This window comes from Ciconia boyciana, chromosome 3 (genome assembly GCF_034638445.1).
Source record: "Ciconia boyciana chromosome 3, ASM3463844v1, whole genome shotgun sequence".
NCBI classification, from domain to species: Eukaryota; Metazoa; Chordata; class Aves; order Ciconiiformes; family Ciconiidae; genus Ciconia; species Ciconia boyciana.
This window is the reverse complement of record NC_132936.1, coordinates 87,814,350-88,102,707: the sequence shown is the minus strand read 5'-3', so window position 1 is coordinate 88,102,707 and position 288,358 is coordinate 87,814,350. Positions and strand designations below refer to the sequence as shown.

Genomic DNA, 288,358 nt, shown 5'->3' with positions numbered 1-288,358 from the left:
GTTTGACTAAGAATGAGAAAGAAACCACTTTGCATAATCACTAGTTTCACTTAAACTACAACTTACCCCAGAGGTGATCTCGTCTAGAAAGCTGATTTTCCTTCATTTTCTCAATGTATACTCAAGCTTCATAGTAAAGAATCTGCAGCATTGACGATGAGAAGGTGCTATGTAAGTACAGACGATGACAATGACTATTTAAAAAGAATGTGCTTTCTGTTACATCATACAAGCTCTAGCAAGCCTTTTGATCAGTTTATCCAGCACTACTTTACCTGTTTTTGTGACAAAAATAGTATTTCTTTACTAGTTGATCCAAATTGGGATGACAGTTATCACTTTATTCTATTCTTCTTTGTGTATTGCAAAGAGCTGCAATAATGAAAGAATTTCTGCCTGTCAAATACTCTTCTTCTGTTCTTTATTCACAAAACTCCCAGTAATGCCAGTGACATTTACAGTGATGGTGGGAAACAATAAGAATTTTTAACTAATATTTCAGTATTTAGCAGAGTATGGCTTAGAGGTCCTCATCTGCTTTCAGCTATGCTAACTGAAGGAAGTGAGACTTGTATGCACACATTTGTGGGTGAATTTGGTAAAAATTAGATAGATCCTTACTGAAATGCTTTTCAGAAACGTAAATCTCATTGTTGCATAAAAGTTGCTACCCTGTCACTGGAGTGCCTGATAAATGTGTCAATAAGCCATCTGTGCTCCTTTCTCAGTGTGAATGGCTCAGTGAGCCCAATTTTGCCTTCTGAATAAAACAGACTGGTCTCCCACTGTTGCCACAAAATCATCCATTTTACTGTTCCACCCTTCTCTGCTGACTGAGTCCACAAACCCTTAACAGTAGCCCCATCCTCTCCTGCAGGTAGCACTCATTATCCCACTCAGTCGATCTTTATGTTTCCTGTTGAGCCCTGGAGCTAAGCATAAACTAGCTTGTTTTTCCCCACCAAGTAAAACGCATTAATGCCAGATAAGTCACCCATCAGACAGCTATTCCGTGCTCACTTTCATTTAGTTTCCAGATACCTTGAAAAGATAGATAACACTCATCTGAAACAGGCTGGTGGGTGGAAAGGATGACATAGTTGCTACTGCTTTTTCATCTTTTCAAGTATTATAGTAGTGGATTAGTTGATATCAATCATGCAGAGTTATGTACAATATATGGTATTTTCTATTTTATGCTTGCAAGTAGATAAAACAGAAGGTTTGTTGTATAAACTCAGTGTGTAGTCTTGTATGCGGTACCTTGGAGTAGCTGTTAGCAGTTTGGAGTTTTAATTACTTATAACTTAATAGCTTGAAAACATCTATTCTGGAAGCTATTGGTTTTGTCTGAATTACACAATTTAGTTTTTAAAAGTTACATAGATTTCTACAGCTGCACTGATTACATTTTTCATTTGCATTACAACATCAGGTACTTTGTAAAATAGCACAAAAAGCAGCAAAAGGAAACATCTCTTTCTTTGTAGGTTTTTATTGTTAGATTCTTAAAGTCTTTGTATGGAAAGCTACATCCTTCTTAGAGGCAAATAATTATATTGTGAGCTGAAGTGTATTAGAAGTCCACTAAGAAGCTCATACTCTCACAATGCTATTTTGATGTGGCATACATTCGTCAAATTCTAGTGTCTTTAGATATCACTAATGAATTTTGTTTCCCCAGTGAACCAACTGGAGAGAAATCACTGTTTTCACATGCAGCAGATATTTTACTGGAAGGCCTACTGCCTACTTTGCACAGCTTCTTGCACAGTTACTGTCTCTGCATAAACATGAAAGCCCACAAAAGAAGCTGATGTGATCTAGGAAAGTGATTTCTGCTGAGTAGACCCCTCCCCTGAGGCACTCCAAGCAATGAGCTGCATGGATCGGTGCTGGCTCTGTGCAGGGCTGGTGTCAGGGCCTCTGCACTGTTCCCCTGCTCCAGTGCAGAGGTATCAAAATGACCCTGGACACAATCAGACACGTCTCAATGGACTCATTATTCTGCTTTCAGCACCAGTGTGGCCACAACTGACAGCAAAGAGGAGGAGAAGGAAGATGCAGCATCCATGCAGTGGCAAGAGGAGGGCAGAAACATAGTTGAGGAAGTTATAACAGAAATCCTGAGGCTCGGGTAGACTCAGGAAGGATTGGTAGATGTCAGAGGAGCACTCGGGGACTAGGCAGACCTGCATTCACCTGGCAGTTTTCTCAGCTGAGACTTGTCTACCAAAGGATGAGAACCCCCGAACTAGCAGATCTAGGAGTATGAAAAGATAGACCACGTACAGGCTAACTTGCCCCTTTCAATTTCTCCAGATATAAAATGATGACAGTAATTTTTACTGACTTTATAAGCACATTGAGAAGTGTACATCGAATGTTTGCATGTCAGTTTTTTCCTTAGATTATGCTTCCCAAATTGATTTCTTTGCTTAATTTCCTCAGTGGCTTTGCTTACTTACATGGAAACAGAACTGAATACTGAAATATTTATGGCTAGTTCAGAATGTGGACATCTCAGTTGCCTAATAAAGATGCTAATATGTAACTGGATATGCCACACCTCAGCTTTTGGAAGTCCTCTCCCTCCTGCATTGCTTAAAGTATTCACTGAAATTTCCTTTAAATTATGCAGTGGCATGAGACTTGTGGAGCATTGATAATTCTGAGGAGAATCAGCTATAAAAGGATTGCTCTAAAATGCATATTACAGAATATATTTCTGTGCATCTGTGTGTGCCAGAACCTTCACCTGAGAAAAACAAAATTAATCCATATTTGCACTGGAAACTGAAGAAAGTGCTTTCAGACCAAATTAGTTTGGATTTATCAGGACTCACCATGGTCACCTCAGACAAACTGAGAGGGCTCCACAAGAGTTGATCCCCTGTTCTTGCGTGGTTCTTACAAAGAGAAAGCCTGGGGAATGGATAGCCACAGAAAGAGCAAAAACAGTGTGTGAGGAGAGCTGTGAGAAGCAGCTGCCATCAGAGCTTCTAAAGAGTGCTTCCAGTGAGGAGCTCACATTCAGAGTCCAGTCCTCCAGACGGTATTTCTCAAAGCCTAACACATGGGTGACCTGCATTCCTTAAAACTTCTTTAGGTAGCCTGCAATGTTCAAACACACATTTTTATGCAAACTAATAAAGAGTAGACCGGGAGAAAACACAAATAATGCAATATTCAATGTTTAACAGTTCTTCTGGTAAATGGAAATTATTGTAGAGGTTCAAGATAGCCCATAGAGATTTTTCTAATTCAGTTTTAATGACAGTATTACACAGTGAAGCTATAATGCTCAAGGAAGTATGAAAGAAGAGGCAGCATCAGTGCAGTGGCAAGGGGAGGGCAGGAGCATAATCAAGGAAATTTTAACAGAAATCCTGAGGCTTGGATAGACTCAGAAAGGATTGTTAGATGACAGAGGAGGGGACCAGGATTAGGCAGACCTGGATTCACTGAATCATGGGACACTGGTGGTATTTTCAGCCTTTTATCTGAGCTGAACCAGATATTGTAAAGCGGGGGGAGTGGGGGGGGGGGGGGGTGGTTTTTTTTTTTCCTGAATCACTTTCCTGCTACTTCCCACTCCTATTTTTAGCAAAGCTCTTAACCAAGGAGATAAAGCTAATCAACCCACACAATGAATATGGAATTGCTTTAAGCAGAACCCAAGCAGTAGTATGAATTTGAGTAGCATTTTTTTTTCTTTGTATATACTTGGTAACTAGCTAATATAATGTACTAAGAATATTAGAAGATAAAGGCAGAGCATATCAACAAACTTGGCAATGAAGAGTGTCTTACTGTTCAACAAAGTGTGGTCAGTCTGTATGGCTTTAATACTCTTAAAGATTTTTAAACCAGATAATGTGTTGGGAACAGTGGTTTTTTTGACTTCCTCAGTGGTGTTTTCCTGTTCCTTTCAGGTCTAACTTAGAGATATTCTACAAGGAATACATCGTTTTCAGCCACTTTTCAAAGTGGCTGATCTGAGCTTAGTGCCTGCTGTCAGTTACTTGTGGTGCTGCTTCATTCACAATGAGTCATGCAGCTACTAACTGTCCTCCTTATCATTGCTTAGCCAAACAGCATGGGATCCTGGAAATGAGAAACAAAGAATATGTGAAAAGAAAAAACAACAACAAAAAAATCATGGCTAGACATATGCAACCTCAATATTAAGATTTTCAAGGAGACCGAAATCTTCCCTTTATATGAATGTGTGTGTATGTATGCCATGGAGCAACAGTTTTAGCTCTGTAGTTAAGCCTGAACTGTGCTCTATTTGGAGATCAAGGTTTCCATCTCTTGGTTATATGTGAAGGAAAACGATGTATTACTGCGTAAAACTGCTACAAACTTCACCTCCTCTTTGAATAAGTGATGATTTTACAAGGAAGAGTGTTTATTAGGTTTACATTTCTTTTTAAAGTAGATTCTTGAAGAAACTTAACATATTTTACCAGGCTTTTTATCATTCCAGTTGATTTCATTAGAAACATTCAGACATCTTGAATTTTCTAAATAATTTAAACTCAGTGCAGAGTCACTGGCTGCGTTGATAAAGCCTGGGTTTTTTTCCCCTAATTGTTAGTCTTTTTTTGCTGTTATTCCTAACTGAAAATATGTTCTGCAATAAAATAGATAACAATCTTTTTCACAGTTTCATTTTTCTTTCAAGATCTAGTTCTCTGTTTTATTCTTTAGCCATTGCAGTATTTTTCCCCTCAGTTGAAGAACTGCTTGAAATATATGTGTATCAATTCAGCTAAAGTGCTGAGAAGTACAAAAATTTCACAACCTGTGAGTCTCCCTTTGAGCCATGAGGTTGTTATGAGATATGATGCAAGAAATTATGTTTGCGGTGTGCACTGGTAGATTGGCCAATTACCATGTATTTTGAATTTGATCCACTTGGAAAAAATCTATATTTTTTTGTAGTAGTTCATGCAGAAGGATCTGTAAGTGCTTATATTGAGATGACATTTACTGTAGCATAGGTATTTATACAGTGGAAATGAACAGAGACTGGCATTACCAATACTAAAGGCAATAGAGCTAGGTGAAATATAGCAGCTATTTTGGAGAACCATTAAATATTTGCAAGAAAGCAAAGGAGTAGCTACTGCAACAGAAATGACTACAAGGTGGATTTAAGCAGGCAGACAGTAAATGATCCAATCAAGGCAAGTTTTAAGTTCTTGCAAAAAAAGGCCACACATGATTAGAGCTTAACTTACACTAGACTGAGAGGGCATAGGGTATATAGTTATAGAGTCATGAGACAGAATTAGATTGTACTGTAAATGTGAAACCAGCTCAGGTCATCCTGGTCTTGACCATGAAGAGCTGATGTAGAAGCCCAAGGTAAAAACTGCATGAGAGAGTCCAATCCCATCATAAGGATGCAGTCCTGAACAGCTGCTGTCTGCTGGTGGGAATTACATACAGTAGGGGAACACCTAGACAGCTCTTTCCTAGCATAGTGAGGATTATTAAAACCACTCTTTAAAAGTTCTGTCTGTTCTTCATATCTTTGTAGCACCAGTTTATGGTACCAGGTACTCCCTCAAATTATGTACCATTGACCCTGTTGAAAACCTTTGCAGAAGTTTATGGATGAAATACTAAACCTAGGAACTCTGATGTAAGTTGATTGCCATTTATGTCCTTACACAGAAGTTTTCTTACTATTCAGAAAGCTTTTAGTGACCTTATTTGTTGGTTAGTAAAAATAAAGGCCTGTTAATTTAGAGCATTTTTTTGGTTGCGAAAACTGTGTAGAGATACTGATGAAGAAGTTAGATTGTAATAAGTAAAATGGTAATAAATCTGGTGTAAGTTTGTTGAAAATTATTTTCAAATCCAATACATTGCAAATTCAATACATTAGTTGATATGGTGCAGAACTGCTTACAGTCTGTATGCAGTGTAGACCAAATAAAACATAAAAAGCATAACTCAGTGTGCTTTGCTCTGTGTGATATTTCTTGACAAAATACCTCCCCATGTTCTAGAAGTCTAGTAAAAGGGACAGGTATCAATTAGGCTTTACAAATATATTATTTTCTTCTAAAGATGTTCTTTATGAGACAATTTTAGCCTGGACCTTCTGACTGCAGTCTACTAAAAGACCAGAGATAAAATCAAACCAGCTCTTCTTGCAGTATCCTTTAAATGTCAAGAAAGGGGAAGATATATATTTTAGTGTGTACCAGTGAGAAGAGACTGGCTCTGTCTTCTCTGCAACATGCCTTTAAGTAGATGAAGACAGCAATTAAAGCCTCCCCTTCATCTTTACTGGACTCAACAACTCCAGTTTTCTCAGCCTCCTTTCACAAGCAATGTGCTCCAACTGCCTAATCACATTAAAGGACCATTATATTGAATGCTACTCTTCGTGAGAGAATTGGGGATTTTTTTTTTTACATTACCAAATATCACTTGCAAGAGTTTCCTGCCTTTTTCAGAAGATCTTAAGTAAACCAGATGCATTGCCAATCAAACAAGAGAGCAAGGTTTCATGATCATGCTCATGCATTTCTAACTTATGCATAAGCATACTTGTGACTTCTGCAGGAGAAAAGAAATTCAGTTCTCAGTATCTTGTCTAGTTACCTTCATAAAATCCATTATGACATACTTCATCTACATCCAAACTGGAACTCACTCTAAACCAAGCCACCTTTAGAGCCATCTAATAGAAAAGACCTTGAATCGAGGACTTCTTTTTGCCATATTTACTTACTGTGACCATTGGTATGAAAAAGAGACTTCAAATGATGTAAGTCATGATGCAGAAGCTCTCTTCCCCATAGTTTAGGCAACAAAAAATTGAACAGTTGCTCTGTTTTTCTTTGCCAGTGTGGGATTTCCAGTGGAATTCAGGTTAGAAGAACCAATGATGAGGCAGCGACTTATCATTACTACAAAGATCTGTAGGTCTCTGGCTATCTCACAAGCATACAGACAGAATTAAAAAATATTTTTGAATGTTAAAATCTTTGTATTTTAAAATTTAAAATAAATCATAGAGTGGTTTGGGTTGGAAGGGACCTTTAAAGGTCATCTAGTCCAATCCCCCCACCCCAGCAATGAGCAGGGACATCTTCAACTAGAGCAGGTTGCTCAGAGCCGCGTCCAACCTGACCTTGAATATCTCCAGGGATGGGGCATCTACCACCTCTCTGGGCAACCCGCTCCAGTGCTTTACCACACTCATCGTAAAAAATTTCTCCCTTATATCTAGTCTGAATCTACCCTCTTTTAGTTTAAAACCATTACCTCTTGTCCTATTGCTACAGGTCCTGCTAAAAAGTCTGTCCCCATCTTTCTTGTAAGCCCCCTTTAAGTATTGAAAGGCCGCAATAAGGTCTCCCCAGAGACATATATATATCAACATATAGAGCAGTAACCTACGGCAATTATTAGTCTCTGCCTTCACCATTTTCACTAAGAAGAATACCAGCATCGTATCTGAACCCTTGAGAATTCCTGAAAAGTAGTATTACGAACTGCTGCTTCTTCACAAGTAGGAAGTGGCTTGGAAGTCTTACTTGTGTAAAGATGTGTCGCCATTGCCTAATTACAATATATGCAGGGTTGAATTTGTGATAGAATGTCTTACCCTCTGATTTCAGGAGTAAGCAAAGTACAGATACTCTAGCACATAAATCAGGTGTGTCATGATGAAGTGTCCATATTCAATTGTCAGTCTAGTGAATGATGGTGAGACCTTGTTTGACATTACCAGTCTGCCTTGTTCTCACCAGTAACCAGAGAAGACTATTCAGTGTAGACAGGAGTATGAGATCTCTTTTTCCTGGGCTTACCCTTCTGGGTTTTTTAGTTTCTTTTTTCCCCCCCCTGTGTTTTGGATAGGAAGCCAAGGAAGCAAGAAAATAAAAGCATCAGCTAAAGTTTACTGAGGCAAAGAAAGCATTGGGGTGGGTGGGGGTGGGGAATAGAACAGGAAGCCTCCAGAACAGAAGAATCCATCTCTTTCAAGCTGTGGAAGGGAAATTTTAATTTGGAATTGTGTCTCACTCTCTGAAGTGATAGATCATCTGAAGCTCTCCATCTATAATGGCTTTTGAAAAGTAAAAGACTTGAATTCTTCCTGCCTGTTACCTTACAGGCAAGTATAGAAATCTTTCTGAATATATCCTTGACAGAAGGTCATTTGCAGAACAGTGCTTTTTTCAGGTAGCTGTTCTTCAAGAGATGAAGAAATTTTCCCTTCAGAGATTTGTGGCCTCACAATAACCTCAGAATGATTCAGGAACTTTAACAGAGGTTTCTATTTTTTTGACTTAGAGAAGAATAACAGCAAAGAGATTGTTCTTTGAATCAGTTAGTCTTTTAATGTTTCTAATTCACTTCATAAATGTTGATTATTTATTTGTTGTTGCAAAAGCTACAGATACTTAATACAGCACTTTTTATTTGACATTTTTCTATGGCTCTTGGGATGGCTATTACTAAAAATGAAAGGGACAAAGGACAAAATAAAACTGTAGGTATGCATAATTCTCACTGACCTCTTTATTTAGATTGGTTTATATCTGGAGGGGTTTGGTACATTTACACTCTCTTCTCATCTCAAGTCATGAAACAGATATGCACCTTTGGATTAAATTCAATTACAACAGTCATCTTTTCTCTGAAAAGCCAGATGAGCTTTCCTAAGATGATAATGGCATTATAATGAGAAGTACCAACATTTGCTAGAGAGCACATTAATACCCTCATCCTTGATAGCAACTCAGTAAGTCAAATTGTTGCAACTTCTTTGTCAGCTAGAGATCTGATTACATGAAAGAAAATACATTCTAGAAGAAAAATACAAAACATCCAGAAATAAAATATTAGCGCTACTTTTTATATCTTGCTGCCTAACTAAAGGCACCAAAATCCATGTTTGGGAGCTGAAATATATGATTCAAATGTCAGAGGACATTGGTGGTCCTATATGTGAGTAAATATGAATGCAAGTGTTTGGTTCCCATCTTAATTACACACATTTGAAAATTTTGTCCAACACTTGCAATCAACTATTCAACTAGTTCTGACACTGGATATTGTACAGCACTGCCAATTAAATCATGAAGGTCAGCCAAAATACAGCTTGAGAAGTATCTTCACAATTAATCATGGCAATTTACTTCATTCAGTTCTGCCTTACACATTTAGGCACTTTGGGAAATTAATAGCTTTGCTGATTAGTGCAATAGAAACTGAAAAAATAGGTGTCTATTTTATCTTTGATATGTCTCTGCTAACACTCATTATATTGTTTAATGCCTATATATTTAAATACCACATGAATAAATAGTCTTTTCTCACATGCACACTATTTGGCTTATGCTGTCTGCAAAGGTTTATTGAGAATAAATTATGGAAGTAGGGTGGATTTCTGTCAGATCATGTAATCAATATATTTCTTTTGGTAGATACTCATATGCAGTCTTGTCAGAGACAATTCTGTACAGATGTAATCCTCTAAAAGACAAGATGTTTGCATGCTTCAGAAAATGCACGTTAACAATATAAGATACCTAATTTCTCAATTAGGTGACTTCAGGGTGCTTGCTCTTTCAGTACTGCAAAGCAGAGTGGTATCAGGAACGAGTTAGATAAAATAAGAGCTGTGGCTATTACCTCACAACCCTCAGCAAAAAGCTGACACGCACTTGTATTTAATTACCACTCAGGTTGTGCTTTTCAGGACTGCCATCCCTGTTGGTACATTACTCATTTTGTAGCTCCACCTGTGCTCAATTGGGCCTGGCTGTCCTTGAAGATTCCTAGTACCAAAGCCTCTAGATTTGCAGGGATAAATCAGGTCTGAAAAACATTGCTTGTCTGTGCTGAGTAATGCTTGGTTAATAGGAACAAAAGCAGCCGGAGAACTGAAGAATCACAGTAATGGCTACCAGAAAGGCAGTGTTTGCCAATAAATATAAGCACTGCAGCTCCAGTTTAAAGTAATTTCTACCTTCTATTCTTCAAAACAATAACTGATCAAAGCTGGTAATCTGTTGCTAGAAGAGTTTTAAGCAGATGTACTTCCAGGTTAAATTTCCCAGTCAGTGGGATTTCCCTGTCTAAAGGTACATACAATTTCCTTACTCTTTTTGTATATCTTACATGGGGAAAGATTTGTTTAAAAGTAAGTTTAGGAGAGTGTGGGCCCTGTTCCAAAAGGATGTGGGTGGTTGTGTGGGGTAAGTTGTCATCCACATAAAGACAAACTGAAGGCTGAATGGTTGATTGAAACAGAATGGTTGATTTTTACACTCACTTAGGCTTTTAGATTTTCTGAGATTTCAGAGGCAATGGCTTAGTAGTCCCTCACTGTTAAAAACTTGCATCTTAATGGTAGTCTGAATCTCTCATTTATTTGCATGTAGATTTTGGCTGTTGTTTTGCCTTTATCCCTCTTTCAGAGCACTCTACTTTTTAAAGTTTTATTCCCTGTGTAAATTCTTGTAGACTCTGGTTATATCACCTCTTACTAACAATTTTATACAAGTTGAATGGACTTCTTTACAGTTGTAGGTCTGAAGCAGGTTTCCATTCAGTTTTCACTGGTGCAAATGAAAAATGTAAGATACAAAACAACAGAAGTCAAGCCCTGTGAAGTGTAAAAATGTCTAGGTATAGTGAGAGCCTGACATTTCAACATTTTTTACTGTTAACTTCCTTTGAAATTTTATCCACAGCTTGGTAACTCCACCTATGTCTTGGATATTACTGTACCCACGGGTGCTTTTGAACAGCCACATCTGAGTACAAAGTGGGGTACAGTCCCAGTGCCCACGAGCGGCTTCTCTGCTCCTGATATCCACAGAAAGGAAAGGCAGGCACACAGGCCACATGGGAGTGTCAGCATACTCCAAATAGGTGACAGATACGGATGATTACAGCGCACACCACGTTTGCTTCCCAAGGGCAAATAGCAGATCCAGCTTGTTATATTGTTTTCTTGACAGATGGTACAAATACCATTAACTGACAACTGTTGGCCAGTGTTGTATTTTGAAATTAGAGATGACCTTTTATTTTACCACACAGCCGCGGCTCCACTTTTCAGTCAAGCAGGATCCAACTACTAATCTGAAGTTAATAAAACTCAGGAACCTTAGTAGATATTGTGATGGACTGAAGACAATTATGGGCAATCTTGGGTCAAAACCTAAACAGTCATAAGGTCTCCTATGACTACAGGATTGAAGTAATGAGTTTTTCAAGGTTTTCAAAATTAGAGTACAAACCTATGAGGGTCATATACTGTGAAAAATATAGTGTGTTTACATAAAAGTCAATGTCCTGAAACAAGCAAGTTTTTGCCCAGCTGAAGTTGAGATATCAACATGATAATTAATGTCTTCCAAGGATATTAGAGGGTGGCTAGGATCTCTTTAGAATTAATATTTATGTGACTAAAGTGTTCCATTTATAGTCTATACTCCTTTTCACATAGCTCTACAATCTCTTTTATCACCAGTTAAAACATTTTATATGATTCTCCTGTTTTAGCCACTTTGAAATAAAGCAGCTTGACAAAACTTAGGATTTTGATAATTTTCTCTGCTTATCTTTCTTCTTAAAATGTATGCGCATGCCATTTAACATCAGTAGACCATATTGTGTCATCAGACTTGAAGCAGAACTTCTGATTGAAATCCATAGGGAGCATACTTAAATGTTGATGACATAATATCACTTGATGAAACTAGCAAGAAGTTAGACTAGCGCATCAGATGTGAGCATGACTAGTTAGTATTGCAGTTATTAAATGTACAGTGGCATGAATGTTAACAATGACACAGATAATTGGAATTTTATACCTATATTTTGAAAAGCAATTATGAAATTACTATCTCATGTCATGATTGTAAAACTTATAAAGTGCACTAACCAGATAAAGTTAGGAATTGAGGCTCTAGGGTTTTGCACAGTTATCACTGTATTCGTGCTTTTGCTGGTTTGTTCTTCAAATAAGAAAGGCCTCTCATGAAAATGTGAATAAGCGATATCTAGTTGTATATATATACACATGTATATTCATTGGATAATATAAATAAGGCTGGAAGAGTATCAAGATATTATCTCATTGATCCTCCCCAGCCTGACATAATTCCTGAATGATTATACAATCTTTTTCAAAATGATAGGGTTTCCTCAACCAGGCAATTGTTTAGACCCTGGCGCTCCTATTAGAAGGTGTTTTCTAACGCCTATTCTGAATATTTCTTGCTGTAATTTAGACCTATTATTTCTGTAAATCATATTCAGATTAAAATTGCTGAATGTTTGTTCCCTTCTTTTCTAAAATATTAGGTATTTGATGAATATATTTATAATTGCTCTTTTTTCTCTCTGTAGACCAGACTCATTTCTTTCCACTATAGTTTGTAGATAATTTTGAGACCTCAGATGATGTTTTATTCTCTGCATTTTTCAGTGGTTTTGCATCTTCTGTGCATTACAATGCTCAACAGTCAGCCTCATAATCCAGGTGGGGCTTTACCAGTGTTGAGCGGAGTGAAATAAGTGATTGATGAGTTATAGACAATAACTGGTAATAATTGTAGGCAATATTTTTTTTTTTGCGGCGTTACATTGCTGTCAACATATGTTCAGTTTCTGAACATGTCTCACGTCCTTTTTCAGGGAATGCTGTTTATGTGGTTTTCCTTCGGAATTTGTGGAATAACATACAACTAAGCAGTGAAGAGGGGAAATTAGTGGCCTGTGTTACCTCAGTTGCACTATGTATTTTCATTTCTGCATTGATAATGTATTGCAGAATTACTTTGTTTGAGGTCAGGGTATCTGTGTCTTTGGATGTTTTCTGAGTATTGGCTTCTCACTTTTTCTTCCTGTCCTTGTTTCTCCCCTCTTCCTAATGCTGGGTATTTACTTTGAAGAACTTTCTATCAGTGTAGTTTTGACCTTAATACAACTTTTTCTTGTTGGAATTTTACCTCAAGGCCTCAGTCAGAACTTTAATAAAGAAGACTATAAACTGATAGAAAAGTTATTAAGTTTGTTTTAATTGTTTTCCCTAGGCAAAGTTTCTAAATGGATAGATTAGCTACTGGCTGATACAGAAAATTAGGTGTCCTTAAAAGAAAGCAAAGCACTGTCTATGTCAGGAAAGTGTTTGGATCAGGATAATCTATGCTGATTTACCTGATACAAACTCATGCAAACTGAAAATAATAACCAATTACTCCATGTATAGATGAATGTGAAACTGTGCACAGATTTAAAGTAGCATTGTATTTTCTACCACCGCAAGTGCTGATATTCCCTAACCTACAACAGTTTTGGAACAATAGACAGTTTATTGCATTTAATAATTGCATTTATGTTGTATGTTGGGAAGCAATAATTTAGCTGGAAACTATAGGCAATTTGTTGATCTAAGCAACTGAAGAAAATAGGCACATCTTTGAAATAAACCCAGTTATATCATGCTAGAATGTAGACAGCTGAGGCAATTATTTTATCTTCTGTTGTTGCACAACTTGGTGTTCCCAACTTGGTAACAAGTAAACACATTTCATTTGGAATTTAAGAAGGAAAATGAATCACTTACTATTTGGCAAAATAACATAGATAATATTATAAGCACAAACCATCCAAAAATAGATGCAAAATCAAGCTTTCATGAGTCAGGAATATTAGAATACAGATTGCCCAGCCTTATGCACAGAGACTTTGATTTCCAAGCTCTGTTCCAGCAATTAATATCATGGCACTTTCACCTGTCTGACCTTGACACTTGTCTAACTTTGCTAAGAGTGACACAGTGGATATATCTTAATATTCAGACTTAACAGGGAGAAGCAGGTCTTTCTACTTCCTGACTTGCTGATTTTCTTCCTTGCCATGGGATTTCGTAAGTCAGCTTATACCACCTGAAATGGAGGCAGTAAGAATACTGATAACATTGCATATCACTCTCTCCTGCAGTGACAACACCTGTTTACTTTTCCATCCCTGCTGGCACTGTACTTTCCACTTTTAGATGCTATTAAGTCAGCACTCTGTACCAAACCGTTTTGTGAGACTGAACTGGCTCCTCTGCTGTATCTGGCAGATCTTCCCTGGTGTAGTTTAGACCGAGAGTTTTCCCAACTGAGCAGACAGTGAGTTGAGAAGTCTTTTTCTTCCCCTACTTTGTATGCTGCATATCTATTCACAACAAAATGATGAGCTCTATGTAACTGAAGTGTGCTAGGTGGAGATGGTGTTGTAGGCCTGCTGAGAAGATTTTAGGGAACTCAGAGCTGGAATAAATTCACTAGGAATAGATGAACAAGTGCAGAAATAAAAAGAATTGTCAGAGCTTCAAAAAGCAAAAGTAAATCTTCTTTAAGATTCATATTGAAGATGGTTAATGATTTATTTTTTTAACTTATGCTCTTCTAAGGTGTAAAGTATACTTGCAAATGGTATGAAATAGGTTTTCAATTAATCTTTTTCCTTAATTGCCCCCTCTTTGAGGACATGTTTATTTGTGCTCATGAGCCCTACATGAAATGGTTCATAGTAGTGTCTACATTGTGTGGATGAGCCACTATGCCTGCAAATATACATGTGCAGTCTAGAAGATGCTTTTTGTTCTGCTTGGGTATCTAAAGAAAAACAGTTTTGAAATTCTCGTTGTACCAGAGTCTACAACATCAAATTCCTTACTGCTGCTGTCACCAAAGCACAGTCACCTGCATGGCAGGTATAAAACACTTTCTGGCAGCATTGAAAAGAAGGGGAGGAATTAGTAGATACAGAAATGTAATTTTCTTACCACTGAAACTGATGATGGCGCAGGTACATCTATGGTAAGGAGCAAGGAGTTGTCACTTTCAAATTGAATCATGCCACTCTGGACAGAACTTCTGTCTCCAAGAGCATCCATTTCATTTGTACTCACTGACCTGCAGATTTATTGATATTATTCTCTCTGCCTGATGCAGTTTCTGCTTGAAACTGCACAGGCCAAGTCATGCTCCTGGCATCAATGCTAGAGAGGTTATTCTCTGGAATTAGTGCGTCAGAAATGCACTTTTAAAATTTGAATAGTACCATGAATAAAATAAACTTCAAATATACAGTTCTATAGAGTTATGAAACATAAGGTGATATTCTGAATAGAAATTCTGTATATCCATGCTTACTTTATTAACTATTATTTACTGTTCTGTTTGATGTTTTTACAATTATTATGGACTCGACTTCAATTACAGTCTTTGCAATGAAGTCAGAGCTACACTGAGTGATGCAGTTATTGCATAGTTATTTCATAAGATCCCAGGCATCTTTCACTAGGACAAAGAGAGCTTTTGAACCATATGACTGAACAAACATAGGGTGACTGATTTGTCCACATATCTCCAATTCACAAAACTTCAGTTCAAATTGGTGAGCAACTGTGATGGAACTCAGATGTATGAAAAATGTATCACTTTTGAGTTACTAAGTTCAAATATTTTCATTACTGTACATATGGAATTGCAGATATAACAGCATAAGTATGCTGACATTATAAAATAACTTCAAGTGATAAATAAATAAAATATAAGACAATTTTTTAAAGAAATACGTTTAGAATTATGTTAGTACATGAGTGAAAATTTTCCATTTATATTACAGAGATTTTCTTCCAGTCATAGGGGTATTGCAAATGTTTTGAAGTGAAATTTTGATTGAGCTCAGTTCTCTCTGCTTTCTACAGATCACCTTGTCTGTTGCTTAAGAATCTACCTTTTTAAAATCTCTCGGGTTTTTTTAGTGTTTTTGGCTCCATGGCAAACACTTCCAGCAGTGACCCTTTCCCAAACACACGTTATTGAAATCCTGTCTTCTGTGAAGACCTTGCAAAATTTTATCATAGATTTTGATTGGGATAGACTGTTATCTCTTAATATCTATGAATGGATAAAATGACATGAAATTCAACATTACTAAATACTACCTAAATATTAGATTTTGGAATGTAAGGATTATACACTGTTGCAATCTTAATCTATTTTTAGAAGAATATGGGTATCTCATGGATGTTCTTTGGCTAATTTAACTATCCATTAATTCTTGTATTGGCTAATTTAACTGCCTAACAACGTGTGCTCTCCACTATGCCACGGAATTTTCTGAAGATATTTTTAAAGTGAATTTTTTTCTGCAGTTTTCATATATATGTGCAATATTGCTTGTGATAAGCTGCTGTTGTAAATGAGTGGACTGACTAAGACGATTTTGAAAGTATGCATTCTTTCAAACCTGCAGCTACCAACATCTTGTCACTATACCATCTGTCTAAATATTTTCAGAAACATGATTACAAGTAGTTGCTATGTTACCTTTTTCACTTTGCAAATGGCTGCAAGTGTGAGAAATAATAGCTGAAGTCTACTGTGAATTTTGATGTTTTTTACAGTGGGGCAAGAGTAGTAAGCTTCTTACAGGAAAACAACTGACTGAAATGCTTACTCCTTCCCCAACCTTTTCTCTGCAGTATGTGGTATTTCTTCTGTAAATACCAACTTGAATGAAATATATCCTGCCATTTGGAGAACACACTGGAGTGGGAATAACAATCATGATATGTTTACTATAATAAATGAGCTGCTTGAAACAAGTATTAGGTTTTACATTATCATATTGACTCTGGTTCAATTTCTTACCCTCAGAAAGCTAAAAGTCATTGAAAGGCTGTTTAGTTTTTAAATTAAGTGGATTAGTGACAATCTCATTAATATTTAGGTGTGTAAGCTTTTACTTGCCAAAGAGATAATCTACAAATTGTAATGCATGGCATTTAAAATTTCCAGGCTGTATAGATTAAGGCTGGCAGTCTTGGTCCTTACAGCTGATTAAGTTAGATGGGGCAATACAACTTTAGAGGGTATAGAATTAATTGATGCTGAGAACAGGAAGGCTAAGGAATATAATCTGTTTCTCTTAAGACCAAAACTGTTCTTGGGTCTTATGACAAAAGGCATTTATATGACTTAATTCATTATAGTGAAAAGTGTGTTCATCGCATAGAATGAAAAAGAAATATTTTTTTTTTTCTATTTTACAGGAATCTTTTTGGATGGTGCACTTGTTTCTGCTTTTCCCAGCTTCCCTCTGTAGGCTGACTATGGGTTTTGTTTGAGTGCTTTTGTGTTGTCTAGGGAGGACTCTCTTATTCTTCCTGTACAAAATGTTATTCTCTTTAAGTTTAAAACATGTTCTAAGTACTAAAATCTGAAATACTTCAAGGTTGAAAGCTAGCTCTATGTCATTGAACTATTTAAAAGATGATGTATGATTTACTTCGTCTTACACTGTTGCAAGTGTGTTATGTTCTTGTAATATGAAGTTAAAACTACTTACCAAGAAGTTCCTACCTACTTGCTGTTACTGCTTTAAGTAAATCTTTACCCTTAAAATACACTTCTTTTTGAGGTTGGTCTAGTGTCTGAAAGTCATTGATCAATGATACAAACAATGAAAGATCTTCTGGGTATTTCTGTGACTATCTTTGAGGGGTTGTTTTTTGCTGTTGTAATGTATTGTTGGGTTAGTAAGAGAGGACCTTAATCTACAGAAAGGATAAATCTTGGGTAAATGTAATCCATTTTTCGTCCTGCTCAAACTACGTCTCTTCTTCTTGATGTCAGAAAAAGTAATCTGTGGAAAAATTAGATGCAAAAGAAGGGTTAGATAAAATGTTTAATGCAGCTGCTATGGAGAATTCACATTGGAGAATCACAGTGACTGAAATGAATCCTCTTTCAGTGTTTTCTGTAGTGCAAAGTGTAAGTTGAAGCCATTTGGCTATTCTTTTTTCAGCATTGAATTAAATCATGGAATAATTAATGTGTTTTTTTCTTTAGCATGAAACATGGTGATTACAAAGAGAAAAGGAACTCTAAGATGTAGAAAGATGATTTTGAATGCTAATGAATATTGCAGAAAAGATTTGTCAGGAATAGGAGCTGTGGCACAGTAGATACAAAGAGCTTTGCAGAAAAATGTAAGGATGTAAGAAAAATGTAAAAATGTAAGATCATCTCAGTGAAATGATCTTAAAAGGGACACAGGCAAAAGTGGTACAGTAACACTGTACAATGCTGTGGTTTTGTTTCTAGAGTTCCTAGAGAGAAGGGCACAGATGATCCAGAGAAAATGGACCATACAACTCAGCTAGTTTTCAGAAACTAATAGGACCAGATTCTATTGCCACAATAGTCAGTGGCAACCATAGCATAACAAACACAGAATTTTGCTTAGTCACAGAACAGGATATTAAAAAAATTTTCTGTGTGACAAAGTTGGTTATGTGATTATGCTCATGTTACCTTAAATGATGCTGCACTACTTTGTAAGACTGTATAAGACAGCAACTGTATAAAACAAATACCTTAAACATCTTTAGGCCATCTCTCTCTCTCTCAGGATATACATGTGTATGCTATATATATACACCTGTATACATCTACATTTATCTATCTATCTATAACATGATTGTCTATAGTGTTTCTTCAGTGAGCCAATTCTGTAGTAAATGCTATGGTTTAACAGGCAAAAACTGAATTAAATTTAAGTCTATTGATACTATTGCTCATGCATGTTAATTTTTATTAAAATCTTGGCTGAACAAATTATGTACATTCAGGTCATTAAGTGATAATTAATTTTTCATTATTGTTGTTATTTTAATTGCAGCTCCTCAGTGTAAACAGTACTAAAACATTCTTAAATTAGTATGATCTGATTTAAATACCCTTTAAATGAGATTATTATCCTGTGAAAAGGAGTGTTTTGAATGGGGTTTATTTTCAGAGTAAAACTACATTTCTGATTTCCTCAGTAGGGTGGCATCAGTGCACTCATTGAATATTACATGGACTATGTTTGTTCTCTTTTTAAATTTATGGTGAATGTAAGTATATGTAAGTGTAATGCAAATGAACAGTGCTATTGGAAATGTTTTGCATGGTTCTAGTAAACAGTGATTGCATTACAGCAAATACAAAATTTTGAGTTTCAAGTTGTTTGCCTATTCGCTCTCTTCTTAGTGGCTTATCAAGTCTTCATCCTTCAGGTTTTTTAGGCTTGCCCAATAGCCTTCACATCTTTGAAGCAGAGCATTTGAAGCTGAGCACTGTCAAAATCATAGGCTGAATCAATATTTTATCAGTTCAGCAAATGTTCTTATGTATAAGTACATGTCAGAGAATGTCTTTGTTTTCTAGAACATCAAGCTTTATTCATTGTGGTGTTTGTGCAGAAGTATTTTTATTTCCCAAACTATTTTTAGATAAACTGGGCTTCTGGTTTTGATGTGGTAAAGAATAAATTGGGCCTTATTCATGAAGCAATTTGTCTCTGACCCAGTTTTAAAAGTAAATTCAATTAATTTTTCATGCTGAAATGACAGAGAGTTTGTGATTACATAGGTCTATGCATTTGTAGTACCTTTTGACCTTGCTTTTCATTAATGCAGCCATTTCACCTATACTTAGTATGACATTCAACTACTATGAAGTTATTCTAAATACTATTTAGAGACTTTCTTGGAAGGGACTTTTGGAGGGCATCATAAACCTCCTGCTCACAGCACAGCTAACTGCTCAGTCAGCTCTGCGCCTCGTGCACAGGAGTTTTGAGTTCTTTGACAGGGATTCCACAACCTTTCTGGGCAGCCTGGTCCAGTGTTTAAGCACACTCCTTGTGGGGAATTTCTTTCATTCTGTGTGGAATTTCCCTTTCTCCAACTTGTGAGCGTAGCCTCTACTCCTTTCACTGTGCACTTTCAAGAAAATACTGGCTTTTTCCATACATTTTCTCCATAGCCAGCCACTTGGTAATTGAAGACTACAATTAGATCCCCCCTTAACGTCCTCTTCTTCAGACTGAACAGATGCAACTCCCTTCGCTTCTTCCTATATGTCATATTGTCATGTGCTTAAGCCCCTTAGCCACCATGGTAGCAATCCACTGGATTCTTTCTAGTTTGTCAGTGTCTTTCTGGGTTGTTGAGGAGCCCAGACTAGACACAGTGCACTCAAAAGGGTGTTATACCCACCTACTGAATAGTTCATCTTCCAAAAGCACAGGCCAGGTCGACAAGATTCATCTTGCCTTATTGTTACCACCTAAAGGAATTTAAACTACCCAAGTAGACTTCTAAAATCAGTGAAGGGAGAAAATTCCCTTGGGAAGTGATTCATCACATCTATCTCAGTTATTTTAGAAGGAGATAAATTGCTTACTGAAAGTGCTTCTCTCTCTTCATTCACTTCTGAAGAAACTTGGATAGCTAAACTAGCCTGGACACATAAGAGACAGCTACATTTAAAGTAGGGTGGATCCAACCTCTATGCTGTTAATATCTGCAGTGTCTGCCTGTGTTTTATTTCCAAGTATAAGATCTTAGAAAACCACACCTTGGCTCTTTAATAGACAATGTATATCCCCCTGTCATCCTGCAAAAGCTGGGGTAAGCATAGCACCTGTTATCTTCTTAACATAGAACTAAGGACACTGGTGAAATTGCATTTTCCTTCCAGAGTCCTAAGCTTTTAAACTTACTCAGCCTTTTTCTCATCATCCCATCTAAATCACCATGGGTTTGTTCACTTGAGGGCTTACTCATCTTAGTCATCCTTTTCCATTTGAGAAGTGGGGGAAGTAGACTACTGTTGTTTTAACATATATAGCATAGCATAGACTATTTCAGTTGGAAGGGACGTACAACGATCATCTAGTCCAACTGCCTGACCAATTCAGGGCTGACCAAGTTAAAGCATGTTGTTAAGGGCATTGTCCAAATGCCTTTTAAACACTGACAGGCTTGGGGCATCAACCACCTCTCTAGGAAGCCTGTTCCAGTGTCTGACCACACTCTTGGTAAAGAAATGCTTCTTAATGTCCAGTCTAAATATAGATAATTCTGTAGTACTTTGAATTCACTCTTAGGAGATGAGAGTTGTGGGAAGGACAAGAAATACTATTGTGCCTAAATTTTACTGAGGCTCATTATCCCTTTTGGCAGAGGTATCTAAGAATCTGTGATTCTGCATATGCTTGTGCTAGACAGAGAAATACATAAAATTCTTACAAAATAACACAGCAGTTCTATAATTCATATAATTTTAAGTTGTAATAAAAATACATGTTCCTTCTGTGTATATATTTTAATTGCTCTGGATTTTATTGATACAGTGTTTTATTGCAGGGGAACAAAAGTTATATCCTGCAACCACACAGCTAAAATAGAAAGAGGAAGGAGCAATCAGATAAAGAATAGAAACTCAAATTTCAAGAGGGCTAAAGTAAAATACAGTGAAAATTTGGAAAATTTCCCAAGGATAAAGAAAAAGAAATGGAACAAGATATGGATACCACTATTTAGATTTGTGAAGAGGGAGACCAGCATGCTGAGAAAAGGTTTCTCTTCAAAGACCTGAAGGTATTTGTAGAGAAAAGAGTACCAGAATGACAGAACACTTGAAGGGAAGAGGTGTAAAAGAGAAGGAAAAAAGTTTGGTTAGTGCTAACCAGCAAAGACAAAAAAGAACAGACTAAACCAAAATCAGAGTTTTAAAAATAGCATCAAGAAAAGTCGCAACTAAAGATATGAAATGCATATTGCCTTAGGATATGGACATTTAGATTTAAATTTAGTGTAAAAAAGTTTTATGAAGTCACACTCCAAAAAATACCCAAAATTGTATACCCATTGCAACTGTTGTGGGAAACTGGTACAATTCCTATTGTCGAAAATATATATATGCTAATATATTCTGATTTCTGCAGCTATTTCCATTCAGGTTTTCCTCCCAAACAGAATAGTGGAACATGAATTTCTGGTAGGAAAAAATTAAGTTCACTGCGAAAAAGACCTCTCACCACTGTCCTATAAACAGGAAAATATTTCTAGGTCTTCTTTTATTCCATTAGCTTCCAGCAGAAATACACTTTGTCTCTGCAGGATTATGAATTATATTAATAATTTGTCATTGCTTTTGCATTTTGATTCCCTTTGTGACATAAAGACATGGTGTCTTTCCTTATTTTAGTTCACTAGCAATACTGAAAGGTCCCATGGAACCAAGGTTTGTGAGTTAAAGCAATGTCAAACTGTACTGTGACAATAGTTGGTATTTCAAACACTGACTTGCTGATAAACCACTCTGAATTTGTACCTGGCTGAATCAGGCCTCTTAGCAAATGAAGCTCTTTAGCTGGCACAATGTGTGTTATTGCTATACTAATTTAACTTTAAATTTGATTTTTATCCAATACAGAAACAAACTTTTGTGCCTCTTACTTTTTCCTACTAGAAGCTGCTATAGCAAAACTTAGCCTACTAAAGAGACCTCATTTCACCTTGCCTCAAAGCCCAATGCTGCAATTAACAGTACAGAAATAGGTGTATAAGACATAGGCAATGAAATAAAAACCTGTGCATTCGTCAGTAGACATAGTCATAGGCCTTCCTTATTCAGGGTCCACCTTCTAAGCATGAGACAATTAATATCAAGAAGGCCATAATTCTTCTTCTGCGTATCTGCTTTTAAATTCCTTCTACTATTTTGTTCATCTGCTATGGATGCTTCTGTATAGCCAGAGGACACTTGGGAGAACTCTCCCTTTTGTGGGTAGAAAAAGGCCACCACTTTCACACATCTTTCTTTGTCTTTTTTCAGGAGGTCTGATGATCTATAGGTAGCAAGAAAAAGCGACAGTCTAGTCTTTGAGAGTTTCTCTCTCCAAACCTGTGGGTGAAGCCAGTGTGAGTTATTGCAGAGACCCTCTGTGGTATTGTCAAGCATTACCCTGGCCAATCTGAGTTCCCACGGTCCACACACCTGAAGAGATTTCTCAAAAAAACTTCACAAGCTTAGTTGTTATAGTGGCTGTTCCACTGGAAGGCTGCAGCCAACACCAGAAGATGGATTCCCAGTAGGATGGATCCCAGCAGGTAAAGTGGAGCTTCAGGGCTTTTCAGCTAGGAATAAGTAACAGGCTGAGAGAATTTGAAGAAAGTTTAAAGTTAGTCTAAATTTCTATTTCATCCATAAATTGTTTCTATACATGAAAGAAGTGGTACAGGGGATTTTTTGCCATTGTGCCATTTTTTTTGCCATTGTGCCATTGCAAGGACATTGTTCTAGAAGAGAATTTCTTTCCTTGGAGGTGGGGTTGATATGGGAATATTCAATCCGCATAGCTGCATAGTTTGCTAGGCCGATATTGGACTGTATGAAATGATGTTTGCCTGTCTGCTTCTAGTTTCTAGAGGATAGGTTATCCTCTTACCTCCAGCATTAATTGGCAAGCCTGTTGGCAGGCTCAGCAAAGGACGAAATAGTGCTTAGGTATGGAGCTTAAAATGCCATCTCATTCCTGCACTGAGCCCTCAAGCATGAGACTTATAGGAGAAATTTATGTGGCTGCTGTGTTTTCTCTCTTCCATGGATAAACACAACTTCAGCTCAAACCTGGTAGTTTTTGAAAGCAGTGATTCCCTGAAAATAACACGATTAAAGAAGCAGGATATCAATAGTCAGCTGTTAGCTTCCTGCTGAGAAGTGAAAAGGGCCTTTTGGAAAAATCAGGCATGGCATTAGCTCAGGAAGTCTCTAAAATCTGTACAAGATCTGTACAAGAAAGAGAACAAAAGGAAGCAAACACTGAAAAGCATAAAGATAGTCCCCAGCCTGCAGACCACGTATAATTAAAGATGAATTTAGCCTTTTCTGTATTTTTTATTTTGCTACTCATTCATGTTTCCACAAACAAATAGCATATGTGAAAAATTTTCAGATTATGGATGGTCTGTGAAGTACGTGGTTTAGATAGTCAGGGCTCCTTTTTTCTTGTTTGTAATATCTGACAGGTCTGCTAAGTGTATTGTTTTTACTAGCTACATAGATTTTTTTTAAATCAATAGTTAATTAGTAATTTTGGTAATACACAATGTAACTAATTTTGGTAAAATCCTCAGGCTGCAGTGCATATTTTCAGTGGATTTTTAAAAATTTCATTGATTGCTGCTCCTTTTTTTTTTTTTTTTAAATCCCCTAAAGCTTTTATAGTCTGTATTTTAAATTACGTCATCTGGAGTGAAACACACATCATTATTACTCTTGCTCAGACATCATCTTGAGAATTGTTGAGAATCTTCCCCTCAACACGATAGCTAATGAGAATGACTTCTTCACTCCCTAAACCAAACTCATATCATGGGAGACAGGAGATAACATTACATTTCTGTGTCAGGGGAAAAAGCACAATTCTACAACCTCCAGCTTGTACAAGTCTTCTTTACTATGCATCTGATAGCATTGAACATGTGTATTGACTTACTGTTCTCTTGTTGTTCTATCCTTGGGACTGTCCTGACGAGACACTTAAAAAATTATGTGTGGTTGTATTGTGGACATAATGTCCAGGAGACTAGCTACTAACTGCCCAGTTGTGATAAAAGCAGAAACTGCCTTGAACCTGACTTCTCTTTCTCCTAAAAAACATTTCTTGCTTATCACATTAAACTAAAATGGGATGAAATTGATCTAAATGCGGGGTTGACAAGCATACCTCAGATAAAAAGTAGGCTGTTATCAAAACTTCCAGATCTGGTTGGAAGGACAGGCTCAGCTCAGTTGTATTTTGTGGGAGAAGAGATTGCTGTGCTCTTTTTCTTTGAATGCAGATACCAAGAGTCATATTTATATCCCCTGCTGAATCAAATTAAGCAGAAACAAAGAAAATGTGCTCTACTTCATCAGACCTCTTTATGTGAGCTTTCTCTTCAAAACTTATCACTGTCATGTCCCCTGACAGCATACCTCACACTAGCAGCATTTTATCAGATTTTTTACTATCTTTTAAAGGAAAGCTGGAATCACTTAAAGGGCCATTGCCAATTTAAATATCAATGTATTTTCTCAATTTGTAAAATTACTCTTCGTTCCAAACAATGCCTAATATTGTTGAAAAGGTGATAACCAAAAGAAAGAATCTATCATTCGTATGCTGTATGTTTGACTTTGTGTTTGCCAGATTCTTTGCATCTTCCAGGCATTACTGGGGCCCACAAAACAACAGATGAGTGATACACTCTTTAAAGGAAAGATAGGGAAGTATGCCTTTTTTAGAAGAGTAAGTAAAGGATGCATGCAAGTATTTTCATGGTGAAGTGAGAAAAAAGAGAGTATAGGCAGGGGTACAAATGCTGAGGCAAAGAAATAAATGGAGATACTGGCAGTAAATGGGTAGGGATTGAGGACCTTATTCTAGGAGTGAAGGGTGAAGATTAGAAGAAGAGAAAAAGAGTAATGACGGCGAGGCCATAAAGTTGGTCCCTCTCCTGCATCTGTGGTGGGAACTGTGGGACAGAGTTTTGTCCTTATGTGAGTATTTGAACCTCTCTGACAGCCATATGGAACTTGGGACCTGGGGATGTGTGGCCTTTAGGATAGTCTGAGCCCTTCACTCTGCAGGGTACCCATCGCAGATTTACTTTCACCATAATTAGGAGACCGGGCAGGCAAAAGAAGTACTCAGCCTCATCTCTATCCGCACAAGGAGACAGTCCAACTCTAATGTCACTCTCACATCAAACCACTACAATTTTCACATGTTTTGTTTTTAGGTCATGGAAGAGTAAAGATCCCTGATGTTGCTTTTCTTTCTTGTAACTCTAGTTGGCTGATGTTTCTAGTGTGAATCATCATGATTATGAATTCTAAATTACTACTTTCTGTGAATATGGCATAATCTTCCTTTTGAGTATATGCCAGAACATAGCTAAAATACAAAACAAAAGATATAAGAAGGCAGAATTTCAAGGAAAGAATACTGAAGTCACTTAAATTTGTTTTCTCTGTTACCCAGCTTCATTGTAGATTACCATTTCAGTGGTCCTGGTTTTCTCAGATGAGTCAAGTTGTTCTCAGCTTTGAAGGACAAAAGAGTAATTAAATTAGTCAGGTCTAAAGATCAGTTGATAAGAAAAGGTAGATAAATTGTCAATATGATAAAAGATGGAATTCATTGCTGACAAATCCATAGTAATGGACATGAGATGATATTTGTAGGCATTGTTGAGTTCTAAATGATGATATACTGAACTATAGACACAGGAATGATTGTTTCCAAATGAAGAAAAGCCTCTAGTGGCATGCAGCAGCACTTACTGAGGCAAAGATAAATATTAAGAATCAAACAGAAATAATCCTGAAATTAATTAGTTAGTAATTGTGCTTAATAAATTGTGTGTGCTGTCGCCTGGAATATTGTATGAAGTTTTCATAAATAGGCAAAATTTAATAGAAGTTTCATTTTTGTAGTGGGACATATAAAAAATTGGAGCTGTTTAGTCTGGAGAAATTATTAATAAAGGGAATATATTGTAAGAATTTAAAATAATGAACATTGTGGAACAGTATTTTGTAGAAGGGAAATGAAGTTTTTCTTCATTTTAATAAACTGAGAAACAATGAAAATTAAACTTCTAGTAAAAAATAAGATTCATGACAAGAAATGCATGATACTGCATACGAGGAAGTGAGTAAATGGATACAGAAAGGAGCTGTGGCTTGGATTGTTTGAATTCAAGCTACTGTCAGTTGGACATCACAGAATGCTGTTTTGGCACTAGTATTTCATGTTATGCTTGGTAATTTCATGAAGGAGCCTGAGACCTAGCTAGTTTCCAACTTCATAGATAAAGCTAATGAGGATCGGGTGTCCCCAGCTGGGCAGAGACACAAATTCTGAGGCAATCAGTGTGAATCCTGACACACGGATGGTCAGTTCTGGAACAGTCAAGGGTGAGTCAGGTGTGCTGGTTGTCTAGGAGTGGATAGAAAGAGAGGCAGATCGTCAAAGGGAAAAGCAACTACAACGAGCAGCCACAATTTTTTGTACAAAATATAGTGAGTGTCGTCATCTTTTCATCTGTATGTGAGAAAGAGCCAATTTAACGGCAGATGAACGTGCCTTCTTTTTAAAATGCCTTTGGTCTATACAGCAGCATCAAGAAGAGAATTCTTTCCTTCTGCTGTCCTTCACGAGTGCTCAAAGATTACTCCACAACAGTAAAATATCCATGAATTTTCCCCTCCCTGTCTATTTTTGAGTAGTTCTCAGAGAGAATACAATTTCTTTGAACAATATATAATACAATTTCTTACCAACCTGATCTCCTTCTACGACAAGGTGACCCGCCTAGTGGATGAGGGGAAGGCTGTGGATGTTGTCTATCTAGACTTCAGTAAAGCCTTTTACACGGTTTCCCACAGCATTCTCCTGGAGAAACTGGCTGTTCATGGCTTGGACGGGTGTACTCTTCGCTGGGTAAAAAACTGGCTGGATGGCTGGGCCCAAAGAGTGGTGGTGAATGGAGTTTACTCCAGTTGGCGGCCAGTCACAAGTGGTGTTCCCCAGGGCTCTGTGTTGCGGCCACTCCTGTTTAATATCTTTATCAATGATCTGGACAAAGGGATCGAATGCACCCTCAGTAAGTTTGCAGACGACACCAAGTTGTGTGGGAGTGTTGATCTGCTTGAGGGTAGGAAGGCTCTACAGAGGGATCTGGACAGGCTGGATCGATGGGCTGGGGCCACTTGTATGAGATTCAACAAGGCCAAGTGCAAGGTCCTGCACTTGGGCCACAGCAACCCCATGCAATGCTACAGGCTTGGGGAAGAGTGGCTGGAAAGCTGCCTGGTGGAAAAGGACCTGGGGGTGTTGGTTGACAGCCGCCTGAATATGAGCCAGCAGTGTACCCAGGTGGCCAAGAAAACCAATGGCATCCTGGCTTGTACCAAAAGTAGCGTGGCCAGCAGGACTAGGGAAGTGATTGTGCCCCTGTACTCAGCACTGGTGAGGCCGCACCTCAAATACTGGGCCCCTCACTACAAGAGAGACATTGAGGTGCTGGAGCGTGTCCAGAGAAGGGCAATGAAGCTGGTGAAGGGTCTAGAGCACAAGTCTGATGAGGAGTGGCTGAGAGAACTGGGGTTGTTTAGCCTGGAGAAAAGGAGGCTGAGGGGAGACCTTACTGCTCTCTACAACTACCTGAAAGGAGGTTGTAGAGAGGTGGGGGTCGGTCTCTTCTCCCAGGTAACAAGTGATAGGACAAGAGGAAATGGCCTCAAGTTGCGCCAAGGGAGGTTTAGACTGGATATTAGGAAATTTTACTTCACTGAAAGGGTTATCAAGCATTGGACCAGGCTGCCCAGGGAAGTGGTTGAGTCGCCATCCCTGGAGGTATTTAAAAGACGTTTGGATGAGGTGCTTAGGGACGTGGTATAGTGGTGGTCTTGGTAGTGTTAGGTTTACAGTTGGACTCGATGATATTAAAGGTCTTTTTCCAACCTATACGATTTTGTGATTCTGTGAATGTGTTGTCATTTGCCAAGGAAAGAAGCAAATATTAATTATTATACTAATATTAAGTACCTGTGCCCCACTTTGCCGTTTCCCGTGTCACAGCCCACCTTATGCCTGCCTTCATTTTTCAATCTGTTGTGGTTCTTGGCTCTCACTGAGAGCTGCCCCCTCAACCTCTTCTGCTTTTAATCTTTTCTCTCCTTCCCTGTGTACTGTGGTCAGTTCACCTCAGTTGTACATCTACAAATCAAAGCAGTTTCGTATGCCAACAAAACAAAGACATAACTGTATTCGTTCATGCATATGGCATTGTGAAAGCCACAGAGAACTCGTTACTCTCTCTCTCCCCCTACCAGCACAGTCCTTAGGACTGCATTTGATCGTAATTGATATAAAGAGGTTCATTTCACACTTAATATCACTCCAGGCCTTTCAAAAGCATCACACACATCAACTAACTGAACCTCACTGCCCTACCAAAGTAGTCTGGTTTGACTGTCCCTGTTTTTTAGAGGAACAAAATGGACTTGCTCCCATTCACAGTACATCAATAGCAGAGATCAGCTCAGAACCAAGATGTTTTGGCAATAGCTGACTATAACCATCAGGTTATATTCTCTCCTACATGCAAACCTAGACTCCAAACAGGGCCTCAGCTGAGACGACACTCCCCCAGACTAAGTACAGATCCTGCACTACAGAACAAACTCCCTCTCTTTCCACATATTCACCACACTTTGCAAACATTAACTAATTAGTTAATCTGAGGTCCCACTTAAAACCAAGATCCTTTTTTTAGAATCTGATTTAAAGCTAATTAATTAAGATGAGTTTCTGGCTTATTAAGCTCATCATGATAAGGACGTTATTTTGATTAGTCTAACACCGCTCTCTCTCTCTCTCCCCCCTCCCCCCCCCTATTTTTTTACTCTGAATTCAGTATCATACTCGATGAAAGAGTAAAAATTGCTTGTTGACAATTTCACAGGGAATAAGAACAGCAGGGATCAAGTTTGCACTCATCAAACCAGTACAGCAATTGGGTTTCCCCATACTCTGTGATATCCAGGGTGCTTTTGCTTGAGAGTATTAACAAAGGCACACTTCTCCCCTCAGTTATATCCAACATTGCATCAAGTTCAAGTAGGCTTTCATAACCCTCTGGAACACTCTAAGTAGCCAATGCTTCTCTATATTTCTAGCCTTAAAAGCACAGAATTCTGTCATAAACAATATTTGAAGGGAAACCCACAGAAGCTATAACAATTCTCAGTTCTGGTGAGGAGAGAAAACACAGAGGAAGGACATGCTTACCTATGTATAAGGGGCACTATGTTCTCAGAAAGCTTAAACCCTAGATGCTGCTGCAAACTAAGCCCATTAAATGCTTGTCTTTTTTTTTGCCCACTTAAATTCACTCCCCACCAGGTTATTACATTCCTGTACTACTGATATGATAAGGTACTCACTCTGTGACCTGCCTGAGAATGAAGGATTAAAAAAGCAAGTAAACAAGTAATGATCTACAAAAACATGTAAGCAACGTAGAGTCCTTAGAGCAGACTTTCAGTGTAACCTTATAGACTACTAAGGAAGGAAAAATTATTTTTTGCAGTACATTTCCACTAGTCTGCATGGGCTGCATACACACACTTTCAAATGGACAACTTTTCAGTAAACTTTGACAAACTGTCCAGTCTCAATAAAATAATGAAATTGCTCCTTTTTTTTCATTGGCCTCATGTAACAATGGGGTGCATTTTCCAAGTCATATGCTCTTCACACTCCTCTGCTGCTTGTTGGAAAGTAGTAATTAATGAGTGTCCGTGAGAATTTCTTTCCTTAAGTGTAGCTCTTCACTTTGCGAAGTCCCAGGCTTACCATTACAGTATCTTTAACATTAGTCAAGGATCATTTATAGATCAAGAATTTGGTGATCTTATCTTTTCCCTTGGTCTAACTTCCTTTTTTTGGTTGGTTTTTTTTCTTCTCTGATGCAAGAGAGCAGGAGGTAGGGTTCTTTTCCCTTTGCCACTGTTCTTTAGGAACAGGCTGTTCCCCTCTTTCTTCACCTTTCTTAATATTTCTTTCTTTCTTTACATTTTATCTTGTTTATCACCCTTTGAATGTACAATAAACTTTATCACATATCCAGCAGAATATTCAACATACATACAGCTTCTTAGATTCCTAACTTCCACCTAAGTGGAAGGTTCAAATAGACTCCGTGCCAGGCTTATTAATACAGCTGTTAGAGGAGCTCTGTTACCAGTGGCAAAGCATTCACAAAACAACTGTTACATATTTGACCTCAATATTTTGAAGACTTTCAAAATATCATTAAAAGGAAAGCCTAAGAATTGAAGTTCATAATTTTTAGACACAAAAAATCATTTACTTAGATCAAGGTTTTAGAATTTCCCTTGTGCCAAACATCACTCATACCTCATTGCTTCATAGGTGATAATTACTTTTTTTTCTGTATTCTCACAGGAGCTATTGAACTTCTCTCCTCCCCTCTTTGCTAAAATATCACCCTATCTTATGACTACTAACTCCTATCTTTTTTTTTTTCAGAGTGATGAACATAATTAAATTAAACTCAGAGCAATTTTTCACAAGCTATTTGAAGTTTGTTTTTTCTGTTTTCTGACCTGAAAAAAAATCAGTGCAAAAATGCTTGTCTGTTTTTTCCATCTGTATCAGCTGGTCTAAAAAAATACAGTTCTTCTCCATTCAAACTATGACTGCCATATGTTCTCTCCTAATGGAGAGACCTTCACTGATTTTGGTAAAAACAAGATGACTTTTTTGCCCTAATCTAGTTATGACCATATAAACCAGGACTATTCAGTTGGAGGCCAGCAAGACAATTCCATCTGGTCTTTCTTCTTCCAGTAGTACTTGTATATAACCTTTAAAGATTTATTTGCCATCTGGCCAATGAATAAACTATTAGAATACAATCTGGCATCCAGTTTGTAATAAATTGGGCAGTCCTGCAATATTCCGTGGATCTTAGAGTAAGACCATGACCTAACAGCAACAGGAGAGAGGAATCTTGTGGGCACTGGGATGAAGCAGCATCATCCAGCCATTACTTTTTTTAGCTGCAGAAGGAAGCTTAAGTGGAAATTGGGCAGCTGGAAAAGTCAGCACCCTCCTTCTTTCACCCACACGCTATGCATGTGTGTTTGAGTATGAATATAGCACAACCTACCTTAATAGGAAAGTGTTCAATAAAAGAAGGAAGTGTCTGTCTTTAGTATTATTTGTAGCTTTGAGGTGCCACAACTGTGATGATGGAGAAGATGCCATCATGGTGCATTAGATTATGTCTATAAAGCACTCTGAGTGATATATGCGTAGTTCATTCCATAGTGTGTGTGGGGGGGGGGAATAAGAGATCTATACAGTGAAATAAAAAGGGACAGGAAAAGCTCCCTGTCCCTAAAGCCAAATTGTGTGGATGGGACTATGTCTACATTTCTTCAGGCTGGTTCCTTCTAGAGCACAGCAACTATCTAGCACTTGGCCTACATGGTATTCCTGTAGCCCTAAAACACAATTACTTTTATGTTCAAAGTGTTTGAAATAATGTGAGGGATGTTCTATGTTCCACCAAAATGTTGTTTTTATCACCTGGTACATATGTTGTTTATGACAGGCCCTGAGGTGCTCTGGTTGCTGAGGATGGGGTGGTAGAGAATTGTATAGGGTGGAGAGAGCCCAAACTGATGCAGTGTTATGCTCACTCTTTTTCAATGTGATCTCTGATATGAGTTATCCTCAAATCAAGTGGGGATGCTTTGGAGAAAACTGATCTGAATAGTCCAGGCAAAGCCTGAGGGAGAAAGAACAGCTAAGCATTATACACAGTTGGGGTTCAAGCGCTCAGGTTTGTTCCTTTTCATTTTACCATTGCAGACATCCTTGAGTTTTCTCTACTAAGCAATTTTACAGACTAAGTCTTTGGAAAACAAAAGGTCAGGAACACTGTTGGAGAAATCTATTGTAGTAAGGCTTTGCAAAAGAGGACAGTCAAAGGGCTGTATTAGAAGACAGAAAGAAGAATGTTTGGAGCACAGGAAGGAAAGGCCTATTCCTTTTGAAAGAGTGTAAATAGAAGGCAGGATGCAGAGAGCTAGAGAGAGAGAAAAAGGTAAATAGAGGACAAGGCCAAATAGATTGCGTAAGAGAGAAGTATGTGCTAATAAGAGCACAGGAGGAGGAAAACCAGACAAAATTAATCAAGCTGGAAGCAAAGTGGAAGCTAGCTATAAAAGGTCACAGCAAGGAAAGCTCATGGGATTGAATGAGGTTTTAAAGGAGGCAGGTGAGTCTCTCTGCAGAGAGTTGTAGACAGCTGGAGGAAGATGAGAATTTAGCCCACAGGAGCATGGAGACAGAGGGAAAGTGGCGTGTTTAGGAGCACTAAGATAGGAGGAGATCTTATGTTATTTTTTAATAATAATTTAAAAGGTATCTTCGGCTTGAGGTGGGCTAAGTGGAAGTGTTGCTAGTTAGCTGTAACTAGCTATTGGCCTCATTTGGTCTTAGTACTAACCAGATCTCTGATGTACCTGATGTATACTCTGATGGCTTTCTTCCTCTCTTACTGGCTTTACTTTGTCAACTGAATTCAAGCTATACTTGATGTATGAGCTCAGGCACAGCTTTACATTGATGCTGACAGTATCCCAATACATGGGCCTACTCTCAGTATGATAGGAAGTGTCTGAAACCTCAGTTGAGGCCACTGAAAGAACAAGGGTAGATACATTGTCTTTAATCATAAGCATCAAACATTCAGGTTGTAGATTAGCTCAAGCTGGAGTTCTCTGATTCAACTTGGAGATCTCCACCATTTGGATAGCTCTGCTGCTCCTCAGAATCAACCTCCAATCACTCCAGCTGACCCTGCAGCATTTGCTAACATCCTTGAAGTTAGTACAAAACCACATCTGGCTCTTCAAGCAAATGAAAAAAAAAAAACTTCTACTAAAATGAATCTCCAAGAAAGGTGAGGGCATCAGGATGGATGGATGACTCAGTGTAAACACACTGCCTTCAGAAATAACGCTGAAGTCCCAACCTCAGTGTAATCTTAGGGAAACACTGTCCAGCACAGGAAATTAGCAGCATAAAAGAAGTGGGTTAGATTACTTCTAGCCAGATATATGACTTGATGATAATCTCTTCAGTCAGAATTAGCAATCATATGGTCACTTCATTCTCTTTGTTTCAACATGTCAATCACAGTTGGGAAGGATCCCCATCCTCCACCCCCCCTTCCAAATTAGTATTGCGAGCAAGCATAGACACTGTGCTTTGGTTGGTGATATAGGAGATCTCTACCCCAATTTTATTACTACTAGCTCATTTTGAAGACTAATATTGAAAAATAAGGTGAAAGGATGGTGAAGTAAGGTATGTGTAGGGAGAGGAGAGACATGAGGAAGTATTTCCAGGTGTTGATAGGATTCACCCTGCCCTCCCCATCACTGATACAATGCACATCTTGCATGTTTTGCTCCCCATGTGCATTTGTCACCCTAAGTTGGATGAAAGATCTGTTGCTATCTCACACCATGCTCCCAAACTGCCTCCTCTCTGATTCCTGTGTCAAGAGGCTGCACCCTTTATCACATCCTTTTATTACAAAAGGATTCAGCTATGTGTCCAAAGAAGTTTAAAACTGAGAGAAATAGATTATTTTGGTAAGCAGGAGATACTTTTGGCCTGTTGCTGCTTGCATACAGCTGTGGGTATTAGCAAGCAGTGCAATCCAGCAGGAGTGGGTGTGTAAGGAGAAGCAGTTGGTGCTGAGGACCCAATGTCCGGTGTGCTGGAGGTGCATTCCTGTAGGGCGTCTTTCAGTTCAGTTTCGTAGAAGAAGTCTCTCATAGATGATACAGCTGCTCTGTGATGTGAACCAAAGCATGATACATAGAGCGTGAACCGGAGATTTACTTCAAAAGCATACTCTTTTGCAAACTCAAATGCTAATGTAAACACTCACAGGGTAAGCTGAGTGACTTCACAAATGCCAATGAGTTTACATGGTGCAAGAACAACTGTGAAAATGGGATATAAGGACTTGAAGACAGGGACAAGAGAGCAAGCATTTGTAACTGAGACAAGGAGGCACAAAACCTCTGAAAGAGCAGCTGTCTGATACATGATAGAAAACTTTGCCAGTGGCAGCAGATATTCCTGTACATATCCTGCTGTTACTATTTTCTTGTGCATCTTGTGAATATATATTGTAAGCGTGAAGGAAGATCTCTCAATCTATAACATACATTGAGCCACAGCCTAGAATAAAATAATTAATGCAGTGCTAGGATAAAAATTATATATGGAAAGATGCCAAAGAGTTAATGGTCTGTATTCTCTTTACAAGTCACTTTTGCAGGACTGTGAATCTCTTGGCTCTGATGGAGTTTCTCCTGGCTTTCGTTGTTATATGAGACAGCATATCCAAAAATGTCTTCATATTGATGTCAACATCTCTACCTTCTGTCTGTGTTTTTTTAGTTAGGAGATATTCTGAAGGGACATCTTAATCTGTTTTTTACAGTATAAACAAATACCACATGGAATTAAACTTTAACTTTTAAAATCATTAGAATGTTTCTGGCTCTTCAAATCAGCATTCCCGATTTCATAATGCACAGATTGTGTGCACAAATAAATTGTTCCAGTGAACATATTTACAATATCAGGACAGAACTCATGAAAGAAGCTGCTATATAGACCAGAAGTAATTATTGGAAATTAGCTAAAACATTAGTTATACTTCTATGACTGAAATCAGAACCATTGACTGTTTTGTTTAACTTTTCTGTTGTTTAAGATTTAATTTCCTTTACCATTGCATTTCACATGTGCCAAAATCCTGAATACTTAGAATTCTGCATATAGCTGATGATACCACCTACATTTAAAATGCCTTTTTGGTATATTCTCTTTCTGAGATCATAATGTTTCTTTTATACTATGCATTACATACATGACCCCAATCAATCATTGTGAAAATATATGGACTGCTATATAAATTTTATGACCAGAAGAAACAGTTATGTCACTACATTTTAGTAAGCTTTTTAATACAAAGGACATAACTTAATCATTGCCTTTTCAAATACCAAAGCAAAACTGAGTGTGCTGCTGAGCAACATCTAGTGAGAACATTAAGAGACAACTTTCCAGAGCTGTTGTGAAACCTCTTGTGTGAAACTGTAATATAATTTTGCAATTTTAATTTATTTTTGCTTTGAGGAGTAAGTATCTATGTGACTGTACTCCACCTGGAAACTTCAAAGCCTGCTTTTATGTGAAGCAGAACATAAGAGAAGAAAAACTGTTCTTTCTGAGTATGTATTTTATTTGTTCATTCCTGTTTCTTGTCTCCGTTAATCTAAGGTCAGAGTTCTTACTGACCAAATATGTTTGTTGCTTTTTGATCATGAAAAAGCATAGTAACTTCTGTAAATAATGTTAAAATAGAATTTAATTTAATTTTATAGATAAGTCAGTTACGAGATTTTTTTTAACACCTGTCATTTCAATAGCATCAGTGATTTTCAGATTTTTTCCTGATGGTCCTTTATATGAGATCGATATGATGTTACAAGACTTTTGACAGGACTGCAATGAATTGGCACAAAACCACAATAGTTTGCCGTAACATTTATTAATCTTCACTATCTTGTTAAGAGTTTTCTAATATCAAAAGGCCCATTCTAGATGAATGACATGAACAGTTTGCTAATGGTTGTCTGAGGCAAGGAGTCCTTTCATAAACACTATCCAGCCTTTCTATCTGCGCAAAAGTGCAATGTTTGTCATATGCGAGGCTCAGATTGCCTTTTCTAATCCCTGAACTGCTGATGGTTATCAGTAGTACATTCGGGCTGCTAGTAATAATACTACTGAACCAATACTTGTTTAATACCCAAGACATTTCTCACAAAAAGGCCAAAATCAGCTTAATAAAGTATCTTTCCCAGATATTAGAGACAGCAGTAAAATCAACTGGTATGATCACTGAATCTTTCATGTGTTTATGGAAACCTGATTATCTCCAAGTTAAAACTTAGCAGTTCGTTGCTGTTGGCTTTCAAGCTATTTGTTCTTTTTTTCCCTTTTATCTCCCTTAGTACTTGACTCTGAGAATTAAATTTAGATTAGGCATTCACTATTTGTCGATGATAAGAAGTTCCTCCTAGTTAGGTCAGACTTCTTTTCTTTCTTCTTTCCTTTTTCTTACATGTATGTAACTAAATACTCTAGATCCACTGGCAGTAGCTTTCTGTTTTCCAGCAGGCAGTTTTGAATTCAACCAAAGCACCATTTTGCTTTACAAAGCAAAGTATAATTAGTACACTTTGAGTCCAAAAGGTTAGTTGGATGTGGAGTTGCCATATGGCACTCTGTGAATGACTGCATGTGTTGTATGTACAATGGGAGCATGATTAGACTAATAGCTGCTTGTATTCATTAACTGTAGTAGCAGAAATGTAATAAAAACAAAAATAGTTTACTCCTGATTATAAAAAGTGCACAGTTGAATGATAACAAACTCAAATGGTCACTGATTCGTTTTGTTCTTCATGTTATCAATTTGGACAGGTTAAGATGACTTAAGATGGCTATAAACCAAAGTTTATTGGTTTCCAAAACCTGGGTTCTGCTTGAATTCTTAGATAAAACAACTTCCCAAATCTTGTCCAGTATAATCAAAATATCACTTTCAACAGATAACATAGACCCAGGTTTTCTGAGAGGCATAGAATTGCTTACAGTTGCCTAGAATGAACAATTTAGATTACATAATACTTCTAATATTGATATATGTATCATCTGAATGAATTAAAGATTGTGTATAGCAAAAAAATGCACCTATTGCTGATTAGATGCTGTGGTTTCTTCTAGTTCCATCCTTCCGTTATTGTAAAGCAAGAGTCTCTTCTGCTTTTGGAGATAAAAGTTGCATGCATAGTCTCATCTGACACTCCTTAGTTCTACTAGAAGTTTTTTTCATCAGCTATGTTTTTTGCAGCACAGATGCTTTAATATAGTATTATCTAAAATGGTGTAAAAATTCTACTCTCCTTGTAGTTCACTGATAATGTAAAATTTCTAGGATTTCATTAATGTGGATGAATTATTAAAGCCAATTTAAGACCCCTGAGCTTGCTACTTATTTCACATATATTTATAAGCAGATACTGCAAATACAGTGGTCTATGTTATGTATGTCCATGTCTTTGCAGTGTTTAATTAAAAAAAACCCCAAACTATACATACTAATTTTATCATATATCTAATGACACCGATTCCAACAATGCTACCTCTCTTCACAGAAGATACATCATAAACTTGTAAATTCCCTGTGTTCCTCATCTTTCTGTAGTGAAATAAATCCATCTCTCGTGTTGCCCATCTTCACTAGAAGTATGGGAAGACCCACTGGGGAGTCAGAGAACTGCTTAAAGTATGACTCACACATTAAGATGGGTCTGTCTTTGGTCTGTCTTCGGAGGAGAGTTAGAGAAGTGAAAGAGGTGGGAATTTCAGTTACTTTCATTTACAGAGACTTCTGCTTTTAAAAAATGGAGAAATCCTGATGTGAAATAGATTATCACAGTTTCAAGTTATGCCAAGAATTTTCAAATGAAAATAATTTTGGGATATAACTTTATAGTAACAATAAAAGCAAAACCCTTGAAACAAACAAATAATGTAGTCAATCTTATTATATCATTCAATAAGTATAAGATTGTTTTATATGTGCTCACAATTCAGTATTTATATATTTATATACATAACTGGAAATACAGCTTAGTAATTATAGATAGGATATAATAAAATCTGAGCAGCAAAATTGTTCTACTACGGGTTGTGAAAGCAGGGAAAATCAAAGACTATTTTCTCAGACGAATTTTGCTGCCTGGTAGAGTTTGAATCACAGAGTCATGTTTTTGGTTAGCTGTGGGCTTGTTTCTGGACAATGATATTATGCTTTGACATACATCTTTAAGGACTGGGCAGCACAAGTTACATCCTTAGTGCAAAGTATCTGAAATTGATGTCAATTCTTCTCAAAATATGCCTGTTAAATAATTACCCTTTCTTTTTGCTGAGTGCAAAGAGTGCAAGTCTAGAAAGTTGAAAGTCTCAAACACATCTCTGTCTCTTCAAGTTGCATTTATTATTAGGAATTAATCATTGATTTGCACTGAAATACCACAGCTGTGAACTTAGAATTTTCCCACTTTCTTCCTTAGCTTTTTCTTGGTCCTTCCCTTTATCTCCCATACACAGAACTATGTTCTTCTTTGAAGACAGTGAAGAATTTCCTTAAGTGGGTTTTTTTCTTTCCCATATCTTCTAAGTTCTATGGAAAACTCACAGGGTAAAGATTGTTCTGAACTCTCTCTCAGCCTTCTGATTCAGCCTCAGAGCCTTTGCACACCTTGGGATTTATTTCTCTTCTGTCTTCTGTGTTTCAATGGCCCCATATTCTACATGTTGATTTCTACATAATATATCTTGAATGTGAACCCTGAAGCATGATTTCTGAGGGAAAAAGTAAATATTTGCTAAAGTCCTTCAAGCAGTACTTATTTTGACTATTGAAAATAAGTCATTTTGTACTTGATGTTGCCCAGCTTTATCTTTCAGCCTTTGAATATTTTTCTGCTTTCATCTACTAGGCTAATGATGTTGTTTTCAAAAATATTTCTCAGCAAAATACTTATGCACTCTGTAATCATGTCATTTTTTGATTAAGCTGAACAGATAAAATCCTCACAATTCCCCAGTATCTCTTCATTTTTCCATAGTAGGGCTTCTTGTCCTGTGGATCAGGGAAGTGGGATTTTAGAACAACCTACCAATGATAATTGTGACAACAAACACAATTGGCTGTAAGACAAAACTTAAGGAGTTTCTAAAAAGCGTCCATGACATTTAATCCCAAAGACTGTGAGACACTGATCCCCTCCTATTTCCATGCCCCAGAGTTCTTCATGTGTGGACACAAGAGATGGAAACTCTGGAAATGGAGATCAGTGATGAGTGGTGTCCCTCAGGGGTCCATATTGGGACCAGTACTGTTTAATATCTTCATCACTAACATAGACAGCAGCATCAAGTGCACCCTCAGCAAATTTGCAGATGACACCAAGCTGAGTGGTGCAATTGACATGCCTGAGGGACAGGATGCCATTCAGAAGAACCTGGACAAGCTCAAGGAGTGGGCCCATGTGAACCTCATGAAGTTCAACAAGGCCAAGTGCAAGGTCCTGCACCTGGATTGGGGCAACTCCTGGGATCAATACAGGCTGGGGGATGAAGGGTTTGAGAGCAGCCCTGTGGAGTAGGACTTGGGGGTACTGGTGGATGAAAAGCTGGACATGAACCAGCCATGTGCGCTCGCAGTGCAGAAGCCAACTGTATCCTGAGCTGCATCAAAAGAAGCGTGGCCAGCAGGTTGAGGGTGGTAATTCTGTCCCTCTATTCTGCTCTGGTGAGACCCCACCTGGAGTACTACATCCAGCTCTGGAGTCCTCAGCACAGGAAGGACATGGACCTGTTGGAGCGGGTCCAGAGGAGGGCCACAAAAATGATCTGAGGGCTGGAACACCTCTCCTATGAGGACAGGCTGAGAGAGTTGGGGTTGTTCAGCCTGGAGAAGAGAAGGCTGCGGGGAGACCTTATTGCAGCCTTTCAGTACTTAAAGGGGGCTTATAATAAAGATGGGGACAGATTTTTAGCAGGGCCTGTAGCAACAGGACAAGAGGTAATGGTTTTAAACTAAAAGAGGGTAGATTCAGACTAGATAGAAGGAAGAAACTTTTTACAACGAGAGTGGTGAAACACTGGAGCGGGTTGCCCAGAGAGGTGGTAGATGCCCCATCCCTGGAAACATTCAAGGTCAGGTTGGATGTGGGTCTGAGCAACCTGATCTAGTTGAAGATGTCCCTGCTCATTGCTGGGGTGGGGGGATTGGACTAGATGACCTTTAAAGGTCCCTTCCAACCCAAGCCATTCTATGATTCTATGATTCTGAAACTGTATTCTTACCTCAGCTGCACTAATGTAATCTCTCTGTTCTTATATGTTTCCCTCTTATGTGTTTTCCTTTTTTCACAAACTATTGGTACATGTAGTAATTCTTTTGACTATTGAGCAAAACACTACAAGCACATGTTTATCTGATCATCCCCAGATCACAGGAGGCTTTTTCCAGTCACTTCTTCCAAGGATAGAGGTATCTCTCCAGTAAACATTTCCCTTCACTCTTGTCTTAGACATACAATTTTATATGTAGAGGTGAGTAAGGGCTGTGCCCTGTTAACCAAATGAGTGTCACTGTACCAGCAGACTGCCCTCTTTTTTTACCACTTTGTTCATCTTCTTGTCACTGAAAAACAGGTCAATAGTAAAAATGTGAAGTAGTCTGGGACCAAGATTTCTTTCCTGTAGGAAGGAGTTGAAAACAAATCAATTGATTAGATTCTCATAGAGCACATAGGGAATTGTGCCAGATGATCTTTGTATCTAAGTTAGCACTACATTTCAAAACCTATCACTGGGTTTCAATCTGCTTAACATATGCAGTGTTAATATTGTACTGATTTAGTTTATTAACTTTGCTTTTAGTCAAAGTGCAAGTCTTCAACAAGTCTTGCCTATACCTCTATCTGCTAACCTTATGACTTTATCAATAAACAAGGTGTCTATTTAGTTTAACTGAAGTTATTTCTTCTAACCTGCATAATAAGAAAGGCTTTGATGTAATAAGCACCCAGGAAGATTTTTTATTCTTTACACTGTTTGTAGGCAATGGGAAATTTAAATTAATGAATGAATGTCTTTCTTACTTTTTTGGTGAGACCAGGAAATCAAGCTGCCACTTTTTTTCCTTGTGTCCTCTAAAGCTCAAACAAGCTTTAGTTGCGATCTGAAATAATTAATGGAGCACTGAATAATCAGTGAAAACACATTCTCTATGAATATTGGTAAATACACAGCAGTGTGAGAGATTACACTATTACATAGTTCATGGCTTATCTATGATTTGTTTAGGAGATTTTTACAAAGATTTTTACAAAAAAATTTGTAAAAGTTTGTAAATTTGTAAAAGTTTGTAAATTTGTAAAATTTGTAAAAATCTCCTAAACAATTTGGAGATTGTTTAGGAGATTTGGTTAGAGTGATTGTTTAGGAGATTTTTGTTTTCATAAAAAATGAAAATAAAAGAGAAAAAATGTGTTTTCAGGTCTGCACACAAGTTCTTCAGATTTTACATGCCCTGAAACAATGAATTTTTCATTGTTCTGCTTACATACACACAGAAGCACCTTTGCTGAGTAAAATGATTATGGGTGATACAAAATAAACACTAAAGCAACCAAGATCACATATACATGAACTCTGGAGAGCATAATCTGTCAGTGTTGTGACATTTTAATGAATTACTTAAGATAATTGATGCAATTAAAACATTTCAGCCTGATCTTTTCTGTAAGGGTAATCTTCAGTTTAAAAATACCTAATGTAATTGGGTCACTTTTGATGAAGGACAAGTATTGGATTATGCCAGTGCTGTGAGGTTAAGCAGAGACTGAGGTTTCCTCAAAAGAGAAACACAGGTCTCGATAATTTTTAAAAATTATCAGAAAGACTCTAGGCATGTTTTTCTACAGATGCTACAAAGGAATCACAATTTAGGTTATACCATGTTTCTATGTTTCAGCAGTTGGGTACGGATAGAGTGCCCCTTCTCAGGCTTCTGTGAATTATGCTCAAGTCTTTATATAATCAGATCTTTTATTGCAATCAATTAGGCTCAAAGTCTGGTCTAATTTTTGGCTTTTTTGAGGATGCAAATACAGCCTGATTTACATAAAATACTGCAGCATGTAAAGATGCCAATATGAATGAAGGAGATGGAGCTTATTTAAACTCTGAAGCTCTGTGGTTTTAGACTTTTTTTTTTTTAATATACTTCTCATGTTTTAATTGACAGTGTTGAACAAGAAAAAAGGTCTCTTGTTAATTGAAATCTACTGTAAATTCCCATTGATGCCAGCAAACATGCTGTAGTCCAGTGGATTAAATCACTATATTATAGTTAAAAAGCAAAGCATTAATATTCTGGTAAGGTTATCCTTTCCTTCACAATTTCTATTAGTTATTTTCCATCATGCAATTATGGATTAATTACTTCCTAACAGTTTTTAATATATCAGTGCTTTGTAATGGTTTGAATTTAGCAAACAGGAGGTACAGTCCATTACACATAATTAACATTGCCGCTATTAATACATTCATGGCCAGTGTCAGGGAGGTCATTAGATTACAGGAATAGTCTCTAATCATTGCTCGGCACTAAGTTCTCCTGGGCATGTATGAACTGCAACTGCATTTATAAATCTCTTGGTGCACTTCTCAAGGGTCCTGCAAGCAGCATTGGATTAGATTTTGGAAAAAAATATTCTTGTTCTACAAATACTATAATACAGAATATTTGGCAATTTTGACTCTAAATTTGTACTTCCTCAATGTCAAACAAGCATGACGTGAACAATAAGACTTCCAAACACTAAAGCAGAACTATAAGCTCTGAATAACTTCTAACATATTTACTACCCAAGTCACCTTTGTTTCTACAAAAACAATGGGCCAAATTTAGCCAGAGTATAGTCTAAATTTCACCAGCTTCAGAAAAATTCAGACATTTTAGACTAGGGCTGAATGTCGTGCAAAGTGATATTTTCCCTACCTCTTCTAATATGTTAGTTTTAAAAATGCATGCATGGCTGGAGTTTGAGAAAGCAAGATATGCTGAAGCTGTGCAGGCCCTACAGGAATTTAAGCAGGATGAAATGGCAGGTTGGCAAGGTTCACAATATAAGCCACATCCTGACTTCAGAAGTAAGCAGAGCAGATTTCATTATGACATCTGAAGTTACGAAATTTGGAAAATATATGTAAACATTTTTTTCACCATTTAAAATCAAAGTAAAAAACCTTAAAAAGAACCTAGCTTTCTTGTCAAACACATTTAGGTTTATATTTTGGTTTAGTGTGTCTGTATTTAGAAATTTTTCTATCTTCATGATTTGTGTTTTAGCAAATTGTGTCAATATTTTGGTATTAAAATAAACTGATACATTAAAGACCATTTAAAATAAAACTGTCTCATGCTCACAGTCACCAAAAATCAGTCATTGTCTTTTGCCATCTTTCTATGCTCATTGATATTGCAAAGCTCAGGGAAAAGTAGGTGATTAAAAAAACCCAAACTCTCAAAATATCAGCCTCTACACTGCAATGTGTAGTTTTCATCATGAATGTTTTATACAGGAGATGTTCAGCAGTGTGGTTCATTAGCTCTGGGTTGTGCAATACCCAAGTATAAAGTTGGCCTCATTTTCATAGGTGCTTACAGCTCATAATGAAGTCTGTGTAATCTTGCATTTGCTGTACTGTTCCTGTAAATCAGGCCAGCAGCTTTCAATAAGGATAGTAATTAAAAGGAGAGTGGTGATATGATGTTTAATTTGTGTGATAAATAAGCCTGAATGTAAGTAGGGGTATATTCCTGTTGCTGAATGGTTCTAACAACTACTGACAAATCTAGTCAAAGAAAATAATATTCTATAGCAAAAATGAAGAAAAAAGATATACATACATGTATGTATACATATATATATATATATATATCCTCTAGCCCCAGTGCAGACTCTGCCTGTTAATCCACCATCCCAGCATACTACCTTTTATCTCCTTAACCATTTTCCTTCAAGGTCAGTGTTTCCGCTCCATAGCCCATGGTCACTGATATTTCCCTTTACTCCTACTGTACATCCCTGCTGTCATTCCCCAAGCTGAGACCTGCACCTCAAGTCCTACAGCTACTTAAGGCACGTCGTATCTCAACAGCCCTGTGGCATGTGCATCACCCTTACCCTCTTCCTACATCTTGAATCAGCAAGGCACTTCCTGAGCTGCTTGTATTCTTGCAGAAGCAACCCTTCTAGCTCCTTAAAGGAGGTGGTCCAGAGCAACAGCTGCAGGTATCACTGCAGTCATAAACAGTTTTAGAACTTCTGGTCCTTCCAATGAGTCTGATTCTCATGTCATCCTGGCAGGATATTTCTTATGCAGTGAAAGAAGCAAAGAGTTTGACTTACCCACATCAATGAGATGTGGGTTATTACTAGGTGGGAGCTCTGTATACAGAGTAGCTGCAGTTTTGCAGCCCTTCCTGCTTCTCTGTGGAAGTGGTTTGCTGCCACTGCTCCATGGGGGTTTCATTGCCAATACCAGTAGAAGTTACAACCCCAAAAGGTACTGTGATACACACACGTGGATTGCGCTCCTCCTGCTTGGACAGCTCTGGTATGATGGCAGTTAAGTAGCAGTAGTAGAATTCACATTTTCATTTTCTCCTTTCGCACACACACAAGCCAAGTGTGTCTTGCTTCCAAATATGCTGCTAGCTGCTGACGGAAACATGTTTCCTTCAGACGGATGAAAAGTTTGTTTGGAATTTGCATTATTTTAATGGTGTGTCATTTGCTTATGTAAAATTCTAACCAGGCAAAAAGCTCACATTATTACTAGAAGCATTAACCGTTTAAGTCATAGGTATACATTTTGAGTCCTGTCTTGTTTTTTAAGAGGTAGTTCTATAAACAAAAAAAAAATCTCATAATTTGTAGGGCATTATGAATAATTGAAAAACAAAAAAAAAAAATTAAAAAATCAGTGAAGAGGTTGTTCATATATATTTCCAAGCAGGAACCACCGTAAGTTGTATTGATAAACAGTGATCTCTTATTTGTCAAAATTCTTCGAAAACGTTAGAAGTATATTATTATAAGAGTATAACAAAAATATATAATTTGCATTTGTTCAAACTTTGATTTAATTTTGTTCAGTATGCTGCTATCCAAGCTGTGCACTGGAAGGAGATTCAAGCCAAAATTTACAGATTCTGAGCTGAGACAGAACTCTACTAGAAAAAGATGACACATTCTCTCCTAATTTCCAGGTCGGACTCCTCTCTGCTTCTGTTCCTGTTTTGTTCGCCACCACTAGTGTCTGGGTGATAGTCCCATTTCATAAACTATTGTGAACAACTCTCTCTGGCAGCCATCTCAGCTGAGCCTCTCCATGGATCTTCCTTGTTTCCAGGCAAAGCAATGTATAGCCGTAGTACTTATCCACCTTTTATACACTAGCATTTTCCTGTTGCATCCAAAAATTTGTCCAGTGTCCTACAGGCAACCATTCAGAAGGAGCTAATAGTCCTGCTGAGGGCTGTGGTCATAGGGACCTCACAAGAGGTGGTGGTTCTGCCCACATGAGACTGCAAATGAACTACACATGCCTCTCAGGAATCTGGAGCATATGTCAAAAGCTGCTAGATCACTGGCCTTTCAAGCTTCAGGCTGTAGCCGCTCTATGCCACTGTTCTTTCTTGTTCCTTAGGCCTGGCCTAACTGAGCTTATATCTTTGCTTGGTCTTCGTTTTCCTACCTGTTTCATCCATAGTTTTGTTTCTGTCTTCCTGTTAATTTCACCAGAGCCTTGCTCATTGTCTCCCTGTTGGTCCCAGGATGGCTCTTACAACAGAAGGATAAGCTGTTGGCTTGAGAGCCTTACTTCCAAACTGTGTGGTTGAGCTATTCAAACTCAAGGCTTGATAGAATCAAAAGCCTTTTAACCACACTGGATGGTGTGGTGAGATTAAGATGACTGGCTGTAACCTTTGAACAAGAGCTATGAACCTATGTTGTCAGGTAGGCCATGAACCTTATGCAAGCATTAAACAGAAACTGCAGGCTCTTTGGTAGTTAAAGACCTTTAGGTACATGACTCTGGTTGACTATCTGATGTGGATATGGAGTGGGAGCTACAGGTCTGGAAGGAGTAGCTGGGATGATTTTTGGGGTGAAATGTATCTGCTAAATTCTTTTTGCTGGCTGGAAACTAAAGATGAACTGTGCTTTGAAGACTGGGAGGTAACAAATAAAACAGTACATTTTTCAACACTTGGAAAAAAAGATTAATTACTGGATACCCTGGAGCTATGCATGAAGTTGCTGGCTAAATTTAATAATCTAAATTAGGAGGTTAGTGTGGAATTCATCTCACCCAACTTCGGACATTTACAACATATGTTGTAGGCATATACACTTAAGCAAGTCACTTGAGGCTTCTCTTTAAGGTCAATGGGAGAAACAGAAAGTGATTCATTAGGCCTGTTATAGACAGGCAGTTTAGAAAGAGAAGATTTACTCCCTATTTCTCCTGCTGACCTTGAAGAGAAGCCTCAAGTGACCAGCTCAGCTCTTCGTATCTGCTTATGGTCAGACAAATCTCACCTTTAGGCTCCCTACATAGTTAACCTTCACCAGGCAAATCAAAGGAGAAGCCTACTTTAGGCACTTTGAACTGCCCTCTTGCTCACTACTGACCACAAAAGAAAACCAAAGAAGACTAGATTTAGTATTTCAGTTAGATATTTACAAATTACACATAGTGAATTCCTCTGCTCTCATTTTCACTGTATACATTGGTGACAATCTAAGAAGCAGGAATGTATTGCATGCTAATTAAGTTGGTTGAACATGTAGATGCCATTTACATTACTTATAACTAGAAAGGGATGGATTCAAAAAAAACTTAAAGAAACTATATACATTGGCAGTGTGACAAGCAGAATTCAAGGAACAGGAACTCTGGATAGTTTAAAGATTAACATACCAAAATATACATTTTATTACAGGTATTAATAACTTTGAAAAGAGCAGAGCAGTGGCTTAGATATTTTTTTAGATATTCTGTTTTCTCTTTAAATAGATAAAGTTAACTCCAGTTCCAGAGTGAAGGAACTGCAATGTGTTTCCTTTCATGTCTTTGGGTGCTCATCATGTTTTTCTTAAAAAGAAAAAAAAAAAAAACTTCAGCGATGTTACCAATAAGAAAATAAATGCAACCTTTTAGGATGTATACAAAAAATATTCCCCCCACCCCCAGTGCTGAAAAGTAGTAAATGAGAGTTCAGTTAAAGAGAAAAAGTAAACAGAGTATATGATCATGTATAGCTTTAGAATCGTCAAAAAATAGAGTAGAATAGGAAAGAAATGGTGCTTTATTTGATGTGGTTCATATGTGCTATAAGGTTGAACTGAATTTCAGGTAGTTAGAGATTGGCTTGAAATTAAGTGATATACACTGCTGATTAATAAGCACTTATTACAAGACAAGATGCCTAGGAAGACAATGGGCAAAAATAAGAAAAAACAAAAATACAATTTTAAGCATGAATAGCAATGGGGCTGAAATGCATATTTAAAACTCAGATGTTCCAAATCCAAGGATTGCTCCACTCCAATAGTTTCAGCTATCTCCCAATTATAATGCAAGTATCTTCTGAGAGAGCCAAAACCAGAGATCAACTGATTTGTTTTCCCGTGTATACTTGCTATTTCAGATGTTCATTCCTGGATGTAATACAAAGCAAGCACAGAAACCCCTGAAAATATTCTGGAAATGGCATTTGAGAGCCATTTTGATGTCTTCCAGAGCTATTGAACATTCTAGATAAATTAGTGTAAGATGCAATGCCCTGCATAGATCAGCAGGGAGTTTACTATCTTCACTGTGAGGATGAGCCAACAACTGTGCAATGAGTTGACCAATGTACCATGTTGAAAAATAGGATGCATCTTGGCATACAAATTTGGACTGATTCTAGTTTTCTCACTGATAAGTTATACTATAGTATATCCTCAGTGTGCAAAAAGGAATTTTTAGCGCTATCCTTATAAAATTGAGTCCTAATACATTGATATGCAACAGTGTTTGCGCAAAGGCCCTTATCTGGTGATTGTCAGTCAACCTAAATTAGTGCTTCATTCTGTAAAGGAAATGTTACTACAGAAAGAAGAGGAATTTTGAAAATTTTGGATGCAGTGGTTATTCTGGGAAGCTGTCCCACTCCACTATGATAGTTTAGGAAGACATAAAAGTATTCTGATTTAAAAAAAAATAATGCATGGACTCAGTCATTGTCAGTGTTGAAAATTAATATATGTGTGTCGTGGTTTAGCCCCAGCCGGCAACTAAGCACCATGCAGCCGCTCGCTCACTCCGCCCCGGTGGGATGGGGGAGAGAATCGGAAGAGCAAAAGTAAGAAAACTCGTGGGTTGAGATAAAGACAGTTTAATAGGTAAAGCAAAAGCCACGCACGCAAGCAAAGCAAAGCAAGGAATTCATTCACTACTTCCCATGGGCAGCCAGGTGTTCGGCCATCTCCAGGAAAGCAGGGCTCCATCACGCGTAGTGGTTACTTGGGAAGACAAACGCCATCACTCCGAATGTCCCCCCTTCCTTCTTCTTCCCCAGCTTTATATACTGAGCATGGTGTCATGTGGTATGGAACAGCCCTTTGGTCAGTTTGGATCAACTCTCCTGGCTGTGTCCCCTCCCAGCTTCTTCTGCACCTGGCAGAGCACGGGAAGCTGAAAAGTCCTTGACTAGTGCAGCAACAACTAAAACATCTCTGTATTATCAACGCTGTTTTCAGCACAAATCCAAAACATAGCCCCATACCAGCCACCACAAAGAAAATTAACTCTATCTCAGCTGAAACCAGGACAATGTGTTTGCTTCTGATGGTGTATTATGCTAAATAGCTACTAAGAGATTTTAAAGGTAAGAACACTATGTGATATCAGTAATCTCAAGAGTTTCAGAAAATCCTTATATTTTGGGAAGGGTTAAGCTTGAAAGTATACCAACGTACAGAATGTCACAAACTCCCTGTGTAGCTGGGAACATCTTGCTTACCTTTGAGGTCAGCTAAGGTTGTGCACAGCCTCTTAGTAAGAAAAAACGGAGGGGTATTTTCGTTTAGATGCAAGGATTTAAGTAGAAAGGTGCTCATTAGAATGGGATATTGATATTTTAAGGATTGGTAGATTTTTAGTAGAAAATTATTAAGATGAGAGAAGTGGTAAATGCCCTACCTCTCTTTGAGATTCTAGATGTGAAAAGGAATTTTATAAGGAGTACCATGGAAAAGTGAAATCTAAGCTTATGGTGAATACAGTAGAAACTTTCTGTAAGCTGCTCTGCTGGATATACAGAAATAAGTGCCTATGATAAAGACCCCCATTTCTGTGGATTTAGAGGTGCTCTGAGAAGGTCAAAGTCATCATCCTGAACTTGAACTTATCAAAGAAGATAAAAGCTCTCAAGTCTATAATGAGATTGGAACTTTGATTGATGTCCTTTGGGAACAGCTCACAGGAATCATGTTTTTATAATGTTATAGAATAATCTTTGTTGCAGTCAGTCATACAGAGGTGATGAAACTGGGGTATGCTCATATTTAGTATACTCCCTTGATGTTTTGAATTGTCTTCTTATTCTACTGGCTGTAGAGTCTTCTAGACTAAATGAGTTGCATAAATTAGACAGAATATAAGGAAGGACAGGGTTTTGTCCCTGCAAAAAGGCCTTTGAACTGAATCAGGCTAAATCTAGGTCAGTGCCTGAAAAGAATCTGTCAGCACTCCACATAGCTTCTAATAGTTATCAGCAATAAGTGTAAAAGCTTGACCTACAAATCCATAGCTCAGCTTCCAGCTGTGACCATGGTGAAAGCATTTAAAGGCTGCAGCTACTTTTTGATGGGCCCATTTTGATCACACCCTCCAGATGGAGAATGTCATATAGGTGCTGCCTTTTCCTGAAGCTTGATCCAAAGAGTTTTTAAGGAGCCTTGCAGCTCAGAGTGGGTGGCTTCTGTGACCTGTGTCATCTGAATAGTTCACCTGTCCCTCAGCATTTTCTGGTGAGAAGATAGCTTGAACTAATATAATTTGATAAATTCATTTCAAATTACCTCTGCTGTTCTCTACATATTTTCTAAAATAGGTGATTCAACAAGCTTAACAGACATTTTCCTTTTTAGCCTCTAAAGCATGTTTATTGCAGTTATGATTTGTATAGAGATTTTTAGCATATACCTATTTTACAGCATTAATTACAATTAATTACAATTATCCAATATATTTTCTTTTTAAGGACAAGTATAAAAAAGAAAATCAGTTTCTTTAGAGTAAAAGTTGATTTCATCTTTTACTCATTCATAATTATCCTATTATATGTATCAGATTTTTCTGCTATATATATTAATAATATTCATAGAATTAGAAGTCAGAGAAATATTTTAAATGTCTGTTTGACCTCTTAGAATTCCTGAAAGTGATTGCGACATCTGACTTTATAAGCTCCATTTGACTGCACCTTTTAGAAGGACATCAGTCCTAATTGCAGGTGAAGAATTTGTCATGTTCCATGATGATCACCCTCACTGTCTCACTATTAAATATGGTGCCGTTTTTCCAGTTTGAACTCTGCTAACTTCAGATTTCAGCTGTTGATTCAAATTCTGGTTATCTGTAAAATCCCTTAATCCTCTTGACCTCATGAGCTTGACACTTTTTTAGGTGAGAGAGCAGCTGAAGGAAACAAAAGGCCGTTGAAACCTAATAGCGTCAAATCACCTAATAGGTGATTTGATGAAAAATCTTCCTAAACATCCCTCTTTTGACAGTTGGTCTCAGTCTAAAATGAAGCCTCTTCCTTCCCCCCTAGGAAGAGCAACAAAGGTGTTTATAGCTCACTGTCCTGGCAAACCCAACTTTTTTTCCCCAGGTATTTGTGCAGTTTTGAGGCCATGGAAAATCATTTCTCCCACTGCCATTTAATTCTTCTTATGGGGATAGATACAATATAGAGTGAAATTTATTCTCTGCCACAAAAACATTATTTAACTGAATTAGACTAGCAAAAATAGTGACAACTTCTCATGTGGATGTACAACTGTTTAAAATCAGATCCTAAAATACAAAATCCAAATGGCTATTATTTTTCTACATCTAAACTCCATTTGAAAATAATCTCAGATAATTGACTATTTATGCTCACATACTCAATGTGTGGGACATAACATTTTATTTCAGCATTTTAAAGTATTTGAAGCACATCTGTTTAAAAAACAAAAAGCAGAAAGATAGCAATTACATTCTACTATTCCAAAAGGTGTCAGTTACACCACATGAACATTTTGTCATATGATAGTAGCAACTTTCTGTTACTATACTAACACAAAGAGCTGATAGTTTGTTGATGAGCATTTATCTATCTAACTCCTAAATTCTTTTGGAATAAAGATGAATCTCTATAGAAAGAGTGTCTTGTGATAACATACTGAGTTCTGCAGTGCGTACAGAGAAGCTGAGGGGAGGTAACTTACCTACCCTCAAGATATAACTGTTCCAAGGGAAAACTGAATGGATCTGAATGAGGTTTACGTCAAGAAAAAACTAAGTACAGAAAGATGTTCCACCTTCAGCAAGAGTGATTAAAAAGGGCATGATGGGAAATGAGATGTTTGGATGTCAGCATTCATATGTCGGTTCTGGGATTTTCAGTGAATCAAGACAGGTGCTTTTAAACTAGGTGACTTGAATGGAGTGTGTCTTCTCCAGTCTCTTGATTATGTATCCCAGAAGGCCAAAATCTATGTGGCTCTGACTCCTTGCTTTGGAGCACGCTTTGGGTTGTTAGTTGTTTTACACTGGTTTTGCCTTTAAAACTTCTTTAGGCAGTTTCCAGCTTGATATATTAGCAGAACTATCTCCTTTCAGAAGATTTTAGTGAATTTCTATTTTTTTGGTATATCAGCTCCTTTGGTGAAACTGCAGTAAAGCCAGTCCTGGGGGTAGAGTGGGGAACAACCTCCTATTTTTCATTTCAGATAGATATAGATATTTATAATAGGCATGTCTAAATATAAGCTACTGTGCAGTAATGAATGTCTTTATGCAGCTGAGCACCACTTACTGTCAGCTTCTTAGCTTAGTTCTCTTATTCTTATGCTTGTCCTTTAACCGATGGTCCAGCCTTGATGAATTCAGCTGTTCTTTTTAAGCCACTTCAGGATGAAAGAAGAAACAAAAGGAGAGTTGTTTTGACTTTACATTACCCATATCTAGTGCACATTGGTTTGGATGTCACTTCCCAAATACCACCTTTCTATACAAATGCACATTTGCAAACCATTGCATCTCATTTGATCATGGATTAGATAGATAGATAGATCGATCAAGGCAAGACAGACAAGGCAAGAGCTGAGGCGTAGAGGGAGGAAGCGTCTTACAGAAGGAGAAGCTGGAACTCACTGAAAGACTCCTCATGGACAAGGAGACCATGAAGGACAAAGTAATTTCAGGGTCGCAAGGTAAGGAAACATGCTGTCTCAGCTAAATTACACTATTGCTGTATGACTATGGCTTTTTTTTTCTTCTTTCTCATTTAGAAAATCTCATATAACATTTACATACACATACACACACACACAGACTCCTCGCAGTCTTATTTTTTTTAACTGAAAGATAAGTTCAAAGAAATAACTATCAATGAAAATGGTATACCAATATGTGATTTTCAGAACTCCCTTCCAGTGTATAACAAAAACAAGTTCATACACATTATCTTTTGGTAACTTCCTTCTGGTTTTCTCTTGATAGCTTTGGTAAGAGTAAAATGCAACAGTGATGCTACAGGATGAAAATAGAGAAAGAAAAAATATTGTAGACAACAACCCAAGAAACAGCCTCAAGACCAGTGGGGAAACGGTCTCAGGAGACAGTATATCAGATATTATTCTGATGCTGTACCTGGGCATTACCAAAAGACCAATAAGGCGATATGCATAATATTTTTTGAGCATGTCCTAATGTAGTAATAAGAGAACCTTAATTCTCTGCTTTCTCCCTGCTAAGCCTCTGTTTTTGAAAACTGCCTTCAAATTTACCTTTGCTCCTGCACTCTCTGCAGCACTCTTTTACACTTCAATTTTCCTTGTATTCTCTAAAAACAATCAGAGGAAGAGAATGAAGGCACTCTTTTTATTACTTGTTTTGGAAAGAGGTGTAGAAATGTACTTTTCTTCTTTTCTTCTTTCTGGCCTTCTGGCCACGCTCAAATTTACAACTGCAATATTGAAGAGATCTCTTCTGAGGATTAAATTCTACAGCTGAGGTGACTTCTCAGATTAAAATGCCTCTTTTTTCTCTGACAACTTTGGTCTTTGAAATAAATTGTAATATTTGGGTTTTCTCCAGTCAAAATTCCATTTGTGGTATTGTATCCCAGATTAACACATATTCTGAAGTTATTGCTACAAAGGGACCTGCTACTGATAAGAAATGAAACACACTGATTGTAAATGCAATGGGTGCCAATAGAAGATTACGGAGTATAAATTTTTGTAAACCTCATTTCTGCTTCTGTGCAGTACTGCTGGTGGTCATCTCAGATGGGTATACAAAGAAAATTCAGATTGTTCTCCACATAATAGAAAGTAAAATACATTGATAAAATCTTTCCTTTGTCAGAGAGCAGACCAGATTATGTTGACTCAGACACTTAGATTAATTCTTATGTATGCTTAGAAGATACTGGGCAAACAATCAAAATCCATTACCTGTGGGGCATTGTTAATCATGGTAGAGAACATTTCTATATTAATCAGTTCTAGGCAAGGAAAAATATATTAAGAATACTCTGTGAGAGATTTATTTATGATGGCAGCTTAGTACTTGCAGCTTAAATAATAGTGCATATCTTTGTTGCAACCACGTCAAAGTAAATGGCATTATACTATGGACAAAAACTGATGTAATATGTTTTGGCCTTTATTTCTGAGAGTAGTGTTAGTATTAACTTTAAGTAGCAGCAGTCTATAGAAACTCACATCAGTTCGACTGATTAATGTAAATTCTTTCAAGCTGTTTCTCCTGACCATAGGATCATGGAGCAGTTCAGTGTAGCAATAGCAAAATTTTTTTACATGGATTTGTGTTGTCTTACATGTTTCCTGAGTGTATTTTAAAAGAATTCCTAATGTGTTTTTTTTTATTTTTATGATAACAGTAGCAATCCCCAACCTGTATTATGACAAATGTGGTAAAAATTTGTTTGGCTACACAAGGACAAAGAACTACCCAGGAAGCTTGCATAGCTTTTCCCGAGTGCCCAAATGCCTCTCTCAGCTATGAAGCCTGTTAGTTTTCCTGACTTTCTTTGATGAAATACATTGCAGAAAGACAAAGAATAATCTTGAACTGCTTCTGCACCTGTACACTGAGGGTACTTGGAGTCCAGAGTAACCAATTAATAGACTTGAGAGTTACTAGGCTTCTTATTTCCCTTGTGTAGAGAGAAGATGTAGAAATAGTCTTGCATGAATGCAAAATCTAGCCCATTACAGAATCTTTCAAACTAGCAATGTCCACAGAAACAGCAAGAAACTTCCCACTTAATCCCCAAACTGATTCCATTATGTATCTTTTTGCTCTGTATGGCATTACTAGATCGATGGGGCTGCTGGCATTAGTACAAACAGCAGCTTGGATTTTTTTCTGAATTTGCTCCAGTATGACTTAAGCCTGATAAAGAATTCATATCCCCTGTGGAGTTTGGAAAGATTACTAGGTTACTAAACAGAGGTGAAGTCAAACCTGTGTCAAGAAAACAGGAACGTCTCACTGTTAATGCATTGTCAGCAGCAATATTTTTCTTTTGCTAAGTGTCTGCAACTCTTCTGGGTTTACATGAGATGAAAATTAAGATATGAATTTTTTTTTACTCCAGATATTACTAATGTTTGTCTACTTAATATGAAAATGCACCTACACTATGCCTCTGGGTCATCAAAGTGATTCTTTTTGACTGATTGTTATAACTACAACTGATACTTTGGTCATGAATTCTAAAAATTGTGGGGGAGATAAATTCAAGGACCAGAACATTGGTGTTCATTCATTTCTCTCATTTAAGTACAGGCTTGAGGTGCTGAGAGAGGGTCTTCCCTCCTAACCAAAGTGATGACTAAGACTGCCAGTGTTGTGCCCACTACTTATTGCTGAGGAGAAAAGCCAGCAGTATCAGATAATAATTATATGCTGTGCCTTCTCTGGATAAAGCACTTTGAAAAATGTATTTCACACTACTGCTCAAACATAGGTGCCAGTCTGTTGCTGATGCTTTTGTATTCTACAGCTTGCATGCTTTTCCTGCCCAAAGGCACAATTTTTCTATTTGAAGTGGCCTGTGCCTTCCATCACGTTGTCTGTTTTGCAGCCAGCAGCTCAAAAAGTTGGACACTAGAACTGCACTTAACTAAGCGTGCCTTTTAGGGTATTCTTGAAGTACTGTCTTGTACAACTACAGTTCTTACTGCCTCATTTCTAGCTTGTGATAATGCCCTAAGGCTTGACTTGTGATGATAATACCGTAAGGCTTTGGAAAAATGAAAGTAACATTGCAATATATACTGAGATATTTTATAAACAAGGATGAGCTTCAGAACAAGAACGCTGCTGTAGTTGACCATAGAGGACAGAAGCAGTGAGGAAACTGGCATGTTGCCTTGATGTTCTGGGGTTTTGTTTGTTTATTTGTTTTGCATTCATTTTTATTGCTCCAGAAAAAAACAGCAATATCAGAAAAAATGAAAGCCCTGCAATTTGTATTCAGTTGTAAACAAATTTGCTTTCCTTTAACAAAAATGTATAAGCATCTGCATACATAATCACCAGAATGTAAGAGAGAAAAAAAGTTTCTGACAGAAACTCTCTTTACCTCACTGTTGTTGGTTTCATTTTCAGAAAACCTGTTCCAGCATCATTTGAAACATGCTCTTTTCTCTTGGTCAAGAGAAACAAGGGATTAATTTTACTGTAAAAGATGGGTTTATGTGCTGATTACGTCAAGGTCTGATTGGATATCAGGCAAAGGACTTTAAGAAACAAAGCTATCAGTAAATGCATATTTAAATAGCTCAGGTCAGCATTTTGCATAAAATCCATCCAAGAAACAATGTACTCTGGCTTTAGAGTCCCCTTTTTTTCTGTGAATCCAAGAATGAACTTCAGTGCTAGTGATGTTTCTGAGTGCCATTGAAACCCCCAGACAGTGAGACTGAGGATTTGCTCTTTGAAGCCTCTCTGGTGGTTGTTTTTGAGCTTGTTATGTAGCTGCTATGTTCTCAGGTATGTGGTAAACCAGGATAACCATCACCAGTCAAGGAGAAGTTAGGGAAAATACCAAAGAATTATGTGTGACCTTTCTAACATAGATATTTGCTGTGCTTGAGTCACCTGATGTGGAAGAATCCTCAGCACTTCTACTGACTAGGAGAAACCAACCTGCTTTTTGAGTCTGTTTCATAAAAGTTGCATAATAATCATTAATGAGAAAGGAGAAATAATGTAGCATTTAGCTCCTGAGGTACATGGAAAACGCTCTGTAACTGTGCATAATTTCTGATATACAGGAATTTATAAGGTAGCATTTCACTAAACTGGACCTAGCTTTAATAACATGCACAGGCAATTATATCACATCATAAGAATTCCAGCTTCTCCTCATTTTCTGTTGTTATTAATTCCTCATAAGCCTCACAAGTCAGCAATGAAATCAGGTTCATTACAAATTGGTGGTAAAGTGCAAGCCAGTGAAGAAATTGTCGAAGAACCTCAGTACTGTCAGCATCCTAAATTAACTAATATACCACTTTACTGAATATTTTCCGACCATCTTTTTTCATCTGGCAGAACAAGTGCATAAAAACCTATTGAAATGCACTGTACTATGCATGAAAGAAATACCAATGATACATTCATTGGCATTTTAATTCAACCATGTTTATGAGGCTAGTATTACTGAATAATTAACTTGAATATAGCTTAGTAATATTGTTTTAGCTAGTTGGAGTGGATATTGAGCTTTATGCAGTCCCATATAGAATAGAAAAATAAAGAACTACCTTTGCAAATTACTTTTCCATAATCACTTCAGCTGGGGGGGGGGCGGGGTTGACTGGGGAACTAAAACTGTTGCCTATGCAATAGTGGGCACAGATACAATATGCATGCTGTGATGGTGATGGAGGGGAACACAAGGGACTGCATAAACCTTTCAGTGCCATGTGACCAGAAACATATGTATTATATGGGACAATGATAATGTGGAGGCTATGGACATGTCAGCAATCCCTGCTTCCATCACTTCTTCAGCACATCTTCTGTAACTGTGAGGAATGTTTTCTTTTTTTATGGATCTAGAAATATCACTGTGAGTTAGAATTATAATTTGTCCATCACAGGTGATGGAGCATTTGGAGTTTTCATGGTTCTCTCAAAAGCACTATTCTTTCCCTATTGCTAGAGATGTCCTCACTTCCCCAAGTGTTAAATCAACTATGCTGGATGGAAAATGGCAGGAAGAAAAGAGATGGGAGAGTTAACTTTGTATGTTCCCTGTTGATTAATTTTGGGGGAGGCACATGGTTTTTTTACCTGTCTTTGGAATTGTATGGATTAAATCATGATGCTGCCTAGAACTTCAAAGAAAATATAGGCATATTTTTTCAGAAAATTAAGAGATGTGATTAGTAGAATGCAAAATAGTTTGTGAAATGTTCATGTTAAACTACCTTCGGTTTAAATAATGAATATTTCTGTCAATTTTTTATTGCATATGTTACTTTCTGATGATATGAAAAGTATTTGACATTCAAAAATCACATCTTCGAAGACTTTGAGGACAATACAGGAAGGCCGTAAGTGCCTGTTTGTACTGATCTCCATAAAAATAGAATTGTGTTCCATTCTGTACAGGAGGTCCTCCCCTTGTGAACTGGGAGAGAATACTGTTAATCAAATATGAAAAAAAAATCTGGAGTTTGATGCAGAATAAGATTGCATCATTTTCTCCCATTTTTTTCCACCCAGCATAATTTATAGTCCTGTGCAATCTCAGGGAAAGACAGTTAAGAAAATTTGGGGTTAAAATCTCAACTGCTTTGAGTTGCTGTTATTGAAAATGTAATTTTAATTTGTATATCAGGGACCAGGAGTAGGTAAAAGAGACTTTTCACCCAGAAAAAGAGATTGCTTAGAACTTGGTCATTCCAGCTAACAGGTAGTTGTGCATTTGTATTATAAAACTATCTAGGCATTTCTTGAACTACAGTGTAGTGTGATTATTATTCATTGATCAACAATACTAGCTAATAGACCACCTATTTAAATGTCATTTTTGCGGAATTTATTAAGCATGAAAAGAATAACATTTCTAACACACAGCAAGTCACTGAAGAAAACTGCAAAGAAACATCTGCATCTTTTTTATTTCATTATGATTGTGAATTACATTTTAATTGCTTGAATAGGAATTTCATTTATTTTAGTCCAGAAAAGATCACTTACATCATTACAAGTTCTGACTATTTAGGAAGTGGACAGAAGCTCAACTTCTGCGGAAAAACCTTTCCCCTTTCTGACTGTAAATTGAATGAAGATGAATGAAGAGAGGAAGGGAAAAGTATTGCTTTTCTTTGCAAGATTGTCAGTAATCTATCATTTCTGCAGAAAATTCTTGCTTACTTTGAGCTTTTGCCCTCTTTTGTCCTGTGAACCTATGTCCTGCTTCCTCTTATGAGTCTTCAGGGCACCAAAAGGCACCAAAAATGAGGTGGGAGCTTGGATGTACATGGTAAGACCAGTGTGTTAAAATTAATGGGATCCACAGAGAGGAAAGTGCCATAGGCAGCAATGGGAATAAAAGGCCATTTGCTTTCCTTTTGCAGGAAGAAAAGTTCAGCAGCATAAAAAATGTGCTGCTGCTGCTTTTCTTTATAGCCTTCTTTCTTTTTTCTTTCTTGGTCCCTCTCCTGTGTGGGAGGCCCAATGGACAATAGGCAGAATGTTGTTCCAAAGTATAGGATACACAACAGAGTTCAAGGAGAATGCTTAGTCCACACATAGTTGTGAGCGCATCTATATTACTATAAGGAGTTGTTGCATATGGCTTTTTTTTTTCACTGAAGCAGAAGAGTCTGTCTCTCCATTGACTCCTACAAAAATGCCTTCTTTAACTATGCCACATCTGTTTACTTTGGTCAGGTAAAAAGAAAAAAAACCACCACCACCACCAAAACACAGCTTGACTCTTAGTAAGCAGCAGAGTATATGATAGTATATGAGTCACCTCCTGTGCAAACAAAGAAACTATAACCCAGAGGAAACTGCCTCAGAATTGCTGAGCACCATGCAGCCATAGTTATCTGGGGAAATTTCTAGCATAGTACTGACTGAAAATCCTCTTGCAATTTAACAGAAACCCATGCACCCACACTTGTCACATGATCCATGCGCATTTAATGAGGTATCAGCACCACTGAGGTAGTCGGGTACAATGTAATGCTGCACATTCTTGCCCTTCAGCTAAACTATTTGTGAAAGTCAAACACACTCTCACAGACTTTCCTCTTCAATATCACATAAATAAATCACTTGAGCTCCTTGCATTCGCTCCCTTGTTTCCACATTTGTGTCAGCTTTCTCACTGGGAATATAGAGGGTAGACAGAACTACAATATATAGTACTATTTTTCTATATATAGGAGAGACAAGCATACAATGCAGTTACTACTCCTATCCTCTGGGCTATTAAGAAATCCTCTCTGCTCTTTGTACTTCTCTAGAAACATAGAAGAGTCCAACAAATCCACGCTTTCTTGCCTTTCTCTCCCCTTTCTCACCCCTTTCTCTCCCCTCCCCTCCCCTCCTTACCCCTCCTTTGCCTTGCCTTGCCTTGCCTTGTCTTCCCTTCCTCTCTGTATTGTACAAAATGAATTGTACAATATAGAAGCATGTGAGATATACCTAATAAAGTTATTGCTGTCTCAGACAGCAGTTTGCTATCAAGATCTTTATTTCTAAGCTTTTCTGCCTAGTTTCTTCTGTATTTTCAGGCTTTTTCTATTTGTTTTTCAGTGTGTTGTTTTTCCTCTCTGATACCAAATGTCCAATTAATGCCAAGCAGAAGATTGGAAAATGTTTGAGCTTTTAAGGCTGGCTCTGTAACAAGCTCCTATATGTTTTTATCCCACTGTACAAAACTACAGAAACTATAGTTATGTACTGCAGCCACAAATATTGCAGCTGATTTCCAAGCCCTAATGACAAGCCATTCCATGAACTGCAATAGTAACAGTATTGTTTCTCACTCCTCAAACAGACACTCCGGGAAACCACAAATCACTTGTAGGACTGCTGTCAATAGCCTAACTAGTAAGACAAAAGCAAGTGGCTTAAGAAGTCTGTATGCATCCGGAAAAAAAATCTTGCATAATATTATTGACAAATCCAATAATTTCAAGAGGATGAATCATAATATACCCCAAAATGCCAAAATTCTTGCTAAAATTGACCTTTTGTATCTGCTTTCTGTTTTTCTAAAACTATGAGGTGCAACTGGGTCATATTTTCAGGGTTTTTTCTACAAACCTAGAAGGTTACTCCCCTCCCTCCCCCAGATATCAACACAGAAAATTCTCACTTGTTTGCAGAACTATTTTTGATTGGATTCTTTGCTTGGTTGTTCTTTTTTAGTGAGTATTTTGAATGTCATTAGATAGTCTTCCAAACTGTCATGGGGTCAACCAGCAATTCAATGATCAACTTCCTTAGGTTGGCTAATAAAGACATGACAGAACATGGCTATGGGATATGCTTGTACGAGATATAGTGTCCCCTGTAGTATGCTCTAGAGATTAAAGACAAGCCATTCCAATTTTTTTTTTAATTATTTCTGAAGTTTTTGTATTTGATTTTTTAAACTACATAGTGAAGGATGATTCTAAATAAGAGAGCTGGGTAGAGCACCTGTCCTCACGAGGTAAGGAGACAATCTGGCATCCTGCAGTTCAGATCCAGTAGTTAGGCATTAGGTCTTGGCATTTCTGTATAATTTGGCCTGAAGGTAATGGAAAATGCTCCAGATCTTACTCACTTTTCTCATATGAGGAGTTAGTTGGACTCTGTGAATGAGTAAGGCAAGCAACATCCTGGCCAGCAACAGGTATTAATAGATTAGAAATGGATGTACTTGTATGCAGCATAGCAAGTCTCTCTAGGATCCATTTTCTCAATTCTCCTCTTTCAGAAAGACAAAAAAAGGCATCTTTATTTCTTCAGGGTTTTCTCTATTACGATCTACAGAACTTGCTTTTAGGACCTGTCACTCAAGGGCACTTTAGACATTTTAATGTGCAGCCATTTTGCCAGAAGCCTGTGGCAGAATACCAGAGTTTGATTTCTGGGGTAGTGAAATAAAGTATTTCAACTTAATTATTAATTACTATCTTAGCAATCTTTATTTCTCTGATGAAGCAAGCCTGGAAATTTGTTTGGATGTAGTGCCCAGTCTTAGATAGTAATGATTCCAACACTTACTTCCTCCAAGGATCCCTTTGACATATAAGGAAATTTTCTGTATTCATTGTGTTTTCCATATGGTTTGATACCTCCTCCCTCAACTCTGGACATCTTCCTCCTTTTTACATTCTCCAGGATACTATTTCTCCCACATGCTTTTGTACGTTGCCTGAGCTAGCTATTTCTCTCTATTCAATGCTATTTCCTGTTCCCCCCAAAGATCTCAACTTTTTTTTTCCTCAGGGAGTAGCTAAGGAAGAGAACATGGAGAATTCATGCTCCTACCAGAGTCCCAGCCCTCCCTACCACATCCTCTCTCACCCATCTTCTTCTTTCAGTAGAGAAGGCATATTAGAAGAAAGATAGTACTCTACTATATCCACGTGTCGGCTGTTACTTGAACTATTGTGAATACTCTCCCTTTAACAGTCAGCTCCTCTGAAAAGTTCATATCATAAGAATTGCTGTCATAATGTTGCAGGTTCTGAGGTTTCAAGAGTCAGGAGACTGCTGTCTACACACTTTCCTTCAAGGAATGAAACTGATAGGGAATGAGAATCTGAGACAACATCAAGAACTTCATTATTTTTGTGTGTGCTTTTATTACAAGCCTATTATTCTAGTATGCTATCCCCAAATCTTTTTAATGGGTGCACTTCCCATGAGTCTTTCACAACTAAAATTTAGAAAAAAAATAACTCAACCTGTTCTTTCCTTGCATTACTTTTTTCATTGTTTGGGGCTAATTCTTTGTTACCACATTATTCATTTTACCATTATAATATTTTAACTTCTATTGTCCAGAACAAGAGAAAACACAAGCTGTACTAAAGCAGAAGAGAATGATAAAAAATAGTTCTATCTTGGAAGTTCTATCTTATCTCTATTTCCCAAATTGTTTGGGCAACTGGTACCTGGATTAGCTTATCCTGAATGTGAGCTTCCTCTCTGCAAAGCCCTACCCACATCAGTGGTTCTCCTTTTGCTTGTGAAAATATCTGGAGACACATCCCACTGCTTTTTCAGATGAGGTGCATCAGATGTCTTTCCCAGCCAGTTATTTCAGTTCTGAGAGAGACGTGTTTGGGAAGAACAATGGAGGAATATCAGCTCTCAGTGACTCTGCCTCTTTGCTCATGAGCAGCATATTAGGCCGGTAGAGTTTAGGCTTCTCCCACCCTATCAGTTAAGTAAACAAGCAAGTCTTGGCTAAAAAAGTGCTTCTACGTCTAAGTCATAGGTTCCTCTGTGTGGAAAAGTGACTCCACACAGAAGGTGAAGAAAAGTGACTCATTACAGCTAAAATTAGGCTAAGAACAATATGAACCATGCTTGAAAGACATAGTGAACTGAAAGGGCATTTCACCCTGCTAGAATGGTCTTGTACATACCTATGAGTGAGGGAGAAGACAGGGAGAACATCAGGAAATGTCCAGGTAAAGGTGATAAGATCAAAGAATAACAGAATAACAAGGAGAAGAATGTTAAACAATTGTGTCAAATTTGGAAAACGTGCTGAGTTGCCTACCCAAAATATAAGAACAGATTAATATAAAAATACTATGATTAAATGTTAGAATTAAAGTAACTGTAATATCACCATAATTTTTAACTGTTTAGCATGCTTTTCTTGTCACCATTTTGAACTGCTTTACAACTTGAGTTATAAGAAGAAATTATATAGGTTGAGTGCTTTACTAGATTTGCAAGACATATTCATTATTAATAACCTAGTCTTTGAAGAAATTATTCTGTGAAGAATTGTTCAAAATGGATTCCCTTAACATATTCATAAATATTAAAGTCAGCTTCACTACATTACTGGTACAGAAAACTAAATATAAAATTCTTACAGAATTTTTCTCCTTTCTTTTTAGATGATAAAACTAAAGTATATTAAAACAGTGTTGAAGGATGCATATCTACTCTAAAATCAAATGTAAGTAATGACATTCTCATCTTGAATTGTAGATCCCTCACAGCAGACTGAAAAAGATTAATTATAGTTTGAATAGAGAAGCTCCACTTAGGAAGATCTTTACACGGCAGGCACACAGCTAAATGCTATGTTATTCTCCCCAGCCTCTCTGTTCACTCTAAGTCCCTTTTGCCCTGAGTCCAATTACCAGGTTCCATCATGTTGCTCAATCCTCATCAAGCTAGTCCATCCTCTTTGTTTGCCATTCTCAGACAGTGGTCCCACAGTCATTAACAGGCTATGACTAGATAGAGACTCCATGCTCACTTTAGTTAAGACATATCCTCAAGGAGGGCAGCAGAGGGGGAGGTGCTGATTTCCTCTCTCTGGTGACCAGCAATAGGACACAAGGAAATGGAATGAAGCTGTGTCAGGGGAAGTTCAGGTTGGACATTAGGAAAAGGTTCTTCACTGAGATGGTGGTCGGCCTGGAACAGGCTCCCCAGGGAAGTGGTCATGGCACCAAGCCTGTCAGAGCTCAAGGAGTGTCTGGATGATGCTCTTAGTCATATGGTTTAGTTTTAGGTAGTTCTGTGAGGAGCAGGGAGTTGGACTCGACGATCCTTGTGGGTCCCTTCCAACTCGAGATATTCTATGATTCTATGATTCCATATAATACCGAGATTAGTTTATTGCTTTTATGATGGTGCTAGCCAGGCAGTACCACATTTGCCTGAAGTTAGTTACAGGAAAAGCTCTTGAAGAAGCATCCATTGAATCAACAGAAGGAACATGTGTTTGATCAACACTTTGATTGTAGGGATGTAGCATTTCTCGGGTAGCCTCAGGAGCCCCAAAACAGGATGTACTGAATTGCAGAAAGACAAGCCTCAGTCTTCTCTAAAAGCAAACTCCTCTCTTCTGGTGAAAAGTCTGTGACTGCCTTGATTCCTAGAAAGCCAGTTCTAATTAACTCCCACTTTGCACTTCCCATTCTCAGAGACAATATCCCATTTCTAACCTTCCTTTCCTTTTTGAAATGGACTCAAGTATCTTTTATCTTTTATGGCTTGCTGTGTGACTGAGGTTTACAGAAGGAGAGAGTCTTTTCTAGTTCTGGTTCCCAACCTCACACAAGAAATATAGATGAAAGAAATGTGGGAAAACTCTGCTTAGTATGTGACATTGGAATATTCTTTACCTATATAGTTTCTTGGAATTTAATGTGAGCTCCAAGAAGTATGTAATGAGCAAACTGCATGAATTAAAATTACAATATGGTCAATTGTGGATGGATTTTTACAAGAAATGAGGAAGCACATTCCTGGTAAAAAATCAACCCCTTGTAAATTCTGCTTCTCTTCCAAAGCATGGAACATACTAAAGCCTTTCAAAAAATATTGCTGATGTGCATTGCACAATCTGTTTTTCTAATCTTGCTCTCAGAAATGTGTTTTAGCTGAGGTGCTGAGGTTCTCAATACATAAAAAAAAAAGAGTGTGCAGGTATCAGAATGGAAAACTTTAGCCCAAATTACTAACCTGAGAACATTTTCTAATAAGGATAATTGTGTCTGGCAACCTCAGTAAAAAGATGTACTTTTGCCTTATTTGGTAATTCACTGAGGGGATAAGGAAAAAGCAATTGAGATGGTATATCAGGACTTCGGTGATACTTGGATTCCACCCCACATGATGTTCTTGTAACCAGGCTAGAGGAAGAATTAACTGTGTCAGTGCTTTCAATCTCTTTCCATTTTGGTTCCCTAATTTTTTTACAGGGAAGGAGCAGATTCCTTCTATGTCAAATGCACACCTGATGACAAGATGCTTGCATGTCTTAGGTTCTCACAGAACATGCAACCATCTTCTGAAAAACAAGAGGGATAGATAAAATAGAATAGGGGCCCAACTGATTGAAAAGATATATTGGAAAAGCAGATACCAATGTTTTGGTGTCAGATTGAGGAGATGTCAAGTGTCTTACAGCAGTCAGCCTTATGCCCAGTCCAATTCAGTATTTCCTTTAATATCAGGAATAATAAAGTATAGATTGGTGGTAGACCAATGGTGGTAGACCACCACCAAGCTTGTGGAAGATACAATACTTGTATTTGATGTGGGAGACAGGATCAGTATTCAAAATGGTCTTGATAAATTGGAGAAGTATTCCGAAGTTAACAAATTGAAATTAATAAGGCTTTGTATTTGGAAAAAAACAATCAAAAGTCCACATATAAAATGTAAGTGGTTACTGGTTATGCTATCATCCTGCAGAGAATGACAGGCAGTTTATGAGAAACTACAACTGAAATATAACCCAACAAAGTGATTCTGGTGCAAGCAAAATGAACCTCAGTGTTGGTTATAGAAAAAGAAGCACTGTATACAAGCAGTAAGAGAAAAAAATTCTGTTGTAATTGGCCTCTGCAAGATCTTAGCTGGAGCATCACATCAGGTCTTTGGAACCATATATTAGGGAAGAAATAGATCAACTGAAGTAACTAAAAAAGAAAGCAGTAAGAATATAAGGTTTAGAAGACATTTACCTTGAGAAAAAAACTAAAATCAGTTTTGTTTAAAAGAGAGAACTGAGGGCAGTGGTAAGGAGACATGCAGCCATTCTTCCAACATGGAAAGAGTATTAGAAAAAGGACAATGACCAGTTATTCACTGTCACTGTTATGCACTTGCTGAAAAAAAAAAGATAATTCATAGCAAAGCAGATTCAGGACAGATACTAATAAATTCTTTCAAAGTAGAAGCACTGGCAAAGGCAACTGAGAGAGGCTATGGAATCTCCTTCCACTAAGGGAAGGCCAGAAAACTCTACATTTAAGAGAACGCAAGGCAAATGTCTGGTGTCATTACTGGGGAAGATGTAGATAATCACTTAAGGTCTTCCCTGCCCTGCACTTTAATGATTCTGTGGCAGTTTCACTGGAGCCCCTAATGACTGGTTGCAGCATTGGCATTGCTTGTTTGCTCTTTCCACTGTGCCTCTAAAGGAAATGAGACTTTTGTGGCCCAAGTGTAAAACTGGTATAATTTAATTGCCATTGTGCAGTTCTGTCAGTACACAATTATGTTGGGTTTTTTCCTTATATTGTTTTTTTTCAACGTTTCAATAATTTGTATCTGAATTTGTAAATTCCAGAACTCCTGATAAACTTGGTTGAAGAATTTCAGCATTTATGCAACTGCTTCAGGTTTTTCAGCTTCTAATTTTATATGTGCTGAACATAGCTATAGTAGCACATTTTCATTACATGAGGATAATTGAATATTTTATAGAAGGGAGTAGAATGCTGCAAATTCACTGGAAAACAAACAAACAAAAATAACCCAGTATACCTACTAAATACTAAGAAACCTTTTACTGCATCAATCTTGCCCACCTTTTCCTCAGGACTATCACAATTGCAAATGTTTTCTGCATTAAAAAGTCTTACTGACAGCAGAAAGCAAAATATGGAGATAAGATGTCTATCTCATATATGCTCGTATTTAAAACAAGGCAATGCATCAGTGAACTACTTGCTGCACATCTCAGGGTTTAATCTAATCCTTCTTGTGCAGTATAAAAAGGGATCATATGCACCACAACCAATTTTCAGGAAAGGGTAATGGAGTATATCTTGAACATTCACAGTAATTTCTAGGCCTTGCAGATGCAAGGTATTCCACTTTGAAAAAAGTTTTAAAAACTTTTTATTTTTCAGTCCCCCAAAGAAAGTTGGAATTTTTCCTTTCTAGAGTAGAGTATGCAAAGTGTGTGATGACTTCAGTTCCTCCCTCGCCTGTTTACAGCAGTTCTGGTGATTTAATTTCGGAAATGAGGTTTTCCAATTTCACAGGAGTTTTAATTTTTCATTTCAAGAAGACTTGGTTTAAGCCATTGAGAGTGTTCATAAGGAAAAATAACTCTTCCCTTAGAATACATTTCCTGTGGATTTTGTTAGAATGAAACACATTTTGTACAAGAATTCAGCAAAGTTCAACAGGAGCATGTCTCAGATGCAGCGGTGACAGGGCGGAGCTATGGCAATGCTGCCTGACACTGCATGCAAGGGCCTGACCACATGATATAATGGAAGAAGCACAGGTTGCAGGGATCTATATCCATGCTCCCCCATTTAGCCTTTGTCTACCACTATATCCTCCAAGTGAGGATACAGCTAAGTGAGGATGAGCTAAGACTGTTTCTTTAAAGCTGTGGCTCTAAAGGCAAAATGTATTGTGTTTAATTATGTTAAGCTCATCCCAGAAGTTCAGAAAAAGTAAGACCATCCTATCTCCTGAGGAGCCCACAGGCAGATTCAGTCCTTCCAAATGATAGCCATCAATGATTCAGCAAAGTATTGGTCACATAACTTTAACACAACTGCACATCAGTAAGCATATGCAATTGCATAAAATTAAGTACGAACCAGCTGCTTTTCTGACCAGTTCCAGCATGCCCCCTTTTGAATATGTTAAATACAACAGAAATATATGTATTGAAAGAAAAATTTACTTTTAGGACAGGGAAAAAGACTACATCATTCATTCTTCCCCACTTTTCTGAAATGTGAGACACTATATACATATATGTTTTAATCTTCAAAGCAACTACTGCTGCCCTGGGTGGAAAACAGTCTGTCAGAGACAGAATGTTGGCAGCTTTGACTCTTGGCCCCTAATATAGCAAGCCACACAGCTGAGCCAGCTGAGGTGATCTACACCAAGGAAAAACCTAACACTGAGTTTTAATATTTGCATTTTTTCCCTTCTTTGAATTAGTTTATCTATCTTGGTAGAAAACTATCCTAGCACCCTAACAGTAACTCTTTTGTGCTAGGTATGTGCTTCGGTTTTGTTGTTTTCAGATTATTGTCAAAGTAGATGCACCTTCCTGGTATCTGAAAACAATTTTTATTTTTGACTTGTATTGTTACAGCTCACAAACTGGTCCATATTGCCTGCTTTCTATCACCATCTTATTATAAGGTGTTTTTTCCTGTTAGCATTTGGCACCAATAGTTATTCCTTCCCACCTATTCCCCTCCTTACAAATAACACTTGACACATTCTGGATTCTTGTTTTTCTGTACCTTACTGCTCCTTCACTCTGTGTTACTCTGTTTTCAGACTTCTTTGTGTAATAGCATCAGGGCCGTAAAGTAATCAAGAGTCTGAGGAAGTCTGTAATGCAACTGTCAAAATTGTGTAATGCGCATTGCCAAGTCCAGTTGAGGACATACTAGTTTGACAGCATGCCTATAGTATTTTCAGCACCCTCACTGGTATGGTAGTAAAGCCCTAGTGGAGAAAAATTATGAAATCCTCTACTACACAACCAGTGGATCAAAATTTCACCAGTAGTGTTTAATGATTAACACAAAAGCATGGTGCATCTTCTGGCTAAATAGTGGAATTAATTCCAGGAGATCTTATCTCAATCTGTAGGTCTGTTATAGGCTACTTAATAACTTTTGGCATGTCACTTACATTCTTTGTATCTCAAATTATATCCGCTAAATTGCAATAACATTGCTTCCTTTCTTTTTCCGATCTGTCTTGTTTATTTAGATAGAGAACTTGAGAGGCAGAGAGTATCACTCAGAATACACCTGTGCAAAACCTTGCACAAAGAGTCCCAAGATGTCTGTCACAGCAAAACTGAATGTGACAGTCTCTGTAATTTATTTATATTGTACCTCTGCTATAATGTATGCTAGTCACTGATGAATACTAACCTTCAGAAAGCTTATCCGGAAATGTTAATCATGTATGTAATCCTTATAGGTCAGTCAAGCTTTACATAAGGTACAAATATTTGTAAGGGCATGGTTCCCCATAAGTCAAACCCCTCTAAATCCAGGCTGCTGCAGCCTGTCCTTCTCTCCTGCACCATGTCTGAACACTGTCCTCCCATTCTGCTCTTCTGTGCATAGCTGGTCTCACTGAAAGACCGTCACCCTAAATGCTGTTAGATCAGTTGGATCAGAGTCCAAAGATAAGCATGAAGTTAAAGAAGTCATGTCATATTGTCTCATGGGTCTTATTTAATCTTCTTTTAGGTGCTGTCACATCAACAAATGTCTTTCTGGTCACACAAGTAAGTCTGATGTCTGATGTAACATGACGTATCTCTTTTTGGGGAAAACAATTATGACTTTTGTGACAAAACTTTCTGCTTGCTCTCAGTGGGAAATATTTCAGTAAATAATGACCCTTTCACCTGTATTTCACTGGAAGCCAGCATCCAAATGCTTGTAAACACTTTAGTGCAAAATGTTTTAAATCGACTGTAGCTGTAGTACACAGGATGGCACAAATACAGATGAATCGCTTTTACTTCTAAGTTTTATTGCAATTAGAAAACAGTTTGTGTTAAAGCTTCTGATACTGTAGCTTGCAGCTTGACATTATTGAGCAGGAAGTTTTGAGCTACTTTCCAAAGGGCAGTTATCATTTAGGGCATTTTTCTTTGGTTCAGAGAAATAGCTTTAAAAGATTTCTGTGCTCTGAAATTAGGTAGAAGATTGAATATTGAAGAATAATTTGGAGGCACACAAATTTCTGCATTAAAAGATTTTGGATTATTTTAAAGTATAGTCTTTTGTATGGTAGAAACAAGATTTTATAGGGAAAAAAAGTCTTACATGTAAGAGAGCTCTTTGGACACTTCCTGATCTAATACATTTTTTACTGAAAATTTTCCTGAGTACTTACAAATGTACACTACAGAGGTACTCTGTTACTTTAAAAAGAAAAAAAGCCTCCGTGCTGTTTTATCCTTTTTGGAATATATTTATTCCTTTGTCCTATATTAATGCATTGTGAGAATATACTTGGGGGAAGTTTCAGAGTGCTAATCTTAGAGCCTGTTCTTTCCCTGTATGGCCCTACCAATCTAGCCACAAAAAAGCATTCACAAACGTTTTTTTCTCTTTGTTTTACTTGCCCCACCCTCTAATTGGATTTTCTTTTCTTTACATTCCTTGTTGTTTATGTAGTAACATTCATGAAAGGTGGTTCAATTTTTCTCTCTCCTCCCTCCCTACACTTCATATTATGCAGATGTACAGAATATATCCCTTGTTATCAACCATAATTTATGTATGTGTTGAAAATAAATGTGAAAAAGCATTCCTCTATCCCCGGAGATCCTTCCTTCTGCTGGTACAGATCCCTCACCTGCTGTGCTTTCAGTTCCAGTTCATTGGAAAAAACATTGTCCCTTACAATATTTTTCCGCTGCTGACTACCACTCCTCTGGAACAATTTTAACTACTCACTTCAGAGCAAGAGTACTCGAGAGCTTAGATCTTGTCAGCAGTCTGCCTATTGCACTCAGCTGCACCAACCAGATAAATTCAGCATGAAGAACCCAAGCTGAGATAGATGTGAACCTACCCAGTAAACAACAAAAAAAAGCCAGCGCCCTTCACACAAACGTAAAGGGTTTCATTCTCAGGGGAGGTGGACAGGCATTTCTTGCTGCAGATTTATTTTAAAGAAATGTAGGCCAAATTTTGCCCCCTGGTTACACCTTCATTATACAATTATTTTTGTCTCGTGACTCCAGTGGGGACACAGAGGTGTAATGGAGGACAGAATTTGGCCCCATTAGTATGTGCCACTAATGAATGTTATTTTAAGGTGCAGGATGAAATCTTGTCTGGACAAGATTATTGAGGCCCAGAACTGAAAATGTTCTTTGGCAATGTGTGGATGGGTGCGAAAGGCGGGATCAAAGAAAGGAGAAAGAGAAGGCAGAGCTGGATTTGAGATGAAAGATATAATATGGTCGGTCACAACCCCTGGTGAAAGGGAGAGCATCCCAGTCCACACTGGTATGCATTCAGCACATGATGGATCCACGGGGCCAGTTTAGCACCCTCTTAGATTATATGGGGGTGGAAAGGATGCCATAGGAGAAAAATTCTAGCCCTGGAGTTCTAGGTTAATTGGGAATTTTGGTGATATTTACAGGATAATGTTTTATTTCAAATGGGAGAGGTACTAGTTGATCTCTCAGATAGTTTTATTTGGTTTCTAAAGGAAACAAAGCTTATATAATTATACTGTTTGTCTGTCAGTCCCAGACTGATATGTTCTGAAACACATGGCTGATTTCAACCAAATCTGACAGAGGGGAAATGTCTCAAGAGTAATGATGTTCCTAACAGGTGGTTGTTTTGTGTGTGGTTGTTGGTTGTTTTTTTTTTTTAAATCAGTGATTATGCAAAGAAGAAAGAGTTCAGGGTTAAAATTTGAGGCAAGGACACAGAAGAGTTTGGTTAACAGGTGAATCCAGAAAGACATGGGGAGGCTAAAGCAGGGAACATTATCAGTATTAGACAATGTTTCCGTGTTATTTCTGAGGCAGGTGTGTGATATGTTCATAACCTGAAATCTGAAGTACCTCCAACTCCAAACCTTCACTGTAACCTTAGCTTTGACCCTACCATTACATACTTATGCCTTCAATTTCTGTCCATAACCTGAAGATACAGATATTCTGTACAAAGGTTGCACGTCATGCTGCATAGGATTTAGGAAAGCAACGATGCAGAAATTATTTACAACTCTCCATGTAGCACTCTAGCTTTTTTCTTACTGTTTTCCTACTTCGCATCTAGTGAGTTTTGCTATTCTGACCCTGTGCATGGTACTGTAGGATATTGCACTATAGGGAAAAAGCTCTTTTTTTTTTTTTTTTTCCTTTCTGGTTCTTCCCTATGGCAAACCCATGTTTCTGTGATTGGCAGCTGCTTCCGGGAGGCAGGAGCAGATAGGCTGGGAGACATGCATGGCAAGCCTGTCAGCATAGAGGAAATAGACCACTGCAACGGGTTTTTTCATTGTAGGCTGCTAGAATTTGGGTGGCTAGGCAGGAACTGGTGCTTTGGTAATTCTAAAACTGTTTGAAAGACGTAATTTAATCTGGGACGTGCCAGTGTTATTGGGAGGTTACAAAGATCTCCCCAGCTGAGTCTTGTTGGCAATTCCTAGATGAGAAGGCAAGTTCAGCTGAGCTGGGTAAGAAGGTGGCAGTTACCTTCTTGCCTGGCTGCCAGGCACAGTACTGCTATTGAAGCTGGTGACAGTCACAGCCCTCTGACTGGACACCAGCTGAAGCCTGCAGGCAATTGCTGCCTGCTGTTTTGGTCAGGTGTAGCAAATTCTAAAAAGTGGGCCAGGGCTTGTGTGCAGCCCAGCTCTGCAGCATAAATTAGTACTTTGTAAGGAGGCCTTGAATCTATTACAGGTGCACACATGCGTGTGTATTAGCTATCCAGCCATAATAAAGTTTTGCTATAGGAGTTTTTATATTTCTAGGTATATGCCATTTGTTGATAAAAGGTCTAATGCTCTTGTATATGTGCTATATTGCTAGAACCCCTTAATAAAAAAAAGTGTTTAGAAAGCTGGAGCTCAGGGAGCAGCTCCTTTAAAACTTGTCTGGACAAGATTTCTGGAAGAAAAAGAAGTGGTCTTTTAAAAAAAATAAGTATCTTGTAGCCCTACCTACATGTTTCCACTTATATCCTGATTATTTTCTTTGCATTAGCCTGAGTTAACTCTGCCCCCTACAGCATTCATCCTGTTGGTATAGAAAATGGAAAGTTTTGTAGATTGTCTAGAAGGAGTTCCTCTGAGTCTTGACGTTAAGATGGGCAGTGAATTAGAGAGAATTGTAGCATGAACCACGGTAAAGTAAAATCATGTTATGATATGCATGACTTGCATCTATTGCTAAGGATGTAAGTGTGATGTTTGTAATTTCAGTCATCCTTGCTGCTGTCGTCATCTGGCTATGGAAGCAAAGGGCCTTGACAGGAGCAGGTGTTTGGGTAATTCTGAAAATTGCATGGAAGAGAAAGACAGCAGTTTAATCCAGCTCATACAGCCAATTGGAATTGCTGACCTACTACAGAAGTGATTGAATTTTAATGAGTTGAATTATCTCTGAATTAAGCTGGTTGATATGCTTGTGGTTGTGGTTTGAACCAACTTGGTTTTTTGCATAGGTCCAAACTGGAAATGAACTGGAAGAGAAAATCTGGGAAACAGCTCTTTAACTCTTTTCAGATTTGATTAATGGCCATGTATTCACTAGGGACTGACATTGTATTCTTAGCTTGCTACTTTTAAAATTTTTATGAAATTTTTATGAAATCCTGAGTAAAATTTTTATGAAAACACAAAACTTTATAGTCATTAGACTACATTTTCCCACTCAAAATCTTCTTTCCTGGTTGGGGTTAGGGAGCAACAAAGGCTTTGTAAGCATAGCTTGCTCATATGATTTTAATAGACTTGTTCCAGGCTTCTTTTTTGCCTTTTCTCTCTCATTCCTAATGAGAATAGGACTGGGGTAATATTAATGTTGGCAGCAGTAGTTGTAGAGAGGCACATGCAGCACACCTAGGTGCCAAACAAGAAGGTGTTTGGAAAGAAGAGCAAACCCACCTTAGAGCCTAGGGGTGAAAAGCAACTTCAGCACTCCATTTTGTGACTGTTCTGGATAGGCAGAAAGAAGTTCATCTGGCAGTTGAGAAGGCTGCTGGTAGCGTAGCTAGGGAAGGTCAGATAAACTAACCCTACAAAAAAGCTAAGTCTACTTTTAAAAAAAATCCAAACACAACATATATGGAGGAATAGGACAACGCATTGTGCTGAAGTACAGTGGCATATTGATTCTGGTCTGTCATAGTATTAAGGGATGGGGAGGAAAGCAGGTGACAACTGCAGAGTGCTACTAAAAACGTTTTTTTTAAATATTTGCAAGCAGCATAAACAAGAAAGCCCAGAGGAATAAGGAAAAGGTTGACGTGCTTTATATACTGCCATAGAAACAATGTGAAACTTTGCCATAGAAACAATGTGAAACCAGCATAAAGCAGGCTGTCCTTATTTACAGCACATGCAAACTTTTTCTAAGAACATCAGCCTGATAGTGTATTTGAAGAAACTCAGAGGTTTTTTTCTTTTTTGACTGAATGTTTGCATGCATTCCAGTCCTTTAGTAGTAGGTGCATCTATGAGCATATACAATCCATAAATGAGCATCTGTAGCTAAAGTTCAGACCAGCAGGCTTTTAATCAAGTTACTCTGTGTGAGCTTAAAACTACCTCTGCTGTGATATGCCATTACATTAAATCTCAGTGTCTTCAGGTGTGTCCTGCATGCAGTATAGTCACACGGTCCTAATTTTTGCTCCAGGTGTTACAAGACTGTATTGACCATCTTGGAAATGCCCAGATTTACTCTACTAACTGAAGAAATTAGAGAGAAAATTATTAGGAAGAAAGCTGCAAGTCCTTTATAGCGGTGAGTAAAAATTATTTGCATAGAACATTGATGGCTCTAGTTGTTGCTATTTTGTTACACTTTTTTTTGGTAGTATTTAGGTAAGTATTATGAAATTACCTTTTTTAGTTTTAGAGGAAAATGCTGTACTTTATGTTCCTACCAAACCCCTGCTACTGTTCAGTTTATTTTTCCAGCATTTCATGAAGATACTAGTATTGCCTATGAATAATAATCCTCAATTATGAGGTGTGATGTGACTTTTGCCTTTATCCTTAGAACTTTGAAAGGAAAAACTTCATTATCTGTCTGTTTTCTGAATGATATTTTGCAGTAATACACCTTGAGCCCAATCTTAAGGATATTTTAAATCTACCTTTTCATCAGACGGCAGTAGAGTTCACTGCAGATCAAGTGGTTAGCAGAGAGCTCTTCTACAATGTCCTCACCAACTAGTCTGAATGAACTGTTTTACCATTCAAAGGCTATTTTCAGCTAACTGGATTCAAGTGTAGACTTCGAGTTCAATATCACTTTATCTGAATAACTACATCAGTTCAGTTCTCTGGCAAACTACAAATTGTCTGCCAGCAAATATTCACCAGAAATTGAAATGCTGTTCTGAGCTCCAATAATTATTTCTTGGTGCTATGTGAGAAAGTTTTCTTGTCTGTGCCTAATATAGCTTTGCAGAGTGTGTGGGCAATTAGCGAGGTGGCTTTTCATAGTGTGAAAAAGGAAAGTCCTTTTTTCTGCTGAAACAAGTTTCAGCTAAATAGCGACACATACCAACTTCTACTAAAAGAGATGGCAGTGGACTATGGAAACCCCTCCAAAACGTCTTTTATTTTATGAGACAAACACTAGGGTGTCTGATATCTACGTGTGTGGGCACCCCAGTGATGTTGTCCAGCCGGGACCATAGAAGCGATTTGATTTCTGAGGTCTGGCGCTGGCTGAGCCGCTGCGGGGGGTGCGGGCTTCCAGGCAGGACCTGGAGCCGGGACCGGGGCTCCTGCCCGCCCTGGACCCGGCTTCTGGGCGCCGGGCCGAGGCTTTCGCCCCCCGGCCAGGCGAGGTGCGGGGCTGGCTGCCCCGGGGAAAGGGCCAGTAGCTCGGTCGGGCTACGCTTCAGAGCAGCGGGAGCCCTTGCCCAGGGAGGGAGGCGACACGGGGACGGAGAGAGGCCGGCGCGGTGGCCCCGACGCCCGCAGCCCCGCACCTCCCGCTTACCGCGGCGGACCCGGGCGGCGGCGAGGGTCGCACCCCGCCCCGGGCCAGGGGGGAGGCGGCGCCCCAGGAGCCCCCCGGGTGGGGAGGCCGGACAAAGGCTTCTAAGAGAGGGAGTGGCAACCGGCCGCCGAACCCTGCGGCGGGATCCGGACGAGCGGGTCGGTGTCTGCCGGGACGGGGGGAGAGGGGACGCATGAACTTCCCCACGGGCGCGGGGAGCCTCCTGCCCCCCGGGAGGCGGCGGCGGCAGCCGCTGTCTGGAGGCGAAAGCGGGGCTCCTCCGCGCTGCTTTCTGCTTCCCCGAAGGTGGCTGCCGGGAGGGGGAGGCGGGGGAGGAGCCGGCTTCATCCCCGGGCGGGCGGCGGCCCCTCCACTGCGCCAACCTGCAGGCGGGCTGGAGGCAGCAGCCCCGCCCGGCCGCCCGGCCTCCGCCTGCGCGGGGCCGCGCCTCCCCTCGCCTCCGTCCCGGGCAGAGCCGCAAGCAGCCGCTTCCCGCTGCGCCGGTCCTGGGCTGCAGCTTGCTGGCGGCGAGGGCAACAAGCAGCGGCGTCTTGGAGCGTCTTCTTTCCCGAGTGCCCTTTCATCTCTCTCAGTCCGCCCCTCTCTCGTACCTGCAGCCTTTCCTTTCCTTCTCCCTCCACTCCTCCTACCTTGTTATTTCTCCTTTTCTCCCCCTTCGCTTCCCATTTTCCGTTTTTGGGGGTGTTTTTGCTTTCCTTCTCTTTCTTCTTCCCCCATCCTGTTCTTTTGTGGACCCTCTTCGTCTAGTGCCTCTTAATTTGTTGATTTCTTCTGATTTTTTTCCTTGGACTTTGCCTTGTCATGTCAAGATGGAAGTCAGGCATGACTGGCTCTCCTCATCCCCCCATGAGGGCTTCGAGCAGATGAGGCTGAAGACCAGACCCAGGGAGCCTTCCCCAAGCCTCACCAGAGTAGGTGCGAACTTCTACAGCACTGTCAAGCAGCAGGACTACAGTGCCAGTGTCTGGCTGAGGAGGAAAGACAAACTGGAGCACGTAAGCCAGCTTCTATTTCCCCCCCTTTTTTTCTTTCTAGACCTCTGTCTAGGTATTCCCTTAGGCTACCTCTCTACCGGCTTGGACTCCAGAAGAAAAGTGTTGCTCCAGTAATTGGGCATGGCATTTCCCAAATGGTAGAGAAAGGAGCTACTTAGAGGTCCCAGACTGGTCAAATCTGAGGTAAATAGGAGGTCAGTACTGTTCCCAAACCACATGCAAGTCTCTTCCTAACTGGAAATATTTTTTAATGTTCTCGGCTTATTCATTCTTCTATTCCCGTAAATTCAGCACTGATGTGGGAGGAGAAAGATTGGGATGGTGCAGATGGAGGTTAGAGCATTTATCTCACCGTGATTATAATGTAGTTCTAGAATTGCTAAAAGAAAATAGCTTTTTTTAATTCTAGCTGTGATTCCTCCCCTCCCCCCTTCTTTTTCTTCTTCTTCATGCATGGGACTTTGAAAATATTCAATCTGTGTGGGGTAGAGGAGATTTCCTTCAAGACATCTATTCCTGCAGCAGTAGTACATGACTTAACTAAGTGTGTTTGGGACCACGATAGGACTGATACTGCAGATAGCTCTAGTGAATATTTTATGAGAATTTAAGGTGCTTCTTAGTATTCCTGTCTCAGATGATGTTTGAAAGCATTTTTCATGTTACTTCTAACAGCAAGGAAATGGGTTGAGGTGACCTGCATACTGTGTAAGAGTTTTCTGAATAGCTTATTAGATGAAACCCATTGTTACAGTGTACAATACAATCAAAACAGGGAGGTAGCTGCATTTACAGGGGTGCAAAAGAATGTGGATGGGTTTGCATAATGCAACAGTCTGCCATTCTTTACATTAGTGAGTGGTTTGCAATCACATTGACTTCAAGATGCACAGAAAAATATTTCTTGTGGCACAGCCACCTGAAGTCTCTTTGGATAGAAATGGTCTCATTACAAGGATAAATTGCCTTTATTACGTGAAAATCCTAGATGGCATAGTAGAGTCCTTTAAAGATGAAGCCTGAAAAAAGCTCCTCTGTCAACTAGTTCATGGAGTATTACCCTCCCTTCCCACTAACCTGGGGAGTATTTTATCCCTGTTAGTGAAATCTTAAACTTGAGTTGTTTACACTTCCGGGGAAATGACAAGAACTGACGAACTGTTGGAAATATCACGTTTCAAATGTTGAGAAGGGTATTGAATCCTATCTGCCTTCTTACACATGTTTTTGTGATTCTTCACGCTAACAACAAGGCTTCACAGTAGTAAGCTTGTAAGCAGAGTATTCTCCCATTGTGAATCAAGAAGAAAGGTCAATGCCTTATCTTGGTACAGCTGATGGCTAAAACATAGAAAGCACAGAAGCCTGAGCTCTGGCTTTTGTAACAGGTTTTTGCTACATGTGCCTACATGTTGATGTGTGTCATCAAATGAATTATTATTAATTGGGGGGGGAATAATCTGTCAACAGTTTGATAGCTAACTACTGTTCTGGTAGCTGAATATTAGCATGTTTGGATATCTGTATTTTAAATCATACCACAATATTAGCATGGACAAGGAAAATAGGCATTAACTTGTTTGAAGATTACAAGTGCAAAACCTTTATTTTGTGTGTGGTTTGGTTGTTTGGTTTTTGTTTTGTTTTGGTTTTTTTTTTTATGAAGTCAATATTTTTTCACAATAGTAATCTTCAATAACCCTGCAGCATTGGTGTGAAAAGCTTTTCCTGTAATCAGTTTGGTATGAATGCATGTTCTTCTGGGGGTTTCCCTCTCATTTGATCCAGTTATTTTTATTCCCAGAGCCTATTTGAACAATGTAAAGAAAAAAATTGGAACACTGATATTTTTTGCTTGCCTTGAAGTATTTATTTCATTGACATTTATTGTGAATAGCCTGCAGTACATTAGATATGCCAGCAGTATGTATATGAAAATACTTTGTTTTTATGATTTAAGGTAACTGCATTACTCATGAGTGTTGTAACAGACAGGCTATTGCAGAGCTCCTCTTAATGAATGTAAATAAATATGTATTAATTTCTAGACTGTATTTTGCTTATACGGTTTTGGAGCAAGGTTGTTATTTTCTATTTTCAGATAAATCTTTGAGGGTTTTGAGTGTTTTCTTGCCAAAGAAGTTATTTCCTACACTCCACTCTTCCACTCCAAAAGACAAACCAATTAATTTGAGATGCATCATTTTGAATGGTATAGTCATTGACATATGATAGCTTGTGGCCAACATTGGATAAAGAAGATATACAAACTTCATGAGGTGGATGGAGGACATGAATAACATTTCATTGCAGCTCCCTCTGAGATAATCATGTTATTTAATACTTACAAAGAAAATCAAAATACAAGGAGTGAGCATTCTTGGAGGCACTGATTTTGAAAGTATGTAATCATAAATTTCATGCTACATAGTGACAGATATAGGCAGAAGGGTATAGTATATAGTGAGTGCAAGTCATGATATGCATGAACGGATTTTGAAGTTTCATATGTACTCTTTAGGCCTTGTGGAGGGGGTTGGTTTTTGCTTCATTGAAATTATTTCTTAAATTGATTTCAGCGTGGTTGTAATAGGAATAAAATTGGGCCAGTGTATTTTGTACACTATTTCCAGTAAACCCTTGTAGACCACAGTAGATATATTGACTTTCATTAAAGTGAGTAGCATGACTTATTCATGTGCGACTCTTCTTATTAATCCATATATAGTTTGAGGGACTAAAAAACATCTTCTGAAGACAATTTTAATCACATATTTTATATTAAAAAAATCTCAAATACACAGTTTGTTTCTAGATTTCAAAACTGTAACAAAGTTGTGGGTTTTGGTGTTGTGGTTTGTTGTTTTTTTTTTTTTTTAAAACAGATCTCAATTTAAAGAGTGTGGTAAAGAGGTTCAAAATTCAACTGTTGCCATATCTCTTTTAAAAGGACAGTACAAGTTCAGATGCACAAATATGATACAGTTTCTTTAAAATTGTTCAATACTTAATTATTGACCAACCATATAGGAAGTCAAATCTGGAACGTATTGCTGGCGTCTTGCTAATTGATTGTTCTTCAAATGGATCTTAATATAGTGTGTCTCCTCATTGGCTAATGGTTTATGTGGGTTATCTTTTCCCAAGTGGCAGTAACACAATTTGTACCATACAAGATCTGTACACAACTCACCCCTGTTTTCTTTTGTGAACTCGGATGCTGTGTTTAAGATTAAATGGATCTGCTGTAACATGTTTAAAGATAGGCCAATGAGGAGTTTTTGCTGAAGTGAGGCCTCAGTGTACATGTGTGCTGTAGCTAATGGGTCAAAGAGACGTACTTTTAATGGAGGAAATTACTAGAGGTGTGAGGAACTCTGACATTGCAGATGTGACCACAGTGATGTTACAAACCTCTGGCTGAAACTTCTGCAGAGTTGAGATTGTTCAGATTCTATGTATCTGCTTCAGCTGGTTCCTCATGCCTTTTTGTAAAGTTGTTTGCCTGGTACTGGAAGTGTTGGAGTGAAAAATGTTGTGTGAAATATTCTTAAAGTCTCTTTTGCATAGTTGTTTGTTTGTCATTGTCTGGTGTTGCCTTTTTTAATGAAATGTGAATTGGTTAAGATAAAAAGGAGGAGGAGGTAGGGATGGGGAGAAAGAGTAGCTAATGTGATAGCCTTTAGCTGGTGGGAGTTATTTCTGGTTTAATTTACAGCAGCCCTCCATCATGTCTGTGTATCCTTCAGTAATGAGAAGTACTGTATAGCTGCTTTCCTAGTACCTCAGCAAAGAATTCTAGAGACCTTAATTTTAAATAATCAAAACTTAAAACAAAAGCAGAATGATTTCTTTATAAGTTACAACAGATGTGCTTCAAGCATATATTATTTTTTAATGACAAATACAGGTATTCCTTCTCAAAGATGTAGTGGTAGTCTTTCTCTAATAACTTTTACATTCAATTATTTAATAATGTTAAAACATTTTAAAAATTGTCCTTTAAGAAACTGCTTCAAGACTACAACTTTTTGGGAGACCTGGTATCAGAACAATTTTATTGCCTGGAGACTTGCAGTCTGTTACCTTTAGCATTATCATAATCAGAAGTTATTTACAATTCTTGCATCATCTCTTGTTTTTACTTAAGTTCTGATCAGTAGCAAAGGCAATGTTGGGATTTTCAGATTCTAAGTACTCTTGCTGTTATGAGAGGTGACTTGACCAGTTGATGTTATGCAGTTGATCAGCATACCGCTATCCCTTTGGCAACATTGCTACCCAGAGGGAAAAGAAGCTATGAGGTAGAGGGAGGGCAGTGTCGCGTGGCAACAGAGGCAGATATCTAACATGCAAATGTTAGGCCTAAGACAACTTACAATGCTGCCTGACAAGCATAGCTGTGGTACTTCTCAGGGCCTCATGAACAAATCAGAAATAAAATATAACTTTCATTCACCTGTCATAACATCTTTGTTGAAATCCCAAATCCAGTTTTGCCAGTTAATTTTTATTATTCAAGACCTAGTAGTTCTCTTAGGCAGCCCTTTTTAAAATCTTTTTCTTTTTCTTTTCTTACAATACAGGAAATTCTTAACAAAAACATTGTTGGACAGTTTAAAATTGCATTTCTGCTCTTGCCTGTAAATTAGCACAAGTGTTAAAAGTCAGAGGATGGATTTATAGGCTTCAGAATTTGCCATCCTAAGGAAGGCAGAAGACACCACGTGCATAGCTATAACCTGTAACATGTAAACAAAGAAGGTGCATGTAGCTTGATGTAAAGCAAGTAATAGAAGTAGAACTCAGTCAAGCCAAATCAGTTGCTGGACAGAGCCAACAACTTTAACTTAAGGGAGAAGAATAAAAGGTTCTAAATCAAAATTCAAAAAAATCGTTAAACACATTCCCAAAGCAGCCCCTGTCTTGCAGTAAATGCAAACACATGGCTTTTTTGAGTTAAATGAATTGACAGAGTCTTTTGCATTAAGCAGGTATAAATAATTTGTCATCTGGAATAATGTTCGATACCAAGAAGAGTGGAGTGCACCATGTATGAAGCTACATAAGTGGGGACAAATCAGAGGGTTTTAAAGAGTTGGTTTCCAGCATTTGGACCTTTTGATGGCATGGTTGCAGATTATAATTCCAAATGTCCTTCTGGTCCTGGAGATAGATATCTATATTTAGATTTCACCATTAAAATCAAGAGAACAAACTCCATTAAGGAGAGGGACTTTGGCTGTTTCTCAACAAAATACTGACATTTGGAATTGCCTGCCTGCAACAGTGGTACTAGCATGCGTTGAGGTTCTTGCTGAAGTAGTAGCATGCAGTTTGCTTCACTGCTAACAGACTATGTGTGGAGGAATTCTTTTGTTGAGGTGCTACTTTCCTTGAAGGTGTCTTTCTCTAGTAATGTTTTGTAGACAAACATGTTTAGAGAAAATAAATGTTCAGAGAAGTGCAAAAGGGGACCAAAATAATTGAACAGTGTTGGGAAAATACTGAATAGCATTTTAGGGCAGAAAATGTAAAATAGTTTCTTTTGAAAATAGTATGGAGAATTTGAAATCTCGACATTTGGAGGGGAAAGAATAGCTTATTTCAGTAGTTATCACACATAAAAGTAATTTTGTGTTGCAAAGCAGTGAAAATACGATACCCAACAGTTAATTTTTGTCTTTCTAGTTCTGGTGGATTAACCTTGGTCGTCTGCCACTCTCTCACTCCTCCTCCTCAACAGGACAGGGGGAGAAAATGACATAAAACATCTTGTAGCTTGAGATAAAGACAGGAAGATCCCTCACCAATTACTGTCACAGGCAAAACAGACTCAACTTGGGGAAAATTAATTTCATCCATTGCCAATTAAAAATAGGGTAGGATAGTGAGAAACAAGGACAAGACTAAAAACACCTTCCCCCCTCCCCCGTCTTTCCAGGCTCAACTTCAGTCCTTCATTCCTGACTCTTCTACCGCCTTCCCCCCAGTCCCCCGAGTAGTGTGGGGGATTGAGGAATGGGGGTAGCAGTCAGTTCATAACACGTAGTCTCTGCCGCTCCTTCCTCCTCACACTGTTCCCCTGCTGTGGTGTGGGGTTCCCCCCATGGGATACAGTCCTTGTCAAACTGTTCCAATGTGCGTCCTCCCCACAGGCTGCAGCTCTTCAAAAACTGCTCCAGCATGGGTCCTTCCCATGGGGTACCGTCCTTCAGGAATGGACTGCTCCAGCATGGGTCCCCCATGGGCTGCACTTCCTGCCAGAGCCTGCTCCTGCGTGGGCTCGCCATGGGCTGCAGCTTCCTTCAGGACACATCCGTGCGCTCTGGCATGGTCCTCCACGGGCTGCAGGGGGACAAGCTGCTTCATCATGGTCTTCATGGGCGGCAGGGGAATCTCTGCTCCGGCACCTGGAACGCTTCCTTCCCCTTCTCCTTCACTGACCTTGGTGTCTGCAGGGCTGTTTATTTCACATTTTTCTCGCTCCTCTCACACAACTGCTGCACAGTGTTTTTTACCCTTTCTTAAATACGTTATTGACAGAGGCACCACCGGCGTTGTTGATGGGCCCAGCTTCGGCAAGTGGTGGGTCTGTTGTGGAGCCAGCTGGAACTGGCTGTGTCCGATATGGGAGCAGTCCCTGGTCTCACAGAGGCCACCTCTGCAGCCCTCCCCCTCCCTCCAAAAACCTAGCCACATAAACCCAGTACACTAGTCTTAGAAGCTACTCTTCTTTCTCTGACATACGAGAGAAACTTTCAACATTGCATTAATCTAATGCATCAGTTCTGATGATTTCAACGTCAGTCACTTTGAAAGTCCAAATCTCCAAAGCTAAAATTAAAACATTTGAGAGGCAGTCTCTGTAACAGGCTTGGCTTCATGTTGTTGCACAAGAAAACAAAACAACTTGAAGCTTCAAAGTTGCATTTAAAATTGATTTATATATGCATGTATAAATTTAATTCAACTCATTCAAGACTTTTTAGAAATGAAGTTTTCTAGTTTCTGAATAAAAGACCTAGAACTTAGGCTATGTTTGTTCCAGATGCTAACTTCAGTGAAGATATGGGAAAAGTGATTTTCACTGCTATGCCTTTCCTAATGCTACCACCATTAAGGAAAATCCAAATTACTTTTTTGCTACTGTCATCCCTTCTTTTTATCAGCATTGACCATCCTTGTTTAAGGGTTTTGAAACAGCAGCTTCAAAAACTTGCAACTTAATCTCCTTGTCTGTTACACAAACGAATACTCTGCGGTTTTCGGTGGTTTGGTCTTGTAGCAGACCATTGACAGTAACACTTTTAAAGATAGTGGGAGTACTTAGACACTAGGAAAATTATCCTTAGTGTATATCTCCTCACAAATGCAATCACTTCACTATCTATAGACGATGCGCAAAGAAGCTAGCCTCTGTGGCTGAATGTACGTCTAGCTTAGGCCTTTTTCCATTCAAGAACAAGGAATGCTAAAATACTGCAGTCAAAACCTCTTTACCAGGCCATGCAAAGATGGAAACAACAGACCAACTCCTGCCAATGATTAATAAACCCCACTTCATTGTCATTCAAGATGAGAAGCTGTATTCTCTTAATCATCCCTAAAAAAGAAAGTCCTGTGCTGGCAAATAGACTCCCTAGATCTGTTTCCCCTGTTGGAGCTCTTTCTGGAGGGACGTGCTTATGACTGACCACCTCTTGTCCTGCTCTTTTTATAACATTATTTAAGGTCTGATTCCCAGGCTTTTTAAGTAGTTTCATTACTGAGAGGAAAAAAAAAAAAAACAACAGGTGCCCTGCTAATGTCTTGGAAGGTCCATATATGCTCTTAAATGGAATACGCTCTCTGTCATATTTCAGAATCTGAAAGGAGGTTTCTTAAAATGAGATTTGGATTTTATTTTTTTTTTAATTTTTGCATTACTAGATGACAGCTGTTAGAGTAAAAAAGTATAACGTTAATTTTCCAGTGCAGTGGCACTCCTCTAGTGTCTGTAACATTGTGTAGTCTGAGTGGACAATCAAGTTGCTTGCAATCTGTCCTTCACAGTTCCTGGGAACTAGAGTAGATTATTTGAGGATATAGCTAGATTAGGCAATAGGTACCTGCTGGGATCCATATCCCCTAGTCAGCCAAATCGGGGACCTGTGCTGCTGCTTGCTCATGACCTGTATGCCCAGGTTTCCAGAGTGGGGGAACAATGAAGTGAATTCGTACCTAGGTGTTATCTTATCTGGTGGGGATGCAGTTGAGACATTTACTGAGAATTGAGGCACTCCCAAATTCACCAGTCTTTAGTGTTATAAAGGAAGCAAGTTAGCCTACTGTTCACTCAAAGTGACTTAAATACCGGGCTTCTTGTGATTGTCTGACTATCTACTGTGCCTTAGTGGGCAGAAGGGCTATTCAGCTAAAAGTGAAGAAGTATGTGTGGGGAGTTAGGAGAACCTCAGAAGTTCAAGAGGAGAAGAGAAGGAACAAATGACATAATTGGTGCCAGTGAAGTGAATTAATTTAACCAGAAATTAATTTTTATTAGATCACAAACTTATTCTTAGTTTTTTTGGATGCTTATCCATCAAAACTTAGTCTGATTTTTTTTTTAAGGTTTGCTTCTCAGAATTCTTTTATAAAGGCTTTCCAAATATATCATAGGATTTGAGTATTTTTATAGAGATTTGGCTTCTTTTGTTTTGATCAATGCATTGTGTAATTTGACTGTGTAGATAATATCTAGCCCTGGACAGAGAAATATCAGAGTGGTATTTTTAGCAATACTTCCATTGGCTTGCTCTCTGAGGACAGAGTCAAATTTACCTATTTTTTCCACTTTTGCATGACCTGTAAACCCCCTTCTCTATGTGCAGCATTTGTAGGTGAATACAGTTGTGCATTTTATTCATTTTTCTTATTAAAACATAGAATTAAAAAAAACCTTAGTTCTATTTCTGACTGCATGATGTCAACATAATCAGCAGCTTGTTTTATAATTTATATAGTTGTTGCAGCTCATAAATACTAGTCATTCCATTCTAATTTTTGTTGCTATTTGTATTTCACTATTTACAGTTGTAATGAAATGTTTAATGGAATAAAAAAGCTAATGTATTTGACAATTGCTACTAATAAAACAAATAGTGATCCAGATAATTCCTGCCATTCTGATACATTCAATAGGCTGGATTTCCCCAAGGCATTTTAAACTGTTTGGAGCAGAACCAAATGTGGAGCAGTGCTGAGGTGGCGATTTGTGACCAGTTTAACTTTCATGATCCTGTTGTTACTGCAATAAAGGTACATTTACTTGGGGTTATACTCTAACTCGATTCCGTGAAAGCTAGTATATGCTGTAAAATGCCTACCGTAATGAGCAGGTGTGTATTGGTTTTGAAACACGTGAATGAGTAAAAGTTAGTAACGTCTTCAGCGCTTCCAGCCACAGTAAATGTGGCATGTCTCACTAGTGCTTTTCGTGTTGCAGAAATTGTGCTGCTGCCTATTAAGTTCCATGACTGATCCTTTCTAGGCAGGAGTTTTTTGATAAGGGAATATGCATTATGTGTGCTGAACAGACTTCAGGCATCACCTGAACTGAGGCTACCTACTTACTTGTGGCAATGGTGTTAAAGGTGACAGTGATTTGAACCCTACTTCCTCGATGCAGTTTGTGCACTTTTGTTTGATCTTGTTCCAAAGCCATGGTAAAGTCTCCGTGGACTTCACTACTACGGGTTTAAGTTGTATACGTGCTCCTTGAGAGAAGACTGTGGATCTGCTCAGCTGTCATGAGTTTGGGGCAAAAAAAAGCAAGTTCAATATATCATGCTGAGCAGTTGGAGGAAAAATCTGTCTCAGACTCCTCACCTTTTCTTGAGCTTTAAGTCTCTGGATCATCAGGCTAGTTGCTGGATACATTATTTGAGAACACTTTGCAGTTAGCACAGGGAAAAAATCCTTGACAGGCTATGAAAAGGACAGAAGGCATCCTAATACAACAGATGGGATGTAAGAAACTGTAAGGTCTATGTGAACATGCAAGAAATGGTATAGATCCAGTTGGCCACCTTCTAAGTCCACCTTAAGTTATTTCATAATGGAGAATACAGAAGGTAGGAAGTCAGACAGGTGCATTTGAAACTTTAATTATGTGCCAAGACTAATGAATGGATACCTAAACAAAACTCAGAAAAACAAAGCTATTTGTGAAATTATTTCTTTGTTCCCAATTAGAATACCTCTGTTCCTCATTAGAAAGTGTAGGTGAAAAATATGCCCGTCATGGTAAACAACAAATCAAACCTAAACCGGAATATGATCTCAGTTTAATGATAGCAGGCATTATCTGTTTTCATGTTTTGTGCTCATTTAAGTGGAAATATGGACCTGCTTTAATGATAATAATTGGAAAAAAAAAAACCAAAAACCCCAAACAACTCAAAACCTGTTGCGTCTTGTGGAAAATTAAGTAGGTGACCAAATAGAAGGATGTGCATGGATATGACTGGTGGCTACAATAAAGATGGACACTCTTTGTCAAGTTCTGCTATTTCCCCATAGTTGTTTATTGGGGAGGACTCATGAGCATCTGAAAAGTCTTGTGTTCCTGGAACACTAAGAAAAAACCCAAGTGATTAGAGAATGTATCGAAATTCTGAAACAGCATCTTTCCTATGGCTTTCTGGCGGCTGCTGACAGAAGCCAGCCTGTTTAGCCTCTTCATGGGCAGTGATAAAATAGCCAGCATGAATTAGGTTGGGAAGATGAGTGGAATGGAATAAGTTAGGGCTAAAGCTCTGTCTGTTTGCTTTAGGACCTAAACAGCTCTAAGTGTTTATGCAGTCTGATGGGTGGGGATTTTCTGTCTTTATAAACAGAAGTTGATGTGCATTTGTAACCCTGTGCTGCCCATTCACTGTTACCTTCTGCAGTAAAGTGGTTCAAAGGTTTCAAGCCAATGGGTTGGCCGAGGTAGTGATCACACTTTTTCCTTTCTTCCCCTATCAGTCCATCCCATAACTTCTTCCTGCTTATTAAAGAATTGTCTTCTGTCCTGCAGCACTGTGTTTAGTCCTGTAACCTCTAATATTGAAGATATGCTATCTACTGACCTTTGTGGTCTTTGATGCCTTATGGAAAAGTAGTTTCCCTAAGTTTTCAACAGGATTCATAATGCTAAGTTCTGGTGGGATAGTGAGCCTATCCTTCACATCATTTAGACATGGCTTCAGTCACAGTTTGAAGCGTTTGCTAAACCATGCTATTTCTCCATGTACCTTTTCATGGAAAACCAGTATGTTTTGTGAAGAGTCGACTTTTGCTATTTGCTAGATAAAAAGTCATTTGGAGTTGCGCATACAGTCCTGTGCATAAGTGCTGCTTAAAACAACATGGGATGAAGTATATTCAATGCTTGCCTCTGTTGGATGTGTGATTTTTAGATCCCTGAGAAGATTCATCTTTTGAGTAAGTCCTGTTACACAAGTAAAGATTACATAGCCACCCTGGTTGTTGCAGCTGATGGGATGGTTCTAAGGAAACACACCTGGAAAATGAATGGCTTAAAGCAGGCAAACAGAAAGAACACTGATGAATGAAAGCCCAACAATTTTGAAATTATTTGCCATTTGAAACTATTTTTGGAGTGATTTATTTGTAGACTGTGACTTATACCAAATCTGTGATGCTGAAGACTGATTGGTGCTTATTTGGGATGCCATGAGCGTAAAAAGATCATCCATACACCAAATGCTGTTTCAGGCCCTTACAGTGACCATGACTTACTGTTTGAATAACAACAGCAATTCCTTTGGGTCTAGCATGAAACAAAGTCACTTAAGTGTTTTGGAAAATGTTACCCTTTTGAACAAAGCAATTTCCTTTGTCAATGTGAGCTGCTGTCCCTGCAGACTTTTCTTTCAATTCCCGATTGGGCATGTGGCAGGCAGACAGCACCTAACCCTTTCTGTGTTATTTTATCCCATTTTATGCGGTATTGTTCTCTCTGAGCTTTGTTGTCATGGTTAGTTGCATCAAACTCCTGCTGCGGAAAGCTAGAACGTGCCAGCCTGTATTCTCCGGCTGTGTGGTATATGGTCTTTAATGCACATCAGCCTAAATCAGTTTGTTTCTGCAACCATATGACAGCCGAAGCCTTCAACTTCTGGAAATGTCAATTTTTAAAAAACATTTTTTCTTCAGTTTGTGCACTTTGTTACCCTAGTCTGTCTGTGCTGGGGCTGTTCCAAGCATTCTATTTGGCTTTAAATAACTGTTGCTTCATATCCAATTTTTAAAAGCTACTGTATTGCCCAACTGTTTCCCTTTTTACTTCTCCACGTTTGGATTTACCTACCCAAACGAAGGCCTTTGGTTTTTTCTTTCTTCCATAATTTCATCTCATCACTTCTGTCATGATGCTTGATTTCTAAATTATTTTTCTTTATTCTTCTGTCCCCACCCTGCTGCCCTGTCCCCCGAACTTCTCTGACAAATCCACAGCACTACTTGGGTATTGCATGTTACCTTCTGCAATGCACATTGTGTGGAACTCCCAAGGAAGATATGGTGAGTGAAATATATGTAGGATTTGCAAAAATATAGTTCTCTTCCAAGGGTTATACATAATTTTTGTACTGGCAGGGTAACACTTTCTGAAGTTCTTAAGTGATTTAAATTCATAAGTCCTGAATATGCACTTTTGAAAACCCTGAAGTTACAATGAAAATGGAAGGTTTCCGAGTTGTGTGGCAGTTTGAGTTGGGCAACAGCCTTGCAAGTGCGGTCTATAGATCTAGTAATATAAAAGGCAATGATTACACTAAGAACAACAAAAAGTTTTTGCCACTTTGTTGTGTCAGCCAACGGCGTGTTCTTTCAGAGTCTTCTCTCCTTGTAATTAAATGAGAGCTCGGATGTTTTCAGTGCAGAGAAATACAAGCAACTGTACACTGTGCCTTGAAAGGGATGCGAAAACTGTTTCTTGGTATTATAGAATTTGTTTTCCAAGAGATTGCATGTTTATTTTTCGTTTTTAGAAATAGACAATGAGAGAGTGCATCTTTTGAAGTTAGTTTGTGCAGGTAGTAAACAGGATTTTCTCTGATCTAGGGAGAAATTTGCAGCAGATGTAGAAATGCTTGCTTATTATAGGAGCACCACTGTATATTAATACTTTCTGATTTACAGGCCACGGTACATAAGACACACGTGGAGTATTTGAAATTTGTGCATGTTTTAGCTCTCAGGTTACCACTGTATGTTGTGTTTGTGTTGTTTTGGTTTTTTAATACATTGCTTAAATAAGGGGGGGTGGTATTTTTGGAAGACTGTAAGATCTCTTCCTGTTTGGACTAATCCAGTGACTGTATCTGAGCTGTTGCTTTCTATGATTTCTTTTTTGGTAAAAGTATCTCCTCAACAGCTATTTGCAATTTTATTTTATTTTATTTTTTTTTAATGCTTGTTTCTCCAGTATTCAGAAGATTAACTTTTTTTTTTTTATAAGAACCTTTGCAAATACTTGTTGCTGTGTTTATTCACTTTATGATTCTGTTTGGCATCAGATGTTCTCAGTTTATTTCTGGACATCATTAATTGATCTGGCTAATTTCTTCAGTTTCTGAGCATGGAGGTTCTGACTCGAGTAGAATAGCTTGATGAGGAACCAGCTACTGATGGGTGTTTATTACCACCATGACAGAAACATCTTCCCAAAATGCCATTCTAGATAATAATTGCATATCTAATTAGAGACATCATGATGATGTAATCTGTAAACAACATAACTGCTGGTAGTGGCCTCTCTTCTGTGAGTTATATTGGATTTATAGTAGCTTGTTTTAGCTCTACTTAATTAACTTTAATTACATGTCTAGATACGTGTATACTTTTAACTATTGAGATTGATACTGTAACTGATAGGTTTGTTTAGTTGTATTTACTGCATGTTTACCATGCATTATGGTGTTTTTGTTTTTCCCTTTTTGGGTTAAAAAAAAAAAAAAAAAGGCAGCAGAAGGGAAGGTTGTCTTCTTATATTGTTGTGGCTGCTGTGCTTTGCAGGAAGGGGGAGATGAGTGATTTTTGAGAGCAACTGAGCCATGAGGCCTGGAGAAGCTTTTAGCATGGAGATGGGACAAGTGGAGAAGGAGGTGAACCGGGAAGCTTGAAGGAAACTGTAGGCTGGAAGATTCCTGAAAGGAGCAGAGAACTTGCTTGTAGTAGGATGATGATAGAAAGATAGAAGCTCTTTTAGGGCTCTGGAGGTGAAAACATGAGGATTGTTCAGCTCAACCTTTGAAAGCTTTTGGATCGGATAGCCAAATCAGAGGAAAAGACATGCCCTGCAAGATGACAGGGCCAAAATTTATTTTTCAGATTTTTCCATGCAGCAGGTTTGAGTTCTGGGTTCTGTATTAGCTTAGTATTTTTGTGCTAGTAATTAGAAATGGTGAGGTGGGGTTTTTTGTTTGGTTTTTTTTGTTGTTGCTGTTTGGTTTTGTCTGTTGTTTTTGTATACTCACTTTGGTATACTCAGTGATTTCAACTGAAGGCTCTGGATAAAATGAAGCTCCGTCATGAATGTTCGCATACAAACTGGCCAAATGTAGCAAGAAGAGAACAGAAAAAGCAAGTTTTGTAGTTGACTCTTTGGAATAGTTGGCTCTAAAAACGTACATGAACGTTGATGCAGAGATTTGAATTTTTGGTTTTGTTTTTTTTTGGGGGGTGTGTGGGGGTTTTTTTGGTAGTGTAATAAATTAATATATATTTGAACCACAGACTTCAACATCTGCCTGAGACACGTGGAGTCATTGGCTCATTTAACTAGCGTCTGTTACATAGCTTTAAGTGAGGAATGTGGAAGCTACACAGACCACCAGAAAGGGGAATATGAAGTATTTAGGCTGAATAGGGGCTACTCTTGCTTTCCAAATGCTAGAGGTATTCTAATTGTGAGTTAATTTTATCAAAGTCCCAATGCAGTTGGCAAATTCTTTGGTAGTTTTTATTGGTTTAAATTTTTTATTTATTTGCAATTCACTGTGTATGACTGGGCACAAATAATGCTGTGTTCAGCTTGCTTTTTCTTTTTTTTTTAATGTTTGCTGTCTCCAGAGAAGGCACATAAGTAATTTCTGGATGGCTGTGCTAACGCTTTTGACATAAGCCTTTGCAAACGTACACTTGCACAAATATTTCTGAGGTGATCTTTTTTCAACCCAAAAAAAGCCCACTCCAAATGTCTGTATGTATGGATGTCACCTGAAAACAGAGGTAAAATGAAAATGGGGCTTATTTTTTTTTTTTCAAATGTTGATTTTCATAGGTAATGGTCTCACCTGATTTGTTTAAATATACTTATTCTGAGATGCAGTTTCTTTCTGCAGTCTTTATCTCAAGTAAATTGCCATTGATTTATGTAAAGACTGAAGCAGTTTTCATACCACTTTGCAAAGAAATACTGCATTAAAAGTGGAATACCTTCCTGAAGATTCAAAACCAAGACTACAGAAATGAAATAATGTTTTTTCTTAGTTATTTGTTACCATATAATCTGTAAGGTTGTTATACTACTTGAAGCATGTAGGAACAACAACGCAGTCACTTCAGTCATAATTTTTTCTGCGTGAATAACCCATTGCGTGCTATGACTAGTCTCCATTTGTCATTTGAGTGACAACATTGTCTTCCAGAGAGCTGAAATTCTTTCCTTTCCGTGGTGTTTCATAAACACTTTCACTTGATAAGGAAACATAAGTTGATGCAGATATTTCAGATAATCAGGAAGCTTTTTTTTTTTCTTCTTTCCTCTCCTTTATGTTGTGGGACAGGAAGACATAAAGAGTATGGATAAGATCATCAGGCCCAGTGGGGACAAGTGTTTTATGACCTGGAGTTGCCTCCAAGTACAATATTAATACCAGGTATAGCAATAGCAACAGTTTCAATTCTTAAATGACTTTCACTAGGTTTTCCTTGTTGATAAAAGTTGTGGTTTAGCCACAGTTTCTCCACAGCCGAGACAAGGGAGGAAGAGCTACTTTCTTTGTATTCCCGGAGCTGGCTAGCCGCTTCATCCACTTTTGGACCCTCTCCATCTTTCCAGTTCAGTATTGCCAGTGAGTTCGCACGCGATGCTGGTGCGCTCCGCACCAACTTCCGCCACGTGGGTCGTACGCACTTGACTTCATCTGGATCTTTGGGTGACTGCTCGTTGTCTAGGTCACCATAAATCACCTCCAGCACGGCTAATTCCCTCAGGTACTGGATACCTCTCTCCATGGTGGTCCATTTGCCTGGGTGATATACAACATCTTCCTTGAAGGGATATGTTTCCTTCATAGCTGACAGGAGTTGCCTCCAGAGGCTGAGGACTGGTACCCCTTTTCCAATTGCTTTGTCAATGCCCCCTTCCCTAGAAAGGGATCCCAGCTGCTTGGCTTCCTTACCTTCTAATTCCAGGCTACTGGCCCCTCTATCCCAGCATCGGAGAAGCCAGGTGACAATACGCTCGCCTGGGTGATGGCTGAAATCCTTTCGCTTATCTCGCAGCTCACTGAGGGATAGGGATCAGGTGGTTTCCGTCTCATCCACAAGTTCTTCCTCCTCCTCTCCTTGTGATGGCCGTGTTTTTTCATCGTCCCTTTCTAAACGAGCTGACTTTCACTTCCAAGATTTCTTCTTGTGTATGCGGGTGACTGATACTGACACAGGCTGGTTCCCTGGTTCAACTGCAGTGCCTGTCGCAGGGGGGCTGGAGTAGCCGCAGTGCCTGTCGCAGCGGGGGCTGGAGTAGGCACCGCGTCTGTCCTTTTGTCACCAGATCCTTGAGGGTTCTAAAGAGTGTTGAAGAGGGCTCGGTAGGCATGGGCTAGGCTGCAGCACATTGCAGTGATTTGTATCTCCTTAGAATTGTCAGGGTGACAACATACTTTTTCCAAATATTCTACTAATTTTTCAGGATTGTGCACTTGTTCAGGGGTGAAGATCCAAAACACTGGAGGTGCCCACCGTCCTAGGCATTTGCCCATGCTATCCCATGCACCCTGCCACTCCTAACTATCCGGCCTTGGGGCAGAGCTCTGGATGATATTCTTAAATTGCTTACTAACCTTAGACAAAACCGAAACCATATTCCCAGCAATACCAATAGATGTATCTTAACTACTCAAGGACGTTCAAGATACTGAAAAGTTATTGTAATGAAGGAGGAAACATTGTAGAAGATGGTAGCGAAGGTGCCATTTTGTATTTCCTTCATAAAAAACCTCTCAGAGGAAGCAGTATAATTGCTAATTGTCTCCATAAGGTTGTACCCGACATACAGTAATGGTTTCAGTACGAAACTTAGATACCAAAGTAAACTCAAGGTCACTGTTTTAATAACAAACCTTCCAGGCAAAACATCACTAATCACTGCAGAGCACAGCAAACTGCAAAAACCAACACCGATCTTTAACATGTACAGCAAAAAAAAAAGAGCATGGTGCAGATCAGGTAAACCAATATCGAGAACAGATGAATTAATATCGTGGCCCACAACTATTAACAGATCTAAATTCCTTAATATGCTCTGGTTAATCTGTTGTTATCTCAAACCCTTCATGCCCCATGTTGGGCACCAAAAAAGGACTGTTGTGGTTTAGCCCCAGTCGGCAATTAAGTACCACACAGCCGCTCACTCACCCTCCCCCCTGGTGGGATGGGGGAGAGAATTGAAAGAGCAAAAGTAAGAAAACTCGTGGTTGAGATAAGAACAGTTTAATAATTGGAACACACACACACAAAATAAATAAATTGTAATGAGAAGGAAAACAACAAGAGAGCGAGAGAGGAACAAAACCCAAGAAAACACAAGTGATGCAACTGCTCACCACCCGCTGACCGACACCCAGCCCATCCCCGAGCAGCGATTGCTACCCCCCGGCCAACTCCCCCCAGTTTCTATACTGAGCATGAAGTTGTATGGTATGGAATAGCCCTTTGGCCAGTTTGAATCAACTCTCTTGGCTGTTCCTCCTCCCAGCTTCTTGTGCACCTGGCAGAGCATGGGAAGCTGAAAAGGCCTTGACCAGTGTAAACACCACTTAGCAACAACTAAAACATCAGTGTGTTATCAACGTTATTCTCATCCTAAATCCAAAACACAGCACTATACCAGCCACTAGGAAGAAAATTAACTCTATCCTAGCTGAAACCATGACAATAAATCTAATTTCCAGTTGCAGATAAAAAGCATTGGACTGGTGGGCACTTGAAATAATAATGGTTCTTTCAGTTTCTCAATCCTGAATTGCCCGGGTATATATCCTAATGGAAAACCCAATATGGACTAATTTCAAGGGGAGGAGAAGGTGTTCCTTAAAGCTCAAACTGTCTGCAGAAAGTTATCTAACACTCTTAAGAAGCTGCTTTTCCCCTATGTATTCAGTTTTGAGGGGACAGAGCTGTTGATTTTACACTTGTCTTTTCATTTTTTCTTATCTCTTGGCATCTCAAACACAGGACTAATTTTTTTTCTTTCCTTTTCTAGAGGCAATGACAGATACCTTGTTCTAATAGACCTCAAGAGAAGTTATATACCACTTGGAAAACCTGTTTTGGAGCTGCCTTTGTTTTTGGTTAGTTGATTTGATTTGGTGTGGTTTTAAGGATCTTTGTTTTTAACTTTTTTCAGCACCACACCCTTTTTTACACTTAGAGGAAAAATGAAATCCCTATATTCTTTAGCTAAGGATTTAGCTGAAAAGTTGTCATATTTTTGTTGCTCTGGATTTCTAGACAAGCTAACAACATCTTTTGCATGACTGTCTGTGTAACCCTTTATCAATGCCAGCTAGTTAATCCATTTGCTTTTCCTGTGGACTAGTATTTATTACTTATTCAAAAGGATGCTCATTCTTCAGTAGTTATATTGGTCCCCTCCCCAGTGTGGGACTTTACATTTGCCTTTGACCTTCACAGGGCTCCTGGCAGCCCATTTCTTGAGACTGTTGAACTCTGTCTGAATAGTAGCCTTGTGTTGCCCATGAGTGTGCTGCAAGTCGCTTTGTCCAATTATCCAGGTCATTAATGAGACATTAAACAGGACTGACCCTGGTAGCGATCCCTGAGATACTCATGTAGTATCTGGCCACCATTTGGACTCTGTATGCTGACCACAACCCTTTTAGCCCAATGGGTCATCCAGTTTCCAACCCATTTTATACGATTATTCCGTGCACATCTTGCCAATTTCTCTGTAAGGATTATATGGGAGGCTGTCAGAAGCCTTGCTAATGTCAAGATATGCAATATGTTCTGCTTTCCTCTAGTCCAGGGTCCACAGTCGTCTCACACAGAAGGCATTCAGATTAGTCAAATACAATTTGCTCTTGGTAAATCCAAGTTATATCCACATCATCTTCCTCACTTCCTGCCTTCCCTCTTGAAGTATTAAAAGTTTGACCATTTGGCCTCTCAGTGGTTGATTCCTGAGCTTGGTCTCATTTTGACTGTGGGAAATGTTTGCCATTCCCAACTCTAAGAAAGAAGTGGATGTAAATTCCTCCCCTGTACCTGCTCTTTAGCACACCTGGCTATTGCCTTCATAGGATGACTCCTAAGACAAGCTGTCTGCAGTTAGACTGACTGTTACTCTGATTAAGAGATTTGAGACCGTATTTGTGACTAATTTTTTTGTATTAGAGAAAGGAGTATACAGTAAAACAGTAGCAGTGCTACTTTGAGACTGAAGATGTTGACTAAGTTTCCTCATCTGCCAGAAGTTTCTTCTATTGCAAAGTTAGTTTAACTTCCTTGAAGTTTGCCTGGCTCCAGGAAAATGGCTACTCTTTGAAAGAGCAATGGAGCTGAGCTGAGGAAATGTTGAATTTTCACTTCATTATGAGTTTATATTCAGTTTCTAGATTGTCTCCTAAAGTTGGGCCTAACCTAAAGAAATGTTTTGGGCATAGACAGGGAATAAGATCTCAGGATGGTGTTTGACTTACTACTCCTTTTAAAGATAGAGTGAAAACAGGGTTTGTGTTTTCCATGTGACCTTGGGCAAGATATCATACTCTCGCTGCAACTTGTTTCTCTGCATGTATAATGGGCTAATAGCATTACTCAGCTTTTTTTAACGGTTGTGAGGATATATCCAGTGAAGATGATAAAATATACATATGCGCAAGTTGTGAACCATATGAATACTTTAGATAAATGATACTATTTCAGTTCTCCCGAATAGATGGTACACTGGCAATTTTAGATGCAATTCTATGCGTGTCTCATCTGGTCCAGTGGCAGGTTGATATTGAGAAATTTTGCCCAGCTTCCTGGGTTGCAGGGTCTGCCACCTTCCTTGTGTTGCTGATAGTGATCATGTGGCCAGAGGCTAAGCTGATCAACTTGCTGATTTTTACAGGAAATTTAGTTACCATGCTTCTCCAATGAAATTGCTAACTTTCTTTCAGGTAGGTGAGCTGATCTAGCAATCATGTTGCTGCAGGGTGAGCCAAACTTGATGTAGAGGAAGAAGCAGGAATGTGAGGAAGGGAACTGATCAGAAACCTCCCGTTTGATGGTTGATATACTTGGGTTGGTTGAAATGCAAAGCAAAATAGCATCTTTAGGGATGTTTGAATTAATCATGGCCTCTGATAGAGTATTCTTTGTAGGTCTCTGTCTCTTTCAGAGTAGGAACCTAGATGGCTGCAGGCTATTGCAATATACAATGATATTTGAGGACAGATTACTTCAATTACCTGTTTGTTCCATGTCAATATCAACATTAACCATTATCCAGGTGGCTTTCAGAAAGTAAAATTCTACTTACCCAAATCCAAAGCATTACAGAGAAAATATTTCCCAAAATGACAAGACTAGGTTATTTCTGTAGACCTGCCTTCTTGCTTCCAAGGTAGGGCTCCGACTTGCTTGGAAGTTCTTGAATTTAGAAGTTGTGTCCTCACTGCCTTGCAGAATATGGGGCCAAGAGCAAACTGAAGCATCATCATGTTTTTGACAGGTGGAAGCTTAGATGCTATCATATTACATGTTAGCATTTTGCTAGAGCTCCTTCTTAAACTTGTTTGTTTGAACAAGAGCATTTGTTTGGCTGCAAGGTGAATTTGAGCTCAAGGACAGTCTGGGTCCTGGTTTTGAAAGGCAATATTACGATGAACAATTAATAATAAAATGTGCTTCAGAGAACCTTAATATGACTTTACGCATCTTCAGATATTTTGTCTTCAGTCTTCTAGCATACCGATTTAGCTATTGTTTCCTCTCAGGAAGGGTGAGACTTTGAGGCATGTGTTATTGGACTTTTTTGATTAAACGTCTATTGCTAGTACAAATTCCTAATGTTACTTACCAGTCACTTAATTTCCCATATAAAGTGTGTCGTGGTTTAGCCCCAGCCGGCAACTAAGCACCACGCAGCCGCTCGCTCACTCCCCCCTGGTGGGATGGGGGAGAGAATTGGAAGAGCAAAAGTAAGAAAACTCGTGGGTTGAGATAAAAACAGTTTAATAGGTAAAGCAAAAGCTGCGCACGCAAGCAAAGCAAAGCAAGGAATTCATTCACTGCTTCCCATGGGCAGGCAGGTGTTCAGCCATCTCCAGGAAAGCAGGGCTCCATCACACGTAATGGTTACTTGGGAAGACAAACGCCATCACTCCAAATGTCCCCCCCTTCCTTCTTCTTCCCCAGCTTTATATACTGAGCATGACGTCATGTGGTATGGAACAGCCCTTTGGTCAGTTTGGATCAACTATCCTGGCTGTGCCCCCTCCCAGCTTCTTGTGCACCTGGCAGAGCATGGGAAGCTGAAAAGTCCTTGACTAGTGCAGCAACAACTAAAACATCTCTGAATTATCAACACTGTTTTCAGCAGAAATCCAAAACACAGCCCCATACCAGCCACTATAAAGAAAATTAACTCTATCTCAGCTGAAACCAGGACAAAGTGCTTCTTACCTGGCTTCTTTAAGGAGTGCACTTATTAAAACATAGGCACATGACACTCGCATTGCAATAACTTTTGTAGCATTTATTACTACTTGCATACTCTGTGTGGCCATAGCTTCTCACAGCAAGTTAGGAGGCTTATCCTCAAATATCTGGATAAACAGTGCAAGATGTTATTGGAGACACTGGAATAAAAGAATTATGTCAAGAAACGTGGATCTGCAGACACAGCGGATGTTCTAAAAATTGCTTCCATGGTGTATGGTCTTCATAATATTGGATGGAAAAGATGATGTAAAAATGAAAAACTGTAAATTGAGCCAGCCTGATCTGCTTGCTCTAACTATTGAGAACAACTTCATGCAACTCCTGTTTTTAAAAGAAGTAGAATCCTCCACAAATAGAAGAATCCAGGAACATTGTAATTCTTGTTCTTTCTCATGCTTGAGGGGAAAAAAACCCTAACGTCTGAGCTGTTCTCTATTTTAATCCCAGATTAAGAAAATACTGAACATAGTAAAGCTCTGTACGTGGGTTCTGCTCTCAGAATATACAGTATAAAATAGACTAGTTTTTGCTAGATATCTTTCACAGAAATACCTGAAGAAGAGCATAAGGAAAACCTAGAAAACTTGGATCAGGGAGGAAAGAAGCTCAAGGCAGGTTTGGGAAGAAAGGTCCTGCAGGTAAACTCACTGCTGTGCCTTCACGGAATCACAGAATGGCTGAGGTTGGAAGGGACCTCTGGAGGTCATCTTGTCCAACCCCCTTGCTCAAGCAGCACCACCTAGAGCAGGCTGTTCAGGACCATATCCAGATGGCTTTTGAATATCTCCAAGGATGGAGACTCCACAACCTCTCTGGGCAACCTGTGCCGGTGCTCAGTCACCCTCGCAGAAAAAAGCGTTTCCTGATGTTCAGATGGAACCTCCTGTGTTTCAGTTTGTGCCCATTGCCTCTGGTCCTGTCACTGAACACCACTGAGAAGAGCCTGGCTCCATCTTCTTTACACCCTCCCTTCAGACATTTGTACACATTGATGAGCTTGCCCCCCCCCCCCCCCCCCCAACGTTCTCTTCTCCAGGCTGAACAGTCCCAGATCTCTCAGCCTTTCCTCATAAGAAGGATGCTCCAGTCCCTTAACCATCTTCATGGCCCTTTGCTTGACTCTATCCAGTAGCTCCATATCTCTCTTGTACTGGGGAGCCCAAAACTGGACACAGTACTCCACATGCGGCCTCACCAGTGCAGAGTAGAGGGGAAAGATCACCTCCCTTGACCTGCTGGCAATGCTCCTTCTAATGTAGCCCAGAATACTGTTGGCCTTGTTTGCCACAGGGGCACATTGCTGGCTCATGTTCAACTTGGTGTCCACCAGGATCCCCAGGGCCTCTTCTGCAAAGCTGCTTTCCAGCTGGGTGCCCCCAGCATGTACCGGTACATGTACTGGTGAGGTTGTTCCTCTCCAGGTGCAGGACTTTGCACTGCCCTTTGTTGAAATTCATGAGGTTCCTGTCAGCCCATTTCTCCAGCCTGTCAAGGTCTCTCTGGATGGCTGCACAACCCTCAGGCGTATCAGCCACTCCTCCCAGTTTTGTATCATCCGCAGTCTTGATGAAGTCTCTGCCCCATCATCCAGATCATGAATGAAGCTGTTGAACAGGACTGGACCCAGTATCTGTTCCTGGGCCACATCACTAATTACTGGCCTCTAACTAGACTGTGTGTCACTGATCAGCACCCTCTGGCCCTGGCCCTTCAGCCGTTTTCAGTCCACCTCACTGTCTGCTCATCCAGCCCATACTTCATCAGATTCCCTATGAGGATCTTATGGGAGACTGTGAAAGATCAAGTACAAAACCATGTTTATGCTTGAACAAATCTATAAAAAACCAAAACTAATTGCCACCTCATTTCATTTTTCTGAAGTTACTGGAGTAATTAGTTAAACAGTCTTTGACAGATAGGTACTAACACGTTTGGTTACATTTCTATGTAACTTAATGAAAGGATGTATTTTATAAAATTGTAGCCTACATATGCAAACAATGTGGCACAGAGACCTATTAACTAATAGCTATTGCACTGGTGAAAGATCACTTAACAAACATACATGCAATAGGTGTATTTTATACAACTTTTTCTAGGAATGTAAAGGTTGCTTTGCTGGGAAATGCTGGGAAAAAGAAAAATGGTGTAATAAGATAGTGTATATACTTGCTATCAACTCTTACAACAATATATGTTTCATAATTGGATCACTGGAAGCATGCTCATGAAATATGTCCCTCTCAAGTAAATCACAAAAAACAAGACTGAAAGGAAGATTAAGAGTCACATAGTCCATGCTTATGCCTCTGGACTGCATTAACTGTAACTAAGTGTAATACTTAATTGTGGATGAAGTTATATTTTAAGCATCAGGATAAAGAATGAAAATAGTGGCTTCTGGTTAGAAAATATTTAGAACTTACTACTCTTGCATTTTTGCTGTCCAGAATTATGACCAATGTATCTCATCTTTTTCATTACAGTTCATGTAAAAATGATGAAATAATGTTCTTTGCTTACAAATTTACCAAGTCCCTGTGGGTTATTAATACATTTATTATTATTTTAATGCTTGGTTTTACTGTTTTATCTTGAAATAAGCTAAAGAAATTCAGTTCAAAGAGAGTGCTGCCTCTCATACACAAATGTAGCCTGCAGTATAATTGTATTAGGATTTTGAAATAAAGCAGGTATGCAAACTGTTTCTCAGAACATAAAGTAAGCTCACCCTTACTGTTAATGTGTTTTTCTGCCAGCTTGCCTTATCTTCCTGTCTGCCTATTTATTTCTCTGGGACATAACCCAAAGCCATTGAAAACTCTCTGTTAATGCCAATGAACTTGTGATCAAGGCCTTAAAATTCTCAATTTTAAGCTCTGCAGGAAGAAACGTTGATAGCTTATGTAGTGCTGATTACTGTGAAACCCTTGTTTTGAGGGCTTTAGGCTGTGCTTCATTTTTAAGAGTATATTCAGCACAGATACTGACTTGTTTTAAAGTCCTTTAGTCTGGCGTAGTTTTAATAGAGACCTTTTCTTTATGAGTGTATTGTATTACAACTACTTGAGGGGTTGGGGTTTTGGGTGTGGGGTGTTGTGGTTTGTTGGTTTTTTTGTCCTTTCTATTTAAACATGAATGGGTAACCCTATACTTATACTATACCTTTTCTCCCCTCTAGTAAAAGGAAACACTCTATAATAACAGAAAGCTGTGTTTTACATAAGGCTGTAAATCAGAAACCTCACATAATTACATGATGTTTTTGCAGAAAATGAACGTTATCTTTTTTCCATCAAAAAAAAAATTTTGATGCAAGTAGGGCATATAGTTTTAAATACTTCTACACTTCTGTGAGTCTGCATGTGGAAGCAAGCAAGTACTAGCTCATTATTTTAAAAATAAAATAAAAACAAGTCACAAAGATTAACTGTCTTGCCTTCCTACCACCTCTTCCTAACACCTGCCTTGAGCTAGTCAGGTGATTTAGAACCTGTTTAGGTTCTGCACTGCTCGCCAGCTGGGGTCCTGATGTTTTCAGTGCCTATAGACTTGGAGTGCTGCAGAATAATAGGCAGTTGTTGTGCAGTAGGTGAGGGACAGTATAAATCAGGCTATATTCGAAGAACCATTGTGATGGCTGCACTCCTATTCTTCAGCCAGATAATTCTATTGTTTCTGTTTTTCAGAAAATCAGAGTCATTGGGTCAACATTCTTCAGTAAGATAGAGGCTGAAAAAGCAACTTTATTGGTAAAAATGTATTGTTATCCATCAGCAATTGTAGTTTTTGTCTAAATAAGATGGAGGCTAGGTAAAAATGTATGAATACAGTAATTCATAGAATGATTGACCGTCTTGGGTGATAGATTGCAACAAGTATGCTTTGCTTACAAAGTATATCAGACAACACCTATTTTATGTTCATGCTTGTTAAACTTCTATTACAGAAAGGTTTGTTTTTAACTTTTGTGGCTGTTCTGTTTTTGTTTTGATTTTTTTTCCTTGAAGAATAGTGATTTGTTTTCCACCTCTGTGCAGGCACATACGCAAGTTAAAACAAAACCAACCAATCTTTTCTCATTTAGTAATGCCTTCAGACTACTTCAGGTTACAGGCTTCCTCTTTCTTTCTTTCGCTTTTTTTAAGGATACAATTATACCTTTTTAATTTTTTTTAATGCATGTAAAATATATGTGTATATAATACAGAGTTTAACCGTGTTTTACATAGCTACAGATTTGGCCATGTTGTGACAGATGTCCAAAGGATAATGTTGCAAATATATGTAGAAAAGTATGAAAACCATGTCTTTACTTTGGATAGAAGGAGAATCTGAATAAACAGTTTCAGATGATTCGTTTTATCTCCACAGTAAGAAAATCCCCTTGGGTCAGGAGACTGTAATAGCCACTTTATATAATATTTAATATGTATTCAGTGGTTGGAAAATGTGAAGTATAACATTGGAGCATCTGTTTATTCTGGTGAAGTTGTTTTGTGGTTTTTATCCAACTGAAAAAGTTGTTTTGGTTCAAACTGAGTAGTCAACATGTGGTGAACTCACTCCACATTTGAAGACATGTAGGCTTCTATCATCAATTTTGCAGTTCTGGTAGCAGTAAAGATGCAGAGACTTGGCTATGGGGTTACCTCGTGAATGAGTATTCAGTGTCTTGGACTGGCTTCACAGATTATAGGGACAAAGTTGGTCAGGTTCCAGGCTCACTGTGTGACACACTCATACTTTATGAACACAATATGGATGTATCCTAATCCCACAGAAATGAAATTATTTGTCTGAGAGCATGTAGAGAAAGCTGGAGGTTACCTTTACATCTTTAACAGCATACTATATAATAATAGGGATTAGTGTTCTGTACCGAGATTAGGGCCTTTTTTGCAGTGCAGTGTGCAAATGCAGCGAGAGACAGGGTTTGTCATGAAGGCTAAGGAGGTGAAATAAAGGCACAGAATGGCAATTTGTCTTGCTCAGTTTGTTGGTTTTGCATTTAAATTAGTTCTCTGACTCCTAGATTGGTGTCCTAGCCACTATATTTCACTTTTTGGCTTGTCTTTCTTTATTGCAAGTGTCTGTAAGATGAGACACCCTGGCCTCAGTTTTCATCTGTCCCTGACACTTGCACAGACTATGTCTACAATAGCAAATACTACAGAGCGATATAAGCAAATCTTTAAAGCAAAATATTTGGAGCTAAGGCTGAGTGTCCATGCTGTACACATTTGGGAGGTTTAAATAGGACTAGCTCTAGTCTGGTTCCATTGACTGAACACCTATTAGCAGTTTTTGAGTATTAGTTGCACTCCTGAAGTGCACATGTGGGTTTAATCCAGGTAAATCCAGCTGCATATTCCTAGATTACTCTGTGAAAAAAACTTAAGTGGGGGTTATGGTGGCTGGCCCAGAAGACTATTGTAGAAGGAGTTAGTAATCTGATAGCAAATCCAGGTGTATGCCTCCCTATCATGAATACAGTGTGACTGCTAGCTACTTAGAGATGTGCATTTGATCAGTGTGCAAATATTATATGTACCTGTTCCCAGGAACTGTTGGTTTATTAATGAGATAAGAATATTAGGGTCTACCACCAAGGTGCTCTTCAAAGCTAAGTCCATATTCCAGACTTGATTGCTATCAGTGATAGATGAATCTGTATTGTAAGCAAGACCTTATAAGAATGCAAGTGAACGTAGAATGGGTCAGCCTCACCATGGTGAAGATCAATGCATTGTGCCATGCCCTGACCAGAGGTCCATCCAATGCTGTATCATCTTGGGGTTCCTAGCATCAGAAGAGAGGTGAGATTTTTTTTTTTAACTTGCTGTCACTTTTTTTCTGGAATATTAATAAATAGTTACCTGTCTTGAAAGGGTTTGTTCCCAGCTTGTTGGGATCCAGTACAACACAGGGATAGTCAGGAGACTTGTATATTTACACTCTTGAAGCAACCTAAAATGCTGATTTAGATATACCTATCATATAGGAAAAAAAATAAGCTCTTCAGGAAAACAAAGTAGGGCTTATATTTGCATAACAGATCTTAGAATTTCACTTTATGGCTTGAAGCTTTGGTCCTTGGGTTGGGGAGGGTCTGTTGGTTTTTTTGGGTTTTTTTTTTTGTACACATATATATTCAGTTTTCTTCTCAAATCAGGACTGAATTAGCTGGAGGTTCTCCAGTGTTCAGAGGCCTCAATAAAGCTTTGAAAATAGCCTACTGAAAAGTGGTCAGAAGAGATTTCCAAGGGGAGTATATCCAGGTATAACTTCCTTTTCGGAGAGACTGTTTTTCATGAAGGAATGAACTTTGTTTTGAGACCGAGAGCAAACCCAATCTGTAGGTTTGTTTGTTTATTTGTTTTTAATTACAGAGAAGGGAAATTTAGAGGTCATTTTAGACTATATTGCATCTACTGTGGAATGTGGCCCTAAGAAGAGAGATGAAAAGATGTGCTTCTCATAGTTGCAATCCGTTATTTGGAAAAGCTTTAGGTTCCTGAAAGCAAGGATAAAGTAGCCCTAAAGAAAGATACAGACAGAATGTAAAAGAGGTGTCAACAACTACCTCCAAATATTAAGAGATCAGAAAATAATCCAAAGGTAATTTATTTGATTGTAAAGACTAAATAAAGCAAAAAAAAAAAAAATCAAAGATTTAGAACTGTGGAAAGAAATTTGCGACTCAGTCTAGGCTGATTCATGGTTTTTAATAGTTCCTGTAAACTATGTGGACATGCTGTAGCTTTGTCTCCAGTTAGTGGTCGAATTATTTATAGCAGATTCAAAGGCTGATACTATCTTAAAGAAATGTATATATTCAGGAAGTTTTATTCTGTTGGCTACAGAAATGTTATGTGTAATCCTTGTAAATAATGGAAATAGTTACATTTCCCACTCTCCCCCCAAAAAAGAGTTATCAAGGTAGGAAGTGTTTTGTATAATATACAAAGGATCTTAACTGATTTAACGATTACATCTGAGCATTGGATCTTTCAGATTCTTCGTTCAAGAAGAGATGTGAGTCTGAGGACACAGTGATGCTTTTTGGGACAAGCTTCTCTGTGCTGTAAAGCAATGAATATGCGGCAACCAGCTGCAATGTGGAGGTGGCTCCAACCATGTTCTCACTATTCAGATGTCTTAACTTGTAGATTCTTGAACTCCTTCTGTGAGTTATTGGGGTCTGTTCCTGCTGAAGCTATCCAGATGAGGCTGAAAAGAGGTCACGGCACTCAACAAATGTAACGTGGAGAGCACTGCTGAATACTACTCTTGCTGTTTAGTACACTCCTATGTTTAGTATAGTTTTTGTACATTGTCAGGGCAGAATCTTCCTATACTTTATCTGGTTTTTTGTTCCTGATGAATTTTCTGGTTTAGGGGTACTTTGTGACCCCTATTTTATATACAGGTGAAAATTGTTTACTTTTCCTAGCTCCAGTCAACACTTTTGATCTGGCAAAAATAAGCATTCAACCTGGCTGATACGTATTTGGTATGTAATATTTTGCAAGTCATTTTTTGTGTTCAGATGTGGTTTTCCTTTCCCTGCATTTTGAAATCCAGTAATTCTTAACAGTAGAATTAAACAGCCTCTTCAGGAATGCACTAGATGTGTGAGTCAATAACATGAAGCAGTAGCGCTATGATTTAGTTGTAAAATTTCAGAGAGAGGAGTTGGCCATTGCTCTGCAGAGTTTTGTGCATCACCTGGGAAAGCATGTTCTTAGTGTTTTGCAGGTAAGCAAATAGCATCAGGGCTTCTGTGGTGGTGGTGGTGGTGGGGTATTGGTTTTGTCACCCGAAGAGCCGTTTCCCAGAGGAAGAAAGGGAGAGATTAAGACTTCATTCTGCGTTGCATGGGATTCTCTACACATATTCCTCAGCCCTTAGTTTTTCAAAAGTGGTTTTCTGTTTTGTTTTTTTTCTCCTGACAGGTCAAGCTGAGGTCACTCTCAATCTCATCAAGGCTGTATTTTTCAGTTGTGTAAACAAGTGGAACACAGCAACAAGTGAAACACAGCTGAAACTACTGAGGCTGTATTCTTTGCGGCAGCAGCAAAGGCTTTGGCCAGGAAGGATACCCAGGCCTTAATTACCTCTTGGAACTAACTTGATGCCTTAAAATCATTAGATGATTAAGCCATTAATGAACTTTAAGCTGTGCCTTCAGTTCAGCTTGACCGGTAATAAGTTCATTAAGTTATTCATTACCCGACATTAAATTGCTGAACAGTAGCTTTCAGCCACACTGCAAAAATGTGGGTATTAATCTAAATTACTATAAATGCATATTATTCCCTTCTTCCTCTGCCAGTGCAGTATAATGACTATATGCACCAGGCACACAGTATATTCTTGTTTTGTTTCATGCTTCACTGTACAGTGTTTTTAAATTTGCTACTCAACCACTGTTCCACTGTCCAGTCACTTCCTGCTAGCCTGAAAAACACAGCCTTACAAGCAGATGATCATCTTTCATCCGGAAGATCTGTCCAGAGAAGTCAAGCTGCTTTGTTTTTGGTTTGAGGTTTTTTGCTGCCTTATTGATCAGCTCTTTCTCACTCTTGTTTCCTAATTATAGCCAATGATGTCATCTTACCAGCTGACTCAAGGCAACCATTAGAAATATTTCATTTCAAAAGCAAGCGCTTTTTTGGCTACAAAGAGCAACGCTGAGAATATTAATGTGTTAAGTTATATCTGATTTTAATCATTTACTTCTCCATAGTGTCTTTTGAATTAACATCAACTCTATCTATGATGGCTTCAGGCAGGTAGCAACGTTCTCTCTCATGTTAAGACCTTGGAAGTACACGAAGCTGTCCATGTTATCCAGGTTGCTCCCTTTTTCCTGTCTCCTGGCATGACAGTCAACTTTGTTGCAAAATAGTTGCACTGTGTCCAACTGGGATGTAGTTAATTTTCTTCACAGTACTGTATAGTACTGTGTTTTGGACGCATGGCTAAAACAGTGTCGATAATGCACTAATGTTTTGGCTATTGCTGAACAGTGCTTGCACAGCACAAAGGCCTTCTTTGTTTCTTACTTGCCCCTCAAATTGGGTAGGCTAGGGTGGGAAAGAGGTTGGGAGGGGATACAGCTGGGATGGCTTACTCAAATTGACCAGAGGGGTATTCCATACCATATGATGTTATACTCAGCAGTAAGAACTGGAAGTAGAGGAAGAAGGAGGGTGTGTGTGTGTGTGTGTGTGTGTGAGAGTGTGAGAGTGACTTCCATGGTCGTTGTTGCTCAAAGACTGACTGGGCATCCATCTGTGTTTGGGAGGTAGTAGGTTATTTCCTTTGAGTCACTTGGTGGTTTGGGGGTGGGATGTCCCCTCTTTCCTTCACCTGTTAAGCTGTCTTTATTTGCTCCACAAGTTTCCTTGCTTTGTTCTTCCTATTCTCTCCCATGTGCCACTGGGGGGGGAAGTGAGTGAGCGGCTGTATGGGTGTTTGTCTTCTGACCAGGGTCATCCCACGGCAATAGTTTATGTAAGTATAAATCAGTTGCAGACCTGTGGTGAGAAGCAATGTTGCTCTCCAGACACCTGTTTTGTGTGCCTGGTAGGTCAAAATTAGCTGGACAGATTGTCAGTCTGATTTGCACGTATATTTGCTTTGAAGCTTTTGGCCATTGGACTGGCAGTTCTGTCCATCAGTCTCCAGAGTGAGATAACCAATTCTTTCTCAGCAACTTTTTTTATTTTAAAACCATCGATTTGCAGAGTTTATTGTGAAGACTCTTGACTTCACTTTTTCATAGGTAGGAGCCTCATACCACTCAGGTCAAGGAATAGTCTATCTTGTGATCCTTTGTTCAATGGCCTTTTTTTAAGCTTGGTAAAATGAGTGGAAGACCTTTTCTGTTGATCTCACTGTATCTGCCCACAATTAGTTTAGGACAAAGCCTCAGCTGTGCTGTTCCTCTGTCTTTTAAGGCAACAGCCCAACCTTTAAATCGGTTTTCTCCTTTTTCCAACATGGATAGGATTTTGGTTAAAGAATTTAGTTCAGAAGCTTGTGCAGTTTTTTGAGAAGCCTTTCAAAGACCTTGTCACTAAAATCAGCTCTTCCATATTCTTCTTTCCTGTATGCTTAGCTGCAAGTGGGCCAGATGATCATCCATTGCTATCATCAGTTTTTCAAATGTTCTGTCATTTCCAGAGATGGTTTCTGTTCAGCTGTCTGACCACTTGCTGTGTCTTTTCACAAAATGCTGTTGGGTTTTGCAGTCCATTGTTTTGGTAAAAGTTCTGGTAATCCTCCAACCACTTTCTCAGAAAGTCATTTTCTCAGAGCATCAAGAAAGCCTTTGGAGTATGGGAATGTTTTTCCCTGCTATCTTTACTATTTTGAGTGTCCTTGTTAATCCCTGCTCTAATAGTCGTAAAATTTGGGGGCTTGCTTTGTTTTTTTGTTTGTTTGTTTGTTTTGTTTTTTGTTCTGTTTGGTTTTTTTGAGGCAGTTCTTTTTGTGTCTTTTCCACTTTCTTGACTTTTTGCAGTGTCTGTAGTATATCTGCATGATAGTATATGGCTACTTGATAGCATCCGTTTGCTGTTGCTCTTTTGTTTTCACTTTGAATGGATGAAGACTGGATGTGATATCTAGGGCTTCTTTGATAACTCCTTAGTGCACCTCAGATGAGTGTCCTTTATGATTCGTTCCTGGGCCAAATCCCACAGCTTTTTGTTTCCATATTCTTCTAAGCCTATCGCTGTCTCCACATTGTATCTTCATAGTTCATCTTTCTCACAGAGCTTGTAGTGGGGAGAATGGTAGCTCATGGCTTGGAAGTCTAGGTACGTGTTGACATTAAGGTATTCCTTGCTGCTGCTGTTCCTGTTTCATGGTAAAGGGATTCCTGATCTTGCATATGTCTTTCAGCACTGTGCAGGTCCACTTCTTGCTCAGCCTGTGCTGGAGATGCATATTGTGTACACCTACACTTCTCAAGTTTTCACAGATTTGTAGCAGTCATTTGCCTGCTTAATTTCTTGCTCATGGCTCTTTTCATTTGGAGGTGGGTTTAATCAGTGCCACTTGCTTCACGGTGTCTGGTACCTGAACAAATGCTGGTGCTGTCCAGCTATGTTTCAATTCTTTCTTAGGATCAATCCCTTCCCTGAGAACCAGTTGGGGAGGCTCATGAGTTGATTTTTAAAGTAGGTTGTATTTTTCATTGAGCTAGTTACACTGGAACAGTTCGGCACTCTCCTGGCCCTGTTGCTTGGGATTGTGCCACCATGTCTGTCAGCTACTGTGTCACCCAGGAATGTGAGCCTTGGCCATCCGATGCCTTTCTGAGCATTTTCTTGTCCATATGACTTTGCAATAGTACTCTGGTGTGCCTCTGTATTTCGTCTGGAGTTTTCCAGAGCCATCCCTCTCTAGCATGTATCTCTGTATCGGGCACCGGCTTTCTGAGGACAGCTTTGGAGTGGCACTGTGATCAAGGAAGTCCAACAGTTGTGGGTCACCCTTATCTATTGTAGCCCCGAGGTCACACCAAGCCCTGAAGATCTCCTTGGGTGCTGCTCCATTTCTCCACTTCTGTCGCAAACTATTCTCAACTTAGTGGTAGCAGCTTTGATCTTTCTGCCGTTTCTTTCCTCTTCTATCCAAGTTTGAGACTGGTGTTAGGCAGAGTACTGCAGCAGAATTAAATGTCTTTTATAATCTAGGAAAATTATAGTAAGTGTAATTTCACATGGAAACAAAACTGAATTACGTCAACACAGCTAATGTTGTTATGTAGGAGGCCAAATACTAACGAATGTATGGTGATGAGCTGTTTTTAAAATTGGCTGGTTTTCAGTGTATACATTACGTAGGCCTCTTGTATAAAAATCTGCTTTATTAAGTACTCGGGAGCATATATTGTGATCATTCTTGCTCAGCTTAGGTTAGTTCAAGCGGTTGTTGTGAGATGACGACACACGGCTGCCTTTCCTCTCGAGGCGGCCGCTGGAGCCGGGGGCCCGAGCGGTGCTGTGCCTCCCCCTCGTGGTGGCAGGGAGCGGAGGCAGCGGCAGCGGCAGCGCCCGGCCGGCGCCGCCTGAGGGGGGGATGCGCCGATTTCTAGCGGCTCTTACGTGTTTTCTTCCCACTCTGAATATGGGCAAGTGTTTCTTTAGGAATGGAAGTTACTGGGGGACATACCGCTCCGTTAGCCGTGCTTCTCAGTGGCAGAACCAGTTTGTTTGCTGATGAGGGTAGCAATTTCGGTATTTAAAGGCTGTGTCCTAGCTTCACTAACATATATGAAAAGAGGCAATCTTTTTCTTTGGGATAAAAAATTAGGATCATACTCTTCGTATTTGGCTTTTTTTGATACTCTTCGTATTTGGCTTTTTTTGAAACATCTCTGGAATTACTTTGTGATGGAAGGATGCCTGCCGTGGGTATTCTGTAAACTTGCAAAATAGTGGTCTGTGATTAGTGCTCAAAATACAGTAGGCTAAACCCTAAACTTCTTTGAAGGGGACTCCTTAAATATCTGCTTCTTGCTTTAGAACATGATTACATGTCTGTGCTAATTGCAGTGATTAGATCAAGAAATGCTGTGCTGGTCTGAGTTGTTTGGCTGCAGCACGCGTAGAAACAGTGTCGTCGTCGTCTCTGTTGATAGGGATGAGAGGAGGTGGAAGCTGCCCACCCTCTCAGTGCAGGTCTGCACTGCGCTCCTGTGCCTCTCCTCCCCCGGGCGCTGCAGAAGCTCTCATAGCCCACCTGGCTGCTCCAAGTGGAGGAGTGGTGGGAGACATGGGCTCTGTGCAGCAATCTTGGGGCCTGCGGAGAGACAGGGTCTTTTTAACTGTGTTTTCCTTTATGAGGTCGTGTGGGCAGGCATTCATGTGCATGTGAGAGAGAGAGACGGGTTCAGCTCCATTTTGAAGCTGTTACTTGGCTGTGCTGTTTGGGCAACGTAGAGGCCTAGGTCTGCGCATAGGTGGAGCTGGGGTGGTCCTGTGTGACCCCCTTGCTACAATGGTTGGCAGAAACAGAGAATCTAGTTATTGTTTCACAGCCCTTGGAGATTGTTTCCTTGGACACTGAATCAGCGTACCACAGCAAAATAGAAAGAATTGTTTCCAGGCAGCTGGACTCTGGGAGGCAGCACTCCTATGTTTTTTCAGCTGCATCTGATAGATAGGAAGGCTTTATCTCTTGGTGGGTTTTTCTGTTTTGTTTTGGTTTTTTTTAAAGAAAATGTTTTTAATGTGATGTTATTTCTTTTGCACTGTTCTTACCTTTAACTCACGCTTTCAGCTCTTCGCAAAATAATGGGAAAATATTTTTTTGAAACTTGTAAGCAATGTTTGGTCTTGATGACAGTGAAAATCCATTATGCTCTGTGTATTGATACTGCCCATTTAAATAGCAGGCACCTGCTGTGGACAGGGTCATGCTCCAGCCATGGTCTCTGAGCTGGCACATCAATTTAGGGCTGGGTAATGCATGCAGTCTTTATGAGAGAGCTAAACATTCAGGGCCATGTTTCAACCTTTGGTTACTGCTGAGTAGAGTTTTAATTGGTAAGTAGCCTCTTCTATTCTATAGATGCTGTACCAGCTTCATAACATCTGATTGTATTTCCACTGATTTGAAATTACATTCCGTCTGGTGTGAGGTCCTAATCTCTACAAGCAGAATTTTCCATAAAAGTTTTCTTTCCTGCAAGGCCAGTAGAACTTCTTAATCCTCTATTTTTGCTTCAGAACGTCATTTGAAGTATTTGAGGCTGTGCTTTTATATTAGTCCTCTTAGAGAACAGGATTTTACCACTGGGAAGTCTCATTGACATGAATGTATGAATTGTATGAGTGAGGGGGTTTCAGGACGTAGCTTATATGTGAGATTTTGGTAAAGCTGCTTGCAAGGTGAAATACTGCTGTCTGTGTGGAAGAGTAACAGACTAGGTGGTGATGTCTTTGATTTTAGTGGTGTTGGTTGTTGGTTTTTGTGCTAGCTATTGATTTGTAGATCCAGGGAGCCTTGAAGAGGGACCGGATTGAGATACCTTGCTGTTCTGCCCCTTTCTTCTTTTTTTGTGGGTTGTTTTTTTTCTTTTCTCCCTCCCCCTCCTCCCCATCTCTTCTGCTTCTTCCCCTCTTTCTTCTTTCTTTCTCTCTCTCTTTCCAACAACTTCTTTTTTCCTGCAAATTCTGTTGCTTTCCCATGTCACCAGTGAAACTGATGAGCAGTGAAAAACCACTACTAACATTTATAGTTGCGTCATTCAGCTTTGGAGTTCCTGTGCTAGTTAGATTTTTGAAGGAATGGAGAATTTTTGTGTTTCTCAGCATGTGCTTAGTTGACTTTTTTAGCACGTAGAAGTACAGCACTTTACCAATTTACACTCAGAGTGCACTTTGGACATATTTCTTCATAGCTATGCTGGATAGGGACTTACTTTTTTGGGAAAAAACAACTTCATTCTGAAAAAACAGTTGGGATAACGACAGCCAAAATATACAACAAGCTGACAGGACATTAGAGAGAGGTTATCTTGAAATAATGTGCCTGGTGAAAAGACCCAAGCAAATGGAGGAAGTGTGATCTGAGGTGCGGTCTTGACATTCATTGTATGAAAATAATGCCATGCTAAAATAAAATAGGAGTACAGTTCTTGCTCCCACAGAGTAGTAGGTCTTGTGGCTCTGGTCATCTGCCAGGCTTCTATACAGGAAGGTAGAAAGCATAGAGATATTCGCTGCCATATCCATTCTCCTGTCTTGCATAGCCATCTCCGTATTATCACTGTACTTTTTAAGAGCATTTCTGTTTACTCGAAGCCTTTAACAATAAAATTCAGAATTCTGTTGTTCAAGTTAATCTGGCCAAGACTGGCTAAACTCCATACTGAAAGTATTTGGGCTTGGATTTTAAGCTACTTGGGTGCCTTAAGATCTTGAAAAGTCTTATTGTGTTCTGCTCTGGTTTACTGCTTTCCCATTCCTGATGAAATGGAATATCCTTAAAATGAGAAAGTGCATGTTATTATTCTGTATAGATCCCAAGTATCATGATGGATTTAGACCTTTTCTGAGAGTGAAGATTTTGGGGAAGGAATGGGAAAAAAATGTATTTTGTGAAATATCAAATTATTTAAAAATTCAAAGGCTTTTGTTGATAAATTTCCTGTTTTGTGTAGGTGTCTGAGGTTTTGTATCTGTTTTGGTTTGCTGACTTTTAGAATTCCTGCAGACGTATGTAACCTAGTTTAATCTTCATTCTGCAAAGTCAAATAATTTTGCATGCTTTTGTCTTATTATTCATTAGAACTGTGATTTATTTTTAACTATTTATAGCAAGCTGTTCATAGATCTTTTCATTATTACAACCTATGGGGAGAGATGGTGCTTCATAATGCTAGGGACAATTTGGGCAGACTTATAGAGTGCCCCAAGAAAGCCATAACTGCGTGTCCCTTTAGGCTTTGTGGCATCCCAAGCAAATCCAAAATGACTCAACAGTTCTGCATTTAAATTTATTAGGACTTTTCATTTAATGAAAAATTGAAATACTTCGTTTTTCCATCCTGTCTTCAGATGGCAATCAAATGCTAAAATAAAAGAAATGCTACCAGGGCAAAAATTCAGTTCTTTGATCAGTTGCTTTATGTTTGGTACCTCTTAATACAACCGTTCAATTGTTGCAGGTTGAGGGCTCTAGTGTGAAGGTTACCGTGCTGCAAAGAACATGCATGTGTGAAATAGAGTAGATCTGGCAACGCAAGTTATTTTCATGACAGAAATAGATTACTTTTAATCTGACTTCAGTTTTTCAGCCTCATTGTGTGTTCCTTGATCATTTAGAGCATTCAAGGACTTCCTTATGTCATTGCTTAAGAAAAACTGTCTAAGGTGTTTAAACTATGTGGTCTGCCAGCTACATTTCTACAGGTGCCTGAAGAATGTTATCAGATGCCTTGGAGAGCTTTCTTTTCATTTTTGAAATAGCCTCTGAAGCATGGGGCTCCTGATGACAGTCAATCTGCTGAAAGGAGTAAAGTCTGGCAATATACACCTGCCCCTGCATGAGAGGGTTGTAAGCAGTCAGCAAGGATTAAATTAAGGGTTGTAACTCAAACTTTGGGAGGAAGATGGTTTCTTCTTATAAAAAGGAGAAATTCTAGACCTGTCCACGAAATTTAAGCTCCCTTTACTTGTGGATCCTTTAAGAACTGGGGGCGGGGGGCATGGGGAAATGATTTCATCTTTAAGACTTATGTAGATGTAAAAGTTGAAGTTCACATTTAAACTATTGCAGTTATACCAGTACACAATTCTTTCCCTTGGTGGACACTCCTTTTTCTCTGTGTGTGTGTGTGTTGGAAGGAATTTAAAGTAAATGAAAAGGGTGGCCTCCTTTTGAAGCAAGAGTGCTAAAACTAAAGTCAGTTAACTTGAATGGTTATTTTTTTCTGCCTATATAGTTGTATTGATAGTGCTTGTTCTGTATAGAAATGTCTTTTATTTGAATTTAGGAGATGATATTTGCACATGAATTTGGGAGGTGTGCGAGTATGAGATGAAATATGAGAAGATCGTGCTGAATTCACTCTGAAATTTATATGCATTCAATTAATTCCTAACTGTTCAGTAAAAAATGGAAGCATCCTGGCTTCATTGACTGAAAGGCAGAGTTGAAAATTGTTTGCATGTATGCATAGGGCCATATCACCCTGTTCCATACACACTTTGTGTAGAAACATACAGGGGCAAGACTTGGATGCATGTTTTCATATTCAGCATCTGATCACTATCCCAATAGATATCTTTTGTGAATATAAGGGTTTCAGAAATTTCAAGGATTGCAGGAAAGGTTCGCACAGACTAGATGGCTGAAAACATTCTGATGGAAAATTTTTATTTCTAAAAATAGTAAACCTCTGAAGCCTGATTCATTGCAATTGAATTGGTTCACAGAATCGTCTGCTGGGTCTCAGTGATACTACACGTGGAGCCTCTCTGATGGGAATCCCGTTAGCAGTCTGACTAACGCAGCTGTATGAGTTGTTTACTGTCACTGCTGAAGTTCTGGTGTGGCACTGGGCACTTTCCAGTGCACCTCCTGCTCCCTCCATGCTGCTGAGACTGCTTAAGATAAAGTCTTTGTAGACACCTTTCTGGTCAAACAGTGAAACCAGCGCTCTATACTGATTTTCTTTATCCTGTAAGCTACCTTGTATACTGCTGTCCATTTTCTTCCTGAAATTTTATCTATCTTGGTTTTGTAGGACTTGTTTTGCCTAATTTTTCCCTTCTAACTTCTTAATCATTTTTTTCAATGCCTCTTTCCACTCCATCTTGCTATGTTTCTTAGAAGTTGAATCATGGTCCCTTTCTTTTAAATCAGATACTCTCATCTGTAAATATCAATCAAATTTGTCATGATGGTTTGCAAATGAATTTCTTTATTCCAGACCTTTCTTCTTCATCCAGAACTGAAGAGAGCCTGTTGTGGCTATTCAGCTCGATATCAACAGCTCAACATGGCTAAAACAGACCTTCTGTAGACTCCCCTACTGCTGCTTCCTTGTTACTCTGGAAAACAACGTGATCTTGCCATGGTGTCCATAACATGTGTATCATTTATTACTTTGTTCTACCTCTAAGTTCAGAAACAACATAGTGTTATTGATGACTAAATCTTATTTCTCTCTGTAATTTCTTAAAATAAGTTCATTGCTGTTTCAACAAACAATTAAAACTTCCAACTTTTCTTCACCTTTTAAACAAGCTTGCCAATTAATTGGTCCAGCATCCTTTCCCTTGCTTTCTTCAGGTCAGTCCTGCACTCTCATACCCATTCAAATAGATTCAGTGAAAATCATTATTGTAACCTGGTGTGAAGAGAAGAAAGGTATGAGCATCTTTTCTGAACTTCTTTTCCTTCCTTGCACAGGGCATGGTCTTAACTTTTCTGGACCTTTATAAACTCTCAGTCATTGCAGAAGCATCACTCCATCCTCTTTTATCCATTCATTAAAATTTCAGGCTCAGTCTTGTGCTCTCTTAGTACAGTGCTTGCTCCTTGAGAGCATCTCCAGGGTAGTCTCCATAGCCTCTTGACGACCCTTTCTTTAAAACTCCTTTATTGTGAGGCCCAAGAAGCTTGGAAATGGTCAGGTTGCTGGGATATTACTCTAAGTACCTACCAAACTAGCCAGTATTGTCTGATTTGGTTCCTTCTGCCTCCTCCTTTGTCCTCTCTTACTGTGTTCTTTGATGGCAAGGTCCATGGAGTCAGGATTGTCTTCTTGGGGTTTTTTTGTGTGGTTTTTGTTTGTCTGGTGTTTTGTTTGGGTGTTGGTGGGTTGTTTTTTTTTGTATCGCACCCAGCACAGCAGCATCCTGGGTTGTCACTGAGAATGTTAAGACAGTTATAATATTAACTAAGTAATTAATCATAGTTACAGCATTGCAGAGAGATTTTCTGTGGCGTATATTCTTGAGAGGGGTGGGGGTAGAAGTGTGTAGTAGAAGTGCTGGTTGATCATTTCATCCCTTTGGAACTTACCACCTTATCTTCACTAGGAAAAAGTGTTTTTAAAAAGCCAACAAAGAGCAACCACATTGCAAATAAAAGATGCTCTTAGCTAATCTGAAGGGGCATTTGGCTGCCTCACAAAAACACTGTGTATTTTGGCAAAGTTAGGAGCTTTGGCTTAGGAAGATCCATGTTTGGAATAACAGGGTGTGTTGCAAGTCAAAATTCAGGTATCTTGGCAGAGATGTATGCGTAATCTGGCATGATGCCTTTCTGCACTGTGCCTAGCTGTAGCAAGTGCTAAAGTCCCTTGTGAACAATATATGAATCTCATATCTCATTTTGGGAGAAAAAAAAAAGAGGAGGAGGGAAGAGGGAGCCAGGATTTATTTTAACATTTAGTGGATATAAAAAACAAGTATCAAGAAGCAAAACATTTCCGTGAAGCATTCGCTGTGAAAATTCTGCAACTTCTTGTTGCAAACCTCTTTATCGCTTGGATTGGCTGATTTCCAGAGCATCAAGGCTAGGAATTGAGGGACTGAAATATAATCAGTGGTGATACATTTTAACCACATAAAACATTCTCTGCTTCCAAAGCCTCCGGTGTCTCTAGTAAGCAGTGCAACAGCAACAGCTCCTTGCTGCTGGACTCCAGAGACGGGGAAAATATTGGATCAGAATGGTAAGAAGCTCTTTACTTTTCACCAGATCTAGATTATTACTTTGAAAAGAATGTTTAAAAGATGATGATGAAATGAATATGGATCAGTATTTAAACCAAGAAAACAGTGTGTAAGATACAGTAGCATTATCAATGTTTTGCTGGAAGAGATCAGCAAAGCAAGTTGGTGACAAATATCTTTGGCACTGAACATGTTGTGCAGCTTATATAAAATGTTTTAAAATTGGGAAACACTGCTGACTAGAATTTGATGTAAAATGTAAGCCTGTCTTGTTTTATTGCAGAAGGACAGCTGCATGGGCTTTTAAAATAATTTTGCATTAATAACCACCGACACAGACTTTATATATGCAAATATAAACCAACCTATGCTGATTGCTTATACAGGCTGTATGTTTATATGTTTTCTTTTGTTGGGTTTTTGTTGGGGTTTGGGGGTTTTGGTTTTTTTTTTTTTAGGAAGGAGCAGAGATGCTTAGTACATACCTTTTGACTTTTAGGGAGCTATGAAGTTTTTATTTTTCTGGGTTTTCAATCTGTGAAGACTTGTTAGTCACATTGTGTTTCTCTAGTGTAATTGTTTGGTGGGAAAAATAACCAAGGAAAACTTTTTAGGATAGTAATTTTACTCTTTGTAGCAATTTAAATATTGTGATCTAAATATTAAAACAATTAAACTAGAATATAAAACACATAAATATAAAACTGAAATTATTATAAATTGATACTAATGCTATTAGTAGTTTAAACAATGCCTGACGATACAATAAAAATATTCTTATTAGGAGTTTTCTAGGTATGAAAGAATTGGAGGGGGGGATGCAAATCTTGTGAGTGTTTACTCCCAAGACTCATTGTCAAGACTGGTTTTCTTTTTTTTTTTTTTTTTGTTTTGTTTGTTTTAATTGATATATACATCAAGCTCAGTCTCCTGTATGGGGACTCAGCCATTCATTTTAAGTGCATACTAAGTCCAGGAATACATTGATTATGAAATTACAGTACATCAGAGTGAAAGGAAAACAAATTACTAAATAAGTCTGAAGAGTACTGAAATCTGCTTACTTGACAGCCCAGCTGATGTGTGGGAAATTATTCCCTTTGTGATTCAAATGGAAGAGGAGATTTTTAAAAGAGCAACTATGGGAGTTGGAAAAGTGTACAGCAGATGTGAAACTATGTCTGATTTGGTATTTTTTATCTTTCTTGTGTATTTGTTGTTGCTCAGCAGTATGAAAATTAAAATGCAAGAACTAAAACTATCACTGAGTGCTTTCTGATCTTTTTCTTTTCTAAGTGGTTTCACTGAGTGGCAAAAAATAAAATACTGAAGTACAGTAGATAGTAAATCATGTTATCTTGGCCTATATATTCCAGTTTATGACTGTAAACACACTTTGATGTGTTAAAGATTTATGTTTTCCTTCTCAACATGCAGCATAGATTACAAAATCAATAATTGAATAGCAACCAGGTTGTTAAGCTTCTTGGAAAGTTGTTTAGTATGAATCTCTAAGCATGGTGGTCGTTGTTGTTATTATTGTTGTTGTTATTGTTGTTGTTGTTGTTGTTATTATTATTATTATTATTATTATTATTATTATTATTATTTTCTTGACAAAAATGCCCAGTGTTGAGGGCATTTGTGTTGTGTTATTCCATTAAATAATACTGTGGTACTGAAGAGACTTCAATATATTGTTGTTTCTTGTCAGAAAAGAACGTGCTTATAGTTAGTATTATCCTGTATCTAAGTTTTGGTACAGGAAAACATTGGAGACAGGAGATCTGGCTGCTTTTCCCTATTGTAAACCCAGAACTTAACTAATAACAAATGAGGTTATATATATTTCCAGGTGTATGATTCCTTAGTTCCTGTATAAGTCAAAACAGATATGCTTCATTAACAGCAAATTAAGGAAAACATTTCCTTCTAGAAACATAACATTCATGTACTGCCACATATTTGCTCTTGATAAACTTTAAGCCAAAGTAAACTTGCATTGTGTCCTGCTTGATATGGATTAGTAAGCTCTAGTGCAGGCAGTTCACAAGGGATCCATTTCTTTCAATTTGGATTGCCTGGGCAAGGGCCTTGCATATGTTGTCGAAGGAGGAAAAAAAAAAAAAACAGGGAAGAAAAAAACCCCCACCCCCCCTCCCAAAAGATGAACCCTTAGTAGGAATCAGCTATGTAATAAATGGCACAGCTAGTGCAAAGGGAACAGCTTCTTTCTTACAATTTTTAAATGATATGATTTCTTTCAGAATGTAAATACTAAATGATCTTAAAGAGGTCAGAATTGCAAGCTGTCAAATGCTTTAGATACCCAGGTTTAATTATTCAAAGTGTTTTTTGTAATAAGTCTAAGGAACAAAAGAAAATTACGAACGATGTACCAGCCTTACTTGAAAAATTGAAAAGTTGTAAACATTACTATTGCAGTGCTAAATTCTAATAAAATATCATCTAGGATTAGTGCAAGAGAAGCTGGGTACAAAGTTTGTTTTAAGTGTCTCTCTGGAGCAAAATTTAAAAAAGCCTACTCAACAATTAGATGCATCATTCATCCAAATGAATTTAGATTAAATACTTTTTTAAATCCCAGTGACTAAATAGAAGTCTGATAGTCTGCCTGAAAATGTAATCCTGTATTTAAAGAGGTATACTATAAATATGTAAGCTATGTCGTTTATATGTAATATAAAGTATGTTTAGGGAAAGGAAAAATAGCTTTGTATCTGCTAAGAAGTTGATTCAAGACTTAATAATATTCTCAGGTTTTACTGTTTTTTGCTTTGTTCTCCTGCCAATTTTTTGGCAAAAAATAAAGTTTATTCATTCAGAAGTAGTTGTGCTGGCTCTGATAATACTACTGCTGAAAAAGTATTGAAGGATTTAGATGAAATCTGATGCAGAACAGCTTTGGTGAAATCATGGGTTTTGTGTGTGTGTTTAGTACTAACTTTTATGCTCCACCTAACTTTTGGCACAGTTTGGTTCAGGTGATGTGTCATAGCTGTGTGACAGGCTGTTTACCACACCAGTAAGTCTGTGCACCATTCTAGAGGGAAATACACACCTGCATGCTCCATAAGTATTGTGAAGGACAAAGATAACCACTTTGGCCTTTAATTGAAATGTAATGCTGAAATATCTCCAGGTATTATTAGAGTTTATTCATAATGAAATAAACTTGTGTGTTGAAATCTCAGCATCTGTGTTTATGGAGCCTGAATACTTTCAGTGAACAAAATATGACAGCAAGCAAGGTTTATGCAAGGATTCCTAAATTCCTAGTTTTTTGGTGGTGGTGGATTATTTTTTTAAGCCATTTTCCTTTTGATTCAGTATCAATATACTCTGTAGATCAGGTTTTGCTCACTGAAATCCATCTTTTAAACTGTGCCATTACCCTGGCAGTACAATTTAAAATTAGTTGCTTTCAGGAAGTTATAAATTATTTGCTGTGGTTTACATAATGTATTAGCATGTCTGCTGCATCTGTGTTCAAGATGGGCTTTTATTCCTTCAGCCATTTGATATACAAAGAAACTATTAAAAAGGGATGCTTTTAGCATTAGTCTGTCCTTCTGGCTTTTATCCTGTCATGCCATCAGCAATGAAGGTTGGGGAAAATGAAGGCAGAGCAAAAGGTCAGCCTGGTCTCTGGGTGAAATAATTGATGGGAGCAGCTTCCTGAGAAATAGAGCTAAAGTGAGAAGGTGGCTGGATAATATATGTTTTTCCGCATCTGGCTAATGTTTGTATTGCAGCATTTGCAGTATTTTGAAATATCGGGACAAAATTCTGTTGCCTGTATATCTTATGAATCTCATAGCAATGTGATATTTTGCTGCACGTAATTGTTCTTATACTTCATGACCATATTGAGAATACTGAAAACAATTAAGGTGAGACTTACAGTGGACCTTTTACATAAAAAAGGTTTGGAGAAGACAAAAGGGTACTGACAACTTTATACCGACTTGATAGTGTGCAGATGTAAGAAGAGCCAGTTATGGAGTTGTACCCTGAAGGATATGTTTCCAGTGCTTGTATAAGGAATGTGCTCCGGTCAGAACTGAGGCTGTGCTATATGTGGTGGTGAGAGACACAATGCACAGTTTGGCTGGATTTCCAAGCTTGCTCCACTGCATAGAGTGGTGATGGGAAGCTACCATACCTAAAGGAATTATCTAAATCTTGTGCTTGAGTTTTCAGTCTACTGTAAATCTGTTGTTAAGAACACTTTACTTAAATATGTGTTCCAATGTTGCTGTGTCACCTGGGGATACAGCTGCATAGCCAGCCTCTTGTATCATCTGATAATGAAATGGACAATTTGGAGGTGAGTGTCTACTCCCATGGAACTGTGCCGGAGGCTCCACTTCCCCTCTGCTCACCAAGATACACCTCAGGTATATGACTAAAGCTTTTGGATCCATGAAGGTTTTGGAATGACACTCACAGCAGGAAGGCTGGCAACCTCTGATGTAGATCCGTATTCAGTTGAAGAGGGTAGATAAATCCTGTGTTGAAACCCACAGCGCTTCTGCCTCCATTGCCATAGTAGGATGGCTTTAACTCAATAGTGCTAACCTTTTGGGTAGGTCAGAGACATTCTGAGACCATGCGTTGCAGCCTTTTCTCCCCTTATGCGATGGGGTGTGGCTTTCATCACATGCCTTTTATGTGATAATTCTCCCTGTCACAGGGTAGGAGGTGGTGCCTGAGTGTCAGGCTACCAGGCTAGAGGCTGCTGACATGTTTCTTCCTATGACTGGACATACACATATCCAGTAACAGGGAGAACTCTGTTTTGGCCATATAATGGGTATTTATTGGTCAGGTGATGACTGAGACTGGAGATTCGTTTGGGAAAAATGGCAAGGGCGGAGGATGCTGCAGGGCTACACCTCTGATTTAACTTTTTCCTTGTCAATACTTTTAATAGTTTTTGTTGTGGTCTTTCCTGTTCAGAAAGGAAAAATCTATGTAATGTAGGATAGATTTTATCAGCATTAGTTCTGGAGAGAAAGTTTTGGAAGAATATACGCTTGATTTGGCCCAAACACACTGTCTCAGCCATTGGGTCTTGAGTAACCAAAGAGCCACTGTGCAGACCTCTGACTCATTCAGGTGAGGATGAAAGATCTTCCATTGGCTGAAACTGGCCTGCAAAATTTATGTCAGAAAAAGAAATGTTTCTCATCTTTTTTTTCCTTTTCATTGGAGAAATAGAAGGGACTAATTTTAAAGAGTGCTGAAATACTCCATGATGAAAAGGTCCTGTAAGTCAATTAAACTTTGTTAGGTTCCTTTCTGACTCTATTAAACTTGTTACATGCACTACTGTTAATTTTGTTATTTTTTTCTTTGTAGGATTGTCAAAAGTGATAGGCATGTTAAAAAGAAACATTTTTTTGTCCTACTCTTCATTCCACTATTGCAGAGGATTGATCACAAAAGCAGCACTTGTATCTATTAATTCTTCCACTACAGCACAGGGAGAGAGAAAATTGGTCTCCTTGCACATGCAAAGCATGAGAAAAATGAGATCTGTGTGAGGGATGAATACAACACACTAGGAATGCTATAGGCAGAATATATTAAGGTCTCTGCTAGCATCTGTTTGCTGCAGAGGTCACCACGAAATGATGCTTGTAGTTAGCTACTTGCTCTTTGAGCACTTGGGCTGGTTGTGGACTGTATTTTCTCTGTCCCTCAGTACTGGTGTGGTCCTGTAGCCAGCAAGTGATGGGGGGTTCCCTCATCCCCAAATGCACCTCCTGTATAGCTTCTGTTTCAAGGACATTCATGTCTTCATCATCCAAAGCTAACTGCTCAGTTTGGGCTCCTAGCCAGTTGCAGGAGAGCTTGAAAGATTGAGTTCTGAAAGAATCTTTTGTCTTAGTGATCCTGGTGGATTTGATGGTTTTGGAGTTGGCAGGTAATTGCTGTATTGCTAGGTTCCGAGAAAGCAGGCAGTCATAATTTTGGGTCAAAAGTTTGTCGGAAGGAAAAAAAAAAATAGTGGGAAACTGTTGTTATGGATGTAGTTTTGCATGGATTGAGACCACGTGCTCTAAGGTGGCAGCAGTTCATTCCTCTGACGCTGGCAATAACAGCATTTGTAGTGTGTGCCATTGCATAAACCCATCGTTTGTTCTTTCCTTTGAAGAAAAAAAACCCAAAGCAGCTCCACAGGGTTAATATTTATAACTTTTACCAAATGGTTGTTTAGGTATTTTACTTCATATAGGGAGCAGTACAGCAATCTAATAGGACACATGCATGTATAGTTAAGTGCTTGGAAAAAATAAACAAATGTAAGAGTGTACCAGGATAAACATGAATCTTTGTACTGTATCAGTTTCAGAACTCCTTGACATCATGGCAAATGCAAACAATCTAACTGAAGAAATTATTTTTGATGCTGTGCATCACAAGAGAGAACATGCAATTTTTTAACTGTGTTATAAAAGGAAGTTTATTATACAATACTTTAGAATTTATATGACTTTCTGTTACATTAATGTCTGTAGTCATTTTCGGTTTGTTAGCATATCACAGATCCCCCAAATGCTATACCTCTTTCATAAATTTACTAATGAAGTTGGCTTCACTGTTGACTAAAGTCCCTTTTTAGTAAAAGGAAATGCAAAAATATTTGTAGAAGAATCTGAAGGGTGAATAAAGGCTAAAAAACTGCTAATGCATGCTGATGTAGAATGACCTTAATAGTCTTACCAGTTGTAGCAGCCTTATGGATTCTCTAGTGCAAGCTTATGAAGACAGTGCGTGTGCTGTGGATCGTTTTACTGGTCCAAAACCAGTGAAATATTCACTTTGATCTGTGTCAGTGGTGGGGAAGCACATATAATATATGCTTCCAGTCAGTGATGGAGAGGGAGTAGGCGGATTTTTCATGAACAATATAATTAAATGCATGTATGTAAAAGATACCTGCAAGATGCTGCTTGAGAATGTACTTTATAGAAATAGGTAATTATAGGGAAAAAATTACTTCTCTGAAGTGATAGTACGTGTTATTAATTTACCAGTGGTGTAAAGGTTTTCTGAGTAGCTTGTTTCCTATTTGTAACACAATATTTTTTTTTAATAATTGTTGTGTCTTCAGAAAGGAATTTTAGATCAAAATGTTTGATTGGGCATATTACACTGGAACTTTAATACAGAACTAATACAGGCCAATGTTGTAAAGGTTTGTTTCATAGCTTAAAAATCATTTGCTCTTGCAGAAGTATGGGAACAATGAAAACTTTCCGAAGACATAGGTTTTCTTGTCTATTTACTACAATTTAAATTGTGTGCGTGGTTGCCACTGTTGTGGATCATACCCATGTTTCTTTAAAGGTGTCCAGAAGAGGTGATGTTATTAATTCACCTGCTGCTAAATACTATCCTCCTTGGACAATAATTCAGAAGTGACTCAGACATCAGAAATGAAACCAGAGTCAGTTAGCTGCTTCGGGCTAAATCTTGCAAGCACTTACTACTGGGTATGGTGTGTTGTGACTTTCCTGGGATTAATCGCATCCTAAACAGGCAAAAAAATATTCCCGTTCCCCCTGCCTCCTCCCCACTACTCCTCCATTTTCTGTGGAAAGAAAAAGGCTGCTGTGGATTTTGTTTTAACTGTCTCCAAACAAAGCTGTAGGCAGTGTGTATGATAACATTTGTTTGCAAGAATGGGCAGCTTAGATGCACCTGGAAACTCTGGGTCAAAAATACACGTTGTGGGCTATGCTCTTAGTGTTGCCCAAAGAACCCTCCAGGAGGAGGTGCTCAAGTCTCCCAAGGATGCTCTGTGTGTTGGCCCTCAGCTAGGAGCTCTGATCGGAGAGCCAGGGCCAAGGCTGGGGCTCACTGCCCTGCCCCTGCCTGTGCCCACCGCTGGGGAATATTTTGCTTCGCTAAGAGGTTGCTGTGTAACATTTTGCTTCCAGGCCCGACTGAAGAAGTGCGGTGGAAAGTATGTGGTGAAAATTAATTGGCACAGCAGTTTACTTTGGGGAGGGTTCATTGAGGCTATCAAATAACTTTCCTCAACTATTCTTGAAAAAAACAAAACCCAGTGCAATCCATGTCATTGTAACTGAAAAATGGGAGTTAACCCATCGTTCCCTGCTTTAAAGATAGGCTCTTTCCAGTTTGCTTTACTGTAAACTTTCCTACTGAGTAAGAATTATATTAGGATATTGCAACTGTCTGTGCTATACTGAGATGACATAGTAACTGGAGTTGAGTGTTCTTGCTAGGTCTGCTTTACGTTTTGGTATTAAGTGTTGCACAAAAAACAGAGCAGAGATTTTGACCTAGACTGCATCTTAGCAACTGGGGGAAGGATGTCAGCATTAATTTCAAAGAGAAATCCTGACTGAAACCATGAAGCCAAATTTCTGTCACGTATAAGAGGTTTCATAACCTAAACCTATATAAACTGTCTGACTTTTAAAAAAAGTAGGTGCTGTTGGTTTTAATGGTCAAAGTGAGACCCACAGCTGAATATGGCAAACTTGCAGAATCTAGATATGGAGATCCTATCCTGAGCTTACATAGGTCTCTTGTATTTTCAGTAGTGGCATGTATATTTTCTGCTAAGTCTCTGATCTCAGTCTATGTCGTGTAAATGTGTATGGATTTTTTAAATCAAAAGCATAATTTCTGAATGGACAGTGTACTCTAGGGAAATAGATACAGGACATAGAAGACGGTGCTTAGTACAACATTTTTACTACTTTTAGGGCCTGACACTCACTAGGCTGCAGTGAGAAGCATATCATTTATTGTGTTATAAACACTCTTCTGTCTTAAATTCTAAAATAGTTGTTTCCTGGAGGAGGCTTGGAATATAAACTGATGTACCTGGCAGTTAATTAAAATTCAGTGTTGTTTGTTCTTGCTTAAATTAGTGAAGAAAAGCTTCTAGGAAACACCATAGAGAATAACATTCTGAAGATTTCAAATTATTTTGAAAGATGAGAATTCCCATGACTCAATTCCTCAAAGAGTTGAAACAGAATTCAGATGCTTCTTTACCACCTGTCACACTTTTTTGCATTTTTAGAGCGAGTATTTTTTCTCTCTCACAAATAAATAAAAGGAGTGAACTGCAGAGAGAACCTCTTATTTCCTTTTTTACCCAGCAGGTTGTTTTCTGAATCCTAGTTAGTGAACTACATGCACATACTACTTCTATTATAGCGTTGTAACCCACCTGGACAAACGCATACCTAGTGGGAGTCCAATCGTTTCATTAAGTTACACCAGGAATTGGCTGGTATTGTTGTACAAACCAGAGAAAAGCATGTGTAATTGGTTTTGTTTGTAATGTGAAATCACTGATAGCCAGCTAATACAATTTTCTTTCCCATGCACACAGCCTCCCACACACGGAAAGATGCAAAAAAAAAGTATAAAAATAAGTTTTAAGCTACGACAATTAGGTCTCCAGATGTCTGGTTCCTTGGTTTAGAAAACTGCACAAGAGCTTATCTATTCCTGAAATAAAAATTTTAGACAGTCCAAAACTTCTTTCACGATTGCCCATCTGCCAGGGTATGCATTTCCTTTTTCACGTGGTAAACAGAATTTCTAAGTAATTCTTTAAATCATTGCTGCACAGCTCATTACAGAGATCTCATGCTTGCTAATACTGACAAGCAGAAGGCAAAAGGACTGGCCAAGTGTGTGGAGCACCCATACTAGGCTTGCAAGGCAGGAAGTCCATCATGGAGAGGGGAATAGTTCAGTGGATTTATGCATGGTATTAACCACTTCACCTGCGCTATTTCCCTGTTGCCCCTTTCAAGAAATGCAGATACGTACTGAGGGGGATGGGAAAGGCAATTGTCCAAGCTTTCTTGTTGGGTTTCTGCCATTAATTTCCCCTCTAAATCAGGCACTTGGATTTTAAGCTGTCCTTTCATGTTATGTACTCTAGTACAGCAGACTGGATTCATACCTGTGTTTAGGTAGGCAGACACCTCTAGTCTTAATGCTTAAATTTAGAGTCCTACCTTGTTCAGATTTTTGAAAGGTCACTTCTGCTTGAGTCTGACAGGTTGTGGGTGCTGACACATTGGCAAATCAAGCCCTTTCGATACTTTATACTGAAGCGACAACTGGAAAAGAGGAATCTTACTGACTTACGTTCCCAAAACTGTGGACTGCCTCTTGCATACTTTGCTAGAGGTGCACTTAATCAAAACAGCTGCAGCTCAGAGCACCTGGAAGTTGTGCAACTCTTAAATGTCTAAACGTAAATTTAAGAATCTAATTTTAAGCAGGCAGATTTGATCATTTTGCCCTTGGTTACCCAGGAAACCAGTTAATTACTATGCATTTGCTTCAGCGCTCTGCATGCAGCTTTTAAAACATTTTATTATAATTTTTCTTTTATTTTGTCTTAAGCTAGTGTTTGTAGAAAGGGCTGGCTTGACAGCTCTGGCAAATGAAATAGTCTGCCTGCCCACGGAATGTGTGCTCCCTAGACAGTGGCAGTCCAAACTTCCTCATGCTGTTTTGTCAGTGTGCTACAACTTTTCTTGGGGAGGGTGGAGAGAGGAAGAGTTGGAGGAGAGGTAGGGTCCTTGTACCATCAAGTCTTTGCCACCAAAACGTGTAAGCATTGTCAGGAAAAATGACCTGTATTTTCCTTCCAGAAAACAGTGCAGCTAAAAATTGGATGAACTCAAGCTCTGGAAACCTATATCTAGTCTGCAAACCATGGTCAAGATCACAACCTCGATCTGCTGCCGTGTTGCAGTTGGCACCGATGACAGATCATCTCATGAATTAAGCAGAGTTTTCCTTGCTTAGTGCTGAGGCAGAAGGATTTTCAAAGAGTTCTGGTGCTGAAGCCTTCAGCAAAAAGTCCTGGGATGATATTTGCAAATTAGAGGTGGAAGTTGGAAATCTGGGAATTTACTCTAAAATGTTAAAATTGCAGCCTGTTGTGCTTCACTTTCCAAATGCTGATCAGAGTATGCACAGTTTATTACTTTTAGTTTGTCTTGGTGATGACTTTTCTTGAGATAGATGTATAATACGAATCGTGATAGCTACAAATCATCTAGCACTGCTAGAAAAATCATCCAAGAAGCAGTCAGTCTTTTCAACATAGAATTGTGTATTTGCTTTCCAAGTAGTTTACAGGCCTTCTGGTTCAATAAGTTAGTAGCCTAAAAATCATGGAAGATCACTGACAGAATCATACTGCCATTCGTTAGTGATCACTGTGAATTAGCGAATTTTTCAACAAAAATAACAAGGCAAAAAGAACGGAGCATATCCATGACATATTTTAACTTCACAAATCTTTGCTCTATTATGCCTGAAAATTGAAGTATAGAAGGAATATTCACTTCATCCAACTTCAAGCATCTGGCTTAAATAGCTACAATGTTTTGTAATCACTGTTGTCCTGTGCAGCTGCTGTAGTTACAAGAGAGGTTATCCAGGAAGTTGTCAAGACCATCTCTATTCAAGCTGTGCTTCTCAGGCCGCTTAAATGATCCAGTCCAGGCTGCATATTGCTGCCCTGCCTCAGGCCATGCAGACCCATCCTTTTCCTCCAGCAAGTGCCATCACTTGTAATGAATCGGTTGCGGGAGTTGCTTGCTTGAAAACTAACCAAGAGTTTTGGACTTCTGGGGTGGAAGACATTGTCTGCTGCAGGGGAGAGTTTTGCAGACTTCGATTTGGCAAGGAATCTGTGATTTGGCTCATAAAGGCAAGAGTATTGCTAAGCATAAATAAAAATGACAGTATATTAAGACTGTGAGAGCACAAAAGAAAACACTGGTATTTACTCTCTGGTCACGAAAGTCACTTGGGGGACTCTTGTTCTTTGAATGCTGTTTTGAATTACTGAATCATTTTTCATAGCTTTTTCTATCAGGTTATACTTTCAAGTTCATCACTTAAGTTCTGAGAAAGAGCTGTAAATTCTACTGGTTTTCCTCATGCAGACTGTATAATACAAAGATGCTTACATTACTGGTGCTCTAGACTTATGAACCTTTTCAGCATCTAAATTCAAGATTCATTGCTGCTTTTAATGTTACTCTGAGAAATTCATGGTGCATTAATGTAACTCTAATTGTGCGATCAGCATTGGTCTCATACACCTTACATCTTCTTTAAATGAAGAGAAGCAGGGAGAGTGCATAGAAGAAAATGGAAAACATCTCATTTGTCATACGAATGAGGATATATTCTTCCTACTCGAAGAATCAATATTTTAGAAGGCAAGGAGCACTATGTTTTGCTGTCTTGATGCCTATTAGGGGTTCTTAAGTTTTAGAAACCAGTAATCCAGAAAATAATTCCGTAGTGGATTTGCATTTGTAGGTGTAAGGAACGTGGGTCTGTTACAGAGATGTTAGAATGTATTTATAAATTAAGAGTGAGATCTTGCTTCATAACACTGTAAAACTTCATTTTTGAAACCTAGTGAACCTTATTTTACTGGTGTCAACTGATATTTTTTCTTTTTTTTCTTTTTTTTTTTTTCCCCTCCTGATGGAATAACTTCATTTTTACATAGCTGGTTCTGTGGTCCTAGGGTCATAAGCCTGGTAAACTCTGAATTATTCACAGAATTGATGTAGATCATGTATTTTTACTGCTGAGTGGTTTGCCCACTGCAAATACCCCTCAAACCTGAATAAGGAAGAAAGAGACTAGATTTAGAGCATGAGTGTGCTGTCAAATTGCAGAAGAGACTAGATTCTTGTTTATTCTGTTAATATTGGCCAAATAAATAGCCAGAAATTGCCCAGCTGCAATGGCTTGCCTGTATTTGTTTTTCCTCTGTGTTGGCCAACCACAGACAGATAGCTGTAAGATGGTGATGACAGTTATCTTCCTTATGTGGTTTATTAGTTGCTGATCCTGTTTAGTTTAGTAGAAACCTTTATCAATTACAGCCTTTTTAAGTTTCCAGTGAGACTAGCAGAATTTTTCCATTCACCTTAATGATATCAACATAGTGAATTTTGTGCCAGTTTCATTAATTCAGTAGATCTTGCTTCAATGGACATTGAGTGTATATGATTCGTCCTGTTTACTGAGAGTCATACAAATCTTTCATAATTATACCAACTCAGGGAGCTTGTGACCTATCCTTTTTACTTTTTCTTTTTTTCCAGTGGTCATGAGCATCTCTAGCTTTTGTTATAATCAGAGTATTCAAAACAAGGAAAAACTGACTTAGTAAAATGTGTGTTAAAGGCAAAAGAGATAATTCTGAGGACTAGACTTCTTAGGTGGCTGTGAGGTACTGCCAGAATTAATTTATCTTCCATTATTATGTGGGAAAGAGGAGCAGGCAATATAGCCAAAGTACACAGTACCTTTGTGTATGCAGTTATGGAGACTCATTGGCATTGCTGCTTGTGTTTATATGAAATATATACATATGAAATCACATAAATCCATAGATATGAGAGCTGGTCTTATGCTAGACAAGTACTACTTTTTCTCGATAAGCTTAATTCTTAAGAAAAAAAGCAAGTAGAGAATCAAACTACTGTTTTAATGAATCTAGTGTACTTGCTCTCTGGAAGCTGTGCTTTGACACAGAACACATGGCAGTGTGTGGGACTGGGGAGCCCCAAGGTCTCGTACGATAATAAAGAAAAAGTGCAAGCCTCTGAAGGCTAGGACTAATACGTTGCTGGCTGGGTTTAGATTGATAGCATTACTTTTTTGACAGATTGAATCAGATGTTGTTTGCATCACATCAGTGTTAATACTAGCTTTATTCTTTAACATTGGACGCAGTTTTCTGAATTCATGTTTGCGCTGTTTATGTGTAGCTATTGCTGTGTTTTTATTGAGGTCATTAATTTTAATAAACTCAAGCAACACAAGTAGGTTGTTAGTGTCATAAATCCAAGTACAAATGGCCTTAAATTTTTAAAGATTTATGTAAAGGAGTGTCTCAGTCTTCCTTCTCTTCCTACTCCATGAATAAAATTTACTGAACAGCCCAAAGGTTTAAATTTTTTCAAGTAATACATCTCCTTTGTAATGGTGACTAGATAAAGCTGACAGATGAATGTTAATGTTCACTCTACAGTGATGTGCAAGAAGAAACCTTCAAAAAGTCCTACAGAATAGATACTCCAGTGAAAGTCTCCAGGTTGGTGAGAGTTCAGGCTCATAAAAAGCCTAACAGGTTACTACGCATACACACTCTGAAATTATGGTAAATGCAAGGTAATTCAACTAAACATGCAATTTATTGCGATCTAAGGGCATACAAATAGCGTGACTTCGTTGATGTGTAAAAAGTTAAATAGCTACAGAATCAGATCGTATGGTCACTCTTCGCTTAAAACATTAGGACAGCTTATGTGCAGTCACTCAGAAGTGACAGCTCTGGGTCCCGAAGCAGGAGCAGCTGAGACCCCTCTGTCACCGGTGACAGCCCATGTGCGACGCAGTGACCTCCTTGTGTCTGCAAGGCACGCCCTTAAAAATTGTGATCAGTGAGGTCATCCTTTGGTGCAGATTTTGAGGGATCAACAACTGTAGTAAACTTATTTTCCTCTTCCTTCTCCAGGAATGTATTTGCCTTGCTGCGGGAGGTGTAGGCTGCTTGGTGCGGGTGCCGTTGGCCAGGGTGCCGTGTGGACTGGGGGCTCCCCATGGGGGCTGTCAGGGCAGGGCCTGGTGGCCAGGGCCTGTCCCACCACCCCAGCCAGGGAGGAGGGCAGCTAGGGGGCAGCCCTGGTGCTAGACATTGCGCCGCAGGGGACCCTGGCTCAGCAGGGCCCGTGGCAGGGCAGGGCCATGGGGAGCTGGAGATGGGCCCTGCTGTGGCACCACTGGGGCAGGGACTGACGTCCCCGGGAGCTGACATGGCGTCCTGAGCCGTGGGCAGGTGCGGGGAGCCCTGGGGGGCTGGCCAGGACCTGTAGGGCCTGTGAGTGCCCTCCGGGCCCTGTTACCACCTGTGCTAGATGGGTATTTCCTTAGCGCTGGGTGTACTGTCATCTGTTATGTCCCTCGAAGCTGTTGAACTCGAAAGAAAATACAAGTGGTGGACAGTCAGTATTGGTATTTTGTCTTATAAGTGAGTATGTTACTAATGTTGAGCGGGCAGTGTGTCTTAAAACAGCAATGCCCTGAAATACAGTCCTGGAGTGTTTAGCCAGAGTTGTTCTCTAGGAAAGGCGTACCGAGAACACGAGAGCAGCTGTACTGTTCAGGCAGAACTTCCAGCCAGCCTGGTGTCCCATCTCTGACAGGAGCCTGGCGAAGCGGGAATAAAATAGACCCGATCATTGTAATCTCCAGTTACTGGAGTTGGGATCTTTGTCTTCACTAGCTCCCAGGGCTTTTCTCCATTCATGAAGAAAACCCAAAGAAATCAATTTTCAAATTTATGTAAGCTTCTAGCATCTATGGTGTTCCGTGGCAAGGGGTTCTACAGCTTAACAATGCCTTGTGTGGAAGAGTACCCTTTTCTGTTCATTTTGAACTTGCCAATGTAATTAATTTAATGCCCTCTAATGTTTTTATTGCAAGAGACAGTGAATAACTGTTTCTTAGTCATCTTTTCCATGCCGCTTATGAATTTATAGTTCTGTCACATTCCTCCCTTAGTCATACCTTTTTCCAAGCTGAAGACTACCAGTTTATTTAATCTTCCTTTATAGAGAAACATTCTAGACTTTGATGGTCCTTTTTACCTTTTCCCACACCTCTTCCAGCTGTTCTGTGTTTTTTGAAATGAGTGGACCAGAACTGCATGTGGCTTTCAGGTTGTGGGTACACAAATGTATGAAAATTCACAATGTGAAGAAATTTTCTTTGGTGTTCTGTTCCCTTTCTAGTAATTCAGTTTGCCTCCTTGACCTCCAGACACTAAGTTGATGTTTCCATGAGGTTATGTACTATAACTATGATCTTGCTCATAGATGGTAATACTCAGTTTAAAAAAAATTTTGAGGCAAATAAAGTCAGAAATGTCACGTGCACTTATGTGCACTATGTTATATGCAGCTACATAACTTTCTGGTACCATCCAGTCACTCAGCATCAGTAGGTCCTACTGCCATTTCTTGCCTTTGGCTGCCTTCTTTACTAATCTGTGACTAGCTTTGTGTCATGAGCTAACTGTCTGCCCACGAGGATAAATTTTGTCACGTAACTAAGAAAACGAACAATGAAAGCAGTAATGAATGTTTATTCAAAGTGCATTTGCTAATGTTGGGGGAGGAAATATTAACTTTAGTAAATTGCTACTGTATTAGACTCTTCAATTATGCACTGATATGATTTTACAGATTATTTCTGATTTTTTTTTTTAAATAAAAGGGATATAGAAATGGTTTTAGCTGAGTACCACTTTTTTAATGTTTAGCTTAACAGTGCTTTTGTTAGCTTACAATCTTCAGAACTCCCTGAATTAAAAAACTTACTTCTTCCCTTAACAAACTCCCCAAATCTCCATGCATTTTTTGGGCTGAGATTAAGAATAGAAATTATAATGTTTGGAGGGGTTGGGGCCAGGAGGCTAAAATGAAAGAGGGAATTCCTCTGTGGTCCTGGTATGCTAAGTCTCTGTGCTATCTATGTATATCTGCAATGTATTTATTAACTAAGTCTATCTGAAATATTAATTAATAAAATTCAAATGTGACTGGGGGTTTAAGAAGACTCTTACAGCAGAGGGAGGACTCAGTGTCGCATTCAAAGAGGAGATAAAACTCTCTGTACCTTCATAAACAAAGCCAGGGGAAAACACTTCAGGTAGAAAAAGGGAGGGAGGTCTTCCTGGCAGTCAGCACGTAGTGTTTTAATATTGGACTGATATTTTGGAATGAGGTGTCACAGTTACAAAGATTTTTGTATGGTATTATAGGTGGAATAAGCCATAATAAGAGCCATAGTAAGCTATTTGCTATGGTCATGGGCTGGGACAAGCTGAAACTATTGAAAGTTTCTGAGCGCGTATTGAAAATGAAGACAGTCTGAAATGGTAAATGGAAATGGCTTCTGCTGCTCCTTCTGTTTTTGGCACCCTCCCATATTCTCAGTGGACTTTGATGTTGTTTTCTGACACTTCTGACAGCAGTCAAAAGATTTTTGTAGAACATACTGAAGCCTCCCTGGCTCTTTGAGTGAAGGTGTTGGGGCGTGCTACAAAGTCTAAATGCATCTTTGTTCTCCAGTGCAAAGATATCTTTTCAAAGATGAGACGGGGAACTTGCTGAAATTGAGGGAGAATCAGTGAGTGGTAGCAAAAAGATAATATTATTGTGGAAGAAAAAGCAAAATATACTGCCACTATTATATGAAAAGATTATTTTTTATTCCTTGCGTATACCAGATGCTTAGATGATAAAGGGGGGAAAAAAGATAAAAGGAATTTGAGCGTAGCTTCATTATGGAAGGGGTTTCTGAATATCAGATGCACCATGACAGGACTTTTTTTCTTCATTATGCTCTCTGCTCCAACATCAAGGCCACGGAGGGTGAGCACAAATACTGTAGTTACTATGACAGTCCTGGAGCACTCACCCTGGGTGGCATTATGCATGCAAACATGACTTTTTAGATCTTTTGCTAGATTTGCCTGTGAGTCAAGGTATCATTTTCAGGGCAGTTCAATATCAAATATCAGTAATATTTTTGTGGTATTTGTCTTTTCACATTTCTAAAAGTAGTTCTTTAAATTCCTCTGTCTTATCACTCTATGTGATGAGCTCCAACTTCAGTCTTCCTTTTCTGTGCTCCTTCATCCCATAGACCTGCCTCATTCTAGTCCATAGAGCGCTCTCCTGTCCAAGAGGCTGAAAAGGGCAGTTTAGATCTTGTAATATTACATTAACAGAACCACATTGCTGATTTTTCTGGCTGTGCATGTACCTTGGAGAAATAATAAAGATTTAAAAAATTTTTTCTTAGCAGCACTGGCTGTTACAGACAGCCCACTATCTGCCAACTCAGTTTTAATCACCTTGGACAATATGCCAAGATTGCTGGTGAGAAAAGTGGTCTTAAACAACTTCTGCAGCCTCATTATCCTCAGCTGCCTTTGGAATGCCATCATCTAGTGAGCATTAATTCATTTTGATAGCATTGGTGTTGCCCTGTAGCCCTTCCAGCTCTTAGAATAATGATGGGGCAGGGCCATTCTCTTCCCACTCTTGCCACAGCAGAGTGGCCTAGTTTGCCTACGCATTAGGTACGCTCCACGAAGTAGCTCTGCTAGCTTTATGGCAGCCCAGCTGAAGGGTGACAGCATAGAGGCTGTAGAGAAGAGGAGATAGGGCTTGCTTTTCAAAAAGGATACCATCCAAATCATTAGTTACAAGATTTTAAACAACCGTTAGATCGCACGCTGTGTTCTGCCCTGTGCTTATCTAAGGTCAAATAAGTAGAAGATGACAGCAAAATTTTTCAAACTGCTTTTGGGTTTGCCTTTTTTTTTTTTTTAACCTTCAGATAATTTCTTCTTTCTCTCGAACTTGTTGATCTTAATTTCAGTCAAGAAGTTTGCCTGGGTACTTTCTTACAGCTTTCTGTGGGAAGAGTTGTGATTGTCTAGCAGAGAACAGAGCACTGGAAAATTCTTGCATTGAGCCAAAAACTTCAGAGATGGTTTTTGTCAAATAATCATTTACAGTCTCTGAGCCTATTCTTATATAGTAAAGACATAAACTGCCAAAGTTGCCATCTACAAAGTAATTTGCACAGCTACAAAACATCAGAAAGGGAATATATTAATTTCTGCAGATATAGCAAATAGATTCAATGTCCTTGGAGGGATCTCTGGATAAGTACAAGCTTATTTATTGAGTTTATAAATTGCTAGGTAATTTCCTTCAGTTTGAACTATCATGGCTTAGATGGAAACTAATAATTTTTTCCCCTCATATTTAAAAACATAGTTTCTATGCTTCTCAGGCAAAAATGTTGAGCTTTACTATATTTTTTTGTAAAGTATCTCGGTTTATTACAAAATTATTAGTATGTAGTTGAGATAGCAAGCTCAGTTGGTTTCCAGTATACCCATTTGTTTGAATGTAAGAACTAAGCTGAAAGTCATGCAAGAAACCGATATATCAGAATGACATGTATTTAAACATTATCATCTTTACTAAATAACTTTGTAGAAGTTGTCAGCCATGGAGGAGCTAAGAACAACAAGGGCCAAATTCTGTTCATGTTTATATTAGTGCAAATTCCGAAGAAAGTCAATGAACTTAGTAAGGTTATTTTAGCTGTATGTATATGATAATAGAATACAGTTGCAAACAGCAAAAGAAGTTAATGTCATGCTTTATTGTTCAGGTTGTTCACTTTTTCTCAGTAAAAAAGCTCAGCAGCCGAGCACAAAGCCAATTTTTAGAAACAAATCCAGCCTTGCAGTCCTAGCAGACAAAGTGAGATGTCTTGCCACTTGGTGTGTCCCCTAGAGAGGAGCATAATTGTCATAAGAGGGACAAAATCTAGAACTGTTGCATGTTGTGGAAGAGGCTTTAAAGAATGGCACAGAAGAAAGGGACAAAGGAAATTATAAATCTGTCAAAAAGTCTTAGCAACAAAGGAAAATCAAAATGCCATCTCTTCTTCGTAATATGTAATATGTGAATATTTAATAAGGTGCCAGATGCTTTGAATCATCTACTAAATCTTGATCAAGACTTTTGTATTCAAAGTATAAATCAAGCTGATGACTTTACACAATATCTGATGTATGGATAGTGTTTATATATTTAGCATAACCTCAAAATGAGATCAAGATGTTTGTCTAGCAGAGAACCACGTTAAACAGAAGTGCTTGAGCTATGAGGTTACTATCTGGCTGTACATTCTGAACATGGCAAAATGAATGTGGTAGATTATAGCCGCAGTTTATGTCCTTGGCAAAATCTGAATTTGAGCTCAGTGAATTGGATGAGTTTTGGCTTAGGAGCATATCTAATTATGCCTTTAGGTCCACAGGGAACTGGAGTTTTCATAGCCAGACAGAATGAACTGAAGAAAAGGCAAAGGTTTTAAACAACGAAGTGCATATTGTCCCTGAAAAAGGTTGTTTTGAAGAAGTGACTTTTATGTGATTATAGTCTGCATTTTAACGCCCCTTGAAAGAAAAAGGCTACAGTTTTATGATTTGAAAGAAATTTATCACATTTTTATTCAAAATGGATTTTTGGCTTTTGCAATATAAAAACAATTATATGTGCCTTTTGAAGATTGAGTTAAGTCTTGTTCCTTTTAAAGACAATAGCAAAATTGCTATTATACACAGCAGCTTGTTCAAAGCCAATAGCAAATTCAATACAAAAGAAACATGGGGAGTAGAGAAAGGCAGGAGCAGATGGGAAGTTTGCCATCAGTATTAAAATGGGGAACATGAGAAGTGGCAGAGAAGATCATGGCTCGTACTGTGACTGAAATCTGCATTGGGAGTGTGCTAGCAAGCTTGGTGGCTCTTTAGTGGATAAGGACAGCATTTCAGAGAAACCCTCTCTCCAGTAACTCCTCACTAAACAGTAACAAGTATGGCTCATTTGGTGAGCTTGCTGCAAAGCATTTGTCATTTTTAGTGATATAACATCTTGGTGTGTTCATCATGGACATTTATGTCTATAATGCATGCATATGCATATCTTTAGCTCAAAGTAGCTACGAAATTTTGTCTTTTGCTATATATTGAGAAGACATATTCCAAACATCTCTGCTGTACATTTGGAGAGTTAGGTTTGAGTGAGGTCTGTGCATCTTCCCCATATCTCTCCACTATAGGAAAACGGAACGTTGACTCCGGATCATTAAACTCTCTGTCTGTGAAATTTTGCAGGGTGTGGTTCAGACAGCACTGATGACCTACAAAAATTATGGTAGGTGATCTGTAGCTGACCCACTGAACTGTATTAAATATTACTGTTTACTTCACTTTTATTGCAACTGTGGTTTGTTGATAAATAGGTGTGATTTTCTATTACAGCTCTTGAGGTCTGGCAGAGTTTCAGTGACCCAGAAGGTTTGGGAACCACTATTCTATGCTTTTGATATACAATGGCATTTTCCCAGAAATAAGCTTTGTAGGACATGTATGTGTATATGTGCATATTTCTTAAAAATGCCAGCAAAGATACCTATTAATTTGCTTGGCTACCATTAATTTATTCACTGCATGTCAGTCAACAAAATTGAACTTGTTTTAGTTCGTGGAGCAATGCTTTCTGTAACTATTTTTGTGGAAATCTCTTAATAGATTAATATGGGAATAAATACCTGCAATTTAAAAAGAAAATCTACGTAGACATGAACATGGAGTATCAATCAGCTGATAGTATGAGCACGTACACAGCCTTTCATATAGCTTCTGCAGTAAGTCTGTCTTGTCGTCTTCTGATATTGTATGTTATCTCAGAATCAAAATAGGTTGTTTGGAATGTGCTCTGGAAGAAGCACAAATATGGTACATCTATACCACTGGACATTTTATTAATTTTCTTTATAAATGGCTAGGAAACTAAGAAAAGCAAGCCTGATGCCCTTAGGCTTACATTTCCTATACAGAGGGAATCTGTAAGTTAAGAATTGTGAGGACCACTGTTGTCTCAACAAGTATGTACAGGGACACATGATGACGCAGTGTGATCTAGAAATGTTATCAACCTATATTATCTGAATTTGTTATTTGTGAGTAGTAGAGTATCCATGTGCATTGCTTAAAATTATACTTGTTAAAATGTTATACATTCAGAAAGTAAATGTGCACCTAATCTTACTTGAATTTCATTTATTATTTTACCAGAATACACAATAAACACTGTATTGGTTTTTATTTATGTGAAATACATTTCAGCTTTAAGCAATGAATACAAAAATTATTTAGACTCTAAGCTTGTTTTCATAAGTGCAGTGTGCATGTGTGTTACAGCTGTTGCTTTTAGGAGAAAACTTAAAATGCAAATTAATATAATATGACAGTGTAAGATCTACATAGCTCAAATTACTTCCAATATGCTAGCAATTGTTTAGCATTTTGCTACTTTCTGAGAAATGAGCAAATTTATGTATTTTGAGACCCCTGGAACCTGATTATGTGAAAATTTCTGACAATGTAGCAGATGAAATGCGGATGTCTGTGAATTTTATAGAACTTAACAAAATGGCTACTTTCTTGAGAGAGAGCTTCTAATAAATTATTGTTATTTTTAGATTGGTCATGAGACTGTCATCCTGAGACTGAGATTTCCCAGATAAATCTCTCTACCTTTCTCTAGATGCTTTTGCCGTGTTAGGGCTTGATGTTTAGCTGAAAACTTAAGCTGCACTTTATTTTGCAGTTTAGAAAGGGCTTGTAAAGTATTGTGAGCATAAACCTGTGTCCAAACCAATTTCCCTAAGTTGACCATCTGCCATAAGAGGCTCTTATTCCAAATACTTGAGTTTCTTTTCCTCCTAGGAGGGTATTGGCAATGAAGTTCGTTGTCAAAAAAGAAAAGAAAAAAAAAAAAAAAGCCCCAGAAAAATATTGGACTTCAAAGTAGGATGAAAGGTGATAATGTTTAGTGACACTCTTTGGCATGCAGTTACTCTTTCCTGGAACTTTCTCTGATACATCATCACCCCTATTGGTGAGGTGCAATACACCTCCTCTCCTTTCAGGAACATCAGTGAGGGATGTGTGCCTCCACCATGTCAAATTGCTGTGTGGCTGTTTTGTATTCTCTGCTACAGAACTGAGAATAAGAAACTAGAACTTCACAGTAGCTTCATGCCATGTTTTATTTTACAGAATGATTAAAATTCCAAACTGGCAATGATTAAAAAAATCTGTAGTGATTGCCTAATTTAAAACAATAATAAAATTAGACACAATCTCAGATAGGCCAGAACACTTGATGGTTTTCATGGGAACAGCCATGTGCCTGTATGGATTGATTTTTATTTTTTTTTTAACCGTAACAGTCATATATATTCGATATCATATTTAATCTTTAGGACTGTTTTCCTATTAGACGGATACTTTTGTGGTCTAGGCTGTGTGTGCAAATATGTGTGTTCATGTGCATGCATCTTTTTCCTTCTCAATAACTTCTAAATCCATTGTCTGACTTAAAAGATATGTAATAGAAAGGTGGAGGTCTTCAAGAGATTTTCAAGTCAGGTGTCATGAAAATTGATGATGGGCTGAGGGAAAGAGCAGATTCTCTGCCACCTAGTAAACTGAAATGTTTTACATAACTGGGCTCGGTTTTACCTTGGATTTTCAATAACTTCGATGCAAAAAACAACCAAAGACAAAATAGAAAATATAGGAAGCCAAGCTAACGTATTTTTTATGTACGTTCAGTCAGTTATGATGTTGATAGATTATCCTTCTATATAATGTTGCAGAAATTATTATTTTAAAAAACCTAATTTATTTCTCATATAAACAGAATAAGAGAACCAAAATAAATATTTTGACCAGACAACAGACCAATAGGCAATAAGCCCAATTCAGTAGACTAATACTATAATATATTATTAGACTAAGAAAAGAGTAGGACAAAGCCTTTTCCACAAAGGTAATAAATGAGAAAAACAAGGCAGAGAAACAAAACCTGACAAAAGGCTGTAAATCAGGACAACTTCATATCCCAACATACCAGAAGGATTCTGACCTTATTAATACGGAGATAAGGCAGCACAGGAAGGGCTATCTGGGGGGAGCATTGCTGCTGGTGGAAGAGGTATCCGGTAATTCCAGTGAGAGGTGAAAAGTTAATCAGAGTAGTTCTGCACTCTGCTGGTGTGGGAACATGGTTGCAGCACTCTCTAGAAAACGAATCTCTTTGACTCTACCAAAACTGGATCCCGCTGGTGCTGATTTTTTTTGCCCTCCCCTCAAGATACCTGTTATCTTCTACTGGTTTTGAAACCTGGTGTCCTTTTTGTGGACTTTTCTCTGCACCGTATGAAGAGAGAAAGATGTAAGACGGCAGAATGGAGTGGGGGCTTGTTAGTGGGAGTGAGACCACGATAACAAAGAATTCTTTTGCTGTTTGGTTGAGCAGGGAAGGAGGAAAGGGTGAATATAGTTGGAACAGTGAAAGAAGAGGACATCCAGGAACAATTTGGCCAGTTTACTTGAGTCTCTTCTCTTTAACTCCTCCATGCATAATGGTGTGGTCAACTCTAGGGGTAGGAAAAGTACTCCTACAACAATGAGGTATACTGAGAACACTGGAACAGATCTCATACAGAAAGAGATTATGGTAGAGGAAAGTAGAAGACTGGAGGTCTTAAAGGCCTGTTGCTGTTTGTTTCTTGACTTTTTTCCTTGGTGCTCTTTTTTTTGTTTGCTTGTTATCTGTTCATGTGTGCTTATAAATTTATTCTCATTGTAAATACTCAAATCTTTGTTCTTTTGCTGTGATTCAGGGAAAGCCTTTCTGACCAAATATTTTTGAATCAGTAAGACTTACTATTAACAATTATTATAAATAGCTAGCACCAGACATTCCAGTCATTGAAACTTTGAGGAATTGATTTTTTCCTTACCTAAATCAGTCCTGCTTTGCTAGGAAGTGCTTTCATTTAAAAAAACAACTCCCCCCCCAGGGGAAAACAAACAAACAAACAAAAAAAACCCACAAAACCCAGAAGAACTGGAATGTCCCTCTTGGTCAGAGAAAAGTGATCAAAGCTGAGCCCCTGGGGCCCCCTCCAAGGAGAGTCAGCTGCCTTCCTGGGACGCATGTGAAAGTGGGTGATTCCAGCCTGGCTTTCTTCATGTTGGAGCTTTGCATGCAGACTAGGGGATGGTGCTGCTCTTGGTGACATCCCACTCTTCAGTCCTCTGTTCACCGTAAAGTGTCATTTGGAATCATAGACAAGTGTCAGATGCCAAGGAGGGAGATTTTTGTCTCTTAATTCCTTGTCTGCAGAAATTCAGGGATCTTGACATAGAGAATTTTTTCAAAGCATTAGGCAGGCAAGGAATGATCTGGGCCAAATATCTTTGTTTCCTATTTCCAAAAATGATAGTAGGGATCAGTTTTGTGTATATAATTTTGAGTTCCCAGAAGCCAAAGTGAATACAGCAGTCCCATCTTTACTCATAATGTTATATATTTTCCAGCCAGTAAAGAAATTATCCATCAAGTAGAATTACTTAAGATATAAAAGTTATGAATACTGTCATTTAATTCAAATACAGAATTTTATAGGATAAAAAACATGGTAACTAAATTACTTCTCAAGTCTGTCATAAGAAAGAGAGCACAGATCAGATACACTTAATCACTATAATTAACTAGTTTACCTTTCTCTCTCTGATTAGCTGTGGATCATAAGCCTCTCTTTATTTTCCTTTATTGCTCTTTAAAGTAGAATATAATTCCTATTGTGAATGTCACATTGGTTGTGTTCTCCGCGACAGTGGAATTAACTTGCTTGGCAGAGTGGCAAATCTATTATTTCAACATGTGCTCACAGTGTAGTTAGAAATTCAGAATGAGCTAAAAATAAATGCTTCCCATATGAGATAATTTCATTTCATTGAACTTGTGTCAATTTATAATAGTGTTAATAAAACTTTTTCCTTAAGTGTGTCTCATCAGAATCAAGAAAAGCAAACTCTTTAAAAACAAACAAAAAAATCATTTGAAATCTTCTTAATTTGCTTTTTACACTTTATGAGAGGGAAACTGGCAATTCATCTAACAAACTAAGTTAGGACTGCTGGGTTCAGTTGCACCACCTGCCTTTGATTGTAGAATGATTGCTTTATTGGGACTTAATGTGATGTTGCTGTAATTGATGGCACATGCACTCTTAGCCCATCCAGTTGCAGGATGAAATGCTTAAACCTCAGTGGAAAAAGTTTAAGGTAATGTATTTTGCCTTGTTAATTTGGCTAAGAAAAAACATGCTCCAGGCAGAGTGGTGAGTTTGTTATGCTGCAGAACTGCACTTGAGCTCGAATTTGTGTCTTAAGAGCCTCCCTGATGGCGTTTATGTGCCAGTAGCCACATTTTCTTATTTCTAAGTCTTTTTTTTTTTTTTGTCTTGTCTCTTTTTGAAAGAATCTTAGAAAAACAATGCAAGGCTGTGTGCAAGAAGCTTGAGCTGACTGTACATATGAACATTTAATGTGCCAAAAATGACATATGCGAACACTGGGAAAAAAATTTCTTCATGACTTTTAAATTTAATTTAGTTTATCTTAAAGCATTATTAGCAGTATTATTAGATAAAACACTTTCAAGAAAGAAATGTGATTTTCGTAGTTGATGCTGTGTTTTAGGTTACTTAACTATGTCACTAGTATTTTTTTTCCTACAGTTACTAAATTAGAAAATAAATTATAGTTACTTTTAAACATAACAGAGGCAGTACCATTTGTAAATTAGAGATCACAAGTATCAAATCAGTGTATTCGTCTGTATATAGTCTGGTCTGCCTTCGCAAATAAACATAGATAACTGAATCTAACACACTACTAATTTTTCCTTGTGATTTAGAAACAGATTTGTGTTGGCTGTTAACAGTCATTATTATATATATGGGGTGCCTGTTTGTGTGTATAAATATACATATTTAAGAATACACACACACACACACACACAAAAATTATACATTTAGTAACTGTCCTTGTACCAGAATCTACATTCCAAACACTCTCTGATTTCAGGGAACATGGCACAGATATGGGTAAGACCCACAAAGACGTTTAGGTGCTTTTTGGATACCAAAGTGATATGGAATGATCTGTCATGGACATACTTGCACTGACATTGTTAGGCTTACTGTATTTTCTCTTAAAAGGTCCTTTGCACATAAAAGTTTGTTTATTGCGTGCACACAAAATAGCTGCCCAACATTCTGCTGATCCCCTCTGTGAGGCAGCCTCAAGTTCTTTGATGTTGCAATGCTAAATACCATAGCTAGCCAGTGCACACCCCGTCCTGTCCTCTGTCCCCAAATGCTTCTTGTCCTGGATTCAGACTGTTGAAGTGTTCTGAATTGCTGGATGTTACCATCTCAGCAGATTGTCCTTAGGCTGGAACATGCCTTAATAGCATGACAGGATTGATGTTAAAATTTAGAACCTTTATAGCTGTTACATTTTGCTCCTTTAGGAGCCTTACCTGAAGAGCTAAAGCTGTCCTATAGTTACTGCCATCCTGCCTAGTTCGGGGCAGAATTGTGCTGCCAGAGCAACATGTGTTAGGCTGCTCCAGTGGAATGGGAATGGAATCACTCTGGAGTCATTGTAGCCAAATTGACACTTCAATGCTTCAGCTCATTTTGGTGTTCAAAGGTGACCAAATGGAAATAAAACCTGAAATATGTGTTAGGTCTGTTAAATGCGTGACTTCAAGTACTTCAAATGTGGGATGTCCTTCCTTTCTTGGAGAGATGTTTAAAATGAGTCTGAAATGTCTAAGGGGAAAAGTTTTGAGCATGTTTCGCTGGCAACTAATAGGGAAAGTGTAATTTTCCCCTTCTTTTAAATTTAAAATGTTCCATTTCACTTTAGTATAAACATGATTAATCTTTAGATTAAAAGTTGGAAGTGTACAATGAACAGTTCATTCCAGAAGAGATTTAAGAAATTCATGGGTCAATGTTAGTTGAAAAATGTAATTATGATGAATGCAAACAAAGTGTGGAAAAGATAGTAGTAATGTAGACTATTATTTTTTGTCTGTTGATTATGAAAACAAGAGAATTGCTGGCTAGAGGCAGATGCAATATGGCAAGTTACTGCAGTTTCTTGTTCGGTGTCTGTGGAAGATTCTGATTTGTAGAGATTCTGGTATTTCAGTCTAGTTTTCCATTAGGAGTTAAGACTATCAACATCAAATTTAAACGAGGTGTGGAGAGAAGTAGGGCTGCTACTTGGAGCTTTCTAACTGCTTGGCCTTCTATGCCATAAACTCCGGAGTGATGCATAAAGGGTGTAAAATTGCAAAGAGCATTTTCTGCTGGCAGTCAGGCAACCACAGCACCTGCTGATACCTGGACTTGTAGACTATAGGTCAGTCCTTGTATCATCTGCTAGATGCCCCCAGCTAGCTGTCCTGCGATGAATCTAACTGATTTTAAATGGACTGTTCGGCAATATGCTAAATAGCTTGCATCTTGATGGATTTATTAATTTCATTCTTTCTCAGAATGCTGCCTTACAGGATTCAGTTCTTGATGGTTCTATTATAGTTCTTGCCAAACTATAATACTATCTTCTATTATGCTGAGTCAATATATCACGTAGAGAAGTCAGGGCCCAATTTCGGGAAAATGGCACGTGAACACTTACATGTATTCAGGCTTTTCACTCCTTCGTTTATGCCAATTCTGGTCAACAAAATGCATTCGAGGTTAGTTGGTCATGTGCTGGAAACCCTTTTTTCTTATAGAGCTCGTATTCTGAATGTTAATAGCTTTCTGTAATACAGCACTTTGTGTGGAGGAGGTTCAGATGAGTAACCCCTAAAGCCTTGGATTTCTTCCAGAGTAGTTTATTGGTTTTCTATTTATAGTAACATGTCTGTCCATGTGTTATATGCCTGACCTGTTGGATCAAACGTTTGTTCAGTGAGCAGTGAAACCAATGCAGCTGCTTCTCTCTGGGTGTGTGCTCAGGGCCCTCAATCCCTCTGTATACCACTGCGGCAGTGATTCCTCCCATCCCTGTCTCTATGAGCTGCATGGTGCTGAGCTGTGTGTGCGCTGGAAGGCAAAACTTTGCACCCTCTTTCCCTTGTAGAGGCACTAATTTGGGTCTTTCTCAGCCAAGTCTACCTACATACTGGATTTTGTAAAATGTCTGAGATAATTACATTTCTATAAATCTTTCTTTCAAATACAGATTCAAAAGAAACTGGGCAGACAGGGACTGATGGGCAGACAGTGTGACTTCATATGCCTTGTTTGCTTGGAAAACACTGAAGTTAAAGAACATTGGAGAATTAACTCGATACTCTTCTTTCTGTGGTAACTGTAGGACTAAATATTGTTGATTTTTCTCTAAACTGTCTCCATGCGGTCTTGAAAGATTAACAAAATATGCCAACTTGAAGTAGAGGGTAAGGATTATTTTTGCCTTGTATGCAGTACAAAAATTATACCAGGATGTAGAGATGTAAGTCGACACAACAGTGTGCCACGATTGATTCATGTTCAGGTTGTGCTCTGCTACAACTTATGGGTCCTTCTGTGGAAAAAGGAAACTATTTAAGAGTGTAGAAAATATATTCTGCTGCTCAGACCTGTGGCATATCTAGTCCTGTACTGTGTGTCTAACAGTGGCTGGCAACAGCATGTCCCTCAACATCTCTATTAGAGGGCATATCCCTGCCTGTTTTCTCTAGCATCTGCTCTGGACATGTTTTTGAAGACTTTGTCTAATCTCTTTTTAAACCTGCTGCTGCTGCTGTTTGCTTTCACAGCCTCCTGTGGCAACAAATTCCAGATGCTCAATATCCACTTCATAAAAAATACTTTATCTTTTTGAAACTTAACTCCTACAAGTTTCAATAAACATCCCCTATTTCTGGTATTGTGATACTTCATGAATAATAATTTTGCCTTCATTATACCTGATGCTCTTGTAATGATTTTGTATCCCTTGGTCTTATTTCTTCTCCTCTCCAAACGACGGACTCCTACCCTTTTTTGGTCTGTTTCCTAAAGCATCTGCTCCAGCCTCTTAATCATTTTGATTGTCCTTTTTCCTAATGGTCTCTCAGTTCCTGTACCTGTGCAATTGATTGCTCCTACCTGCTGGTAGCTCTTTTCTCTTCCTTAATTGAATTTTAACCTATTTTTCTCAACATACCCCCTAAGTTGTCAAGGACATTTTGAAATTTTAATCTAGTCTTCCAGCATGCTTTCAATTTGCACTGCTTTTGTTTTGACTGAAAACTTAACAAGCACATTTCATTTCTAGTCCATAATGTAGATTGTTAATGAAGACATGAACAAAACCAGATACAGAGCAGAATCCTCTGAATCCCTTCTAAAACATCCTCCCATTTTTTCAATGACCATGATATTCCAACAGGCTTTACACCTCTCCTATAATAATCTGGACATAGTTTCTGTGGTTTGTAAGAAAGTTTTTATTAAAGATCAAAGTGTATGTTATTTTCAGCTTCTCCAGCAGGATATCAGGGCTCCTGACTAGGAAAGATGGAAATCAACATTGATTGATATGACTTTTTCTTGACAAAATTTATTATCTTCTAGGTGTTTATGTATAATAGTTTATTACTTAACTTATTCAAGTATTTTCTAGAGATGGAAGTTAAAATAACTAGTTTATTTCCCAACTTCTATTGCCTGCCCACCTTTTTTTCTTAAATATGGGTAACATTTTTGCTTTTTCCAATCTTCTGATACTTCACTCATGCTCGTGAGTTTTCAGAGGTAAGTGCTAAAAGTTCTTTGTTAGCCTCAGCCAGTACCTTAAATATCCAAGGATGAAGCTCACTAGGCCCAGCCAACTTGAAAATATTTAACTTATCTTAGTACTCTTGGATCAGTTCCTTCCTATTTTTGTTTAATAGGAACTTAAGTGTTGATTGGTATTAATCATACTAGCTGGGAGATTTAAGGCTGCAATTAAGATTATTACTGTGTATGGATTCCAGATTAATGGAAAACAGTCTTTATAGTAATGTTTTTCTCTAATAAACACACATAATGATTTTAAGAACTAAGGTTAATCCAAGACTGATTGCTAATTCTTGAAGTCCAGTTCCTTGCTATCTTTGGCAAATGTACTGTAGCATGCTGTAAAACTCCACTCGTAAGCAGAATTTTAAGAGCTGTTGAACAGGTTACTAGTGTTGAAGATGAGTGCTTTTGCTCTCACACTGGTGTTCAGATATGCTGCGGGAAAGTTGCATGAGCAGACTACTGATATGACAGAAGATGTGAAAACCTGCCTCTTAGAGCCTCTGTGGTTCTGACAAGCAGATATGAACTCCATATTACTATGCTGTATAAATATTACCTCCTTTATTCTTTAAATAGGTATAAAAATAAAGCACTAGTTCAAAGCCATGACATGTTCTGTTGTTATGTGCTCAGTTTTCTCAGTAGATGCAGCATTGCAATTTCATGGCTCCTGTTTGGGGAGAGAAGGACATTTTTGTACTGTGTTGATGGAAAAGTAAATTCCTGATTAAATTTAGTGTGTTACAGAGATACCTATTGTTTGTGAAGAACTGAAAGCTTTATGGGCCACTGAAGTGTTCTTAACAGCTTTTGAGCAATGGGAGTGCAGTAAAGATGGAAGCCTTTTTTTTTCTTGCTCTCATTTTAAATTCTGCCTGGGTAACACAGGCTCTGATACAACCTTAACTGACATAGACTATCCTTTTTCTTAATAATAAATAAACAGATAGGATCCTTCTCAGATTAAAATCTAGTCTGAATAGCACTGTACTGCACTGCATACCCATTGTACGGCTTTTGCTCTTTTTCTCACTCTCTACCTAGGGGTATAACAGCATGAAAAATACCGTGCTTTGTTTTAGTAAATGCATTGTTTTGGTGGATTTGTTTTAACATAGCTATTGTTTAAGCTAGATGAGGCAGGTGAAAGAAACACATTTTGCTCATGAAATGGAAAACAGCAGCATTTTTGATAGTCCTTGTTCCTGTGGGAGTTTCTTTCCCAATCTTCCATAAGCTCTGAAGAAATCTGTCTCATGCAACAGAATTTCTGGGCTTACAGTAGACAGATTTCCACACTGTTAAGAGTGAAATCTCAGCCATGGTTGTCCTCTGACAGGTCCAGTCAAGCTAGACGCCCAGGTGTCTTAGCATCTCTATCAGTCTTCAAATATGTAAGAGACTGCAGCAGGAAAGAATGAAGATACTCTGTTCTCTGTTTTCAGCATGTATGGGAAGGAAAAGAAATATATTGCGGCATAAGAGACTTCAGTTAGGCATCAATAAGGTAACACGTGGGATGGGTTGCCTGAAGAGACTGTAGGATCTCTTTCAACGGGAGATTTTTAGGGACAGGTTAGACAAATATCTGTTAGAATTAGTATTTGTATAAATTAAGCATGTATATGGACAGATGGACTACATAAGCTTTAGACGTCCCTCCTGACCCTGTATTCTGTAATTAAGTGTTGAAGACCGAAAGCTTAAACACAGAGGGTTTTTAGGCATTTACTGAAGGAAGCAGGAGGATAGGTCTGATAAGCTCTGAGGGATCCCAGTTGCCAAGGGGATACACAACAACATAGCATCAAGCAAACAGTCTGCCCAAGCCCACTGACGCAAGAGTCTGAAGGGCAAAATCTAACAGGCTCCTCCTACTCTGTCTATGGCGTGAGCTCTTCTATTTTGAATTCTTTCAAGAAGCCTGCTATTACTCGCGCATGCACACACACATAGACACAGGCATGCACGGATGCTATAACAGGACAGTGACATGGTCTGTTCTAATCTATTTTAATTAGAAAAAGCCTATTAGAAAATTGCCCGCAGTATGGCGTTAGTGCATGAAAATTAAGATTTATTACCGTTGTCAAAGGAAAGGCTCAGAAGACTTGTTTGGTGCCACTAGCTATTTTTTATTCTTTGTTTTCTAATATAAACATCAATTTGAATCTAAGCAATATTCAAATATTCATTTCTAATGTAATATATAGATTTAAAAGCAATCAAAACATCACCACTTAGCAGGAGTAATTTCAAGATGAACCGTAAAACCATTCAAAATCCTCCTTACTAGCCATATAAGGTTTTTTAAATGGTCTTTACCTGACCCTTCAGACCTGTGACTAAAAATGTAGGGTTAGGAGAATCACAAACTTGTAATTTTTGCTTTGTTTTATTTAATATTTTGTGCTATTCTTAGTTCAAAGAAAAAATACTATTGTCACAGTTTGATAAGGTGGTTCTTTTTTTGTGGGAGGGTTTAAAAGGTCCCCTACGCTATTTGTAACCATACTGTTAAGCTGGTACATAAGAAAAAGTAAAATAACTAATCCGTTATAACTGTCAAAGACAAATGCATAATATAAAGGGTCTGTGTGAATAAGAGCAGTAAATTAGATTTGTGCAGTTCTGTATTTTAGTGCTGGTAGAATAGCAGTGGTCTTACCAGTGGTGCTAACTTTGTGCTGCTTATAGTGAGAAGCAGTCACTCAAACTGCAGAGCTTGACAGGCTGTACACATGCAGAACTGAAAGAACAGGGATTTAAGCTTTATACAAATTTCAACTAGAACACAGAAGTCAAGAAACCTTGAATATGTTCCCCAAATTTATGTGGAATGGGAATTAAAGCTAGAATAGGAGGATCCATTCAGAATTATTTCGGACTCCCCTTTCTGTACTCCTTGAACATAACCACCTAGAAATTGCTCCCATAAAATTTCCTGGTATTGAAGGAACTTAAGGCATCCGTTGCACCTGCTCCCCCCGCCTGGTGATACCATATTTGAGACACTGTAGGTTTTATATAGCTTTTGGCCTTTAAGTTTTAAGTTGGTTAAAAGGTTTTTAGGGCAATTTTATGACTTGTGACATGTGTGATAAGAGGTACTGTGGACTCCTTTTAATGAAACATCTCTTGCTGCCTCCATGTGTCCTGGCCCAGCCTCGAAGGCTACCATGGTCCCTGCTGGTTCGGTGACCCTGCAGCTCTCTGTAGTTGTTCTGCTGCTTGCATGGTGATGCAGCAAGAAGAAGGGAGTTATTCCCTGGAGCAACGGCATGAAGTAATTTATACTGTGTGGTAGCTAGGATGCTCGTTGCTACAAATTTGCCCAAAATATGGACTCAGAACTGTTCCCAGTGAGTAGAATGGCTGCAGTTATCCTGTTTTGGGAGGAAAAAGAACGCTAGTGTTGCGAGCTCTGCTGGGTCCCATCCACTGCTCTTAGGGGCTGGAGAATGAGCCCTGGCTCTGTTTGGCTTGCTGGTATGGGAGTAGCTTTGCTATCTTGCTGCCATGGTGATATGCTCAGCACTTGGAAGAAGCTGCATCAAACATTTTCTGCAAATACAGAACTGTAAAAATCTGCATGAGACAATGGTCATCTTAGCAAGAGTGCAAGGCGTCCTGATGAAGAAATGGCATAAAGCAGTGTCCTAGAGCTGAATATCTCTTTATCTTTGGCACTTCTTAGTTTTTCTTGCCAGTAGCATGAGGCAATGTTTTAAAATTTTTCTCTTAAGTCCTACTGTGTGTCTGACTGCAGCCTTAGTTCTGGACACCCGAATGCAGTCATTTCTAATTCTTTTCATATGTTGCCATGATTTTACCTGGCAGCAGAAAAAAAGGGTCCAAATTTTATTTATTTCAGACGTAGGCTTTGTAAATGCTTGAAGAAGATTTTCTCATGCTGCATGCTTGTAAGATTTTAGGTAGTGTATTAGAAAACACAGATTTAAACATATATTTGAAATGTATAAAAGTGTCTAATATGCATTACATTTAAAATATGCATATAACCCAAGTAGCATATTCAGTGCTACTGTTAGGTAAAAGGACACATTTCTCACTAAATTTCAGAAAAGTTGTTCCTGTTGTCTGAAGTTGTTTGCTGTGTTTTAGATTTTCACAGACTGAAATAAAATGCTTATATCTGATTTGTTCTGAAATGCATGAGCTTGTTTCTTCTGGGATGTGCATTAATTTGGAAGTTTTGGAAGCTTATTTAAAAAAAAAAAAGTCAGGCCTTTTTTTTATGCGTACTGGAAAACATTCTTATTAGTCTGAAACTTATTACCTCTTAAATGAAACGTCAGGAACAACGAAAATACTATGAAGTTAGTTTTCAGCTGCAAGCATGATATTGCTTTCTTTTCCTTACACTTTTGCTGCTTTCCCATATACTTTCCCACTTTCCCATTCCTTTATAAAGCTTTTTTCTTTATGCAAAATTTTAATTACAGGACAATAGTCAAAATAAAATATGGCAACGGAAGTTAGACTTTTATTTTTTTTATATATGTGTGGTTTTGTGCAAATTTTCTTCAGTAGAAAAATACACATTACACTTGTTTGAACATTTGTTTCAGAACCAAATATATTTTACATTCATGCAGCTATGTAAATTGCATGTCAGGAGATTGTCTTTAGGAGGTTTACACAGTTGTATCTGATTTAGTACTGCAGGATTTCATGTTGTAGAATAAGTTAGTGCTATGCCATGTTTTAATATTTAATCTGAGATTCAGAGAACATTGCCTATCATATTGAGCAACAGTCTCCCATTGTTTCCTTGAATCCCATCTATCATCTGTGAATTTGTTTTCCATATAAGTACTGTGGGGCAAGGACTTGCCAATGTGTCTTAGTTGCTGTGACAATCATAGTAACAATGTCAGTTACTTTGTGTAGCAATAAAAAAAAGACTTTGCTCTTCAGTGTTCTTGCAATGACATGTTTTATTTCAGCCAAACACAACAAAACTCTCAAGACTTTTGAGTGCCATCCTAAGTGTGTACTTTATCTGTGAGGCGCAATCAGAAAATACGTAGTTAATGTAAGAATCATTATTTTAATGCATAATGCTTTCCTTGTGGTACAAACAGAAAACAGTTTAAATTATGAATATTATTTGTGACATGAATTATTTAACAGTGTCTGAGATATTTAAAATACATCTCAAGGTGATACCTGAAGGACAGTTTTGAGAGTGTTTTCGTCCTGAGGTGTGTTTCATGTTGACAGCTATGGCAGTAAGATCTTCAAGAATTTTAGATCTTATGTAAAAGTTTTAGAGTCTCAGGTCATTGACTGGAATGTGCTCATGCCATTAAAACTTTTTTAATCTTAATCTCTTTCAGTCCCAGCAAAGATGCATTGTGATCTTTGCACTGGTATGCTGCTTTGCAATTCTGGTTGCACTGATATTTTCGGCAGTGGATATTATGGGAGAAGATGAGGATGGACTCTCAGAAAAGAACTGTCAAAATAACTGTCGGTAAGAGGTAACAAACAAAACTTCTCTTTTGGGGTGGACAAGAACATATATGTGTTATATAATGGCATGTAGTCATTACCATAGTCCTGTGGTGTAATTGGGAAGAGCAGGTAACAGAGGAAGAAATGGTTTCTTGTTTTGAATTTCTGGTTTTGGAGATTGGCTTGACAAAATAAAGCACTTTTTGAAGTTGTTTTTGGTGGTATGTTTTGAGCAAGACCCTTGTGTTACTTCAATTATTTTGTAAGCCTGGGTCAAAGCCCATTAAATTTCAGTAAATGAGTACTGAGGTGGCTTACATAGTTCCCAATTCTGTCATGTATTTCTTTCAAGAGCTTTTTTTCTTTCTCCAGGAAGGTCACTGATCACTTTTGACCTAAGACTGCTATCCCTTTTATATAAGGGGGACCTTTTATATATTCCTGTTTGTTGTACTCCCCTAATAGACACAGTGGCTTGCCTAGGAACTGTGAAGAAAATTGGTGATATGGTCAGAAAGACTGGAGTATTGACTATTGGATTAAGTTGGATTAAGATTTGCCTCAGACACCTGCCATGGTTGTGTATATCTTTTAACTTTAGCTTTAAGTAGGTGATTAGATTTTTTGGGCCTTTCATTTCCAGACTGTGAATTTCCTTTTGCTGCTCCTCACTGTCACGTATCTCCATGAATCTGTCCATCAGTGATGACCAATGCTTTGCCTGCATGGTATTGTCCAAGGTCCTCTTCTGTCCACCAGTAAAGCTGATTTAACAGACATTTGTAGACTTCATTCACAATTGTATTCTGCTTTTTTTCAAGGCTTTAACTTGTATATAGAGCACCCTCTCTGATTCATTTTGTGGTAAAACAGTCATCCTTAAATAACTACTCAGAAATCCATTCTAATCTGATGAGGGAATTGCTGGAGTGGGAAGGGGCCTCTGGGCATCCTCCAGTCCATTCTCCTGCTCAGAGCAGGGTCAGCTACAGCAGATTGCTCAGGGATGGGCACAGTCAGACTTTGCATAGCTCCAAGGATGGACTCCACAGCCTTCCTGGGCAACCTGTTCCACTGTTTGTACAGAATCTACGCAGCTCCCAATGGCTGGGTGTACAGTGAGTTAGAGGCAATTGATATTTATTTTTTAGAATAATCTAATGAAAAAGTAATGTTTCTTTGAGCCTTTTCTCCTTATTTCTGCTATTCTTTGTTGATTTTGTGTGAAAACCCTTCGGGGACAGCGCCTTTCTATGCCACACCTGTCACAGCAGCAGCAGCTCCTTTCAAATAGGACATACCTGCAGCATCAGGTAGCTTTGTCCTGAAACCAACCACCTTTCTGGCACTTTTTTTCCAGCACTGTTTTGTTCTTCTAAAATGGTTTGGCCCTAATTTGTTCACTTTCTTGTACGCCTACAGTTATGGGCAGCCTTCTAATATCTTGTCTGAATTTTCTAGAGTTCAGCTAGCTTTCCTTTCCCCATCAGGGTCTTAGGTATTCTTCACTGTGAGTTGTTGCCTTCTAAAATTTTTAAAGATACTGCATGTGTCACCTCTACACCCACTGTCTCCATGTGTGAATCTTTGACAGAACTAGGTCAGATGAGGGGAAAGTCTTTCTGCTCATTGGTTTCAATGTGCTGCACACAACTTCAACACACACAACAACTGCTGCACCATGTTTTCCTCTTAGTTGTATCAACTAATGGCTCCCATTTTGTTCTGGGTAGCTGCATAGGCCTAGCCAAGGAAGAACTTAATCTTCCTCACTCTGTATTTTTCAAATGGAAAAAAAAAATCAGAGTGGGAGCGATGTACAGTGCTATGGAAAACCGGGACATTATTTTTTCCATGTGTAAGAGATTAATTGCTTTTGTCTCTTTGTATGGGTTACACCAGTCTGCCTTTCCAAAGAATACTCACCTTTGCTCAGTTTTTTGTTGGTTGGCGTGTGTCACTCTTGTCTCTCCTGGACTGTGTTAGAGGAGTCTGGGAGTAAATCCAGCACGTTGACTTTAAACATAAGAGTCAATGAAACTGCCCTGCATTTACCGTGATAAAAGTGATCTCAGATCCCAGCTCTATTTTAAGGTGCCTTTCACAGAGCGATTCAAGTGCGTGATCTAGCTACTAATGCCTGAACCAGAAGGCACATCAATGCTGTGTGTATAAACTGCCTAAACCATTTCTAATAACAGTACCCAAGTGCTGGCAGCTGCTACCTGCTAACATTGAATCCTTCTCTACATGATGAAACTGGGCTCCTTTATGTGTTAAATATATTGCAGACTTAACTGAAGTGCTGTAAGATCAATTGCTGCCTGTGGCATATATTTAGTACTTGGGGTAAGCACTTTTAATAAGTAAGACAAGAATTATTGAATTCTTATATTTCTGCTGTGTGAGTACTTTCACTGAAATTCAGGAACAGGCGCTTATGTTTGCAGAATGTGCTGAGACAGAATGGTAATAGATGGTCCTTTTTTTTAGATGAAATGATTGTCAAATACAAGTTTACATATATGATACTAGAATTCTTTTTTGTTTTTAATTGATCAAATTTGTGAAGAAGCTTGATGGGAAAGGATGCTATTGATTTGAGAAGAGCTTCACTGACGGTTTGTTAAAGGCTTTCGTCTTCTGAAAATCAATTTCATTTCTGGTTGTTTATTTTAAAGGAAAATATGTCTGAGAGCGCTGTGGTTTAGAATAGTTCTTTGGCTAGAAATTTTTGGAGCTTGTGCCAAAAAATAGCAAGTGAGAATTTTTTAAAAAAAGAGAGAGAAAAAGTAAAAGGAAGATATTTTTAGAAGTCTACAGTTTTTTGTAGCCTGAGAGAGGAATCATTGAGGTATGTTCTAAGCAGTATTTTCCAGTAAAGCCTACATCTTTTTTTGATGCTGTGATTGTATTGTTGTGCATGAATACAAATGCAGCCTTCCTGATCTGCTGCTTGTAATTCAACATGAGGTTCCTCTTCTGTTAATCATTCCTTAAACTCTTACTACATAAGGAATACTTACTGTGTATGTTGCCAAAAAAGACCTTCCTCTTTACCGATGCATTTATTTCTCTTGAGGGGTTTGTAAACAAAAACGAGTCAGGGAAGTGGAAAAGCAGGCTTTTTTGCACGTCTTCACCGATTGCTGAAGGGATTGTTGCCACCCATCTAAAAGGGTGCATAGGAAATAGCACTTTTTGAAGAAATGAAAACATGTTTGAAATTAAAATTATGAATTATGATTTGTAATCTTTGAGCTTCTTGCTGAAAAACTCAGCCTATGGTTGAGAACTGAAATGCATCTTGCCTTACAGGTCATTTGTGACTGCCACAATGTGAGGTCAGATTGCTGTAGGCTGCAAACCATTTCCTATTTCGTTTGTTACACAGACAGAGGAACTTGGTACTCAATAATATTGAGTAGAATGTTCAAGAGGAACTTGAATATTTGAGATTTAACTAAGAAATGACTGAAATTAATTTTTTTCTTTTGACGTGTAGATACAGAAACTAAAATTTTTTTAGCCTGCTTTGCATGTTGTAATCCAAAAATACAAATAGGTAATTTAAAAGTATTTACAACCCTGTCCTGATAATTGAGGGCAAATATTAGGGCAAATAAATATACTTACCTGATTAATTACCAAGCATCACTGTAAAAATCACTGTATCTTCTACTGATACATACATTGCAACTCAAATAAAGAGCTGGGGGGAGATGGGGGAAGGTCTGTAAAATTTATCAGGCAGACAAATTCTGGCTTCAGAATTGAAATTAGAATCTGAACTCTACTGACTGGAAAACTGTATTGGTTTAGATGAAATAATGCTGTTTGTACTTATTTACTCTGTCCCATATAACTTTCATACTGTGAATTATATGTGGAGAGACTCTCTGACTGAAAGGCGACTTTTTATTTTTTTACAACTGGACCAGGTCTGCTAAGAGGCAGCTTTTCACTTCAGAGGGTGCTGTACATTCTTGGCTTTGTTCCCTAAAATTTGATTTCAGAATGCTGAATGTAAAAATACAAATGGCTTTTGACCCTTCCTATTAAAAGCAATGTCAACTGATTGACATTTAAGGAATAAAAAAAGTAGTAACGACTGTGAAAAGTTGAGCTTTTGCAGTTTGTGCTTGGTATGGGATACAAATAATTCTCTCGAGACATCCAGTTGATGTTGTTAGGCAGCCCTGATGGATGAGACTGGTTAAGAGGATATGCTTAGCCGTCTGGGAATTTTGCTTGTCTTGCTGTGCGTCCATTAGACACTGCATCTATAAAGTTAGATTATTGTAATTTGAAAATAGTACTTTTTAATGGCTGATCTATTGTGAATAAATCTTGGCTAGCCTCTAACATAACGTCGCTCAAGATTTACTTGGCTTTGTTGAAACTGGCTGGTAAACTCTAAAAATGGCAATCTGGGGAACAGAAGTTACAACTATTAAGAGATGGTCTCTGTTATCCAAAGTGTTTAAACCAAGGTCATTTTGATTTATTACCAGTAACTTCAGCTGTTCAGTGTGCCTCTTCTTCTGCTTGTTGTTGCTTATAGTCATGCTAGGGTTCCTACAGAGCTTGCACATGCCCTTAATTATCCTCATCTCACTGGTTTTTCCAATATCCATTGAAGCAGTAGTAGCAGCTGGCATAGCTCCTGCCTCTGGCTGTGGGTTTGGCCCTGTCTCTTGAGAGGGGCTAAGGAACAGCAAGGTGGAAAAGGAAGCGATGGTAGCTACTTTCCATGGGGCCCAAGTTTAGGGTGTACTAAAACTGTTGTCATAATTTTTTTTTTTTCCAATTTTGCCTTTCTCTGATGATAATTGGAGGATTTTCTTGTTTTGTGTGTATGTTCAAGGTGGATTCTGTCTTGCATTCTGTACCAGTGACACAATTTTGCTATTTTGATCATTTCTCTTGTCCTCAGAGTAATATGTAATGAAGGTGCTTGTTCTTTTGTGTTTGGATTTGTGTTGGAGGAATTTGCTTTTCTGTATGACATGAGCGGCAAAGCTATTTAGTTCACTTGGTGATTGTAGGGAGGCTTTGACCTATTCTGCCCTATAGCAAGTAGGTGGTGATACTTAAGCAGTGTTTGTGTTTGCTTTGGAAATTTTTTGGATTGTTTTGGATAAGGGTTTGTATCCTCTATAATTTCAGTATCCGGCAGAGGAGCTGAATCTTCCTGTTGAAATGCTAAGCTTTACATCTCAACAGTACCCTGCAGCGCTGAGTTCCAGAGATTAAATCTAGTTGTATACAATAATTATTTATATTGATCAGTTATTATGTGTTGCGTGCATTGCTTTCAATTTCATTAGATGTTTCTTTAGTCTCGGGTTGTGAGAGAGGGCCCACAATTGGAGCCCACAATTGGTTTGTTTGGGTTTTTTTTATTGCTTTATAAATCTTTCCTTCAACTCCTCTCTGCTATTTCACCAAGTAGGGGTTTGCAGCACTATTAAGTAAGCATACTGCAGCACATGCTTACGTTGCTTTACCTTGGAAGTGCTTTGCCCCTGGCTGATTGTGGGGGAGATTTTCTCTGCGCTGCGTGGGTTCTGAACATAGCAAGGTTTATATTGACTGATTTCTATTTAATAAACAAATGATGACAGGCATAATAATTAAATGTCTAAACAGAACAAGATGCTCAGATTTTGAAAACAAGCCTGTTAAAGAGCAACTGAAGATTTCTATTTACAAAACACTTATGCCACTTGGGATAAAAATGCCTTCTGTCAACATGACGGACAAGGGGATTGAGTGCACCTTCAGTAAGTTTGCAGACGACACCAAGTTGGGCGGGAGCGTTGATCTGCTTGAGGATAGGAAGGCTCTACAGAGGGATCTGGACAGGCTGGATCAATGGGCCGAGGCCAATTGTATGAGATTCAACAAGGCCAAGTGCCGGCTCCTGCACTTGGGCCACAACAACCCCATGCAACGCTACAGGCTTGGGGAAGAGTGGCTGGAAAGCTGCCTGGTAGAAAAGGACCTGGGCGTGTTGGTCAACAGCTGGCTGAATGTGAGCCAGCAGTGTGCCTAGGTGGCCAAGAAAGCCAACAGCATCCTGGCTTGTACCAGAAGTAACGTGGCCAGCAGGACTAGGGAAGTGATTGTCCCCCTGTACTCAGCACTGGTGAGGCCACACATTGAATACTGTGTATGGGTTTGGGCCCTGTTAAAGGAGAAGCTGCTGCCCGAGCATACACACACCATTCAGGGAGTCGCGCACACACCACCCGAGACTTTAACTGCCAGGCCCAGAGTCCCTTTGCAGCGGTCAGCTCCATGGAGCCGACAGGTGCCCCTTTTCGACTCCTCGCTCACACACACACACACTCGGGCGCTTTCTCTCCACTCTGGCTCAACCCTAGGTTTCCCAAAGCAGAGTCTCTGATACAACATACGCCAGACGAATTTATTGATTGGTACAGTGGTGAAAAACAGCTCAAGCTGGGTGCCTCTGGAGAGTGACCCTGAACAGAGAAATCCCTGGGCAATTATACCCTTAGAATTTAAGTTCCCCTCCCCTCACGAGACAGTTCGGACCAATAGTGACATTAGGGTCTGGGGTCTTTCTGTTCTTCACTGGGTCCTTTCATTGTCTCTAGGCAGGCCGATTCTTATCTTATCTCTAAGGTTGTAGCTTCTGCTGAGATTGTAGCTTCCCTATATTTCCGGTTTGCACTGGTTTCGGGGGCCTTCCTTCATGTAGCTAAGTAAAAGTTCAGTATATGGTCAGCGAATCTGGGTGAAAGTTCACAGCTTGCAGCCTAAGGCTTTAACAAGCCTTGCTACTAATGCTATATATGGGATTCCATTTGGGCTAGAAAGTGACTACTACAACAGGCCCCTCACTACAAGAAAGACATTGAGGTGCTGGAGTGCATCCAAAGGGCAGCAACGAAACTGGTGAAGAGCCTAGAGCACAAGCGGCTGAGGGAACTGGGGTTGTTTAGCCTGGAGAAAAGGAGGCTGAGGGGAGACCTTATCGCTCTCTACAGCTACCTGAAAGGAGGTTGTGGCGAGGTGGGGGTCGGTCTCTTGTCCCAAGTAGCGAGCAATAGTACAAGAGGAAACGGCCTCAAGTTGTGCCAGGGGAGGTTTAGATCGGGTATTAGGAAAAATTTCTTAACCGAAAGGCTTATCAAGCATTGGACCAGGCTGCCCAGGGAAGTGGTTGAGTCACCATGCCTGGGGGTATTTAAAAGCTGTGTGGATGTGGCACTTAGGGACATGGTTTAGTGGTGGACTTGGCAGTGCTAGGTTTACCGTTGGACTTGATGATCTTAAAGGTCTTTTCCAACCTAAACGATTCTGTGATGACTGTTTTGCTCTTGTTTTGGGGTGATGGAGAGAATGAGCTATAAAACTACTTAATTTTTAAGATGATCCCTATTTGCAGTCATTTTTATTTTTGCATCAAAAGAAGGAATACCCTTACAATTTAAGTTTCTATGGCTGAACACTGCAAAGAGCTGGTGGACCTCCTGCAAAGGCATTCAGCATCCTGAACCAGGGAGGGAAACCAGTAATTCAACAAACTTGCACAAGAGGAAGCTTTACCTTTCCTACATTTCATTTTTCATTTTTAAAAATGTATTTCAATGGAAAAGATACTGTATTAACAGTTCCTCAGTATCTGTACAGAATAAGAATTTTTTTTTCCTCTGTTCCTGCACTGATACAAAAAAGAGCCAATTTGTTTGTTTTGCATTTATTTTCAGCTATAAAGAATGTCTTCACAAATTAAAATTAAAAAAGGAGTGCCAAAACTCATGATCTGTTTAGATCTTATTCTGTTTGCATTACTGCCAGTAGATAGCTCATCATTAATTACACCATATTGGATAGGTCTGGGCTTCAACTTGTTTTGTCCAAATGCACAAATGATTCTTTTTCTCCTACTCTTTGTTCAGTTAAATCTAATGGTTTCCTCTGGAGTTTAGGACAGAGTGCTTTAGTCTCCTTAAGGCAGCTTTTCCTGTCATGCTAAGCATTGTTTAGGGTGTAATACAGAGATTGACATATTTTGTATTCTTGGAAGTTATATATTTAAGTATGTGTTTGTTTCTCCTTTCATGAGTTAGAATTTGTGAACTTACATCAGAGAAAATGTTCCAACCTTAATAGAAATCAAATTCCGATTACTTTAAGGTTTCTGAGTAATGTAGGTGGGATAAAGGAGCAATTCATGCGCCTGAGTAGCCTTTCTCCTGTGTAGTTTGCTGGGGTTTCTCTATGATCAAATGTATCTCTTCCCCCCCCCCCCCCCCCCTTTTTTAACTTAATGAGCTCAGAAAACTGAAATGACTTCATCCCAGCAGGACTCAAAAGATTCCCAAGGTCATTTTCTTCACCAGATCTAAAGCCTGTAACCCTGCTCTAAACAGAATGATTAAGTCTAAAATTACTGGTCATTCTCATGAGCTTTAAGACAGATATGTGACATTTCAGAGAAGTTTTTATTCTGCCTGGTGAGAATAGCGATCCAACTTAATAATGCTCCCTGATAAATCGTTCTTCCTTTCCTCTGCGGGAAAGGCATTAGAAGTGGCTAAAATTTGTAGTAGAATCTGTCTGAATTCATGCTCCATTTCAGGGTGACTTGTTTGTTCAGCTGGGGCTGACTTTGCATCACATCCTAGCAAGCACTTGTTCCAGTGACACCATTTATTTTTAATTGCTTCTCCACCCTCAGAGCAGTATATAAAAAAGGTACTTATTATCCTGTCAGCTTACAGTAGATGTGTTGAGTTCTGCGTCTAATCCTACGATGGTACTGTGAGTATCCTCTCAGCAAGCGTGATTTGATACGCCTCAAGAATACGAGCGTACCATGCTAGACGCTGCCTTTGGTGACCTGCTGAGTACGTGGCTGGCTCTGCCTCTGCATAACTGCACCAGGGCAGTGCCGCAGTTATGAAAAAGCAGTTGTGGTGCTCACTGAAGCCTAAGCACTACACCAGCACTGTTGGTACTGTTTGGCTGGGTGAGCTGGAGCTGACTCTCTTTTTCAGCCACAGGCAGCACACTTTGCCAGTTGTAGCACTGAGGTTGGAGTCAGACAGCAGCGGTTCTTGGTGTTAATGCCCCGCTGGCAGCCGTGGAGGAGAATTGATGGCAGAGGTTTGTTAGGACTGTTTTTTTCAGATGCTCTGTACATGTTTCAGGAAGATATACTTGTCTGAGACGATCAGGATTTTCTTTGTTGTTCTGAAGATTTCCTTCCTGATTTGTTTTCCTCATATTAATACATGGGTTCTGGTACAGGTGGAGCCAAAGGCACCTCTTCTGTGGTCTCCCTATGTCTATGTCTCTCTAGTCAGTCAGACCATCACTGTCTGTGAGTAATGCTTTAGATACAAAGTACTCTTCTGTGTTGGGCAGCTGAACCTCTCTGTTTATGGCCTTTGTTAATCAGGAAAGTATGAGTTTGCTTCCTTTATTCAACTTACCCACATCTAATTGTCTTGACCAAGAGGAAAAAATGCATTGGAGGACTTGATCCATTTTATTACCATTACTATTTTTTCATGTTACATTTTAGGTTTTTTCCACAATGAATTTGCTTCCTGTCAACCTGACCGGAAAACAGAAAACTAATGCACAAATACCAGCCTTGGCATCTGCCAGATGCAATTCCTTATCTGTCATTTATTCTCTATTTAATGACCAGTCCTTTCCAAATAAGACTATTGCAAAATTATCATACAGCTCAAAGGGAGTTTTCATGACTGACAGCATCATAATTTGGTACATTTAAATCTGGTTTCTTCACATACTAAGTGTTGAAATGGTTCTTCTGAGAGCCATCAGTGATTTGCATGCCTTCTGATATGAGGGGGAGGATTCATCTTGCCTCAGACTAAACTTCTGATGGATATTTAATTGCACATTAAAAGTGTTGACTTTGACTTTTTACTGTTTTTCTAGATCTGCTTGGAACTGTCGGAATAAATAAGTTGTACTCATACACATGGCCACAGACGATAATCTGATATCTCTGGTCAATTTGGCAGGTATATAGCTAATTGATCTTCACTGATCTCCCAAAATATTTCTTTAAAAAACCTGTTGGGAAAATAAAATAGGTTTTTAGTTTTCTTTGTTGTCATTTATGAAATACCTCCTCAAGTCAGCTGGACTTGAATCAGTCTCTAAAATATTAAATTTTAGAGCTCAGCTTCTACTGGCTGAGTATTGGAGAAAAATGCAGTTTTACCAATGGCTTAGCAAAATATGAATATGCATAAGCTTCATAACTAATCACAAAATGTTAAAGAAAGAATGAATGTGCCACCAGCATGAGGAGGGTAGCCACCATTTGATTTTTGTTAAAACAATGTTGTCCTCGTTTCGGCTGGGATAGAGTTAATTTTCTTCCTAGTAGCTGGTATAGTGTGGTGCTTTGGATTTTAGTATGAGAATAATATTGATAACAAGCTGATGTTTTGGCTGTCGCTAAGCGGTATTTACATTGGTCAAGGACTTTTTTTTCTTCAGCTCCCCATGCTCTGCCAGGTGCCCAAGAAATGGGAGGGGGCACAGCCAGGATAGTTGATCCAAACTGACCAAAGGGCTATTCCATACCATATGATGTCATGCCCAGTATATAAACTGGGGGAGTTGGCTGGGGGGTAGCGATCGCTGCTCGGGGACTGGCTGGGCGTCGGTCAGCGGGTGGTGAGCGGTTGTATAATTTATTTTTTTTTCCCCTTCTTTTTTTCCCTCCCTTGGGTTTTGTTCCTCTCTCTCTCTCTCTCTCTCGTTGTTTTCCTTCTCATTATAATTCATTATTATTATTTTGTTCCAATTATTAAACTGTTCTTATCTCAACCCACGAGTTTTCTTACTTTTGCTCTTCCGATTCTCTCCCCCATCCCACCGGGGGGGAGTGAGCAAGTGGCTGCGTGGTGCTTAGTTGCCGGCTGGGGCTAAACCACAACTGTCAAAACTACTAGTCCTTTTTTCACCCATTTTTGGGTCACTTGTATCAGCTTGGCAGTGCATGTTTTGCAGTTCATTACAGATGCTGGTGGAGAGTTGACAGACTTATGGGTTAATAAATGCACAAGAGAATGCTAGGGGTGAGGTATTTTGGACAATGGAGGCTGAAGTGCTGGACTAGTAGAAGTGTCTTCTCAAGCATGTGGCCAGTGCTGCTGGGGTGGTGCCAGTCTCCAAGAGCTGCCCCATCTAATGTATTTTCTAGGTGTACGTGAGCCACCTTAAAGATATCCTAAACACTTTCCAGTTTTGGGCAAAGACAGGTTGCCACAACCTGGAGCTAGTCCATCACTATAGCAGCTTTGGGAATGGTATGGGAAAGGGGTAGAGATGTAACCTCTGCATGACATCAGACAAACTACTCTTTTTCCTAGTGACTCATCTGTTTGCATGTGAAAAGAGTTGTTCAGGACTGACTAGAAAGGAGAAGACAGTGAGGTGCTCAAAGTTGCTCTTGAGAAGAGTCACACAAATATCTGGGATGAGCAGCCAAGTGATTCTGTGTTAGAGGTACTACTCTGGGCATGTGCACGTGGTAGTGCTCCAGCTAGAAATGTGCTTCTAGTACTTGAGGATATTTGATGTTTTCAGGGCTGTTTTGAGAGTCAGGATGTTGCTATTAAAATGTATTCCACAGAGTTCTCTGTACAGAGTCATTACCAATAACTCAGTTAATGCTTTCTACTAAAAATCTGAAAGGGGGAGGGAGGGTTGTTTTCTTTTGTTCTGGTTTGGGTCCATCCCCCCTGTGCCCCACAAGTGCATCAGACTAAAACATTCTTTTAGTAGAAATAGAAATACTACTTTATCAAGCTACATAGCTCGTGTCCATTTGCGAAAGAGGTCCCATCACTTTCTCCATCTTGTCCAGAAATTTACCCATCAATTTTCTTTCTGTACCCCCTCCAAGTTTTAACTTGGATGCAACAAGTTTTAACAGATGCAATTTTAACCAGATGCAATTCTAGGTGGACTAAACGTAATTACCCTTTAAAACAAACAAACAAAACAGACCAAAAAAAAAAAAAAAACCAAACCAACAGAAATACAGATACCTAAAAGCAACAGACAATAGTCAAACCTATCTTAGTGCTCCTAAGGTGTCCTGGAATATTTCCATAGAATCTTGCCTCTGTAATTTGAGTGCTGGCAATGTCCTTTGGGAATGGATACTTTGAGTACTTTATTCTTTTCATCTGTGGATTTTTGTTACCGTTCCTACCTTGACTATATCTGCTGAATTTGCAGTGCTGATTTCAAATAGTTGCTGACTAAAGGCTTTACCTTGAATTTTCCTTCATTGTTTTGCAAAGTAGTTTTGTTTGTTCTTGGTGGGCAGGAAGGGCATTAATTAAGCTTAAGGGATTGTTGGATTGTGTAAATGTCAACATCATAGAATATCCTTTTGTTCCTATTCTGGGGAATAGAGCTCTGACTTAGAAGATTCTCAGTAAATTATTGTTAACACCATAAAATCATGTTTATTTATGAGGAAAAATAATATTTGATTCCTGACTGGTTTCTACAACTGTGAGCAAACACATTTATCCATCCCAAGTCATACAAAGATAATCAGGGCCTTTTAGAAAGAAGCACAGGCCAAGAGAAAAGAAGGTAGCAATCATATTCCCACTTATTGTGTATTGATATATCATTATTCAGTCCAAATTAATGTTGCTATTTACAGTTAAAAAGTGTTCATGTAAGAAGATCAGGGGTTGTGTGCAAGGAAATAAAAAGACAACATATATCTGGTCATTTAAAAAAAAAAAAAAAAGGTCTAAATGTCCCTGTAATATTTATTTGCGATATTCGGGCCTTATGAAAAGGTTTTGTATGAATTCACATGGTCACAAGCTGAATGTAGAAATAAAATAAAAACATCTTGCCGACTAATTAATGTATATGACAGTGGCTATTTATACAATATTTGTTGACCTTCTGAGAGGCTCAGTAAAGTTGATGTGTTAGGATATTTTGCTGTGTTTTACAGATGGACGAACAGTGAATGGGTTGCTGCTCACAAGAGCTGAATAAACATAACCCAGCTGATGAGGGGCTTGTGTGGGTGCTATGCAGCTTTGTACAGGACTCTGACTAAGTACCTCAGCTGTTAAATATTAGATAATTTGAAAATCAAGGTAATGGTATTTACCCAAGACCTAAATACGATGCAAACAAAGGAAAGAGGCTGAGATTCTTTCCAGTGGCTAAACAGGTACCGAGTCAGCGCTTACTATGTTACGTTGGGAAGTCTGAGCTCCTGATTCCTGACTGATGGATATTCAGGGTGTTCCCTGAGGTATGCATACCATAAAATATAAGAGGAAAAATTGCAGATTTAAATTTAAAAATACAATGTTAACACCAAGAACAGCATCTGGATTTCCTTATGCATGACAGGGGCAAGAATGGCTTCATCTAAGAAGTGCAGCATTGTCCGAGTTAGGTGCACCTTATGGTCCTCATCTCTGTTAGAAAGGAAACTGCCTGCCATGGACTGGGGTGCAGAGCTTCTCCAGCTGCTATCTAGGTATATTGCCTGGACTGGCTGTCAGGAAACAGGTACTTGATATGAGGCAAACTGTTGTGTATTACTGTGTTTGGAAGACGTTTTCTAACAACATTTTTAGATAGTGAATCTTGGAAACATTAGCTCAGAGTTAAGAATGTATAAACAAATAAGCTTTTAAGAAAACAAACTCAGTAGGAAATTTTTTGTGTATAAATTGTGAGTATAGTAGTACTGTGGCATGAAACTGCAATGGAGATATTTAGAAGAACAGAAATAAAAACAAGCCCAACCTTTGCATCTTCCTGGTGAGGAAGCAGAAATCTAATGGGCAAAAAGTGATTAAATAAGAACAAATTTGGATGGTCCTTTCTCAAAACTAAGCAATAAGCAGGAGGGAAAAAAACAGTACTTCTGGTAACTAAAATTGGGGTTTAAAAAAAGTTTCTCATCTGATGGTGTCCTTGTCCTTTCATGTCTAGAGATTAAGCATGAGCTTTTGAAATACATAGACAAGGCAATTGTGTGGGTTTTTGATAAGCATATCCTGTAGATCTTCAATTACAGTATGGTAGTGAACAGAGAAAACTAGATGATGTAGTGTCTCTTGGTTAATAGTATATATGACATTCTAGATAATAAACAGCAATGCCAGAGAAATTTCTTATTCTAAATTCAGCAGAATTGGGTCATGCTCTTTCTTTTTTCAGTAGGAGCCTTGTAATATGTACCTCATCTTTCTTCATTTCAATTCACCTCAGATCCTCAGGATCCTCATGTTTTCATACTTCACCCTTCAGCATAGCATCTAGCTGTCTACAATGTGGTAATGTGAGCTCTGGATCTGCTCTTCACAAGGGTGAGATTTTAATCTTTTAAGGCACTGAGTGATGTAACACCTTGATGGCAGGAAAAGGACAGAGGCACTGTGGCTGTGTCGCATGGGCAGGACGCCCACAGGCACTAATGGGGGGAACAGCATTCCTCTCATTAACTCCAGATCTGAGAAGCAAGACAGATTTCAGAAAGTTTCAGTGTGAGTGTGAATGTTTTGAATAATGAATGGTGGTGTGTTAAATTGTTAATATTTTATCTACAAACTCTGACATGAAGTAGTTGGTGTTACTGCTTGTGTGGACTTGGTTTTCTCTTGGCTTACACTCTGATAAGATTTTGTCATGCAGTAAAGATGTTTCCTCATTGCTTTCTTATTTTTACAGCTTTTAAAATTTCCTTTCCTTCCCCTTGACAGACATCTGTAACTTTGTTTTCCTTCTCTCTTTCCTTACCTTGTCATTTAGGTTTAGCTTTGTGAGGTTCTGACAGTGTGCTTGCACTTCCATTGGGCTTTTCCTTACAGGCCTTTTTGTGGTCTTCCCCTGTCCCTCAGCGGATTAAGAAGTGGCATGAACTCCATTGCTTGGAACATTTTCAGACTCCATCCTACACACATGCATATTCCCTGCCTAGATGAACTAACTCTAGTCTATATTCAGAGAGAGTGTCTCAAGGATAAATCTGTGTTGGCCACAGTGCTGCAAATATCAAACAAATCCACAGTTTTATGTATTAGAAGAATTTGGCTAATTAGTTAAGAAACATTTTGGTGTAATTAGTAGAAGACTGTGTCATAAGATAGTTAATCCAGTGAATATGCTTATGTGATCTCAGTTTTATTAAACTTCAAATCAAAATTTAAGCTGTTCTACTCCTGTGAAGGATTATTTTTTTCTGACTGCTATTAGTAGACTTTAATAAGGTGTGCTGAAACAGCAAGGCAGGCTCTTCTTGGGTTGGCCGAGGGATGTCTTTTGGGGGGAAATACGTAGGGCTAGTGTTCAACCAAGAGACTCTGTGGAGAAGGAGTGCTATTCTGCTTTTAGCAGAGGGAAAAGTGCATTTAACCTCTTATTTGGTCTTGGATTCCTGGACTTCATTCACCCTTTGAAACTGGGTGTCCAAGTGCTGGATGGCTTCCCTGAGGAACGGCAGCCTGTGGTACTGCAATCCTCTTATGCCAGCCACCTCAGCCGGAAGCTCCTCTAGAGGTTGCATGTGCTGACTAGCTCCTGGCGTTACTGCTGCCTTTCACCCCGCCCCTTACTTGTACATTTAGGTAATGTCCTTTGAAGAAGCACCTTTAAGTCAGACACACTGCTGTCCCTGCCCCCAGGTAGAAACCTGGGACACCATGGTTCTCTGATTTTGCTCTTGCTTGCTTTCTCAAAGCGCACGCAGGAGTTGCAGTGTAAAGATCTGTGACTTAAAACCCGTATACTAGGTACAGCTTATGGGAGTTGAAGTTGCAATTAGCTATACTTTTGCTCTTTCATGAGTTCTTATAGAAAGCTGCTTCTTTTGTTAAGATCAAGCAAAAGTATAAGGATTTTAATGTTCCTTGCTACACAGAGCCCACGGGTCACGAAGGGCCTTTGTTTTGGCATGCTCACTGCCGGTGAAAGCTGCTGTTTGAATTTTCTGTGGAGTGTAAAGACTGGTCAGGTCAGCTGGTTTTCCCTGCCTCAGCACCCTCAGGCACTTGTCTCCCAGCAGTCTGCCCTAAGAATCCGCTGACCGTCTCTCCATTCTCCCCGCACAGCTGCAAAACCCATTAGAATGTTTTAGTGCTGACAGGCAGAAATGCTGTAAAAATGCAAATTTTCTTCTGCTGAAGGGCAAGATGCCAAGAAATGCTTTTTAAAACGTTTCACTGCTGAGTAAGGGTTTAGGAGAGTTGATGCAGCTGGGATGCAGTTTTAAGCAATAGGAGAGAAGCTTATACCATCAATAAGATCACTAGAATTTTGGTTCTTTAGTCACTTCAGGACTTCAGCACAGAGTGTTTGCTTTCTGTACTTCTTTTTTTTAACAGAAAATAATGGGCTAAGAGGTGCTCTTCTGCTCTGTTGGTGCACAAAGGAAGGACTGCTTTGTAGGCTCCAAAATGGCAGCCTTTCTTCACCTGCCTAAGCGCTATACTTAGAAGTTCTATAGAAAAACCCAGGATAGAGAGGGGTCAGCTTTCATTCAGCAGATACTTTAGCTTCTTGTGCACATTGATGCTCTGTAGAGCTGTGGCCAAGTGAAATGCACAAAATTGTGCCCTTGACTTTATCCGTGGAGTACTGAGCTGGAGAGATTGTTTTGTTTTTTCTTTAAAAGCAAGAAGATTTATTGAAAATAATGGTGTTTTCTGTTGCAAAAGAAATAGATGGTGAGTGCTTTGTCCAGATTTTGGAACAGGCTGTGACCTTTGATCAAAAAATGTAAAAATTATTTTTCCTTCATCTCTCAGCTGAAATAATATAGTGGCTGCATAACAGTTGATATTCAAGACTGTTTTGAAGGATGTTATTTTCTTCCCTTAACCAGGGGCTGAAAAAAAGGGAGGAGTTTATTATATTTCTACTTTTCCCTACTGTAATAATGTACTTCCTGTATCAACAATGCAATAATTTCATCCTCTGTTAGTCCTTCTTTGCCCCGTATGGGCTGTTCAGGCATAATGTGCATGATACATTCCTTGAAGTGTGGTCACCTGTATTGAACTACTGTATTTGTGTTGCTGTATTTCATCTTAGCTTTCAGTTTTACATCAGATGATACATAACGAGGACAGGTAGGATTCGCCCTTTGCAGTTTAGCAAGTTACTTTCTCTGAGGATTGTCACTACCATCTTCACTGACCATTGTCACTACATCTACATCGTTGTAGTCTGTTTCAATATAAGTATTCAACAAGTATAAATAATAAGTCAAAATAATATGTCTTTTCTAGGTACTTTCTCATAACACTACTGAAGTGCATACTGAGTGTTTCATGCATTGCTTGATTCAGCAGTATCAAGAAACAGTAGCTCTTTGTAGTAAAGTTTCCGTAGTGATCTCAACAGTACACAAATGTGGAATTAATACATATACTTCAATATTGTCTAATTTTAGTCTGAGCAGCCAGGAAAGGGGCATACAAATATATTTGAAGATTCTCACAACTTATTTGGAGAAAAATCTGGGTCACACAGAGCTAGCTGTCTGCAATGTTCAATGCAATGTGTGAAAGCCCCATTAATAAGAGCAAAATACAAAGAAGGCAGCAGAAATCATACCCTCCCACGGGGGAATGAAGCCTAAAAATTTCAGTGGGACATTTAACACTGTTTGAGAGGCTCAGTGGCATTGGCACAAATGTGCCCTGAAGCTGTGCACAAATTGCAAAAGAGTAGGTTTGCATTTTGAGATCTCAGCAACCACAGGCTTTGCTTTTTTGTAATCCTGTGGTAATCAAAGGCCTATCAGCTGGATAATCTGTCACTGTACGAAACTTGTTCATCCTCAAGCTATATCTGAGAAACCATACTGCAAGATAAAGGGGTTATCAGTGGAGCTGACTGAAGGTTAGTTAGCTGTATTATGGTATTAAAGTTGTAAGTATTATCTTAATTGTTGCCCTGATGTATTTGTGGAATATTTGTGTGTTATAATCAAAAATACATTTCTCTAAGTTTTCCACTTGCCCTAATTATATTAACCTAGTATGCTATTAGATAACTAACCCATGTGTAACAATTCTAAGAAAGAGTTAGTTGTAGATTCTGTACTGAAAACTTAGATTTTAGTTGTTTCTATTATATCTTTCATCTGGAAGTAAACTGGAACTGTCACATCTAGAGTCTTAACTCACAAATTCTGGCTTTGTTGTTTCTAGTTATAACCCAGAGGAGTTTATTTGAAAAATCCATTAAAGATAATAAAAGCTTTGAATAAAGTTCAAAAATTTATCCACAAACAATAAAAGATTTGCTTTTAATTTCTTTGGGAGGTACATAGATGTGGTGTTTAATCAGTAGCAAAGGTCAAAGAGTAAACACCCATTTTCTAAATGCTGCCTTTTATTTAAAACTAGCTTATTTCATATTGGAAGTAGGTGTTCTTCATAAAAATCAGTTCTTTGTTGCATCTTCTCTCTCCCTTTCCTTTGTTCTCCAGCTCCAGCAATCCATCACGATGATGGTATGTAACTTTTTTTCCATCTTCCAGGTTTCAGGTAATACAAATTCATTGAACTCATACTGTTACTAATAATGTGGCAATGAAGAGGGACATTTGTTTGACATATTATTTCAAGCTTAATGGACTCCCTATGCCTCTCACCATCTAGTGAGGCAAGAATGCTGATTGGCCTTTTATTAATAATGACTGTAGTGTGGGACACTCTTCCTAGACATTAGTGAGAGGTTAGGAGTAGAAGATAGCTGGAGGTATAGTTAAAAACAACTAACCTTTGGTTATTGTTCCTAAATCCCTAGGCACTATTCTGTGTTTGTCTTTGTTCAAGGTCAAAAGCAGTAGCAAAACTTTGAGTTCTGCCATCCATGACTTCTTTTTTCTGTGTTGTAAATATTGTCCCATTGTTCAGTGCCAATGTTTTAGAAAGTTAATGCATGCTAGAAGGTCATCACATTGCATGCACAGTGGCCAGCCTTTAAATTGTTTGTGCAGAATACCTGATTGCGTGAGATGTAGCGTAAATGAAAATTGCCCATCTCTACATCAGAAAGAGGAAAAGATGAAGAAAGGATCTTTGATTATTTTCTGAAGAGCGTATTTCCAGCAGGTTGTTTTGGGTTGGTTTTTTTTTTTTTTTAAATCCATGAAGGCTCTTTTCTGTTGGTTAAGGAGCTGCAAGTTAACAGTTTTAAAGGCAAAGCACTGCTGACTCCACTCTGACTTGGTGTGATGTTGGCCCCATATTGGTATTGGATGTCAGTGGAAAGGATAGTAATCAACAAGAGGAGAGCATGGAGGTGGAGTAACTGCATTTTCTGTCACGTTACTTAAGTGAAACAATCATCCTTGTTTATGTCCCTCTTGGGCCTTTCAATTTTACTGGCAGGCATTTTCCTTCTTTGTAAAACTGTTGTCATCTCTTTCTTAAAGTGCTTCTCAAAGCTCCCCTCTGTAGTGTGCCATATGCAGCAGAGGAGCGCGGCTGTAGCCGGGCAAATGAGCTGTGATTGCTGTTCGGACCAGCAAAGTCAGGGCCCTCTGTCTCCATTGCACCCTCTGGGTGCTTATTTCTTGTCTCTAAGTCTCTCTGTTGGAGTATCGCTACCTCTCTGAAGCAGGAATTACCATGTTTGAATGAGATTTAGTGCAGTAACTGCTGAGTTGAAAGTTGAAAATACTGCTGCAAGACTATACTGGAACACAGAGTTTCTGTTTGGTCACCCGGTGACTTCTTGGTGTCTCTCATTTGGAGAGAGTGTCTACCTCACAAATTACTTCCAAATTAGTGTAAGACCCCTACATAACCAAGTGTTTTGATTTTTTTGAAGAGTCAGTGTGTTAAATTTCCTTTTTTTTTTTTCCAAATTTACCTCATTTTAAATACTTAGCTGCCTTTTTTTTTTATAATTTGAGAGTGAAAAGAAGATTCTTAATAACAACATTTATCTCATTAAGAAAAAAGTTCAGTTTAATCTAAAATGTATTTCATATGCAAAGCATTTGTAATAAGTTAAAGACTACTTGGAAGTCTGTATTTTGGCATGGCACTAAAGGAGTGAGACAGTAACACAAATGATCCCATTTCATTAACCATTCACTGTGTTTTTAAAAGACATGTCCCATTTCCAGTGAAAAATAACCAATCTGAAGCAATAGAAAGCATTTTCAAGCTGGTGAAATCTTACTATGAATTTGAAGACCACATTGGAAAAAGTGATTTTCATTACAAATGCCATTATTTTGTGTATGGCTACAAGCAAAACATTTCTGCTAATGCTTAACAATGTTTTGCTGAAAACTTACCGTAATTTTCTTTCCTTTAATGAAGTGGGTTCATTCATGTTCTTGTTGCTCCTTGTAGCACAATAGAAAGCCCAAATTTCAAGTAGTCAATAATTCAACTAGTCAGTTCTTGAGGTTTGTACAAGAAGGTGCTTTGTGCATGTGGTGTTTCTGGTTTGGGGGCCTTGATGTTTTTTGACAGAATTATTGATGTCTTCTACCTATAACAATTTGTTTATTTAAAAAAAACAAAAACATTTCATTCTGGAATGCTTGGAAGGGAAGGCACTGGAAAACCCTAGGTCAGTCAGTCAACTACGTGCAGCCCAATACACAGTCATGACATCTCAGCAACTACAGAATTAATCTATGTGAAAACTGAAAAAAATCCCCATTGCTTAACTTGTACAGAGCTTGTTGTTTCGGGGGGTGGGCAGGTGGGGGAATATTCAGTATAGGTTGATTATTATGTCAACAAAGCTTCTTAGTGTTTTTTAAAAAATTATTTAAAAATTGCATATGATTTTTTTTTTTACAGCAAGTGACCTTATTGTTCTATTTTTCATTTTTAGCTGTTTGTTGTCTTTTAGTTATTTGCCTTATAATGGAAAGCTTGCAATCACAGAAAGTGTTTGATTTTCATAAGCAGTCCCACCCTCATCAGGCAGTCTGTTTATGTGCAGAGGAAAAGACAGCAGTGCATTTTTTTCAGCTTTCGTATGCTTTAAAGCAGAATTTCTTTTTCATGAGATCATATTGTTATGGCTCACTGATGTATTTTATAACTACACTATAGTTATAAATTATGTGGCTATTGCTTCTTGTTTTCAGTAACTGAAATGACAGAATATAATAATAGATAAATTTTTCATGTTCCCATGTTTTAACAGAGATGGATTTACACTAGCGATGTGATTCTCGTGTATTCCAGTTCAGACTCTAGGGCTGGAAACTTGACTAGAACTTACCTCTAAATTATAAGATGTGAAAACCACATTGTTATTTTAAATAACAAATGTATGACTTCTTCCACCAAAGCTCTCAAAATAATAATTGCAATGCGATTATTAAATACAGAATTAAAATTCAGCAATAATGAAGGTGATAAGGAAGAAGGACTGTCTAGAAGAATACATAGAGTGCATAAATGTGAAATAGTATTATGAACTTGCAGTTCATACTGAAAACGGCTATTTTATATTGGGAGCAGGGGAAGAATTCATTAAAATGTAACAACAAAATAAATGAAAAAAACAAACCAAAACACTTCTTAATTTTTTTCATTTCAGTTTAATTTGCCACCAACACTGCACCTCATTTCTGTTACTTAATTTCTTCTTGGTTGAGTGTCATATATTAAAAAAAAAAAAAAATCAAATAATACCCTAAACAGTATTTGGAATTAATTTGATTAAATGATATACAATCCTACTTTAGCTTAGTGCATGAGGTCTACAGAAAACCTTGTTAAGCACACTACATTTTATTTGCGTCAACGGGTAAAATTATTGGGATTTCTTTTAATATCGTCAAACTAGTCATGAATTATATACATAGCAAAATTAATTTAAAATTGTCCCTAAACTGTTTTATTCTGTTTATTCTGAGGTTGTGTAGTAGTATGTTATACTCTTTTATGTTTGCTACAACACAGGTATGCTGTTCCATTTTGGGGTATCGCTATGGGTTTCCTTATTGAGAATTTGAACAAGTTTAGGGATGTTCAGTGTCTGTGCCAGGCTGTTATGGTCCTGTCCTGTGATTGTCAGGCACTTGTGTCTAGAAGACACAAGATGACTTTCATGCCACTTAAGACCATCTCTCTCTTCCCCACACCCCCCCGGAGTCTATTTGCTATTGAAGAGTGCTGTTTATTTTTAAAAGCAGATTTTGGACAAAATGTGCCGCACTGTATCAAGCTGTTCACAGTACGATTGTCTTGAGTCTGCATGTCATATTTCTCTGCTTTCAGCTTGTTTACATTGATGCTGCAGAGAAGAGAATAAGAGGAATAAGCCAAATCCATTTCCAGGTGTCAGTACCTAAAAGGTGTGTCCTAAACTTGAAAGCTTGAATGTACCATGGTAATTTGGAACGCACCTTAGGCTTCTTATGCATTGTTCACATACCTTCTGCCTGTTTGGGTTGTGGGATTTTTTTGAGGGGGGTGGAAGGGTGGTGGTTGTGTTCGTCTTAGATCTGTCCTGCTTGCCCTGCTTTTTATTTTGGTAACCTCCAAAAGAATTTGTCATTCTGTAGTTTTGTTTTCATTGATGCTCTTGAATAGGCATACTACTTGGTGAACTCTTTTGAATTTCATATTTACTTTTAGTTTGTTCTTCCACGGATCAAACTAGTTTCCCAAAGATTTAGTTATTTTCCAGACATGCAGTTTGTAGATTGGTATTTATTTTATTGTGTACATTTGTAAGGTGCAAAAAAACCCTTGCTGTTATAAACAGGCTTGTTTTAAAAATTTTATTTTTCTGATTGTATTTGAGCTAGTGGCAAATAAAACAGTGATTTTATTCATGTAGTTAGTATTTGAAACTGGACAGTAGGAAAGGAATATAAACAGTATAAAATAAGAATGATTTAAATTGTTTACTTCTGTGTGCTCTAAATCACAGTAATGGCTGTGTTATCCTCCAAGTACAGTGCATTTTTTGTCCAGGATAGATTTCCAAAATGCACTTCCTAAAACCTGAATAATCAAATACAGCAGTGAGGATGTGCCAGTGTAAACTCCTGAAGTTGGATAGGTGACTTAATGTGTATTTGGAGGACTGTCAGCCAAGACCTGAAGGATTAAGGAAAACTAGGAAAGGAAGTTATGTTGCAACATATTTTGGGAGGAAAGGCAAATCCATTACTTGGCAAAGAGATGCTAACTTCATATTGAAGGACTTCTTTTAGGAATGCATTGTAGGGTAAATAAGGTATTGACAAGTATTCATTACAAAAATTGTGATGAATTGAGTCAGAAAACAGCTTAATAAGGAGTGGGCTAATAGAATGGAAACTGTCCAGTCAAGAGAGTATTGTAAATGATGTATTTCTCATTCGTGCAGTACACAGAAGAACAGGGAAAACCCTGTTTACCAAAGACTTGATCTTGATCCTGTAAAAGAAGTTAGTGGAATATTGTTATAAATTTCCCCAGGCACAAGAGTAAGTCCTGTCCTAAACAGGACTTGCTATTTTAGCTAAATTAGAAGAAATTCTTTCAGTCTTGGTTTTGTGCTTGGTTACTCCTGTGGCCAAGAAGTTCTTCACCATGTAATTATGCTAGAATTAGAACAGACCAGACAATATGCCTATGTTGTCATGTCAGGATTGTGTTGTTTTTAAAATTATTTTGAGAACTCTAAATTGCTTGTGATAGTTCTGTCCTCTCACTTTGTCTTATTGTAGCTTTGACTAGAAATGGCCTCCTTTGAAAAATCATGTAGATACCCCAAACTGCATCTTGTGTACTGAAATGCAAATTAGGCAGAAATTGGGAGCTGAAGGGTCGAAAATAATCCATAAAAATATTTTTTTAAAGAATCTATTAAAAATGAAAATTAAAAAATTACCCCAATGAAAAATCTACCCCAACCAGGCAAGGTTTCTCCTACTCTGCATTTCTAACACTGCTACCTTTTTAGCAGAGTTCCCCATCTCGTCCTTCAGCAACCTTGGGATTCACAATTAAAATGCTTCTCTGGGTAATTACAGATCTGGGAGAAATGCTCAGACCAAACCAAGCAGAGCTCACACCACCGAGCTCATAACCGTGCCAGGCGAGGAGGTTGGTGCCTGCCTTAATAGAGTGAGCAGTAGATGGAAAGCAGAAGATCTGAGCTGTAAGCTTTTCTTTGCATCTTCCCTTTCGGAAGAGTATCTTAATCACTATATCAGGGACATGGCCAGGTATGTGTTTTGTGCTGTCTGTGAAAACTGTGGGTAGGAAATAATGCAAAGTTCATATGGCCCATAGAATGAGCAACTGTGTAAAGAGAAAGCGTGTGTTGGGGTTTGTTTGTTTGTTTTGGGGTTTTGTTTGTTTTTTGTTTTTTCCTGTGGGGGTGTGTGTGCACCCACTGATGAGGGTACTCCCAGCGGAGCCTGACCTTTACAGCAGATATTAAACAGCCTTGAATGGCTTTTTTCTACAATACTTTTGATAATCAATAACATTTAAACTTGACTGATAAAAATGTTCACTTGCAATTTTCATTCCTTGCAAATTAAAACATTTGTGATTCTTCTACATACTAATGATTTATTCTTTTTTTTATATACATAAACTCATGAGGCACAAAAATTGCTGGGCCAGAATTAACTGAAGTTGAGTATTAATGAGATCAAACAGACAGTTAATGGGTTTAAGACATGAACTACTGTAGAATCCCTTACGTATAGGCTTTTTTGGAGGTTATTTAAAATTATTAAGTTAGAGCTAAGTTCTGTTCCAACTGAACTGTTAGGAATTTTGTTATTGACTTTAGGGAGGCCAGTTTTTAATTTGGTTTGCTTCACCACAGTCCACCATCTGCCTCCTCAGGTGAGGGACACATGGGGATCCATGGAAGTGTACAGTTTCCATAAACACTTGGCTTGCACCTGGGAGGGCAAGAGGAAACCAATCAGTTTTGTGAGAAGCCTTTGCTTGCCAGTGGACAAATACAAGAGGCAAAGAGCCTATATTCTGTTACTGCCTTTCCCTCTCCCATCACCATTAATATAAACCTTTTTAGAGTCTCTTGTTCTCTGTAGCTTTGTCCCCATTTCTGTCTTTGGAGCATCAGTAACAGGGGCTTTGTTTTGAAGATGCTGTGCAGCTCATCAATTACTTGCGTTATTTATTGCGACTCATTGGAGCCAAAGGACAGAGACATACTTGAAGACTTTTGTCCTGCCATAGCATCTCCATTGATATGCATAGTTTGATTAAAGAAAAGTAGGTCATAGGAATTCTTCTTTCAGGAGAGATTTTTTTTTTTTTAAACATTTATAATTGGTTATAACTAAAGTACCAGTTCACAGAAACAAACTCCTCCGCTCCTTCTCATCCCTGAGGTTTCTCTGGTGTTGGGAACAGAGGAGATGTGAAATCTTCAGATCAACATCCTCTTTTCAAAATATCTCCCTCCTGTAATGGTAGACCGGAGGAGGGGTTTTGAAAGATTGTGTGACAAGGTGGGAGGAATCTACTCTGAATTGTAGGTTATTTGTTGAGGGTCCAGGTGTTTCTACTAGTAAGGGTTAGGAACAATAAATTAATCCAGTTGTAGCCTGTTGGTTTTATCTGTCCTTGCATCTATCTTTCTTTACATAGTCCTGATATGGTCTGTAATATATTGTCCAGAATATATTAGGTGTTGCACAAAAACATGAGATGACACAATCTGTACCCTAAAGAACTTAGTCTTGAACTTGTAAGAAAGTTAGATGCAATAACCTTTCATTATATCTCTAAAATAGCCACCAGAGGAATTATGCTAGAGAGGGTGGAACTCCTGAGAAGATTGGCATGGAGCAACGCAATTCCTATCTCAAAATATTGCTGAGTTTTCATCTGATGTTTCTATGCTGCAGTGGGAAAATAACATTTCAGCAATGTAGACCTGTCAATCCTTTTCTTTTAGTAAGTCTGGGTAAATTATTTACCCAGATGCTATAGGGCATAGTTTATGATAAGTATTAGAAACAGAATAAGAAAAGAATGAGTGGTAGTTTAGCCTATATGAGTACTGCAGGCAGTATCTGATTAACTTATCTTTAGTTATGTTAACTGAGAAAGTATAGGTCCAGAAAATACCGGAGATGGGGAAATGAAATAATTTTGAGGTTTTCATAGGGAAAAGGAATAGCCTGAGTAATGAGTAACCAATAAACTTTTTTTTTTTCCTTTTTTTGGATGAAGATAAGATGGCTTCCTGTCCAATCACTTTGTATAAATTAGGGTAATAGAACATTTTGTGTTTCTCTGTCCTTGAACCTATTTTTATGTAGAGATTTCTAGCTATAAATGTCCAAACCCTTTTATAAGCACAGCTGCTGAACTGGAGTACATTAGGGAATATTTTTGCTTTACTAGTTAGTGTTCCTATTGAAGTTTCTTTGAAATAAGCTTTACTTTTGGTTTTATGTATCTATCTTTCTTGTCTTATAGTTGGTTTTGTTCTATAGTAATTTAATTAATAATTTCCATATATCTCATTCCCTGTAGCAAGTGAATTTTCCACATCCCATCTATATTGCCTTTTTTTTTAATTTACTCATTATAATGTATGATTAAGTCAAGTAAAATTATTTTCATCTGTTGTGATGAAAGCCTGGTCTCTTTGGGATAGGTTACTTGAAGTTTTATACTTTCCCAGGTAGTGTTTGTAAGTTAACAGATCCTCTACTTAAAAAAAAAAAAAAAAAAAAAAAAAATCCCGTCCTGTCCCAGCCTGTAAATTTGACTTCAGTGTTATATAACGTTTTAACACAGAGATGTTGGAAAGAGGGATAAAAATTTCCCCTTGATTTTGTAAAAGATAGGTTGTATCAGAATAATATATTTCCAGTGATAAGGTAACTGACTACTTTAACAAGGTAAGGCAGTGGATCTACTCTGCGTAAGCCTGAGCAAACCATTTGGTGGATGAGAAATTGCCCCAAGGGAAGGCAACGGTGGGTACTGTAAAATCATGAACAGGAAGGGCACAGCAGTGTTTTTCAAGAATCAGTGATCCTCAAGATCAATACCATTTTATATTTTAACTTGTGTATTTTGTGCCTAAAAGCTAGTTTGAGAAATACTGTCAATGTTAAGAAGAACCTGGTAATTCTGCAAAAGAATTGGGTAATATCATAGAAGACAAGAGGTGATCTTGTGGTGTGGAGTTACAGAAAAGTTACTTAATACTGCAAAGCACAAAAATAATTCATTTGCAGATGAAAAGCAAGAAAGGGTGCTACAGATGAAGAACTGGAGGAGCCTGGGTACTAGGGCAGGGCATTTTACTTAACTATTAACATAGGTTATTTGACTTTTAATAGACTGGGATTGAATGAAAAGCTTTATCAGATTTCTTGCTGTTCATTTTAAATCAGTGTAAAATATCACTAGCTTTTATCATAGAATCTTTATTCCTAAATTTAATTTTTTTTCCTTTACAACAGTTTTCTTGTTGCCTTTAAAGAACTTTCATGTTGTATAGTAGTGACTTAAGGAAATGGCACTGTGCTTTTGTCACCTATTCAGAGATAGTGTGTGCAACCAGCAAATCTCTTCAAGGACTGTAGTTTGCAAATCCTACTGTTGTAAATGGCAAAATAATCTTGAAAAGTTGTTGGGACAGACCATGTTTGATGTTAGGCAGCAAGTAATCAGACAACGCTGATGTCCCTTATATAAAGACATGAAACCTTTTGCATTTGTAACTTATCGAGAAGCTGTTTCTTCTGTTTGCTTCAGCTCATGCTTTTGTTAGTGTCATTGTTATTTTGTCAGGGAAGAGCGTGAACTGGGTGGAATACCAGCTGTTCTGTTGGGCTCAGAGTTGTGATCATCAGTACCAATTCAATGTGGGCCAGTGTGAAGTCTCGCACCTGGGTTGGAATAACCCTGTGCAAGTGGTTAGAAGGCAGCTTTGCAGAAAAGGATCTGGGGTTCTTGGTAGACAACAAGCTTGAATATGAGTCAGAGGAGGGCAACTGCATGCTGAGCTTTATCAGCAAGAGTGTAGCCAGCAGGGCGAGAGAAATTATTCTTCCCATCTGTTCAGCACCTGTGAGACTACATTTGGAGTACTGTGTCCAGTTTTGGGTCCTCCAATACCAGAAAGATACTGACACACTAGAGCAGATCTAGTGAATAGTTAGGGCACTTGAGTCCACGAAGTACAAGCAGAGGCTGAGAGAAGTGTTTAGCCTTCTAAGAGAAGGGAGAGATCTTACTGCTGTCTACAGCTACCTTATGGGTGGTTATAGAGACAACAGAACCAGAGTCTTCTTGAGGGTGCACAGTGATAGGACAAGAGGCAACAGATACCAATCGCAGCACAGGAAATTCCAATAAAGTACATGGGTTGTTTGTGTATTTGACCATTGTGAGTGGTCAAATATCAAAACAGGCACCCAGAGAAGATTGTGTAATCTCCATCCTTGGAGATATTCAACGCTTTACCAGACAAAGTGCTGAGCAACCTGATCTAAGTGGACCTGTTTTGAGCTAGACTTAGATGACCTCCAGGGGTATCTTCCAACCTGAATTATTTGATGATCCTGTCTGCTGGGTTTTTTGCTGCAATGCCAATTGAAGCTCCTTATTCCCTTCTGCAGTGGTGTTCTTCCTTAGAGTTATGTGAGCTTTTTATGTCTGCTTCTCAGAGGGGTGTCTGCCTTCCCTAGGTGATTCTGGCAATCTCTAATATCTTCGCTAAGGGTTAATTCTGGGTCTTTCAGTAGAATTTCTTCAAGTTTTTTTGCTGCAGATCCCAATCATGATACAATTTCTTATCAGGGACAGGGTTAACGCCTCAAAATTGCTCTTTGCAGACTTTCTGTATTTTCACCTTCTTTTTGTCCTCTCTGCTTCACAACATTTCTCATGTTTCATATTTCATGGAGTTTATCACTCCTCAGGTTCTGTGGTTAGTCTGTTCTTGGATTAGTTGAAAATAATAATAAAACATCCTCAGAAGCAGCTTTGAGAGAAATAAAGATACCTCAACTGTCGTCTGTTTTGTTGGAGCATGTTGCTTGTGGTTTCTGAAAAGGGTTGTAAAAAGATTTTTCGTATGTCTTTTACACATTTCAGCATTCGACTGGCTTTTAATTGGTCTGTTTCTTTAGTCTTGGTATCTTTTTACTTTTACTCTTTGAACTTCACAAATTACAGCAGTCATGTAGAAGCAGGGAATGACAGAGGTCTGGTTTACTCAGTTTTCTGACTTAAGTATGTGAATAAAGTAACAACTGACTTAGAGCCTCCTAAAGATACATTTCCCCACAGACATCATTAGAATTGAATTTGAATGAGAAAATTGAATATGACAAAATTGAAATTAGGAGTGGCACAAGACCTCTATCATGTAGATTTTAATTTTATTATGTTTCTACACTTGCCTTTATTAAATGTACATATGCTCATTTCTGGTTTGATGGCTTGGCTGCTCAGCTTGATACTGTATTTTTCCTTAGCTGGCATTGATAAACTTGTTGTCCCAAACAGAAACTATGAGACGTTTATAATTATTCCTTAAAACATATATCTGTTCTGACATACTAGGTTTTTATCTGTTTCGTCTGTATGTATATAAATGGTTGCAGAAGGTAACAAAAGAAATCGTTCTGAGAAATTAGGAATTGTGACTCTACTGGGCTTCATCATAGGATTGTGAAGCAGAAAGTTACAGTAAAATGTTTTCATTTTGTTTACACTCAATGTTTACATTTAATTCTGGAAGAATTAGGTTTGTATGTTCAGGACCTGTGAAATATCTTCTTTGCTGAATTGCTGAGAAATGCCAGATTGAAGTCTAGAGGACCAAACTCCACATCCTATCTGTTCAGTAAATTAACAATTAAAGTCAATTCAGTAAATTAAAAATTTCTTTGGTCCACTGCATTCTTATGTTGTTAATTCTACCTGGTAGAGAGAGATTTCAGGGTCTCAGCTGATGATACCTGTTAGTGATTGCTAGTTCTCAGCTTTATTGTGCTTACTGATGACTGGACTTTAATAATTAGTTATATTAATTTGCTTTTGACACAATTTAAAAATACCTAAGTTATCTAGGTATTTTTCAACAGGTGTGCTAGTATTGTGGTTCAGGCTTAACATAACAGAGCTAGAAACCTAAAGCAAAGCACCTGAAGGAAAACCACATGTTATTTTTATTCCAGAAGGGTCTTTACACATATTTTGACTGTCCCCTTAAATTGCATTTGAAATATTTTTTTCTTCTTTTATGAGGGATTTGTTATTGAGTCTTCATGCTGCTAAATAGTTTTATACAATGGAATCAACAACCTTCATTTCAGCATCCTATTTATGGAGCAAGGGGCAGTTGACAAGGATTGTTTTGGTGTGAGCCTGGATATGTAATAGTGGAGGGAAAAGATCAGTATTGAGCTGGACTGACCTGCATAATTCAAGAAAATGCCTAAGTCTGCATCAAGCATATGAGAAGTCCTAAGAAAATCAATAAGGCTACTTAAAGGCTCAATGCTAAGTTGCACTTTATTTATATGTTTTTTTGAACTGAGGCAAATATCAGTCATGTCAGTACAAACAAATTAAGATCTTTGCTATTTATTCTTTCTTGTGTTTTTCTTTCCTCCCCATGTCTGTGCTCCTTTTTCATTTGATACTTTATATGACTGCTGTCTTAGTTCCAGTATTAAAACGGTCATGGCAGGCTAGATTGAATTTCTGACTAAGGTTCAGACTTGCTTTGGCACAGGGGAAATACTGTACCCAGTAGGCTGAAGTGACATTGTAAAACATCTGGTCAATTCTTTCCCTCTTTTGGATGCAGTTTTGCCTTTCAGAACAGAAAGTTGCATCTGAAATACAACTGTGTAAATTTCATCTTATCACCTAAAATATGTTTAATTTGAAATCATTCACAGGTTTAAACCTTAGATGACTTCTATCTTTGTATAGTGGGTCCTTCTTTTGAAACTTATGTGTCTATGGTATCTTACAACACAAATATTGTGTTGCTTGTCACTTGAGGGAAGTTGAAACAGTAGGATTTTATTGTTGGTATGTTCTTTCTGAAGATGATGGTATGAGAGGGAGGGAATAATCTTTTTCTTACATAACAATCCATGGGGCAATCCAAAGAGAAGAGGTATTCCTGGAGTGCTTCTAGTTACTTGTTCTATAGGCCCAGAGAATTGAGTCTAACCTTCAACTGGTAACAAACAATATTGTTCCACTGACATAACTGCTGACTGAAATTCTTATTTTTATATTGTAGCAACCAAGAATCTGGCACGTAAAATCTGCCAAGCTTGATGGATGCATTGTGCATGTCTGCACACTATATTTGGCTTGTAGACATCGTGATGAGTGGGCACAAAAATTATTATGTGGGAACAGCAAAAACTAAGTGATCTCCAAGTTGATTATGGAAAATATAAAAAGGCCTAAGAGGTGAGGAGTTAAAATATGTGTTGGTATATAGTTAGCATACTTCAATCGCTTCTGTGGACCACTAAGAAAAGTTGAAAGGAGACAAGTGCAAAGAAGGGGCAGACATAGAAGGGGAAAGCTGAAAGGCAACTTAATTTTAGGCATTAGCTGAAGTGCTTAAGGCTAGAGTTCAGTGAACACTTGAAGTTGGTAGTGCTGTTTATTCCCACTCTTGTGCCACAGCCACCTCCTGCAGCTGCATGTTAAATAGGATCAGGCCACTCACTTGGCTGAAGGGGCCTGTGTCTTCTGAGTCCAGTCACAGATGGTATTCACAGAATTTAGGCCACTGGTTAGGAAATCTGTCAAACTGTTTGCAGTAGGTGCAGGACGGCTTAACCGGCTCTAGCTGCATGTTACTTAGCAAATTATCTGCATGTCTTGCATTTGTAATGTGAAATGCTGTGTCAGGGTGCCCTGGTGGCATCCACACTGGCCCAGGTGAGCAGTGTGACTGAGGAGTCACTGACTGACTGCTGTGGTGAAGAGCAGAAGCCCAGGAGCAGTATGTGCCTCCTTGGCTTGAGGCAGCACGGCTAGAAGGAAGGCAGCTTTGCTGCACCCTGTAGCCATAGCTCTATTTCATTATATGCTCCAACACAACAGTCTAGTAGTCCCATTTACGTGCACACCATCAACCCTGTTAAACCACTCCCCTTTTATCCCACTAGGTTGCAGTTCACATGTCCAAGGACAGGGAAGTTAGGAAATCTGCTTTAGACCATGTAGTTGGACTTCCTATACAACAGGTTTTTACCTTTTTACCCTCATATCTCATGACTGGTTACCAGATTCTGAATATAAAGACAATCAAGAGATGAAGAATCTTCCTTCAAAACAGACTGGTGTTATGTGTCTCTAAAATTCCAGCACAGTTTGATTTCTTAAAATAATAAGTGTTAATGTGCTCATTGTAGTGTTTTATTATTGAGTATGTGGAATCATGTTGAAAATACGTATTTGTCAGGGAGGCACCGAGAGCAGCTTTTCAGTTTAAACATCACACTAGTCTGCTCTATCACATACTCAGAAATGTTCAGATAAAGCTCTGTACTGGAGCCCAATGCTGCATGTCTGCAGAAAAATATATTTAATATCATAAATCTGAACTTATCTGCATTCACTGCAGATCTAATTCAAAGCATAGTCTTAAACCAAGCATTCAGCATCCCAAGATTTTGTCTCTGGAGATCAAAGTCTTCATGACTTCAATTGAAAAAGCAGGCAAGTAAAAGTCAGGAAAGAGCTTTTGTAGCGTGCATATACTCAGGCACATGCATGTGTACAAACGCACATACACGTGCCTCACCAGTTGAGATTGTCGGTGTTAGAGGACTGTTGCAGAGCTTGTGATATTCTCAGTTAGATGCTAATAATCTAGGTGCTTTTGAGGACTTACTCTGAGTTCACAGTCCATTTTAAATTGTCTTATCTGCTCGCCATTTCACTTTTAGCCATTGTGTTCTGCCATGAATTTAATGGGTCAAACATATTTTATTTAAAATTGAAATAAATGGCATAAGTACATCATAGCTAGCAGATTTTGTAATTTCTCATACTGGAAGAATTAGATGTAATTAATTACAGAGTAAATATTACATATAATGCACAGTTTAATTTTTCTTTACTGGATATACCATGTAATTACCAAAATATACTGCATACCTTTATGCTCTGGAGTCTGATCTGAAGTAGAATTGTAGCGCTTGATCTTCCAAATCCTTACCACTGACTGTAAGAGGAATATCCAACTATATCAACAAATTGTGCCATACTTTCTCTTTTTTTTAGGACACTTCTCTAAACCCAGAAAAAAGAGTTTGTTCTGCATGTTTTTGAAATAGTAATTATACCCTGTCTAGAAGGATATTTCTTAATCCCTTTCAGAAACAAAGAGCTGGACCTGTGGTTCTGTTGAGGAGCTAAAGAGAAGATGGTCTTGGCCAGCATGGCAGCTAATGAGTAGATGTGAGGGAGGAGAGTGGTAGGAGTGATATGATGTAGAACAAAGTGGAGGTCTTGAAGGTGACATGGTGAAAACCTCAAGTGAAAGCACTGGTCTGAGAAAGATGGTAGGTTTTGAATGGATATTAAGACTCTGGGTTTATAACAAAGGAGGAGCTAGAACTCTGTGAGGAGCTGTGGTCCTTCAGGGCAGGGGTTGGTGGTTCCAGGGCTTCTGGATTGAGAGAGAGAGGGGTCACAAGAGGGTATCTTTAACTAGGACCCTGGTGTAGGGGGAGGACTTACACACCTTTCCCAGTCCTCTTTTTTGTTTTCTTTTCTCTCTCTTTTCTCTCTCTTTTCTCTCTCTTTTCTCTCTCTTTTCTCTCTCTTTTCTCTCTCTTCCCTCTCTCTTCTCTCTCGTTTCCTTGTTCTCTCTAGTTTCCTTTTCTCTCTCTCTTTTCCTTGTTCTCTCTCTTTTCCCTTTTTCCTCTCCCTTGACTGAAATATAGCAGCCTTATGACAAAGATAGCCTTTGCTCATCTTTCATTTCTTTATTGTCTCATACAAATCATTGCAGTGTTTTCTTATCACATTTCTTCCCTTTAATAGTGAGTAAATTCAGATGTTGTAGAGACACTCAAGTGCATATGACCTGAATTTTCTTTAGTGTATGACTTGATTGAGACAAACTGGAGTGAATAATGTTCTACAGCTTATCATTTTAACATGGTGTGAAGTTTGAACTATCAAAAGAACTTTCCTTTTATACTTGTGTAATCATTACAGCTAAACTTTTCAACAGAGCTATACATTTTTGACAATAACCCCAAGTTTATTCAAGGGACAGATATATAGACCGCCTATTTTCACTGCCCTAGCCCTCTTTCTACTCTAATTAACCCAGATGCTAAATTAAGAGTATTTCTGTTTCCTTCAGAGGAAAAAATTGGTGTGAGATCAGAAACAAACCTTCTCGCTTTCTGACCAAAGGACTGTCAAAGATGATGAAGAATCCTTAGCCTGGACAGAATTCACTTGAAATAACTAAATGCAAGTCATGTAGCTGAGCTCAGAAGAGTCTTATTATTGAGGTCAAGGTCTCTTCTTTGGTAGGCATTAAATACCATTATACTGCTTACCACATTTCTGTTACTTTAGAGGAGCTTGAATCTCAGCTCTGACCCTTGTCTCTCTATAGCTTCACAGAAATCGTCGAACATTACTTTCAGGTTTCTCAGTTTGTGTGAGGTAGGTTTGAGAATATTCAGCTGTATAACTGAAGAGGCTAGCCTATGTTGGCATTAATCAGATGAAATACTTAGAGCACCAGGGAATCGGAGAAGGGAAGGACATCTCACCCACCAGGTGTAAGGTTATCTGCTAATGATTTTGAGCATAGGAAAACTCTGTTTTAATCACCATGTTACATTTGTTCTGTTTGCTTTGTTAATATGCCATTTTTGCAGAATAAATTATGTCACCATGTCTGATCATCTTCAAAGTCTGTGAATGACCTTCTCTCCTGGAAGTTTTTGTTATATACCATATTTGAAAAACCTCTTTGTGGGTCATATGGGAACAAAAATGAGAGCTAAATTTAGCTTTTATTGATGGAATTGGGGCTTGCAAACTCAAACTTTTGCACAGAAGGTTTAACAAAACTCTTCTTGACTAAGCACTGGAACTTTGCTATTGTGCCAAAGCAAAAGGGAATATTATGAAGGCAAAATTACTTAGTTTAGAAACTTGGTGGTTGACTTTTTTAAACTTCTGAGCTTGGTGTTGAGTTCTTGAGTGGGTAGGGGAATATATTGGGGGGTTTTGGCAGAATCAGTTCATTATTAAAGGGAAGTCTAAACTCAGAAAACAACACTTTAACTAGTGCCCTAGCTAGATGAAATGTCTTTGTCTGCTAAAGAACACGAAGTACTTACTATTTAGTTAAACAAAAGACTAGGAAATATATTAACAGATAATATCTGTTCTGAATAACAGTTTCGCTAACTGGAATGCATTTGGCTTCTATTACATAATGAAACCCAAATTATACAATGGCAGGAGCTGCGTGGTCACATCCCTTATTTAGTGCTAGTGCTGTAGCCTGCTGAATGGTATGCAGATTGAAAAGCTGGGAGCTGATCTCCTAGTGAAGAGCAAGTTTAGCCCAACAGTCAGGACAAACTTCCTTACCAAGAGGCACCTTGTCCCTGACAAGGGCCCTTGTAAGAGGGAGGTGCATTTCATTTTGCCCAGCAAATTTGCCTTGTTACTATCTTTAAATAAGTAAATGGTTTTAACCTGTGGAACAGGAGGAAGAGCTCAGCTTTTTTGCATATCTTGATGGTATCTGTACCCAAATGTATCTATAGAGCAATGACCCACATCCGCAGCTCTTCCTGCATTACACTTTAAGGTATAGCTTCCAGTGGCTTGTGGAATCTGGGTTTATGATACATACATATAGCATTTTCCCCTACTTCGGACCTAAATAACATGAAGTCAGTGCATCAGAAATAAGCATGTATGTGTTTGGCTGGATCAGGGCCCTAATCTCAAATATAACATGTTAAGCTTCTTGGACTTGGAGATAATGGAGCTATTCAAAACCTGACTGGACAACGTACTAAGCAACCTGCTGTCGTTGACCCTGCTTTGACAAAGGGGGTTGAGCTACATGATCTTCAGATCATCTCAGCCCTTCTGTGACTCTGTGACTGTTACCTTTTTGGCAGCTTTCAACTTGCCAAAGACAGAGATAGGAAGAATGGAAGTTAAGCTAATGCTTTCCAGTGAGACAGCAGTTCAGTACAGCCCATTGGAAACACCACTACAAGCCGCTGGAAGTGACCGTGACAGATTCAATCCTATCAGTTATTTTGTGGGCTCCTGTATATTCATTTGCATAGGTTCAACCAGAAAACAGTGTATGTAAGGTGATATTCTAATACTGAGAAATTTTGGTCACAATCTTGCGTTAAGGAAGTGATATGCACCTTTAAATTCCAGCTAAATCAGAACTACATTTGATAGATTATCTTCTGAATAATCATTTGATATGAAGAATGTCTTTGGAGAATATTCAAAATAACTCTTTCCTGTATCTACGTGTGATTGTGTAGGGGATGGAAAAGGCCAGAAAGACATGGATTCATTTCTCATCTTTGCCACTGTTTGTTTTTGGGTTTTGTTTGTTTGTTTGTGGGTTGTTTTGTTTTTTTGGTTTTTTTTTGGGGGGGAGTGTGTTATGTCCTTGTAGAGATTACTTTATCTTCTGTGCTTCAATTTCTTGCTCTTTGAAGGTAGCCATCCTACAGCTCTCTAAAACAGCCTTGGGAACATGGACATTGCTAAGAGCCCCAATATGATTAGTAATGTTAACTGTTGAAAAAGAATTAATCAGGCTTTCAAGGGATCTAACAAAAGTTTTATTAAGTTCTGTAGCAGGATTAGATGCAGCAGAAATAAGTCTAAAACCTTGAGCATTAGAGTAAAATAGTTTCTTTTTAAAAGTACGGCATTGCTAATAGACATTGCTAATAGGCACTACATTTTTAAGGCACTAGTTATTTTGAAAAGTTTGTAAACAAGGTAGGTAGAATGTTTTAGGCTAAAGTATACTTTGAAGAAATTAAAAAATGAAGTTGTGTTTTTAACCTTTTACAGTCAATTTACTGGTGTTACAACTCCGCTACTGTAATGCAGTTAAGTTTAATGTTGAACACACAATAGAATAGTGTGTTCAAAGTATGTTGTGGAGAACGTAATCAGTAATTGTAGCTTAGTGATTTGTCTGTTGTTTGACAGATTTTAGGGAACAAGAGAACATACTTGAATGTTTAATGGAAGGAGGAGCTGTGCCTGTTCTGGTTTGGGGGGGATTTTTGTCAGGCCAGGAGAGTAAGAATGATAGTTACCACAGGTTTACTTCATCACAATTCTTGCTGGGTTTTCTTTACACTGTTAAAGAGTACTAATCTTCAGTCTTTTAATGGGTTAACTTCGCAAACATGCTTGATATTCTGAAATAGCTGTAAAAGTTTCCATGTGACCCTGTAGGATGAACTGAATTAATAGAAGATACTGAACTAATCTGGTTTTCTAACAGTCAAAAAGTGTACAAATCTCATTTACACTAAAGGTTTGTATTAATTGTTTACTTAAAAAAGTTTACAAATTATATTCATATTGCTGGAGTTGATAATCAATGCCATTAATAAGTACAGAAACAGTCTGGAAATAATTGATATACTTGGATACAATTAAGAGGAATATTCTCCAAGTCCCTACTACAGCTTTCCTAAATCTGTTCTGTACGATTCACAGTAAAAGTGGTAGATGTTGGGAGCACTTATAGAAGTGCCACTTGGATAAGTTGAAAATTTCATCTGTTTACCTAAAGACAGAATTAGGAAACTTGTTTGACTTGCATTTATTTTTAAGGTGCCTTCATTGAGTGTAGAGAGGAGCTTTACCTACTGCATTTTAAGGAAATCTAGCATTGAGGCAGTATGCTGAATGAAACACATCATTTCCCTGAAGCAGAGGAGCATATTTTGAACTGTCAGTTTACTACAGTGTTTGTTTAGCTTCTTGGATCCACGTGAATGTATGTAGTGTAATCTGCAAGCATTTTGAAGAATATATACAATAAGATCAAGGAGCCTTCCAAAAAGAACAGGAAATTAAGAGGGCGTAATTCTTCTTTTCTTAACCACTGGATCCCAGTTAGATCCTTGCACAGGTAAACAAAAGCTGAAAAATTAGGTAGCTTAGAGCAGTTGGAAAGGGAGAATTCATATATAGAGACTGCAATGTAATAAAATGTCAGCTGTAAAAGCAGACCTAAGAGAATGCCAGGGAGCATACGTCTTCCCACATTGCTTAGAGAGAAGAAGAAATTAAATGCAAAGATGAGAGTGGCAAAGCAAGGAGAGATTGTTTCATTCTTCGCATTCTCACCTTAAGGACTGATTCCCACTTACTGTGTTACAAGAAGTAAGCTTTTCCATGTTTACACTAATTTTGCAGAGCTTCAAAAGCTTAGTTGGCTTTGCTGCATTAACAGTAGGTCATTTTCATATTTTATTGTTTTGGGAAGCGCAGAGCATGACAGTCAGCAACTTCAGAGTGAGTTGCAGGGTGGCACACTGCTGAGAGCCTCTGGGAGCAGATGTTGAACCACAGGCCCCAAAACCTGACATTCTTTACAATTTGGAACTTTTTAATAAAGAAAAGTGCTTTTGTTAAGTGGTTATTTTTTCCTTATCTATTCTCAGGGTTGCTCTTGTGGAAAATATTCCTGAAGGAATCAACTATTCAGACAGTGCACCATCCCATTTGTCTCTTTTCCAAGGCTGGATGAATTTGCTTAATATGGCTGAAAAGTCTGTTGACATAGTATCTTCCCAGTGGGACCTCAATCACAGTCATCCATCAGCATGCCAGGTATGTTCTAGCCTAACGAAAGGGTGGGACTTTAATTATCTGTTCTTGTTGTTTCACTATTAATTTTTTAGAACTACAGCCCTTCACTGTAGCAGACCTATTTTTTTGGGTAGTCTAAAAAACCATTTTCTTATGGGAGTTTTCCTGCCAATACAATAGTTTTCTAGACTAGATAAAACATCCAACACATATTCATATCACTTCCATCTTAGGAAAGGATGTCATTGTGTAATCTTAAGAAACCTGCAAAATTGTACCTAAATTAACACATCCATTATTTGGGAATATCCATAAATCTATACACTTATTTTCTATTTGGTGCAACTGATGAAGTAAAAGAGCAAGCATGTGGACTAATTCTGCAGCCAATTAGATGCATAGAATTACACTTATAAAGAACAATGTAGTATCAGATGATTTCTCATACCTTTTCAAAATGAATCTTGGGAGGGAGCAGTGTTCAAGACTTCTGCAATTAAGAGCTATAGGAAAAATCATAAATCATAGTGAATGAGACAGACCTGCATTACAGTGATGCTGTGCCAACAAACACTTTATTCTTGAGAGCAATCCTCTTAGAAATATGGTAAGGGCAGGTTGCCACTTAGTATCACTTGTGAAACTAAGATACCAAAGAATTGATAGGCTGAGAGAATCTCTTCTTTTCCACCAAATGGATTCTTTGCTGAAAGAAGCCTCTCAGTTGACATGAAATGGGGTTAAAATGACAGCTTGGGTAACTGTAAGGAATCAACTCTATTAAACTATGTCATAAACTCTTCACTTTCCTCTCTAGTTCTGTTGATGCTCTGCAGTAAAAAAATATGCCTTTTGGTAGATGATAGACTAAGACTGGTATTCTGAGCAACTAAAGATAGTACTGCAAATAGCCTGTGTTTTCAAGTCATGAACTGGATTCTCCTTCTTTTGAAAGAGGCTGTAGCCTACTTGAATGGTATACATTAACTTTTCTTCAGAATAAATCTGCTGTTTGTCCATTTAAAAGAGTGAAAATCTGAGGCGAGCAGCCAAATGGAAAATGAAGTGCAAACCCTTCCTTTTAGAATGCTTATAAATATTGGAATATGGTTTGTGAATAAATTTATTGAATATCAAAATATTGAGATTTTTCACAACGTAATTATGCAGCTAAGCTTTATTTAAATTTATTGCCTAAGAAACTTCAAACCCATGTACTGTCATTCAAGCAGATGAATTCAAAGAGATAGTGCCTTAGATGTTTTTAGGATGTGCATGAATTGATATGTGCATGAATCTTTTTAAAATGTTTTGTCTGAAAAAAATTCAACATGTCATTTGCTTCAAAACCAGCAGAGCCTAACAAATCCCAAGCAGAGGACAAAAATAGCAAACTGGAAATTGGGATTTCAGTAGTTAAGCATCAAATCCATTCACTGTTCCACATTCTCATGCAAAGTAAAAACTGTAAGATATTGCCGAATGTCAGAGCAAGGAAAGGACGAAGAGAGATGTAAGAAGTGGATTTGCTCTTTCATCCTCAAATGCCAGAAGAATGAAACATTTTTCATAATATTCTATTCTAGTTATCTATTTCTGCCTGCTAGTAGTCTTACAAAAGTGAGTAATTACTTCTGTTTAAAGGCAATTAATATTCCAGTCATTTCCTCATTTGTACAGCAGTGTGGGCTGAACAGCTGATAGATCTTTCTGTCAAGCTTGTCTATTCATCCTAAAATGCTATACTGTTATTGGCCAGTCTAATTGCTAAAGAAATTGCCAAGAGGCGGCGTTTCTTAGCAAATCGCTGCCCCAGAGAACGTACACAAAGCTTAGTGTGTGAAAGGGAGGGGAGAAAACTTGTATTGTTACATCTGCTTTCTCCACTTGTAAAATGAAAGTGAAATTTCAGAGGAGCTTCAGTAATTGTAATCTAGTAATTTTCTGAAGTATAAGTCAAATGTCCTCAAGTCTTTACAATTTGAGTTCAGGGATATTTGCCCCAAAATAGCAGAAGCATTATGAAAGGTAAGGGAGTGAGATGCAAAATTTCCAGGTAGTGTGGTGCTTAGTGAGTAAGTTCTAGTTGTTCCTTGAATGATTCTTGTTTTATCAGAAACTAAGGACATAACCATTTTCCATATGCATCCACACCCTGCTCTATAGCTAGCAATTTCCATTTTATGAATATTCAAGGCATATTGCAAAGCAAGGTTTTCTACAAGAGCACTTCAACAGACGTGGATTTTTGAAGGAGAAAAGCTGAGTAGGCTAGATTGCTTTTTCTTAATTAGTTACAAGGTTTAGCTCCATTATCTGTATATGTGTTTATGTAGTTACATATACATATGCATACATATATATGTACACACACATATGTCCAATATATGTACTGAAGAAAATACAGCAGGAAATTCTGCAATTTTATATACACACATACATATATATATATGCCCAATATATATATCATGAGTATGTCTACATATTGTCCATTTTGTCCAAATGTATATTGGACATAGATACATATATGTATGTATGCATGTGCGTATATAAAATTGCAGAATTTCCTGCTGTATTTTTCTTCATTTTTGTTTGTGGGTATGTTACCTAGTGTTCTTGACAGTTGCCTGTCCATGTTTTGTTGTTAGAAATCTAAATAAACAGCCATTGCTCATTGCTGACTGAGCTGTCCAGGTCACGACCACTGTGCTCAGCCATCTGAGTTCATGAGTCATGGTAAATTGGAGTCTTCAAATGCAAATGCATGATGCTATAATGTTGTGTGTGCTTCCACAGCTTAGGTGGTCAAGTAACCAAATATTTTTTTGGCAAAATACTGAGTAAGCTTTCTACACTTGCTTTTCTCATTCAGAAGAAAACCATGCATTTCGGCAACTGTCGTGGTTTAGCCCCAGCCAGCAACTAAGCACCAGACAGCCGCTCGCTCACTCCCCCCCAGTGGGATGGGGGAGAGAATCGGAAGAGCAAAAGTAAGAAAACTCATGGGTTGAGATAAAGACAGTTTAATAAGTAAAGCAAAAGCTGCGCACGCAAGCAAAGCAAAGCAAGGAATTCATTCACTACTTCCCATGGGCAGGCAGGTGTTCAGCCATCTCCAGGAAAGCAGGGCTCCGTCACGCATAGTGGTTACTTGGGAAGACAAACGCCATCACTCTGAACGTCCCCCCCTTCCTTCTTCTTCCCCAGCTTTATATACTGAGCATGGTGTCATGTGGTAGGGAATAGCCCTTTGGTCAGTTTGGATCAACTCTCCTGGCTGTGTCCCCTCCCAGCTTCTTCTGCACCTGGCAGAGCACGGGAAGCTGAAAAGTCCTTGGCTAGTGCAGCAACAACTAAAACATCTCTGTATTATCAACACTGTTTTCAGCACAAATCCCAAACATAGCCCCATACCAGCCACTATAAAGAAAATTAACTCAATCTCAGCTGAAACCAGGACAGCGACTTAGTGATGTCATCTGCGTGCGTTTTCAAGATCACAGGATGGTTGTCACACAGAGGCTTTGAGCTTTTTGCGGAATGTGAATGTGTGACTTCTCCTGTGGCAATCTGATGCTTAGAGATAGCAGAGGACAGTGGAAACAATTTTTGAGGATAGCTTTTAATTCATTTGCAGTGAAGGGAGACGTGAACATAAAATCATGCCAATTTCATGATTTTCACAATTCATTTCCTCTGGCTCATCTCATGTTTAGAAACTTTAATTTACAGTGACCTTTTATAGTTCCAGCAAGTCCTTCCTCACAAATTTCATTTTCAGTTTAACAAATAAGAATTAACGCCATCATGGTTTATTGGTATTGCCAGAGTTACATCACAAATCAGCTACAATCAGCTATAGAGATTGCAGTGTATTTTCTTTTCTGTAAGCACATCTTTACACAAACATCTCTTCTTTTCAGGTGGTGGCACTTCCCTGATGCAGCTCGTACAGACTGAGACATAGAAAAGAAATTAAAAAAGAGAGTTTTTAAAGTGAAAGCATTTTTTAAACTCTGACTGAAATTCCAAAAATTGACATTCCCTCCCTTTTCGTTAGCTGTTTTGCTAGAAGAATTTGAGGAGCACATTTGAGTTTCTCTGTTCTGCATTAAATGGCAGAAGTTAAATTCAGGGTTTCTTGATTTATTTGCTCTATTGGTTTCTGCCAGCATGCTATGACTTTTAGTGATGTTTTATAGATATACCCAAATGCTTGATCATAGGACAACTTTTAAAAATATTAGTAGAATTATATAGAATAAACCCAGAAGAAAATTCTGGAAGTAACCAGTTTTATTTCTGTGGAAAGAAAAAGCTAAGCATTGTCTAAACTGTAGGAATCTAAGTGACTGAAGAGCACAATAAGTCAATTTTAGAGTACTTCAATAAATACAGCATTTTTGTGTTCATATCTCCCCTATTTTATTTTTAATGAGGAATGTGTGCTGATAAAGACAACAGCAGGCAAGGGAAATCAGCCATGCTAGAATCAGTCTGCCTAGCGACTGCTAAGAAATTGCTTTGGGGGCAATTTCAGGGCCTTTTGGTAATGGTAACTTTTCTTTTTTAAATTCACCAGGTGGCTGTGACAGGTACAGTTGGTTTTGATGTTTCAGATGTATGGTAGTTTAAAGCTACCATGAGAATGTCAGTTTGTTCATGTGATACATACTTTTTACATCATATTTTGTCACTTTCAGTAGGTTTTTTGAAACAGCCCAGTGAAAAGTGTAAGAGTGTTTTATCAGGATAGGCAGATTTCTAGTGGTATTGTTTGTTAAAATGCAGATCTGGTATAAGGTAGCACACTGCAGTTTCATAGCACTTGGCTGCTACTGTTTCTCAGTCCTCGCAAGCTGAGTATATATAGAAATGATTCTGATCACTGTCACGTAGTCACGCAGCAGCCTGGTATTGTCTCGCAAAGGGAAAGTGGTCTGAATGACAGCATGAGGGTTTGTATTCAACAGAAGCGTTTCAAATGTGCTGACAGCAATGACAAAACTCTTCAGACCTTCTGTCCTGTCTTCTTCCTTTTCATAGAACAAAACAGTAAAATTGCAAGTAAACATGTCAGAAAATATAGAAACTGTGTTTCAAATTAATATTAATGGGGAAGAAGGCCAGACTCTTTAACAATGAAGGAAGAATTTCTAGTACCCTACTTTACTATCGTACGTACAGTTTTTTAAAAATAAGTTGTGAATTTTTCATAGTTGTTTAGAGTGTCTAGACTAAGCCTTGGTGAGCGTATGAATGCCTGCTGTGGGATGATGCAGCAAGAGATGAGACGGAGGGAATTCTTTCCAGTTCTGGCACCGAGTTGTGTTTTATGTATACCTGTATAAACACAAATATTTGTGGTGAGCGCACTCCTAGTCTTAACCGTCACCACTTAAAGATGCTTTAACTGTTTGATCAGTTTAAGGTTTCACCATAATTGGACAAAAAAGGATATTATAAATGCACAGCTTGTGGTGTCCCTGATGGGAAAAGAGATGTATTTTCAGAGAAGATGTCTTCAGTGGAATGCAGGGCCGCAATCCAAATGATCTGTTCACCCATAGGATGGGCTGTTCAGCTGGCAGCATGGCCTGTAAGAGACAGCCAGGTGGTCCCTCAAAGATGCTGTCTTGGTCACATCAGGGCACACTAAGATCAGGTAAAACTCAGGAAATGCTGCCATGTTCTTTTTTGTCCAAACTAAAATTAATACAGAAAGTCCAGGCTTGTTTATCAAAGCTTTTGTAAATCATATGTAAGAAAAATCTTGTGCAGGTAGAAATGAAGTAGCAATAATGTCCAAAAATAATTACCTTGGGGAAAAAAATGTAAAGAACGATCCCTTGAAACAAATTATTTTATCAGCTTTAGATGTTAACTTTCTAAGCATTTCTTTAGTAGAATAGTTAATGCATTAATTCATATTGACAATGCAAATCACTTTCCATCAAATTTATAATGCTTTTTCCATGTTTATTTTTGTACGCTACAGCTTTCTACCATGTTCTAGTCAAAATCAGTTTTTACAGATAACCCAAACAAAAACAATGTGTTTGTCTATCTTTCTACCTAGTAAATTAAATCAACACATAGAACCTTCCTGAATAGCAGTTTCTACGTTTATATATAAAATACATATTTAATTAATTTGTGTCATGCAAGTCTTTTAGTCCTTAATTTTCCCTGCTCACTTTTTGCAGAGATAAAACTAATGAAACTCAAAACTGGTGGTGTCTCCAGTTGGTGAACCCAGAAAAAGTGGGGCCAACAGCTGCCTAAGCTCTGGCACGTCAGGAGCCTGTCACACCAGGGGAGCTGGGGGACGGGGCAGGGCGTGGGCTGGGAACTCGGCAGACAACAGCACAGTGATTGTGGGTCCTAGATTCGGCTGGAGTCTAGTAATGCTAGTCTGCAGCAGTTGTGGGAGAGACCTGCCTGGGAGGACCAGGGCACCCAGGAATACTGGTCAGTGCCCCTCTGCTCCCCCAAGATCACGATGGAACTCCTGCATAACTCTGTATGCAGCATCCATCCCCTCACACGCTATTACCTCACTAATTCTTACCTCTGGTAACATCTGCCCCCTTCTCCTTAAAAAAAACCAACAGAACCACTGATGTGAGAATTAAGGATCCTTTTAGCTTCATAACGACTGTGAGGGAAAGACACTCCTTGACTTGCACAGCAACTCAGTGAGGGCTTCTGCATGTGTGTGTTAAATCATGGGTGTTATTTCTTACATATGGGACCACCTAGTCACCTCAAGAAATGCTGAATCTGAGTATAAGAAGCATTTGGAGCTTCATGCAAAGCATGTTTTTGTTTTCCTGTTCTGTTAGCTATTGTCTGATGCTTTCATTATGGCAGTATCTTGTTGGCTACTAAGTTCTGTGAGCCCTAGAATGAGCAGGGAGCTATGCTGTGGATTTGAGCAAGTGAGCAGGTATATATTACAGAAGTAAAACAAACAGTAGTTCTGTGCTTCCATTGCAGCCTCTGGCTGCTCGGTAATTTTGAGAAAGCTATTTTTTAGGAGGGTGGGTATTCTTATTTTGCCACATATATGCAAAATAAGTGAATATTTAAAATAGGTCTGTACTGTAGACACGGTGAAGAGCTACTTTCTGTGACTGCTTAATGCTTAATTCCCAGGAAGGCTGAAAGTGTCAATCTGTGCAAGGCAGTTACAGGGCAAAGGGTAGCTCTCCGCTGTCTGCCGCTTCTGGGTGCGATGTGGGAGGAGGGCTTCTGTCTATGTTTGGATAGTCCATGCTATGGCAGATTGCGTCACCCCAGACTGCTTTTTGCATTGGCTGTTTTTGTAGAATAGAAAGATCCTTTTAAGATTTTTAGAGTAACAGTTCCTATAGAGAATTGTCTAACATTGCTCTGCGGAAAGCTTCAGCTTCCACCTCTTTGTTTGAAAGTTGATATGACTGTTGCTTTTTTGTTTTAGCTTTACCTTGGGGTCAACATTATATTGAATCTAAAGTGAGCTGTGTAGGTAGGGTGGGCAGTTTCTTAGCTGATTAAACCCAAAGTTTTTGTGTATTTGACTACTAATTGTAACCGGTGTCTGCTGTAGTAAGCTAGAATGGCAGTAAGGAAACCGGCTCTAACTGTGGATGTAGTAACACAGCACAGTAGTGGTACGTTGGATGTTTTATTCTTGACATTGTGTAGTTAGATGCTCCTAACTAAGCATTTTTCTTTAAGTTAAAATATTGAATCTAAAAATTAAACATTTACTATGCAATCAGAAGGTTTACTTTTTCTTTGCTTCTTGGATGTGGAAAAATGCGGTGATTTAAAATTTTATTTTTCATGTGAAAAAAAATCTTGATTTCTGTTTTAACAAATATCTAGTTCAGTATGAGATTCCCTTTTTTTGTTCTGTGTTAGAAATAGGGCTTAAATAGTAAAGTTATAACAGTGTAAAAAGGAATAGCATTCTTGTTTTCCTTCCTGGTATAGCTCATCTAAAGATGAGCATGTGACCTCTTGAAAAGGTATTGTACTATGGTTAGAACCACTTACAAAAAATCATTCAATACAGAATAAGTGTAATTAACTCTTTTCCTTGCACTTTTTATCCTGATTTAACAGAACGTAATTATTTAGAAGAAAGTTAATGTAAAAATATGTTTATACAGCATAACAAAAACTGGACACTTCATTCTCTGTGTGTCACCTGTCATCAATAGTATTACACAGCCTGGGAAAAAGAAGAAGCAAGTTTGGCCTTCAAAACAGTATTTCTCCAAGAAAAAGCTGAGTTACTAACCTTTAGCATAGATTTAACCATATCTAGGAACATATTTACTCAGCAGTTGTGCAATATGTTACTGTTTTAACATGTGTCTTTAATTTGTCGATATGCTGTTTGAACAGTTCTGTGTCTTACATCTTCTGCTTTCCTTTAATGTTCTTCCCAGGGCCAGCGTCTTTTTGAAAAATTGCTTGAACTGGCATCCCGAAATATTGAGATAAAACTAGTGAGTGATATATTGCCCGTGGAATCAAAGGTATTAAACGACTTGAAAACAAAGGGTAAGACCAAGGTCTTTATGTTGTAATGCCATTGACTGCTACGTAATGCTCCTTTTACTTATACATCATCTGAGTCTGCATTTTAAAATGCACACTATTGGTTTAGCACTGTTACCCTATAATCCTTCAGCTTTCTCTGGTTCATAGTTATCAAAAATCTGGAACTGTTACTGTAGTTGGAGTAGATGTTTGCAGTTTGCAGGTGGTCAAAAAGGTGGTGCAGTGATTAGATAGATGTTTAAACTCATTATAGCCATTCTAATGGTAGGCAACGTAACCTGAGAGACTGCTGTCATACCTTGTGGGACAAGATAGTTTCCTCTTTTCACCAGTGGCAAAATAAATTAATAAAACGACATGTTTATGGTACTGATGATTCTGAAGCACTGGAAAATAGACCATCGGTCAGATTTAGCCAAGTGACAAGGTTTTCTGTGCTACCTGTATTTCTTAGGTGCCTGCTTTCCTAGTCGTTGTTTTGAGGCTGAAAATCCCTATCCAAAGAGGGATTACACACTGGCACTACATGGCTAAACTTGCTTTATGTAAAACCATGTGGAAAAATAGCAAAGAGAGTTTAAGAAATGCTGAAAGAAATTAGAATCTCTTAGGAGTTCTAACAATTTCACACACACTTCTCCTGAATAATAATACGCTGATTATCTCTGTAATCTGATAAAAGTATTATTTTAAGGGTAGGATACATTCTTCAAAGGGCAAAAAGAACCTATATATTTTGATGGTGATCATTTTTGACACAGATTACTATATGGATCACAAAGGGAATTCTAAAAAATGAATTAAGCAAAGCAGTTGCTATGTGTAGCGGCACTCTAACATAACATGTCTGTTTATGGTAAAGAATAAAGAACACCCTTTCCCCACAAAAATCAATCTTTATTTATTTAAATTCCTTGTAATCTACTGTCTGGGCAAGTAAAAGGAAATTACTAATGGAAGTCTGCTTCTTTAAAGAGATCATCTTTTGATCAAGACTGACATGTTATTTAAATGTAATAACTACAGAGACTTGTCATTTCATGACACTGCCTATTCCAGGGCTTTGATTATTTCTGTTACGTAACCAAAAGTGATACTGGTCCTTTGATAACCAGTAAGAATACAGCAGCTTTGTCTGGTATCTGTGAAGTAAGGAACTATCTTTTTCTGATGTGTTGGAAAATAAATAGGTATTTTAATATCAATGTTAGTGAAACTGTCTTTGAAAAAGTCATTTCTTTTCCCTGTGATTCTAGTGTCCCAATTTCCCACCAGTCAGAGGAGATGAGAGGTAGGGCCTGTACGTTTATAATGATGTACCTGGCAATAGATATTTTAGCAATAATTTGTTGAGAATACCCAATATCAAAAACTATCCTCTTTCAAAAAAGATGAGCAAAAATTTTAACTGGAAAAGGGAGCGATGTTTGTCATTAACACTTCCTTCAGTTTATGTGGGAATTAATCAGACCTGTGAGCTTTTTGAACAAACAAACAGAACACAGGCTTTTACAATTTTACTAGCTTCAGTTTCCCTTATGCCTTGTTCAGATTTCTAAGACAGGAAATTTTAGAGTATTCAAATTGAGTGATCAATATATTTGAGTGCTCTGAGCTACAAAGAATTGGAGAAAGTCCCTTTTATATAGTAATTCTTGCAAGTTTTGCTGTCATTGTCTTTGAACCCTGTAATTGTAGATATTATTGTGTACTGTTGGCCTTTTTCAAAGGTCAATATTATAACTTTTTTATTTTCTCACTATGAATGTTCTTTTTTTCTCATTCCATGTTTTGGTTTGCTTATTTCTACAAATTCTGATATTTTTGTTAGAATGTCTTGACTATGACGTGGCAATTGCCAGCTCTGTTGCAAGTCTTTCACCTGCATTTAGGTTTGTTGTTTGGTTTTTATCTCCAGGAAAGCTAGGTAAATCTTTATTTGGTTCTGCATTCCTGAAAAGAGATAAGTTTGTTTTAACATTCAATCAGATTTAGTTGTCTTAATTTTATGTTGAAATGAGCAGACCTTGTAGGAACAGCAGATTCATGGTATGTCCTTGTGTCAAATAGAAGCTAACTGGTAGGCTAGCTTAAAAAAAAAAAGACTACCCTAATTTCCATTAGTTCAATAATATTAGTAACACAGTAAATGGAAAACGTGTCTATATTAGCCTTTTTCATGTCTGCTGGAGAAAAAAAATACTGTTACCTACTATCACTGTCTTAGCTGAAGACAAACATAAGCTTTGCTATGCTATCCTGGAAGAGCTGTCTACTGAAATTATTGATCTCTCTGCTCATGAGGCACTGGCCTCCTGCATCCTCAGAAATCAGTCAGAACTGATCCTTGAAAGGGAACTTTGCATCATCATTTGGACACACATATTCATGCAGATAACTACTTTTTTTTTCCCCTGCAACTGGTCAGGTTTGTCTTAGAAAGTATGCCGTGCACCTTTTTTAATAGAAAAGTTCCTCTCATGGGAAAGCAAGAAGTAAATATATGAATAGCTCAGCTGAATTTTGAAGCTTCTCAAGATGGAGAACCAGAATACATTGGGCTGAACAGACCCAAACTCCCACTTGTGGTGTCCGTCTGAATTAGGCAGAGGAGGGCCCAAGCACTATGCTGTGGTTCACCAGCTAATGAACTGAGCTGATTGTTCCTAAGCAGCAAGTGTGCTTGGAGCCTGAGCCATGGGCAGTAGCATGGAGAGAAAGCACATACGTAGCCTGTGGGGCTCTGGGAGTTTCGTGCATTCCTGAGCCTGCCTTCACCTTGCTAGGTAAGCATAGGCTAGCCTCTTCTTTCCAAGGCAGATTGTATGCAAGAGTCAGACTGTCTCCAGGTAGTGGGCTGTCCTACTAAACGTGAGAGACAGTTGCTATTGCACAGAGAAGGCTGAAGAGCCTTGCTTTTCTTTTCAGCAGACTGGGTGATCAGAACCCCTGAGCTGTGCCCACAGGTGGTGTGGGCTGGTTCCTGGGGTCAGTGTGAGGGATAATTTGGGTGTCAGTCCCAGGATGTATCTGTTCATATACTGCCCGGGAACCCTTAAGGATGCTGCAGTTCCTCAGCCCATGGTTATCTACCTCATGCTGCATCTTCAGGTAGTGTGCCCTTTCTGACTTAAAGTAGTCCAGGTAAAAGTCTTAGCTTCAACACAGTGGCATGGGTTTATATGTGGTTGCTTGAAGAACTATACTTGGTCATCCATATTGTCCCATTCAGTGGGGTTTTTTTGTACTAGGAACCATCATATGTTACAGCACTGCTGCATCTCAGCACAGATGTTGAGACTACTTCTGCCAGATTATTCTAGCACATCTTTCATTTTTCTAGACAGGCATGCATGGAGCCCCCTTGCCTCTTCTCCCCATTTCTGAAGTACTGTAAGAAAGCAGCTTTGATAGACCTTTTCCAACCCAGGGTGCATCCTAGAGTCCTCCCTACACATCCTTCCTCTCCAGCAGCCGTCCCTACTGATTAACAGAGGAGAAAGTTGAAATCTGACTTCAGATTTGAGCTGATGGGGTAAGAGAAAGCATAACTTATGTGGACAGGAGAGCAGAACTGAACTGATGTAGAGTAAAATAAAATTAGTAATTTAAGTTGCAATGCTGGTAGAGATATCTGAGCTAGCTGTGAACCTGCAGGTTTGTTACCACTGTTAAGCCTTTTTTTGTCATGTCTTTGCTATCCTGCCTCTCTTGAGCTAGCTGTAAAACAGGGTAGCTTGATTACAGAAGCAGTCTAGCAGCTGCAGCATGAAGGATGGATTGATTTACTGTGCTAACACATAACACACCTAGAGCTGTGGTGACAGAAGCCTCTGAGCTCTGAGATAATGTACATTTGCTAATAATTGCTGAACTTTGTGAGTGTTGTTTAGTTGCAAAATTAGAGCGTGTGGAAATGAAGAAATACTAGTCCCAGAACATATATTTATGATAGACTTTAATTACATTATCAGATTCTGTATTTTGTATAGAATACCTGGCTGGTACCTGCTATAATCTTACCACATTAATCAGAAGTTTTTCCCTTCTATTGAATGAGAATACGTCAAACATTTGATGCCTAAGGCAGATGATGCTCATTCAGGGGATATTATTTCTGCTGCTAATGGCTAGAATCTTTTTTTATCTTCATATTTAATGTATGTCTCCCGGCTTGCTTTATTGCACATCTGCCAGATCCTGCACTGAATGCAGAATGATTAATTTCCTCATAGGCTTTTCCATGCTGCTTCTCACTGTGGTATCTGAGTGCTCTGCAAATACAGTATTAATGAATTTCTTTTTACAACATCACTGTTAGGTGAGGTTGCTTGCTGTTTCTGTCTCTCAGGGACAACTAGCAATTATTAATGGCAGCACAGGCATCAGAAGCCATATCTGAGCATTTGTTTTCTATACTCGCAATTAAAAAAATGGGTATTTGTAATTTAAAAAAATCAGCCACATATAAGTTCTCCCAGCTCATGTTGTCAAAATTATTACTAAACAAGCCATAAACTATGATGTTATTTTTATAGGACCTTTTGTAATATGCAGTCCTAGGGTGTGAAGTCTTGCTTCTCTGTAGCTAATGTTAAAGCTATATTTCTCTTTCACATATGTATACAAATACTATGCACATATGTATATGATTCTCTTGTGAAAGGTAGGTCTGCCCATAGGCAAAATTTGGCTCACTGTGTAAACAAACATGTTCTTCTTTATCCTCCTTGTGCTGTGACAGTAGGTTATTAATGCTTGTTTTCAAGGTTATTGTTTTAGCCTTTTCTCAGCTGTGGTTCAGTCGACTAGATTGAAACATTTCTTGTAACCCTCCCACTCCTTGCACATAATTATGTACCAGTCTTTGTTCCTCAGTAACATTTGAATAGTATTGTCTCCAATTAGCAGGTTGTTGTATCATTTCTTATGTGTACAGAATCTAAATCCCTTACTAATTACAATCTTATTTTAGCTGACAGTGTTAATGCTTTTTAAGACATGCCAATGGATTTCCTTTCTTCAATTTGCATTGCTTCTTTCCTTTTCTATTTGCCTTTTTCCAAATACTCCCTTTTCACGAATCATTTTTCATGTATTTGCAAGGAATGTTTTTTGTTTTGTCATTGCTGGCTGAGGCAGATATGAAAAGAGGAGTCTGTCCATGTCACAATGTGGTTTAAAAAAAAAAAATCAGCTAACTCAACTAATAGCTATTGAATCTTAGCAATGAAATTGGAGAATAATAGAAAGTCTTTGTGCTAGGGCAGGATCTAATCACTAGATCACATGTGCAGCTGTTACTCACTGAGCAGTTTGTGCACATTTGCCCAGGACTACATTCTCTCTCAATCAGATACAACCACAACAGAGAAAGTAAAAAGTTATATTATTGCAGGGAGACAAAGAAATGAGTAGAAAGTGGAGCTGTAGAAGCTTTTTGTGCTTTTATTTGTGCGATTTAGTTTGCAAACACTAGCAGATACCATTCCATGACAAATTAAATCAGTTTATATCTGGGCAGCTGCGTGATCCCAGCCTCCTCTTTGCCCTCCCCACCATATGTTGTCCCTGCCTTCTTCCTTGCACCAGTGATCATGAGGTAAGACAGTTCAGGGGGCTGATTTGGCTACAGACTGCTTTTTTTTGCCTGGCTTAATTGTCATTTGCATTAGATTTCTGCATTACTCAGTGTATGATCTCACAGGCATAAATGCTGCGTACAACACAGAGATAGGAAACATGTAGCTGGGGTTGGCAAGGGAGATAGGACCACTGGAACCTGGTTTAGATAGGCTTAATCTGCCATGGCACCAGAAAGCTCAGAGTACATGTAATGCCTAGGGACTTTTAGTGGGTTTGGTTTTTCCTGTACTTTTGTTTTAATGAAATTGTTGCATGATGGACACCAATAGTGAATACGACTTATATATCAGATGAAATGTGTTTAGTCCCATATTCTGTCTGCTTCTGTTGGCACACTTAAGGTGCTGCATAGTTTTAGAGCTGCGATGCTTGTGGTACATGAGTTCTTCTTGCCTTTGGCTGCAATCATGTTCCCTTTCCCTGTCTAGTTGTGGGGGAATGGGAAGAAGATGCCATATTTTTAACATATTATAGAAGGACTGAAAAACTTGTGTTATGTCATAGAAAAGGTGGAGATCGCTTGGGAACATCAGTCCAGTTTCTCCTTATGAAACAAGCTATGAGTTAAGCACTTTTTTTAACCTAGAGCCTTTGTGTACTGCAAACCCTAGGAATGTGGAGGTCACCATTTGCAAGAAACTAAAACTTTTCTCTGGAAAAGATAAAGCTATAGGAGTAAGAGAGGGCATTTCCTGATAAGTTTCTCTGGGACTAAAAGATGTTTGGGTTGTAAGGGACTTGGGTTTTTGTGAAAGCTGTTGGTAGGGTAAAACCATGATGACATTGATTTACATTCAGCCTGGAATATTTGGTTTCAGTATTAGAGAGAATGTTCCAAATACGGGGACAGTGGGCTGTGAGCAGATTATGAAAGAGCTATCACTGGCAATTTTAAGAAAGTAGACAAGCCCCTGTGAGGAGTGGCCTCATAAGTATTTGGCTCTGGTGCATGGGAAAGGTCTAGATTGGTTTTTATAGCTGGTTTTAATAGTTCCATAATGATTTAGAAGGAGAACATAAACTTATGTATTTACATTCATCTCAACATAAGAAAGAATTGTTTTACAGTGAGAACAATCATTCACTGGAGCAACCTCTCCAGGGATGTGGTAGAGTCCCTGTTGCTGGAGGTTTTCAAGATGTGACTGGACAGGATGCTAGATAACTTCATATAGGCTCCCTTTCCCATGAAAGATTGGGCCAGATGATCTTCTGAGGACCCTTCTAACCTGGGCTTTATATGATTCTGTGATTCTAAGTAAGCCTTTAATTCCTCTTCACATTAAGATAATGTTGAGAATCAATGTAAAAACACTGCAAAGACTAAAAAGAAAATACACTCCATTCATACAATGGGAAGCTGGAATCCTGAAGCTGGGTCTTGAAGAGATTTCTGCCTGTCCAGATGGCCAGTTTTTGCACAATGTACCATAAAAATAATATTATCTGATGCATGCTCCATAGGAGTGTAAAGAGTGCGCTTGAGAGCTGAAGTTTAGTTGATGGTTTTATGTAAGGTATTGAATGGAGTTGTAGCTCCATTGCTTTCTTGATCAGTCTTTCCTAGGCTGGATTCTCCAAGACTGTGTGAGAAGGAAGGGTGTTGAAGATGGGATAGGTTCCAGCTCTTTTAAAATTCAGCAGTACCAAAAATAGACTAATTTTTCCCTATGACTTTTCAGGAACAAGTAAGCAGGATACTTTGAGAGGACCAGTGGACTATGGGTGAGTCCTCCTGAAGGAAGCAAGTAATTTGGATCTGAGTTTCATAGAGTTAAACAAAGGCAGATGAGAACAGAGGGGGAGAAATCCCTTCTTCCATTCCTTTCAGATTTTAAATGTTGGCATTTTTCTAAAATTCTGCCTAAGCCATAGCCTAAAATCTGAGAGCATTCAAAAGGCAGCCAATGAAAATTGTACTGGCAAAGCCTTTGACATCTGATTTTAAATTCTTTTTTATATTTTGATTTATTATTAATCAGGCCTTGTTCCTTTTTTATTACTATTTTATATTCCTTGCGTACCCACAACAGAGTAGATGCATGCTTTGGTTTGAATTTTATTAGTTGCTGCTGGAGAGTGTTTCCTGATATTATCTCAACAACTTTCAGCCTGTGACAAGCAATCTTAAAGCCAATTCCAAGATGAAAGATCTCTATATGTTCTTTACCTCTTAGAACCTGCATAATAACTTTGATAGAGTTCTACATAATGAGAAATACCGAGCAGAATTTCCAAAACTAGTTGCATCCCATCTTAAAAGAAAGAAGCAGGTACCAGTTTTGCATCAGAGATTCAAGCATTTGACTATCTACCTAACATATAGGCAACACTAACACACAGAAACTCCTGCTTGGTTGGTTTTTGGGTAAACATCTTTCTGTTTAGGCACCTAAACTCTCTTACCTCAGTTTATGTTGCTAAGTGTGCACACATCAACTAATGTCTTGATAGCAAGGAAATGTTCAGCATTGGTTTTATGTCTAAATCCCAATGTTTCTCACTTGTTTCAGTTAGGTAGCTAGATCCTGCAATGTAAGATAAGCCATGTCCAACCTTATGAAATGTGGCTGAAAAGAGCAGGTGGGTAGCATTTTTGTTACGTCTTAGACACACATATAGATACACAGAATCTCTTTGACACAGAACATCTGCCTGAGTTGCAGAAGATTAGGTTAAAAATCCTGCTCTGTCTCAGGGTTTCTAAATTGTCAACTTGAAGAAGAGCTGTCTACCATACCAGGCACCTGACAAAGCAAATTTTTTAAGCTAGTATTGAAAATCTTAAACTTTCATAAAACAGAGTTTGCAATCACAAAGGATTGGGAAGTGCAGAGGGTATTGTGTAGTGGCGCTCCCTTGGTCCCTCCTGTTCAAGCTCTAACAGTGCAGAAAATCTTCTGATCTCTGTCTGCATTTAAAGATGACTCTGTAGTAGTCACACATTCATTTGGGATGGAAGAAACCTGGCTTCCACTCCCTGCTCTGCTTCTGCTCCTTCTACTGCCACCAGATATATTTTTAAAGAAATGTCTTGCCCTTATTTGTGAAAGAATTATTTTAAGCTTCTGACTGTAGGACAGGATTTTGAAACTTCATTGGGGAATCGATCATTCTGTGCAATTCCAAATGAGGGGATGAGGTAAACAACATATCTTCCATTGGCATTGCCTGCTACCTAGTTTAGATGTCTTTTAGCTCAAAAAAAAAAAAGGCTGCTGGTAGTCCAGTTTTTATTATAGGTTCTATAGGAAACTAGATGCCTAATCTGGGAATAAAACTTCCACTGGACACACAAATATCCCCAAATTAGGCACCGTAATAGATCACAATGTGAAACAGCTTATTTTCTATTATGAGTCTGAAGCCTACCAACTTTAAGAAGACTTAGGCATGGCCTGCCTTACAGAGTTCCCTAGCATGAGAGAATTGGCAGTATGAGGCTGTTGCATCCACAACCAATAGAGAAAACAACAACAACAACAAAAACCTCACTGTAATTTAAATTCTGAAGGCAACCAGGGCCTTGGGTTGTACTGGCTTGTTTTGCAAAGAGGGAGAGGGAGGAAGGTTCACTTAAGCCAAAAACACTGTGCCCACCAGAGCTAGATATGCAAGCAATAAATTCTAATTCTAAGCTCTACAGTGTCTGTGTCTGTAGACTTTACTTAGAAATGAATACCTTTGCTGAGAGGAATGGCTGTGTTCCCAGGGACAGTACCCTCCCATTGGTAATGTGTACTTTTGCATCGTAAAATATAGTTACATGCTTTCCAATATCTGTAGCCATTGTTTCAAAGACCCATAGGTAAATAATATTACATTTTGCTTGATGAATTAAGGCTAGATGTACTGTAAGGCACTTTTAAGATGCTAGGTGTGTAGTAGAAACAATATCATAATTCTTCTGCTTCAAAATTTGTAATTGAAAAAGTATTTCATGGTAGATTGATCAGTACTTTAGTACATAATTTCAGTTTGCAAATGTCCTTGCACTTGAGTCTGTTACTAATGCATGTGTATTCATGGATTTGGCAGAAATGGGCGCTTTTGTATTTCAGAAGCTCCAGCAGAACTTATGAGTGTTGGTAATCCAGCCATCTTGTGAACGGCCAAATTGCTTTGTCTGGTAGTAACTAGTCAGGTCCAACATAGCAGGTTCATACCACAAGGATCATCTCCGAATCTTGGTTGACAGTTTACATGCTGGAATGGATTCTTCCTGTATGGCAGTAGTTGGTTTGAGTCACTGACACTTTTTAGTACAGAGGAACCAACAACGGATGGCATTAGCAGAAATTAGTTGTGACATTTTTAAAACATATGGATAGCATGCAAGTTCCTACCTACAGTTACTGGAAGAGCTGGTAAGAGCTGCCAGGGCCATCTGAGCTCAGAAAACATTTGTTAGGTAGCTGTGCTGCCTTTGCAGAAATTTTGGCACCCCATGCTTTCTCTTGTACGAGAAAGCACTAACACTATCTCATCTTGAAAAGAGATGAAGGCTAATGGTCCTACATAGGGGTCCAAAGAAAGCAGGTTAATTTAATGTAGGTGAATTTTGTCTTGTCCATTCATGTGGTTCCCACATGTTTGAAGCCTGATTGTCTTCCTAGAACTGTGCCTTGGTCAGTCACAGCAGTCTTGCTGGTATGATTTGGTATATTTTTGATTGCTACTATTTGCGAGCAGGCTTCAGCCTTCCTAGTGATGGTTAGTCTTTGGTCTCTCACCTTGTTCAAGTTTTTTATGTCATTTAGCCTGAAATGCAACTACAAACCTGGGCAGGTCTGAGAAGACCATCATCTGAAGTGACATGACACAGACACTTGGATCTCTAAAGTTGTGTACATGTTTTTACATTCTTCTAGCTTCTTCACTGCTTAGCTCAGTCAATATAACATTTCTGCTTCAAACCTGCAATTAAAGTATTGTGTACTCAAAGTTATGTAAGAAGTTGTCAAAAGCATCTAAGAGCATTAATAAATGTCCAAACCAAGCTGACACTGTTTGACTGACACCATTTGGTTTTCATGTGATGGACACTTTGGAAAGGCTACTCAGCTGTGCCTACCCTTGGGTTGTTGCATACAGCACGATTGTACCATAAAGTAAACCCATGTGACCAAATCTTGTTGGTTTATACAGCATTAGTTACCAAGCTTTATCTTTGTAACAAGGAGTTGCCACTATCATGCTAATACTGATCTTTCTGGTAATCTCCTATATCAAATTTCAAATTAACCTTAGGCTTCTACAGCACTTTGGTGTGTTATGAATTTTTACACAATCTAATGGGTGGAAAGTAAATTACATTAAGCTAGTTGTAAAGTAATTCAACTGGAAGAAAAGTCCCCAGAATGGTATCTCTACATTACTCTCCATCATTTCCATCGCTTATTGCACACCCTTATAGAGTGATTCTGTCTAATGCTTACACTTGAGAACAGTGCATTCAGCATCTTTTCCTTCCTTTGGACAGAATATTAACTATATATAGTGTGCAAATATTAATAATTAGGTAGTGCAGAAATTGACAGTCACTTCAGTGACTCAAAACAGGTCCCTGCTCTTGATGCTTTTAATCTCAGTAGTCATGTTTGCATAAAGTGATGGGAGAAATACCAGCAGAGTTATAGGACTACATAATATCTATACTAAGCTTCAAAATCATGTCAAAAGAACATTATGATGGTTGCAATGTCAAGCTATCAAAAATAACAATTCCTAAGCAAAGGGTCACAGAGCAACTGTTCTCAGCCATAAGACAACGGAAACAAACTGAAGGTCGGTCTTCTGCACTGCTGAGGTCAGCAGAACCACATGCTTATGGAAGGAGTATAACAACTGAAACAAGTGAAGGATGATATTCCCCTTACTCTGTATATCCTTTTAGCAATTGGTAGGTTAGAAACTGCCTTGTCATGGAGTTCAGCAATCTGTGGTGGTGTTTGGATGATTTTTTCCTTTAATTTGTGCAATTGCTTTTGAATCTATTTGTATTTTTGTCATCCACAAAACACTATGCACAGTAGCAATGTGTTCTGCAGCTTCAGTATCCATATTTCCTCAAAATCTTTTTGATTCACTTCATATAGTTTTACATTTAGCTTGCCTGAGTTTAATTTTACTTTTCTCTTTCCTTTCCTCTCTTTCCTTTTCTCACTTGGACTCAAATCTACTTATCGAAGGATACCATTTTATCTCTAACATTCTTCTTTAGCTTCTCTTTTAACTGTCCTTACATCATCTCTTGGGAGAGGGGTATTTGGTTTTGGTAATCATATACATTTATGCTGAGCCTCTATTAAAATGTTTTCAAGTATTGCCAGGAAACCAGTAAAGATTTTTCTCTTTGGCCTTTGATTTTCTCTTGCATACATCCTTATGTTATGAAGGTCATCTTTCTGAAATTAAACATTACCAGAATGGGCTTGTGGGATGCAGATGATGTTGTTACAAAGATAGTGAGCTGGAGTACAGTGTGGTCATCCTTACAGGGGCTTTTTGATAGTTGCAGGTTGAATCAGTACTATGTATTGCTCAAAATAAATCAAGAATAGCTTCTCAGCTTGTGCGTTCTCTAATTGGTCTATGAAGCAATCATTTATGGTATGTAAAAATATATTCTCTGTATCATGTCTTTTTGTATCACCGAGCTGTTCACAGTTATGATACAGACTTTAGTTGAATATGACATCTTCTTCCCACGGGACCTTATCAAATTCAATGCACAGGGATTCTTATGCTCATGTAAGCATGTGTAGAATATTTTATTTCACTATAATTTTCATTGTGGTGGTCTTTTCTTTTGCTTACTGAACACTGGTCAAGACCTCATCTGAGGACAAACTTGTTTCCTTTTTTTTTCCTGTGATATTAACACTGAAATGAGTGCTTCATGAATATTCTAGAATAAATGTTCATAGTGCTCACAGGAAATGCAGGAATAGCTCAGTTCAGATGATATAGATGAAGAAATATGACACAGGTAAGAGCTAAGACAGCCACTTATTTTGATGTCAGTTTGTGGTGCACACAATCTGTTGCTTGTTTGGGTTGTTTTTTTAAAAGAGTATTTATGCACTGTGTAGCATTTAATATGTATCAGTGTCATTGTGAACAAGATTAGACCCCAACAGCTCAAACTAAGTCCTCAGAAAATGACATGTGTGCCAGCCCTGCCCTGCCCTCTCTCATGCAGAGTGGCTTTGTGGAACATCAGCTGTGGGATCCAAATATTCTAGGTAGTTTCAAGCAACTTAAAATAGGAGACTATCCTTTTTCTCCTGAATCCTAGCCTTATTTGCTCCATTCACTTAGTCTTTTGTAATACACAAGGGAGAGGTCCTACAGCAGCAGTCTTTATTCCAAGGACCTGATCCTCCCCCCAAGCAGAACTGTCTCCTGTGCTTCATATGATCCTGTTAATGTCTAGTACTGCTTTCAGTTTGGTCTTTCATTGTTTCCATGCAGGAGTTGCCCGCTTGCCTGTGCATTCACTATACTTCATATCAATATTCATTCATGTTCACTTTCAAATCCTTATAATTTCCAGTTTACATCCATTTTATAGTGCAACTCTAATTGATTTCCCTTTCTGTCTCTTGTCTTTCTGCCCCACACTCTCATCCCTCAGGCTTTCCTGGGTGTGCGTCCAGCTAGCTACTTCCGACGGGCTTCTGAAGTAACGGCAGCACTTCTTCCTGCAGCTTAGGGTGGGTGCCTTGAAGGGATTGGCGCCAAGTCCACGGTGTGATTATTGGGACTAGATGTGCACAGGCTGCTTTCTGGCCTCACTTTCATAGGGATCCCAGTGTGCAGCTGCAAGCAGTCGAGTTACACAGCCCCTGTCCTGTACCCTGCTGCCATCCCAGATGGCTCTGAACTGGTCTGTCTGTCTCTTAGCGTCCTTGAGCTAATTCCGTCTGTCCTGTGTGGTTTGGAGAAGAAAGGGAAGTCCTACAGGCCTGGTTCTCCACCAGTTCAAGATATCACAAGGGAGTAATATATCTATATTCCTGTCCTTCACAGACAGTTGCTAATATTTACACTGGAGAAATGAGATGATACTGGTGGTCTAGTCCCTCTGGGACACTAAAATGCTCTGTGATTTCAGTGTGCTGTCACTTTTATTGACTGTATATTGCATGTGTCCTTCACCCAGCTAATGTGGAGTCATGGCTTCCTTTTATTTTGCTTTCTACATTTCAAATAGGCTGTTTGGATGAAAGTCAGTCTGTGTTAAAGAGCTGCTAACTGACAAGCTATTGATTTGTTTCCTCTATGTATTTCCTCAAAGACAAAGCATTTTTCCTCATGTGCTTTTTATTTTTCCTCAGTGCACTCTGTGGATTTTTCTGCTTTTGACATAGGGGCATGTCCATTTGTCTGTTTAAAATGTCTCCATTTTAATGTATGAAGTATCTCGGTGACCAAACTAGAATGCTGAAGCCCTCAAAAATGCATCCGATGGGCTGGTCAGAACAATAGTAAATCAAGCGTGAGACTCTTCAGTCTCCTACAGCAGAGCTGCAGTGTCTATTCTACATGCTTGCTTTTATAAAAGAAGAGACTGTAAAAGTGCCTTTTTCTTTTAAGAACCTTAGACCCACGGTAAGAAACAAAAGCTCAGCTTTAGTTATTGTTTGGACTAAGAAAGCACGGAGAAATTCCCAGAGTCCCAATCTGCAACAACCATCAGCAATCTCCTCTGTCTATCTTTGGGTTGTAAATCATGAGTTAATACCTGCAGGAGTTCTAGCACATGCTAAATGAAATAAAATTAGGACCAAACTTGGCACCCCGAAACTGTGGTTAGCCTTAAAACTCTTAAGAAAAAATATTTTTTCCTTTCCACAAATTTATTTTTAAAGGCTTGGAGAATATATCATGCTGCTTATGTAGTTAGAGAATAAAATATGTTCTTCAAGTAATTGGAGGGTGGGGGAGTGAATGAATAACTGAATGAATATATGTGACAAATGAAACAATGAGTGGGCAAGGGCAAGAGTGAAATGAGGAACTGAGGATGAAGTGGGAGAGAGTAAAGGAGAGGGAGGAAGAATGACGTGGGGGGAAAGTAGTGGGGAAAACAAAATAGAAGGGAGGAATGAATCAGATGAAAGAGAAGGGCAGAAACAGAAAACCGAGTAATTAATTTAGGAAAAGATCAGAAAAGAATGCTGGCAAAAGGTGAAGCGTGTTCTTGGTGGGCTTGTGACAACATAGATGAAAGGAGAGAAAAATAATTGGAATTGAGATAGGAAAGATCTGAAAAAAAAATAGAAAAGTCAAAGGCTGACTTGGCAGGATAATAGGACAGGATCAAAAGAAAGACATAGGGAAAGATGCTGAGAAACAAGTGAGAAGTAGTAGTAAAAGGAAATGGCTGCGCCGCTGGCAGACCTGGGTTGGTTCTGGCTGTGCCTCTGCTTTCCTTGTATGGCCATGACCAGGTCAGCTAGTGCGTTTGGCTTTTGGTAGCCTGGAGATAATACTCTAGGGCTGCTCAGAGAATTAGTTAATGAAAGTGCAGGAAAAAAATAGATTCTATTATGAAGGTATTGTAAAAATAAAAAGCAGTAGTTTAGGACCAAATAATACTGCCCTCTGAGGAGGCATACTCCATCCTCACCTCTTCGCCTGCCCTGCAGTACGCTTTCTCACCTTCCAGAATTGAGATTTCTCTTTCACGGGAAGGAAACCAACAGAACCCAAAGCAGAGCTACAGATGTCAGAGAACCACATTTTGGGAATGATTGCACAACTGTTGTTATTGCTAGTCGGCACATTTAGAAGTGACTGTTGCCAATACTGATGGTTTTAGAATATATAAATATCAGAATGAAATCATGTTGATAAGTTAAAAAGAGAGATAGGGATAAATAGTCACTGCATTTTTTAGTAGAGATTTAGCCTTGTTCATTCATAGAAGGTTGTGATTCTAATTCCTCATCTGTTAAGATGAAAAAATGTCCCTGAATTCTTGGATGCTTCATCTAGGAAGTGTATAAACAAATCTAGTGCTTCATAATGCTAATCCAAATAAAGAAAAGAATCTTTGAAGGGAGGTGGGGTAAGCAGTGTGTGAGTTTACTAATCTCTCTATTATATTTAAATAGCTGTCTTTTATAGTAAAAATGTATGCAATTATAATTAGGTAAAGAAAGCAAGCCACAATCCAACTTTAGTAATGCTTTTACTGATAGTATTATAGTCTTCCTTTAAGTGTAATATGCTTTGTCGCCTGAATCAACTAAGAAAATTACTTTTCCCAATCTCTAAAGCAATCACTTTTATAGCTTCATCTAGTAAATGAGCAGCCTACTCTCCAATAATGAAGGGCAAAAAAAGATGTGGAAATTTTTTTTAAATATGCTGTCAAACTTTCTTCTACACTAGTTATCTTACAGACTCTACTGAATCATCAGACTCACAAAACATTTAGACTCAGAAAATGCTATTTAGAGGAATGATGAGTTCTGCTAAGAGGAAAGAATTGAACTGATCATCAGTGTTCTCATTATTCAAAGTTTTATTCAAAATAATCTATGACTATTGATATGAAATACCTTAAATAGCTCAAAAAGAAGTAAAAATCTGATTGAAAATACTGATGTCAGAGTCAAGTCAGTGCAAAATGAGGATTTCTCTCATGTTTGCTGCATCAGGCAGCAAAATCTGTTAAGAGAGGCATGAAATGTTTGCTACTTTCAATAAAATTACTAGAGGGAAAGGAAAAGCTGTTTGGATCTTTTTAAGTTACACTAAACTCTTCTGCACAGACTCAATTTATTTTTTTGGTTTTTAAAGATAGTCTAAAATGGGAGCCCTAAATTTTGTCCCAAAAAGTAAGGGTTTCTATAGCAGATATAGTACAGAAATCACTGACTTCAGAGGGTAAATCCAGGTGGGAAAGAGTAGAGTTGAAGCACATCTGCTTTCCTGACTAATTCCATGTAATGAACTGTAGCATTGGCTGCTTGCATTTGTGGGGCACTTGCTTATCAAATATCTACTGGGTGGCAGGATGTGGTGTCATGGATGTGTCTTTGTTAAGAATAGAATAGACATTTTCGGTGGAAAATGTAGAATGTAAAATTCTACAGTAACAATTAAAAATCTTAAATAAAAAGTCAAGTACACACCACAGGGTTTAAGAAAAAGAAGTGGGAAAAAGGAAGGAACTATTACAGTGCAAATAATAAAAACCCATGGGGTTAACAAGGTTAATTTACTTCTAAAAATCATGTTGTTATATTTTCTGCATTAGAGAAAGGGGTATCAGGCTTCAAATCCTGTTTCTAAGTACTGGGGGTTTTTAACACAGGCTGCACTGCATTTTGTGGTTTTCCTTATGGAATCTCAGTGCTTTATGGATTTATGGAAGCACTCTGTCTTGTGGTTGAAAACGAGAAAGCCACAGGTTTGCTCTGGAAACTGGATTTCCATCTTTGGAAGGACCAGAGGTCTGTAGTCGTATGAGTTTCTTCCTTGTTTGCAGTCTAAAATTCTGTGCATAGGTTAATTAAACATGCCCACACATGATTAATCAACTCAGCTACCTGCTATTCGCAGGGAAGCTCGAGCAGTGTGTGCCTGTGCTGTATCTATTCTGTCTGTAAAGAGGAGACCTTTTATCTCTATGCTGTCATATTTGTCATGGTTTGCCCACCCTGCAGTTAAGATGGACCTTTGGCTTTTTGTCAGTGTATCAGAAATTATGTGTAGCTGGGTGGGTAAGTATTACAAAGAAATACTGTCAGGCCTCTCTTTGGTCTCTCTTGTGACATGGGGTGGGAAGCATTTTGGTTATATGTTGGTTTTTTCTGCTGGGTAAGTCAAAAGGACCCAGCAGGCAGCACAAAATGTGTTCACGTGGGTGAGAGCTGTAACACTCTTATGCTGAACCCTGTCTACAGCAGGGTACTTAACTGAGAAATTGGTATTTTGATTACTTGGACTACCAACAAAGGCCAACATTTGACATCTTCAAAGCCACTGTAAGGGTATATTTAGATAAATGTTACCTTGGGAACTAAGTAGCTCCGAAGATGTCATTGAAGTTAAACAAGCAATTGAGAGAAATTAATTCTGACCTTTCCTTTGTTCTCAAGAATCTGCCATCCTGCATCCAGTGAGCAAACTCTGCACACATGAGGATGCCCTGACGGGTCTTCTCTGGATCTTCTGTGTCACTGTGGACCCCTGTGTAAGCGTGTGGGAAATGTCATCCCAAGCAAATGCCAGCATTGCCCTCCTATCTGCTTTGTTTGCATGAGGCAAATGGTTATGCAAGATAAAAGGCAAACAAATGCTGGGGCTTGCCACCTGGAATTTCTGAGAGGCCTGATTTTGAGAGGAACTCAAATTACGTGGGCCTTGTCGTGGTTTAGCCCCAGCCAGCAACTAAGCACCACGCAGCCGCTCGCTCACTCCCCCCTGGTGGGATGGGGGAGAGAATCGGAAGAGCAAAAGTAAGAAAACTCGAGGGTTGAGATAAAGACAGTTTAATAGGGAAAGCAAAAGCCGCGCACGCAAGCAAAGCAAAGCAAGGAATTCCTTCACTACTTCCCATGGGCAGGCAGGTGTTCAGCCATCTCCAGGAAAGCAGGGCTCCATCACGCGTAATGGTTACTTGGGAAGACAAACGCCATCACTCCAAATGTCCCCCCTTCCTTCTTCTTCCCCAGCTTTATATACTGAGCATGATGTCACATGGTATGGAATAGCCCTTTGGTCAGTTTGGATCAACTATCCTGGCTGTGTCCCCTCCCAGCTTCTTCTGCACCTGGCAGAGCATGGGAAGCTGAAAAGTCCTTGGCTAGTGCAGCAACAACTAAAACATCTCTGTATTATCAACGCTGTTTTCAGCACAAATCCAAAACATAGCCCCATACCAGCCACTCTAAAGAAAATTAACTCAACCTCAGCTGAAACCAGGACAGCCTACCTTTAAATGGCAGCACTGGCATAAGCAGTTCCTGCATCTTATTGCACCCAGCCACAAGCCGCTCGTTCCCACACTTGCACTGTGCCTTCAGCTGTGTCGGAAAAATTGTTCACCACCACGTGGTGGGCTGGACTAGTGAATTGTTCTACATTTGAAACAACTGTTTTATTTTTATTTTGTTTTTTAACCTGGATCCATTTTCTGATCCAGTTCATTCCTTGGACCCCAAAAAGCTACTTGGGCACAGCTGAGGAGGTGATGGAGGGAAGGAGAAGGGTTGCTGAAAATAAGATCTGTTCATGCCACTATTACTGGGGAGGCGGGGTTTAACCATGCCAGCTGTAATTCTGTAATACTTTGTTTTCAGTCAGTGGGCTGGGGTTTGTAATGCTCATTTCTCACTATTTCTTTTTCTTCCTGCTCTCTCCTGTCCCCACACTCTGCTCTTGGCTTCCTCAGCTGTGTGGACAGAGCAGTTTCTGGGGCTGTGCTGGCTCACAGAAATTATTTTAATCCACTGAATGAATGAAAAACAAAGCAAAAAACCAATGGTGAGCGTAGAGGATATTTGTTCTCCCTGATCATGCAGGACAGAGCCCAACAGCATGTTACAGTCTGCTGGGGAGGGAAGGGAACGGGGCGAGGAGCTGGCTCAGTGCCTGGAGAGGGGGCTGGGAAGTCAGCCGGCAGCAATGGAGACCTCTGTCTTCTCACACCCGCAACTCCGCAGGGAGATCCTTGACTGCAGCCCGTCTGCTCAGGGAAGCTCTCTCATAGCAGCCTTTCCTCCAAGCTCCAGCCAGGCACAGACACGTGAGCCACCTGGGGAGCATGCCAGTGGAGATGAGCAGTGGCAGCGCGCAGGGGACAGAAGTGTCTTCTGCGTGTTTTCCCTGAACCACCCACGCCACAGCCCCAAGCATGTGAGCCCATCCATTGCAATTCCAGTGGCTGCTGCAGACAGGACCAGAGGGGCCCATGGAGCTGCAGTCACACATTCCTCTCCTGTGCACTGATTTCCTCAAAATTCTCTTTGTATCAGTGACCTCAGATGCTGTAAAGTAAGGCAGTAAGCGTTACAGTAATTTTGCATGAAAAATATCTACATCAGAAAGAGCCTCATTTTACTACAGGCAGCATTAACTTTGAGGGCCACTGTTGTTTTGAGAAGCTGCGTGCGCACATAGTTTATGGCTGATAGTACATTGGGAGTGAGTGGGAATTTCATTCAGAAAGAAGACATCTTTGTCATGCAGGTAGTTTGAGTGCTACAGTTTAAGGCAGGCCAAGGTGGTGTGAACCTAAGTTGTATTGTAAAGGCTTTCTGGGGGATTCTTGGGATTGGGGGTTTTGGGGATTGGTTGGGCTTGCTTGGGGATTGCTTGGGCTTGTACTAGAACGTAATTTCTTTGAGTAACTATGATTTCCTTTTTTGTGTGTGGCAGTTACATGTGGAGCTGCTAAAGAAAAGGCAGCAAGGTTTTTATTGTACACTTTTTTAAAAAAAATTACTATGGGCCTAGACTGATGAATAGCACATAATCCCAGAGTGGCAGGATTCAGTCCTGGTAGTTTTTAAAAAGGAGAGGTGTCTGTGTGAGGAGCGGAGAGCAGTGTAAACAAAACAGCTGATTCAAAGTTAACGTATTACCATCAGAGATTTCCCTAAAAGTCCTTGAGTGTTCTCTCTTTAAAATAATTCTGAATCATTAATCCTTCTGGGGCCAAGCAGACTTTTAAATTGCATTTCAAATCCCATATTCCATAAAGAGCACAGAAATATTAAAGACTCTCATTTGTCTTTTAATCATTCAGAGACGTAGTAAAAATAACTTTGTTGTCAAGTTGTGCATTCCTCTGCTTTTGTACTTGTCCTCCTCTGAGTGCTGGCAGGTCACGCTAATGGGGCTTCTGGAATAACTCCAGACTTCTTGCAATCAGTCGAGAAAAAAGCATGAAAATTCCTGGGGAGATGATCCTCTGTCTGCGTCACTTGTGTCTGCCCAATCTGAGCAGCTCCTCTGCCTCTTGTGAGCAGGGGATGGAAAACTCTGGATTTTTGTCTCAGTAGAATAAAAATTATTTTTATTCATGGGTGTACTTTGTGCTAAGGCTTGTAATTGAAAGCAAATAAATAAAATGGAAGTGTCTGTTTCAAAATGCACGGAATGAGACATTGACTTTATATATCTATATGTGTACATATCCATATTTTCTAGTGAGCAAATTGTATTTTAAAAAATAAGTTTGGGACCTAGGGGTAATAAAGGATCTTTTGTTGATCTTTGAGTTAGCACATGATGATTAACTGCCTCTATACCGCCCTGAAAACTCAGTTTAGCTGAAAGAATACAGCAGGTCTATGGCACAATGGCAAGCGCCATGCGTGCCACCTCCCACCTGTGTGGTAGCCTGCCAGAGAGGCCGTAGAGGCTGCTCAAGCACCAGCTGTGCTCAAGTGTGCATATGCTTGTGAGCTCTAGGGTTCATGGTATGGACTAGTTAAGTCTGTTCTTTGACTCTGGCTGGAGGCCACCCTCCAAAAGATACAGGTCAAAATGTGTGTCTCTGTGTGCCAAGTGACTGTCGGCAGTGGGGTGAAAAAAAGAGGCCATGGTTTGCATTCTCAAACTCCTTTTTATAGGTCTCATTACTTGGACTATTTGCTTGGGAATACACAGAATTAGGAGAGGGGAAAAAAAACAGTGCTGTGAGCAAAGTGTATGGACATGGTGATGAGGAGAGTGAAGAGATGGCAAGAATGGGGTAAGCAGAGGAGGGCAGCTGTTCCGACTATGGTCAGCTTGGTGGTGACGTGGGGCATGGTGGCTGGAAGATGCGCAGTGGATTGGATGTGGTGCAAGAGCATTTGTCAGGTTCAAACTGCAAATATACAAGAGAGCTGTAAGCAGCGTTGCTTTCCCTGGCCAAACTCATTTCATAAACTAGTGCTTCCTTGCATCCTGCTCTCCCTTCTCCTTTGCGATCCCTCTACAACCTCCCCGCTCCCCCATCCTACCAACAGCTCTGTGTAGCTCCCCCTGCCCCAATGTGCTTCCCCTTCCATTGCCTGCTGTGCCTCTGCAGCGTGCGCTTGACAAGCTCTGTTTCCCCAAAATGGGGAAGGAGAGGCGTTCAAAAGCCCCTGTTCATCTCTTCCACCTTTACAACTCTCCCGCTCCTAGCAGGGGGTAGTGGAGCCCAGCCTAGCTCCACAACTCTTTCTCCCGGGGCTCTGCACGATGCACAGTCCCAACACGTGCCATCAGATTGTGTATCTCCATTTCTCTCCACCCTCTTTCTGCCGCAGCATAGTTTCCTACTGTCAGGGCTAATGAGGTCAGGGCTCTTGGTGCTTTTCTTATCATTGCTCTGCCGGTTGTGAATCACCCATCGCTGTTGCTGCAACTTCCCAGATACCTCTGGCTGGCTCTCCTCTCAATCCTGAAATCCCTTTCCCATTTTTCTCTCTCTCTGGTTTTAAAAACACTATAGTGAAAGTAAGAAGGTTGTGAAGACAGAAGGCCAATTTTAGCCGTGGTACAAGCAAATGCAGCTTCTGTTTCTTGGGCGTTATGTTTGCTAACTCCAGAGTGAGTTTAGCCTGTAACTGGTGCTGTTGAAAACTGTTGCAGGCAGAATTTGCATGCTTGCTTTCAAGGCAGCTGTGATAATAGCAGGCTAAATGGTTGCTCTTTCTGGGTCTTCTGTACAAGAATGATTTACCGTATCCAACCAGAGAGGTGATTTGGCTCAGTGATGTTGCCTCTGTACCAGGACAACCTGGTAATATCCTAGACTGCTCGCAGGCATTGGATCCAAAGCCTCCTGGTGCACCTTCTCCAGCCTGCTGCATAAACCTGGATCCGGAGGCCAAGTGGCAGCCCTGTGAGCCCCGGCCTCCTGCAGTCTCCCCTGAAGAAGAGTCTCCCAGTTTGTAGCCACCTGGTGACCTTGCTTGAGCAGCAGTAAAATCCACAGCTAGCATATGCTGCAACACAGGTGCGCCAAGATGCGCTTCTCGATGACACAGTTTTTCATGATAGAGTGTATATGTGATGAGCTCTTGATTAAAGTCTCCTGCTAATTGGTTAGAGTGTTTTGACTCAAATCTGTAGAAAAGGTCCTAGCCTTAAGCTCCTGATCTTGAAGTCAAGCTTGCCCTCTGGCCTTCATGACATTGTTAGTGGAGTACCTGAGAGCAGGCAGCTAGACCAAACAGGAGGTTGCAAGGCTAGAAAATGGGAAATGGCACTTGTTTGTGCCATCCTTCTTCTTTGGGATTACTTTGGGAATTGGATTTATTTTGGAAATGGATAAAAAGTCAGTCTTTTTGCAATACTACTATTGTCCTCTGATTTCTTCCTCCATTATGAGACAAAGCAAGAGGCTGAGTGGCAACCTTGGCAGCTCCCAGGGACTGTGTTCCCATCACATGGTGAAGGTCCAGGCTCCCAAGGGCAGGGTCCCCTCTGTGCCTCCCAGACTGCATCAGTCATCTCCCTTTTACAGAGTGCAAAACCTCCCCACCTAGAAGAAGAAATACTCAGAGAAATGTCTGTTACTTAAAGCATGTTTTGATCCTTACAGTGGTCTTTTTTCTTGCGGAAAGAGGGCAATCTGGCCCAACCTTTACAATGCACAATTTTATGGGACAGGCAAATCCACCTGAGTTTTAAGTGACAGCGCTGGTTTTCTCTAAGATCTCACCCTGCAGTTTAATCTTCAGTGAAACAAAATTGTTAGATTTATGTTTGAAGAATCTGGCACCTATATTAGCAATCAAGCCTACAAATTGTGCCTTCTGGTTGAACTCAGTAGACCCATCGCTTTGTGTAATTGAGACTGCAGCATGATAAAGAGTTCTGTTATGGCTTCACATATTGATCAGTCCAATTTAATTTCCTCATGGGACCTGGACCACACTAGGGATGATGGATTGTGTTGAAGGCCTGATAAGCCTATTTTAACAAAACATCTCAAGGGCTTTTTGAACAGAGGCAATTATCAATACTGATGCATGTTTTCTTTCATCAAAAGTTAAGGGCTCATTAATAGGCTGCACAGCAGCTGCTGTTTGCAACACATGACTTTTTGTTAATTAACTCTGAGATACTGTTTCCTCAGCCTTATGAGTTGGCTGTTGCCAGAAGGAAAAGAAATTGGGTACCAGGTTTTGATTTTAATGGTATGTGTGATAGCAGTATCCCCTGCACTGCTAATATTCACTATGTTGGTAACTGAAGCCTAGGTTATATGTTAGAGTGATAGTCCCATCCCACTGTTTGTGCCCATGTCTAAACTGCCCACACCCACAAATCCTGATGTTTTACAACTTTTGAATTTTTTGTCAGGTTACTGACGATGTCTGCTATTTTTAACATTAGTATTGCTGGTTAAATAGTCTCCTGTTGTAACTTTGGTGATCAGCATTTTTTTCGGCATTGGATATTTCAGAAATGTCTTTAAACTGTGTTTATTTTAGGCTCTCAGTTACGAGAAGGAAGCTCATTGTTGCTTCCGACTGTTTTACCTTTCCTATACAAAAATCCTAACATTTAATTTATAACCTATTTGATGTAGGTGTGTTGTGGGTGTTAAATTCATACTGCTATTTAATGTTGCAAATTGGATATATGGAAAGAAAATATGATCAAGGCAAACTGCTATGTTAAACTTGATTTTTAAACACAGTTTTCAGACAAGCAGCTAGAAGTTTAGCGCCGTACAGAATTGTTTTCCTTAGCTAGTAGGAGTTGCTTTTGTTTTGTTTATTCATCAGAAAACTATTTAAACCACTTAACACCTGCTACAGTGTTTTCTGATTTCTTTTCCATTTCACACACATTATCTCATTAGTTAGCACAGTTCTGCTCATTAATGCATGGATTGAAAGTCAGCAGCAATGCGTTCCAAGGAAAATTGGAAAATACCTTTGTTTCTAAGCATAGATGAATGTGGATGGGCGATACCTAGAAAAAATTGGAAAGGTAACTGTGTTGCAGCAAGTGTAATTGTACAATGAACCAAATTCTCTAACTTGCTTAAAATCCTATGTTGCATGTTTGGTGCTTCATGAAAAGTGGCACCTTACCTGATTTGTCTTCTTTTCTTGATGTCTGAACTTCTAGAGTCATTTGTTCAAGTGAGAATTACAGTTTTCATAATAAAAAAGAAATATTTAGCACTGGTAACTGTTGCTTAAAATTGTGAGTCAAGTGTTTCTTAGGAGGTCAGAAATAGGAAGTTAGATGAAAAGAAATATATTTTAGTTCTCCAGGTATCCTGAAATTATTTCGGAGTTGTGACTCATATCCAACCATTACTGGAATTCATGGTACTGAACATCCCATGAATGTTTAATGGGAGAAGGCTGGTACCATTACTGCCCTCCAGGCTGCTGTTTACTGTCACTCTCTTCCTCAGTTACTGTCATGACTAAAACGTGAAGATGAGTGGGTTACTTTAAATTACCTTCAGCAATGATTAATTCAGATTAATCACCTAATCTTACAAACATTGGAGCACTGAAATAACAATAATGATGTGAGAAATCCCCTAAACTCACCTAATATTAAGTATACTTTGGATTTAGTCCTCCAAACATACTGATGGGGCCAATTCAGATATTCCTAGTGATGTGATGGAGCCAACATGCTTTTACCTGACAAGTAGCTCCTTTGATTTCAGTGGCCTATAATCCTTATTAAAACTGTGCAATTCAAGGTGGTAGGTTGAATGTCACAGATTAGCAGGATTAAGAGCAGTTTCAGCATACTTTAGGCCTTTGCTTACTTCCTCACTCCTTAATTCTCCACCCGTGTTCCTCTTGTCGGGACCTGTTCCATGCGACAGCCCACCGTAGGCTACCTGCTCAAACCATTGCACAGGGCAAAGGAGCAGACTCTGCTTTTCAGGAAGGGGTTGTAATTGGGTTTGTATTTTAAAGGCCATTATTATAGTATGTAGCAGGTTTGAGTTACAGAATAGACCTTTGAAAATAAACTATTTTTAGGGACATACAGTGCTGGGAAAAAATAGCAATTATTTGGTTCTAAAATGGAAGAAAATTAAGTAAACAGTATAATGTATGGGAATGTTCCCTATACCTGCTTTTCTGGATTATATATTAATTAAGGTCTTAAATAGTGTGACAGTAACACTGTTTATCATTGATTTTAAACCTTAATGGTATGTTTAATTACATCCCTCACTAGTTTCGGAATCGGAGGCCCTGAAACGTGAAGTTGTTTCTTTTTTGAATAATGTGAATTATGTTATTTTAAACAATGCTATTTATCATTTTATCCTTAAATCTCTAGGTGCTGAAGTGTTGTATATGAACATGTCAGCATATAATGAAGGTCGGCTTCAGTCATCTTTCTGGATTGTTGATAAACAGCACGTGTACATTGGAAGTGCCAGCCTAGACTGGAGATCGTTGGGACAGGTAATTTAATTGAAAAATAATCCTATACCCTTTGAGGGTATAATGAGGAAAAAAAGTAATGTTTTGAGGCCAGCAAGTGGAGATGGATAGCTTTATTTTTCTGATAGTTTGCTGGCAAAAGTGCCAGCATCAAAGACAGTGCTGCCACCATTTTGATGACTATTCTGTGTTGGCAAAAGTGTATTACTATAAATTTTACTTCTTTTCATTGGAATAGCTATCCTCAACAGTTATGCTTTGGGTTTAATTTAAAAGATTTGATTGCCTTTATTGATTTCTGTGATGATTCTGTTGTTTGAAGATTGTAAGTTCTAGTTTACTTATTAAAGAAAAAAACAAAGTGAAGAAACCTGTTGGAAAACAAACCACTATGGAAACTCCATGGTAATGTCATGAGCATGACCTAGTCCCTCTCATCTGCCATTTAAATAAGGAAAAACAAAATTTGCAAAGACTTCCAAATGGATGGTGGGTATCATCCTGAAATACCCACCACGTTTGGGGAGGGAGAGATTTTTGAGTACAGAAAATCAAATAGCATAATGTTTTTGAAGGTTGTACATATTAGAGAGAATTCCATATTTTGATTCCTCATAAACATGAGAGTTGAAGGATGCCTCTGCAAAAACCAGTGCTGAGAACTCTCTGCAGTCTATGACCATTTTGAAGAAGTAATTCATCAGTAATGCAGCTTATTTGCCTTCTTGTAGGTATCTGTAGCTTTTTTCTTTCTGCAGCAGTCTCAGGATTATTAACAGCTGTCGTGTTCATTTTTGCTACATACCACTGACTGTGTGAAGCTGCTGTTGGTCATATTTAGGGATTGGAACCTGTGCTTTTAGATCTTAGTAATTGAAATGCACAACGAGGGAAAAAGAAGCAGTCCTCGGTAGTTATTAGTTGCATTAAAAAAAGCTTACTTTCTAAATGTGAGCAGAATCTCAGAAACACATGAATAATTTTGAACATACGTTCTAATGATTTTGTAAAGAAGAAGGTGTGTCTTGGTTGTGTTGAAGTTCTTAAGGTTTGTTTTGAGCTAAGAGACTGAAAGTCTGAATAAAAACAAATCAACCATTTTAGTAAAGAAAGAGTGAATAAAAACATTTTTGCTGTTCCTATGTGTATTCATTTATTTAAAAGGTAACTTTTTGAATGTTTACAAAGGAATCTGGAAAACCAGTAGAAAAGAGGATGTTGTTAGCAAACCAGAGAAAGTCTTAGCCAAGAGGATGTTGTATTTTTAGTCAATGTAAGAACATATAGTTTGGGCTTTTGGACAGTTTAGAAATTAAATGTTTATACATTGTCTGTGCCTCATGAGCTAAACTGTTCATATGTCATAACAAAATAGCTCTTCACGGAACTATTTAGCTTATAAATAGTTTAGCTTTGAAGCCTCTTCTAATTGGGGTTTTGAGTACCGGTGAAAATAATAAATGTGGAGAAAAGAACATCTACCACACAGATTATTATATTTAATGATTATGTTTATGATCTTCATCACAGTTGCTACAATTCCTTATAGGTTTGGTCTTCTAATACTGAAGTAAATCTTAACTCTTGTAACATACCTACATTAAACTTTGATGCCAGTTCTTTGTGGGCCAGTGTTTCAAATGTGATTCCTCACTGTTAATTTTATCACTCTCTTTTCTGCATGCATTTGGACTTTTTTTTCATCTTATTGTCATATAACAGTATATTTTTATGTGTATTGATAAGATGAAGCTCAGAAGAATATTTGTACAGAGCAAAAAGAAATATCTCTGAATTGCAGTTAAAGAGAATCTGCTTTCAATTAGTTGAGAAATGTACGCTGGGGTTTCAGAAGAGCCTAAGGAAATTAGATGCTTGGCTCCTGTTGACATCAGATATGAGTATCGAATTCCCTTACTCCAGAGTTACAGGTTAATAAATCAGGGCAACTCCAAAGAGATCTGATACGCAGTCCTAAAATAATAATCTGTCTTGAACTTTTCACATAAGAGGCAAAATAAGCACAGAACTCTGTCATTTTATTCTGAGTGCTTTCCTCGAGGAAAATGCTTTGCACACATGTGGAACCTAGTCTTAAAACCCACGGTGAGCCGAGCTTTCACTGGGGAAACACATCTCCCACAGGACTCATTATCAGAGTCCCAGTGCAGCTGCAAATGAGGGATCAGGTCCCTCTTCTCTTCTCTTCTCTCAAAGCAGCCTAAATGAGTAAGGACTGAGTTTAACTGGGAAATGGCGGAGCAGAAGTGCCAGGCCTGTCCAGACCCATGCCCTTGCACTTGCACTGCCTGCAGTAGTGGGGTAGGGCTTCTGCAGTTTTGCAGTGGGAGGCAGGGAACTCACTGCACGTTTCCTCTTACATCCTGGTTTACCTGCAGGGAAAGGACCATGAAAAGGCAGACTGGGCTGCTGATTAGTCACATATGGTCTCTCTAAAAGCTCATCCGACTTTTAGAGTAACAGAACTGTGGTTATTGAATCAGCAAACCACTTGGACCAGTATTACTAGACCTTGACAGCAAACCACAGAATAAAGTAGGTCTGTGCTATTCTAAAAACATATGGTACTTTGGCCTATCAAGCACAGCAGTTGTCTTCTCGCTCAAACAAAACATCCAGTATGAGTCAGTCACCTTGTCGCTAACAATGTCTCTTTATTCGGCAGCACAGTTCCAGTGTAAATTATGCAAGTGCATCCAGTTTCACATCTAATAATATCTAAAATGCAATTAAAAGCTTGAGATTTTAACTGTGCATGGTTGTCATATCTTTTCACGTGCCTTCCCCTGTATTTTCTGCGTGCATGTTTATTGCTTCCTCTGTACTGCACCTTTGCGTACATTCAGGCCAGTACACTGCATAATTCATATAGGAGCACCTACCTGCTGCGCTGGTGTGGCAGTTGCACTAGAGATGCAGCAGGTCTCTACAGTATTTCACCCTGGGCTATAGTCCCAGAGCCTTCCTACCTCTTGCTTGCTAGGGGCTTAAAGATGTAGAAACGCTTCTGTGACATAGCAATGCAGAGCATTTAACATACAGCAGCTCAGCATACTAGAGAATATTTATGCAAGGTTACTGTGGTAGATATAACTGGATTTTATTGCTATTTTGTTCCTTTGCAGGGGGAATTAAAAAAAAAAAAAGTCTGTTAGCATCATTTTTCTCTTGGGGGCCTGAGTCTAAAGCTGAAATAGTAATTTAACTTTTAACAGCTCCTTAGAAAACAACATCAAGCCTTACACGTCCAAAGGAGTCAGCTTTGTTTTTACAATCTCTGTGGAGAATTCTTCTCTACATTTATAAGCTGGACACTAGAAATCAATCTCGTATGAGGCTTACTGAGTTTTCTTGCCATTTTCTTGACTTGCCAGCACTAACAAGAAGCAATACTAGTATTTCCTTTAAAAGTAAATTTTCTGCATCAAGGAGAGATTTTCGTACGGTGCATATATTACTTGGGGAATAACCTTTAATGTTGCATATATCCTTGTGCCTTCACTGTCAAAGTTTTAATACTTGCCAGAGTCTCAGCTTTGAAATTATGGGCAAGACTCACAGCACATCATTACTTTTCAAGTAAAACTATGTTTCCGTTAGGTTGCAAGTTTGCCAAAACTCTAATAATTTTGGCTGAAATCATCTATGCCAGCTATCTGCTTCAGTGAAAGCTCCATCTATGAAGCTATCCGCTTCAGTCTGAAATCAAACCCCACAGGCAAATGAAAAATACTGTTTAGACTCCCTGAAAACAGGATTTTACAAAATTTAGATGTTTTTTCATTCACAGTGAAATATTTTGATCGTTTCTTTGAACAGGTCTAGATTTTGTGTCAGAGATGCATCTTTTTCTGTTGCCATCAATCTATGGCAAATATTGCCCAATTACATAACCCATTGAAAATTCCAGGTTATTAACAGCCAGAGTTTTTACCACTTTCTTAGACAGGTACCACTTTCTTAGATAGAGTAAGCTGTGTAACATTGTATCAGTGAAATAATCTTTCTACCAATCTAGTTTCTTTCTGGTAAATCTTCATAAACTGATAAAATGGTGCAAAAGCTATAAAACAAGTCTTACAGGTTTACCAGCTTGAGGAAAGACATCTGGAGAGATGGTCTCTTGTTCTTTGTGGTGCAATTCTGCCTTCAAAATGTGATTTGGGGGGGGGCGGTACTAGAAGAGGACAATGATGAAGATAAAATTTTAAATCTCATTTTGAACTTTTTATTTCATATAGGAGATCTGTGTCATCATCTGTACAACTTCCATCTTCCACTTCACTGACATGCATTTGGTAATGGATGCAATTGAGAAAGTATTTTCCCAGAGTTCCCAGGCTCTTACCTACTAAGAAGTTAGTCTTGTAACCATCGAACAAGCCAAGCAACATCTTTGGGCCATAGCTGTGCAACCTACTTAAGTATATATTTAAGATAATGACATGTTGAAGTCTATTTTTGTTCAGCAAAACATGTGCATCTATGTTAAAACGTTTGGCTGAAAAAGAATTCAGTCAAATATGCCTAAAATTAGGTACATAGACTGATTAATTTTTGCCTGTGGTTTGAACTAATAACAATCAAGGTGGCCGTGGTGCTGTATTCTAGTTTCTAGTTCCTTGACCAGTTAGCTTATTAATGTACTTAAATAAAAGAAATTGGTTATATAAAAATTGTTATAATCCATAATATTAATGCAGAGCAAGAGCTAATAAAAAGTGTCATATATTTCTTTTGTTCCATGACTCCGTCCAATAGTTCCAGCAAAGCTTGAAAATGCGTTTAGCTCCTTAATTCTGTTAAGGAGCGTGAGGTTTGTAGTACAGACAGAACCTTTAATCACCACAAGAAACACTTCTGGAGCTCTTCATGCTAACAATATTTTTGGGAAAGTTTTATTCATACATGAATAATTGAATCCAGTGGGCAAACAGCCGTAATGGATTAGTTGAACCACTTCAGAAAAATACATTTATGTGCAACAAATAATCAGCCCTTGGAAAATTCTATTACTGAAAAGTATTGAAACAAGTAAAATTAATCCGATTGTCTTCACTGGAAGTGGAATCAGGCTAATACTAAGTACTCTTGTAGGCAAAAGAATAGCTTAAATCATGAATACTAACAGGTAGCAGGTCATTGGGTGTACATGTAGGGGTGAGTGTCCAAATCTGAACGTTCGAGTTCTCAAGCAGAAGCCTGCTGCTTGCTCCCTGTAATTGGTAGAGTCTGATTGTAAACTCCTGGACTAAAGGAAAGTGGCACATCCAGAGTCCTCCAGTTACTGAAGAGACATGAGACAGAACCACCAGTTAGGAAGCTGCTCACACCTTGTGCTTATGCATGGAAACTGTTTAGATTGGGGGAAAAGTGAGTCTTGGCGTGCCATAAAATAAGGAGTGCCGGAAAGAAGTGGACCCGAAAAGAAGAAGGTGAAGTTCCTGGCTGGAGGAAAGATCCTGAAAGTGGGCAATATCCTGGAGATTAGGGAGCTGTGAGGAGGTGGAAGCCGGGGGATGCACCTGGGACATTGGCTGGTGATGCCTGAGACAGGTAACGGTGAGCAGCCACATAGCAGGGATGGACCTGACTTTCTGCCCTAGCATCCTGGGCCAGCAGCCACCTCCCTGCAGGAATGGAAGGTATGGATGGAAGGTGTTGAAAGATAATCAAGTAGTTGCAAAAGCTCTCATCTCATGGGTTCTTAAACAAACCCCAATATCCAGATCCACTGCGGGTAGTAATTTATCTTGCCTGTGACATCTTAAAAGCATTATTTCTAAAAGTCCTACTTAAATTTTGGCTCAGCTGATGTCGAGGAAAAGTTCCTAAGCAGAGCCATGATTTTCTCTCTTAGTTAGCTGTGTTCAACTGCTAGCAGAAGATTTTTCTTTCTAAGATGCCTCTTAAGTCCATATATTATCTGGATTTTTCATTCTTCTGATCGTTTTAAATTCAGACCAGTTTAAGCTGAATGGCTGTAAGATGTAATTTTGTAAGGACAAACAACCAACCAGGATGTAAAACATACTTTTTTTAAGGACAAAAAAGCAACCATGTGAACTTGCTCTCATTTCCCCACTTATTTTATGTCTCTCTTGGATTCCTTGTGTGATTTGTTTCACCAATGCAAAGTAAGACTTCAGAAAGGCATTTGATTTCTCTTCATTTTAAAAATCCATCAGAAGGAGGACTGGAAAAATAATACCTGATGTCTTCACCTATGTATTTATTTATGGAGACATATTCATTCTTGGTAAATTAGGCTTGGCCTTATGAGTAGAATTTTTTGACCTTGCTTCTTTCATGAAATGAGTTCGGGCAATGTTTTGAATAGCGGAAGTTTATCTAATCATCTCTGTTGCAAAGGATCAATGATTTGTTCTTGCTGACACTCAGCAGTGCCTTGGAGCACTTCTAAAGTGTCTCGTGTGACAGCTGGGTATCTGACAGGACTACTAAACAACAGTAGTTCCTTTACAGGCAGTTTCCTCTCCATCCTCCTCTTACTCTCTTGTTGTTATAAGTTAGAAACTGCTGATTGTATCTACATAATTTAAGGTAATTAGAAAATTAGATAAACTCTCCCAACACTGTTTATCGGGTTGGAAACAGTGACCTGTTTTATCTGAGTTAGGTTTTTACTTGATGCACCTAAGATGTTATGTAAATATACAGGAGGGCCAAAACACTGGAGAAGGTAAGACATGTGACAGTGCGTGAATGAGAAACCCTCTACGGATTACTTTTTTTATTATTATGTAAAGCGTACTTATGTCTCTTTAGGACTGACTCCTATAGTACATGAAAATTGTAGCAATTATGAATTATCAATTACATTTGAAGAATAAGAAATAAGTTGCCCAATTCATTTACTCTGTTAATAACTCAGTTGAATCAACAGTCAAATTAGCTGTGTGAGATGTTGAGAGCTATGAGTATTAATTATTCAAAAAAAGGTTTATTAAGCATTTGTAGATAGAGTAGATGAGCAAAGTTATGCTTTTTATTATAAACACGAATAATGTAGTGCATACTTACAGTGAAAGTATATTGGATTCTGAATTTTCTGAAATTAAGAACCCTATAGTTATTAGGAAAAAAAAACAAGCCAAAAAGATACAGTTGCCAAAAGATACACTTTTTGTGTATATCAATTTTAAGTAAAAACTGGCAAGCCAATATTTTATTTGTTTTAATACGAATTAGTTTTTTGGACACAGCTATAGGAAGGCTTGCAGCAGGAGGGCTGCAGGAGCACTTGGAATGTTGCTGTGTGTCTTCCCTGTTACCACCAGAGACAGGACAGAACTGGATTGAGAGATCCTGGGGGGGTTCAACTTAGTTGTTCAGGTTCTCCTCCTTATAACATAGAAAAAAAGAGACAAAAGCAGCAGTTAGAATTCTTCTCTACCACCTTCTCCTCCTCTTGTCTTCTGTGACAAATAGACTGACAAAACCAAACCTCTTTTTCTTCCTACTTTGAGATGACAAAAACAGGGAGATTAATATGGTATTTCAGCTACTGAGAGCTACATCTAAAAGGCAGCTTTGGGGTAATTTGAGATTGTGGGAATATTGGAGGAGCAACCCTTTGATTGCTTGTGGGGGCAAAATCAATTGGAAGCAATCCATGTGGTTCTTTACTCAAAAGTCTCATCCCAATTATATTGAGGAGACTCATGTGGAGGAATCACAGCTCGAAGGCAGCACTTAGTGACAAAACTCATCTTGGGATTATTCCTTTTTCTCTTGGTCTCCATTTCTGGGGCTACAGATCCAAATCAAAACTTTCCCAAAATTCAGGAAGCTCTGGAATGCTGCTGGGAGCAAATGCGACCCATGCTTCTTTTTATGTGTATCTCTCAGGGAAAGGGGAATGATGATTTCTTCAAAGTATATCCTTGAAAACTGTAGTTTCTATTTATTTGTGTGATCAAAACTGTCATCCTGTAAAAACAATATGTAATAAATACTGGACTTCTATATACATCAGACTACATCATGATGATCTGATTTGTTTCCAGTTTCCCCAAAATCTTGCTATCGTGGAGCCAGCTCTCCAAACTGATCACTGAGAAAGGATGTGCACATTTGCAATTTCTGTTAATGACAGTTGCATCCTATCTTTACAGAACTGCATAGAGCAAAAAGCATGCTATAATCAGTCAGTCAGTTTTTTGAACTTTTATCTGAAAGAGTCTCTTGAAGTTATGTAATGGTGCATCTGGTCCTTTCGAGATAAGATACCTTGTCTGACAGTTAGTGGAATTATATCTTTTCACTCAAGCAAAAGTTGTATTAAGATTTTCCATTTGATATAATGTTCTTCTAGTATGAACTACAGTTATGTCCCTAATGTGCACGTTAGACCATTGCCAATCCCTGCCATCTTCTTCTAATAATTTCCCTAATTTTCTTACTGTCCCAGTGGTGTTCGGTATCATGTCACTATTAGTAAACTGAGCACAGTCTCAAGTGTCCTATAACATGAAACAAGGCTCTTTCAACGTCGTCATCCACCAAGGTTCAATGAAGCTCAGATGGGTACATGTTAGACTGAAAGTACACGCAACATAATACCAATATATTCTATCTAAATTCATATTTCTGTGTTAAATAATATCTCTTATATATGACAGAGAATATCTGCTTCTAAAAAGTTTTGATATATTGTTAGCCATGTGATCCAATCCTTAAAAAAACCTCATGCGGCTAATCTGATTTATTTCAATGGGATTATTTCCAGAACTAGCTAATGTTGCAAAGATAACATAAAAGTGCAACCCAGATCTTCAAGCATAGGTGAATGAGTCAAGATGTGAAGAAAACAGGTCTAAATAGATATTACAGAGCTGTATTGACAACTAAGTACCTTTTTTGTTTTTATTTCTTGCTGCGTAGAAAGCTAGTTGGATTGTCAAAACTCTGCTGTGATGCTATTACAGCTTGTCCTTCAAAGGACAGGCTGAAAATATATTTATTATTTTCACTAAGAGCTTTTGTCTAGGATCTCCATCTTTGACCCAATCTAGAGTAGTTTGATGACTGTTACCTATCTCCAAAATAGCAGCTTTTCTTTTTTCTTTCCTCTTTTTTTTTTTTTTTTTTTTTTGGGGGGGGAGGGCCTGATATGATACGTTGCTCTTGGAAATGTGCAGAACTCGCAGTATGCATTTATCATGGTGTAAAGTTTGTATTTTTGGAAGTCTGGTGTTTTATTCTTTAACTGAGATAGGCCACTTTCTCTCTGTTACATCTGGTAAATCAGGACAGTCAGCATTGCCCATTAGACTTACTCTGCTTGAAATTTTTTAGCTGACCATCCAGTATTTACAAATGAATCTCAGTGAAGCAAATGGGCTGTTTGTCTCTTGCTAGCATTGCTGTGCACTGTAACAGAGGGCGGGTTAAAGCCGCACCAGAACATGGGTAATGTGGCTGCTGTGCTCGTGTTCTGCAGGTACTTCTGTTACTGCCTGGTAGTGCTCTTGGTTCCTCCTTACTCCTGTGGGCTTCTCGTTTTGTGATCTAGTGACTGAAAACAGCATGGGGCTGTATATTCACCTTGCACTTGGAGTCAAAAAGACTTCTCATGCCTCCCCGGCTTGGCTGGTTTCTCTAGATGCAGAGCTGATTCCCAGCTCCGAGGTGCTAGAAAGCTATTCCTGTTTATCATACTTCTCCCACTGTTGCGCTCCATTCTCACATGCATCATCCGCATTATGTGTTTGTATTTAGTGTAAGAGAGGGCAAACTACAGCTTGCTGCATATTTTTATTTGATTTCTGTTGACTGTAGGAGTATGCTCATTACTCTGTCTCTGACCTCTGAAATTACAGATCTATTTTCTTCTCATCAATTTTTTCAGTTGCTGTGAAAGTTCTGTAGAACGGGTTTACCTACCATTGGAGTAATGAATAATAAATTGTAAATCAATAAATAATAAACCTGCAGAGTAAAATGATGGAATATCCGGTTTGAACAGATAAACTCACTTCTTTCCAAAGCAGCATGGGATACTCAGGTAGTTGGATCTCCACAATCTAAAGGAAAAGAGAAAGTTCTTTCTTCAGTAAAACTAACCTCATAATCATTTGCCTGCTTTTTAATACTTGCCATGCCATCACTACATCTTAAAATAATTAAAAGTCATAGATGATGTTGCAAAGAGAGTGTGTCTGGTTCTGGTTTATGAGTGGTCCCTCAGATACTTGACAAATAATATCAGTGCATTAGAATTATCAGACTGGAGAGTTTTGGATGGATTCTAGAGATCTTTAGGGAACTGGAGGCATGCAGGAATTTGGTAGCAGAACACACACTGTACACCACCATACAGAGGATAGAAAATCATCCATACAAGTGTGTGCAAAACTAGAGATAGCTTTAACGAGCCCTACTGCTATCTTGAAGCAAACAGGCAGGCAGTGTGGTGAATAGACAGCACTGGTGAGATGTGCTTGCATGAGTCCATGGCCTAGAGATCAGGCTCGGTAGCCCAAGAGTTAAGCTATTGAAATTTGGAAAAATCGTTTGGGAGGATCTCCCAGAAACTGCATCACAAATACTGCACCGGGCAGTTGTCTTGCCTTTAAAAAAAAGAAATTTTAAAAAAAGGCATCAGTCACAGTGATGAGAATGGTTTCCAGACACACCTCTGTAAGGCCTGTCTGCAGTGATCAGTAAAGCAGAAGGGCTCGATTTGAATTTATAGATCCTCCCACCAATTGCACTTATAAGTCCTGTAGTTTAATTTGTGTTGTGTTCATTAAGAAACCCTGAAATAGTAAGACGTGCTGAGACAGCAATGTATATTAATGCAGGTGCTGCACTAGAATGGTTTTACCGTTTCTTCACCGGAGCTGGCTTGCAGAGAGCCTGCACAAAGTGGGCGCAGCAGAACTTGACCTGTTTGCACCTATCTGTCCTGCCCACTGCTGTTCTCAAGCCCAAGCCAGATTGCAAGGATGGGGCAAAAGTGGTTGTGCTGCACTTCCGTGCCAGAGCCTACTGCTGGCGTTCAGCGGCTAAGGGGTAGGCGTGCCTATAGAGTCAGAGCTCTTAAGACCAGCGTGGCCTTTTACCGTCAGAGAATCATTTAGGTTGGAAAAGACCCTTAAGATCATCAAGTCCAACCATTAATCATTTTGTCTGTCCTACATAACAATACAGGCCAGACAGTCTCATCCAGGGTCAACAGCTGGTTGACATCCAGGTTCCAACATCTGGTTCCAACATCTGGCTCAACAGCTGGTAGTAGTCTTAAATAATCAGTAAACTTATGTGGATGTAAGAAAGGCAGTAAATCCACTGCTTTCCCAGAAATGTGATTTATGTTGTGCTGAAAGAGAACTTGTTCATTAAAACCCAGCTGAATCTCTGCGGGGGAGCTAATGCACCACAGTCTATTCTGTCATCTCCCACCAGAACTTGCTGGCAACTAGTCTTGGTCAGTGATGTTAATGAATGGAGGCAGATTCCTCTCAGAGGGATTTAGTTATTAGCATACCCCATCAGATCAGTCTTGTTCAACTAAACAATTAAAATAACATTAAAATTATCATGAAAATGTATTCCCAATATGTGGTTCCACCCACGCACACACTTTGATATTGCACGGACGATAGTTCCCTTCTAGATAAATATCTTCATTCAGAACTGCCTTGACTCCAAAAGGTTCCCAAATGCAGCAGCCCGGTCACCTCCCACTTTAACAGTTGAATCCTTTCATGGAAAACTGGATTTTGTATTGTCCTGTGAAAAAGACACACAGTAAATCAGGCTGAAATACCGTGCCATAAATCTCCATGAGCTGGGGCAAGGAAGGACAATCATTTCAGTCATTCTACGAAAAGAATAATGATTCTGCAGTTCAGTATAAAATCTCATCTTTCTATATCCATAAGTCATCAAGCAGAACAAAACAGATTCTGACAAAGCATTCCTTCCATGTGAATGTGCAGAATTAATGGCATCACTAAACCTTTTCAGATTTTGATATTGTCGTCATAAGCATCAAGGCCTAGTTTGGAAGTCATCATGCAGTCACCTTTTTTAACTTTGCTAAGTAAACGGCAGTCACCAAAACAGTGAAATCATTGATGTTTGCCTGGAACTGCTCAGTGGCAAACTATTAATCCTTGCTTGAGGGAGGTGTATGGGGCAGGCAGTGCACACAAACAGAAATGTGAGGTGTATCTTCAGAGAACTGCAGAAGTCATGAGAATCCCTGTATTGGACAGCCAAGTTTTTCTAATAGGTATAATGACTTATTAGGCATTGCTTTCAAATTTAATGGTATGGTAGATTTCTATGATTGGGTAGCAAATCATTTTGTAAGTAGATCTGCAGCATAGGTACAGAACCTACATATGCCATATATATATACATTGTGAACATATACTACAATTTCACGATGTATGTTCTGCTTAAATGTAATGAAAACATCTTTTATCGTCTTTGTGGCTTACATTTTATTACCTTCAACTCTGTATGTGCTGTAACAAAGAACTCAGTTTAAACAGAAATTGTGAGAAATAAATTTGATCTTCTAGTTTTAAGACTGGAAGTTAGTGTTAATGCTGAATTGGAATACCATGTTTCAGGTATCTTTTCAGATATTTCTTTCCTTTTCCTATAAAGTTAAAGTGATTATTACCCAATATTGCAGACGGAAATGGCATCAAGCCTTAAAGTTGTCTCACACTTGTTTTATGTGGTTTTTTTCCTCTTCGTTCTGTTCAGTGTTAACTTACGTAAGAGCTATGCTGACTTTTATTAGCATAATAAATCTCTGCCATCTTTGGCACACAATACTTCTGTTTCTTGTGCAAGGGGTGTTACACATTATTTAGAAATAAACAATTTTTACATCCACAGGGGCAGCATCTGCCGTGATTTGAGATAGGAGAAAACACCCAGGTCATGACCTTATGCGATAAACAGATTAATATTCCTCTTTCTCATGATGATATAGCCATAGCATGCATTATTACTATTTGTTCATGTAGCAGCAGCCAGCTGACACCTCAGCTGGATCCACTACTTCACCAAGTACAAAGAGGCTTTTCAGATGACCCAAATGACCTTTACCTGTACGTGCAACATAGTGCTTTAGCAGAAAGAGGGAATTAAGAAAGCATGAATCAATGTGTTCCCAATTTTCCTGTTAGGGCCAGGAAGCACAAATATGATGTATTAATTTAATTCCGAGTTTTATCCTAGGATCATATACCAGGACCACATTTTTACAGGAGACATTGCTTCCATGTTGAAGCAGCCAGAAACCCCACAAATATCTAAGGTGGCTACTCAGAAGAACAGGACAAAGAGCAAGTGTGGATTTCTGAAACACTTTCATATAGGCTAGCCATTATCCTGGGGCTGCCTGCGTATTGTTTTGCTAAATTACCTTACCTATCTGAACTGCTTGGATTCCTAGCTTACCTCAAGGTCCTGTACACTGTATTTAATCAAGGCTCAGTCAAAAATTAATTATAGCCTTTGGCCCTCTGCTTACATCAAGAGAAGAGGTTTCTAATTCTGATCAGGTAGTCTGGCAAGGCTCCACAGTTACAGCAATAATTCATATGCAATGTCATTGTCCCAGTTTGTGTTCACAGCACGCCTGCCACCAATCCCTATTCGGTTTGCAAAAGGAAAACCCACTGTGTGTGTCAGTAATGTTATAAATAATGCATCCACTTAGTCAACTACGTGCTGTTGCATTTCCCTGAAGCCCACGAATCTGAAAGCCCCACAGAAACTGTGCACTTTGACAGAAATGTTTAGACATAAATATTGCCCTTATTCTGAGGTCAGTCCTTTGCACTCTCCTCTCTGTGTTGTACAGCAGAAGACGTACGGAGGCTGCCCCTTGCAGCATTACGTAGGATGAGAACAAATACTAAGAGCTCGTGCTGTGATTTCCAGCTGCGTGAGGAGGATGCAAGATAAGGGCTGACAGGACGGGCTCCGATGCAGGAAAGATGGAAAGAGGCAGCGGGAGGTATGCGTGTGTGCGTGGTAAAGGAGAGTCCAGGCCTTTCCAGAAGCTAGCAGGATCTTTCATTTCACCTTTTAATTTTTTTATGGTTCCACTGTGAGGTAGTGAATTGTTTAATGTCGTAGGAATGACACCAGTACTGAAATGCGATGCAGCTTGCCAACAGTGAGATGGAAGCCAGCACAACGTGGTCCTTTTCTTCCCAGCCTGCACTTTTCTTTGATATAAGGAACAAAAACTGTGTTCAAAAGAGAAACAGAATCAAATTAGAATTCACATTAATTAGATTTCCTGCAGTAAAACAAGAACTAAATCAAACATGATCCTGGAAAAATGTTTTCTTGCAGTTGCAAGCTTGCTTTTCCCCTAAAGAGACACTTGTGCTTGCTTTGAGGGGGTAATGAAACTGTAAACTGAAAAGTCATTTGAAAATGATAAATTAGGCTGTGATTATGCCAAGTGATATTAATTATGCTGGTAGACTATGTAGCAAGGATTTTTTAACTGATTCCATTCTGCCTTCTGGCTTGCTCTGACTAGTAGCATTGTGTCAGGCTTGGTTTGTTAGCAAGCTTCATCAACAGCAGTAAGAAAGCCCAAACTTGCACTCTCAGTTCTGTGTTAGGTTCTACATGAACATCATCACAGAGTGGTCCATGGTTTATACAAATTGTATTTTATTGTTTGTACAAACAGATTTATTTTTGTTGAGTTTTCCGTATCAATAGAGCAGATGGCTGAACAAGAAAAATCGTGATGGGGTTTTTTTCTAATGTGACAAGGTTACGGGGGATTTCTGGTTTTCTGCTTTGAAGATGCATTGCTACCTCTTCCCCGCAAAGTTCTTTTTCAACCACACCATTTTAAAACAAGCCCCCCTTCTGCCTGGGTGTCTAGCTTGCTTTGCATCTCAGTGGCAGTACCTTTCAGCAGAAATGAAATGCTGAACCTACTTGTTTTCAGCATGGTTTTCTTAAGATCAGGGTGGTATGCAAAATAATGGTGGGACTATCTACTGAATGTAAGGTGAAGTGGAAATTAGTAGAGCATTACTGCGCGGTTTTGTGTTCTTGACCTGTGGACCAGAAGAAAAAGGAATGGGACACAAAAATTACCAGCTCCTAAAATATCTCCTCTGCCTTATTGCGGCAGCTTTTTGCCATTAGGTAATAAAAGTGAAAATAATGAAGTGGTAACTTCCCTGGGACTTTTATTCTGCAAGAACCACAGACCTAAATCTATCAAATGTACTTTCTAAAGGTGAGAATTAAAGACCAGTGGACTGCTAGTGGCTGCCAATTCAAATGTACTTTATCAGTTCCAGTGGGGTACAGTCAGTCCACTTACGTCCCTTCCTTTCTTTTAGTGAGAGCATGTCACAGCTTTATACTGACATTCAGTGCAAATGCTGGGTGTGCTCTCTATCAAATGCATCGCCTCTTCTTGGTCACATGCTCAGATTTATTTCCAGCACAGTGGCTTGAATGACAGTTTTCCATTTTCAGTGATGGGATCGAGTTCCCAGCTCAGGTTGAGACTGCATTCTTATGTCAAGTGGAAGGGACTTCTTTTCTAGTTCAGTAGAAATTCTGCCTGCCGATTTTTTTCAAATTGCTTAAAATCAAGATGATAGAAAATTAACCTTTGGCCTTAGACAACAGCAATGTAAACCCCACACAACTGTGGGCCAAGCATGAGATATCCATGTGCAAGACTCACCAAGTGATTCACTGGAGAATGGTTAAGATTTGAATCTAGGAATTTCAAAATACCATTTATTCAATAAAACTGTCTATAGAAAATAGGAACAATAGTTACAATGAAACGGTTAATCTCAAAATTTAATCTGTTTTAATTCTTTAAGTAATCTTCAAAAGCAGTTTACGGTTTTCAAAATACCAGGGAATTCAAGTAAGAACATTTATTGTGCCCTAGACGATTTCTGACATCCAAAGATGCTGTTCATTTAAATTTTGCATTTGTTCACTCTCAGATAGTTTAAGCTAGACAGAGTTGAGACAGAAAGTACTAACTGTCTGAGAAGACAGTGCTTTACCATTTGTATTAATCTTTCTATTTAGTATTTCCCAACAGTAGCGTAGCTCCCATGTTCTTACCAACATGGAAGGAAAAAGTGGAGCTCAGATCAGAAGCAGGACTGTGCTGGATTTGGATTTCACTGAATTACTTTTGATTTTAACATAACAAAGCTGTGAAGCCTCTGCACTGTACTACTAGCCAAGCACAGAGGGAGGATTTTGGCGCAGGATGCGCAAGGGTAGGTTGCAATTTCTAGGGAAGTGTTAGCTGAGGTACATGCTTTTGCTGTTTTGGTGGACTCTAATACCTGCACAGGTTTTGTGGGAGAAGAGCCAGGCAGTGTTGCAGCCTTCTCAGCCTCTTCAGCATCAGGTTGTATTTTTGGTTTACATCAAAATTACGACTGTCTGAATGGGGTCTGTTACACTGAATGAATTTGTGATGAGCACTACTCCTGTAATCCTGTTATAGGGAAGTCTGCTACAACGGTCACATCGTCAAGACTAGATGAAGAAACACTTTCTCAAATCTCTTTGTGTCTCTCTCTCCGTTGGCGATGGTCACTCCCATCAGAACGCCCTTCCCCTCCTGCACTGCCGCCACAGGCCACTGCTCAGCTGTTACCTGTGCATGGCGTGGGACTGGCACGCACACCTGCTCAGCAGGTTTTGCTGAGAGGTAAAGAACAAATGCACAGAAGGCAGGCTTAAGATGATGCTATGTATGATTGGAAAAGATTCACTGAGCATTAAATGATACTAGATGAAAACGTAAGGGAGGTTTGCAGTAAGGGTCAGGTAAGACTGATAACCAGGTGAAAAGGAACGTGGAGTTTGGAGTGCAGGCTAACCAAATAATTAGAGCACATTTTATTAAAAGATAATGAGTTTACCACTGTAAATATCTGTGGTTCGCTCTAAGATGGTAATTAATACATTTTATATTATTTTTCTTTAGAAGCTATTGAAAATCTTAGGTCCTTTTAAGCCTTAGTAATTGATTTGTCAGTATAGCATGCTTTTTGTTACTCCATTACTCACCCCTGTTGTGATTCGGGTTTTGCTCAGTCATTCATTTGGAAACTGGTCATTAAAAAAATCACAGGCTTGAAAAGATAATTAAATACATTTTCAAACACAGGCAAATGGGATATGCACACTCAGTCCTGTATATAAAAAGTCTGCTTAGTAAATTTAGTGTGCAATAGACTAAGATAGACCTGTAGTTAATCCAGTTTCTGTAGCACAGGCAATGGATGCCTGGCACCTACCGGTGGCCAGAGCTGTTGGGCAAATGGCAGTTAATGCCTGAGGAGAGCTGCCTATTATTTCCAGGATCAGGCTCAAGTGTAAGCAATTACTAAAAACTTTTTCTTTAAAAGAAATTAACAAGGAGTTTTCTAAAGCCTCCTGCTACATTGCCACAATTCAGATATTGCAAGCTGTGAACCAGATTGTGCCACTCCTATGTAGGTCAAATAGTACCTTGCCTACACAGTGGGGTTGTCTCTTAGAATTGTAGCTCAAGGTAAATATAAAATGCACTGTCTAGTCTGCCCAGTGCAGGGTAAGGACACGTCGTACACCCCGTCTAACCCATGATCCAAATGTACTTGGAAAGTCCTGCTAACATTCTTTCTCAGATTATGAAGCTTGCAGTGTTATGGGTCCACAACCCCTGTTGTTTAGGTTCTTTTCCTGTGTTTTTCTCATTTCGTGTATGATGCCTACAAATGTACAAGGCAAAAGAATAAGCAGAAATTCCTGTTTGTGAAATCCTGCTCTTTGTCCAGTCTAGTAAGGAATTCCTCCTCTTGTCATAAAAATCAGTATTTTTTTAGCTAGGCCATATTTGTTACTTTTTGTAGCTTAAATGATTTGTGTAGTTAGAGCATCATGGTAAGTGAGTATAAGCCACCGTTTCTTGAGTCTTGTGTAGCTATTCACTTCTCTGGTGCTTTAAGAAAGCCCTTATTGGCAAGGAAGACAAATGGTGATTTGGTAACCTTTAATAGTTGCTCTGCATGAATGTAAATGGCATGGGAACAAAGAAAACCAGCTCCCATGTTTTTCATTCTTTGAGAAGAGCACTCATGGTGGCTCTTAACAAAGAGGGAAAGAAACCTGCTCATGGGAGGACACAAGATTCTCTATCCGGAAAACCATTCCTGTCCCCAGCTTCCAGCACATGTCACTCACAAGCAACTCTGTGATTTAACATCCAAATATTTCAGTTCTGTTCTGAACTAATCAAATTCGTGACTCTCTATTTTCATTTCAGATTTATCTTCCTTAGTTTTATTAAGGTTTTGATTTCTTGAGATCTTCTTCACTTTAATTTTTCAGTGATGTTTTCATTACTGTGTGAGTTGCTTTTAAAACTCAGGATGAAGACATACTTCCCTTGCCTTAAGAGCTCTTGCCCTGAAGGATTTTACCTTAGCAGATATCTCAGATGATGCTTAGCTGCAGGTTTCAGTCACTGCAAGACAGGGAGCAACGCTCAGATTTTGATTCTTTCAATATAAATGGCTTTTTTCTGCTTCTCCTCTGAGACTATTTAAAAAAAAAAAAAAAGTCTGCAATAACAGCAGCTCTCAAACCGAAGAGAAAGTCTTTTATCTAGATGACATACGGCTTCATACTAAATCTGTCAGTAGCACATCCTTGCTGCCCACTCTCTGCAATGCCCCCAGGATGATAGGCTTTGTGATTAATTGGAAAAAGAGCAGTCTCTCCTCACCTCAGAGTATGGGAGTAAAAATAGGCTCAGTGTGGAAGACGCTTCTGAAACGTATTTTTTTGGTCTCCAAAACTATTGGGGCTGTTCTACAAGAAAGGAGACAGCTGGGGTTTTACTGCATACACGTGTGCCTTGTTTGTATTGTTTCCATTTCAAGGTGATGTATCGTACGTAAACCACGACGGCCATGGGGTGACAGGCTGCATCGAACCTGGTTTCCGAAGGAAATGAGGTCTGCACAATAAGCATCGGAGTCGCTGTCTGCCCTTTTCCAGTAACTTTGAATCTCCTTTCCAGGTTCAGGCACATTTGAACTTAGGTTCATAAAAGCTTAAAGAAATCAGGCAGCTGGGTAAAGAGGGTAGCTGTGTTTTCCCAGAGAGGGAAAGGAGGAGCCCAGTCTGTATCATGTACCAGGGAATTCACACGGGGGAGAGCTCTTATCACGGCTTCAGAAGCAGGAAAAGCTTTGATCAGTGCTGGCCTCCAGAGAAGCCAACTGCAAGACGCAACGCCGTGGGAAGCCAGGGTTCGTTACTGCGCTGGAAATACATCTCTTGCAATGGCTTCGTTCCAGTCTGCAATTGGAGTGTGACCGCTGCGAGGGGGCGAGTGGCAGGGCCTCAGCCAGGGCACCCGCTTGGCTCCTGCAGACGCCCGCTCCCACGAAGGGTGAAGTTCCTCTGCAAAACGGGCCAGTCCCTGTGCGCCTCTGTTCATGGGGAGAGGCTGGCGGTAGGGCACGGCTAATGCTTTGTTTTACAGTCAGCCTGGGTGGGAATCTGTAAAAATTGCACTTAACAAACCCCCATAAGTGCCCCCGGCTTCCTCCCTGTCCCTGTACGTGAGGAAGCACTTAGGGAGAAGGGCAATCCCTCAATTCATAGGGAGAGGACACCCTGCAAGCACTCCTGCTCCGAGGAGAGCTGCTCATGCAGACGCAATCCTGGCAGCTTCTGGTGTGCTGTGAGGACACTGTTTTATCTTTACTTTTAATGGAAGGGATAAAATGGAATAGTAATAATGGGACTGATAAATGAAAGGAAAACTGTAACCACATAATTATGTCAGAATCAACTAACAGCCATGAAAAGCCGATTAAACCACATTATGCAGATACATGTAACAATACTATTAGTAAGTCCTTTGCAATGGCATGCCTGGCAATTAAGAGAACAGTATTGGCAGCACACAGTGAAAACAGTGATAATGTATAGTTAAAAATGTTTGGAGACAAACAGTGCATAGAGGACAGGGACAGTCTAGAACTGAATACAGGAGCGTCCTCAAAGATACCAGCACCCAGGGGAAAAACCACGGATGTTATTCCTAATAGACCGTTTGACTAGGATGGCGGGCATAGCTTGGAATAATTTATATTTATCATCAAAATGAATTTACTGTCTTATCCATAAATGAAAAGCTGCAGTGCAGCAAGTAGTCTGTATTTTCCAACTCTCCACAAGTTTCAGGTTGTGCAGGCTAATGGAGGAATTCCGTATTTTTTCTGAATTAAAGAAGCTTGCAGAAATATTCCAATTTAGGCAGTAAGAATATTAGGTAATGTTCCTGTGGTTGCAACTATTCAGTAAATATTTGGGAATGAGATCGCTCAGTGTTGCATATTCTTATGTATGTGGTATTTCCAGGTCAGGGACCTGAAGAAGGTGTCACCCATCGAGTTTCTTTCTCATTGGAGTATTGGGATTTGTTGTTTCCTCTCACCCACCACAGAAAGAGAGTTGAAGGTTCAATTCTATCCTTCGCTTCCCTTCCTCTGCCCACTCTGGCACAGCGTTTCGCATCTGCAGTCAGGGAGAATTGCGCAGGAACAAGCTCTGAGAGAATGTTAGTGTGGGGTTCGGAGCTCCCACAGGCTTTACAAAAAGATATGCTCCTACTAGAAGCTACTCCATGTGACTGTGGAGAGCTCATGTAAGGGAATAAAACCAGTGGGGATTTTTTGGTGTCAAAGGATAAGCATGCTGGAGAGTTCATACTCCCCTTATTTTCTTCATCATGCCAGACAGACTTCTGAGACATGCTACCAAAAGTTTGCTTGCAGAAAACCAGCATGGGTCCTCTAAATATTTATCCTACGTATTGTTTTCCAACATATACATTCAGGTTTTCTTCTTGCTTTATTTTTGGAGATGGCTGAACTAGTGTGAAATACAGATAATGAGAGGTCAATAGCATCTGTGCCCACAGCAGTGCTTTCCTGAGCTATTATAAAGCAAAGGAAGGGACAGAGTGTGCGTACGGTTATGCTTTGATTACAGAAGCCAGGCGATATGTTTATAAATGAAATTCTGTCAGTGACTTAAGTACTAGGGATGTGCAATTAATGAAATCTCTGCCAAACCAAGATTTACGATGACCAGGAGACATGCCTTTACTTAAATGGAGAACTGAGACTGTGTCCGTATAAAGTTAAAGCATTTAATTGTACTATGAGGTCTATATTTACTTGGGCTATTTTTCCTCATACTTTATATGTGAGAATGTTGATGCTTACAGAGTACTTTTCATGAGAGAAGGGTATCATTATCTCCATTTTTACATGTGAAGAAACTGACACCCAGAAATTTGGAGTACCCTAGGTGAGGTACCATACCTTACCAATGGGGGAATTAAGAACCCAACCTTTTCGTGTCCTAATTGGATATATTATATACCGGATCATGCTGGATTTAATAGCACAGTAAATTTAGCTACTAATAGTATTAAACACCTGTTTTTTCATCCTTTTATTTGAAGCTGGAGCATCCTATTCCTTCTCCAGAACTTAAGTCCATTTCTTTCACCTTTTCCAGAACTCACAGAAAACAAATTGTTTCTGATGTAAGAAGCCGTCACTGGTAGCAGTGTGTGCTCCTACATCATCCAGCAGAAAAGATGCTTTTCCTGTAAACAAAATAATAGAAAAAAAAAAAATAAAACCCACTCTAGCCAAGAGTAGTAAGCCTTGGGCAACACCTATAACAAAAATGGTGCCTATGACAAATGGGTATCACTCCTAAGTTGAGTCCATCCATAAGGTGTGTTGTATTCTATCAGGACATGTGGCTCTGACACAACACTGAACATACAAACCCTGCTACAGCTTTTGCCCACTCTTGACTTTGAAGATTTAGCTTATGTGTTTGCCTTTAAAAGAGTGTTGTTAGGAATGTTCTTGTAGTTGACAGCACTACTGCTGAGCTCAAGGCATGGTTCTGGAAGATACCCCTCAGACACTCTTACATTCTTGCTGCATACTTCCACGGATCCATCAGCCAAAATATCACTAATGATATGAACTTTTAATTTCACAGATGAAGGAACTTGGCGTCATCGTATACAACTGTAGCTGCTTGGTCCTGGATTTACAAAGGATATTTGCCCTGTATAGCTCATTAAGATACAAGAATAAAATACCTCCAAGTTGGTCTAAGAGACTATACGGAGTGTATGATACTCAAAATAAACTGACACTGCAGCTGAACGAGACAAAATCAGAAGCTTTCGTGTCGGTAAGTTCTGAAACGAGTTGCAGAGAGGGAGGGAACAGAAGAAACTTATTTAACCCACCAGATTTTTGGAAGACCTGGAAATTTAACATCTGCTTACTCTCCTAATATTGTCCTTTATGAACTACAGAGTAGTGAGACCAGGTTAGGTAGGTGTTAGTAGCAACTGTGAAAAGAATCTCAAGTGTCTTTTCACTGATACAGAGATGTTCACAGTTCCCTGCGATAAGTCTATCATAATGCTGTGCTCTCCCTGACAGATACTGTCAGGGAGAAATTACCATGGATGGTAATTTCCATGAATAGGAACACATATGGTGTAAATTAAGCCTATACTTAAGTATTTCTCTGAATTGGCCCTAACTGAAGAAGATGCACATTACCGCTATGTCCTTAACCAAAAGCAGCTACTAAAATTGAGACTTATGCGAGTGACTGGAAACTCAACTATAGAGATAAGACCACTACAGCTGTCACCTACACAAGCCAGAACTTGATTGATAGTCTCATAATGCTGGAAGACCAAATAATTCTGTTCTCTCGGAAAATGGTTATTCCAATAGGTGTTTTGTGGGGAAGTCTGTAATTGAAAGGTCTTTAAAAAGTTATTTGCCTTTTCCTATGGTGCAGAAGAGACAAATGGCAATCTGTTTTTTTTCATTCTGATTTCTGTGATATTGTTCTTACATGCAATTTGCCAGGACTGAAGCTGCTGCAGAATTTCATTTGCGCACTCTTCTTTTTCCTTTCTCTGCAATGTTTGCTTTTCCTCTCACATTCAGAAAATGATAGGGAGGCCCTTCAAATTAGCTCATTTACACTAGTGGATATAAGGTGAATGACTTTGAGTAAATGAACTGTTAATCAGACATCTAAAATGATACAGAATAAGCTTGATATCAGAGCTTGCATTTTGATCAATGTTAATTTTATAAGGATTAATCCTTTTCACCCTATTCCATTGAAAGCATTCATACTTCTGTAGAATATTATCTAGTTGAGCTTTATTTTTAAATGACATTTTAAAACTTATAAAATTCATGCAGCAATTCCCATGGAAGCACTGTGTCTGTATTTTTAATGGGAAGAAATGGAGCAGTCCTTCATCGCAGCAGTGATGTAGCAAAACTGGAAAAAAGGACACAGAGAGAGGGATCTGATGAAAGATGGAGTATCTTCTGTTTTGGAAGTAATCACGAGTAAAAAAAAACCCTTCAAAATCAGGAATGTAATGAAGTTGGCAAGAGTTATTTACCATTCTGTATAAAAGAAGGGGCAAAACCCCATTGCTTTATAGCCAGTTATGTCTAAACCAACACAACGCATGTAGCACACTAAGTTGTACAGCCCCTAGCACAGGATATTCGTGCAGATGAGTGGTTATACAGGGCAGGGTTTACCTTCACCTGCTGGGAGCCACGCAACATTCAGGTGTCCAGGATTTTTCAGACTCCTACAATGAGTGGAGAGAGAGAGTTATTTTGGAGTGGAAATCTGCAAGTGCCCAAGACAGCCAGAATTAATAGCCATCACAAGAGACATACGCCGTCTGAAGAGACATTAATTCTGGGGAGTCTTAAGGACTAGCTTAAATTAGAGACTGACTTTCAGACAGTTAGCTAAGGAGCTGTGAAATGAACTCGTACTCCCTTCTAAACAGTCTGTAAGAAATGGAGAAATCCTGCTGAAGGCCAGTCCTGGGGAGGCACACAGTAAGAAAAGCTGGGTAAGGCCAACTTTAAGGACTGTGGCATCCTAAACAAAGACAGGTGGAGAAAGGCTCTACAAAAACTGCTCTTCTGCAGTTTGCAGAATGTTTGCTTCCTCCCTGTGATTTGTATGTTCCTTTTGTGTGGGTAACAAAGGCCTCTTTCTCTTGAAATTCCACTTCAAAAAAACAAAAGGAAGGAGTCACTCAAACTCCGGAAGCTCAGATCAGCAAAATCCAACTCCAAGAGCTACCTGAATTTGTAGCCACAGCCAGCTGGGCTGGTTCTTCCTTCCTGAAAACAGGCTTTATAACAGATTTCTCACCTGCTAGCAAATTCTCAATGTTTGCCAGCATGCCCCTCTGAAAGGCAGCCCTGGAGTTGCACCGGACTGGGTCGGTGGAACCAAGCGTTAACATCGCTGTCTCCTCCTGAACTAGTGCTAAGAAGGTCTCCACGAGCCAGGCAGTCTGCTCGTTGCCATCAGTGCCCTGTCTGTGGGCAGGGGCGGCGGTGCTGCCCTTGCCCAGCGCTGCGCCGCTCCTTCCCCAGCCCTGCCGTGCCTCCCTTTTGGGCTGGGGCATGGCAAGGTACTGTTGCGCAGTGAGAACACAGGCCTGTTTCTGGTAGGTGAAGAGGAGTATCAAATGGGTATTTGATCAGAACAGCAAGTACTATACAACTAATACTGAGAGAAGTACCAGAATATTTTTTTATGACCGCCGGGGGGGTCAGCCCTGCCACAGGGTAACAAGTGGCTATGCCCAAACACAGGTGTTACAGTGAGAACTTTAACCGCAGTTCTTCTTTAAATATCTTTCACTTTCTGGTCTTTATATTGAACGCATCTGAAAAAGACAATGCCTAAGAATTCCATTCTTTAGCTGTTCTATAACTTAAAACTTCTATTCAAGAAAACAGTAGAAGTGTGAGAATAAAATCTCAGTGCAACAGCCTCATAAAAGTTTCAGATAATAGATATAAATTATGTTTAACAAAATCACTTTACACTTTTTTTGATTTGAAACTCATTCTTTGAAAACATATTTCACTTTCAGTGTTTGTGCTGTATAAAACAACAAGCGTAACACACAGTCATTCAATTTTTTTGTTATTCTCGGGAATCGTGGCTGTAACGTTGCTTAGCAACAAAATCGTCTTCCAGACTGGCTGATAAAACCCAAGAGGTTTTGGTTGTTTTTCCTAGTGTTCAGGAATGGATCTGGAATATTGGTCTTGAAATCTTGCTACTGATAATTTTCTAGTATTTTCTGAACTTAGTTGTAGTAATTCCTTAACACCACCATTCAATGATTAAGAAACACTGTGATAGGCATTGTATTGAAAGAAAAGAAAACTCATCAAAAGATCTGTCCCTAAAGAAAACATACTGATCTAGATGTCAGCTGCAACCCAAGCAGGTAACAAAGGTGAGAAGCTGACAGAGCAGCAGGAAGGCAGCGGTCTGGCAGGGCCAGTGGTTAAGACAAGGACAAGTGGCACCTGCTCTAGCTCTAGAAAGTGCCTTTAACAACCTCTGCTCCCAGGAACTGTGGTGGTGCCTGCGAGCAACGTGGCAGCTCAGGCAGAAGAGCAGACGGTCCTGGCCCTCTCTGCCACAGACAGGTGATTCCTGCTGGCTTCGCCTTGCTGACGGACACATTCGATGCCCCTAGATACAAGGCAGAAATCAGTACCAGGTAAAGAGTTAATTTACACCTGAAGCTAGGTTTTAAAGAGAAGTTTCTTGCAAAACTGCAGCATCTCCCTGCGACAGTGACGGAGCAAATGGTGACTTTGCGTGGAACTTTAAACAGAACTGACGCGATAGACTTAAATCCTGGTAGCAAGGGATGGAGCAGGGTGATGTGGCAAGAACACAGATATTACTCCATCTAATAGTAACTAGTCCTGGGACCCTTTGTAACAAAATTCTTTGAAATGTAATTTCACCTAGTGCTTCTTTGATGACAGTGGATGTTTTGAAGTTTGTGTCTTCTGCATTTTACCCACAGTTACATCTAAATGGCGAGGCTTTCAAGGGGAAATTAAGCAAATTACTCTCCTTGGTACCTTTGAGTACTCTAGCAGGACAGTTGAAGGCATCAGTTAATATTCTCTACTAAAATAAAAGATGCCACTTGCCATCTCAAGCAGAATGAGGGGAAGAGAAAAGAAATCATGTATTTTAAATGACATATTTGAACTTTTCCCTTCACAGAATTCACCTAAACTCTTCTGCCCAAAGGACAGAGTCCTGGATATTGAAGCTATATACAGTGTTATTGATGATGCGAAACAGTTTGTATACATAGCTGTCATGGACTACTTGCCGATCGTCATTGACACCAATGCTAAACGGTGAGTGTCCATGTCCAGGACTAGCACGTTACCATAATGCCAATAAGGTCTGCTGGAGAAAATGCACCCACAGGAAATTAGTTACTACTGTGGACCAATTTCTTGGGGCCCAATTCTGCTCTTATTGAAATCAGTGAGAGTTCTGCCATTGACTTAAATGGGAGCAGAATTGGGACCTAAGAAGACATTTCCAGTTCTGGGTCCTAAGCTTTGGCTCTGCCTATGGAAGGAGATCAGAAATTCTCTAATCTGACTATCTGCAAGTGACTGGGACCCAGGAATACAAGAACCTGCTCATACATGAATACTATTATTTCTTATACTATTGTATTCACTATCTTGATACCACAGCTACTGGCATTTTATGAGTATCATACAGATACTCAACGTAAGAGAGAGAGAGAGTGTGTGTGTGTCTGTGTTAAGAGAGAAATAATAACATGTTGTGAGTTCTCGTATACAACATGGGAGATGTCATTATTTTATTGAAATATACGTATATAAAAATTCCAAATTCAGCACAGATTACATTTGAATTATATCACTTTTTGGTTAACTGAGAGTTGCTAAAACCAAACAAAACCAAGTAATTTTTAAACACAGTTTGTATGGACCATTAAAAAGCACTCATGACCCAAAACTGGAGACACAGTATAATAAAACCATCCAACTCGGAAGGCAAGTATCCAGTGGTCCCTCCTACTCTCGATAACACTCGCAATGAATTGAGCATCTAGTAAAGCTCACCATTCCTTCCATGCACTTTATCTGAACACAGTTAAGCCAAATTAAACGTAGTTACATGCTTTTTTCCAGTTTTGCATAATTAAAGATGTTTTGTTCAAATTTTTCAAAAAATAACTATCATTTGACTGATATCAAGCATAAGCTGTTTCAAATCTACAAGAGGGTTTTTTTCCAATAAACTCATTATGTACAGCCTCTATGGCAGTGACAGAATCACGGGTAGTGCTGTAGGAACCTCAGTTTCGCAATATGCATCCCTCCAGTTTCTCCTGTATCTTGGAAAGGAACTTAGTATGTAGAACTGTTAGAGTGTTGCAGTTGATGTGATCTCCTATATTCCTCCTTACTTTGTTCTCATGCCTGAAGGATTCAGAAGTCTATTGGATTAGGGAGATCCGGGGAAGTGATCTGTGTGAATTCTTCAACATTTTTCCTACAGCATGGCTTTGTGTTTGAGGCACTGCCACAGCTTCCCTACTTTGTCAGCTCCCAGTTCTCGCTTGTAAGTTATTTTCTGGCATTGTAGAGCTCGGACTTCATTAGGCCGAATGCCTCGATGCTGCTGCAATAAAGAAAACATGCATTTTCTTTGTCTAATTCTCCCTGTCCTGACGTGCTCCCACCAAAGGTCAGGAACACAAAGCTAACTAGCAATTGTCAGAATAGCACCATGGAAGCCACTATCCTATTCATGGCAGAATTTCTGCAATCTTCATCAGGAAAAAAGGTAGCATCCTCCTTAAACGACGCATCTTCATCTGCCACTGAAGGACGCAGGCCCCTTGCGTAGCAGCAGCTCTCCCTTTCCCAAGCAAGAAATTACAGAAGGCATTCCAGTCCCCAGCCTGTATGGTCCCAGTACAGAGGAAAAGAAAGGATGGCAGCCAGGGAGGGATCCAGTGTTCCTGTTCCCTGACTTGTGTAACCAACAGAAAATCCTCCTTGTCCCTCTGTCTGGGCTGGGTAAGCAGCACCCTCTAGCTGTAGCTCATTCTGCTGGTTCCCGGCACCGCAAGAGCTCTGCTGCCCTCACCACAGGCAGTGACAGGGGAGTAACTCTCCCAGCTATGGGCAGACAAGGTACCTGTATTTTGTGGAAGTGTTTTGGCAGCTCTCCGTGCACCTACACAGATGGAAGATGTGTTCAACTATCCACAACCTCACTGTCCCCACAGTGACAGTTTTGGTGCAGGGCAGAATGACACAAAAAAGGATGGTGGCAGATCTGTTTTGTGAGAACCCCTTTAAATGAGAACGGCATTCCTTCAATGGATAGAAAGTGAAATTCACATGTGTTTTGTTTTCTCTATGATGTCTAGACTTGGCTGCATAAAAATCCAAATTTTTTTTAAGTTCTCTGAATATATTGTATTCTTTCTCCACAGGTACTGGCCATATTTAGATGGGAAGATAAGAGAAGCATTAGTTTTACGAAGTATTAAAGTACGACTTCTCATAAGTTTCTCGAGAGACACAGATCCCCTTACTTTTAACTTTGTTTCGTCTCTGAAAGCTATTTGCACTGAAGTTCCAAGCTGTAGTTTGAAAGTTGTAAGTATAATCCGTATTGCTTTGAAATCTAAGATACATCCCACCCCCATAAAAAAAAATCAAGTAAACTTCACAACTGAGAAGTGTTTTCTGTTAGTATCAAAGCCTTTAAATTTCATTAAATAACATAGGAAATGTAATATAATGAACTGAATTTATTCCTAGTAGTAACACACATAGAAATAAAGACAGCAAAATAGAACGATGCCAAAAGGCAGTCTGTGTGGTGGACAGCCCACATAGAACACTACATCTGGTCTTTCACAGCAAAGCTAACGGAGTGAACCATAGTCGTATGTCTTGTTTAAACTGGCTGGTAAGAGTAAATGTGACAGCACAAAAATGTGGTTTAGTCTGGATTGGTGTAACCTTACTGTTCAGCTGCGGAAGCATCTACTTATACTTCAGTCAAGTACAAAATACAAGACAAATAATGAAGATTTTACATTAAATTCAGGCTACAAATTCAGGATTGTGAAGACTAGAACAACCATTACGTGACCACATTAGACACGCAATACAGGAAAGTGAGAATACCATATATGTTACATTTGTATTAGAGAACAGAGTGTATGGTAAGTACTACTTTCAATTTGATACAGTTCATTTTTATGAAATTCAGGCACACTGGAAATCAGCCATCTTGGATCAGTTCATCTTGGATCAATTTCTTTTTGGGTTTTTTTTGCAGATAACTGTCTTAAGTAATCTGCTGAATTATTTTGACTTCTTGGTAATCCACTAAATCATTTTGGCTTTTTAAAATAATAACAATTGTAAAAAACAAGTACTATTTGTGTTATACATACTAAGTGGTATTTATGCATATCTAGAAACAGGGATTTTTGTTATAACATACACTGTTATTACAAGTTTCCTAGATAAGAAGCAGCATGAAATGTGTTTTTAAGTCAAAAAGCCCATACATGGCTGACACTGCTTAAGCCACTTCAATTTCGAGTAACTTCTAGCTTGTTCTGTATTTATCATCAAAATTCCATTTATGTATTCAAAATTATTTTTTATTTAAGTGGCACTTAATGCTCTACATATCCATATCCATTTCCATCTATTTACAGCAGGTAGAATCTTTAGTACAGAATTTATCTTGTCAAGAACTAAATGCTAAAAAGAAAAAAAATTATTTCTAGACATCTATTCTAGGTACATAGTCTAGCTAGAATACCTGCAGTTAGAAAATACAAATACAACTTCCAGTAGAAAATTGAGACCACCCCAGATTTAAGTAGTTGTAAAGGTACAACACAGCTCAGTTATGTGTGCTGTGCATCACATGTTCCACACACCGGGTAAGTCACTGCCTTAAATAAGCCTTGGTATGAGTAATAGCCTACGGCTCAGAGTTTACTGGTGTCTATTTGATTTTGGCTGAAATTGTGCCAGAGGCTCCATCACGACACTCTTCTACTTCACAAACCATGTCAGATGAGCACTGTTTTTTTAAAACTGCATTTCTCTTGTATTCACCTGTTCTAGTCAGGATCAAAGTGAAACAAAACTATGTGTGTGTATGGGGGAGAAGGAATAGGCTAACAAGGTAAAAACTAAACTTAAACCTTTTGAATTATTGGAAAATTCTACTTTTCCCTTTCGGTTCTGCTTTGGGTATCAGAAAACAAAGTCAAACTAAACTCGGTACAGAAAATACTGTCACGCAGACGTGTATTGTATGTGTTTATACACAAGAACACAGAAACTTTAAGAGAACCTTAAGTTACAAGTTCTGATTGAAATTGTACTCAAAATTGCTAAGCTGTCACAATACCTCAATATTGTTCTGACAGAAATGGCACCCCCCCCTTCCATTCTCTTGGGGATAACATATCCCAGTCCTATGAAGCACATTCAGTAACTTTTTCCTTTCATTTAGCTTTGGATCCTGTGATATGCCTTGTCATGATTGTTTTCTTGTTTTGTATGCCTATGGAAAGACCAGTTTGGCTGGGCAGTGTCCAGCGAGTGCCAATGGCTTGCTGCAGCTGCAGGGTACGCTGTTTTGCCAATGGCAGCAGCCCGAGGAACATGGTCATCCTGGAGAAGGCTGTGCAGATACAATGTCTCTGTTAGATAGGAATCTCTTCCTGATTTCCCCTGGTCTCTGACCAGGCTAATGGAAGTTCTGGTATTGCCTAACCGCAAGTATATAGTTAGAAAGAGGGCACTGCAAACCTGTTAACGCCTAGCAGTGTCCTGATCAAAACCAGCCGCCAACCGCTGTGCACGTAATTTTTCAGTCTGCTGTTGAGGTCAGGAAGGCAGGGACTGCAGGACACAATTTCCTAGTTGCAAACACTGAATAGTAACAGTGTGCTCTATCTAGAAGCAGGGTTTTTTTCTCTTTTGCCACAAAACTTTGATAATACTGGACTATTAGCATCATCAATGCAGTTAGAAAACACTTAGTCCCTCATTATGCATTCCTCAGCATCTCACTCAGAGTTCAGTTCACATAAGCATTAGTAATTATGGGATTCAACTGAAACTGCTTTGAGAGTGCAAACTCAATACAAGTACTCTGAAAAAAACGATCACTGGGAAGAATCATGAGGAAAAAGCTTTGTTTGAGGACTAAATAAATGCTATAAGCACACAGCCAAATGTCAAGGAGTAAACTGCGTACCAAACTGCTGCTCATTCAGGGAGCTCTTTCCTATGCACTGAACCACATGTGGTCATGAAATTAAAGCTCGAATCATAAAGGGTAAACTCAAGGTGAAGACCTCACCATTGTGCTTCTTGGGACCTTAATTCCAGTACTCCTTAAGTTTTGTGTGCTTGACCCTGTAAATACGTCTTATGTGCAAGAATGCTCAGTGTGACTCTCAAAGGAGCAGTAAAAAGGGGCCAGCTCTGTTGGGTGCAGTGCTGAACAGAGAAAGGTGCATGTTTTTGAAGGGCCCACAGAAAGTATGAACTAGACCAAAGTGTCTTTAGACAACTGGAGACCAGAAGGGAGTGGCATGGAACAGCATGTATATCTACAGCACAAGTCGTTCTTGAGCCTCCACATGAATCTATTTTTGAGTTGTGCAGGTGTATTCCTGCTAAGGTAAGAGGAAGGAAAAACTGAACCTTTCACTAATTCTCAGAAAGCCAGAAATGCCCTAGGAGTAAACAGAATGTTATAAATTAACTAGGAAATGTTTGCTCCTAAGCACTAATTTAATGTTAAAGCTCTAATCTCCTAAAATAAGGATAGAAAAGATTAATGAAATGTTAGCAGAAGGTGGTGTATTATTAACACAGTACTTCTGCTGAAGGCGCGTGTTGGAGAACGTTAGGCTGTGCTACTTAATGCCAGTGCTGGTTCACTTGCTCATCTAAGCTACATTTGTGTATTCTGTTTGTGAGGGCAGATGGGTTTCCCTACTGGTATCGGTATTGTCAAGGAGTTAATGACTTCTCTGCTGTTGCTGGAGAACACGTTACATTTTCAAGCCTATCTTCTCCTGCCCGAATCTGAAATTTTCTGTCTTACAAAATTGTTATACAAACAGAACACTAATGTATGATTTTTCAATTCAGCACATGTGCTGAATCTATCTCAATTTGGCAACTCCAAGCTTATATGATTATTGTGCTTGATGATTTTTACATCAAGGTATGTAACTTTTTGCTAAATCTCGTAACACTGGGAGGAAGACAGCTTATTATGTTTTGTTTCCTAGCATTGAACACTTTACCCATTTGCTGGTTTTAGACTATTCGCTACAATATTAGTATTAGTCACACAGCATCTTCCACATCCCTGTGAAGAGTTACTGTGAGTACCCTTGATGGACACCCTATGGCTGCTAACTGTCTCCGCTCCCGTTTTGTTGTGCCAGGAAAAACATGACCATTTTCTTCTGGCTTTATCCAAAATTTCAAGATCCTTTCAGAAAGATTGAGGGCAATCTCTGGCTTGCTGAGTACATACTTTCTGTGGTGGGTGCGTGTTTGTAGAACAGTTCCTCAGGCACACAGCTGCAGTCTTGATGTTGTCTTAAGAACTAACCCCTAATATCTAGTAAACTTTCCTTTACAGCTGCTAAGATAGTTTGTTCTAATTTTTTAAAAAGTATGATGCTGTAATTGTTACTGATGTTAAAAATCTGTAATTAAAGGTATGATTTCTCCATGCAGCTTGCTTAGATGTGAATATACAATACAAATCCATTTAAAGGACAGATACTACAGTTTTACATAGAATGATCTTTTTTTAATGCCCTTTATAAGCAGTCACTCAAACAGTTTGGATTGTTGTGCTTGTTTTTAAATTCAAAAAACTATCTTTGGAATTTTGCTAGTATTTGAACTCATTACAAAAATTAAGCTGTGGAAGGTAATAATACCAGGTACAGGTAAGCAAGCATGCGGTGACATACAGAATTCAGAGACTGTTTAAGGAAACAACTTTGTGATAGTTATCTATCATACAACTGCACCGCAGTACCATCCAGTATTTGGGCACTGAAAAAACACAACCTCTTTGAATTTTACTTCCAATGCACTAAAAACCTGCTTCAGCCCTAATAAACTTTCATAATTGTGGGGAGGGAGGGTGTGTCAGTCCAAGAACGGAGACTCTCCTCAATGCTGGAATCAGCAGGAGCCTGAACTAGCCTTGGTATTTTACACAAGAGTTCTTCCAAGCAGTTTTGGTACAACCTCTGACAACATAAAATTTACCCCAATATGTTTTCCAATGGGGCAGAGAGAGATTCTGACAGAGTCCGCAGCATGAAGTGTTAGATAAACAGCAGCCTCTGGGCTACTCTACCTTTTGTCTGCAACTAAACCATTTTAATTATGTTTGGTAATACTAATTGCAGATAAGCCTGTTCAGAACTTAAGAGTTCTCCAAGGAAAACCAAACTGTCATGATCAAGACTGATGATTAAGAAGAGAGATTTTTTGAATCAGTACTTACATGCTGTTCTGAAGCAACCAGCAGTAGAAAACTTAAAGCTGGCGTTCCTGGTAATCAGTAACAACACATTTTGCAATAGTCAAGTAGTTTACTGCAAACCAGCTTGAAACCTGCCTACATCATCAGCTGGGTAAAGAATGCTTTATAAAACTAACTGCCTGCGTGCTATGCGTACACCCGTATTTGATTTAATCAAACTGCTGATGTAGTCTACCACAGAGATCACTACATTTCAATAATGAATTTAGTATTTTACAGTTGGGTTTTCAAAGTAGTAAGATTATTCCGAAAGGCATCTCCATCGCCTAAAAGGATTTGTTCAAGGTTTGTATCAAAAAGAGCACTGGTTCAAGAGATGAATTTTGCACTATGGAAAACAGACCCCAAGAATGATTAAGGAGTTTTAGGGTGGGGGTTTTTTCCGTATTATTTTTCAAGGTCCTAAGTGGATGCAATGTATAGCCAGTTACTTTCATCAGTAATATATTGTGACTTAGGTTTGTTCTGAGGATATACACCATCACCTCAAAGTTTCTCAGTCGTGGTAAATATTTAATTTCTCCTTCATCATGTTCTTCTCTACTTCTGGTTTTGGAATCTGTGTCTAACTATTAGTTTCCTTGATGAAACAAACAATACTTAGATTTGTACTGGAAATCTCATTTTTGTCTGGCACTGATGCAGACAAGGAGTGCATATAGCTCCAAAATTTAAAAAAAAAAAAAAAAATCTAACTCAGACTTCACCCTTTAGGGTAAAACAGATGCATTTTCCTCGTCTGGTAAATTGTAAATTTGATCTCTCCATACCAGATTTAATCCTGAAAGTTTCTAAGTTTCTGAAATCAGCAAGTTCCCTGTTGGAAACTATGCAATGTGTAATATAAAAGTATTAATTCAGCTGTTGGTGTGCCTGCCAATCCAGATCCTGAAGCAGACTTCAAACCCCAATGTCCCTTGATGAATGAGGGAATAAGCTAAAGAGAAGTTCCTGGCTCTTACCATGCAGAACACAAAGATGGGGGGTTTTGTTCATTTCATAGCCTTTACTACCTCGCACTGTATTGCTTTCAGTATGCGGTAGCCACATACTTTGTATAGTTCAGAATGCCAAGACATAGTGAGCATCACAAACTCTGAGAATTTAGTACAAGATACAATGCACAGTGTTTTATTAAAATTAATGCTTAGCTATAAAAACTCAAGCTGTTCTGTAGCACTAACTCATTTTCAATAGAGTAGAAAACAGACCATATTTTTTCTGTCCATTACAGAACAGTTCTCATTAACCTGCACTCCATTCTATTTTATGGCAGAAATTCTTTGACCTTGAGGAAGAGAGTGCATGCTTTCTTAAAGAACAGAAGAACACTTCCCTTCCCAAATTAAATCGTAACAAATATATGGTAACTGATGGAGCTGCATACATTGGTAAGTAACCACATGTCAAGAAATTCTAGTTTGTAGCCAAAAGCCTGAAATAACACCCATTTGTAAATGAGGAATCTACAGCTGATATACTCGTTAAGTTAAAATAATTGTTCATTTTTTTGGGAACCTGGATGAAGACTGAGCTTTGAGCCTCTTCCCATTTAAAAACTTTTCCCCCCCCTATGAATCAGTTTCTCAAAAGCAACATTCTGCTTTCAGTATTTAAAAACAGACTGAAAACACAAATACAACACACTTTATGAAGTGCAAATAAACTGGACTGTTAACATATTCTCGTTTCTGCAATCCAGTGAAGATGGACTGTTCTCCATTTCCCATGTTATTACTGAAGCTATGGTCAGTCCTGGTAAATACTGTACAAATGCCTTTCATCCTCATCTTCTGAAGTCTTATTCCATTTACTGTAATGACATTTCAGACACCCTCCTAACATTAGGTACATATCAAATTGGTATTTTGGGTTAAAGGTGTATTTAAGTAAAGTCGCTGTATGGCACCAAGCTAAAGTTCATTATCAGTCAAATGCTCATTGAATGCATGAGCTTAAAACTCATGAGTAACGCATGCATGAGTAACTCATGAGATTACAGTCAAGAGAGAAAACATGCATTCTAATATGCTGCAGCTTGATGTTTTAGTTGCTTACTTCCTCACCCTGACTTACTGCAAAGGGCTTAAAGCCAGTGATCACAGAGGCAGTGAGGGAAGGCAAAGGCTGCAACCCAGAAGCATGCCCATGCACACACAAAGAATGGTGAATCCCAAGTAGTGTAGATACAATCAACAGCTACTCTGAAAAGCTCACCCTGATGGGCTCTAAACACACACACCTCTCTTAACCTATGAAAATCTTACTTTTCACTTCAAATAGCGCAGCTTATTCCTCTCTGATCTCCCAAATGTTTTATGAGCCCCCCCCCTCAATTTGTTTTACTCCATTTTCAATTCTTTCCAATAGCCAGATCAAATTTCAGCAATTTGTAACTTGTCTACACAGCATGGATTCTTAGCTGTGTTGTTTTTGTACTTTCCCACTGTCCTTATGTCCTTAAGAGATATATAAATAAAAGAAATAATCAAAGCTGTATGAAAGTAATACAAATACATGTTAAGGACCTGATATATCTTTTATTTGAAAGCATAGGACCCAATGTCCCTTATAGATGAGGCTTCCATTTACCATCCTTGATAACTTTAGAATTCTTAACATTTCCTGCTGACGTAGCTGAAATGACACTGAAAGAAAGGGCATGCATTTCTCCGATACCTTCATGTTTTATGTATATTCAGATATTGTTTTAAAAGATGACCTCCAGTAACAGCATTTTTTCTCCAAAATACTGCATGTGTCAAATGTACAACTTAAATAGTTATAGTTCTAGTGAAATAAAAAGAAAAAAATGAAACATGTGCTTTACCTGTTTTCCATTAATCCAATTAATCCTCTTTGCCTCGCAGTCACCAGGATTTGAAATGCTCATTCATTATCTTAGATTTCAACAAAGGCGGCAATAAAACAGCAAACCCTGGGGTTTTTTTCCTGAAATAGTATCTATCAATGGGTAACCTGTAAATGATCTATTGGTTTGGCTCAGCATTATGGAGCAACCACTCTCCATCCCACCTACTTCAAATTGTTTATACAACAAAAAAATATTTTCATTCTTGGCACTGAAAAGGCCAATGAGGAAAGTAAATGGAGTAATAATACAATATATGCAACAGGAAGAGCAAGTTAGTTTTGAATAAGTAAAAGAACCTGTTTTCAACTTACGAAGCATTAGAGCTGTTAAACTTCCAGAAACAATCTGCACTACCCACTGGTATGTAATGCTGTTTTTTCTTTCCTGCTAGTATAGAAAACTTATTTCTGTCTCTGCCCAGGTGGGCCCCGGGGAAATGATAACTGTATCATGCTGGATTGCTTTTAGGGAAATTGCCTTTTTTTTTTTTTTAATGTTAGAAACTCATTGTATATTCCTGCCTTTACTTGTAGGTAATTTTGATTGGGTAGGAAATGCTTTTACGCAGAATGCTGGAGCTGGCCTTGTTATCAACCAAGCAGACGCGGGGAACAGCACAAGCATCATTAAGCAACTCAAGGCTGTTTTTGAAAGGGACTGGTATTCACATTATGCCAAAAGTTTACAACCAACAAAAATCCCAAACTGCTTTAATCACAAACTTAATAAAGCAACATCAAATAAGACTGCCATGAGCAATGTGAATTAGAAAGACTATTTTACTGTTTAGTATGGCAATGAAGAATTACGCTGGGGTGTAGCCTCTTTCATATTTACAGACAAAAGACTTAAAGAAAAAGCAAAAAAAAAGTTTGGTTTGGGGGGGGTGTTTTTAAGAAAAAGCACACTTATATAAAAACTGTCTAAACTATATTCTCTATATTGAATTATTTAAGACTCTCAAATTTGTTACTTCTGACACTGAATGTCATTTCTGCTTCCATGTTAATTTAATGTTCCACGTTTGAATTTAACAGCATGTGTCAATTTTTCTGTTTCAGTTTTAGGACTTTTCCTAATTGCCATCCTGGCTAGAATGAACCTTGAGGCAAAACCAAGATTCAAGCTATGAAATGGCATTCTAAGATCAGTTATTATTGACATACAAGTAGATGGTAGGTTTACTCTATTAGAAAACATAAAGGAAATAAGCAAACTTTCACCCATATAAATCATTCCCTTTAAATAAATACCCAGTCATGCAAATACTTCCTAGTTTTGAGCATTTAGTTTGAATATCACTCTTCCATGTCTTCTAACTAGCCTTAAAATTCATTAGAGTTACATGACTGGCAATTCATTTCATTCATCTCTTAAAAGTATGAAAAGGTTTTGAGGGACTGGGGTTGGCCTCATCAAATTCGTCATAATCCCTAAAGCCTCTCAGATAAATGGATTTTTTATCAAAGTAATGTGGATTCCTTTCAATGTAATAGTTATTTCCAATTATACGTGTTTCATCTAACAATGAAAATCTCTGGATGAATAGCAAAGACCTAGGACCGATTTTTTTTTTTTGGTAGTCTGAAGAAAATTTCTTCCCCAAGTTAAATATTTATCAAGTGGGAGTCAATAGTTGCGTGATGACTCCTTATCAAACCAATGCATATATCAAAATCAAATACTGCTTTTTAGGAAGGTCAAGGGTTATGTAAAATCATGCAATAATTGTTGCTAAATGATCATTTAGTAGTAATTTTGTTTTATTTTACATCTGGAAGTTTTTTCTTTCCTAACTTTTACTTAAAAAAAATTGTGAAATGGCATTTTTTGTTAAAATGTCATCCATATAGGTGAATACATTAGCACAAACAGAAATGTGATGCCTTCGTTTAGGCCACAGTTTCCGTTGGTGTTAACAGTGTGCCTCTCCAAACACAAGTCAGTTGCACCAAGAAGCAACTGTTGTGTAAAGGTGTGAATTTGCTCTGTAAAAAAATACATATAAATGTTTGACAACAGGTTTTTCTCCAGTCAGAGCTGTAATAGCTTAGTTTTGTAATAAAAATGTTTCATTACTATCCCTGTACTTCTGTTGAAGAAATACAGCCATGAAAGGAAACTACGATCTGCATTTTGTTAAATAGTCACAGAACTTTTTCCAAAATACAGACTTTTCTCGCCTGGCTGCATGTTACTGAAGGCACACTTTGAAAGCAGTCGGCAAAAAGAGAAGGAAAACCAGCCATGTCCCAATGTACTATTTTAATCTTAAGAACAATAAAAACCCACCTTGACTTTCAAAACACAGGTTTCATTTACAAGGCTAAAAAAAGCTCGAATTTATTTTAAAGTAAGCACAGCTTAGGAAATTCTAGTAAGGCAACATATGCACAACTTCAAACTGCCAGCTAGAGACACACCACAAAACTAGTTATGACCGCAAAAGGCACACTTTTGACAAAGAATGTTTGTTTCTTTTGCAATTGCCAAGATTTACATCATCTTACTGAAAATCATGACGTAACAAAAAAATTTTTAAAGTTGTCAAGTTTTACAGAAAAGATTCTGCACAGCTCTAATGCTCAATAACTTTTTCTAATATTCAGATAAACACACGCCATTTATTAGCCTCCACACACACACACAGAAAAGCATATATTCTGACATTCATATAAGAAACAAATATTTAAAAAGAAAAAAAGTTTCCTGAGTTGCTATGAAGGAAACATCTTTGTGAAGAGACATTTCTGTATTTTCTTCCTTCTGTATATAATTTAGAATATGTATAGCAAGTATGGGAGAGAGATCCCCAGCACTTAATTTACTTGTTGGGGTTTTTTTGTTTTGTTTAAGAAATAAATATTAGTCCGGATTAATTTCTGATGAAAATTTCAGCCGAGTTATACCACCAATGAATTTAGTCTTATGAGTCAAGGCTAAAAAAACCCAAACCAAACAAACAAAAATGCCACCACATTTTTAAGAGCCGGCTGAGATATTTGTAAAGCTCCTGAGGTCCCCGTGGATGGGTGATCTTAAAGCTTGAGATAAACTTAATACCATGTCCTTACATAAGATACAAAAAAACCCAAGCAAACAAAAAAACCCCACTGTCCAGAGTTGTTAATTGTAGCACCTGATGGCAATAATATACAAGAATGAATCAATGTAATTTTTTCCTTTTGCATTATGGATACTAGAAATGTGTTAAGTTTTTTAAATGGCATCTTGTACAAATAATGGAGGATCTGAGTGGAACAGAAATTTGTCAGATGATAAAACTAAGTTGTCTGTTTACAAAGCAGAATTTAGCGATGCAATCAGACTGTGGAGTTACCACTGACCTTCTATTTAGTATACCAAATGAATGATTCGGATGTAGTAGTGTTACTGGACAGATCCTAGGGAAATACAATCATGAATATTAATCAGAGCCATTAGTTTACAAATGCATTCTTATTGGCTTGATAAACAAATTCTGGTGCTTCAGTAACCCCCCAAAAGAGCTGATACATAAAAGTACATTTTAAAAGTAGTAGTATGTTCTGGTTTTATGAATGGAAGAGTTTGGGGTTTTTTGAACAACTTTTAATGCGAAATAGCGGTCAGCCATCCTACAAAAGGACTGGCAGACTCGAGTTTCATTTGGTGTAAAGTATGGATTAATATTTTAATAACTGTTTAGAATGGCAGCAGCTCCAAAGTAGTACAGAAGGCTTTGGTCTGTTACATTAGCCAAAAGACAAAGTGCATCCTTGGACTTCAGCAAGTAGGAAATTAAAAATACCAGATTCTTTTTTGAAGCTGTTTAAGGGGATTATAGCCAATTATTTGTTTTGGGTTAGCACTGTTACTGTTTAACTAGATTTGCCACAGCAGCCTCGATTCTGGCTTCAGATCCTCTACCAATGTAAATTAATCTGGAGCAAATCCATTACAGTTTAGTAGGGATCAGAATCTAGACCAGTTTCCTCTTGCTTTAGCTCTCCTGAGTATCACCGTTGCACAGGCTATTTCCAAACTTGACAGGGATTTGCATTCAGTGGTTTCTTACAGACCTCACAGGCATAATCCAAGATGCACTTTCTCCAACCCCCTTCTAACTGGCATTGGTAACTCTGTCATATTAAAGGCAATTTCCTAAACAGAACAGCTTTATTCTTAAAGAATATAGACTGTAATTGTTGTTTGCTGCAAACATTTACTAGTGCCTTATTCATACAAGCTTCTGTTTAACTGTTCCTCACATGAAGTCCTGCTCAAGATCTTGTATCTAATATTGAGGCATACAGCGAACTTCCTAAGTAAGATGACTACATATTGTGATGTTTACAGGTTAGTACCTAAAACTAGAGTCACAAAAAGACAAAAATTGAATGTGAGATGTTGGTCCAAACCACAAGCACATCTAAACCTGAGCATTTTTATCCAAGCCCAGTTCTAGAACTGAATTTCACAAATTACTCCCATCTTCACTATCAACTAATCCACAACACCGTTAAATTATTCTGTCCTGCCAAGGTGTAAAAATAAATAAAACCTGAATTCCCCCAAGACCTGGCTGATATCAAAAGCATAACACAGAAATTCCTGTAAGCACAGGGTGAAGTCCAAAAATCACGCAGTGGCTACTTCACAAATCTTGCATGTTAAATCTCAAGTTGCTTTGGGCCGGCTACCACTTTTTTCTGCCTGAAGCATGAACTAGTATCCACAACTACTCTCACCTTCTCTTTGAAGACCAGGAAAGCATAGATTATGTGCCACAGCACAACGGCCATAGCTGTACCCTGACAGGAACAGATTTAAGTTTTTGTCCGATTTTTTTCTCCTTTCTTCTAAAAAAAAAAAAAAAAAAGGCATCTTTGAACCCAATTTGAGTCTGTGCTGTACGAAGTTTTACACAATACGGGGCCAAGCATTCCTTACAGTAAATCCAGGTTCTGCAGGTGGTTCAGAGAAGAGCTTGAGAAACAAGTAAGAAAAGCCTCAGAATGCTACTTTTAAGACCTACCCATTATTTGTTATACTACTAGCTATGTAAATTCTACTACTTTGTTGAGTTTTGCATTCATAAAAACTGAACAACTAAGTTCTGTGTGAATGTTACCTGCCATTTAAGCCTAATCTAAGGAGAAATCCAGACAAAGAATTTATAGGGGGTTTTTTTGTGACTTTAGTGTGTACTTACTGAAAACAGCACAGACTTTCTCAAGATGGTAAAGACATCAGCTGGCTATTCCAGTTCTTCAAATTGAAGTCCTTTATAAATATCCCCATCTTGAATATCATGCACTTGACTCCTGAGAATGGCCTTATAGAGAGCGCTAAGTTATCTTAAAACCATTCTGGACTTCAAAATTAACTCTTCATTTTAATACAAAAATACTGACTACATGTATAGTATGTTTCCAGATGGTAATTTCTGGCACTGTGTTTTTCTTCCACTCTTATCCTTTCTCTACATATAGATTCATGGTTTTTCAATTACTGTTAATCCAATTCAATCTATGTAAAAACCAGAATGAATCCTTGGTATATTTAAAATTCACAACGATACCTCCTGAGTTGAAGGCACCAGTAAACATATTCCACTTTTAACACTGCAGAGTATAGTAGCTCAACTCATACTGTAGAGTGATTGCTTTTCTTAACTGTAGTTTTTCACTTTAATTACTGCTGGATGTTATTTATTAATTTCTCAGTGTTGAATCAGGTTGCTCTTGCATCATCACTTTGCACAAATGCCTTAGAAGCTTGCCAAACTAGCATGTAAAAGAGACCTCGTTCAAAATAGTTTAGACAAGAAAAGAAGAACTCATGTGCTTTACACTCTGTGGATGCTTAAGTCGGTAGATAAATTCCAGTCTTACAATACAGTGGAACTTTCTATTGCACCTCCTGTTCGGATTAGCCCTGCATGGGCTTCCAAGAAAAAGTCTGTGAGAATTATGTGTTTGAATTATCTTGAGATCAGGAATGTACAGAGAATCTGAATGAAGAATCCAGCTGTATTGAGTGGTTCAAAAAAGTAACTTAAATTGAGTTTTCATGAAAACACATTTCTATTCCACATCCATATGCTACAACTGCATTAACACACTAGGGTTAGATTTTCCCTAAAATTCAAAATATATGTAGGACAAAAATCAAGCTACTGCAGCCTATTTCTGAAAACCTTGTTAAAATTAGATTTTAAGAACGCAATTCAATGGCTGCAAATTATTCTGCTATAGTCAATGGAGTCAGCTCTATTTTGTTCACAACAAACTCTACACTGCAATTTTACAGGAAGACTCAATAGATCTTTTTAATCCTGTAAAATGAACATGATAATTTTCCCTTTAAGAACAGAAATAAGGTTGATGGCTGATTCAAGCTACAGAATAGAACAAAATATAATAAGATGGCCAACAACTGTAGCATTCCAGAGGATTATTTTGTTGCATGGCCACAAACGTGAATAATACAAATTATCCTGATGGTGTTGCGTGAACACATAGTGGGCACTGTGTCTCACCTAGTAATATCCATCCCTCTTGCAACAGCATAAAATGTAATGAGGGTAGAGAGGAAGGGGCAAAAATAGCTACAGAGGCAAACCAACTTGAATCAGGCTGAGTTAATGGACTGGGTGCTGGCCTAAAAACTCTGGGCTACGTTCTCATTTTGTTCCTTTCCCTGCAAAATCCTGTATTTCTTATGCATCTATCTTGCTCTTCTTTACATGAGTGAACTCCCATGATTGTTTTCAGAATGAGGAGGGAACCTTTAACAATTACAAACTTATGCTTAACAGAAAGAAATCAGCATGAATAAAAACCCATCAATTTCTATGTAGCAGGTACTGAGAAGTAAAGCAGTATTTGAAATGGGGCTCTTCCTTGTACATTAGAAGTTTCTAGTGCTATATAAGCAAGGATTTACAACATAGCACACACCTGCAAATTTCACATCATATGCAGCACTTGCGTATGTTCTCTCAATATACAAATATAGTCAAGTCAGATACCATTCTGAACTCCTAATAAACTGGTGAAAACTAAGCACAAGTATCAGGCAATCAAATTTGACAAATTAATCACACTCAAATGAAAAAACAATCACCCCAAAAGTGCTAACTATATAAAGTTCATAAATGACTTAGAAGCTGGAATTATTTTCAAATGTAACTTTGAGGGACTTAATGGGGATGGAATCTTTATGATAAAGATTAAAGGCATGCACCATTACATGTAGCATTGACTAAGCAAGACAGCATATAACATAAAATGAGAAGCTCTTCAAATGGAAGCGTGTGGAACAACATTTTATTGACTGACTTGCTAACAAATGTTTTCAAGTGGATTCGCTCAGTATTCAATTACTCCATGTTATTCCTTATTTGTATTTCTTCAAATGACACTGTACCTGTATTCAATGTTTTTCTTAAAACTTGACAGAAAAGCAGGATGCTTCTGGAAGTGACAGCTGTTTCTTTCTAAAGGTCAGAGGGCTGTTCTCCTAATCTCCCTTGTCCTCTCGCTGTCTCCTGCTTCTTCAACAACCCAGTCCAGGTTTTCACTTGTCACTGCCTGAGTAGCAAAGAAAATATTTTTAGTTACCTGCCACTTCTGAAAACTGCTGACTGCTCAACATGCTTTTGCCCTTTGAGAGATCCCTCACCTAATATGACACTACAGAAAGCATAATAAAGGAGGTCAAACACATAATTCCAGGTGCCTCACATAATTCTTCACCCGGAGAGACACATAAGCAAAATCTGGAAGAAGAGATTGGCGGCCAGGAGAAAGTCTGGCAAACTTTAAATGAGGTAGAGGTTCTTCTGGTGATATGAATGCCTCTTCTGGTGGCCTCATTTTATTCTAGTGTAAACCATTCTTTACCATACAACCAGACTTGTAATGACTGAATTGTGCAGCTAACTAGCATGAAAAGTGAGAGGTCAAACACCCCATCTTTAGGAATTCAATTGATTTCTTCACTACGTAAGAAGGGTGGAAGAGGCTGGGAAAAATGGAAAATGGACTGTCTCCTCTTTTCAAGGAATAGCCCAGGTTGCTACTAGAAATACAGCTGATAAGGTTTCGAAAAAAAGTAGAGAGCACAGAATCGTATAGGTTGGAAAAGACCTTTAAGATCATCAAGTCCAACCATAAACCTAACACTACCAAGACCACCACTACACCATATCCCTAAGCACCTCATCCAAACGTCTTTTAAATACCTCCAGGGATGGTGACTCAACCACTTCCCTGGGCAGCCTCTTCCAATGCTTCATAACCCTTTCGGTGAAGTAAAATTTCCTAATATCCAGTCTAAACCTCCCCTGGCGCAACTTGAGGCCATTTCCTCTTGTCCTATTGCTTGCTACTTGGGAAAAGAGACCGACCCCCCACCTCTTTACAACCTCCTTTCAGGTAGCTGTAGAGAGCAATAAGGTCTCCCCTCATCCTCTTTTTCTCCAGGCTAAACAACCCCAGTTCCCTCAGCCGCTTCTCATAAGACTTCTGCTCTAGACCCTTCACCAGCTTCATTGCCCTTCTCTGGAGATGCCCCAGCACCTCAATGGCTTTCTTGTAGTGAGGGGCCCAAAACTGAACACAGTATTCGATGTGCGGCCTCACTAGTGCCGAGTACAGGGGTACGATCACTTCCCTAGTCCTGCTGGCCACACTATTTTTGATACAAGCCAGGATGCCATTGGCTTTCTTGGCCACCTGGGCACACTGCTGGCTCATATTGAGGCGGCTCTTGACCAACACCACCAGGTCCTTCTCTGCTGGGCAGCTTGCCAGCCACTCCCCCAAGCCTGTAGTGTTGCAGGGGGTTGTTGTGGCCCAAGTGCAGAACCTTGCACTTGGCCTTGTTGAACCTCATACAACTGGCCCCAGCCCATCGATCCAGCCTGTCCAGGTCCCTCTGTAGAGCCTTCCTACCCTCAAGCAGATCAACACTCCCACACAACTTGGTGTCACCTGCAAACTTACTGAGGGTGCATTCGATCCCTTCGTCCAGATCATCGATAAAGATACTAAACAGGAGTGGCCCCAACACAGAGCCCTGGGGAACACCACTTGTGACCGGACGCCAACTGGAGTAAACTCCATTCACCACAACTCTTTGAGCCCAGCCATCCAGCCAGTTTTTTACCGAGCGAAGAGTACACCTGTCCAAGCCATGAGCAGCCACTTTCTCCAGGAGAATGCTGTGGGAAACAGTGTCAAAGGCTTTACTGAAGTCTAGATAGACAACATCCACAGCCTTCCCCTCATCCACCAGGCGGGTCACCTTGTCATAGAAGGAGATCAGGTTGGTTAAGCAGGACCTGCCTTTCCTAAACCCATGCTGGCTGGGCTTGATCCCTTGGTTATCCTCTACATGCCGTGTGATGGCACTCAGGATGATCTGCTCCATCAGCTTCCCTGGTACCAAGGTCAGGCTGGCAGGCCTGTAGTTCCCCAGGTCCTCCTTCCAGCCCTTCCTGTAGATGGGTGTCACATTTGCTAATCTCCAGTCAACTGGGACCTCCCCAGTTAGCCAGGACTGCTGGTAAATGATGGAAAGGGGCTTGGTGAGCACTTCCGCCAGTTCCTTCAGTAATCTTGGGTGGATCTCATCAGGCCCCACAGACTTGTGAGTGTCTAAGATCTTACACATCCAAATTCTATTAATTCTCAAAAGGTGGTGCGTACCTGTGGGAACTTGGGGCTCACAGCTTAGTACCAACTTCTTTGTGGCAAACTGTCAGGCTTCTCAGGAGAGCTCCTTTTCCTCCTTCTCACTATACTCAAGACAGGTGTGCCAAGTATTTCAACAATCTCCAGATTCTTCAAAGACATTTCCAAACTAGATTATAAGGATTTTCCCTGTGGAAAGAAAAATGAATGGCAGATTCAGTAAGGAACCCAAAGAACCTAGTACAAATATTAAAATGCATAAGAAATCAGGATCAAAACCAGAACGCATTCTCCTTTTTGCCAACCTTTAAAAAAATGAGAACTGGAAAAAGAATGAGAGGCTAGTGCAGTACCTCAGATTAATGAAGTTGAAATTTATAAACCAAAATGCTGTTACATTTGTGGACAGTCCCCACATCTAAACTGCTGCTCTTAATATGACAGAGATGCAGTGAAGAATCTGTGAACCACTATCTTTGATATGTTGTACAAAGGTTTCAGCATTCAAAGTCTTCTGTCCACTATGGATGTATCCAGCTTAATAGGTAGGCAAAAAAATGGGGTTCTGTGTATATTTATACAGACCCTACTGCCAGATAATCATTAAAAAATAGTCACTCTTCACAGCATTTGTATCTTCAGATGTCACCACAGAGATCTTGGTGAACAAATCTGGAGAAAGGCAGAAAAGCAACATCTGTGGCAACAAGCAAGCCAACTAAAATAAACTGTAAGCCCATTCTCCAAGTGCCAGTTGATACAATAAAAGCACTCATGCCCCCATATTCATCTCAGATTCTAAATACAGAGCTGAGGCTCCCCACACACATACGCACAGAGACACATCCTCGAAGGAAAAATGAGTATCTGTGCCAGAAGAGCTTGGAACACCTCTAGTACAATGATTTGTTCCACTGCAGTCCTGCTTTTAAATAAGACTGACAGGAAACAGTACAGCTTTTTCTGGAAACGGCCACATATCCTTTACTAGAAAATAGGAATATGCACACATAAAGAGACTCAGAATAATGAACTACAAAAATAAACTCCTGGCCACAGCACAGAAGTACATTAACATAACAGTTTCTGATAGCACATACCAAAGCCATCTACTCGCCTTTCATTCCCACATTACATGTGTGCCAAAGCTCACTTTTTTTAAAAAACAAAGGGCAATGTTTCTCTCTGAACTAAACATTCCAGAGAGGATTATACTTTTTAAAAAAAAAAAAAGAACAGCAACCGCTGCCCCAATTCTCTCTGCCCTTTTCTCACTCCCCTTTTTCATTGGCAAATGTTTCCATTATCTCCCCTTCTGCCTCTTGTCTTTTTCCTTTTCAAGCTATTTCCTACGTGCTGTTTATGAATCCCTTGCTGCTTTGTACATAGGGGTGAATCCCTGCAACTTGCATCATTGGTGCTGTAACATCCTACAAGGTTACTTCCACTAGTTTTACCTGAAGTGCTCAGAAAAAGGAAGTACACGCACATGTTATTTAAAGACACACAGATTACTATGTACGAAGACAAGGGGAGTCAGGGCAAAAGCAGAATGCAGGCACTACTGGAAAAATACCTGGATGGAGAAAGTGTTTTAAGTCATACTCCTCAATCCGATTTCGCCTTGGCACATCCGAAACCTGTATCAGGATCTAGAGCCCAGTTTTGCAAACCTTGCACAACTAACGCAAGCCTTGCCTCCAGGAATTTTGTTCGCTGTTGTCCTGGAGTCACACACCAGGTTAACCTGCAAGCCAGGCAATAACAAGCAAGTCAAAACCACAGACAACTTCAAGCCACATGACCTCAACTTTACCCTCCAGGTGGCATTTGGCCACAGAGGGCATCTAATCTGGGTACTGTTATCTTGTGACAGTTAAGATGGTCCAAGCTCACCATCGTATGTAACACCACCACCTTCAAGAGAGTAAATGAAGAAAGAAGACCTCTCTGCAAACATATTTTAAATCTCTGAGTGTGACTTTGGCACTGCATTGTATTTCCCCACATAATCTAGAAGTAGCAGCAGTCCTTTGTAAAGTTTGCAGAGCAAAAAGGTTATGTACTATATACGTTTACTACTATACCTCTTCTGATGGAATAAAATATCAAATAGAAAAATCTGTCTAAACTTATTTTGAAAACTGCATGGCCAGCTTATGCAGTAGCTAGATATGTGGCAAGGTTGCAGTGTTACTCTCTAAGGAGAATACAATAAATAGGCTTATATATTTTGTTCAATTCAAGCACTGCGTAGTCTCCAACTTCTACTATGAGAAGTATGGATAACTTCTCACTATCCTTCCTATTTCAAAACACAGTATTTATCACAGATGTGTACAATACAGCGGCATAGCTTAGGCCTGTTATATAGGTCAGTATCTGCAATGCACACGAGAACATAGTTTGCCACTGCAAAGGAGAGTGGCTGCAAAATCTATTTTGGATAATCCAATTTATATTTGAGGAAATCAATGTGTGGTCATTTCTAGAACTGTGAATATAAGGCAACTGCTGCATGCTTGTATATTTGATGAGTTTTATTATACTATATCCTTATATGAATGCCTATGCAGTGTAAATGCTTTAATATAAGATACTGAATGTTTTTTTTACACATTATTTTCTAAATGATGCTACATTTTACTGCATGTTTATCCATTTTTTGTGTCGGTACAACGTGCAAGCAGAAGACACATGATTTTAATAACTTACACAGGAGCTATTCAAATCCATTATAAAAACATGTTCTTACATAAAGACTTTTAATTTGGCAAGAAACGTGCTTCCTTTAGACAATGGGCTTGGTTCACAGCAATACCTGTGTAATTAATGTTTACTTATTAAAAAAAAATCACTTAGTCTGTTAAATGGGGCTATTGACTCTGCTGCAAACCACTGTCAGTATGTTTTGATACCTTTAAAAAAATGTAACTCATCTACATTTACTAGGAAAAGAGATGACCTGTCCTGAAAGTTGAAAAACAGTGCTCTAATTGAAAAAGTCCAAAACAGAGCAGCTATTGTGTTTGGTGCTGCAGGATAACAATGTAGCAATCTTTTTCTTTCTTTCTTTCTTTAAACAATACTTTCTCATGACTTTAATACAATGAGTTCATGTTATCTGATTGTGAACTGGGCCCAGTGTTTAGTGTTACTATACATAACCAAGTTCAATGTAATTAGCAGAACTGAGCAGATTCATTCTTTTGGAACAAAAAAAGAAAAAAAAAAGAGGCTGACTTTGGTTTTGCGGAGGTGGCTTGGTACAAAGTGTTGCGGCTGTACCAGTGCATTTTAAACGTAAGGAAATCACTGGCTGAAAGACTGATGGCTAAGACAGCACTGTCAGCGGTAATACAGTGCTGAAAACTACGTTACCAATGATATAACACTAAATCAAGGAAGTAATGCATTAGTTTAAAGGTATGTAAATATTTATTTTAATGCTGCAGCATCACAGCTATCATTTTTCATTGCTTTGATATCCAAGGACTCCTAGTACTACACGAATGTATTTCATCTGCTTCATTTTTTTGTTTCAGTACTTTCATTCACAGCGAAGTAACTCGTATTTCTTTGTACTGCACTGAAATAAAAGAATCTTGTTTCAGTACATAATGCTTTTCTTATTCTTTATGGTCTGTCTCCGTCAGTGTTTGTTTCTATGAGCACTGAGTCACAGATACTAGCCCCTAGCTACCAGTCTTCTGTACATACACATACCAAAGGCATAGCCAGCAACACAGACAGACTACCTGGTGCCTCCAACTAAGGCTCTGCAAATTCTGAGCAGCAGTGGCACTGAGTGATTGTGAGCATCTAGCAAACTGCACAGCTATTGGAACACAGGTCTTCTGTATCCCTGTTTTAGGCTTCGAGCACATTAAGCTGAAATCCCACTTTTAGGCACATCAGTCTCTACATCGCTCAGGCTGCATCCATCCTGCATGTTCACACTAAACAGATTCTCAGGCTATAAACCAGTCTTGCTGACGATATTCGTAAATAAAACAGCGGCATGGTAGAAGCTCGAACAGTACCTAGTATCATCTGAATTATTTGTTAGCATAGTTGTCCTTCACATTGGCCCACAACAACTAGCACTCTCCCAGACAGTGTCCAGGTGCAGCATTATGGGGCAAGATGTCTTAGTAGCTGTCTTCAATACAGTCTGGCCACAGCTGCCCTGTGGAAAAAGAGGAAAAGGACAGGTTAGGCACTTGGATGTCAATGACGCTGTGTCACTTAGCTGTACAGCCAACGAACTGGCTCCTGGCTTCTTCTGTTGTTTAGATGCATCTATTCACACCCCTAAAATCGTCACGCTCCAAATGTGAACCTTAGCAGCAATTCTTGGTGTTAGACAAAAGCATGACGTTCTCCAGGATACAGTTTACCTGTGAACACTGGAACCCAGCAGGGAACTCCATCTATCTCTGCATTTCCAATTCTTCCCTGACTGAACAGGACCAATTGCTATTGGAAACACTGTCTTATTATTCAGACCAGAGAAAACAGTATTTATCAGAGTAGATCTTATAATACGAGGAAAAAAGCTAAAAGAAAATAAAAGACAGAGAGCTTACCAGTGTCTGTTAAATTCTAAAAGAAATAATTAAAAACTGCCTAATCTGAGCTCTGCCAAAATCAAGGCCATAAAACCTCACTCTGCACTTCGAGCCCCAGCCTCTTCTTGGGGTTGTAGGCAGGAGGCAAAGTAGAAACGTGGAAGAAAAAAAGATTTTATGTAAGGTAATAAAATTGAAGCACCTGAAGCCTGACTACTCTGGTGGCCTTCTACAATGGAGTGACTGCATCAGTGGAGAGGAGAGGAGCTAAGGATGTCATCTACCTGGACTTCTGTAAGGCCCTTGATATGGTCCTCCACAACATTCTTGCCACTAAGCTGGAGAGATATGGGTTTGATGGATAACTGTTAGATAGATAAGGAATTGCTGGATGGTCATGTCCAAAGAGTTACAGTCCAAGTCCATGTCCAAGTGGAAACCAGTAATGAGTGATGTCACTCAAGGGTCTGTACTGGGACCAGTACTATTTAATATCTTCATCAGTGACACAGACAGCAGGATTGAGTGCACCCTCAGCAAGTTTGCAGATGACACCAAGCTGAGAGGTGCAGGTGTTTTGCTAGAGGGAAGGGAGGCCACATCCCGAGGGCCCTTGGCAGGCTTGAGGAGTGGGCCCATGCAAACCTCATGAAGTTCAACAAGGCCAAGTGCAAGGCACTGCACCTGGGTCAGGGCAATCCCCAAGATCAAAGCAGACTGGAGGATGAACGGATTGAGAGTAGCCCTGCTGAAAAGGGCTTGGGGATACTGGTGGATGAAAAATTGGGCATTAGCTGGCAATGTGCTCTTGCAGCCCAGAGAGCTAATCATATCCTGGACTGCATAAAAATAAATTTTTAATGATGAGGGTGATGAGACACTGGAACAGGTTGACCAGAGAAGCTATGGATGCCAAGAAGTGTTCAAGGTCAGGTCAGCCAGGGCTTTGAGCAACCTGACCTAGTGAAAGATGTCCCTGCCCAGGGCAAGGGGGTTGGTCTAAATGATCTTCAAAGGTCCCTTCCAAACCATTCTAGGATTCTGTGATTCTAAGATGCTGCAGTAAGTTACCCGAGTAGCTCAGCTGATATCAATAAAGGAGACATTCATATGGCTTAGAGTCTTCCAGTTTATTTCTTGTACACTATACAATTCATCTGAAAGTAGCTGCTTCTGTAAGCAGTGATAGTTTCTACATTAATAAGTAATTATTCTTGTACAGAATAATTCCTAGCCTACAAAAACATGTGTGCCTAGACTGATTTTTGACACAGGCAAGAAACATTAAGTGTAAAAATGTACAGAATATTTTCATACTTGGACATTTGCATAGAATGATTTAAAAGGAAGAGTAGTTTCTTCTCCCCTCATGTTTATTACCTACTCTGATTATTACAGAATACAGAGGCTTGTTGGCCTGTTCCACCTTAGTGTGTATGTATGTGTGCGTGCGTGTGTGTCTGTCTCTCTCCCCCTCCCTCTCATGCTTTCAGTTCCAGTGCCCCACCCCTGGTTGTTTACCTCAATCTCCAAGTAGTTTCCTCTGGATATAGCTGTAAGTGATAGCACAACCTGAGTTAATGCATGCAGTAGTACGCTATATGGCCCAGAATTTTATTTGCTGTTCTAACTCAATATAAAGCAAGGTTTCCAACCTCCCACCACATCTGAATTGCAGTACAGACTTTGAAAACTTAACGTACAAAAGGAAAAAGATCTGTAATGTATGATAGCCCACTCATATGATAGTCCCCTCACATGTCCCAAGAACTGAGTTCCAGAAATAACAACGATACTAACAAATCTCTGCCTAAAGACCCTGATGCTTAGGAGGGGAAAGCCTTTTCCACAAAGGGGTGCTGTTGTGGACAAAGCAGTCTACCATGAAGGACAGAAGGGAGATACACATAGAGGTGGAAAAATCTCGGCTATGGACATGGGTGTTGTGTAACAGCCTAGTCTGCTTTCCACCAGAGTGTGGGCTACACAGACTATGGAAAAAACAAATCGGGGACTGAAAAACACAGCAAGGAAGCTGACTCCAAACATTTCAATACTTTAGATAAGCATTACGTTATTTGGAGGATCCTGTAAATAAATTCTAAGATGTCCATAGCTTATTACACTAATCTCTATTTCCAGCAGGCACCCTTTTCACTAGCAGAAGGCTGCAACTCCCAGTTCTCCTAACAAGAAGAATGATCAACAAGCAATACTCACCCAGACCACTACGACTTGTGCAACATGATCCCCTTTTCTAGTAGATTCAAATTAAGATCCTATAGTTTGAATCTGGGAACACAGGCACTACCCTGGATTTCTCATTTCACAGGAGACTGTCACAGTCACTGGGATTTTCTGTTGCAGGGACTGCTCTCACATTCTGTTAAGACTACAGGAGTACAAAACAAAAAAAAACACAAATCCCCCTCCGATTTCCATCTAAAAAACTTCTAACAAGGTCTACTGCTAAGTAATTTGCTCTATGGAGAGAGACTCATGTTCCCTGTAGTTTGAAAATGAGAACACTAAGCAGCAAATAACATTTTAAAAGAAAAGGTAAAGACTGACAGGAGATAAGAGAAAGCAGAAACTCCCGAGATAACCACTGCTCTCAGTAGCATGTGCTTTTGTAAAAGCTGGTTTATGTTTTTGACTGCACAGGTCACAATGAGGTAAGCAATAGCTGGCCGGACTTTGACCCACACAGTTTCACATACAACACTTGAACAGATTTCTTCACTCAACACAACAGGAATGATGAGTTCAGAACAAGGAGAAAGAACAAATTCCCGTGCAGAGAAGCTTGACCTTAATTCCAAAGCTACTTATGTCCCCATTTTATTCTAACAGTATCAGAGCACCTCACTTTGATTATTTAGTTGATTGATTATTAATTATTATTGATTTAATTGATTATTATTTTAGTGCCCATTTTCACAGAAAATGAAGTATACACTTAATACCAAAAATCTGCATCTACGAACTCAATATTCTTTTCACATATGCAGCTCCATAACAATCACATGAAGTAGGAAATAAAATCTTAGTCCTGTTTAAAGACAATGAGCAACTTTAATTGCTCACTGTGTACTGTATCACAAAGAAGGTAGTTTGCAAAATACACAAAATTTAAAATTCAGCTAGTGACATCTATCTTAATCTTAAATGTCCTTTCAAAATGTGCATTCTCTCTAGAGAGATATACATGGAAATGTTCAGATGCATTCCATGAGAAGACCAAAAAAAATTTCAAGCCCAGTAGCTGAAAAGAAACTAGCTGCAGTGTCCCAGCTACAGTGCAGACCACTACCACTAGACTGATTTACTGAGCAGGAATGGATTTATCCATTCCCTGCCTTTGACAGCATCCAACCAGGTTTGTGCTCCAGTGGAATGAGATGACGCTGATGACATGGATGGGTCCCCTCTCCACTCAGAATCATGTTCAATGGGATATTGTGAACAACTGATTCTTACGATACTGCCTAGTCCTAAACACGCCACATTTGAAGTATAATAGATGATGCTTACTTACAATACTATAATGTTTTTAAAAGGATACATCCTTTTCAGACTTTATCTCCATCTCCAAAGCAGTACATAACCTTCTATCAATTAAAGTAGGGCACTAATCCCCAAAGGTGTTGACATCTCCAACTCAGAATTTTGCAGTTCCCTCCAGAAAGAGAGCCCTTTGCTAATCTCCAATTAATTTTTGAGTACCAATACTCATTTCTCACTGAGTGCCACATGTATTCAAGCAATATGCTGCACTGAAAGAACCCAGAAAGTCACAGCACATGTAACAATTAAGAGCAACAGCAAATCAGCTATGGTAAGCTCTTGGACTTTGCTAACAACTTTGGCATTAAGTAACATAACAAAAAAAAGCCATTTTCTTTCACATACTGGTTTCTTAACAGTACACTTTTTAAAGTAGCTGAACGGCATAACGCACTAGTAACATACTGAGACAGTCTGTCCCTGACTAAATGCCTCCTGAACTGTGTATACCTGCTGCCCCAATGCAAAACTCTCGTCCACGTAGAGAACTCTGCAAAATGTAGCCCAAGTTTTAAGCTGCTTCTTCAGGCTAAAGTAATGCAGGCCAATGGAACTGTATTATAGACTTCAACAGGAGAGCCAGAAAAATACTCAGGACAGGTGTTTGGCCTATTACAGTAAATCTTCCAAATCACTTCATTCCTACAGTCTCACAACCAACAGTGAAACACTGACCCCAATATGATGCATAGTAAGTTTGAAAGAGTGCAAAGAAATTATTGAACAGCAATAACCCACTTCACAGGGCTCCCACATCTCAACTTTCTCCTCTGAACAAAGTACTATTTGGAGGTAGAGGAGGGATAGCCTTCTTCAGCCCTTGCACAGCCTTGGTCAGCCTGCAGTTTAAAATGCTTTCAAGATACATACACTAGATAATGCAAAGATGAAACCACAAATCACGGTTCAGTACCAGAGAGTCATAATCCAGTCACCACCCTGTATCCTTTTTATGGCTATAGCCACTATCAAACCAGTATGGCAGTAAGTCCTTAGATGGATTTTACTGCTGGTGTAATATAATACTCCCAAAGACTGTTTAGCCTGTGTTGTGGTGTAGCTGAAAACCAGGACACCTGCCAGTAGAACGCTAACACATCTCCAAGGGGTTTATGAGCTACCAGAAAGGTCATGCCTTCTGTAGCAGAACCAGCTTAACGAGCTCATTTTAAGGGCTTATAAAAGCTTAAAGCATCTCAGCTCATGTAGTACTGTCCTAACAGTACAGTCCAAGAATATCTGCAGGGCCATGCACCATGCTTAAAAGTTACAGAACTGGTCATACAAACTAATTTCTAACTGAAAGTGCCATTTAAATCAATGGGATAATTCCAGGGAGCACCAAAGGATCAGCACATTCATTTCTGTTCATATCGATACAGTATTTAGAGAGTTGCAAATACTCAAAACTTAAGGGATGGCCCTTTCAAAATGGACAGTGGTTATAGTAGCAGCACAGAAAATACTTTACAGACAAGTAAAGCAGCAAAGTCTACATCCAGTGATTTTCAGTCCAAGAACCCCTTCAGTTTTACAAAAATGTCTTTTGATCTACAAGCACAGAAAACTGAGATGGGTAAGGCTGTGGCACCAGCTTAAAAAAAAATAAATTATATAGGCAATCAAAACAGCATGGCTGTGGCTACCATAACACCAATCCAAGCTGTGGCTACCATAACACCCTGTAAAATCTGGTCCCTAACTTTAAGTATCAAACTGTCAGCAGAATCATCTTTTAAAAACATAATTTTCTTGATCACCTGCCTTGGAGAAAAAGGTTGTTCTAAATCAATACAATGTATCTTTAAGTATCAAACTGTCAGCAGAATCATCTTTTAAAAACATAATTTTCTTGATCACCTGCCTTGGAGAAAAAGGTTGTTCTAAATCAATACAATGTATTCAGCCATGTCATGGGATCCCGAAAACTGCCAGATGCTGCACCCTGAACTCCTTAGATCCGTATTTCAGTGCTTGCAAGGAAATGGTGCGTAAGAGTAAAAGCCTGTACCTCATCACTGATCTATACTCTCACCTAAGTCTGTACAGCAGAAGTCAATTTTCACGCTGAAGGGTGAAATTTATCTCCACATCTCACATTTTTTGCTGTTACAATGCCTTGTCAGAATGAATGCCTCCACAATGTTTTCTATATATGAGGGAGCTGCTTGACACGCATCCTTCTTTGTGGTGACTTGATGAAAGTCACTCACACAGGGCAACTGAAAAGCTTGTATGTTATAGGGCAACAAACATGTTACACTTCAGTGAGAGAGCAATCCAAGAAACTTAGCTGAATCCTAAACTGCACCATAACTGCAAAGGGTACAGCAGGCTAGCATAAACATGAAAGTGGAAAAAATACTGAACTCTGAGGAAAAAGCTGAATCATTAAAATTCCTAGCCCCAGTCTGTCTGATCTCCTGGCAAGCTGTAGAAGGACAGAGGTTTCTTCAAACCCTCTTCTTGGTGAATTCCCATAGGGGGAGTCTGAGAGCAGAAACAGCAGCATGGGACTAAACACTGCAAGATGAGGCCCCACAACCACAGAGCAGAAGTAGTTACATTTTGCCTAATGAACTGACAGCAGCAACTCCAACCCTGGTAAGGCCACTTTGGCAGACTTCAGCAAACACTTATAGGCATTTGCTCTGCCTTTAGGTTTAAGTCGCAACATGCTTGGAGTTCCAAGCCTTCTCTAAGTTTCCTGAAAGCTCTTTAACTAAAATGTTTAATGGAGTAAGCCAAGTGAGAAACAAGCTACAAAAGGCAATTAGTTCTCTATTTTGACTACAACTATATCTGCGATACAACAAAAGATGAAGTAGAGACTTAAAATTTTGATAAGGATGAAACACTTTGAAGATATTGTCTTATTTACCTTTAAATAGCCAAATGAAAGGATCAGAACAGCCACTGAAAAGTATGCTTTACAGGAAAACATTTTTAAATGGCCTGTTTTTCCTGTGAACCTAAGGTAAAAAATATATTAATCTAAAAATAAAACATAACAAGGAACAAAATGGTAAAATTATGATCTTTAGTACTTGAATTCCGTATTGTCAGGAATGCACATTGCTACCTTTGGCACACTCTGGCCAGACATACCACATTAATAATAAATGCCAGGATTAGAAGTTCAAACAAGATGGAACTTGTTCCATTGCCATTTTTATAAGGAAGAAACAGAAAAGTCAATTCTCACAAGTTTTATTTATCTACCCTACAAAACTGCTTATTTGCAATTCCACCAAATTTTGTTAGCTTGTTTTGCATTTGGTTAGATGAATAATGTGGAAGAGGGGTTTACTGTCATTATAGCTTCTGGAATGTGTAAAGGAATTGAACAGGAATGATATTAATAGCGAAGAAATTAATGAGAGCATCAGGAACTCCCATCTGGAAGTGAGAAGCATTATATTTATATATCTTTATATTAAAGTGATCCCTCTTGGTCTTCTCCCCACCTGATACTGTGCACCTGTTGTACACAAAGTCTCCTTCAGAATAAAGGCGATTCTCTAACAAAGCCAAGACCCAAGGAAGTGCACAGATTAGGCCTGACGCTAATTAGCTTTTCTACAGGACCTATAAATGTTTACAAGCAACAAAGGAAATTCTCTGCAAGGACCAGAAAGGTTTCACTTGCCAGAGTCAGATATCACAGTGCAGTTCTGCATGGGTGCTTAAGAGTAACCACACATTGTGGCCAAGGGGCCCATGAGATACGGGTTGCAGTCTGGCCAAAGGCCAAAAGATTAGTTTGTAGTGTTATGTGATCAGAGCCCTATTAGACACATTTCCTCAGAGGCAGTGGCCAGAGGACAAGTGCAAGTCAGTAATGGCCCCCTCCAGAGGCAGAACCCCACCCTCCTGAAGCGAAGGCACCCGGTAACATAGTCTGAAACAAGTGGTATACTCCACATAAACTTAATATCCCTCTATTTGTCTCAGTTAGTGACATTTTTCCTCAGAACTGCATACACGCTTCCTGACTTCACAGGTATCATTGCCCATAAGTAGGCCAGCCTGATCTCATGGCTAGTAATATTACCAAAAATAATCATTTTAACATTTTAGCTCAGCTCTGAGGTCAAGCCAAAGATCTCTGGAGCATCAGTCAATCAAAACCAAGTCCCAGTTGCCCAAATGACCCAGGCAACGTGCACAGTAACTCCAAGCCACAGTGAGACTGTATACAATCCTGCTAGATTAGGAATTGTTTGCTCTGAAGAATAACACTTGAGAGATTGCCAAAGATCAGTACCGTCATAGCTCAAAGGAGCAACAGCTCACATCAGGAATTGTAGGTTGGTTCGCCATCACATGAGTACTCGGTGACAAAAGTCTGAATAAATTCACAGCACATCCTTTAATTTATGTATCTGTGCCAGTTCTGGGCTACAGTAGGTCATAAAAAGCATGAGATCACAACCCAAACAAAAATGACTGAATCTCATGGTACCAGTCATTAGAGATCTGACTGTAATTAGACAGATGGAAGCAAAGAGCAAGCTTTTACTGCTTGTTTCAGCTCTCTCAAGAATACTGCAAGAAGTCTCTTCTTTCAAATAACAAGAAGAAATGCTTGTACACTGTGAAAAAGGAATTGTAAAATAATACCACCAGAAAAAGAAAAAACTTTTGTTGTAGCAGTAGTGCATATAAGAATTACCAAGGTGTCACGTCCAGTACAAACAGAGCAGTCTAGCATGCTAAAGTATTCAGGTACTCCCAGTTAGCACAAAGATATTCTTAGATACTTTGCTTTACCCTGAAACTAGATGAAGGGGTTCATCTCATTTCAATCTCTCCCGATCTTCCCACAGCAAGAGGCACCAATTTTCAGCCAGCTGTTCTAGACTTATACATAGCTAGTAAAGCTCTTTTCCTCAAATTTACTGGTGTTCCCACCAGGAGCAGACCTACAGCTAATGAGAATTACTTTGTACCAGCAGCATGGTGAGTGATGAGCAAAAAAGGTACGAAGCTGATAAACCCGTGAAGTATAGATCACCTCATGTGTCACATAGCTTTTAACAGGCCTTTTGCTTTGCTCCATGGCAGAGAATGACTACCTCCCTCCTCAACAGAGCTCCAGTTGAAATCCCACAAGATCTGCTACGACACTTTTAGTTTCCAAACACATTTTTTTGATTGTCCTGCTCCAACATGTTTCCCCCTCCGCAGAATAACAGTGGGAAATTAGACATGAACCTGCCAATTTGAGAAGGATGATGTTACAACGAAGCCTGGCACCATGTATTTTCATATTGCTTCATTTTATGCGACGTCCAAGCTTAAGCAAAGAAAAAACATCTACTCGTCAGCATTGTACAATACTTTTCAGCTGCTACGCTGAGCAGCTCATCTGTCAGCACACTTCCACAGGCCTGCCATAAGGGCTAGGGCCAATATCAAAAAGAAGCAGTCTTCATAAGTGCTCTCCCTCAAAGTTTTACACCTGTTAGCTCCCAAGATAAGGGGAGGTAGCAATAATAAGGCAACGAAGACCTGTTCTGACTCAAGACGTTTCCTGATCACATCTACCATGTTACAGAAGGCTACCAGGCAGAATGTGCCTACAAAAGAAAAAAGGCTGGAAGGCAGTCCATGTGGCATCAGTCTCTGGGCTTTTGCCTGTCTCCATGAAAGGGCTTTATCATTTTGTTTGATTTCAAACCCATTTGAAAAAAAAAATCTCTAGAAGAGGAGCCACTCTTACAAAGTAACAGCCTGAAATAATGGAATTATGACCCTGTTCTAAACAAAGGCTAATATCCAGGCCTCACAGTTCCTCAACAAGCTCTCTAAACGTTGTGCAAAACATGGCAACTTTTAATCTGCACTGCAGCCTGTCCTTGTACAGATTAATTAAGGTTCTCCCTTATTTTCTGATGTGTAACAATCAGTAAGGGCAGCAGAAAACTAACCTGGAATCAGAGGTAGCAGAAGACTCCAGAAGTAAAGCAATAAAGCCAAATGAGAAAAGAAATGGGATTTTCAATTTCCCACCACCAGACAGCATCTCCACTGCATGGCAGCCACATTCCTATCACAAGGTGAGCTTCCAG

The 288,358-nt window shown here is 38.9% G+C and overlaps 1 protein-coding gene and 2 long non-coding RNA genes across 7 annotated transcripts; 1 reads left to right on the top strand and 2 right to left on the bottom strand.

Moving 5' to 3' along the window:
* Positions 1-76,246: 76,246 nt before the first annotated feature.
* PLD5 (phospholipase D family member 5) lies at positions 76,247-265,379 on the top strand. Of its 5 annotated transcripts, XM_072856464.1 has the most exons (11): positions 76,247-76,431; positions 77,104-77,289; positions 154,340-154,476; positions 193,189-193,357; positions 201,778-201,892; positions 227,816-227,943; positions 250,054-250,251; positions 254,179-254,318; positions 256,451-256,616; positions 262,865-262,979; positions 264,997-265,379. In XM_072856464.1, the coding sequence occupies exons 2-11, from the start codon at positions 77,104-77,106 to the stop codon at positions 265,230-265,232; spliced, it is 1,590 nt and encodes a 529-aa protein (XP_072712565.1). In that variant the 5' UTR covers positions 76,247-76,431; the 3' UTR covers positions 265,233-265,379. The 5 variants fall into 5 exon arrangements, with proteins under 5 accessions (XP_072712565.1, XP_072712563.1, XP_072712564.1 ...); XM_072856462.1 differs by lacking the exons at positions 76,247-76,431; positions 154,340-154,476 and having other exon boundaries at positions 77,184-77,289; XM_072856463.1 differs by lacking the exons at positions 76,247-76,431; positions 77,104-77,289; positions 154,340-154,476 and adding an exon at positions 77,390-77,472.
* Positions 234,996-242,192, bottom strand: LOC140649376 (uncharacterized). The gene is made up of 4 exons (XR_012041609.1): positions 242,026-242,192; positions 239,555-239,703; positions 237,945-237,992; positions 234,996-235,308 (listed from the first exon to the last, which is right to left on the bottom strand). It is a non-coding gene; the product is annotated as an uncharacterized lncRNA (long non-coding RNA).
* A 6,321-nt stretch (positions 265,380-271,700) lies between the features above and the next one.
* On the bottom strand, positions 271,701-275,952 carry LOC140649375 (uncharacterized). Its single transcript, XR_012041608.1, has 3 exons — positions 275,723-275,952; positions 274,162-274,335; positions 271,701-272,040 (listed from the first exon to the last, which is right to left on the bottom strand). It is a non-coding gene; the product is annotated as an uncharacterized lncRNA (long non-coding RNA).
* Positions 275,953-288,358: the final 12,406 nt, after the last annotated feature.

Bases quoted from the DNA above. Each gene is read 5' to 3' on its own strand.
- PLD5 (XM_072856464.1), top strand. From the start codon at position 77,104: ATGGAAGTCAGGCATGACTGGCTCTCCTCATCCCCCCATGAGGGCTTC. The intron at 193,358-201,777 runs GTATGTTCTAGC...TGTTCTTCCCAG, and splicing joins GTCATCCATCAGCATGCCAG to GGCCAGCGTCTTTTTGAAAA. The intron at 250,252-254,178 runs GTAAGTTCTGAA...TTCCCTTCACAG, and splicing joins AATCAGAAGCTTTCGTGTCG to AATTCACCTAAACTCTTCTG.